At 39.2% G+C, this 288,358-nt stretch overlaps 1 annotated feature.

Moving 5' to 3' along the window:
* Positions 1-288,358: part of a centromere (Linear centromere model derived predominantly from reads generated in PMID: 17803354. This region does not represent an actual centromere sequence, as long-range ordering of repeats and unmapped WGS contigs is not provided by the model. For details of model production, see http://arxiv.org/abs/1307.0035.) that runs on past both edges of the window.

The raw sequence follows: 288,358 nt of genomic DNA, 5'->3' as shown, positions 1-288,358 counted from the left end.
CTGCCATTGACCTTAAAGCGCTTGAAATCTCCACTTGCCAATTGCACAAAAAGAGTGTTTCAAATCTGCTCTGTCTAAGGGAACTTTCAACTCTGTGAGTTGAATGTACACAACACAAGGAAGTTACTGGGAATTCTTCTGTCTAGCCTTACATGAAAAAATCCCGTTTCCAACGAAGGCCTCTAAGTGGTCAAAATATCCACGTGCAGACTTTACAAACAGAGTGTTTCCAAACCGCTGAATGTAAAGAAAAGTTAAACTCTGAGAGTTGAACGCACACATCACGCAGCAGTTTCTGAGAATGATTCTGTCTAGTTTTTCTGTAAAGATATTTCCTTTTCTACTATTGACCTCAAAGCGGCTGAAATCTCCACTTGCAAATTCCACAAAAAGAGTGTTTCAAGTCTGCTCTGTGGAAAGGATCGTTCAACTCTGTGAGTTGAATACACACAACACAAGGAAGTTACTGAGAATTCTTCTGTCTACCTGAACATGAAGAAATCCCGCTTCCAACGAAGGCCTCAAAGAGGTCTGAATATCCACTTGCAGACTTTACAAACAGAGTGTTTCCTAACTGCTCTATGAAAAGAAAGGTTAAACTCTGTGAGTTGAACGCACACATCACAAAGGAGTTTCTGAGAATCATTCTGTCTAGTTTTTATACGAAGATATTTCCTTTTCTACCATTGACCTCAAAGCGGCTGAAATCTCCACTTGCAAATTACACAAAAAGAGTGTTTCAAGTCTACTCTGTGTAAATCATCGTTCAACTCTGTGAGTTGAAAACACACAACACAAGGAAGTTTCTGAGAATTCTTCTGTCTAGCAGAACATGAAGAAATCCCGTTTCCAACTATAGCCTCAAAGATGTCTGAATATCCACTTGCAGACTTTACAAACAGAGTGTTTCCTAACTGCTCTATGAAAAGAAAGGTTAAACTCTGTGAGTTGAACGCACACATCACAAAGGAGTTTCTGAGAATCATTCTGTCTAGTTTTGAAACGAAGATATTTCCTTTTCTGCCATTGACCTTAAACGCTTGAAATCTACAGTTGCCAATTGCACAAATAGAGTGTTTCAAATCTGCTCTGTCTAAGGGAACGTTCAACTCTGTGAGTTGAATGCACACAACACAAGGAAGTTACTGGGAATTCTTCTGTCTAGCCTTAGATGAAAAAATCCCGTTTCCAACGAAGGCCTCTAAGTGGTCAAAATATCCACGTGCAGACTTTACAAACATAGTGTTTCCAAACCGCTGAATGAAAAGAAAAGGTAAACTCTGAGAGTTGAACGCACACATCACGCAGCAGTTGCTGAGAATGATTCTGTCTAGTTTTTATACGAAGATATTTCCTTTTCTGCCTTTGGCCTCAAAGCGCTTGAAATCTCCACTTGCAAATTCCACAAAAAGAGTGTTTCAAATCTGCTCTGTGTAAATGAAAGTTCAACTCTGTGAGTTGAACACACACAACACAAGGAAGTTACTGGGAATTTTCCTGTCTAGCATAATATGAAGAAATCCCGTTTCCAACGAAGGCCTCAAAGAGGTCTGAATATCCACTTGCAGACTTTACAAACAGAGTGTTTCCTAACTGCTCTATGAAAAGAAAAGTTAAACTCTGTGATTTGAACGCACACATCACAAAGGAGTTTCTGAGAATCATTCTGTCTAGTTTTTCTACGAAGATATTTCCTTTTCTACCATTGACCTCAAATCGGCTGAAATCTCCACTTGCAAATTCCACAAAAAGAGTGTTTCAAGTCTGCTCTGTGTAAAGGATCGTTCAACTCTGTGAGTTGAATACACACAACACAAGGAAGTTACTGAGAATTCTTCTGTCTAGCAGAATATGAAGAAATCCCGTTTCCAACGATGGCCACAAGATGTCAGAATATCCACTTACAGACTTTACAAACAGAGTGTTTCCTAACTGCTCTATGAACGGAAAGGTTAAACTCTGTGAGTTGAACGAACACATCACAACGCAGTTTGTGGGAATGATTCTGTCTAGTTTTGAAACGAAGATATTTCCTTTTCTGCCGTTGACCTTAAAGAGCTTGAAAACTACACTTGCAAATTGCACAAATAGAGTGTTTCAAATCTGCTCTGTCTAAGGGAACGTTCAACTCTGTGAGTTGAATGCACACAACACAAGGAAGTTACTGGGAATTCTTCTGTCTAGCCTTACATGACAAAAACCCGTTTCCAACGAAGGCCTCTAAGTGGTCAAAATATCCACGTGCAGACTTTACAAACAGAGTGTTTCCAAACTGCTGAATGAAAAGAAAAGTTAAACTCTGAGCGCTGAAGGCACACATCGCAGAGCAGTTTCGGAGAATGATTCTGTCTAGTTTTTATACGAAGGTATTTCCTTTTCTGCCTTTGGCCCCAAAGCACTTGAAGTCTCCACTTGCAAATTCCACAAAAACAGTGCTTCAAATCTGCTCTCTCTAAATGAAAGTTCAACTCTGTCAGTTGAATACACACAACACAAGGAAGTTACTGAGAATTCTTCTGTCTAGCATAATATGAAGAAATCCCGTTTCCAACGAAGGCCTCAAAGAGGTCTGAATATCCACTTGCAGACTTTACAAACAGAGTGTTTCCTAACTGCTCTATGAAAAGAAAAGTTAAACTCTGTGAGTTGAACGCACACATCACAAAGGATTTTCTGAGAATCATTCTGTCTACTCTTTATACGAACATAGTTTCCTTTTCTACCTTTGACCTCAAAGCGGCTGAAATCTCCACTTGCAAATTCCATAAAAAGTGTGTTTCAAGTCTGCTCTGTGTAAAGGATCGTTCAACTCTGTGAGTTGAATACACACAACACAAGGAAGTTACTGAGAATTCTTCTGTCTATCAGAATATGAAGAAATCCCGTTTCCAAAGAAGGCCTCAAGGAGGTCTGAATATCCACTTGCAGACTTTACAAACAGAGTGTTTCCTAACTGCTCTATGAAAAGAAAGGTTAAACTCTGTGAGTTGAACGCACACATCACAAAGGAGTTGATGAGAATCACTCTGTCTAGTTTTGAAACGAAGTACATTTCCTTTTCTGCCTTTGGCCTCAAAGCGCTTGAAATCTCCATTTGCAAATTCCACAAAAAGAGTGTTTCAAATCTGCTCTGTGTAAATGAAAGTTCAACTCTGTGAGTTGAACGCACACAACACAAGGAAAGTTACTGGGAATTCTTCTGTCTAGCCTTATATGAAAAAAACCCGTTTCCAACGAAGGCCTCAAAGAGGTCTGAATATCCACTTGCAGACTTTACAAACAGAGTGTTTCCTAACTGCTCTATGAAAAGAAAGGTTAAACTCTGTGAGTTGATCGCACACATCACAAAGGAGTTTCTGAGAATCATTCTGTCTAGTTTTTATACGAAGATATTTCCTTTTCTGCCTTTGGCCTCAAAGCGCTTGAAATCTCCACTTGCAAATTCCACAAAAAGAGTGTTTCAAATCTGCTCTGTGTAAATCAAAGTTCAACTCTGTGAGTTGAACACACACAACAAAAGGAAGTTACTGGGAATTCTTCTGTCTAGCATAATATGAAGAAATCCCGTTTCCAACGAAGGCCTCAAAGAGGTCTGAATATCCACTTGCAGACATTACAAACAGAGTGTTTCCTAACTGCTCTATGAAAAGAAAGGTTAAACTCTGTGAGTTGAACGCACACATCACAAAGGAGTTTCTGAGAGTCATTCTGTCTAGTTTCTATAGGAAGATATTACCTATTCTACCGTTGACCTCAAAGCGGCTGAAATCTCCACTTTAAAATTCCACAACAAGAGTGTTTCAAGTCTGTTCTGTGTAAAGCATCATTCAACTCTGTGAGTTGAATACACACAACACAAGGAAGTTACTGAGAATTCTTCTCTCTAGCAGAATATGAAGAAATCCCGTTTCCAACGAACGCCACAAGATGTCAGAATATCCACTTACAGACTTTACAAACAGAGTGTTTCCTAACTGCTCTATGAACAGAAAGGTTAAACTCTGTGAGTTGAACGAACACATCACAACGCAGTTTGTGGGAATGATTCTGTCTAGTTTTGAAACGAAGATATTTCCTTTTCTGCCATTGACCTTAAAGCGCTTGAAATCTACACTTGCAAATTGCACAAGTAGAGTGTTTCCAATCTGCTCTGTCTAAGGGAACGTTCAACTCTGTGAGTTGAATGCACACAACACAAGGAAGTTACTGGGAATTCTTCTGTCTAGCCTTACAGGAAAAAAACCCGTTTCCAACGAAGGCCTCTAAGTGGTCAAAATATCCACGTGCAGGCTTTACAAACAGAGTGTTTCCAAACTGCTGAATGAAAAGAAAAGTTAAACTCTGAGAGTTGAACGCACACATCGCAGAGCAGTTTCTGAGAATGATTCTGTCAAATTTTTATATGAAGATATTTCCTTTTCAACCATTGACCTCAAAGCGGCTGAAATCTCCATTTGCAAATTCCACAAAAAGAGTGTTTCAAGTCTGCTCTGTGTAAAGCGTCGCTCAACTCTGTGAGTTGAATACACACAACACGAGGAAGTTACTGAGAATTCTTCTGTCTAGCAAAATATGAAGAAATCCCGTTTCCAACGAAGGCCTCAAAGAGGTCTGATTATCCAGTTGCAGACTTTACAAACAGAGTGTTTCCTAACTGCTCTATGAAAAGAAAGGTTAAACTCTGTGAGTTGAACGCACACATCACAAAGGAGTTTCTGAGAATCATTCTGTCTAGTTTTTATAGGAAGATATTTCCTTTTCCACCTTTGACTTCAAAGCGGCTGAAATCTCCACTTGCAAATTCCACAAAAAGAGTGTTACAAGTCTGCTCTGTGTAAAGAATCGTTCAACTGTGTGAGTTGAATACACACAACACAAGGAAGTTACTGAGAATTCTTCTGTCTAGGAGAATATGAAGAAATCCCGTTTCCAACGAAGGCCACAAGATGTCAGAATATCCACTTACAGAATTGACAAACAGACTGTTTCCTAACTGCTCTATGAAAAGAAAGGTTAAACTCTGTGAGTTGAACGAACCATCACAACGCAGTTTGTGGGAATGATTCTGTCTAGTTTTGAAACGAAGATATTTCCTTTTCTGCCACTGACCTTAAAGCGCTTGAAATCTCCACTTGCCAATTTCACAAAAAGAGTGTTTCAAATCTGCTCTGTCTAAGGGAACGTTCAACTCTGTGAGTTGAATGTACACAACACAAAGAAGTTACTGGGAATTATTCTGTCTAGCCTTACATGAAAAAAACCCGTTTCCAACGAAGGCCTCTAAGTGGTCAAAATATCCACGTGCAGACTTTACAAACAGAGTGTTTCCAAACCGCTGAATGAAAAGAAAAGTTAAACTCTGTGAGGTGAACACACACATCACAAAGGAGTTTCTGAGAATCATTCTGTCTAGTTTTTATACGAAGATATTCCCTTTTCTGCCTTTTTCCTCAAAGCGCTTGAAATCTCCATTTGCAAATTCCACAAAAAGAGTGTTTCAAATCTGCTCTGTGTAAATGAAAGTTCAACTCTGTGAGTTCAACACACACAACACAAGGAAGTTACTGGGAATTCTTCTGTCTAGCAGAACATGAAGAAATCCCGTTTCCAACGAAAGCCTCAAGGATGTCTGAATATCCACTTGCAGACTTTACAAACAGAGTGTTTCCTAACTGCTCTATGAAAAGAAAGGTTAAACTCTGTGAGTTGAACGCACACATCACAAAGGAGTTTCTGAGAATCATTCTGTCTATGTCGTTTTATAGGAAGATATTTCCTTTTCTACCTTTGACTTCAAAGCGGCTGAAATCTCCACTTGCAAATTCCACAAAAAGAGTGTTACAAGTCTGCTCTGTGTAAAGGATCGTTCAACTCTGTGAGTTGAATACACACAACACAAGGAAAGTTACTGAGAATTCTTCTGTCTAGCATAGTATGAAGAAATCCCGTTTCCAACGAAGGCCTCAAAGAGGTCTGAATATCCACTTGCAGAGTTTACAGAGTGTTTCCTAACTGCTGTATGAAAAGAAAGGTTAAACTCTGTGAGTTGAACGCACACATCGCAAAGAACTTTCTGAGAATCATTCTGTCTAGTTTTGAAACGAAGATATTTCCTTTTCTGCCATTGACCTTAAAGCGCTTGAAATCTCCATTTCCCAATTGCACAAAAAGAGTATTTCAAATCTGCTCTGTCTAAGGGAACGTTCAACTCTGTGAGTTGAATGTACACAACACAAGGAAGTTACTGGGAATTCTTCTGTCTAGCCTTACAGGAATAAAACCCGTTTCCAACGAAGGCCTCTAAGTGGTCAAAATATCCACGTGCAGACTTTACAAAGAGAGTGTTTCCAAACTGCTGAATGAAAAGAAAAATTAAACTCTGAGAGTTGAATGCACACATCGCAGAGCAGTTTCTGAGAATGATTCTGTCTAGTTTTGAAACGAAGATATTTCCTTTTCTGCCTTTGGCCTCAAAGCGCTTGAAATCTCCACTTGCAAATTCCACAAAAAGAGTGTTTCAAATCTGCTCTGTGTAAATGAAAGTTCAACTCTTGTGAGTTGAACACACACAACACAAGGAAGTTAGTGGGAATTCTTCTGTCTAGCATAATATGAAGAAATCCCGTTTCCAACGAAGGCCTCAAAGGGGTCTGAGTATCCACTTGCAGACTTTATAAACAGAGTGTTTACTAACTGCTCTATGAAAAGAAAGGTTAAACTCTGTGAGTTGAACACACACATCACAAAGGAGTTTCTGAGAATCATTCTGTCTAGTTTCTATAGGAAGATATTTCCTATTCTACCATTGACCTCAAAGCGGCTGAAATCTCCACTTGCAAATTCCACAAAAAGAGTGTTTCAAGTCTGCTCTGTGTAAAGGATCATTCAACTCTGTGAGTTGAATACACACAACACAAGGAAGTTACTGAGAATTTTTCTGTGTAGCATAATAAGAAGATATCCCGTTTCCAAAGAAGGCCTCAAGGAGGTCCGAATATCCACTTGTAGACTTTACAAACAGAGTGTTTCCTAACTGCTCTATGAAAAGAAAGGTTAAACTCTGTGAGTTGAACGCACACATCACAAAGGAGTTTCTGAGAATCATTCTGTCTAGTTTTGAAACGAAGATATTTCCTTTTCTGCCATTGACCTTAAAGCGCTTGAAATCTCCACTTGCCAATTGCACAAAAAGACTGTTTCAAATCTGCTCTGTCTAAGGGAACGTTCAACTCTGTGAGTTGAATGTACACAACACAAGGAAGTTACTGCGAATTCTTCTGTCTAGCCTTACATGAAAAAATCCCGTTTCCAACGAAGGCCTCTAAGTGGTCAAAATTTCCACGTGCAGACTTTACAAACAGAGTGTTTCCAAACAGCTGAATGAAAAGAAAAGTTAAACTCTGAGAGTTGAACGCACACATCACGCAGCAGTTTCTGAGAATGATTCTGTCTAGTTTTTATACGAAGATATTTCCTTTTCTGCCTTTGGCCCCAAAGCGCTTGAAATCTCCACTTGCAAATTCCACAAAAACAGTGTTTCAAATCTGCTCTCTCTAAATGAAAGTTCAACTCTGTCAGTTGAATACACACAACACAAGGAAGTTACTGAGAATTCTTCTGTCTAGCAGAATATGAAGAAATCCCGTTTCCAACGAAGGCCTCAAAGAGGTCTGAATATCCACTTGAAGACTTTACAATCAGAGTGTTTCCTAATTGCTCTATGAAAAGAAAAGTTAAACTCTGTGAGTTGAACGCACACATCACAAAGGAGTTTCTGAGAATCATTCTGTCTAGTTTTAATAGGAAGATATTTCCTTTTCTACCTTTGACTTCAAAGCGGCTGAAATCTCCACTTGCAAATTCCACAAAAAGAGTGTTACAAGTCTGCTCTGTGTAAAGGATCGTTCAACTCTGTGAGTTGAATACACACAACACAAGGAAGTTACTGAGAATTCTTCTGTCTAGCATAGTATGAAGAAATCCCGTTTCCAACGAAGGCCTCAAGGAGGTCTGAATATCCACTTGCAGACTTTACAAACAGAGTGTTTCCTAACTGCTCTATGAAAAGAAAGGTTAAACTCTGTGAGTTGAACGCACACATCACAAAGGAGTTTCTGAGAATCATTCTGTCTAGTTTTGAAACGAAGATATTTCCTTTTCTGCCATTGACCTTAAAGCGCTTGAAATCTCCACTTGCCAATTGCACAAAAAGAGTGTTTCAAATCTGCTCTGTCTAAGGGAACGTTCAACTCTGTGAGTTGAATGTACACAACGCAAGGAAGTTACTGGGAATTCTTCTGTCTAGCCTTACAGGAAAAAAACCCGTTTCCAACGAAGGCCTCTAAGTGGTCAAAATATCCACGTGCAGACTTTACAAACAGAGTGTTTCCAAACTGCTGAATGAAAAGAAAAGTTAAACTCCTGAGAGTTGAACGCACACATCGCAGAGCAGTTTCTGAGAATGATTTCTGTCTAGTTTTGAAACGAAGATATTTCCTTTTCTGCCTTTGGCCTCAAAGCGATTGAAATCTCCACTTGCAAATTCCACAAAAAGAGTGTTTCAAATCTGCTCTGTGTAAATGAAAGTTCAACTCTGTGAGTTGAACACACACAACACAAGGAAGTTACTGGGAATTCTTCTGTCTAGCAGAATATGAAGAAATCCCGTTTTCCCCGAAGGCCTCAAGGAGGTCTGAATATCCACTTGCAGACTTTACAAACAGAGTGTTTCCTAACTGCTCTATGAGAAGAAAAGTTAAACTCTGTGAGTTCAACGCACACATCACAAAGGAGTTTCTGAGAATCATTCTGTCTAGTTTTTATCCGAAGATATTTCCTTTTCTACCATGGACCTCAAAGCGGCTGAAATCTCCACTTGCAAATTCCACAAAAAGAGTGTTTCAAGTCTGCTCTGTGTAAAGGATCGTTCAACTCTGTGAGTTGAATACACACAACACAAGGAAGATTCTGAGAATTCTTCTGTCTAGCATAATATGAAGAAATCCCATTTCCAACGAAGGCCTCAAAGAGGTCTGAATATCCACTTTCAGACTTTACAAACAGAGTGTTTCCTAACTGCTATATGAAAAGAAAAGTTAAACTCTGTGAGTTGAACGCACACATCACAAAGGAGTTTATGAGAATCATTCTGTCTAGCTTTGAAACGAAGATATTTCCTTTTCTGCCGTTGACCTTAAAGAGCTTGAAAACTACACTTGCAAATTGCACAAATAGAGTGTTTCAAATCTGCTCTGTCTAAGGGAACGTTCAACTCTGTGAGTTGAATGCACACAACACAAGGAAGTTACTGGGAATTCTTCTGTCTAGCCTTACATGAAAAAAACCCGTTTCCAACGAAGGCCTCTAAGTGGTCAAGTTATCCACGTGCAGACTTTACAAACAGAGTGTTTCCAAACTTCTGAATGAAAAGAAAAGTTAAACTCTGAGAGTTGAACGCACACATCGCAGAGCAGTTTCTGAGAATGATTCTGTGTAGTTTTTACACGAAGATATTTCCTTTTCTGCCTTTGGCCCCAAAGCGCTTGAAATCTCCACTTGCAAATTCCACAAAAACAGTGTTTCAAATCTGCTCTCTCTAAATGAAAGTTCAACTCTGTCAGTTGAATACACACAACACAAGGAAGTTACTGAGAATTCTTCTGTCTAGCATAATATGAAGAAATCCCGTTTCCAACGAAGACCTCAAGGAGGTCTGAATATCCACTTGCAGACTTTAGAGAGTGTTTCCTAACTGCTCTATAAAAAGAAAGGTTAAACTCTGTGAGTTGAACGCACACATCACAAAGGAGTTTCTGAGAATCATTCTGTCTAGTTTTTCTATGAAGATATTTCCTTTTCTACTATTGACCTCAAAGCGGCTGAAATCTCCACTTGCAAATTACACAAAAAGAGTGTTTCAAGTCTGCTCTGTGTAAAGGATCGTTCAACTCTGTGAGTTGAATACACACAACACAAGGAAGTTACTGAGAATTCTTCTGTCTAGCATAATATGAAGAAATCCCGTTTCCAACGAAGGCCACAAGATGTCAGAATATCCACTTACAGACTTTACAAACAGAGTGTTTCCTAACTGCTCTATGAACAGAAAGGTTAAACTCTGTGAGTTGAATGAACACATCACAACGCAGTTTGTGGGAATGATTCTGTCTAGTTTTGAAACCAAGATATTTCCTTTTCTGCCGTTGACCTTAAAGAGCTTGAAAACTACACTTGCAAATTGCACAAATAGAGTGTTTCAAATCTGCTCTGTCTAAGGGAACGTTCAACTCTGTGAGTTGAATGCACACAACACAAGGAAGTTACTGGGAATTCTTCTGTCTAGCCTTACAGGAAAGAAACCCGTTTCCAACGAAGGCCTCTAAGTGGTCAAAATATCCACGTGCAGACTTTACAAACAGAGTGTTTCCAAACTGCTGAATGAAAAGAAAAGTTAAACTCTGAGAGTTGAACGCACACATCGCAGAGCAGTTTCTGAGAATGATTCTGTCGAGTTTTTATACGAAGATATTTCCTTTTCTGCCTTTGGCCTCAAAGCGCTTGAAATCTCCACTTGCAAATTCCACAAAAAGAGTGTTTCAAATCTGCTCTGTGTAAATGAAAGTTCAACTCTGTGAGTTGAACACACACAACACAAGGAAGTTACTGGGAATTCTTCTGTCTAGCAGAATATGAAGAAATCCCGTTTCCAATGAATGCCTCAAAGAGGTCTGAATATCCACTTGCAGACTTTACAAACAGAGTGTTTCCTAACTGCTCTATGAAAAGAAAGGTTAAACTCGGTGAGTTGAACGCACACATCACAAAGGAGTTTATGAGAATCATTCTGTCTAGTTTTTATACGAAGATATTTCCTTTTCTATCATTCACATCAAAGCGACTGAAATCTCCACTTGCAAATACCACAAAAAGAGTGTTTCAAATCTGCTCTGTGTAAATGAAAGTTCAACTCTGTGAGTTGAATACACACAACACAAGGATGTTACTGGGAATTCTTCTGTCTAGCCTTATATGAAAAAAACCCGTTTCCAACGAAGGCCTCAAAGAGGTCTGAATATCTACTTGCAGACTTTACAAACAGAGTGTTTCCTAACTGCTCTATGAAAAGAAAGGTTAAACTCTGTGAGTTGAACGCACACATCACAAAGGAGTTTCTGAGAATCATTCTGTCTAGTTTTTATACGACGATATTTCCCTTTCTACCTTTGACTTCAAAGCGGCTGAAATCTCCATTTGCAAATTCCACAAAAAGAGTGTTTCAAGTCTGCTCTGTGTAAAAGATTGTTCAACTCTGTGAGTTGAATACACACAACACAAGGAAGTTACTGAGAATTCTTCTGTCTAGCCTTACAGGAAAAAAACCCGTTTCCAACGAAGGCCTCTAAGTGGTCAAAATATCCACGTGCAGACTTTACAAACAGAGTGTTTCCGAACTGCTGAATGAAAAGAAAAGTTAAACTCTGAGAGTTGAACGCACACATCGCAGAGCAGTTTCTGAGAATGATTCTGTCTAGTTTTGAAACGGAGATATTTCCTTTTCTGCCTTTGGCCTCAAAGCGCTTGAAATCTCCACTTGCAAATTCCACAAAAAGAGTGTTTCAAATCTGCTCTGTGTAAATGAAAGTTCAACTCTGTGAGTTGAACACACACAACACAAGGAAGTTACTGGGAATTCTTCTGTCTAGCATAATATGAAGAAATACCGTTTCCAACGAAGGCCTCAAAGGGGTCTGAATATCCACTTGCAGACTTTATAAACAGAGTGTTTACTAACTGCTCTATGAAAAGAAAGGTTAAACTCTGTGAGTTGAACACACACATCACAAAGGAGTTTCTGAGAATCATTCTGTCTAATTTCTATAGGAAGATATTTCCTATTCTACCATTGACCTCAAAGCGGCTGAAATCTCCACTTGCAAATTCCACAAAAAGAGTGTTTCAGGTCTGCTCTGTGTAAAGGATCGTTCAACTCTGTGAGTTGAATACACACAACACAAGGCAGTTACTGAGAATTCTTCTGTCTAGCTGAATATGAAGAAATCCCGCTTCCAACGAAGGCCTCAAAGAAGCCTGAATATCCACTTGCAGACTTTACAAACAGAGTGTTTCCCAACTGCTCTATGAAAAGAAAGGTTGAACTCTGTGAGTTGAACGCACACATCACAAAGGAGTTTCTGAGAATCATTCTGTCTAGTTTTGAAACGAAGATATTTCCTTTTCTGCCTGTTGACCTTAAAGCGCTTGAAATCTACACTTGCAAATTGCACAAATAGAGTTTTTCAAATCTGCTCTGTCTAAGGGAACGTTCAACTCTGTGAGTTGAATGCACACAACACAAGGAAGTTACTGGGAATTCTTCTGTCTAGCCTTACATGAAAAAAACCCGTTTCCAACGAAGGCCTCTAAGTGGTCAAGTTATCCACGTGCAGACTTTACAAACAGAGTGTTTCCAAACTACTGAATGAAAAGAAAAGTTAAACTCTGAGAGTTGAACGCACACATCGCAGAGCAGTTTCTGAGAATGATTCTGTCTAGTTTTTATACGAACATATTTCCTTTTCTGCCTTTGGCCTCAAAGCGCTTGAAATCTCCATTTGCAAATTCCACAAAAAGAGTGTTTCAAATCTGCTCTGTGTAAATGAAAGTTCAACTCTGTGAGTTGAACACACACAACACAAGGAAGTTACTGGGAATTCTTCTGTCTAGCAGAACATGAAGAAATCCCGTTTCAAACGAAGGCCTCAAAGATGTCTGAATATCCACTTGCAGACTTTACAAACAGAGTGTTTCCTAACTGCTCTATGAAAAGTAAGGTTAAACTCTGTGAGTTGAACGCACACATCACAAAGGAGTTTCTGAGAATCATTCTGTCTAGTCTTTATATGAAGATAGTTTCCTTTTCTACCATTGACCTCAAAGCGGCTGAAATCTCCACTTGCAAATTCCACAAAAAGAGTGTTTCAAGTCTGCTCTGTGTAAAGGATCGTTCAACTCTGTGAGTTAAATACACACAACACAAGGAAGTTACTGAGAATTCTTCTGTCTAGCAGAAGAGGAAGAAATACCGTTTCCAACGAAGGCCACAAGATGTCAGAATATCCACTTACAGACTTTACAAACAGAGTGTTTCCTAACTGCTCTATGAACAGAAAGGTTAAACTCTGTGAGTTGAACGAACACATCACAACGCAGTTTGTGGGAATGATTCTGTCTAGTTTTGAAACGAAGATATTTCCTTTTCTGCCATTGACCTTAAAGCCCTTGAAATCTCCATTTGCCAATTGCACAAAAAGAGTGTTTCAAATCTGCTCTGTCTAAGGGAACGTTCAACTCTGTGAGTTGAATGTACACAACACAAGGAAGTTACTGGGAATTCTTCTGTCTAGCCTTACAGGAAAAAAACCCGTTTCCAACGAAGGACTCTAAGAGGTCAAAATATCCACGTGCAGACTTTAAAAAAAGAGTGTTTCCAAACTGCTGAATGAAAAGAAAAGTTAAACTCTGAGAGTGGAAAGCACACATCGCCGAGCAGTTTCTGGGAATGATTCTGTCTAGTTTTGAAACGAAGATATTTCCTTTTCTGCCTTTGGCCTCAAAGCGCTTGAAATCTCCAATTGCAAATTCCACAAAAAGAGTGTTTCAAATCTGCTCTGTGTAAATGAAAGTTCAACTCTGTGAGTTGAACACACACAACACAAGGAAGTTACTGGGAATTCTTCTGTATAGCAGAATATGAAGAAATCCCGTTTCCAACGAAAGCCTCAAGGATGTCTGAATATCCACTTGCAGACTTTACAAACAGAGTGTTTCCCAACTGCTCTAGGAAAAGAAAGGTTGAACTCTGTGAGTTGAACGCACACATCACAAAGGAGTTTTTGAGAATCATTCTGTCTAGTTTTTATACGAAGATATTTCCTTTTCTAACGTTGACCTCAAAATGGCTGAAATCTCCACTTGCAAATTCCACAAAAAGAGTGTTTCAAGTCTGCTCTGTGTAAAGGATCGTTGAACTCTGTGAGTTGAAAACACACAACACAACGAAGTTTCTGAGAATTCTTCTGTCTAGCAGAATGTGAAGAAATCCCGTTTCCAACGAAAGCCTCAAAGATGTCTGAATATCCACTTGCAGACTTTACAAACAGAGTGTTTCCTAACTGCTCTATGAAAAGAAAGGTTAAACTCTGTGAGTTGAACGCACACATCACAAAGGAGTTTCTGAGAATCATTCTGTCTAGTTTTGAAACGAAGATATTTCCTTTTCTGCCATTGACCTTAAAGCGCTTGAAATCTACACTTGCAAATTGCACAAATAGAGTGTTTCAAATCTGCTCTGTCTAAGGGAACGTTCATCTCTGTGAGTTGAATGCACACAACACAAGGAAGTTACTGGGAATTCTTCTGTCTAGCCTTACATGAAAAAAACCCGTTTCCAACGAAGACCTCTAAGTGGTCAAAATATCCACTTGCAGACTTTACAACCAGAGTGTTTCCTAACTGCTCTATGAAAAGAAAGGTTAAACTCTGTGATTTGAAAGCAAACATCACAAAGGAGTTTCTGAGAATCATTCTGTCTAGTTTTTATACGAAGATATTTCCTTTTCAGCCTTTGGCCCCAAAGCGCTTGAAATCTCCACTTGCAAATTCCACAAAAACAGTGTTTCAAATCTGCTCTCTCTAAATGAAAGTTCAACGCTGTCAGTTGAATACACACAACACAAGGAAGTTACTGAGAATTCTTCTCTCTAGCCTTATATGAAAAAAACCCGTTTCCAACGAAGGCCTCAAAGAGGTCTGAATATCCACTTGCAGACTTTACAAACAGAGTGTTTCCTAACTGCTCTATGAAAAGAAAGGTTAAACTCTGTGAGTTGAACGCACACATCACAAAGGAGTTTCTGAGAATCTTTCTGTCTAGTTTTTATAGGAAGATATTTCCTATTCTAACATTGACCTCAAAGCGGCTGAAATCTCCACTTGCAAATTCCACAAAAAGAGTGTTTCAAGTCTGCTCTGTGTAAAGGATCGTTCAACTCTGTGAGTTGAATACACACAACACAAGGAAGTTACTGAGAATTCTTCTGTCTAGCAGAATATCAAGAAATCCCGTTTCCAACGAAGGCCACAAGATGTCAGAATATCCACTTACAGAATTTACAAACAGACTGTTTCTTAACTGCTCTATGAAAAGAAAGGTTAAACTCTGTGAGTTGAACGAACACCTCACAACGCAGTTTGTGGGAATGATTCTGTCTAGTTTTGAAACGAAGATATTTCCTTTTCTGCCATTGACCTTAAAGCGCTTGAAATCTCCACTTGCCAATTGCACAAAAAGAGTGTTTCAAATCTGCTCTATCTAAGGGAACGTTCAACTCTGTGAGTTGAATGTACACAACACAAGGAAGTTACTGGGAATTCTTCTGTCTAGCCTTACATGAAAAAAACCCGTTTCCAACGAAGGCCTCTAAGTGGTCAAATTATCCACGTGCAGACTTTACAAACAGAGTGTTTCCAAACTGCTGAATGAAAAGAAAAGTTGAACTCTGAGAGTTGAACGCACACATCGCAGAGCAGTTTCTGAGAATGATTCTGTCTAGTTTTTATACGAAGATATTTCCTTTTCTACCATTGACCTCAATGCGGCTGAAATCTCCACTTGCAAATTCCACAAAAAGAGTGTTTCAACTCCGCTCTGTGTAAAGGATCGTTCAACTCTGTGAGTTGAATACACACAACACAAGGAAGTTACTGAGAATTCTTCTGTCTAGCACAGTATGAAGAAATCCCGTTTCCAACGAAGGCCTCAAAGAGGTGTGAATATCCACTTGCAGAGTTTACAAACAGAGTGTTTCCTAACTGCTCTATGAAAAGAAAGGTTAAACTCTGTGAGTTGAACGCACACATCACAAAGGAGTTTCTGAGAATCATTCTTTCTAGTCTTTATACGAAGATAGTTTCCTTTTCTACCATTGACCTCAAAGCGGCTGAAATCTCCACTTGCAAATTCCACAAAAAGAGTGTTTCAAGTCTGCTCTGTGTAAAGGATCGTTGAACTCTGTGAGTTGAATACACACAACACAAGGAAGTTACTGAGAATTATTCTGTGTAGCAGAATATGAAGAAATCCCGTTTCCAACGAAGGCCACAAGATGTCAGAAAATCCACTTACAGACTTTACAAACAGAGTGTTTCCTAACTGCTCTATGAACAGAAAGGTTAAACTCTGTGAGTTGAACGAACACATCACAACGCAGTTTGTGGGAATGATTCTGTCTAGTTTTGAAACGAAGATATTTCCTTTTCTGCCATTGACCTTAAAGCGCTTGAAATCTACACTTGCAAATTGCACAAATAGAGTGTTTCAAATCTGCTCTGTCTAAGGGAAAGTTCAACTCTGTGAGTTGAATGCACACAACACAAGGAAGTTACTGGGAATTCTTCTGTCTAGCCTTACAGGAAAAAAACCCGTTTCCAACGAAGGCCTCTAAGTGGTCAAAATATCCACGTGCAGACTTTACAAACAGAGTGTTTCCAAACTGCTGAATGAAAAGAAAAGTTAAACTCCTGAGAGTTGAACGCACACATCGCAGAGCAGTTTCTGAGAATGATTTCTGTCTAGTTTTTATACGAAGATATTTACTTTTCTGCCTTTGGCCTCAAAGCGCTTGAAATCTCCACTTGCAAATTCCACAAAAAGAGTGTTTCAAATCTGCTCTGTGTAAATGAAAGTTCAACTCTGTGAGTTGAACACACACAACACAAGGAAGTTACTGGGAATTCTTCTGTCTAGCAGAATATGAAGAAATCCCGTTTCCAACGAAGGCCTCAAGGAGGTCTGAATATCCACTTGCAGACTTTACAAACAGAGTGTTTCCTAACTGCTCTATGAAAAGAAAGGTTAAACTCTGTTAGTTGAACGCACACATCACAAAGGAGTTCATGAAAATCATTCTGTCTAGTTTTTATACGAAGATATTTCCTTTTCTACCATTGACCTCAAAGCGGCTGAAATCTCCACTTCCAAATTCCACAAAAAGAGTGTTTCAAATCTGCTCTGTGTAAACCATCGTTCAACTGTGTGAGTTGAATACACACAACACAAGGAAGATTCTGAGAATTCTTCTGTCTAGCAGAAGATGAAGAAATCCCTTTTCCAACGAAGGCCACAAGATGTCAGAATATCCACTTACAGAATTTACAAACAGAGTGTTTCCTAACTGCTCTATGAAAAGAAAGGTTAAACTCTGTGAGATGAACGAACACATCACAACGCAGTTTGTGGGAATGATTCTGTCTAGTTTTGAAACGAAGATATTTCCTTTTCTGCCATTGACCTTAAAGCGCTTGAAATCTCCACTTGCCAATGGCACAAAAAGAGTGTTTCAAATCTGCTCTGTCTAAGGGAACTTTCAACTCTGTGAGTTGAATGTACACAACACAAGGAAGTTACTGGGAATTCTTCTGTCTAGCCTTACATGAAAAAAACCCGTTTCCAACGAAGGCCTCTTAGTGGTCAAAATATCCACGTGCAGACTTTACAAACAGAGTGTTTCCAAACCGCTGAATGAAAAGAAAAGTTAAACTCTTAGAGTTGAACGCACACATCACGCAGCAGTTTCTGAGAATGATTCTGTCTAGTTTTTATACGAAGATATTTCGTTTTCTGCCTTTGGCCCCAAAGCGCTTGAAATCTCCACTTGCAAATTCCACAAAAACAGTGTTTCAAATCTGCTGTCTCTAAATGAAAGTTCAACTCTGTCAGTTGAATAAACACAACACAAGGAAGTTACTGAGAATTCTTCTGTCTGGCATAATATGAAGAAATCCCGTTTCCAACGAAGGCCTCAAGGAGGTCTGAATATCCACTTGCAGACTTTACAAACAGAGTGTTTCCTAACTGCTCTATGAAAAGAAAGGTTAAACTCTGTGAGTTGAACACACACATCACAAAGGAGTTTCTGAGAATCATTCTGTCTAGTTTTTATACGAAGATATTTCCTTTTCTGCCTTTGGCCCCAAAGCGGCAGAAATCTCCACTTGCAAATTCCACAAAAAGAGTGTTTCAAGACTGCTCTGTGTAAAGGATCGTTCAACTCTGTGAGTTGAATACACACAACACAAGGAAGTTACTGAGAATTCTTCTGTCTAGCAGAATATGAAGAAATCCCGTTTCCAACGAAGGCCACAAGTACGTCAGAATATCCACTTACAGACTTTACAAACAGAGTGTTTCCTAACTGCTCTATGAACAGAAAGGTTAAACTCTGTGAGTTGAACGAACACATCACAACGCAGTTTCTGGGAATGATTCTGTCTAGTTTTGAAACCAAGATATTTCCTTTTCTGCCGTTGACCTTAAAGAGCTTGAAAACTACACTTGCAAATTGCACAAATAGAGTATTTCAAATCTGCTCTGTCTAAGGGAACGTTCAACTCTGTGAGTTGAATGCACACAACACAAGGAAGTTACTGGGAATTCTTCTGTCTAGCCTTACATGAAAAAAACCCGTTTCCAACGAAGGCCTCTAAGTGGTCAAATTATGCACGTGCAGACTTTACAAACAGAGTGTTTCCAAACTGCTGAATGAAAAGAAAAGTTAAAGTCTGAGAGTTGAACGCACACATCGCAGAGCAGTTTCTGAGAATGATTCTGTCTAGTTTCTATAGGAAGATATTTCCTATTCTACCATGGACCTCAAAGCGGCTGAAATCTCCACTTGCAAATTCCACAAAAAGAGTGTTTCAAGTCTGCTCTGTGTAAAGGATCGTTCAACTCTGTGAGTTGAATACACACAACACAAGGAAGTTTCTGAGAATTCTTCTGTCTAGCAGAATATGAAGAAATCCCGTTTCCAAAGAAGGCCTCAAGGAGGTCTGAATATCCACTTGCAGACTTTACAAACAGAGTGTTTCCTAACTGCTCTATTAACAGAAAGGTTAAACTCTTGTGAGTTGAACGCACACATCACAAAGGAGTTTCTGAGAATCATTCTGTCTAGTTTCCATAGGAAGATATTTCCTATTCTACCATTGAACTCAAAGCGGCTGAAATCTCCACTTGCAAATTCCACAAAAAGAGTGTTTCAAGTCTGCTCTGTGTAAAGGATCGTTCAACTCTGTGAGTTGAATACACACAACACAAGGAAGTTACTGAGAATTCTTCTGTCTAGGAGAATATGAAGAAATCCCGTTTCCAACGAAGGCCACAAGATGTCAGAATATCCACTTACAGAATTGACAAACAGACTGTTTCCTAACTGCTCTATGAAAAGAAAGGTTAAACTCTGTGAGTTGAACGAACACATCACAACCCAGTTTGTGGGAATGATTCTGTCTAGTTTTGAAACGAAGATATTTCCTTTTCTGCCATTGACCTTAAAGCGCTTGAAATCTACACTTGCAAATTGAACAAATAGAGTGTTTGAAATCTGCTCTGTCTAAGGGAACGTTCAACTCTGTGAGTTGAATGCACACAACACAAGGAAGTTACTGGGAATTCTTCTGTCTAGCCTTACATGCAAAAACCCGTTTCCAACGAAGGCCTCTAAGTGGTCAATATATCCACGTGCAGACTTTACAAACAGAGTGTTTCCAAACCGCTGAATGAAAAGAAAAGTTAAACTCTGAGAGTTGAACGCACACATCACGCAGCAGTTTCTGAGAATTATTCTGTCTAGTTTTTATACGAAGATATTTCCTTTTCTGCCTTTAGCCCCAAAGCGCTTGAAATCTCCACTTGCAAATTCCACAAAAACAGTGTTTCAAATCTGCTCTCTCGAAATGAAAGTTCAACTCTGTCAGTTGAATACACACAACACAAGGAAGTTACTGAGAATTCTTCTGTCTAGCAGAATATGAAGAAATCCCGCTTCCAACGAAGGCCTCAAGGAGGTCTGAATATCCACTTGCAGACTTTACAAACAGAGTGTTTCCTAACTGCTCTATGAAAAGAAAGGTTAAACTCTGTGAGTTGAACGCACACATCACAAAGGAGTTTCTGAGAATCATTCTGTCTAGTCTTTATACGAAGATATTTACTTTTCTGCCGTTGACCATAAAGCGCTTGAAATCTACACTTGCAAATTGCACAAATAGAGTGTTTCAAATCTGCTCTGTCTAAGGGAACGTTCAACTCTGTGAGTTGAATGCACACAACACAAGGAAGTTACTGGGAATTCTTCTGTCTAGCATAATATGAAGAAATCCCGTTTCCAACGAAGGCCACAAGATATCAGAATATCCACTTACAGACTTTACAAACAGAGTGTTTCCTAACTGCTCTATGAACAGAAAGCTTAAACTCTGTGAGTTGAACGAACACATCACAACGCATTTTGTGGGAATGATTCTGTCTAGTTTTGAAACGAAGATATTTCCTTTTCTGCCATTGACCTTAAAGCGCTTGAAATCTACACTTGCCAATTGCACAAATAGAGTGTTTCAAATCTGCTCTGTCTAAGGGAACGTTCAAATCTGTGAGTTGAATGCACACAACACAAGGAAGTTACTGGGAATTCTTCTGTCTACCCTTACAGGATAAAAACCCTTTTCCAACGAAGGCCTCTAAGTGGTCAAGTTATCCACGTGCAGACTTTACAAACAGAGTGTTTCCAAACTGCTGAATGAAAAGAAAAGTTAAACTCTGAGAGTTGAACGCACACATCGCAGAGCAGTTTCTGAGAATGATTCTGTCTAGTTTTTATACGAAGATATTTCCTTTTCTGCCTTTGGCCCCAAAGCGCTTGAAATCTCCACATGCAAATTCCACAAAAACAGTGTTTCAAATCTGCTCTCTCTAAATGAAAGTTCAACTCTGTCAGTTGAATACACACAACACAAGGAAGTTACTGAGAATTCTTCTGTCTAGCCTTATATGAAAAAAACCCGTTTCCAACGAAGGCCTCAAAGTAGGTCTGAATATCCACTTGCAGACTTTACAAACAGAGTGTTTCCTAACTGCTCTATGAAAAGAAAGGTTAAACTCTGTGAGTTGAACGCACACATCACAAAGGAGTTTCTGAGAATCATTCTGTCTAGTTTTTATACGAAGATATTTCCTTTTCTACCATTGACCTCAACGCGGCTGAAATCTCCACTTGCAAATTCCACAAAAAGAGTGATTCAAGTCTGCTCTGTGTAAAGGATCGTTCAACTCTGTGAGTTGAATACACACAAAACAAGGAAGTTACTGAGAATTCTTCTGTCTAGCATAGTATGAAGAAATCCAGTTTCCAACGAAGGCCACAAGATGTCAGAATATCCATTTACAGAATTTACAAACAGACTGTTTCCTAACTGCTCTATGAAAAGAAAGGTTAAACTCTGTGAGTTGAACGAACACATCACAACGCAGTTTGTGGGAATGATTCTGTCTAGTTTTTATACGAAGATATTCCCTTTTCTACCATTGACCTCAAAGCAGCTGAAATCACCACTTGCCAATTGCACAAAAAGAGTGTTTCAAATCTGCTCTGTCTAAGGGAACGTTCAACTCTGTGAGTTGAATGTACACAACACAAGTAAGTTACTGGGAATTCTTCTGTCTAGCCTTACAGGAAAAAAACCCGTTTCCAACGAAGGCCTCTAAGTGGTCAAGTTATCCACGTGCAGACTTTACAAACAGAGTGTTTCCAAACTGCTGAATGAAAAGAAAAGTTAAACTCTGAGAGTTGAACGCACACATCGCAGAGCAGTTTCTGAGAATGATTCTGTCTAGTCTTTATAGGAAGATATTTACTTTTCTACCATTGACCTCAAAGCGGCTGAAATCTCCACTTGCAAATTCCACAAAAAGAGTGTTTCAAGTCTGCTCTGTGTAAAGGATCATTCAACTCTGTGAGTTGAATACACACAACACAAGGAAGTTACTGAGAATTCTTCTGTCTAGCCTTATATGAAAAAAACCCGTTTCCAACGAAGGCCTCAAAGAGGTCTGAATATCCACTTGCAGACTTTACAAACAGAGTGTTTCCTAACTGCTCTATGAAAAGAAAGGTTAAACTCTGTGAGTTGAACGCACACATCTCAAAGGAGTTTCTGAGAATCATTCTGTCTAGTCTTTATACGAAGATATTTCCTTTTCTACCATTGACCTCAAAGCGGCTGAAATCTCCACTTGCAAATTCCACAAAAAGAGTGTTTAAAGTCTGCTCTCTGTAAAGGATCGTTCAACTCTGTGAGTTGAATACACAGAACACAAGGAAGTTACTGAGAATTATTCTGTCTAGCAGAATATGAAGAAATCCCGTTTCCAACGAATGCCTCAAGGAGGTCTGAATATCCAATTGCAGACTTTACAAACAGAGTGTTTCCTAACTGCTCTATGAACAGAAAAGTTAAACTCTGTGAGTTGAACGAACACATCACAACGCAGTTTGTGGGAATGTTTCTGTCTAGTTTTGAAACGAAGATATTTCCTTTTCTGCCATTGACCTTAAAGCGCTTGAAATCTACACTTGCAAATTGCACAAATAGAGTGTTTCAAATCTGCTCTGTCTAAGGGAACGTTCAACTCTGTGAGTGGAATGCACACAACACAAGGAAGTTACTGGGAATTCTTCTGTCTAGCCTTACATGAAAAAAACCCGTTTCCAACGAAGGCCTCTAAGTGGTCAAAATATCCACGTGCAGACTTTACAAACAGAGTGTTTCCAAACCGCTGAATGAAAAGAAAAGTTAAACTCTGAGAGTTGAACGCACACATCACGCATCAGTTTCTGAGAATGATTCTGTCTAGTTTTTATACGAAGATATTTCCTTTTCTGCCTTTGGCCCCAAAGCGCTTGAAATCTCCACTTGCAAATTCCACAAAAACAGTGTTATAAATCTGCTCTCTCTAAATGAAAGTTCAACTCTGTCAGTTGAATACACACAACACAAGGAAGTTACTGAGAATTCTTCTGTCTAGCAGAATATGAAGAAATCCCGTTTCCAACGAAGGCCTCAAGGAGGTCTGAATATCCTCTTGCAGACTTTACAAACAGAGTGTTTCCTAACTGCTCTATGAACAGAAAGGTTAAACTCTGTGAGTTGAACGCACACATCACAAAGGAGTTTCTGAGAATCATTCTGTCTAGTTTTTCTACGAAGATATTTCCTTTTCTACTGTTGACCTCAAAGCGGCTGAAATCTCCACTTGCAAATTCCACAAAAAGAGTGTTTCAAGTCTGCTCTGTGTAAAGGATCGTTCAACACTGTGAGTTCAATACACACAACACAAGGAAGTTACTGAGAATTCTTCAGTCTAGCAGAATATGAAGAAATCCCGTTTCCAACGAAGGCCACAAGATGTCAGAATATCCACTTACAGACTTCACAAACAGAGTGTTTCCTAACTGCTCTATGAAGAGAAAGGTTAAACTCTGTGAGTTGAACGAACACATCACAACGCAGTTTGTGGGAATGATTCTGTCTAGTTTTGAAACGAAGATATCTCCTTTTCTGCCATTGACCTTAAAGCGCTTGAAATCTACACTTGCAAATTGCACAAATAGAGTGTTTCAAATCTGCTCTGTCTAAGGGAACGTTCAACTCTGTGAGTTGAATGCACACAACACAAGGAAGTTACTGGGAATTCTTCTGTCTAGCCTTACATGAAAAAAACCCGTTTCCATCGAAGACCTCTAAGTGGTCAAATTATGCACGTGCAGACTTTACAAACAGAGTGTTTCCAAACTGCTGAATGAAAAGAAAAGTTAAACTCTGAGAGTTGAACGCACACATCACAGAGCAGTTTCTGAGAATGATTCTGTCTAGTTTTTATACGAAGATATTTCCTTTTCTGTCTTTGGCCTCAAAGCGCTTGAAATCTCCATTTGCAAATTCCACAAAAAGAGTGTTTCAAATCTGCTCTGTGTAAATGAAAGTTCAACTCTGTGAGTTGAACACACACAACACAAGGCAAGTTACTGGGAATTCTTCTGTCTAGCACAGTATGAAGAAATCCCGTTTCCAACGAAGGCCTCAAAGAGGTCTGAATATCCACTTGCAGACTTTACAAACAGAGTGTTTCCTAACTGCTCTATGAAAAGAAAGGTTAAACTCTGTGAGTTGAACGCACACATCAGAAAGAAGTTTCTGAGAATCATTCTGTCTAGTTTTTATGACGAAGATATTTCCTTTTCTACCATGGACCTCAAAGCGGCTGAAATCTCCACTTGCAAATTCCACAAAAAGAGTGTTTCAAGTCTGCTCTGTGTAAAGGATCGTTCAACTCTGTGAGTTGAATACACACAACACAAGCAAGATTCTGAGAATTCTTCTGTCTAGCAGAATATGAAGAAATGCCGTTTCCAACGAAGGCCACAAGATGTCAGAATATCCACTTACAGAATTTGCAAACAGACTGTTTCCTAACTGCTCTATGAAAAGAAAGGTTAAACTCTGTGAGTTGAACGAACACATGACAACGCAGTTTGTGGGAATGATTCTGTCTAGTTTTGAAACCAAGATATTTCCTTTTCTGCCGTTGACCTTAAAGAGCTTGAAAACTACACTTGCAAATTGCACAAATAGAGTGTTTCAAATCTGCTCTGTCTAAAGGAACGTTCAACTCTGTGAGTTGAATGCACACAACACAAGGAAGTTACTGGGAATTCTTCTGTCTAGCCTTACATGAAAAAAACCCGTTTCCATGAAGGCCTCTAAGTGGTCAAAATTTCCACGTGCAGACTTTACAAACAGAGTGTTTCCAAACCGCTGAATGAAAAGAAAAGTTAAACTCTGAGAGTTGAACGCACACATCACGCAGCAGTTTCTGAGAATGATTCTGTCTAGTTTTTATACGAAGATATTTCCTTTTCTGCCTTTGGCCCCAAAGCGCTTGAAATCTCCACTTGCAAATTCCACAAAAACAGTGTTTCAAATCTGCTCTCTCTAAATGAAAGTTCAACTCTGTCAGTTGAATACACACAACACAAGGGAAGTTACTGAGAATTCTTCTGTCTAGCATAATATGAAGAAATCCCGTTTCCAACGAAGGCCTCAAGGAGGTCTGAATATCCACTTGCAGACTTTACAAACAGAGTGTTTCCTAACTGCTCTATGAAAAGAAAGGTTAAACTCTGTGAGTTGAACGCACACATCACAAAGGAGTTTCAGAGAATCATTCTGTCTTGTTTCTATAGGAAGATATTTCCTATTCTACCATTGACCTCAAAGCGGCTGAAATCTCCACTTGCAAATTCCACAAAAAGAGTGTTTCAAGTATGCTCTCTGTAAAGGATCGTTCAACTCTGTGAGTTGAATACACACAACACAAGGAAGTTACTGAGAATTCTTCTGTGTAGCAGAATATGAAGAAATCCCGTTTCCAACGAAGGCCACAAGATGTCAGAATATCCACTTACAGACTTTAGAAACAGAGTGTTTCCTAACTGCTCTATGAACAGAAAGGTTAAACTCTATGAGTTGAAAGAGCACATCACAACGCAGTTTGTTGGAATGATTCTGTCTAGTTTTGAAGCGAAGATATTTCCTTTTCTGCCATTGACATTAAAGCGCTTGAAATCTACACTTGCAAATTGCACAGAGTGTTTCAAATCTGCTCTGTCTAAGGGAACGTTCATCTCTGTGAGTTGAATGCACACAACACTAGGAATTTACTGGGAATTCTTCTGTCTAGGCTTACAGGAAAAAAACACGTTTCCAACGAAGGCCTCTAAGTGGTCAAAATATCCACGTGCAGACTTTACAAACAGAGTGTTTCCAAACTGCTGAATGAAAAGAAAAGTTAAACTCTGAGAGTTGAACGCACACATCGCAGAGCAGTTTCTGAGAATGATTCTGTCTAGTTTTGAAACGAAGATATTTCCTTTTCTGCCTTTGGCCTCAAAGCGCTTGACATCTCCACTTGCAAATTCCACAAAAAGAGTGTTTCAAATCTGCTCTGTGTAAATGAAAGTTTAACTCTGTGAGTTGAACACACACAACACAAGGAAGTTACTGGGAATTCTTCTGTCTAGCAGAATATGAAGAAATCCCGTTTCCAACGAAGGCCTCAAAGAGGGCTGAATCTCCAGTTGCAGACTTTACAAACAGAGTGTTTCCTAACTGCTCTATGAAAAGAAAGGTTAAACTCTGTGACTTGAACGCACACATCACAAAGGAGTTTCTGAGAATCATTCTGTCTAGTTTTTATATGAAGATATTCCCTTTTCTACCTTTGACTTCAAAGCGGCTGAAATCTCCACTTGCAAATTCCACAAAAAGAGTGTTACAAGTCTGCTCTGTGTAAAGGATCGGTCAACTCTGTGAGTTGAATACACACAACACAAGGAAGTTACTGAGAATTCTTCTGTCTAGCATAATATGAAGAAATCCCGTTTCCAACGAAGGCCACAAGATGTCAGAATATCCACTTACAGACTTTACAAACAGAGTGTTTCCTAACTGCTCTATGAACAGAAAGGTTAAACTCTGTGAGTTGAACGAACACATCACAGCGCAGTTTGTGGGAATGATTCTGTCTAGTTTTTATAGGAAGTTATTTCCTTTTCTACCTTTGACTTCAAAGTGGCTGAAATCTCCACTTGAAAATTCCACAAAAAGAGTGTTACAAGTCTGCTCTGTCTAAGGGAACGTTCAACTCTGTGATTTGAATGTACACAACACAAGGAAGTTACTGGGAATTCTTCTGTCTAGCCTTACAGGAAAAAAACCCGTTTCCAACGAAGGCCTCTAAGTGGTCAAAATATCCACGTGCAGACTTTACAAACAGAGTGTTTCCAAACTTCTGAATGAAAAGAAAAGTTAAACTCTGAGAGTTGAACGCACACATCGCAGAGCAGTTTCTGAGAATGATTCTGTCTAGTTTTGAAACGAAGATATTTCCTTTTCTGCCTTTGGCCTCAAAGCGCTTGAAATCTCCACTTGCAAATTCCACAAAAAGAGTGTTTCAAATCTGCTCTGTGAAAATGAAAGTTCAACTCTGTGAGTTGAACACACACAACACAAGGAAGTTACTGGGAATTCTTCTGTCTAGCAGAATATGAAGAAATCCCGTTTCCAACGAAGGCCTCAAAGAGGTCTGAATATCCACGTGCAGACTTTACAAACAGAGTGTTTCCTAACTGCTCCAAGAAAAGAAAGGTTAAACTCTGCGACTTGAACGCACACATCACAAAGGAGTTTCTGAGAATCATTCTGTCTAGTTTCTATAGGAAGATATTTCCTATTCTACCATTGACCTCAAAGCGGCTGAAATCTGCACTTGCAAATTCCACAAAAAGAGTGTTTCAAGTCTGTTCTGTGTAAAGGATCGTTCAACTCTGTGAGTTGAATACACACAACACAAGGAAGTTACTGAGAATTCTTCTGTCTAGCAGAATATGAAGAAATCCCGTTTCCAACGAAGGCCTCAAAGAGGTCTGAATATCCACTTGCAGACTTTACAAACAGAGTGTTTCCTAACTGCTCTATGAAAAGAAAGGTTAAACTCTGTGAGTTGAACGCACACATTACAACGCAGTTTGTGGGAATGATTCTGTCTAGTTTTGAAACGAAGATATTTCCTTTTCTGCCATTGACCTCAAAGCGCTTGAAATCTCCACTTGCCAATTGCACAAAAAGAGTGTTTCAAATCTGCTCTGTCTAAGGGAACGTTCAACTCTGTGAGTTGAATGTACACAACACAAGGAAGTTACTGGGAATTCTTCTGTCTAGCCTTACATGAAAAAAACCCGTTTCCAACGAAGGCCTCTAAGTGGTCAAATTATCCACGTGCAGACTTTACAAACAGAGGGTTTCCAAACTGCTGAATGAAAAGAAAAGTTAAACTCTGAGAGTTGAACGCACACATCGCAGAGCAGTTTCTGAGAATGATTCTGTCTAGTTTTTATACGAAGATATTTCCTTTTCTGCCTTTGGCCTCAAAGCGCTTGAAATCTCCATTTGCAAATTCCACAAAAAGAGTGTTTCAAATCTGCTCTGTGTAAATGAAAGTTCAAACTCTGTGAGTTGAACACACACAACACAAGGAAGTTACTGGGAATTCTTCTGTATAGCAGAATATGAAGAAATCCCGTTTCCAACGAAGGCCTCAAGGAGGTCTGAATATCCTCTTGCAGACTTTACAAACAGAGTGTTTCCTAAATGCTCTATGAAAAGAAAGGTTAAACTCTGTGAGTTGAACGCAGACATCACAAAGGAGTTTCTGAGAATCACTCTGTCTAGTTTCTATAAGAAGATATTTCCTATTCTACCATTGACCTCAAAGCGGCTGAAATCTCCACTTGCAAATTCGACAAATAGAGTGTTTCAAGCCTGCTCTCTGTAAAGGATCGTTCAACTCTGTGAGTTGAATACACACAACACAAGGAAGTTACTGAGAATTATTCTGTCTAGCATAATATGAAGAAATCCCGTTTCTAACGAAGGCCTCAAAGAGGTCTGAATATCCACTTGCAGACTTTACAAACAGAGTCTTTCCTAACTGCTCTATGAGAAGAAAAGTTAAACTCTGTGAGTTGAACGCACACATCACAAAAGATTTTCTGAGAATCATTCTGTCTAGTTTTGAAACGAAGATATTTCCTTTTCTGCCATTGACCTTAAAGCGCTTGAAATCTACACTTGCAAATTGCACAACTAGAGTGTTTCAAATCTGCTCTGTCTAAGGGAACGTTCAACTCTGTGAGTTGAATGCACACAACACAAGGAAGTTACTGGAAATTCTTCTGTCTAGCCTTACATGAAAAAAACCCGTTTCCAACGAAGGCCTCTAAGTGTTCAAAATATCCACGTGCAGACTTTACAAACAGAGTGTTTCCAAACCGCTGAATGAAAGGAAAAGTTAAACTCTGAGAGTTGAACGCACACATCACGCAGCAGTTTCTGAGAATGATTCTGTCTAGTTTTTATACGAAGATATTTCCTTTTCTGCCTTTGGCTCCAAAACGCTTGAAATCTCCACTTGCAAATTCCACAAAAACAGTGTTTCAAATCTGCTCTCTCTAAATGAAAGTTCAACTCTGTCAGTTGAAAACACACAACACAGGGAAGTTACTGAGAATTCTTCTGTCTAGCCTTACATGAAAAAAAACCCGTTTCCAACGAAGGCCTCAAAGAGGTGAAAATATCCACTTGCAGACTTTACAAACAGAGTGTTTCCTAACTGCTCTATGAAAAGAAAGGTTAAACTCTGTGAGTTGAACGCACACATCATAAAGGAGTTTCTGAGAATCATTCTGTCTAGTTTTTATACGAAGATATTTCCCTTTTCTACCATTGACCTCAACGCGGCTGAAATCTCCACTTGCAAATTCCAGAAAAAGAGTGTTTCAAGTCCGCTCTGTGTAAAGGATCATTGAACTCTGTGAGTTTAATACACTCAACACAAGGAAGTTACTGAGAATTCTTCTGTCTAGCCTTATATGAAAAAAACCCGTTTCCAACGAAGGCCTCAAAGAGGTCTGAATATACACTTGTAGACTTTACAAACAGAGTGTTTCCTAACTGCTCTATGAAAAGAAAGGTTAAACTCTGTGAGTTAAACGCACACATCACAAAGCAGTTTCTGAGAATCATTCTGTCTAGTTTTTATACGAAGATATTTCCTTTTCTACCATTGACCTCAAAGCGGCTGAAATCTCGACTTGCAAATTCCACAAAAAGAGTGTTTCAAGTCTGCTCTGTGTAAAGGATCGTTCAACTCTGTGAGTTGAATACACACAACACAAGGAAGTTACTGAGAATTCTTCTGTCTAGCATAGTATGAAGAAATCCCGTTTCCAAAGAAGGCCTCAATGAGGTCTGAATATCCACTTGCAGAGTTTACAAACAGAGTGTTTCCTAACTGCTCTATGAAAAGAAAGGTTAAACTCTGTGAGTTGAACGCACACATCACAAGGAAGATTCTGAGAATCGTTCTGTCTAGTTTTTATACGAAGATATTCCCTTTTCTGCCATTGACCTCAAAGCAGCTGAAATCACCACTTGCCAATTGCACAAAAAGAGTGTTTCAAATCTGCTCTGTCTAAGGGAACGTTCAACTCTGTGAGTTGAATGTACACAACACAAGGAAGTTACTGGGAATTCTTCTGTCTAGCCTTACAAGAAAAAAACCCGTTTCCAACGAAGGCCTCTAAATGGTCAAAATATCCACGTGCAGACTTTACAAACAGAGTGTTTCCAAACTGCTGAATGAAAAGAAAAGTTAAACTCTGAGAGTTGAACGCACACATCGCAGAGCAGTTTCTGAGAATCATTCTGTCTAGTTTTGAAACGAAGATATTTCCTTTTCTGCCTTTGGCCTCAAAGCGCTTGAAATCTCCACTTGCAAATTCCACAAAAAGAGTGTTTCAAATCTGCTTTGTGTAAATGAAAGTTCAACTCTGTGAGTTGAACACACACAACACAAGGAAGTTACTGGGAATTCTTCTGTCTAGCATAATATTAAGAAATCCCGTTTCCAACGAAGGCCTCAAAGAGGTCTGAGTATCCACTTGCAGACTTTACAAACAGAGTGTTTCCTAACTGCTCTATGAAAAGAAAGGTTAAACTCTGTAAGTTGAATGCACACATCACAAAGGAGTTTCTGAGAATCATTCTGTCTAGTTTTTATACGAAGATATTTCCTTTTCTACCATGGACCTCAAAGCGGCTGAAATCTCCACTTGCAAATTCCACAAAAATAGTGTTTCAAGTCTGCTCTGTGTAAAGGATCGTTCAACTCTGTGAGTTGAATACACACAACACAAGGAAGATTCTGAGAATTCTTCTGTCTAGCAGAATATGAAGAAATCCCGTTTCCAACGAAGGCCACAAGATGTCAGAATATCCACTTACAGAATTGACAAACAGACTGTTTCCTAACTGCTCTATGAAAAGAAACGTTAAACTCTGTGAGTTGAACGAACACATCACAACGCAGTTTGTGGGAATGATTCTGTCTAGTTTTGAAACGAAGACATTTCCTTTTCTGCCATTGACCTTAAAGCGCTTGAAATCTCCATTTGCCAATTGCACAAAAAGAGTGTTTCAAATCTGCTCTGTCTAAGGGAACGTTCAACTCTGTGAGTTGAATGTACACAACACAAGGAAGTTACTGGGAATTCTACTGTCTAGCCTTACAGGAAAAAAACCCGTTTCCAACGAAGGCCTCTAAGTGGTCAAAATATCCACGTGCAGACTTTACAAACAGAGTGTTTCCAAACTGCTGAATGAAAAGAAAAGTTAAACTCTGAGAGTTGAACGCACACATCGCAGAGCAGTTTACTGAGAATGATTCTCTGTCTAGTTTTGAAACGGAGATATTTCCTTTTCTGCCTTTGGCCTCAAAGCGCTTGAAATCTCCACTTGCAAATTCCACAAAAAGAGTGTTTCAAATCTGCTCTGTGTAAATGAAAGTTCAACTCTGTGAGTTGAACACACACAACACAAGGAAGTTACTCGGAATTCTTCTGTCTAGCCTTATAGGAAAAAAAGCCCGTTTCCAATGAAGGCCTCAAAGAGGTCTGAATATCCACTTGCAGACTTTACAAACAGAGTGTTTCCTAACTGCTCTATGAAAAGAAAGGTTAAACTCTGTGAGTTGAACACACACATCACAAAGGAGTTTCTGAGAATCATTCTGTCTAATTTTTATAGGAAGATATTTCCTTTTCTACCTTTGACTTCAAAGCGGCTGAAATCTCCACTTGCAAATTCCACAAAAAGAGTGTTACAAGTCTGCTCTGTGTAAAGGATCGTTCAACTCTGTGAGTTGAATACACACAACACAAGGAAGTTAATGAGAATTCTTCTGTCTAGCATAATATGAAGAAATCCCGTTTCCAACGAAGGCCTCAAGGAGGTCTGAATATCCACTTGCAGACTTTACAAACAGAGTGTTTCCTAACTGCTCTCTGAAAAGAAAGGTTAAACTGTGTGAGTTGAACGCACACATCACAAAGGAGTTTCTGAGAATCATTCTGTCTAGTTTTTATACGAAGATATTTCCTTTTCTACCATTGACCTCAAAGCGGCTGAAATCACCACTTGCCAATTGCACAAAAAGAGTGTTTCAAATCTGCTCTGTCTAAGGGAACGTTCAACTCTGTGAGTTGAATGTACACAACACAAGGAAGTTACTGGGAATTCTTCTGTCTAGCCTTACATGAAAAAAACCCGTTTCCAACGAAGGCCTCTAAGTGGTCAAATTATCCACGTGCAGACTTTACAAACAGAGTGTTTCCAAACTGCTGAATGAAAAGCAAAGTTAAACTCTGAGAGTTGAACGCACACATCGCAGAGCACTTTCTGAGAATGATTCTGTCTAGTTTTCATACGAAGATGTTTCCTTTTCTGCCTTTGGCCCCAAAGCGCTTGAAATCTCCACTTGCAAATTCCACAAAAACAGTGTTTCAAAACTGCTCTCTCTAAATGAAAGTTCAACTCTGTCAGTTGAATACACACAACACAAGGAAGTTACTGAGAATTCTTCTGTCTAGCATAATATGAATAAATCCCGTTTCCAACGAAGGCCTCAAAGGGGTCTGAATATCCACTTGCAGACTTTATAAACAGAGTGTTTACTAACTGCTCTATGAAAAGAAAGGTTAAACTCTGTGAGTTGAACACACACATCACAAAGGAGTTTCTGAGAATCATTCTGTCTAGTTTTTCTACGAAGATATTTCCTTTTCTACTATTGACCCCAAAGCGGCTGAAATCTCCACTTGCAAATTCCACAAAAAGAGTGTTTCAAGTCTGCTCTGTGTAAAGGATCGTTCAACTCTGTGAGTTGAATACACAGAACACAAGGAAGTTACTGAGAATTCTTCTGTCTAGCAGAATATGAAGAAATCCCGTTTCCAACGAAGGCCACAAGATGTCAGAATATCCACTTACAGACTTTACAAACAGAGTGTTTCCTAACTGCTCTGTGAACAGAAAGGTTAAACTCTGTGAGTTGAACGAGCACATCACAACGCAGTTTGTGGGAATGATTCTGTCTAGTTTTGAAACGAAGATATTTCCTTTTCTGCCATTGACCTTAAAGCGCTTGAAATCTCCATTTGCCAATTGCACAAAAAGAGTGTTTCAAATCTGCTCTGTCTAAGGGAACGTTCAACTCTGTGAGTTTAATGTACACAACACAAGGAAGTTACTGGGAAATCTTCTGTCTAGCCTTACATGAAAAAAACCCGTTTCCAACGAAGGCCTCTAAGTGGTCAAAATATCCACGTGCAGACTTTACAAACAGAGTGTTTCCAAACCGCTGAATGAAAAGAAAAGTTAAATTCTGAGAGTTGAACGCACACATCACGCAGCAGTTTCTGATAATGATTCTGTCTAGTTTTTATACGAAGATATTTCCTTTTCTGCCTTTGGCCCCAAAGCGCTTGAAATCTCCACTTGCAAATTGCACAAAAATAGTGTTTCAAATCTGCTCTGTCTAAATGAAACTTCAACTCTGTCAGTTGAATACACACAACACAAGGAAGTTACTGAGATTTCTTCTGTCTAGCATAATATGAAGAAATCCCGTTTCCAACGAAGGCCTCAAAGGGGTCTGAATATCCACTTGCAGACTTTATAAACAGAGTGTTTACTAACTGCTCTATGAAAAGAAAGATTAAACTCTGTGAGTTGAACACACACATCACAAAGGAGTTTCTGAGAATCATTCTGTCTAGTTTCTATAAGAAGATATTTCCTATTCTACCATTGACCTCAAAGCGGCTGAAATCTCCACTTGCAAATTCGACAAAAAGAGTTTTTCTAGCCTGCTCTCTGTAAAGGATCCTTCAACTCTGTGAGTTGAATACACACAACACAAGGAAGTTACTGAGAATTCTTCTGTCTAGCAGAATATGAAGAAATCCCGTTTCCAACGAAGGGCCACAAGATGTCAGAATATCCACTTACAGACTTTACAAACAGAGTGTTTCCTAACTGCTCTATGAACAGAAAGGTTAAACTCTGTGAGTTGAACGAATACATCACAACGCAGTTTGTGGGAATGATTCTGTCTAATTTTGAAACGAAGATATTTCCTTTTCTGCCATTGACCTTAATGCGCTTGAAATCTACACTTGCAAATTGCACAAATAGAGTGTTTCAAATCTGCTCTGTCTAAGGGAACGTTCAACTCTGTGAGTTGAATGCACACAACACAAGGAAGTTACTGGGAATTCTTCTGTCTAGCCTTACATGCAAAAAACCCGTTTCCAACGAAGGCCTCTAAGTGGTCAAAATATCCACGTGCAGACGTTACAAACAGAGTGTTTCCAAACCGCTGAATGAAAAGAAAAGCTAAACTCTGAGAGTTGAACGCACACATCACGCAGCAGTTTCTGAGAATGATTCTGTCTAGTTTTTATACGAAGATATTTCCTTTTCTGCCTTTGGCCCCAAAGCGCTTGAAATCTCCACTTGCAAATTCCACAAAAACAGTGTTTCAAATCTTCTCTCTCTAAATGAAAGTTCAACTCTGTCAGTTGAATACACACAACACAAGGAAGTTACTGAGAATTCTTCTGTCTAGCATAATATGAAGAAATCCCGTTTCCAACGAAGGCCTCAAGGAGGTCTGAATATCCACTTGCAGACTTTACAAACAGAGTGTTTCCTATCTGCTCTATGAAAAGAAAGGTTAAACTCTGTGAGTTGAACGCACACATCACAAAGGAGTTTCTGAGAATCATTCTGTCTAGTTTTTATAGGAAGATATTTCCTTTTCTACCTTTGACTTCAAAGCGGCTGAAATCTCCACTTGCAAATTCCACAAAAAGAGTTTTACAAGTCTGCTCTGTGTAAAGGATCGTTCAACTCTGTGAGTTGAATACACACAACACAAGGAAGTTACTGAGAATTCTTCTGTCTAGCAGAATATGAAGAAATCCCGTTTCCAACGAAGGCCACAAGATGTCAGAATATCCACTTACAGAATTGACAAACAGACTGTTTCCTAACTGCTCTATGAAAAGAAAGGTTAAACTCTGTGAGTTGACCGAACACATCACAACGCAGTTTGTGGGAATGATTCTGTCTAGTTTTGAAACGAAGATATTTCCTTTTCTGCCATTGACCTTAATGCGCTTGAAATCTACACTTGCAAATTGCACAAATAGAGTGTTTCAAACCTGCTCTGTCCTAGGGAACGTTCAACTCTGTGAGTTGAATGCACACAACACAAGGAAGTTACTGGGAATACTTCTGTCTAGCCTTACATGCAAAAAACCATTTCCAACGAAGGCCTCTAAGTGGTCAAAATATCCACTTACAGACTTTACAAACAGAGTGTTTCCAAACCGCTGAATGAAAAGAAAAGTTAAACTCTGAGAGTTGAACGCACACATAACGCAGCAGTTTCTGAGAATGATTCTGTCTACTTTTGAAACGAAGATATTTCCTTTTCTGCCTTTGGCCTCAAAGCGCTTGAAATCTCCATTTGCAAATTCCACAAAAAGAGTGTTTCAAATCTGCTCTGTGTAAATGAAAGTTCAACTCTGTGAGTTGAATACACACAACACAAGGAAGTTACTGAGAATTCTTCTGTATAGCAGAATATGAAGAAATCCCGTTTCCAACTAAGGCCTCAAGGAGGTCTGAATATGCACCTGCAGACTTTACAAACAGAGTGTTTCCTAACTGCTCTATGAAAAGAAAGGTTAAACTCTGTGAGTTGAACGCAGACATCACAAAGGAGTTTCTGAGAATCACTCTGTCTAGTCTTTATACGAAGATATTTCCTTTTCTACCATTGACCTCAAAGCGGCTGAAATCTCCACTTGCAAATTCCACAAAAAGAGTGTTTCAAGTCTGCTCTGTGTAAAGGATCGTACAACTCTGTGAGTTGAATACACACAACACAAGGAAGTTACTGAGAATTCTTCTGTCTAGCAGAATATGAAGAAATCCCGTTTCCAACGAAGGCCACAAGATGTCAGAATATCCACTTACAGAATTGACAAACAGACTGTTTCCTAACTGCTCTATGAAAAGAAAGTTTAAACTCTGTGAGTTGAACGAACACATCACAACGCAGTTTGTGGGAATGATTCTGTCTAGTTTTGAAACGAAGATATTTCCTTTTCTGCCATTGACCTTAAAGCGCTTGAAATCTACACTTGCAAATTGCACAAATAGCGTGTTTCAATTCAGCTCTGTCTAAGGAAACGTTCAACTATGTGAGTTTAATGCACACAACACAAGGAAGTTACTGGGAATTCTTCTGTCTAGCCTTACAAGAAAAAAACCCGTTTCCAACGAAAGCCTCTAAATGGTCAAAATATCCACGTGCAGACTTTACAAACAGAGTGTTTCCAAACTGCTGAATGAAAAGAAAAGTTAAACTCTGGAGAGTTGAACGCACACATCGCAGAGCAGTTTCTGAGAATGATTCTGTCTACTTTTTATACGAAGATATTTCGTTTTCTGCCTTTGGCCCCAAAGCGCTTGAAATCTCCACTTGCAAATTCCACAAAAACAGTGTTTCAAATCTGCTCTCTCTAAATGAAAGTTCAACTCTGTCAGTTGAATACACACAACACAAGGAAGTTACTGAGAATTCTTCTGTCTAGCATAATATGAAGAAATCCCGTTTCCAACGAAGGCCTCAAAGAAGTCTGAATATCCACTTGCAGACTTTACAAACAGAGTGTTTCCTAACTGCTCTATGAGAAGAAATGTTAAACTCTGTGAGTTGAACGCACACATCACAAAAGATTTTCTGAGAATCATTCTGTCTAGTCTTTATACGAAGATATTTCCTTTTCTAACATTGACCTCAAAGCGGCTGAAATCTCCACTTGCAAATTCCACAAAAAGAGTGTTTCAAGTCTGCTCTGTGTAAAGGATCGTTCAACTCTGTGACTTGAATACACACAACACAAGGAAGTTTCTGAGAATTCTTCTGTCTAGCAGAATATGAAGAAATCCCGTTTCCAACGAAGGCCACAAGATGTCAAAATATCCACTTACAGACTTTACAAACAGAGTGTTTCCTAACTGCTCTATGAACAGAAAGGTTAAACTCTGTGAGTTGAACGAACACATCACAACGCAGTTTGTGGGAATGATTCTGTCTAGTTTTGAAAGGAAGATATTTCCTTTTCAGCCGTTGACCTTAAAGCGCTTGAAATCTACACTTGCAAATTGCACAAATAGGCTGTTTCAAATCTGCTCTGTCTAAGGGAACGTTCAACTCTGTGAGTTGAATGCACACAACACAAGGAAGTTACTGGGAATTCTTCTGTCTAGCCTTACATGAAAAAAACCCGTTTCCAACGAAGGACTCTAAGTGGTCAAAATATCCACGTGCAGACTTTACAAACAGAGTGTTTCCAAACCGCTGAATGAAAAGAAAAGTTAAACTCTGAGAGTTGAACGCACATATCGCGCAGCAGGTTCTGAGAATGATTCTGTCTAGTTTTTATACGAAGATATTTCCTTTTCTGCCTTTGGCCTCAAAGCGCTTGAAATCTCCACTTGCAAATTCCACAAAAGGAGTGTTTCAAATCTGCTCTGTGTAAATCAAAGTTCAACTCTGTGAGTTGAACACACACAACACAAGGAAGTTACTGGGAATTCTTCTGTCTAGCAGAACATGAAGAAATCCCGCTTCCAACGAAGGCCTCAAAGAAGTCTGAATATCCACTTGCAGACTTTACAAACAGAGTGTTTCCCAACTGCTCTATGAAAAGAAAGGTTAAACTCTGTGAGTTGAACGCACACATCACAAAGGAGTTTCTGAGAATCATTCTGTCTAGTTTCTATAGGAAGATATTTCCTATTCTACCATTGACCTCAAAGCGGCTGAAATCTCCAATTGCAAATTCCACAAAAAGAGTGTGTCAAGTCTGCTCTCTGTAAAGTATCGTTCAACTCTGTGAGTTGAATACACACAACACAAGGAAGTTACTGAGAATTCTTCTGTCTAGCAGAATATAAAGAAATCCCGTTTCCAACGAAGGCCACAAGATGTCAGAATATCCACTTACAGACTTTACAAACAGAGTGTTTCCTAACTGCTCTATGAACAGAAAGGTTAAACTCTGTGAGTTGAACGAACACATCACAACGCAGTTTGTGGGAATGATTCTGTCTAGTTTTGAAACGAAGATATTTCCTTTTCTGCCATTGACCTTAAAGCGCTTGAAATCTACACTTGCAAATTGCACAAATAGAGTGTTTCAAATCTGCTCTGTCTAAGGGAACGTTCAACTCTGTGAGTTGAATGCACACAACACAAGGAAGTTACTGGGAAATTCTTCCGTCTAGCCTTACATGAAAAAAACCCGTTTCCAACGAAGGCCTCTAAGTGGTCAAAATATCCACGTGCAGACTTTACAAACAGAGTGTTTCCAAACCGCTGAATGAAAAGAAAAGTTAAATTCTGAGAGTTGAGCGCACACATCACGCAGCAGTTTCTGAGAATGATTCTGTCTAGTTTTTATACGAAGATATTTCGTTTTCTGCCTTTGGCCGCAAAGCGCTTGAAATCTCCACTTGCAAATTCCACAAAAACAGTGTTTCAAATCTGCTCTCTCTAAATGAAAGTTCAACTCTGTGAGTTGAATACACACAACACAAGGAAGTTACTGAGAATTCTTCTGTCTAGCATAATATGAAGAAATCCCATTTCCAACGAAGGCCTCAAGGAGGTCTGAATATCCACTTGCAGACTTTACAAACAGAGTGTTTCCTAACTGCTCTATGAAAAGAAAGGTTAAACTCTGTGAGTTGAACGCAGACATCACAAAGGAGTTTCTGAGAATCACTCTGTCTAGTTTCTATAGGAAGATATTTCCTATTCTACCATTGACCTCAAAGCGGCTGAAATCTCCACTTGCAAATTCCACAAAAAGAGTGTTTCAAGTCTGCTCTGTGTAAAGCATCGTTCAACTCTGTGAGTTGAATACACACCACACAAGGAAGTTACTGGGAATTCTTCTGTCTAGCAGAATATGAAGAAATCCCGTTTCCAACGAAGGCCACAAGATGTCAGAATATCCACTTACAGAATTGACAAACAGACTGTTTCCTAACTGCTCTATGAAAAGAAAGGTTAAACTCTGTGAGTTGAACGCACACGTCACAATGAAGTTTCTGAGAATCATTCTCTCTAGTTTTGAAACGAAGATATTTCCTTTTCTGCCATTGACCTTAAAGCGCTTGAAATCTCCACTTGCCAATTGCACAAAAAGAGTGTTTCAAATCTGCTCTGTCTAAGGGAACGTTCAACTCTGTGAGTTGAATGTACACAACACAAGGAAGTTACTGGGAATTCTTCGGTCTAGCCTTACATGAAAAAATCCCGTTTCCAACGAAGGCCTCTAAGTGGTCAAAATATCCACGTGCAGACTTTATAAACAGAGTGTTTCCAAACTGCTGAATGAAAAGAAAAGTTACACTCTGAGAGTTGAACGCACACATCGCAGAGCAGTTTCTGAGAATCATTCTGTCTAGTTTTTATACGAAGATATTTCCTTTTCTGCCTTTGGCCTCAAAGCGCTTGAAATCTCCATTTGCAAATTCCACAAAAAGAGTGTTTCAAATCTGCTCTGTCTAAATGAAAGTTCAACTCTGTCAGTTGAATACACACAACACAAGGAAGTTACTGAGAATTCTTCTGTCTAGCAGAATATGAAGAAATCCCGTTTCCAACGAAGGCCTCAAGGAGGTCTGAATATCCACTTGCAGACTTTATAAACAGAGTGTTTCCTAACTGCTCTATGAAAAGAAAGGTTAAACTCTGTGAGTTGAACGCACACATCACAAAGGGAGTTTATGAGAATCATTCTGTCTAGTTTTCATACGAAGATATTTCCTTTTCTACCATTGACCTCAAAGCGGCTGAAATCTCCACTTGCAAATTCCACAAAAAGAGTGTTTCAAATCTGCTCTGTGTAAAGGATCGTTCAACTCTGTGAGTTGAATACACACAACACAAGGAAGTTATTGAGAATTCTTCTGTCTAGCAGAATATGAAGTAATCCCGTTTCCAGCGAGGCCACAAGATGTCAGAATATCCACTTACAGAATTTACAAACAGACTGTTTCCTAACTGCTCTATGAAAAGAAAGGTTAAATTCTGTGAGTTGAACAAACGCATCACAACGCAGTTTGTGGGAATGATTCTGTCTAGTTTTGAAACGAAGATATTTCCTTTTCTGCCATTGACCTTAAAGCGCTTGAAATCTCCACTTGCCAATTGCACAAAAAGAGTGTTTCAAATCTGCTCTGTCTAAGGGAACCTTCAACTCTGTGAGTTGAATGTACACAACACAAGGAAGTTACTGGGAATTCTTCTGTCTAGCCTTACAGGAAAAAAACCCGATTCCAAAGAAGGCCTCTAAGTGGTCAAAATATCCACGTGCAGACTTTACAAACAGAGTGTTTCCAAACTGCTGAATGAAAAGAAAAGTTAAACTCTGAGAGTTGAAGGCACACATCGCAGAGCAGTTTCTGAGAATGATTATGTCTAGTTTTTATACGAAGATATTTCCTTTTCTGCCTTTGGCCCCAAAGCGCTTGAAATCTCCACTTGCAAATTCCACAAAAACAGTGTTTCAAATCTGCTCTCTCTAAATGATAGTTCAACTCTGTCAGTTGAATACACACAACACAAGGAAGTTACTGAGAATTCTTCTGTCTAGCAGAATATGAAGAAATCCCGTTTCCAACGAAGGCCTCAAAGAGGTCTGAATATCCACTTGCAGACTTTAACAAACAGAGTGTTTCCTAACTGCTCTATGAAAAGAAAGGTTAAATTCTGTGAGTTAAACGCACACATCACAAAGGAGTTTCTGAGAATCATTCTGTCTAGTTTTTCTACGAAGATATTTCCTTTTCGACTATTGACCTCAAAGCGGCTGAAATCTCCACTTGCAAATTCCACAAAAAGAGTGTTTCAAGTCTGCTCTGTGTAAAGGATCGTTCAACTGCTGTGAGTTGAATACACACAACACAAGGAAGTTACTGAGAATTCTTTCTATCTAGCATAGTATGAAGAAATCCCGTTTCCAACGAAGGCCACAAGTTGTCAGAATATCCACTTACAGAATTTACAAACAGAGTGTTTCCTAACTGCTCTATGAAAAGAAAGGTTAAACTCTGTGAGTTGAACGAACACATAACAACGCAGTTTGTGGGAATGATTCTGTCTAGTTTTGAAACGAAGATATTTCCTTTTCTGCCATTGACCTTAAAGCGCTTGAAATCTACACTTGCAAATTGCACAAATAGAGTGTTTCAAATCTGCTCTGTCTAAGGGAACGTTCAACTCTGTGAGTTTAATGCACCCAACACAAGGAAGTTACTGGGAATTATTCTGTCTAGCCTTACATGAAAAAAACCCGTTTCCAACGAAGGCCTCAAAGAAGTCCAAATATCCACGTGCAGACTTTACAAACAGAGTGTTTCCTAACTGCTCTATGAAAAGAAAGGTGAGTTGAACGCACACATCACAAAGGAGTTTCTGAGAATCATTCTGTCTAGTTTTTATACGAAGATATTTCCTTTTCTGCCTTTGGCCTCAAAGCGCTTGAAATCTCCACTTGCAAATTCCACAAAAAGAGTGTTTCAAATCTGCTATTTGTAAAAGAAAGTTCAACTCTGTGAGTTGAACACACACAACACAAGGAAGTTACTGGGAATCCTTCTGTCTAGCATAATATGGAGAAATCCCGTTTCCAACGAAGGCCTCAAAGGGGTCTGAATATCCACTTGCAGACTTTATAAACAGAGTGTTTACTAACTGCTCTATGAAAAGAAAGGTTAAACTCTGTGAGTTGAACACACACATCACAAAGGAGTTTCTGAGAATCATTCTGTCTAGTTTTTATAGGAAGATATTTCCTTTTCTACCTTTGACTTCAAAGCGGCTGAAATCTCCACTTGCAAATTCCACAAAAAGAGTGATACAAGTCTGCTCTGTGTAAAGGATCGTTCAACTCTGTGAGTTGAATACACACAACACAAGGAAGTTACTGAGAATTCTTCTGTCTAGCAGAATATGAAGAAATCCCGTTTCCAACGAAGGCCACAAGATGTCAGAATATCCACTTACAGACTTTACAAACAGAGTGTTTCCTAACTTCTCTATGAACAGAAAGGTTAAACTCTGTGAGTTGAACGAACACATCACAACGCAGTTTGTGGGAATGATTCTGTCTAGTTTTGAAACGAAGATATTTCCTTTTCTGCCGTTGACCTTAAAGCGCTTGAAATCTACACTTGCAAATTGGACAAATAGAGTGTTTCAAATCTGCTCTGTCTAAGGGAACGTTCAACTCTGTGAGTTGAATGCACACAACACAAGGAAGTTACTGGGAATTCTTCTGTCTAGCCTTACATGAAAAAAACCCGTTTCCAACGAAAGCCTCTAAGTCGTCAAAATATCCACGTGCAGATTTACAAACAGAGTGTTTCCAAACTACTGAATGAAAAGAAAAGTTAAACTCTGAGAGTTGAACGCACACATCACAGAGTAGTTTCTGAGAATGATTCTGTCTAGTTTTTATACGAAGATATTTCCTTTTCTGCCTTTGGCCTCAAAGCGCTTGAAATCGCCACTTGCAAATTGCACAAAAAGAGTGTTTCAAATCTGCTCTGTGTAAATGAAAGTTCAACTCTGTGAGTTGAACACACACAACACAAGGAAGTTACTGGGAATTCTTCTGTCTAGCATAATATGAAGAAATCCCGTTTCCAACGAAGGCCACAAAGAGGTCTGAATATCCACTTGCAGACTTTACAAACAGAGTGTTTCCTCACTGCTCTATGAAAAGAAAGGTTAAACTCTGTGAGTTGAACGCACACATCACAAAGGAGTTTCTGAGAATCATTCTGTCTAGTTTTTATACGAAGATATTTCCTTTTCTACCACTGACCTCAAAGCGGCTGAAATCTCCACTTGCAAATTCCACAAAAAGTGTGTTTCAAGTCTGCTCTGTGTAAAGGATCGTTGAACTCTGTGAGTTGAATACACGCAACACAAGGAAGTTACTGAGAATCTCTCTGTCTAGCAGAATATGAAGAAATCCCGTTTCCAACGAAGGCCACAAGTATGTCAGCAATATCCACTTACAGACTTTACAAACAGAGTGTTTCCTAACTGCTCTATGAACAGAAAGGTTAAACTCTGTGAGTTGAACGAACACATCACAACGCAGTTTGTGGGAATGATTCTGTCTAGTTTTGAAACGAAGATATTTCCTTTTCTGCCATTGACCTTAAAGCGCTTGAATTCTACACTTGCAAATTGCACAAATAGAGTGTTTCAAATCTGCTCTGTCTAAGGGAACGTTCAACTCTGTGAGTTGAATGCACACAACACAAGGAAGTTACTGGGAATTCTTCTGTCTACCCTTACATGAAAAAAACCCGTTTCCAAAGAAGGCCTCTAAGTGGTCAAAATATCCACGTGCAGACTTTACAAACAGAGTATTTCCAAACTGCTGAATGAAAACAAAAGTTAAACTCTGAGAGTTCAACGCACACATCACAGAGCATTTTCTGAGAATGATTCTGTCTAGTTTTTATACGAAGATATTTCCTTTTCTGCCTTTGGCCTCAAAGCGCTTGAAATCTCCACCTGCAAATTCCACAAAAAGAGTGTTTCAAATCTGCTCTGTGTAAATGAAAGTTCAACTCTGTGAGTTGAACACACACAACACAAGGAAGTTACTGGGAATTCCTCTGTCTAGCATAATATGAAGAAATACCGTTTCCAACGAAGGCCTCAAAGGGGTCTGAATATCCACTTGCAGACTTTATAAACAGAGTGTTTACTAACTGCTCTATGAAAAGAAAGGTTAAACTCTGTGAGGTGAACACACACATCACAAAGGAGTTTCTGAGAATCATTCTGTCTAGTCTTTATATGAAGATAGTTTCCTTTTCTACCATTGACCTCAAAGCGGCTGAAATCTCCACTTGCAAATTCCACAAAAAGAGTGTTTCAAGTTTGCTCTGTGTAAAGGATCGTTCAACTCTGTGAGTTGAATACACACAACACAAGGAAGTTACTGAGAATTCTTCTGTCTAGCAGAATATGAAGAAATCCCGTTTCCAACGAAGGCCACAAGATGTCAGAATATCCACTTACAGACTTTACAAACAGAGTGTTTCCTAACTGCTCTATGAACAGAAAGGTTAAACTCTGTGAGTTGAACGAACACATCACAACGCAGTTTCTGGGAATGATTCTGTCTAGTTTTTATAGGAAGATATTTCCTTTTCTACCTTTGACTTCAAAGCGGCTGAAATCTCCACTTGCAAATTCCACAAAAAGAGTGTTACAAGTCTGCTCTGTGTAAAGGATCGTTCAACTCTGTGAGTTGAATACACACAACACAAGGAAGTTACTGAGAATTCCTCTGTCTAGCCTTACATGAAAAAAACCCGTTTCCAACGAAGGCCTCTAAGTGGTCAAATTATCCACGTGCAGACTTTACAAACAGAGTGTTTCCAAACTGCTGAAAGAAAAGAAAAGTTAAACTCTGAGAGTTGAACGCACACATCGCAGAGCAGTTTCTGAGAATGATTCTGTCTAGTTTTGAAACGAAGATATTTCCTTTTCTGCCTTTGGCCTCAAAGCGCTTGAAATCTCCACTTGCAAATTCCACAAAAAGAGTGTTTCAAATCTGCTCTGTGTAAATGAAAGTTCAATTCTGTGAGTTGAACACACACAACACAAGGAAGTTACTGGGAATTCTTCTGTCTAGCATAGTATGAAGAAATCCCGTTTCCAACGAAGGCCTCAAAGAGGTCTGTATATCCACTTGCAGAGTTTACAAACAGAGTGTTTCCTAACTGCTCTACGAAAAGAAAGGTTAAACTCTGTGAGTTGAACGCACACATCACAAAGGAGTTTCTGAGAATCATTCTGTCTAGTTTTTATACGAAGATATTTCCTTTTCTACCATTGACCTCAAAGCGGCTGAAATCTCCACTTGCAAATTCCACAAAAAGAGTGTTTCAAATCTGCTCTGTGTAAACCAGAGTTCAACTCTGTGAGTTGAATACACACAACACAAGGAAGTTACTGAGAATTCTTCTGTCTAGCAGAATATGAAGAAATCCCGTTTCCAACGAAGGCCACAAGATGTCAGAATATCCACTTACAGAATTTACAAACAGACTGTTTCGTAACTGCTCTATGAAAAGAAAGGTTAAACTCTGTGAGTTGAACGAACACATCACAACGCAGTTTGTGGGAATGATTCTGTCTAGTTTTAATACGAAGATATTTCCTTTTATACCATTGACCGCAAAGCGGCTGAAATCACCACTTGCCAATTGCACAAAAAGAGTGTTTCAAATCTGCTCTGTCTAAGGGAACGTTCAACTCTGTGAGTTGAATGTACACAACCCAAGGGAAGTTACTAGGAATTCTTCTGTCTAGCCTTACATGAAAAAATCCCGTTTCCAACGAAGACCTCTAAGTGGTGAAATTATCCACGTGCAGACTTTACAAACAGAGTGTTTCCAAACTGCTGAATGAAAAGAAAAGTTAAACTCTGAGAGTTGAACGCACACATCGCAGAGCTGTTTCTGAGAATGATTCTGTCTAGTTTTTATACGAAGATATTTCCTTTTCTGCCTTTGGCCTCAAAGCGCTTGAAATCTCCACTTGCAAATTCCACAAAAAGAGTGTTTCAAATCTGCTCAGTGTAAATCAAAGTTCAACTCTGTGAGTTGAACACACACAACACAAGGAAGTTACTGGGAATTCTTCTGTCTAGCAGAATATGAAGAAATCCCGTTTCCAACGAAGGCCTCAAAGAGGTCTGAATATCCACGTGCAGACTTTACAAACAGAGTGTTTCCTAACTGCTCTATGAAAAGAAAGGTTAAACTCTGTGAGTTGAACGCACACATCACAAAGGAGTTTCTGAGAATCATTCTGTCTAGCAGAATATGAAGAAATCCCGTTTCCAACGAAGGCCTCAAGGAGGTCTGAATATCCACTTGCAGACTTTACAAACAGAGTGTTTCCTAACTGCTCTATGAAAAGAAAGGTTAAACTCTTTGACTTGAACGCACACATCACAACGCAGTTTGTGGGAGTGATTCTGTCTAGTTTTGAAACGAAGATATTTCCTTTTCTGCCATTGACCTTAAAGCGCTTGAAATCTACACTTGCAAATTGCACAAATAGAGTGTTTCAAATCTGCTCTGTCTAAGGGAACGTTCAACTCTGTGAGTTGAATGCACAAAACACAAGGAAGTTACTGGGAATTCTTCTGTCTAGCCTTACATGAAAAAAACCCGTTTCCAACGAAGGCCTCTAAGTGGTCAAATTATCCACGTGCAGACTTTACAAACAGAGTGTTTCCAAACTGCTGAATGAAAAGAAAAGTTAAACTCTGAGAGTTGAATGCACACATCGCAGAGCAGTTTCTGAGAATGATTCTGTCTAGTTTTGAAACGAAGATATTTCCTTTTCTGCCTTTGGCTTCAAAGCGCTTGAAATCTCCACTTGCAAATTCCACAAAAAGAGTGTTTCAAATCTGCTCTGTGTAAATGAAAGTTCAACTCTGTGGGTTGAACACACACAACACAAGGAAGTTACTGGGAATTCTTCTGTCTAGCATAATATGAAGAAATCCCGTTTCCAACGAAGCCCTCAAGGAGGTCGGAATATCCACTTGCAGACTTTACAAACAGAGTGTTTCCTAACTGCTCTATGAAAAGAAAGGTTAAACTCTGTGAGTTGAACGCAGACATCACAAAGGAGTTTCTGAGAATCACTCTGTCTAGTTTTTATACGAAGATATTTCCTTTTCTACCATTGACCTCAAAGCGGCTGAAATCTCCACCCTGCCAATTCCACAAAAAGAGTGTTTCAAGTCTACTCTGTGTAAATGATCCTTTAACTCTGTGAGTTGAAAACACACAACACAACGAAGTTACTGAGAATTCTTCTGTCTAGCAGAATATGAAGCAAATCCCGTTTCCAACGAAGGCCACAAGCATGTCAGAATATCCACTTACAGAATTTACAAACAGACTGTTTCCTAACTGCTCTACGAAAAGAAAGGTTAAACTCTGTGAGATGAACGAACACATCACAACGCAGTTTGTGGGAATGATTCTGTCTAGTTTTGAAACGAAGATATTTCCTTTTCTGCCATTGACCTCAAAGCGCTTGAAATCTCCACTTGCCAATTGCACAAAAAGAGTGTTTCAAATCTGCTCTGTCTAAGGGAACGTTCAACTCTGTGAGTTGAATGTACACAACACAAGGAAGTTACTGGGAATTCTTCTGTCTAGCCTTACAGGAAAAAAACCCGTTTCCAACGAAGGCCTCTAAGTGGTCAAAATATCCACGTGCAGACTTTACAAACAGAGTGTTTCCAAACTGCTGAATGAAAAGAAAAGTTAAATTCTGAGAGTTGAACGCACACATCGCAGAGCAGTTTCTGAGAATGATCCTGTCTAGTTTTTATACGAAGATATTTCCTTTTCTGCCTTTGGCCGCAAATCGCTTGAAATCTACACTTGCAAATTCCACAAATACAGTGTTACAAATCTGCTCTCTCTAAATGAAAGTTCAACTCTGTCAGTTGAATACACACAACACAAGGAAGTTACTGAGAATTCTTCTGTCTAGCCTTATATGAAAAAAACCCGTTTCCAACGAAGGCCTCAAAGAGGTCTGAATATCCACTTGCAGACTTTACAAACAGAGTGTTTCCTAACTGCTCTATGAAAAGAAAGGTTAAACTTTGTGAGTTGAACGCACACATCACAAAGCAGTTTCTGAGAATCATTCTGTCTAGTTTTTCTACGAAGATATTTCCTTTTCTACTATTGACCTCAAAGCGGCTGAAATCTCCACTTGCAAATTCCACAAAAAGAGTGTTTCAAGTCTGCTCTGTGTAAAGGATCGTTCAACTCTGTGAGTTGAATATACACTACACAAGGAAGTTACTGAGAATTCTTCTGTCTAGCAGAATATGAAGAAATCCCGTTTCCAACGAAGGCCTCAAAGAGGTCTGAATATCCACTTGCAGACTTTACAAACAGAGTGTTTCCTAACTGCTCTATGAAAAGAAAGGTTAAACTCTGTGAGTTGAACGCACACATCACAAAGGATTTTCTGAGAATCATTCTGTCTAGTTTTAAAACGAAGATATTTCCTTTTCTGCCATTGACCTTAAAGCGCTTGAAATCTACACTTGCAAATTGCACAAATAGAGTGTTTCAAATCTGCTCTGTCTAAGGGAACGTTCAACTCTGTGAGTTGAATGCACACAACACAAGGAAGTTACTGGGAATTCTTCTGTCTAGCCTTACATGAAAAAAACCCGTTTCTAACGAAGGCCTCTAAGTGGTCAAAATTTCCACGTGCAGACTTTACAAACAGAGTGTTTCCAAACCGCTGAATGAAAAGAAAAGTTAAACTCTGAGAGTTGAACGCACACATCACGCAGCAGTTTCTGACAATTATTCTGTCTAGTTTTTATACGAAGATATTTCCTTTTCTGCCTTTGGCCCCAAAGCGCTTGAAATCTCCACTTGCAAATTCCACAAAAACAGTGTTTCAAATCTGCTCTCTCTAAATGATAGTTCAACTCTGTCAGTTGAATACACACAACACAAGGAAAGTTACTGAGAATTCTTCTGTCTAGCATAATATGAAGAAATCCCGTTTCCAACGAAGGCCTCAAGGAGGTCTGAATATCCACTTGCAGACTTTACCAACAGAGTGTTTCCTAACTGCTCTATGAAAAGAAAGGTTAAACTCTGTGCGTTGAAAGCACACATCACAAAGGAGTTTCTGAGAATCATTCTGTCTAGTTTTTATACGAAGATATTTCCTTTTCTACCATGGTCCTCAAAGCGGCTGAAATCTCCACTTGCAAATTCCACAAAAAGAGTGTTTCAAGTCTGCTCTGTGTAAAGGATCGTTCAACTCTGTGAGTTGAATACACACAACACAAGGAAGATTCTGAGAATTCTTCTGTCTAGCAGAATATGAAGAAATCCCGTTTCCAACGAATGCCACAAGATGTCAGAATATCCACTTACAGAATTGACAAACAGACTGTTTCCTAACTGCTCTATGAAAAGAAAGGTTAAACTCTGTGAGTTGAGCGAACACATCACAACGCTGTTTGTGGGAATGATTCTGTCTAGTTTTGAAACGAAGATATTTCCTTTTCTGCCATTGACCTTAAAGCGCTTGAAATCTACACTTGCAAATTGCACAAATAGAGTGTTTCAAATCTGCTCTGTCTAAGGGAACGTTCAAGTCTGTGAGTTGAATGCACACAACACAAGGAAGTTACTGGGAATTCTTCTGTCTAGCCTTACAAGAAAAAAACCCGTTTCCAAAGAAGGCATCTAAGTGGTCAAAATATCCACGTGCAGACTTTACAAACAGAGTGTTTCCGAACTGCTGAATGAAAAGAAAAGTTAAACTCTGAGAGTTGAACGCACACATCGCAGAGCAGTTTCTGAGAATGATTCTGTCTAGTTTTTATACGAAGATATTTCCTTTTCTACCATTGACCTCAACGCACCTGAAATCTCCGCTTGCAAATTCCACAAAAAGAGTGTTTCCAGTCCGCTCTGTGTAAAGGATCGTTCAACTCTGTGAGTTGAATACACACAACACAAGGAAGTTACTGAGAATTCTTCTGTCTAGCACAGTATGAAGAAATCCCGTTTCCAACGAAGGCCTCAAAGAGGTCTGAATATCCACTTGCAGACTTTACAAACAGAGTGTTTCCTAACTGCTCTATGAAAAGAAAGGTTAAACTCTGTGAGTTGAACGCACACATCACAAAGAAGTTTCTGAGAAACATTCTGTCTAGTTTTTATAGGAAGATATTTCCTTTTCTACCTTTGACTTCAAAGCGGCTGAAATCTCCACTTGCGAATTCCACAAAAAGAGTGTTACAAGTCTGCTCTGTGTAAAGGATCGTTCAACTCTGTGAGTTGAATACACACAACACAAGGAAGTTACTGAGAATTCTTCTGTCTAGCAGAATATGAAGAAATCCCGTTTCCAACGAAGGCCACAAGATGTCAGAATATCCACTTACAGACTTTACAAACAGTGTGTTTCCTAACTGCTCTATGAACGGAAAGGTTAAACTCTGTGAGTTGAACGAACACATCACAACGCAGTTTGTGGGAATGATTCTGTCTAGTTTTGAAACGAAGATATTTCCTTTTCTGCCATTGACCTTAAAGCGCTTGAAATCTACACTTGCAAATTGCACAAATAGAGTGTTTCAAATCTGCTCTGTCTAAGGGAACGTTCAACACTGTGAGTTGAATGCACACAACACAAGGAAGTTACTGGGAATTCTTCTGTCTAGCCTTACAGGAAAAAAACCCGTTTCCAACGAAGGCCTCTAAGTGGTCAAAATATCCACGTGCAGACTTTACAACCAGAGTGTTTCCAAACTGCTGAATGAAAAGAAAAGTTAAACTCTGAGAGTTGAACGCACACATCGCAGAGCAGTTTCTGAGAATGATTCTGTCTAGTTTTGAAATGAAGATATTTCCTTTTCTGCCTTTGGCCTCAAAGCGCTTGAAATCTCCACTTGCAAGTTCCACAAAAAGAGTGTTTCAAATCTGCTCTGTGTAAATGAAAGTTCAACTCTGTGAGTTGGACACACACAACACAAGGAAGTTACTGGGAATTCTTCTGTCTAGCAGAATATGAAGAAATCCCGTTTCCAACGAAAGCCTCAAAGATGTCTGAATATCCACTTGCAGACTTTACAAACAGAGTGTTTCCTAACTGCTCTATGAAAAGAAAGGTTGAACTCTGTGAGTTGAACGCACACATCACAAAGGAGTTTCTGAGAATCATTCTGTCTAGTTTCTATAGGAAGATATTTCCTATTCTACCATTGACCTCAAAGCGGCTGAAATCTCCACTTGCAAATTCCACAAAAAGAGTGTTTCAAGACTGTTCTGTGTAAAGGATCATTCAATTCTGTGAGTTGAATACACACAACACAAGGAAGTTACTGAGAATTCTTCTGTCTAGCAGAATGTGAAGAAATCCCGTTTCCAACGAAGGCCACAAGATGTCAGAATATCCACTTACAGAATTTACAAACAGACTGTTTCCTAACTGCTCTATGAAAAGAAAGGTTAAACTCTGTGAGTTGAACGAATACATCACAACGCAGTTTGTGGGAATGATTCTGTCTAGTTTTGAAACGAAGATATTTCCTTTTCTGCCATTGACCTTAAAGCGCTTGAAATCTCCACTTGCCAATTGCACAAAAAGAGTGTTTCAAATCTGCTCTGTCTAAGGGAACGTTCAACTCTGTGAGTTGAATGTACACAACACAAGGAATTTACTGGGAAATCTTCTGTCTAGCCTTACAGGAAAAAAACCCGTTTCCAACGAAGGCCTCTAAGTGGTCAAAATATCCACGTGCAGACTTTACAAACAGAGTGTTTCCAAACTGCTGAATGAAAAGAAAAGTTAAACTCTAAGAGTTGAACGCACACATCGCAGAGCAGTTTCTGAGAATGATTCTGTCTAGTTTTTATACGAAGATATTTCCTTTTCTGCCTTTGGCCTCAAAGCGCTTGAAATCTCCACTTGCAAATTCCACAAAAAGAGTGTTTCAAATCTGCTCTGTGTAAATCAAAGTTCAACTGTGTGAGTTGAACACACACAACACAAGGAAGTTACTGGGAATACTTGTGTCTAGCATAATATGAAGAAATCCCGTTTCCAAAGAAGGCCTCAAGGAGGTCTGAATATCCACTTGCAGACTTTACAAACAGAGTGTTTCCTAACTGCTCTATGAAAAGAAAGGTTAAACTCTGTGAGATGAACGCACACATCACAAAGGAGTTTCTCAGAATCATTCTGTCTAGTTTGTATAAGAAGATATTTCCTATTCTACCATTGACCTCAAAGCGGCTGAAATCTCCACTTGCAAATTCGACAAAAAGAGTCTTTCAAGCCTGCTCTCTGTAAAGGATCCTTCAACTCTGTGAGTTGAATACACACAACACAAGGAAGTTACTGAGAATTATTCTGTCTAGCATAATATGAAGAAATCCCGTTTCCAACGAAGGCCTCAAAGAGGTCTGAATATCCACTTGCAGACTTTACAAACAGAGTGTTTCCTAACTGCTCTATGAGAAGAAAAGTTAAACTCTGTGAGTTGAACGCACACATCACAAAAGATTTTCTTAGAATCATTCTGTCTAGTTTTGAAACGAAGATATTTCCTTTTCTGCCATTGACCTTAAAGCGCTTGAAATCTACACTTGCCAATTGCACAAATAGAGTGTTTCAAATCTGCTCTGTCTAAGGGAACGTTCAACTCTGTGAGTTGAATGCACACAACACAAGGAAGTTACTGGGAATTCTTCTGTCTAGACCTTACATGAAAAAAACCCGTTTCCAACGAAGGCCTCTAAGTGGTCAAATTATCCACGTGCAGACTTTACAAACAGAGTGTTTCCAAACTGCTGAAGGAAAAGAAAAGTTAAACTCTGAGAGTTGAACGCACACATCGCAGAGCAGTTTCTGAGAATGATTCTGTCTAGTTTTTATACGAAGATATTTCCTTTTCTGCCTTTGGCCTCAAAGCGCTTGAAATCTCCATTTGCAAATTCCACAAAAAGAGTGTTTCAAATCTGCTCTGTGTAAATGAAAGTTCAACTCTGTCAGTTGAATACACACAACACAAGGTAAGTTACTGAGAATTCTTCTGTCTAGCATAGTATGAAGAAATCCCGTTTCCAACGAAGGCCTCAAAGAGGTCTGAATATCCACTTGCAGAGTTTACAAACAGAGTGTTTCCTAACTGCTCTATGAAAAGAAAGGTTAAACTCTGTGAGTTGAACGCACACATCACAAGGAAGTTTCTGAGAATCATTCTGTCTAGTTTTTATACGAAGATATTTCCTTTTCTACCTTTGACTTCAAAGCGGCTGAAATCTCCACTTGCAAATTCCACAAAAAGAGTGTTACAAGTCTGCTCTGTGTAAAGGATCGTTCAACTCTGTGAGTTGAATACACACAACACAAGGAAGTTACTGAGAATTCTTCTGTCTAGCATAGTATGAAGAAATCCCGTTTCCAACGAAGGCCACAAAGAGGTCTGAATATCCACTTGCAGAGTTTACAAACAGAGTGTTTCCTAACTGCTCTATGAAAAGAAAGGTTAAACTCTGTGAGTTGAACGCACACATCACAAAGAAGTTTCTGAGAATCATTCTGTCTAGTTTTGAAACGAAGATATTTCCTTTTCTGCCATTGAACTTAAAGCGCTTGAAATCTCCATTTGCCAATTGCACAAAAAGAGTGTTTCAAATCTGCTCTGTCTAAGGGAACGTTCAACTCTGTGAGTTGAATGTACACAACACAAGGAAGTTACTGGGAATTCTTCTGTCTAGCATAATATGAAGAAATCCCGTTTCCAACGAAGACCTCAAAGAGGTCTGAATATCCACTGGCAGACTTTACAAACAGAGTGTTTCCTAACTGCTCTATGAGAAGAAAAGTTAAACTCCTGTGAGTTGAACGCACACATCACAAAAGATTTTCTGAGAATCATTCTGTCTAGTTTCTATAGGAAGATATTTCCTATTCTAACATTGACCTCAAAGCGGCTGAAATCTCCACTTGCAAATTCCACAAAAAGAGTGTTTCAAGTCTGCTCTGTGTAAAGGATCGTTCAACTCTGTGATTTGAATACACACAACACAAGGAAGTTACTGAGAATTCTTCTGTCTAGCATAATATGAAGAAATCCCGTTTCCAACGAATGCCTCAAGGAGGTCTGAATATCCACTTGCAGACTTTACAAACAGAGTGTTTCCTAACTGCTCTATGAAAAGAAAGGTTAAACTGTGTGAGTTGAACGCACACATCACAAAGGAGTTTCTGAGAATCATTCTGTCTAGTTTCTATAGGAAGATATTTCCTATTCTACCATTGATCTCAAAGAGGCTGAAATCTCCACTTGCAAATTCCACAAAAAGAGTGTTTCAAGTCTGCTCTGTGTAAAGGATCGTTGAACTCTGTGAGTTGAAAACACACAACACAAGGAAGTTTCTGAGAATTCTTCTGTCTAGCAGAATATGAAGAAATCCCGTTTCCAACGATGGCCTCAAAGAGGTCTGAATATCCACTTGCAGACTTTACAAACACAGTGTTTCCTAACTGCTCTATGAACAGAAAGTTTAAACTCTGTGAGTTGAACGAACACATCACAACGCAGTTTGTGGGAATGATTCTGTCTAGTTTTGAAACGATGATATTTCCTTTTCTGCCATTGACCTTAAAGCGCTTGAAATCTACACTTGCAAATTCCACAAAAAGAGTGTTTCAAGTCTGCTCTGTGTAAAGGATCGTTCAACTCTGTGAGTTGAATACACACAACACAAGGAAGTTACTGAGAATTCTTCTGTCTAGCAGAATATGAAGAAATCCCGTTTCCAACGAAGGCCTCAAACAGGTCTGAATATCCACTTGCAGACTTTACAAACAGAGTGTTTCCTAACTGCTCTATGAAAAGAAAGGTTAAACTCTGTGAGTTGAACGCACACATCACAAAGGAGTTTATGAGAATCATTCTGTCTAGTTTTCAAACGAAGATATTTCCTTTTCTGCCTTTGGCCTCAAACCGCTTGAAATCTCCACTTGCAAATTCCACAAAAAGAGTGTTTCAAATCTGCTCTGTGTAAATGAAAGTTCAACTCTGTGAGTTGAACACACACAACACAAGGAAGTTACTGGGAATTCTTCTGTCTAGCCTTATATGAAAAAAAACCCGTTTCCAACGAAGGCCTCAAAGAGGTCTGAATATCCACTTGCAGACTTTACAAACAGAGTGTTTCCTAACTGCTCTATGAAAAGAAAGGTTAAACTCTGTGAGTTGAACGCACACATCACAAAGGAGTTTCTGAGAATCATTCTGTCTAGTCTTTATACGAAGATATTTCCTTTTCTACCATTGACCTCAAAGCGGCTGAAATCTCCACTTGCAAATTCCACAAAAAGAGTGTTTCAAGTTTGCTCTGTGTAAAGGATCGTTCAACTCTGTGAGTTGAATACACACAACACAAGGAAGTTACTGAGAATTCTTCTGTCTAGCAGAATATGAAGAAATCCCGTTTCCAACGAAGGCCCCAAGATGTCAGAATATCCACTTACAGAATTTACAACAGAGTGTTTCCTAACTGCTCTATGAAAAGAAAGGTTAAACTCTGTGAGTTGAACGAACACATCACAACGCAGTTTGTGGGAATGATTCTGTCTAGTTCTGAAACGAAGATATTTCCTTTTCTGCCGTTGACCTTAAAGAGCTTGAAAACTACACTTGCAAATTGCACAAATAGAGTGTTTCAAATCTGCTCTGTCTAAGGGAACGTTCAACTTTGTGAGTTGAATGCACACAACACAAGGAAGTTCCTGGGAATTCTTCTGTCTAGCCTTACAGGAAAAAAACCCGTTTCCAACGAAGGCCTCTAAGGGGTCAAAATATCCACGTGCAGACTTTACAAACAGAGTGTTTCCAAACTGCTGAATGAAAAGAAAAGTTAAACTCTGAGAGTTGAACGCACACATCGCAGAGCAGTTTCTGAGAATGATTCTGTCTAGTCTTTTATACGAAGATATTTCCTTTTCTACCATTGACCTCAAAGCGGCTGAAATCTCCACTTGCAAATTCCACAAAAAGAGTGTTTCAAGTCTGCTCTGTGTAAAGGATCGTTCAACTCTGTGAGTTGAATACACACAACACAAGGAAGTTACTGAGAATTCTTCTGTCTAGCAGAATAGGAAGAAATCCCGTTTCCAACGAAGGCCTCAAAGAGGTCTGAATATCCACTTGCAGACTTTACAAACAGAGTGTTTCCTAACGGCTCTATGAAAAGAAAAGTTAAACTCTGTGAGTTGAACGCACACATCACAAAGGAGTTTCTGAGAATCGTTCTGTCTACTCTTTATACGAAGATATTTCCTTTTCTACCATTGACCTCAAAGCAGCTGAAATCTCCACAAGCAAATTCCACATAAAGAGTGTTTCAAGTCTGCTCTGTGTAAAGGATCGTTCAACTCTGTGAGTTGAATACACACAACACAAGGAAGTTACTGAGAATTCTTCTTTCTAGCAGAATATGAAGAAATCCCGTTTCCAACGAAGGCCTCAAGGAGGTCTGAATATCCACTTGCAGACTTTACAAACAGAGTGTTTCCTAACTGCTCTATGAAAAGAAAGGTTAAACTCTGTGAGTTGAACGCATACATCACAAAGGAGTTTATGAGAATCATTCTGTCTAGTTTTTATACGAAGATATTTCCTTTTCTACCATTGACCTCAAAGCGGCTGAAATCACCACTTGCCAATTGCACAAAAAGACTGTTTCAAATCTGCTCTGTCTAAGGGAACGTTCAACTCTGTGAGTTGAATGTACACAACACAAGGAAGTTCCTGGGAATTCTTCTGTCTAGCCTTACATGAAAAAAACCCGTTTCCAACGAAGGCCTCTAAGTGGTCAAATTATCCACGTGCAGACGTTACAAACAGAGTGTTTCCAAACTGCTGAATGAAAAGAAAAGTTAAACTCTGAGAGTTGAACGCACACATCGCAGAGCAGTTTCTGAGAATGATTCTGTCTAGTTTTTATACGAAGATATTTCCTTTTCTGCCTTTGGCCTCAAAGCGCTTGAAATCTCCACCTGTAAATTCCACAAAAAGAGTGTTTCAAATCTGCTCTGTGTAAATGAAAGTTCAACTCTGTGAGTTGAACACACACAACACAAGGAAGTTACTGGGAATTCTTCTGTCTAGCATAATATGAAGAAATCCCGTTTCCAATGAACGCCTGAAAGATGTCTGAATATCCACTTGCAGACTTTACAAACAGAGTGTTTCCTAACTGCTCTATGAAAAGAAAGGTTAAACTCTGTGAGTTGAACGCACACATCACAAAGGAGTTTCTGAGAATCATTCTGTCTAGTTTTTATACGAAGATATTTCCTTTTCTACCATTGACCTCAAAGCGGCTGAAATCTCCACTTGCCAATTCCACAAAAAGAGTGCTTTACGTCTGCTCTGTGTAAAGGATCGTTCAACTCTGTGAGTTGAATACACACAACACAAGGAAGTTACTGACAATTCTTCTGTCTAGGAGAATATGAAGAAATCCCGTTTCCAACGAAGGCCACAAGATGTCAGAATATCCACTTACAGAATTGACAAACAGACTGTTTCCTAACTGCTCTATGAAAAGAAAGGTTAAACTCTGTGAGTTGAACGAACACATCACAACGCAGTTTGTGGGAATGATTCTGTCTAGTTTTGAAACGAAGATATTTCCTTTTCTGCCGTTGACCTTAAAGCGCTTGAAATCTACACTTGCAAATTGGACAAATAGAGTGTTTCAAATCTGCTCTGTCTAAGGGAACGTTCAACTCTGTGAGTTGAATGCACACAACACAAGGAAGTTACTGGGAATTCTTCTGTCTAGCCTTACATGAAAAAAACTCGTTTCCAACGAAGGCCTCTAAGTGGTCAAATTATCCACGTGCAGACTTTACAAACAGAGTGTTTCCAAACTGCTGAATGAAAAGAAAAGTTAAACTCTGAGAGTTGAACGCACACATCGCAGAGCAGTTTCTGAGAATGATTCTGTCTAGTTTTGAAACGAAGATATTTCCTTTTCTGCCTTTGGCCTCAAAGCGCTTGAAATCTCCACTTTCAAATTCCACAAAAAGAGTGTTTCAAATCTGCTCTGTGTAAATGAAAGTTCAACTCTGTGAGTTGAACACACACAACACAAGGAAGTTAGTGGGAATTCTTCTGTCTAGCAGAATATGAAGAAATCCCGTTTCCAACGAAGGCCTCAAAGAGGTCTGAATATCCACTTGCAGACTTTACAAACAGAGTGTTTCCTAACTGCTCTATGAAAAGAAATGTTAAACTCTGTGAGTTGAACGCACACATCAGAAAGGAGTTTCTGAGAATCATTCTGTCTAGTTTGTATAGGAAGATATTTCCTATTCTACCATTGACCTCAAAGCGGCTGAAATCTCCACTTGCAAATTCCATAAAAAGAATGTTTCAAGTCTGCTCTGTGTAAAGGATCGTTCAACTCTGTGAGTTGAATACACACAACACAAGGAAGTTACTGAGAATTCTTCTGTCTAGCAGAATATGAAGAAATCCCGTTTCCAACGAAGGCCACAAGATGTCAGAATATCCACTTTCATACTTTACAAACAGAGTGTTTCCTAACTGCTCTATGAAAAGAAAGGTTAAACTCTGTGGGTTGAACGAACACATCACAACGCAGTTTGTGGGAATGATTCTGTCTAGTTTTGAAACGAAGATATTTCCTTTTCTGCCATTGAACTTAAAGCGCTTGAAATCTCCATTTGCCAATTGCACAAAAAGAGTGTTTCAAATCTGCTCTGTCTAACGGAACGTTCAACTCTGTGAGTTGAATGTACACAACACAAGGAAGTTACTGGGAATTCTTCTGTCTAGCCTTACAGAAAAAAAACCCGTTTCCAACGAAGGCCTCTAAGTGGTCAAAATATCCACGTGCAGACTTTACAAACAGAGTGTTTCCAAACTGCTGAATGAAAAGAAAAGTTAAACTCTGAGAGTTGAACGCACACATCGCAGAGCAGTTTCTGAGAATGATTCTGTCTAGTTTTTATACGAAGATATTTCCTTTTCTGCCTTTGGCCCCAAAGCGCTTGAAATCTCCACTTGCAAATTCCACAAAAACAGTGTTTCAAATCTGCTCTCTCTAAATGAAAGTTCAACTCTGTCATTTGAATACACACAACACCAAGGAAGTTACTGAGAATTCTTCTGTCTAGCATAATATGAAGAAATCCCGTTTCCAACGAAGACCTCAAGGAGGTCTGAATATCCACTTGCAGACTTTACAAACAGAGTGTTTCCTAACTGCTCTATGAAAAGAAAGGTTAAACTCTGTGAGTTGAACGCACACATCACAAAGGAGTTTCTGAGAATCACTCTGTCTAGTCTTTATACGAAGATATTTCCTTTTCTACCATTGACCTCAAAGCGGCTGAAATCTCCACTTGCAAATTCCACAAAAAGAGTGTTTCAAGTCTGCTCTGTGTAAAGGATCGTTCAACTTCTGTGAGTTGAATACACACAACACAAGGAAGTTACTGAGAATTCTTCTGTCTAGCAGAATATGAAGAAATCCCGTTTCCAACGAAGGCCACAAGATGTCAGAATATTCACTTACAGACTTTACAAACAGAGTGTTTCCTAACTGCTCTATGAACAGAAAGGTTAAACTCTGTGAGTTGAACGAACACATCACAACGCAGTTTGTGGGAATGATTCTGTCTAGTTTTGAAACGAAGAAATTTCCTTTTCTGCCATTGACCTTAAAGCGCTTGAAATCTACACTTGCAAATTGCACAAATAGAGTGTTTCAAATCTGCTCTGTCTAAGTGAACGTTCAACTCTGTGAGTTGAATGCACACAACACAAGGGAAGTTACTGGGAATTCTTCTGTCTAGCCTTACATGAAAAAAACCCGTTTCCAACGAAGGCCTCTAAGTGGTCAAAATATCCACGTGCAGACTTTACAAACAGAGTGTTTCCAAACCGCTGAATGAAAAAAAAAGTTAAACTCTGAGAGTTGAACGCACACATCACGCAGCAGTTTCTGAGAATGATTCTGTCTAGTTTTGAAATGAAGATATTTCCTTTTCTGCCTTTGGCCTCAAAGCGCTTGAAATCTCCACTTGCAAATTCCACAAAAAGAGTGTTTCAAATCTGCTCTGTGTAAATGGAAGTTCAACTCTGTGAGTTGAACACACACAACACAAGGAAGTTACTGGGAATTCTTCTGTCTAGCACAGTATGAAGAAATCCCGTTTCCAACGAAGGCCTCACAGAGGTCTGAATATCCACTTGCAGAGTTTACAAACAGAGTGTTTCCTAACTGCTCTATGAAAAGAAAGGTTAAACTCTGTGAGTTGAACGCACACATCACAAAGAAGTTTCTGAGAATCATTCTGTCTAGTTTTTATACGAATATATTTCCTTTTCTACCATTGACCTCAAAGCGGCTGAAATCTCCACTTGCAAATTCCACAAAAAGAGTGTTTCATATCTGCTCTGTGTAAACCATCGTTCAACTGTGTGAGTTGAATACACACAACACAAGGAAGATTCTGAGAATTCTTCTGTCTAGCAGAATATGAAGAAATCCCGTTTCCAACGAAGGCCACAAGATGTCAGAATATCCACTTACAGACGTTACAGAGTGTTTCCTAACTGCTCTATGAACAGAAAGGTTAAACTCTGTGAGTTGAACGAACACATCACAAGGCAGTTTGTGGGAATGATTCTGTCTAGTTTTGAAACGAAGATATTTCCTTTTCTGCCATTGAACTTAAAGCGCTTGAAATCTCCATTTGCCAATTGCACAAAAAGAGTGTTTCAAATCTGCTCTGTCTAAGGGAACGTTCAACTCTGTGAGTTGAATGTACACAACACAAGGAAGTTACTGGGAATTCTTCTGTCTAACCTTAGATGAAAAAAACCCGTTTCCAACGAAGGCCTCTAAGTGGTCAAAATATCCACGTGCAGACTTTACAAACAGAGTGTTTCCAAACCGCTGAATGAAAAGAAAAGTTAAACTCTGAGAGTTAAACGTACACATCACGCAGCAGTTTCTGAGAATGATTCTGTCTAGTTTTTATACGAAGATATTTCCTTTTCTGCCTTTGGCCCCAAAGCGCTTGAAATCTCCACTTGGAAATTCCACAGAAACAGTGTTTCAAATCTGCTCTCTCTAAATGAAAGTTCAACTCTGTGAGTTGAATACACACAACACAAGGAAGTTACTGAGAATTCTTCTGTCTAGCATAATATGAAGAAATCCCGTTTCCAACGAAGGCCTCAAAGGGGACTGAATATCCACTTGCAGACTTTATAAACAGAGTGTTTACTAACTGCTCTATGAAAAGAAAGGTTAAACTCTGTGAGTTGAACACAAACATCACAAAGGAGTTTCTGAGAATCATTCTGCCTAGTTTTTCTACGAAGATATTTCCTTTTCTACTATTGACCTCAAAGCGGCTGAAATCTCCACTTGCAAATTCCACAAAAAGAGTGTTTCAAGTCTGCTCTGTGTAAAGGATCGTTCAACTCTGTGAGTTGAATACACACAACACAAGGAAGTTACTGAGAATTCTCTGTCTAGCACAATGTGAAGAAATCCCGTTTCCAACGAAGGCCTCAAGGGGTCTGAATATCCACTTGCAGACTTTATAAACAGAGTGTTTACTAACTGCTCTATGAAAAGAAAGGTTAAACTCTGTGAGTTGAACACACACATCACAAAGGAGTTTCTGAGAATCATTCTGTCTAGTTTTTATAGGAAGATATTTCCTTTTCTACCTTTGACTTCAAAGCGGCTGAAATCTCCACTTGCACATTCCACAAAAAGAGTGTTACAAGTCTGCTCTGTGTAAAGGATCGTTCAACTCTGTGAGTTGAATACACACAACACAAGGAAGTTACTGAGAATTCTTCTGTCTAGCCTTACATGAAAAAAACCCGTTTCCAACGAAGGCCTCTCAGAGGTCAAAATATCCACGTGCAGACTTTACAAACATAGTGTTTCCAAACTGCTGAATGAAAAGAAAAGTTAAACTCTGAGAGTTGAACGCACACATCACCGAGCAGTTTCTGAGAATGATTTTGTCTAGTTTCTATAAGAAGATATTTCCTATTCTACCATTGACCTCAAAGCGGCTGAAATCTCCACTTGCAAATTCGACAAAAAGAGTGTTTCAAGCCTGCTCGCTGTAAAGGATCCTTCAACTCTGTGAGTTGAATACACACAACACAAGGAAGTTACTGAGAATTATTCTGTCTGGCAGAATATGAAGAAATCCCGTTTCCAACGAAGGCCTCAAAGACGTCTGAATATCCACTTGCAGACTTTACAAACAGAGTGTTTCCTAACTGCTCTATGAAAAGAAAAGTTAAACTCTGTGAGTTGAACGCACACATCACACAGGATTTTCTGAGAATCATTCTGTGTAGTTTCTATAGGAAGATATTTCCTATTCTACCATTGAACTCAAAGCGGCTGAAATCTCCACTTGCAAATTCCACAAAAAGAGTGTTTCAAGTCTGCTCTGTTTAAAGGATCGTTCAACTCTGTGAGTTGAATACACACAACACAAGGAAGTTACTGAGAATTCCTCTGTCTAGCAGAATATGAAGAAATCCCGTTTCCAACGAAGGCCACAAGATGTCAGAATATCCACTTACAGAATTTACAAACAGAGTGTTTCCTAACTGCTCTATGAAAAGATAGGTTAAACTCTGTGAGATGAACGAACACATCACAACGCAGTTTGTGGGAATGATTCTGTCTAGTTTTGAAACGAAGATATTTCCTTTTCTGCCATTGACCTTAAAGCGGTTGAAATCTCCACTTGCCAATTGCACAAAAAGAGTGTTTCAAATCTGCTCGGTCTAAGGGAACGTTCAACTCTGTGAGTTGAATGTACACAACACAAGGAAGTTACTGGGAATTCTTCTGTCTAGCCTTACATGAAAAAAACCCGTTTCCAACGAAGGCCTCTAAGTGGTCAAAATTTCCACGTGCAGACTTTACAAAGAGAGTGTTTCCAAACCGCTGAATGAAAAGAAAAGTTAAACTCTGAGAGTTGAACGCACACATCACGCAGCAGTTTCTGAGAATGATTCTGTCTAGTTTTTATACGAAGATATTTCCTTTTCTGCCTTTGGCCCCAAAGCGCTTGAAATCTCCACTTGCAAATTCCACAAAAACAGTGTTTCAAATCTGCTCTCTCTAAATGAAAGTTCAACTCTGTGAGTTGAATACACACAACACAAGGAAGTTACTGAGAATTCTTCTGTCTAGCATAATATGAAGAAATCCCGTTTCCAACGAAGGCCTCAAGGAGGTCTGAATATCCACTTCCAGACTTTACAAACAGAGTGTTTCCTAACTGCTCTATGAAAAGAAAGGTTAAACTCTGTGAGTTGAACGCACACATCACAAAGGAGTTTCTGAGAATCATTCTGCCTAGTTTTTCTACGAAGATATTTCCTTTTCTACTATTGACCTCAAAGCGGCTGAAATCTCCACTTGCAAATTCCACAAAAAGAATGTTTCAAGTCTGCTCTGTGTAAAGGATCGTTCAACTCTGTGAGTTGAATACACACAACACAAGGAAGTTACTGAGAATTCTTCTGTCTAGCAGAATATGAAGAAATCCCGTTTCCAACGAAGGCCACAAGATGTCCGAATATCCACTTACAGACTTTACAAACAGAGTGTTTCCTAACTGCTCTATGAACAGAAAGGTTAAACTCTGTGAGTTGAACGAACACATCACAACGCAGTTTGTGGGAATGATTCTGTCTAGTTTTGAAACGAAGATATTTCCTTTTCTGCCGTTGACCTTAAAGCGCTTGAAATCTACACTTGCAAATTGCACAAATAGAGTGTTTCAAATCTGCTCTGTCTAAGGGAACGTTCATCTCTGTGAGTTGAATGCACACAACACAAGGAAGTTACTGGGAATGCTTCTGTCTAGCCTTACATGAAAAAAACCCGTTTCCAACGAAGGCCTCTAAGTGGTCAAAATATCCACGTGCAGACTTTACAAACAGAGTGTTTCCAATCCGCTGAATGAAAAGAAAAGTTAAACTCTGAGAGTTGAACGCACACATCACGCAGCAGTTTCTGAGAATGATTCTGTCTAGTTTCTGTAGGAAGATATTTCCTATTCTACCATTGACCTCAAAGCGGCTGAAATCTCCAGTTGCAAATTCCACAAAAAGAATGTTTCAAGTCTGCTCTGTGTAAAGGATCGTTCAACTCTGTGAGTTGAATACACACAACACAAGGAAGTTACTGAGAATTATTCTGTCTAGCATAATATGAAGAAATCCCGTTTCCAACGAAGGCCTCAAAGAGGTCTGAATATCCACTTGCAGACTTTACAAACAGAGTGTTTCCTAACTGCTCTATGAAAAGAAAAGTTAAACTTTGTGAGTTGAACGCACCCATCACAAATGAGTTTATGAGAATCATTCTGTCTAGTTTTTATACGAAGATATTTCCTTTTCTACCATTGATCTCAAAGCGGCTGAAATCTCCACTTGCAAATTCCACGAAAAGAGTGTTTCAAGTCTGCTCTGTGTAAAGGATCGTTCAACTCTGTGAGTTGAATACACACAACACAAGGAGGTTACTGAGAATTCTTCTGTCTAGCAGAATATGAAGAAATCCCGTTTCCAACGAAGGCCACAAGATGTCAGAATATCCACTTACAGAATTTACAAACAGACTGTTTCCCAACTGCTCTATGAAAAGAAAGGTTAAACTCTGTGAGTTGCACACACACATCACAATGAAGTTTCTGAGAATCATTCTGTCTAGTTTTGAAACGAAGATATTTCCTTTTCTGCCGTTGACCTTAAAGCGCTTGAAATCTACACTTGCAAATTGGACAAATAGAGTGTTTCAAATCTGCTCTGTCTAAGGGAACGTTCAACTCTGTGAGTTGAATGCACACAACACAAGGAAGTTACTGGGAATTCTTCTGTCTAGCGTTACAGGAAAAAAACCCGTTTCCAACGAAGGCCTCTAAGTGGTCAAAATATCCACGTGCAGACTTCACAAACAGAGTGTTTCCAAACTGCTGAATGAAAAGAAAAGTTAAACTCTGAGAGTTGAACGCACACATCGCAGAGCAGTTTCTGAGAATGATTCTGTCTAGTTTTTATACGAAGATATTTCCTTTTCTGCCTTTGGCCTCAAAGCGCTTGAAATCTCCACTTGCAAATTCCACAAAATGAGTGTTTCAAATCTGCTCTGTGTAAATGAAAGTTCAACTCTGTGAGTTGAACACACACAACACAAGGAAGTTAGTGGGAATTCTTCTGTCTAGCAGAATATGAAGAAATCCCGTTTCCAACGAAGGCCTCAAGGAGGTCTGAATATCCACTTGCAGACTTTACAAACAGAGTGTTTCCTAACTGCTCTATGAACAGAAAGGTTAAACTCTGTGAGTTGAACGCACACATCACAAAGGAGTTTCTGAGAATCGTTCTGTCTAGTTTTTATATGAAGATATTTCCTTTTCTACCATTGACCTCAAAGCGGCTGAAATCTCCACTTACAAATTCCACAAAAAGAGTGTCTCAAGTCTGCTCTGTGTAAACGATCGTTCACATCTGTGAGTTGAATACACACAACACAAGGAAGTTTCTGAGAATTCTTCTGTCTAGCAGAATATGAAGAAATCCCGTTTCCAACGAAGGCCTCAAGGAGGTCTGAATATCCACTTGCAGACTTTACAAACAGAGTGTTTCCTAACTGCTCTATGAACAGAAAGGTTAAACTCTGTGAGTTGAACGAACACATCACAACGAGTTTGTGGGAATGATTCTGTCTAGTTTTGAAACGAAGATATATCCTTTTCTGCCGTTGACCTTAAAGCGCTTGAAATCTACACTTGCAAATTACACAAATAGAGTGTTTCAAATCTGCTCTGTCTAAGGGAACGTTCAACTCTGTGAGTTGAATGCACACAACACAAGGAAGTTACTGGGAATTCTTCTGTCTAGCCTTACAGGAAAAAAACCCGTTTCCAACGAAGGCCTCTAAGTGGTCAAAATATCCACGTGCAGACTTTACAAACAGAGTGTTTCCCAAACTGGTGAATGAAAAGAAAGGTTAAACTCTGTGAGTTGAACGCACACATCACAAAGGAGTTTCTGAGAATCATTCTGTCTAGTTTCTATAGGAAGATATTTCCTATTCTACCATTGACCTCAAAGCGGCAGAAATCTCCACTTGCAAATTCCACAAAAAGAATGTTTCAAGTCTGCTCTGTGTAAAGGATCGTTCAACTCTGTGAGTTGAATACACACAACACAAGGAAGTTACTGAGAATTATTCTGTCTAGCAGAATATGAAGAAATCCCGTTTCCAACGAAGGCCTCAAAGAGGTCTGAATATCCACTTGCAGACTTTACAAACAGAGTGTTTCCTAACTGCTCTATGAAAAGAAAAGTTAAACTCTGTGAGTTGAACGCACACATCACAAAGGAGTTTCTGAGAATCATTCTGTCTAGTTTCTATAGGAAGATATTACCTATTCTACCATTGACCTCAAAGCGGCTGAAGTCTCCACTTGCAAATTCCACAAAAAGACTGTTTCAAGTCTGCTCTGTGTAAAGGATCGTTCAACTCTGTGAGTTGAATACACAGAACACAAGGAAGTTACTGAGAATTCTTCTGTCTAGCAGAATATGAAGAAATCCCGTTTCCAACGAAGGCCTCAAGGAGGTCTGAATATCCACTTGCAGACTTTACAAACAGTGTTTCCTAACTGCTCTATGAAAAGAAAGGTTAAACTGTGTGAGTTGAACGCACACATCACAAAGGAGTTTCTGAGAATCATTCTGTCTAGTTTTGAAACGAAGATATTTCCTTTTCTGCCTTTGACCTTAAAGCGCTTGAAATCTCCACTTGCCAATTGCACAAAAAGAGTGTTTCAAATCTGCTCTGTCTAAGGGAACGTTCAACTCTGTGAGTTGAATGTACACAACACAAGGAAGTTACTGGGAATTCTTCTGTCTAGCCTTACAGGAAAAAAACACGTTTGCAACGAAGGCCTCTAAGTGGTCAAAATATCCACGTGCAGACTTTACAAACAGAGTGTTTCCAAACTGCTGAATGAAAAGAAAAGTTAAACTCTGAGAGTTGAACGCACACATCGCAGAGCAGTTTCTGAGAATGATTCTGTCTAGTTTCTATAAGAAGATATTTCCTATTCTACCATTGACCTCAAAGCGGCAGAAATCTCCACTTGCAAATTCGACAAAAAGAGTGTTTCAAGCCTGCTCTCTGTAAAGGATCCTTCAACTCTGTGAGTTGAATACACACAACACAAGGAAGTTACTGAGAATTATTCTGTCTAGCATAATATGAAGAAATCCCGTTTCCAACGAAGGCCTCAAAGAGGTCTGAATATCCACTTGCAGACTTTACAAACAGAGTGTTTCCTAACTGCTCTATAAGAAGAAAAGTTAAACTCTGTGAGTTGAACGCACACATCACAAAAGATTTTCTGAGAATCATTCTGTCTAGTTTTTATACGAAGATATTTCCTTTTCTACCATTGACCTCAAAGCGGCTGAAATCTCCCCTTGCAAATTCCACAAAAAGAGTGTTTCAAGTCTGCTCTGTGTAAATGATCATTGAACTCTGTGAGTTGAATACACACAACACAAGGAAGTTACTGAGAATTCTTCTGTCTAGCAGAATATGAAGAAATCCCGTTTCCAACGAAGGCCACAAGATGTCAGAATATCCACTTACAGACTTTACAAACAGAGTGTTTCCTAACTGCTCTATGAACAGAAAGGTTAAACCCTGTGAGTTGAACGAACACATCACAACGCAGTTTGTGGGAATGATTCTGTCTAGTTTTGAAACGAAGATATTTCCTTTTCTGCCATTGACCTTAAAGCGCTTGAAATCTACACTTGCAAATTGCACAAATAGAGTGTTTCAAATCTGCTCTGTCTAAGCGAACGTTCATCTCTGTGAGTTGAATGCACACAACAAAAGGAAGTTACTGGGAATTCTTCTGTCTACCCTTACATGAAAAAAACCCGTTTCCAACGAAGGCCTCTAAGTGGTCAAAATATCCACGTGCAGACTTTACAAACAGAGTGTTTCCAAACCGCTGAATGAAAAGAAAAGTTAAACTCTGAGAGTTGAACGCACACATCACGCAGCAGTTTCTGAGAATGATTCTGTCTAGTTTTTATACGAAGATATTTCCTTTTCTGCCATTGGCCCCAAAGCGCATGAAATCTCCAAGTGCAAATTCCACAAAAACAGTGTTTCAAATCTGCTCTCTCTAAATGAAAGTTCAACTCTGTCAGTTGAATACACACAACACAAGGAAGTTACTGAGAATTCTTCTGTCTAGCCTTACAGGAAAAAAACCCGTTTCCAACGAAGGCCTCAAAGAGGTCTGAATATCCACGTGCAGTCTTTACAAACAGAGTGTTTCCTAACTGCTCTATGAAAAGAAAGTTTTAACTCTGTGAGTTGAACGCACACATCACAAAGAAGTTTCTGAGAATCATTCTGTCTAGTTTCTATAGGAAGATATTTCCTATTCTACCATTGAACTCAAAGCGGCTGAAATCTCCACTTGCAAATTCCACAAAAAGAGTGTTTCAAGTCTGCTCTGTGTAAAGGATCGTTCAACTCTGTGAGTTGAATACACACAACACAAGGAAGTTATTGAGAATTCTTCTGTCTAGCAGAATATGAAGAAATCCCGTTTCCAACGAAGGCCTCAAGGAGGTCTGAATGTCCACTTGCAGACTTTACAAACAGAGTGTTTCCTAACTGCTCTATGAAAAGAAAGGTGAAACTCTGTGAGTTGAACACACACATCACAAAGGAGTTTCTGAGAATCATTCTGTCTAATTTTTATATGAAGATATTTCCTTTTCAACCATTGATCTTAAAGCGGCTGAAATCTCCATTTGCAAATTCCACAAAAAGAGTGTTTCAAGTCTGCTCTGTGTAAAGGATCGTTCAAGTCTGTGAGTTGAATACACACAACACGAGGAAGTTACTGAGAATTCTTCTGTCTAGCAGAATACGAAGAAATCCCGTTTCCAACGAAGGCCTCAAAGAGGTCTGATTATCCCCTTGCAGACTTTACAAACAGAGTGTTTCCTAACTGCTCTATGAAAAGAAAGGTTAAACTCTGTGAGTTGAACGCACACATCACAAAGGAGTTTCTGAGAATCATTCTGTCTAGTTTTTATAGGAAGATATTTCCTTTTCTACCTTTGACTTCAAAGCGGCTGAAATCTCCACTTGCAAATTCCACAAAAAGAGTGTTACAAGTCTGCTCTGTCTAAGGGAAAGTTCAACTCTGTGAGTTGAATGTACACAACACAAGGAAGTTACTGGGAATTCTTCTGTCTAGCCTTACATGAAAAAAACCCGTTTCCAACGAAGGCCTCTAAGTGGTCAAAATATCCACGTGCAGACTTTACAGACAGAGTGTTTCCAAACCGCTGAATGAAAAGAAAAGTTAAACTCTGAGAGTTGAACGCACACATCACGCATCAGTTTCTGAGAATGATTCTGTCTAGTTTTTATACGAAGATATTTCCTTTTCTGCCCTTGGCCCCAAAGCCCTTGAAATCTCCACTTGCAAATTCCACAAAAACAGTGTTTCAAATCTGCTCTCTCTAAATGAAAGTTCAACTCTGTCAGTTGAATACACACAACACAAGGAAGTTACTGAGAATTCTTCTGTCTAGCATAATATGAAGAAATCCCGTTTCCAAAGAAGGCCTCAAAGAGGTCTGAATATCCACTTGCAGACTTTACAAACAGAATGTTTCCTAACTGCTCTATGAAAAGAAAAGTTAAACTCTGTGAGTTGAACGCACACATCACAAAGGAGTTTCTGAGAATCATTCTGTCTAGTTTTTATACGAAGATATTTCCTCTTCTACCATTGACCTCAACGCGGCTGAAATCTCCACTTGCAAATTCCACAAAAAGAGTGTTTCAAGTCTGCTCTGTGTAAAGGATCATTCAACTCTGTGAGTTGAATACACACAACACAAGGAAGTTACTGAGAATTCTTCTGTCTAGCACAGTATGAAGAAATCCCGTTTCCAACGAAGGCCTCAAGGAGGTCTGAATATCCACTTGCAGAGTTTACAAACAGAGTGTTTCCTAACTGCTCTATGAAAAGAAAGGTTAAACTCTGTGAGTTGAACGCACACATCACCAAGAAGTTTCTGAGAATCATTCTGTCTAGTTTTTATAGGGAGATATTTCCTTTTCTACCTTTGACTTCAAAGCGGCTGAAATCTCCACTTGCAAATTCCACAAAAAGAGTGTTACAAGTCTGCTCTGTGTAAAGGATCGTTCAACTCTGTGAGTTGAATACACACAACACAAGGAAAGTTACTGAGAATTCTTCTGTCTAGCCTTACATGAAAAAAACCCGTTTCCAACGAAGGCCTCTAAGTGGTCAAAATATCCACGTGCAGACTTTACAAACAGAGTGTTTCCAAACCGCTGAATGAAAAGAAAAGTTAAACTCTGAGAGTTGAACGCACACATCACAAAGGAGTTTCTGAGAATGATTCTGTCTAGTTTTTATACGAAGATATTTCCTTTTCTGCCTTTGGCCTCAAAGCGCTTGAAATCTCCACTTGCAAATTCCACAAAAAGAGTGTTTCAAATCTGCTCTGTGTAAATGAAAGTTCAACTCTGTGAGTTGAACACACACAACACAAGGGAAGTTACTGGGAATTCTTCTGTCTAGCCTTACATGAAAAAAACCCGTTTCCAACGAAGACCTCAAAGAAGTCCAAATATCCACCTGCAGACGTTACAAACAGAGTGTTTCCTAACTGCTCTATGAAAAGAAAGGTTAAACTCTGTGAGTTCAACGCCCACATCACAAAGGAGTTTCTGAGAAACATTCTGTCTAGTTTTTATACGAAGATATTTCCTTTTCTACCATTGACCTCAAAGCGGCTGAAATCTCCACTTGCAAATTCCAGAAAAAGAGTGTTTCAAGTCTACTCTGTGTAAAGCATCGTTCAACTCTGTGAGTTGAAGACACACAACACAAGGAAGTTTCTGACAATTCTTCTGTATAGCAGAATATGAAGAAATCCCGTTTCCAACGAAAGCCTCAAAGATGTCTGAATATCCACTTCCAGACTTTACAAACAGAGTGTTTCCTAACTGCTCTATGAAAAGAAAGGTTAAACTCCGTGAGTTGAACGCACACATCACAAAGGAGTTTCTGAGAATCATTCTGTCTAGTTTTGAAACGAAGATATTTCCTTTTCTGCCATTGACCTTAAAGCGCTTGAAATCTCCACTTGCCAATTGCACAAAAAGAGTGTTTCAAATCTGCTCTGTCTAAGGGAACGTTCAACTCTGTGAGTTGAATGTACACAACGCAAGGAAGTTACTGGGAATTCTTCTGTCTAGCCTTACAGGAAAGAAACCCGTTTCCAACGAAGGCCTCTAAGTGGTCAAAATATCCACGTGCAGACTTTACAAACAGAGTGTTTCCAAATTGCTGAATGAAAAGAAAAGTTAAACTCTGAGAGTTGAACGCACACATCGCAGAGCAGTTTCTGAGAATGATTCTGCCTAGTTTTTATACGAAGATATTTCCTTTTCTGCCTTTAGCCTCAAAGCGCTTGAAATCTCCACTTGCAAATTCCACAAAAAGAGTGTTTCAAATCTGCTCTGTGTAAATGAAAGTTCAACTCTGTGAGTTGAACACACACAACACAAGGAAGTTACTGGGAATTCTTCTGTCTAGCATAATATGAAGAAATCCCGTTTCCAACGAAGGCCTCAAGGAGGTCTGAATATCCACTTGAAGACTTTAAAAACAGAGTGTTTCCTAACTGCTCTATGAAAAGAAAGGTTAAACTCTGTGAGTTGAACGCACACATCACAAAGGATTTCTCAGAATCATTCTGTCTAGTTTTTCTACGAAGATGTTTCCTTTTCTACTATTGACCTCAAAGCGGCTGAAATCTCCACTTGCAAATTCCACAAAAAGAGTGTTTCAAGTCTGCTCTGTGTAAAGGATCGTTCAACTCTGTGAGTTGAATACACACAACACAAGGAAGTTACTGAGAATTCTTCTGTCTAGCAGAATATGAAGAAATCCCGTTTCCAACGAAGGCCTCAAGGAGGTCTGAATATCCACTTGCAGACTTTACAAACAGAGTGTTTTCTAACTGCTCTATGAACAGAAAAGTTAAACTCTGTGAGTTGAACGAACACATCACAACGCAGTTTGTGGGAATGATTCTGTCTAGTTTTTATAGGAAGATATTTCCTTTTCTACTTTTGACTTCAAAGCGGCTGAAATCTCCACTTGCAAATTCCACAAAAAGAGTGTTACAAGTCTGCTCTGTGTAAAGGATCGTTCAACTCTGTGAGTTGAATACACACAACACAAAGAAGTTACTGAGAATTCTTCTGTCTAGCCTTACATGAAAAAAACCCGTTTCCAACGAAGGCCTCTAAGTGGTCAAATTATCCACGTGCAGACTTTACAAACAGAGTGTTTCCAAACTGCTGAATGAAAAGGAAAGTTAAACTCTGAGAGTTGAACGCACAAATCGCAGAGCAGTTTCTGAGAATGATTCTGTCTAGTTTTTATACGAAGATATTTCCTTTTCTGCCCTTGGCCCCAAAGCGCTTGAAATCTCCACTTGCAAATTCCACAAAAACAGTGTTTCAAATCTGCTCTCTCTAAATGAAAGTTCAACTCTGTCAGTTGAATACACACAACACAAGGAAAGTTACTGAGAATTCTTCTGTCTAGCATAATATGAAGAAATCCCGTTTCCAACGAAGGCCTCAAAGGGGTCTGAATATCCACTTGCAGACTTTATAAACAGAGTGTTTACGAACTGTTCTATGAAAAGAAAGGTTAAACTCTGTGAGTTGAACACACACATCACAAAGGAGTTTCTGAGAATCATTCTGTCTAGTTTCTATAGGAAGATATTTCCTATTCTACCATTGACCTCAAAGCGGCTGAAATCTCCACTTGCAAATTTCACAAAAAGAGTGTTTCAAGTCTGCTCTCTGTAAAGGATCGTTCAACTCTGTGAGTTGAATACACACCACACAAGGAAGTTACTGAGAATTCTTCTGTCTAGCAGAATATGAAGAAATCCCGTTTCCAACGAAGGCCTCAAGGAGGTCTGAATATCCACTTGCAGACTTTACAAACAGAGTGTTTTCTAACTGCTCTATGAACAGAAAAGTTAAACTCTGTGAGTTGAACGAACACATCACAACGCAGTTTGTGGGAATGATTCTGTCTAGTTTTGAAACGAAGATATTTCCTTTTCTGCCATTGACCTCAAAGCGCTTGAAATCTCCACTTGCCAATTGCACAAAAAGAGTGTTTCAAATCTGCTCTGTCTAAGGGAACGTTCAACTCTGTGAGTTGAATGTACACAACACAAGGGAAGTTACTGGGAATTCTTCTGTCTAGCCTTACATGAAAAAAACCCGTTTCCAACGAAGGCCTCTAAGTGGTCAAAATTTCCACGTGCACACTTTACAAACAGAGTGTTTCCAAACCGCTGAATGAAAAGAAAAGTTAAACTCTGAGAGTTGAACGCACACATCACGCAGCAGTTTCTGAGAATGATTCTGTCTAGTTTTTATACGAAGATATTTCCTTTTCTGCCTTTGGCCTCAAAGCGCTTGAAATCTCCACCTGCAAATTCCACAAAAAGAGTGTTTCAAATCTGCTCTGTGTAAATGAAAGTTCAACTCTGTGAGTTGAACACACACAACACAAGGAAGTTACTGGGGAATTCTTCTGTCTAGCAGAATAAGAAGAAATCCCGTTTCCAACGAAGGCCTCAAGGAGGTCTGAATATCCACTTGCAGACTTTACAAACAGAGTGTTTCCTAACTGCTCTATGAAAAGAAAGGTGAAACTCTGTGAGTTGAATGCACACATCACAAAGGAGTTTATGAGAATCATTCTGTCTAGGTTTTATAGGAAGATATTTCCTTTTCTACCTTTGACTTCAAAGCGGCTGAAATCTCCACTTGCAAATTCCACAAAAAGAGTGTTACAAGTCTGCTCTGTGTAAAGGATCGTTCAACTCTGTGAGTTGAATACACACAACACAAGGAAGTTACTGAGAATTCTTCTGTCTAGCACAGTATGGAGAAATCCCGTTTCCAACGAAGGCCTCAAAGAGGTCTGAATATCCACTTGCAGAGTTTACAAACAGAGTGTTTCCTAACTGCTCTATGAAAAGAAAGGTTAAACTCTGTGAGTTGAACGAACACATCACAACGCAGTTTGTGGGAATGATTCTGTCTAGTTTTTATAGGAAGATATTTCCTTTTCTACCTTTGACCTCAAAGCGGCTGAAATCACCACTTGCCAATTGCACAAAAAGTGTTTCAAATCTGCTCTGTCTAAGGAAACGTTCAACTCTGTGGGTTGAATGTACAAAACACAAGGAAGTTACTGGGAATTCTTCTGTCTAGCCTTACAGGAAAAAAACCCGTTTCCAACGAAGGCCTCTAAGTGGTCAAAATATCCACGTGCAGACTTTACAAACAGAGTGTTTCCAAACTGCTGAATGAAAAGAAAATTTAAACTCTGAGAGTTGAACGCACACATCGCAGAGCAGTTTCTGAGAATGATTCTGTCTAGTTTTTATACGAAGACATTTCCTTTTCTGCCTTTGGCCCCAAAGCTCTTGAAATCTCCACTTGCAAATTCCACAAAAACAGTGTTTCAAATCTGCTCTCTCTAAATGAAAGTTCAACTCTGTCAGTTGAATACACACAACACAAGGAAGTTACTGAGAATTCTTCTGTCTAGCATAATATGAAGAAATCCCATTTCCAACGAAGGCCTCAAGGAGGTCTGAATATCCACTTGCAGACTTTACAAACAGAGTGTTTCCCAACTGCTCTATGAAAAGAAAGGTTAAACTCTGTGAGTTGAACGCACACATCACAAAGGAGTTTCTGAGAATCATTCTGTCTAGTCTTTATACGAAGATATTTCCTTTTCTACCATTGACCTCAAAGCGGCTGAAATCTCCACTTGCAAATTCCACAAAAAGAGTGTTTCAAGTCTGCTCTGTGTAAAGAATCGTTCAACTCTGTAAGTTGAATACACACAACACAAGGAAGTTACTGAGAATTGTTCTGTCTAGCAGAATATGAAGAAATCCCGTTTCCAACGAAGGCCACAAGATGTCAGAATATCCACTTACAGACTTTACAAACAGAGTGTTTCCTAACTGCTCTATGAACAGAAAGGTTAAACTGTGTGAGTTGAACGAACACATCACAACGCAGTTTGTGGGAATGATTCTGTCTAGTTTTGAAACGAAGATATTTCCTTTTCTGCCATTGACCTTAAAGCGCTTGAAATCTACACTTGCAAATTGCACAAATAGAGTGTTTCAAATCTGCTCTGTCTAAGGGAACGTTCAACTCTGTGAGTTTAATGCACCCAACACAAGGGAAGTTACTGGGAATTCTTCTGTCTAGCCTTACATGAAAAAAACCCGTTTCCAACGAAGGCCTCTAAGTGGTCAAAATATCCACGTGCAGACTTTACAAACAGAGTGTTTCCAAACCGCTGAATGAAAAGAAAAGTTAAACTCTGAGAGTTGGACGCACACATCACGCAGGAGTTTCTGAGAATGATTCTGTCTAGTTTTTATACGAAGATATTTCCTTTTCTGCCTTTGGCCCCAAAGCGCTTGAAATCTCCACTTGCAAATTCCACAAAAACAGTGTTTCAAATCTGCTCTCTCTAAATGAAAGTTCAACTCTGTCATTTGAATACACACAACACAAGGAAGTTACTGAGAATTCTTCTGTCTAGCCTTATATGAAAAAAACCCGTTTCCAACGAAGGCCTCAAAGAGGTCTGAATATCCACTTTCAGACTTTACAAACAGAGTGTTTCCTAACTGCTCTATGAAAAGAAAGGTTAAACACTGTGAGTTGAACGCACACATCACAAAGGAGTTTCTGAGAATCATTCTGTCTAGTTTCTATACGAAGATATTTCCTATTCTACCATTGACATCAAAGCGGCAGAAATCTCCACGTGTAAATTCCACAAAAAGAGTATTTCAAGACTGCTCTGTGTAAAGGATCCTTCAACTCTGTGAGTTGAATACACACAACACAAGGAAGTTACTGAGAATTCTTCTGTGTAGCATAATATGAAGAAATCCCGTTTCCAAAGAAGGCCTCAAATATGTCTGAATATCCACTTGCAGACGTTACAAACAGAGTGTTTCCTAACTGCTCTATGAAAAGAACGGTTAAACTCTGTGAGTTAAATGCCCACATAACAAAGGAGTTTCTGACAATCATTCTGTCTAGTTTTCATACGAAGATATTTCTTTTTCTACCATTGACCTCAAAGCGGCTGAAACCTCCACTTGCAAATTCCGCAAAAAGAGTGTTTCAAGTCTGCTCTGTGTAAAGGGTCGTTCAACTCTGAGAGTTGAATACACACAACACAAGGAAGTTTCTGAGAATTCTTCTGTCTAGCATAATATGAAGAAATCCCCTTTCCAAAGAAGGCCTCAAGGAGGTCTGAATATCCACTTGCAGACTTTACAAACAGAGTGTTTCCTAACTGCTCTATGAAAAGAAAGGTTTAACTCTGTGAGTTGAACGCACACATCACAAAGGAGTTTGTGAGAATCATTCTGTCTAGTTTCTATGGGAAGATATTTCCTATTCTACCATTGACCTCAAAGCGGCTGAAATCTCCACTTGCAAATTCCACAAAAAGAGTGTTTCAAGTCTGCTCTGTGTAAAGGATCGTTGAACTCTGTGAGTTGAATACACACAACACAAGGAAGTTACTGAGAATTCTTCTGTCTAGCATAATATGAAGAAATCCCGTTTCCAACGAAGGCCTTAAGGAGGTCTGAATATCCACTTGCAGACTTTACAAACAGAGTGTTTCCTAACTGCTCTATGAAAAGAAAGGTTAAACTCTGTGAGTTGAACGCACACATCACAAAGGAGTTTCTGAGAATCATTCTGTCTAGTCTTTATACGAAGATATTTCCTTTTCTACCATTGACCTCAAATCGGCTGAAATCTCCACTTGCAAATTCCACAAAAAGAGTGTTTCAAGTCTGCTCTGTGTAAAGGATCGTTCAACTCTGTGAGTTGAATACACACAACACAAGGAAGTTACTGAGAATTCTTCTTTCTAGCAGAATACGAAGAAATCCCGTTTCCAACGAAAGCCTCAAGGATGTCTGAATATCCACTTGCAGACTTTACAAACAGAGTGTTTCCTAACTGCTCTATGAAAAGAAAGGTTAAACTCTGTGAGTTGAACGCACGCATCACAAAGGAGTTTCTGAGAATCATTCTGTCTAGTTTCTATAGGAAGATATTTCCTATTCTACCATTGACCTCAAAGCGGCTGAAATCTCCACTTGCAAATTCCACAAAAAGAGTATTTCAAGTCTGCTCTGTGTAAAGGATCGTTTAACTCTGTGAGTTGAATAAACACAACACAAGGCAGTTACTGAGAATTCTTCTGACTAGCCTTACATGAAAAAAACCCGTTTCCAACGAAGGCCTCTAAGTGGTCAAAATATCCACGTGCAGACTTTACAAACAGAGTGTTTCCAAACCGCTGAATGAAAAGAAAAGTTAAACTCTGAGAGTTGAACGCACACATCACGCAGCAGTTTCTGAGAATGATTCTGTCTAGTTTTTATACGAAGATATTTCCTTTTCTGCCTTTGGCCTCAAAGCGCTTGAAATCTCCATTAGCAAATTCCACAAAAAGTGTGTCTCAAACCTGCTCTCTGTAAATGAAAGTTCAACTCTGTGAGTTGAACACACACAACACAAGGAAGTTACTGGGAATTCTTCTGTCTAGCCTTATATGAAAAAAACCCGTTTCCAACGAAGGCCTCAAAGAGGTCTGAATATCCACCTGCAGACTTTACAAACAGAGTGTTTCCTAACTGCTCTATGAAAAGAAAGGTTAAACTCTGTGAGTTGAACACACACATCTCAAAGGAGTTTCTGAGAATCATTCTGTCTAGTTTCTATAGGAAGATATTTCCTATTCTGCCATTGACCTCAAAGCGGCTGAAATCTCCACTTGCAAATTCCACAAAAGGAGTGTTTCAAGTCTGCTCTGTGTAAAGGATCGTTCAACTCTGTGAGTTGAAAACACACAACACAAGGAAGTTTCTGAGAATTCTTCTGTCTAGCAGAATATGAAGAAATCCCGTTTCCAACGAAGGCCACCAGGATGTCAGAATATCCACTTACAGAATTTACAAACAGAGTGTTTCCTAACTGCTCTATGAAAAGAAAGGTTAAACTCTGTGAGATGAACGAACACATCACAACGCAGTTTGTGGGAATGATTCTGTCTAGTTTTGAAACGAAGATATTTCCTTTTCTGCCATTGACCTTAAAGCGCTTGAAATCTCCACTTGCCAATTGCACAAAAAGAGTGTTTCAAATCTGCTCTGTCTAAGGGAACGTTCAACTCTGTGAGTTGAATGTACACAACGCAAGGAAGTTACTGGGAATTCTTCTGTCTAGCCTTACAGGAAAAAAACCCGTTTCCAACGAAGGCCTCTAAGTGGTCAAAATATCCACGTGCAGACTTTACAAACAGAGTGATTCCAAACTGCTGAATGAAAAGAAAAGTTAAAATCTGAGAGTTGAACGCACACATCGCAGAGCAGTTTCTGAGAATGATTCTGTCTAGTTTTGAAACGAAGATATTTCCTTTTCTGCCTTTGGCCTCAAAGCGCTTGAAATCTCCACTTGCAAATTCCACAAAAAGAGTGTTTCGAATCTGCTCTGGGTAAATGAAAGTTCAACTCTGTGAGTTGAACACACACAACACAAGGAAGTTACTGGGAATTCTTCTGTCTAGCATAGTATGAAGAAATCCCGTTTCCAACGAAGGCCTCAAAGAGGTCTGAACATCCACTTGCAGAGTTTACAAACAGAGTGTTTCCTAACTGCTCTATGAAAAGAAAGGTTAAACTCTGTGAGTTGAACGCACACATCACAAAGAAGTTTCTGAGAATCATTCTGTCTAGTTTTTCTACGAAGATATTTCCTTTTCTACTATTGACCTCAAAGCGGCTGAAATCTCCACTTGCAAATTCCACAAAAAGAGTTGTGTTCAAGTCTGCTCTGTGTAAAGGATCGTTCAACTCTGTGAGTTGAATACACACAACAGAAGGAAGTTACTGAGAATTCTTCTGTCTAGCAGAATATGAAGAAATCCTGTTTCCAACGAAGGCCACAAGATGTCAGAATATCCACTTACAGAATTGACAAACAGACTGTTTCCTAACTGCTCTATGAAAAGAAAGGTTAAACTCTGTGAGTTGAACGAACACATCACAACGCAGTTTGTGGGAATGATTCTGTCTAGTTTTGAAACGAAGATATTTCCTTTTCTGCCGTTGACCTTAAAGAGCTTGAAAACTACACTTGCAAATTGCACAAATAGAGTGTTTCAAATCTGCTCTGTCTAAGGGAACGTTCAACTCTGTGAGTTGAATGCACACAACACAAGGAAGTTACTGGGAATTCTTCTGTCTAGCCTTACATTAAAAAAAACCCGTTTCCAACGAAGACCTCTAAGTGGTCAAAATATCCACGTGCAGACTTTACAAACAGAGTGTTTCCAAACCGCTGAATGAAAAGAAAAGTTAAACTCTGAGAGTTGAACGCACACATCACGCAGCAGTTTCTGAGAATGATTCTGTCTTGTTTTTATACGAGGATATTTCCTTTTCTGCCTTTGGCCCCAAAGCGCTTGAAATCTCCACTTGCAAATTCCACAAAAACAGTGTTTCAAATCTGCTCTCTCCAAATGAAAGTTCAACTCTGTCAGTTGAATACACACAACACAAGGAAGTTACTGAGAATTCTTCTGTCTAGCATAATATGAAGAAATCCCGTTTCCAAAGAAGGCCACAAGGAGGTCTGAATATCCAGTTGCTGACTTTACAAACAGAGTGTTTCCTAACTGCTCTATGAAAAGAAAGGTTAAACTCTGTGAGTTGAACGCACACATCACAAAGGAGTTTCTGAGAATCATTCTGTCTAGTTTCTATAGGAAGATATTTCCTATTCTACCATTGAACTCAAAGCGGCTGAAATCTCCACTTGCAAATTCCACAAAAAGAGTGTTTCAAGTCTGCTCTGTGTAAAGGATCATTCAAATCTGTGAGTTGAATACACACAACACAAGGAAGTTACTGAGAATTCTTCTGTCTAGCAGAATATGAAGAAATCCCGTTTCCAACGAAGGCCTCAAGGAAGTCTGAATATCCACTTGCAGACTTTACAAACAGAGTGTTTCCTAACTTCTCTATGAAAAGAAAGGTTAAACTCTGTGAGTTGAACGAACACATCACAACGCAGTTTGTGGGAATGATCCTGTCTAATTTTGAAACGAAGATATTTCCTTTTCTGCCGTTGACCTTAAAGCGCTTGAAATCTACACTTGCAAATTACACAAATAGAGTGTTTCAAATCTGCTCTGTCTAAGGGAACGTTCAACTCTGTGAGTTGAATGCACACAACACAAGGAAGTTACTGGGAATTCTTCTGTCTAGCCTTACATGAAGAAAAACCGTTTCCAAAGAAGGCTTCTAAGTGGTCAAAATATCCACGTGCAGACTTTACAAACAGAGTGTTTCCAAACCGCTGAATGAAAAGAAAAGTTAAACTCTGAGAGTTGAACGCACACATCACGCAGCAGATTCTGAGAATGATTCTGTCTAGTTTTTATACGAAGATATTTCCTTTCCTGCCTTTGGCCCCAAAGCGCTTGAAATCTCCACTTGCAAATTCCACAAAAACAGTGTTTCAAATCTGCTCTCTCTAAATGAAAGTTCAACTCTGTCAGTTGAATACACACAACACAAGGAAGTTACTGAGAATTCTTCCGTCTAGCCTTACATGAAAAAAACCCGTTTCCAACGAAGGCCTCAAAGAAGTCCAAATATCCACGTGCAGACTTTACAAACAGAGTGTTTCCTAACGGCTCTATGAAAAGAAAGGTTAAACTCTGTGAGTTGAACGCCCACATCACCAAGGAGTTTCTGAGAATCATTCTGTCTAGTTTTTATACGAAGATATTTCCTTTTCTACCATGGACCTCAAAGCGGCTGAAATCTCCACTTGCAAATTCCACAAAAAGAGTGTTTCAAGTCTGCTCTGTGTAAAGGATCGTTCAACTCTGTGCGTTGAATACACACAACACAAGGAAGATTCTGAGAATTCTTCTGTCTAGCATAATATGGAGAAATCCCGTTTCCAACGAAGGCCTCAAAGAGGTCTGAATATCCACTTGCAGACTTTACACACAGAGTGTTTCCTAACTGCTCTATGAAAAGAAAAGTTAAACTCTGTGAGTTGAACGCACACATCACAAAGGAGTTTCTGAGAATCATTCTGTCTAGTTTTTATACGAAGATATTTCCTTTTCTACCATTGACCTCAAAGCGGCTGAAATCTCCACTTGCAAATTCCACAAAAAGAGTGTTTCAAATCTGCTCTGAGTAAACCATCGTTCAACTCTGTGAGTTGAATACACACAACACAAGGAAGATTCTGAGAATTCTTCTGTCTAGCAGAATATGAAGAAATCCCGTTTCCAACGAAGGCCACAAGATGTCAGAATATCCACTTACAGAATTTACAAACAGACTGTTTCCTAACTGCTCTCTGAAAAGAAAGGTTAAACTCTCTGAGATGAAGGAACACATCACAACGCAGTTTTTGGGAATGATTCTGTCTAGTTTTGAAACGAAGATATTTCCTTTTCTGCCACTGACCTTAAAGCGCTTGAAATCTCCACTTGCCAATTCCACAAAAAGAGTGTTTCAAATCTGCTCTGTCTAAGGGAACGTTCAACTCTGTGAGTTGAATGTACACAACACAAAGAAGTTACTGGGAATTATTCTGTCTAGCCTTACATGAAAAAAACCCGTTTCCAACGAAAGCCTCTAAGTGGTCAAAATATCCACGTGCAGACTTTACAAACAGAGTGTTTCCAAACCACTGAATGAAAAGAAAAGTTAAACTCTGAGAGTTGAACGCACACATCACGCAGCAGTTTCTGAGAATGATTCTGTCTAGTTTTTAAACGAAGATATTTCCTTTTCTGCCCTTGGCCCCAAAGCGCTTGAAATCTCCACTTGCATATTCCGCAAAAACAGTGTTTCAAATCTGCTCTCTCTAAATGAAAGTTCAACTCTGTCAGTTGAATACACACAACACAAGGAAGTTACCGAGAATTCTTCTTTCTAGCAGAATATGAAGAAATCCCGTTTCCAACGAAAGCCTCAAGGATGTCTGAATATCCACTTGCAGACTTTACAAACAGAGTGTTTCCTAACTGCTCTATGAAAAGAAAGGTTAAACTCTGTGAGTTGAACGCACACATCACAAAGGAGTTTATGAGAATCATTCTGTCTAGTTTCTATAGGAAGATATTTCCTATTCTACCATTGACCTCAAAGCAGCTGAAATCTCCACTTGCAAATTCCACAAAAAGAGTGTTTCAAGTCTGCTCTGTGTAAAGGATCGTTCAACTCTGTGAGTTGAATACACACAACACAAGGAAGTTACTGAGAATTCTTCTGTCTAGCATAATATGAAGAAATCCCGTTTCCAACGAAGGCCACAAGATGTCAGAATTTCCACTTACAGACTTTACAAACAGAGTGTTTCCTAACTGCTCTATGAACAGAAAGGTTAAACTCTGTGAGTTTAACGAACACATCACAACGCAGTTTTTGGGAATGAGTCTGTCTAGTTTTGAAACGAAGATATTTCCTTTTCTGCCGTTGACCTTAAAGAGCTTGAAAACTACACTTGCAAATTGCACAAATAGAGTGTTTCAAATCTGCTCTGTCTAAGGGAACGTTCAACTCTGTGAGTTGAATGCACACAACACAAGGAAGTTACTGGGAATTCTTCTGTCTAGCCTTACATGAAAAAAACACGTTTCCAACGAAGGCCTCTAAGTGGTCAAAATTTCCACGTGCAGACTTTACAAACAGAGTGTTTCCAAACCGCTGAATGAAAAGAAAAGTTAAACTCTGAGAGTTGAACGCACACATCACGCAGCAGTTTCTGAGAATGATTCTGTCTAGTTTTTATACGAAGATATTTCCTTTTCTGCCTTTGGTCCCAAAGCGCTTGAAATCTCCATTTGCAAATTCCACAAAAACAGTGTTTCAAATCTGCTCTCTCTAAATGAAAGTTCAACTCTGTCAGCTTGAATACACACAACACAAGGAAGTTACTGAGAATTCTTCTGTCTAGCAGAATATGAAGAAATCCCGTTTCCAACGAAAGCCTCAAAGATGTCTGAATATCCACTTGCAGACTTTACAAACAGAGTGTTTCCTAACTGCTCTATGAAAAGAAAGGTTAAACTCTGTGAGTTGAACGCACACATCGCAAAGGAGTTTCTGAGAATCATTCTGTCTAGTTTCTGTAGGAAGATATTTCCTATTCTACCATTGACCTCAAAGCGGCTGAAATCTCCACTTGCAAATTCCACAAAAAGAGTGTTTCAAGTCTGCTCTGTGTAAAGGATCGTTCAACTCTGTGAGTTGAATACACACAACACAAGGAAGTTACTGAGAATTCCTCTGTCTAGCATAATATGAAGAAATCCCGTTTCCAACGAAGGCCTCAAGGAGGTCTGAGTATCCACTTGCAGACTTTTCAAACAGAGTGTTTCCTAACTGCTCTATGAAAAGAAAGGTTAAACTCTGTCAGTTGAACGCAGACATCACAAAGAAGTTTCTGAGAATCACTCTGTCTAGTGTTTATAGGAAGATATTTCCCTTTCTACCTGTGACTTCAAAGCGGCTGAAATCTCCACTTGCAAATTCCACAAAAAGAGTGTTACAAGTCTGCTCTGTGTAAAGGATCGTTCAACTCTGTGAGTTGAATACACACAACACAAGGAAGTTACTGAGAATTCTTCTGTCTATCCTTACATGAAAAAAACCCGTTTCCAACGAAGACCTCTAAGTGGTGAAATTATCCACGTGCAGACTTTACAAACAGAGTGTTTCCAAACTGCTGAATGAAAAGAAAAGTTAAACTCTGAGAGTTGAACGCACACATCGCAGAGCAGTTTCTGAGAATGATTCTGTCTAGTTTTTATACGAAGATATTTTCTTTTCTGCCTTTGGCCCCAAAGCGCTTGAAATCTCCACTTGCAAATTCCACAAAAACAGTGTTTCAAATCTGCTCTCTCTAAATGAAAGTTCAACTCTGTCAGTTGAATACACACAACACAAGGAAGTTACTGAGAATTCTTCTGTCTAGCATAATATGAAGAAATCCCGTTTCCAACGAAGGCCTCAAGGAGGTCTGAATATCCACTTGCAGACTTTACAAACAGTGTTTCCTAACTGCTCTATGAAAAGAAAGGTTAAACTCTGTGAGTTGAATGCACACATCACAAAGGAGTTTCTGAGAATCATTCTGTGTACTTTCTATAGGAAGATATTTCCTATTCTACCATTGAACTCAAAGCGGCTGAAATCTCCACTTGCAAATTCCACAAAAAGAGTGTTTCAAGTCTGCTCTGTGTAAAGGATCGTTCAACTCTGTGAGTTGAATACACACAACACAAGGAAGTTACTGAGAATTCTTCTGTCCAGCAGAATATGAAGAAATCCCGTTTCCAACGAAGGCCACAAGATGTCAGAATATCCACTTACAGACTTTACAAACAGAGTGTTTCCTAACTGCTCTATGAACAGAAAGTTTAAACTCTGTGAGTTGAACGAACACATCACAACGCAGTTTGTGGGAATGATTCTGTCTAGTTTTGAAACGAAGATATTTCCTTTTCTCCCATTGACCTTAAAGCGCTTGAGATCTACACTTGCAAATTGCACAAATAGAGTGTTTCAAATCTGCTCTGTCTAAGGGAACGTTCAACTCTGTGAGTTGAATGCACACAACACAAGGAAGTTACTGGGAATTCTTCTGTCTAGCCTTACATGAAAAAATCCCGTTTCCAACGAAGGCCTCTAAGTGGTCAAAATATCCACGTGCAGACTTTACAAACAGACTGTTTCCAAACCGCTGAATGAAAAGAAAAGTTAAACTCTGAGAGTTGAACTCACACATCACGCAGCAGTTTCTGAGAATGATTCTGTCTAGTTTTTATACGAAGATATTTCCTTTTCTGCCTTTGGCCTCAAAGCGCTTGAAATCTCCACTTGCAAATTCCACAAAAAGAGTGTTTCAAATCTGCTCTGTGTAAATGAAAGTTCAACTCTGTGAGTTGAACACACACAACACAAGGAAGTTACTGAGAATTCTTCTGTCTAGCCTTATATGAAAAAAACCCGTTTCCAACGAAGGCCTCAAAGAGGTCTGAATATCCACTTGCAGACTTTACAAACAGAGTGATTCCTAACGGCTCTATGAAAAGAAAGGTTAAACTCTGTGAGTTGAACACACACATCACAAAGGAGTTTCTGAGAATCATTTCCGTCTAGTTTCTATAGGAAGATATTTCCTATTCTACCATTGACCTCAAAGCGGCTGAAATCTCCACTTGCAAATTCCACAAAAAGAGTGTTTCAAGTCTGCTCTGTGTAAAGGATCGTTCAACTCTGTGAGTTGAATACACACAACACAAGGAAGTTACTGAGAATTCCTCTGTCTAGCAGAATACGAAGAAATCCCGTTTCCAACGAAGGCCTCAAAGAGGTCTGAATATCCACTTGCAGACTTTACAAACAGAGTGTTTCCTAACTGCTCTATGAAAAGAAAGGTTAAACTCTGTGAGTTGAACGCACACATTACAACGCAGTTTGTGGGAATGATTCTGTCTAGTTTTGAAACGAAGATATTTCCTTTTCTGCCATTGACCTTAAAGCGCTTGAAATCTCCACTTGCCAATTGCACAAAAAGAGTGTTTCAAATCTGCTCTGTCTAAGGGAACGTTCAACTCTGTGAGTTGAATGTACACAACGCAAGGAAGTTACTGGGAATTCTTCTGTCTAGCCTTATATGAAAAAAAACCCGTTTCCAAAGAAGGCCTCTAAGTGGTCAAATTATCCACGTGCAGACTTTACAAACAGAGTGTTTCCAAACTGCTGAATGAAAAGAAAAGTTAAACTCTGAGAGTTGAACGCACACATCGCAGAGCAGTTTCTGAGAATGATTCTGTCTAGTTTTTATACGAAGATATTTCGTTTTCTGCCTTTGGCCCCAAAGCGCTTGAAATCTCCACTTGCAAATTCCACAAAAAGAGTGTTTCAAATCTGCTCTCTCTAAATGAAAGTTCAACTCTGTCAGTTGAATACACACAACACAAGGAAGTTACTGAGAATTCTTCTGTCTAGCCTTATATGAAAAAAACCCGTTTCCAACGAAGGCCTCAAAGAGGTCTGAATATCCACTTGCAGACTTTACAAACAGAGTGTTTCCTAACTGCTCTATGAAAAGAAAGGTTAAACTCTGTGAGTTGAACGCACACATCACAAAGGAGTTTCCGAGAATCATTCTGTCTAGTTTCTATAGGAAGATATTTCCTATTCTACCATTGACCTCAAAGCGGCTGAAATCTCCACCTGCAAATTCCACAAAAAGAGTGTTTCATGTCTGCTCTGTGTAAAGGATCGTTCAACTCTGTGAGTTGAATACACACAACACAAGGAAGTTACTGAGAATTCTTCTGTCTAGCAGAATATGAAGAAATCCCGTTTCCAACGAAGGCCTCAAAGAGGTCTGAATATCCACTTGCAGACTTCACAAACAGAGTGTTTCCTAACTGCTCTATGAAAAGAAAGGTTAAACTCTGTGAGTTGAACGCACACATTACAACGCAGTTTGTGGGAATGATTCTGTCTAGTTTTGAAACGAAGATATTTCCTTTTCTGCCATTGACCTCAAAGCGCTTGAAATCTCCACTTGCCAATTGCACAAAAAGAGTGTTTCAAATCTGCTCTGTCTAAGGGAACGTTCAACTCTGTGAGTTGAATGTACACAACGCAAGGAAGTTACTGGGAAGTCTTCTGTCTAGCCTTACAGGAAAAAAACCCGTTTCCAACGAAGGCCTCTAAGTGGTCAAAATATCCACGTGCAGACTTTACAAACAGAGTGTTTCCAAACTGCTGAATGAAAAGAAAAGTTAAACTCTGAGAGTTGAACGCACACATCGCAGAGCACTTTCTGAGAATGATTCTGTCTAGTTTCTATAGGAAGATATTTCTATTCTACCATTGACCTCAAAGCGGCTGAAATCTCCACTTGCAAATTCCACAAAAAGAGTGTTTCAAGTCTGATCTCTGTAAAGGATCATTCAACTCTGTGAGTTGAATACACACAACACAAGGAAGTTACTGAGAATTCTTCTGTCTAGCAGAATATGAAGAAATCCCTTTTCCAATGAAGGCCAGAAAATGTCAGAATATCCACTTACAGACTTTACAAACAGAGTGTTTCCTAACTGCTCTATGAAAAGAAAGGTTAAACTCTGTGAGTTGAACGCACACATCACAAAGGAGTTTCTGAGAATCGTTCTGTCTAGTCTTTATACGAAGATATTTACTTTTCTACCATTGACCTCAAAGCGGCTGAAATCTCCACTTGCAAATTCCACAAAAAGAGTGTTTCAAGTCTGCTCTGTGTAAAGGATCGTTCAACTCTGTGAGTTGAATAAACACAACACAAGGAAGTTACTGAGAATTCTTCTGTCTAGCAGAATATGAAGAAATCCCTTTTCCAACGAAGGCCACAAGATGTCAGAATATCCACTTACAGACTTTACAAACAGAGTGTTTCCTAACTGCTCTATGAACAGAAAGGTTAAACTCTGTGAGTTGAACGAACACATCACAACGCAGTTTGTGGGAATGATTCTGTCTTGTGTTGAAACGAAGATATTTCCTTTTCTGCCATTGACCTTAAAGCGCTTGAAATCTACACTTGCAAATTGCACAAATAGAGTGTTTCAAATCTGCTCTGTCTAAGGGAACGTTCAACTCTTTGAGTTGAATGCACACAACACAAGGAAGTTACTGGGAATTCTTCTGTCTAGCCTTACTTGAAAAAAACCAGTTTCCAACGAAGGCCTCTAAGTGGTCAAAATATCCACGTGCAGACTTTACAAACAGAGTGTTTCCAAACTGCTGAATGAAAACAAAAGTTAAACTCTGAGAGTTGAACGCACACATCACAGAGCAGTTTCTGAGAATGATTCTGTCTAGTTTTTATACGAAGATATTTCCTTTACTGCCTTTGGCCCCAAAGCGCTTGAAATCTCCACTTGCAAATTCCACGAAAACAGTGTTTCAAATCTGCTCTCTCTAAATGAAAGTTAAACTCTGTCAGTTGAATACACACAACACAAGGAAGTTACTTAGAAATCTTCTGTCTAGCATAGTATGAAGAAATCCCGTTTCCAACCAAGGCCTCAAAGAGGTCTGAATATCCACTTGCAGAGTTTACAAACAGAGTGTTTCCTAACTGCTCTATGAAAAGAAAGGTTAAACTCTGTGAGTTGAACGCACACATCACAAAGAAGTTTCTGAGAATCATTCTGTCTAGTTTTTATACGAAGATATTTCCTTTTCTACCATTGACCTCAACGCGGCTGAAATCTCCACTTGCAAATTCCACAAAAAGAGTGTTTCAACTCCGCTCTGTGTAAAGGATCGTTCAAATCTGTGAGTTGAATACACACAACACAAGGAAGTTACTGAGAATTCTTCTGTCTAGCAGAATATGAAGAAATCCCGTTTCCAACGAAGGCCACAAGATGTCAGAATATCCACTTACAGAATTGACAGACTGTTTCCTAACTGCTCTATGAAAAGAAAGGTTAAACTCTGTGAGTTGAACGAACACATCACAACGCAGTTTGTGGGAATGATTCTGTCTAGTTTTGAAACGAAGATATTTCCTTTTCTGCCATTGACCTTAAAGCGCTTGAAATCTACACTTGCAAATTGCACAAATAGAGTGTTTCAAATCTGCACTGTCTAAGGGAACGTTCAACTCTGTGAGTTGAATGCACACAACACAAGGAAGTTACTGGGAATTCTTCTGTCTAGGCTTACATGCATAAAACCCGTTTCCAACGAAGGCCTCTAAGTGGTCAAAATATCCACGTGCAGACTTTACAAACAGAGTGTTTCCAAACCGCTGAATGAAAAGAAAAGTTAAACTCTGAGAGTTGAACGCACACATCACGCAGCAGTTTCTGAGAATGATTCTGTCTAGTTTTTATACGAAGATATTTCCTTTTCTGCCTTTGGCCCCAAAGCGCTTGAAATCTCCACTTGCAAATACCACAAAAACAGTGTTTCAAATCTGCTCTCTCTAAATGAAAGTTCAACTCTGTCAGTTGAATACACACAACACAAGGAAGTTACTGAGAATTCTTCTGTCTAGCATAATATGAAGAAAACCCGTTTCCAACGAAGGCCTCAAAGAGGTCTGGATATCCACTTGCAGACTTTACAAACAGAGTGTTCCCTAACTGCTCTATGAAAAGAAAGGTTGAACTCTGTGAGTTGAACGCACACATCACAAAGCAGTTTCTGAGAATCATTCTGTCTAGTTTTTATACGAAGATATTTCCTTTTCTACCATTGACCTCAAAGCGGCTGAAATCTCCACCCTGCCAATTCCACAAAAAGAGTTTCAAGTCTACTCTGTGTAAAGGATCGTTGAACTCTGTGAGTTGAATACACACAACACAAGGAAGTTACTGAGAATTCTTCTTTCTAGCAGAATATGAAGAAATCCCGTTTCCAAAGAAAGCCTCAAGGATGTCTGAATATCCACTTGCAGACTTTACAAACAGAGTGTTTCCTAACTGCTCTATGAAAAGAAAGGTTAAACTCTGTGAGTTGAACGCACACATCACAAAGGAGTTTCTGAGAATCATTCTGTCTAGTTTTGAAACGAAGATATTTCCTTTTCTGCCATTGACCTTAAAGCGCTTGAAATCTACACTTGCAAACTGCACAAATAGAGTGTTTCAAATCTGCTCTGTCTAAGGGAACGTTCAACTCTGTGAGTTGAATGCACACAACACAAGGAAGTTACTGGGAATTCTTCTGTCTAGCCTTACATGCAAAAAACCCGTTTCCAACGAAGGACTCTAAGTGGTCAAAATATCCACGTGCAGACTTTACAACCAGAGTGTTTCGAAACCGCTGAATGAAAAGAAAAGTTAAACTCTGAGAGTTGAACGCACACATCACGCAGCAGTTTCTGAGAATGATTCTGTCTAGTTTTTATACGAAGATATTTCCTTTTCTGCCTTTGGCCCCAAAGCGCTTGAAATCTCCAATTGCAAATTCCACAAAAACAGTGTTTCAAATCTGCTCTCTCTAAATGAAAGTTCAACTCTGTAAGTTGAATACACACAACACAAGGAAGTTACTGAGAATTCTTCTGTCTAGCATAGTATGAACAAATCCCGTTTCCAACGAAGGCCTCAAAGAGGTCTGAATATCCACTTGCAGACTTTACAAACAGAGTGTTTCCTAACTGCTCTATGAAAAGAAAGGTTAAACTTTGTGAGTTGAACGCACACATCACAAAGGAGTTTCTGAGAATCATTCTGTCTAGTTTCTATAGGAAGATATTTCCTATTCTACCATTGACCTCAAAGCGGCTGAAATCTCCAGTTGCAAATTCCACAAAAAGAATGTTTCAAGTCTGCTCTGTGTAAAGGATCGTTCAACTCTGTGAGTTGAATACACACAACACAAGGAAGTTACTGAGAATTATTCTGTCTAGCAGAATAGGAAGAAATCCCGTTTCCAAGGAAAGCCTCAAAGAGGTCTGAATATCCACTTGCAGACTTTACAAACAGAGTGTTTCCTAACTGCTCTATGAAAAGAAAGGTTAAACTGTGAGTTGAACGCACACATCACAAAGGAGTTTCTGAGAATCATTCTGTCTAGTTTTTATAGGAAGATATTTCCTTTTCTACCTTTGACATCAAAGCGGCTGAAATCTCCACTTGCAAATTCCACAAAAAGAGTGTTACAAGTCTGCTCTGTGTAAAGGATCGTTCAACTCTGTGAGTTGAATACACACAACACAAGGGAAGTTACTGAGAATTCTTCTGTCTAGCCTTACATGAAAAAAACCCGTTTCCAACGAAGGCTTCTAAGTGGTCAAATTATCCACGTGCAGACTTTACAAACAGAGTGTTTCCAAACTGCTGAATGAAAAGAAAAGTTAAACTCTGAGAGTTGAACGCACACATCGCAGAGCAGTTTCTGAGAATGATTCTGTCTAGTTTTTATACGAAGATATTTCCTTTTCTGCCTTTGGCCTCAAAGCGCTTGAAATCTCCATTTGCAAATTCCACAAAAAGAGTGTTTCAAATCTGCTCTGTGTAAATGAAAGTTCAACTCTGTGAGTAGAACACACACAACACAAGGAAGTTACTGGGAATTCTTCTGTCTAGCATAATATGAAGAAATCCCGTTTCCAACGAAGGCCTCAAAGGGGTCTCAATATCCACTTGCAGACTTTATAAACAGAGTGTTTACTAACTGCTCTAGGAAAAGAAAGGTTAAACTCTGTGAGTTGAACACACACATCACAAAGGAGTTTCTGAGAATCATTCTGTCTAGTTTCTATAGGAACATATTTCCTATTCTACCATTGACCTCAAAGCGGCTGAAATCTCCACTTGCAAATTCCACAAAAAGAATGTTTCAATTCTGCTCTGTGTAAAGGATCGTTCAACTCTGTGAGTTGAATACACACAACACAAGGAAGTTACTGAGAATTCTTCTGTCTAGCAGAATATGAAGAAATCCCGTTTCCAACGAAGGCCACAAGATGTCAGAATATCCACTTAGAGACTTTACAAACAGAGTGTTTCCTCACTGCTCTATGAACAGAAAGGTTAAACTCTGTGAGTTGAACGAACACATCACAACGCAGTTTGTGGGAATGATTCTGTCTAGTTTTGAAACGAAGATATTTCCTTTTCTGCCATTGACCTTAAAGCGCTTGAAATCTACACTTGCAAATTGCACAAATAGAGTGTTTCAAATCTGCTCTGTCTAAGGGAACGTTCAACTATGTGAGTTGAATGCACACAACACAAGGAAGTTACTGGGAATTCTTCTGTCTAGCCTTACATGAAAAAAAACCCGTTTCCAACGAAGGCCTCTAAGTGGTCAAAATATCCACGTGCAGACTTTACAAACAGAGTGTTTCCAAACTGCTGAATGAAAAGAAAAGTTAAACTCTGCGAGTTGAACGCACACATCACAGAGCGGTTTCTGAGAATGATTCTGTCTAGTTTTTATAAGAAGATATTTCCTTTTCTGCCTTTGGCCCCAAAGCGCTTGAAATCTCCACTTGCAAATTCCACAAAAACAGTGTTTCAAATCTGCTCTCTCTAAATGAAAGTTCAACTCTGTCAGTTGAATACACACAACACAAAGAAGTTACTGAGAATTCTTCTGTCTAGCAGAATATGAAGAAATCCCGTTTCCAACGAAGGCGTCAAAGAGGTCTGAATATCCACTTGCAGACTTTGCAAACAGAGTGTTTCCTAACTGCTCTATGAAAAGAAAGGTTAAACTCTGTGAGTTGAACGCCCACATCACAAAGGAGTTTCTGAGAATCATTCTGTCTTGTTTTTCTACGAAGATATTTCCTTTTCTACTATTGACCTCAAAGCGGCTGAAATCTCCACTTGCAAATTCCACAAAAAGAGTGTTTCAAGTCTGCTCTGTGTAAAGGATCGTTCAACTCTGTGAGCTGAATACACACAACACAAGGAAGTTACTGAGAATTATTCTGTCTAGCAGAATATGAAGAAATCCCGTTTCCAACGAAGGCCACAAGATGTCAGAATATCCACTTACAGAATTGACAAACAGACTGTTTCCTAACTGCTCTATGAAAAGAAAGGTTAAACTCTGTGAGTTGAACGAACACATCACAACCCAAGTTTGTGGGAATGATTCTGTCTGGTTTTTATACGAAGATATTTCCTTTTCTACCATGGACCTCAAAGCGGCTGAAATCTCCACTTGCAAATTCCACAAAAAGAGTGTTCCAAGTCTGCTCTGTGTAAAGGATCGTTCAACTCTGTGAGTTGAATACACACAACACAAGGAAGTTACTGAGAATTCTTCTGTCTAGCCTTACATGGAAAAAACCCGTTTCCAACGAAGGCATCTAAGTGGTCAAATTATGCACGTGCAGACTTTACAAACAGAGTGTTTCCAAACTGCTGAATGAAAGGAAAAGTTAAACTCTGAGAGTTGAACGCACACATCGCAGAGCAGTTTCTGAGAATGATTCTGTCTAGTTTTTATACGAAGATATTTCCTTTTCTGCCTTTGGCCTCAAAGCGCTTGAAATCTCCACTTGCAAATTCCACAAAAGAGTGTTTCCAATCTGCTCTGTGTAAATGAAAGTTCAACTCTGTGAGTTGAATACACACAACACAAGGAAGTTACTGAGAATTCTTCTGTGTAGCATAACATAAAGAAATCCCGTTTGCAACGAAGGCCTCAAAGAGGTCTGAATATCCAATTGCAGATTTTACAAACAGAGTGTTTCCTAACTGCTCTATGAAAAGGAAGGTTAAACTCTGTGAGTTGAACGCACACATCACAAAGCAGTTTCTGAGAATCATTCTGTCTAGTTTCTATAGGAAGATATTTCCTATTCTACCGTTGACCTCAAAGCGGCTGAAATCTCCACTTGCAAATTCCACAAAAAGAGTGTTTCAAGTCTGTTCTGTGTAAAGGATCATTCAACTCTGTGAGTTGAATACACACAACACAAGGAAGTTACTGAGAATTCTTCTGTCTAGCAGAATATGAAGAAATCCCGTTTCCAACGAAGGCCACAAGACGTCAGAATATCCACTTACAGACTTTACAAACAGAGTGTTTCCTAACTGCTCTATGAAAAGAAAGGTTAAACTCTGTGAGTTGAACGAACACATCACAACGCAGTTTCTGGGAATGATTCTGTCTAGTTTTGAAACGAAGATATTTCCTTTTCTGCCATTGACCTTAAAGCGCTTGAAATCTCCACTTGCCAATTGCACAAAAAGAGTGTTTCAAATCTGCTCTGTCTAAGGGAACGTTCAACTCTGTGAGTTGAATGTACACAACACAAGGAAGTTACTGGGAATTCTTCTGTCTAGCCTTACATGAAAAAAACCCGTTTCCAACGAAGGACTCTAAGTGGTCAAAATATCCACGTGCAGACTTTACAAACAGAGTGTTTCCAAACCGCTGAATGAAAAGAAAAGTTAAACTCTGAGAGTTGAACGCACACATCGCGCAGCAGGTTCTGAGAATGATTCTGTCTAGTTCTTCTACGAAGATATTTCCTATTCTACCATTGACCCCAAAGCGGCTGAAATCTCCACTTGCAAATTCCACAAAAAGAATGTTTCAAGTCTGCTCAGTGTAAAGGATCGTTCAACTCTGTGAGTTGAATACACACAACACAAGGAAGTTACTGAGAATTCTTCTGTCTAGCATAATATGAAGAAATCCCGTTTCCAATGAAGGACTCAAAGAGGTCTGAATATCCACTTGCAGACTTTACAAACAGAGTGTTTCCTAACTGCTCTATGAAAAGAAAAGTTAAACTCTGTGAGTTGAACGCACACATCACAAAGGAGTTTCTGAGAATCATTCTGTCTAGTCTTTATACGAAGATATTTCCTTTTCTAACATTGACCTCAAAGCGGCTGAAATCTCCACTTGCAAATTCCACAAAAAGAGTGTTTCAAGTCTGCTCTGTGTAAAGGATCATTCAACTCTGTGAGTTGAATAAACACAACACAAGGAAGTTACTGAGAATTCTTCTGTCTAGCAGAATATGAAGAAATCCCGTTTCCAACGAAGGCCACAAGATGTCAGAATATCCACTTACAGAATTGACAAACAGACTGTTTCCTAACTGCTCTATGAAAAGAAAGTTTAAACTCTGTGAGTTGAACGAACACATCACAAAGCAGTTTGTGGGAATGATTCTGTCTAGTTTTGAAACGAAGATATTTCCTTTTCTGCCATTGACCTTAAAGCGCTTGAAATCTACACTTGCAAATTGCACAAATAGAGTGTTTCAAATCTGCTCTGTCTAAGGGAACGTTCAGCTCTGTGAGTTGAATGCACACAACACAAGGAAGTTACTGGGAATTCTTCTGTCTAGCCTTACAAGAATAAAACCCGTTTCCAACGAAGGCCTCTAAGTTGTCAAAATATCCACGTGCAGACTTTACAAAGAGAATGTTTCCAAACTGCTGAATGAAAAGAAAAATTAAACTCTGAGAGTTGAATGCACACATCGCAGAGCAGTTTCTGAGAATGATTCTGTCTAGTTTTTATACGAAGATATTTCCTTTTCTGCCTTTGGCCTCAAAGCGCTTGAAATCTCCATTTGCAAATTCCACAAAAAGAGGGTTTCAAATCTGCTCTGTGTAAATGAAAGTTCAACTCTGTGAGTTGAACACACACAACACAAGGAAGTTACTGGGAATTCTTCTGTCTAGCATAATATGAAGAAATCCCGTTTCCAACGAAGGCCTCAAAGACGTCTGAATATCCACTTGCAGACTTTACAAACAGAGTGTTTCCTAACTGCTCGATGAAAAGAAAAGTTAAACTCTGTGAGTTGAAGGCACACATCACAAAGGATTTTCTGAGAATCATTCTGTGTACTTTCTATAGGAAGATATTTCCTATTCTACATTTGAACTCAAAGCGGCTGAAATCTCCACTTGCAAATTCCACAAAAAGAGTGTTTCAAGTCTGCTCTGTGTAAAGGGTCGTTCAACTCTGTGAGTTGAATACACACAACACAAGGAAGTTCCTGAGAATTCCTCTGTCTAGCAGAATATGAAGAAATCCCGTTTCCAACGAAGGCCACAAGATGTCAGAATATCCACTTACAGAATTTTCAAATAGACTGTTTCCTAACTGCTCTATGAAAAGAATGGTTAAACTCTGTGAGTTGAACGAACACATCACAACGCAGTTTGTGGGAATGATTCTGTCTAGTTTTGAAACGAAGATATTTCCTTTTCTGCCATTGACCTTAAAGCGCTTGAAATCTCCACTTGCCAATTGCACAAAAAGAGTGTTTCAAATCTGCTCTGTCTAAGGGAACGTTCAACTCTGTGAGTTGAATGTACACAACGCAAGGAAGTTACTGGGAATTCTTCTGTGTAGCCTTACATGAAAAAAACCCGTTTCCAACGAAGGCCTCTAAGTGGTCAAATTATCCACGTGCAGACTTTACAAACAGAGTGTTTCCAAACTGCTGAATGAAAAGAAAAGTTAAACTGTGAGAGTTGAACGCACACATCGCAGAGCAGTTTCTGAGAATGATTCTGTCTAGTTTCTATAGGAAGAAATTTCCTATTCTACCATTGACCTCAAAGCGGCTGAAATCTCCACTTGCAAATTCCACAAAAAGAGTGTTTCAAGTCTGCTCTCTGTAAAGGATCGTTCAACTCTGTGAGTTGAATACACACAACACAAGGAAGTTACTGAGAATTATTCTGTCTAGCATAATATGAAGAAATCCCGTTTCCAACGAAGGCCTCAAAGAGGTCTGAATATTCACTTGCAGACTTTACAAACAGAGTGTTTCCTAACTGCTCCATGAAAAGAAAAGTTAAACTCTGTGAGTTGAACGCACACATCACAAAGGATTTTCTGAGAATCATTCTGTCTAGTTTTTATACGAAGATATTTCCTTTTCTACCATTGACCTCAACGCGGCTGAAATCTCCACTTGCAAATTCCACAAAACGAGTGTTTCAAGTCTGCTCTGTGTAAAGGATCGTTCAACTCTGTGAGTTGAATACACACAACACAAGGGAAGTTACTGAGGAATTCTTCTGTCTAGCAGAATATGAAGAAATCCCGTTTCCAACGAAGGCCACAAGATGTCAGAATATCCACTTACAGAATTTACAAACAGAGTGTTTCCTAACTGCTCTATGAAAAGAAAGGTTAAACTCTGTGAGTTGAACGAACACATCACAACGCAGTTTGTGGGAATGATTCTGTCTAGTTTTGAAAGTAAGATATTTCCTTTTCTGCCATTGACCTTAAAGCGCTTGAAATCTCCACTTGCTAATTGCACAAAAAGAGTGTTTCAAATCTGCTCTGTCTAAGGGAACGTTCAACTCTGTGAGTTGAATGTACACAACACAAGGAAGTTACTGGGAATTCTTCTGTCTAGCCTTACAGGAAAAAAACCCGTTTCCAACGAAGGCCTCTAAGTGGTCAAAATATCCACGTGCAGACATTACAAACAGAGTGTTTCCAAACTGCTGAATGAAAAGAAAAGTTAAACTCTGAGAGTTGAACGCACACATCGCAGAGCAGTTTCTGAGAATGATTCTGTCTAGTTTTTATACGAAGATATTTCCTTTTCTGCCTTTGGCCTCAAAGCGCTTGAAATCTCCATTTGCAAATTCCACAAAAAGAGTGTTTCAAATCTGCTCTGTGTAAATGAAAGTTCAACTCTGTGAGTTGAACACACACAACACAAGGAAGTTACTGGGAAATCTTCTGTCTAGCATAATATGAAGAAATCCCGTTTCCAACGAAGGCTTCAAAGAGGTCTGAATATCCACTTGCAGACTTTACAAACAGAGTGTTTCCTAACTGCTCTATGAGAAGAAAGGTTAAACTCTGTGAGTTGAACGCACACATCACAAAGGAGTTTCTGAGAATCATTCTGTCTAGTCTTCATACGAAGATATTTACTTTTCTACCATTGACCTCAAAGCGGCTGAAATCTCCACTTGCAAATTCCACAAAAAGAGTGTTTCAAGTCTGCTCTGTGTAAAGGATCATTCAACTCTGTGAGTTGAATACACACAACACAAGGAAGTTACTGAGAATTATTCTGTCTAGCATAATATGAAGAAATCCCGTTTCCAACGAAGGCCTCAAGGAGGTCTGAATATCCACTTGCAGACTTTACAAACAGAGTGTTTCCTAACTGCTCTATGAAAAGAAAGGTTAAACTCTGTGAGTTGAACGCATACATCACAAAGGAGTTTATGAGAATCATTCTGTCTAGTTTTGAAACGAAGATATTTCCTTTTCTGCCATTGACCTTAAAGCGCTTGAAATCTCCATTTGCCAATTGCACAAAAAGAGTGTTTCAAATCTGCTCTGTCTAAGGGAACGTTCAACTCTGTGAGTTGAATGTACACAACACAAGGAAGTTACTGCGAATTCTTCTGTCTAGCCTTACATGAAAAAAACCCGTTTCCAACGAAGGCCTCTAAGTGGTCAAAATATCCACGTGCAGACTTTACAAACAGAGTGTTTCCAAACCGCTGAATGAAAAGAAAAGTTAAACTCTGAGAGTTGAACGCAAACATCACGCAGCAGTTTTTGAGAATGATTCTGTCTAGTTTTTATACGAAGATATTTCCTTTTCTGCCTTTGGCCCCAAATCGCTTGAAATCTCCACTTGCAAATTCCACCAAAACAGTGTTTCAAATCTGCTCTCTCTAAATGAAAGTTCAACTCTGTCAGTTGAATACACACAACACAAGGAAGTTACTTAGAATTCTTCTGTCTAGCCTTATATGAAAAAAACCCGTTTCCAACGAAGGCCTCAAAGAGGTCTCAATATCCACTTGCAGACTTTACAAACAGAGTGTTTCCTAACTGCTCTATGAAAAGAAAGGTTAAACTCTGTGAGTTGAACGTACACATCACAAAGGAGTTTCTGAGAATCATTCTGTCTAGTCTTTATACGAAGATATTTCCTTTTCTACCATTGACCTCAAAGCGGCTGAAATCTCCACTTGCAAATTCCACAAAAAGAGTGTTTCAAGTCTCCTCTGTGTAAAGGATCGTTCAACTCTGTGAGTTGAATACACACAACACAAGGAAGTTAGTGAGAATTCTTCTGTCTAGCAGAATATCAAGAAATCCCGTTTCCAACGAAGGCCACAAGATGTCAGAATATCCACGTACAGAATTTACAAACAGACTGTTTCCTAACTACTCTATGAAAAGAAAGGTTAAACTCTGTGAGTTGAACGAACACATCACAACGCAGTTTGTGGGAATGATTCTGTCTAGTTTTGAAACGAAGATATTTCCTTTTCTGCCATTGACATTAAAGCGCTTGAAATCTACACTTGCAAATTGCACAAATAGAGTGTTTCAAATCTGCTCTGTCTAAGGGAACGTTGAACTCTGTGAGTTGAATGCACACAACACAAGGAAGTTACTGGGAATTCTTCTGTCTAGCCTTACATGAAAAAAACCCGTTTCCAACGAAGGCCTCTAAGTGGTCAAAATATCCACGTGCAGACTTTACAAACAGAGTGTTTCCAAACCGCTGAATGAAAAGAAAAGTTAAACTCTGAGAGTTGAACGCACACATCACGCAGCAGTTTCTGAGAATGATTATCTGTCTAGTTTCTATAGGAAGATATTTCCTATTCTACCATTGAACTCAAAGCGGCTGAAATCTCCACTTGCAAATTCCACAAAAAGAGTGTTTCAAGTCTGCTCTGTGTAAAGGATAGTTCAACTCTGTGAGTTGAATACACACAACACAAGGAAGTTACTGAGAATTCTTCTGTCTAGCATAATAGGAAGAAACTCCCGTTTCCAACGAAGGCCTCAAGGAGGTCTGAATATCCACTTGCAGACTTTACAAACAGAGTGTTTCCTAACTGCTCTATGAAAAGAAAGGTTAAACTCTGTGCGTTGAAAGCACACATCACAAAGGAGTTTCTGAGAATCATTCTGTCTAATTTCTATAGGAAGATATTTCCTATTCTACCATTGACCTCAAAGCGGCTGAAATCTCCACTTACAAATTCCACAAAAAGAATGTTTCAAGTCTGCTCTGTGTAAAGGATCGTTCAACTCTGTGAGTTGAATACACACAACACAAGGAAGTTACTGAGAATTCTTCTGTCTAGCATAATATGAAGAAATCCCGTTTCCAACAAAGGCCTCAAAGAGGTCTGAATATCCACTTGCAGACTTTACAAACAGAGTGTTTCCTAACTGCTCTATGAAAAGAAAAGTTAAACTCTGTGAGTTGAACGCACACATGACAAAGGAGTTTATGAGAATCATTCTGTCTAGTTTTGAAACGAAGATATTTCCTTTTCTGCCGTTGACCTTAAAGCGCTTGAAATCTACACTTGCAAATTGGACAAATAGAGTGTTTCAAATCTGCTCTGTCTAAGGGAACGTTCAACTCTGTGAGTTGAATGCACACAACACAAGGAAGTTACTGGGAATTCTTCTGTCTAGCCTTACATGAAGAAAACCCGTTTCCAACGAAGGCCTCTAAGTGGTCAAAATATCCACGTGCAGACTTTACAAACAGAGTGTTTCCAAACCGCTGAATGAAAAGAAAAGTTAAACTCTGAGAGTTGAACGCACACATCACGCAGCAGTTTCTGAGAATGATTCTGTCTAGTTTTTATACGAAGATATTTCCTTTTCTGCCTTTGGCCCCAAAGCGCTTGAAATCTCCACTTGCAAATTCCACAAAAACAGTGTTTCAAATCTGCTCTCTCTAAATGAATGTTCAACTCTGTCAGTTGAATACACACAACACAAGGAAGTTAGTGAGAATTCTTCTGTATAGCAGAATATGAAGAAATCCCGTTTCCAACGAAGGCCTCAAGGAGGTCTGAATATCCACTTGCAGACTTTACAAACAGAGTGTTTCCAAACTGCTCTATGAAAAGAAAGGTTAAACTCTGTGAGTTGAACGCAGACATCACAAAGGAGTTTCTGAGAATCACTCTGTCTAGTTTTTATACGAAGATATTTCCTTTTCTACCATTGACCTCAAAGCGGCTGAAATCTCCACCCTGCCAATTCCACAAAAAGAGTGTTTCAAGTCTACTCTGTGTAAAGGATCGTTGAACTCTGTGAGTTGAAAACACACAACACAACAAAGTTTCTGAGAATTCTTCTGTCTAGCAAAATATGAAGAAATCCCGTTTCCAACGAAGGCCACAAATGTCAGAATATCCACTTACAGAATTTACAAACAGACTGTTTCCTAACTGCTCTATGAAAAGAAAGGTTAAACTCTGTGAGTTGAACGAACACATCACAACGCAGTTTGTGGGAATGATTCTGTCTAGTTTTGAAACGAAGATATTTCCTTTTCTGCCATTGACCTTAAAGCACTTGAAATCTCCACTTGCCAATTGCACAAAAAGAGTGTTTCAAATATGCTCTGTCTAAGGGAACGTTCAACTCTGTGAGTTGAATGTACACAACACAAGGAAGTTACTGGGAATTCTTCTGTCTAGCCTTACATGAAAAAAACCCGTTTCCAACGAAGGCCTCTAAGTGGTCAAATTATCCACGTGCAGACTTTACAAACAGAGTGTTTCCAAACTGCTGAATGAAAAGAAAAGTTAAACTCTGAGAGTTGTACGCAGACATCGCAGAGCAGTTTCTGAGAATGATTCTGTCTAGTTTTTATACGAAGATATTTCCTTTTCTGCCTTTGGCCTCAAAGCGCTTGAAATCTCCATTAGCAAATTCCACAAAAAGAGTGTCTCAAATCTGCTCCTGTGTAAAGGACCGTTCACCTACTGTGAGTTGAACACACACAACACAAGGAAGTTACTGGGAATTCTTCTTTCTAGCAGAATATGAAGAAATCCCGTTTCCAACGAAAGCCTCAATGATGTCTGAATATCCACTTGCAGACTTTACAAACAGAGTGTTTCCTAACTGCTCTATGAAAAGAAAGGTTAAACTCTGTGAGTTGAACGCACACATCACAAAGGAGTTTCTGAGAATCATTCTGTCTAGTTTTTCTACGAAGATATTTCCTTTTCCACTATTGACCTCAAAGCGGCTGAAATCTCCACTTGCAAATTCTACAAAAAGAGTGTTTCAAGTCTGCTCTGTGTAAAGGATCGTTCAACTCTGTGAGTTGAATACACACAACACAAGGAAGTTACTGAGAATTCTTCTGTGTAACAGAATATGAAGAAATCCCGTTTCCAACGAAGGCCTCAAAGAGGTCTGAATATCCACTTGCAGACTTTACAAACAGAGTGTTTCCTAACTGCTCTATGAAAAGAAAGGTTAAACTCTGTGAGTTGAACGCACACATCACAAAGGAGTTTCTGAGAATCATTCTGTCTAGTTTCTATAGAAAGATATTTCCTATTCTACCATTGACCTCAAAGCGGCTGAAATCTCCACTTGCAAATTCCACAAAAAGAGTGTTTCAAGTCTGCTCTCTGTAAAGGATCGTTCAACTCTGTGAGTTGAATACACACAACACAAGGAAGTTACTGAGAATTCTACTGTCTAGCCTTACAGGAAAAAAACCCGTTTCCAACGAAGGCCTCTAAGTGGTCAAAATATCCACGTGCAGACTTTACAAACAGAGTGTTTCCAAACTGCTGAATGAAAAGAAAAGTTAAACTCTGAGAGTTGAACGCACACATCGCAGAGCAGTTTCTGAGAATGATTCTGTCTAGTTTTGAAACGAAGATATTTCCTTTTCTGCCTTTGGCCTCAAAGCGCTTGAAATCTCCACTTGCAAATTCCACAAAAAGAGTGTTACAAGTCTGCTCTGTGTAAAGGATCGTTCAACTCTGTGAGTTGAATACACACAACACAAGGAAGTTACTGAGAATTACTTCTGTCTAGCAGAACATGAAGAAATCCCGCTTCCAAAGAAGGCCTCAAAGAAGTCTGAATATCCACTTGCAGACTTTACAAACAGAGTGTTTCCCAACTGCTCTATGAAAAGAAAGGTTGAACTCTGTGAGTTGAACACACACATCACAAAGGAGTTTCTGAGAATCATTCTGTCTAGTCTTTATACGAAGATATTACCTTTTCTACCATTGACATCAAAGCGGCTGAAATCTCCATTTGCAAATTCCACAAAAAGAGTGTTTCAAGTCTGCTCTGTGTAAAGGATCGTTCAACTCTGTGAGTTGAATACACACAACACAAGGAAGTTACTGAGAATTCTTCTGTCTAGCAGGAATATGAAGAAATCCCGTTTCCAACGAAGGCCACAAGATGTCAGAATATCCACTTACAGAATTGACAAACAGACTGTTTCCTAACTGCTCTATGAAAAGAAAGGTTAAACTCTGTGAGTTGAACGAACACATCACAACGCAGTTTGTGGGAATGATTCTGTCTAGTTTTTATACGAAGATATTTCCTTTTCTACCATTGACCTCAAAGCGGCTGAAATCACCACTTGCCAAATGCACAAAAAGAGTGTTTCAAATCTGCTCTGTCTAAGGGAACGTTCAACTCTGTGAGTTGAATGTACACAACACAAGGAAGTTACTGGGAATTCTTCTGTCTAGCCTTACATGAAAAAAACCCGTTTCCAACGAAGGCCTCTAAGTGTTCAAAATATCCACGTGCAGACTTTACAAACAGAGTGTTTCCAAACCGCTGAATGAAAGGAAAAGTTAAACTCTGAGAGTTGAACGCACACATCACGCAGCAGTTTTCTGAGAATGATTTCTGTCTAGTTTTTATACGAAGATATTTCCTTTTCTGCCTTTGGCCCCAAAGCTCTTGAAATCTCCACTTGCAAATTCCACAAAAACAGTGTTTCAAATGTGCTCTCTCTAAATGAAAGTTCAACTCTGTCAGTTGAATACACACAACACAAGGAAGTTACTGAGAATTCTTCTCTCCAGCACAGTATGAAGAAATCCCGTTTCCAACGAAGGCCTCAAAGAGGTCTGAATATCCACTTGCACAGTTTAAAAACACAGTGTTTCCTAACTGCTCTATGAAAAGAAAGGTTAAACTCTGTGAGTTGAACGCACACATCACAAAGAAGTTTCTGAGAATCATTCTGTCTAATTTCTATAGGTAGATATTTCCTATTCTACCATTGACCTCAAAGCGGCTGAAATCTCCACTTGCAAATTCCACAAAAAGAGTGTTTCAAGACTGTTCTGTGTAAAGGATCATTCAACTCTGTGAGTTGAATACACACAACACAAGGAAGTTACTGAGAATTCTTCTGTCTAGCAGAATATGAAGAAATCCCGTTTCCAACGAAGGCCACAAGATGTCAGAATATCCACTTACAGAATTAACAAACAGAGTGTTTCCTAACTGCTCTATGAAAAGAAAGGTTAAACTCTGTGAGATGAACGAACACATCACAACGCAGTTTGTGGGAATGATTCTGTCTAGTTTTGAAACGAAGATATTTCCTTTTCTGCCATTGACCTCAAAGCGCTTGAAATCTCCACTTGCCAATTGCACAAAAAGAGTGTTCCAAATCTGCTCTGTCTAAGGGAACGTTCAACTCTGTGAGTTGAATGTACACAACACAAGGAAGTTACTGGGAATTCTTCTGTCTAGCCCTACATGACAAAAACCCGTTTCCAACGAAGGCCTCTATGTGGTCAAATTATCCACGTGCAGACTTTTCAAACAGAGTGTTTCCAAACTGCTGAATGAAAAGGAAAGTTAAACTCTGAGAGTTGAACGCACACATCACAGAGCAGTTTCTGAGAATCATTCTGTCCAGTTTTTATACGAAGATATTTCCTTTTCTTCCTTTGGCCTCAAAGCGCTTGAAATCTCCATTTGCAAATTCCACAAAAAGAGTGTTTCAAATCTGCTCTGTGTAAATCAAAGTTCAACTCTGTGAGTTGAACACACACAACACAAGGAAGTTACTGGGAATTCTTCTGTCTAGCCTTATATGAAAAAAACCCGTTTCCAACGAAGGCCTCAAAGAGGTCTGAATATCCACTTGCAGACTTTACAAAAAGAGTGTTTCCTAACTGCTCTATGAAAAGAAAAGTTAAACTCTGTGAGTTGAACGCACACATCACAAAGGAGTTTCTGAGAATCATTCTGTCTAATTTTTATAGGAAGATATTTCCTTTTCTACCTTTGACTTCAAAGCGGCTGAAATCTCCACTTGCAAATTCCACAAAAAGAGTGTTACAAGTCTGCTCTGTGTAAAGGATCGTTCAACTCTGTGAGTTGAATACACACAACACAAGGAAGTTACTGAGAATTCTTCTGTCTAGCACAGTATGAAGAAATCCCGTTTCCAACGAAGGCCTCAAAGAGGTCTGAATATCCACTTGCAGAGTTTACAAACAGAGTGTTTCCTAACTGCTCTATGAAAAGAAAGGTTAAACTCTGTGAGTTGAACGCACACTTCACAAATGAAGTTTCTGAGAATCATTCTGTCTAGTTTTGAAACGAAAATATTTCCTTTTCTGCCATTGACCTTAAAGCGCTTGAAATCTCCACTTGCCAATTGCACAAAAAGAGTGTTTCAAATCTGCTCTGTCTAAAGGAACGTTCAACTCTGTGAGTTGAATGTACACAACACAAGGAAGTTACTGGGAATTCTTCTGTCTAGCCTTACATGCAAAAAACCGTTTCAAAAGAAGGCCTCTAAGTGGTGAAAATATCCACGTGCGGACTTTACAAACAGAGTGTTTCCAAACCGCTGAATGAAAAGAAAAGTTAAACTCTGAGAGTTGAATGCACACATCACGCAGCAGTTTCTGAGAATGATTCTGTCTAGTTTTTATACGAAGATATTTCCTTTTCTGCCTTTGGCCCCAAAGCGCTTGAAATCTCCACTTGCAAATTCCACAAAAACAGTGTTTCAAATGTGATCTCTCTAAATGAAAGTTCAACTCTGTCAGTTGAATACACACAACACAAGGAAGTTACTGAGAATTCTTCTGTCTAGCATAATATGAAGAAATCCAGTTTCCAACGAAGGCCTCAAGGATGTCTGAATTATCCACTTGCAGACTTTACACACAGAGTGTTTCCTAACTGCTCTATGAAAAGAAAGGTTAAACTCTGTGAGTTGAACGCACACATCACAAAGGAGTTTCTGAGAATCATTCTGTCTAGTTTCTATAGGAAGATATTTCCTATTCTACCGTTGACCTCAAAGCGGCTGAAATCTCCACTTGCAAATTCCACAAAAAGAGTGTTTCAAGTCTGCTCTATGTAAAGGATCGTTCAACTCTGTGAGTTGAATACACACAACACAAGGAAGTTTCTGAGAATTCTTCTGTCTAGCAGAATATGAAGAAATCCCGTTTCCAACGAAGGCCACAAGATGTCAGAATATCCACTTACAGACTTTACAAACAGAGTGTTTCCTAACTGCTCTATGAAAAGAAAAGTTAAACTCTGTGAGTTGAACGCACACATCACAAAGGAGTTTATGAGAATCATTCTGTCTAGTCTTTATACGAAGATATTTCCTTTTCTACCATTGACCTCAAAGCGGCTGTAATCTCCACTTGCAAATTCCACAAAAAGAGTGTTTCAAGTCTGCTCTGTGTAAAGGATTGTTCAACTCTGTGAGCCGAATACACACAACACAAGGAAGTTACTGAGAATTCTTCTGTCTAGCCTTACATGAAAAAAACCCGTTTCCAACGAAGGCCTCAAAGAGGTCAAAATATCCACGTGCAGACTTTCCAAACAGAGTGTTTCCAAACTGCTGAATGGAAAGAAAAGTTAAACTCTGTGAGTTGAACGCACACATCCCAGAGCAGTTTCTGAGAAAGATTCTGTCTAGTTTTGAAACGAAGATATTTCTTTTTCTGCCTTTGGCCTCAAAGCGCTTGAAATCTCCACTTGCAAATTCCACAAAAAGAGTGTTTCAAATCTGCTCTGTGTAAATGAAAGTTCAACTCTGTGAGTCGAACACACACAATACAAGGAAGTTACTGGGAATTCTTCTGTCTAGCATAATATGAAGAAATCCCGTTTCCTACGAAGGCCTCAAAGAGGTCTGAATATCCACTTGCAGACTTTACAAACAGAGTGTTTCCTAACTGCTCTATGAAAAGAAAGGTTGAACTCTGTGAGTTGAGCGCACACATCACAAAGGAGTTTCTGAGAATCATTCTGTCTAGTTTTTATACGAAGATATTTCCTTTTCTACCATTGACCTCAACGCGGCTGAAATCTCCAATTGCAAATTCCACAAAAAGAGTGTTACAAGTCTGCTCTGTGTAAAGGATCGTTCAACTCTGTGAGTTGAATACACACAACACAAGGAAAGTTACTGAGAATTCTTCTGTCTAGCAGAATATGAAGAAATCCCGTTTCCAACGAAGGCCACAAGATGTCAGAATATCCACTTACAGACTTTACAAACAGAGTGTTTCCTAACTGCTCTATGAACAGAAAGGTTAAACTCTGTGAGTTGAACGAACACATCAGAACGCAGTTTGTGGGAATGATTCTGTCTAGTTTTGAAACGAAGATATTTCCTTTTCTGCCGTTGACCTTAAAGCGCTTGAAATCTACACTTGCAAATTGCACAAATAGAGTGTTTCAAATCTGCTCTGTCTAAGGGAACGTTCAACTCTGTGAGTTGAATGCACACAAAACAAGGAAGTTACTGGGAATTCTTCTGTCTAGCCTTACATGAAAAAAACCCGTTTCCAACGAAGGCCTCTAAGGGGTCAAAATATCCTCGTGCAGACTTTACAAACAGAGTGTTTCCAAACCGCTGAATGAAAAGAAAAGTTAAACTCTGAGAGTTCAACGCACACATCACGCAGCAGTTTCTGAGAATGATTCTGTCTAGTTTTTATACGAAGATATTTCCTTTTCCGCCTTTGGCCCCAAAGCGCTTGAAATCTCCACTTGCAAATTCCACAAAAACAGTGTTTCAAATCTGCTCTCTATAAATGAAAGTTCAACTCTGTCAGTTGAATACACACAACACAAAGAAGTTACTGAGAATTCTTCTGTCTAGCCTTATATGAAAAAAACCCGTTTCCAACGAAGGCCTCAAACAGGTCTGAATATCCACTTGCAGACTTTAGAAACAGAGTGTTTCCTAACTGCTCTATGAAAAGAAAGGTTAAACTCTGTGAGTTGAACGCACACATCACAAAGGAGTTTCTGAGAATCATTCTGTCTAGTTTCTATAGGAAGATATTTCCTATTCTACCACTGACCTCAAAGCGGCTGAAATCTCCACTTGCAAATTCCACAAAAAGAGTGTTTCAAGTCTGCTCTCTGTAAAGGATCGTTCAACTCTGTGAGTTGAATACACACAACACAAGGAAGTTTCTGAGAATTATTCTGTCTAGCAGAATATGAAGAAATCCCGTTTCCAACGAAGGCCACAAGATGTCAGAATATCCACTTACAGAATTGACAAACAGACTGTTTCCTAACTGCTCTATGAAAAGAAAGGTTAAACTCTGTGAGTTGAACGAACACATCACAACGCAGGTTGTGGGAATTATTCTGTCTAGTTTTGAAACGAAGATATTTCCTTTTCTGCCATTGACCTTAAAGCGCTTGAAATCTACACTTGCAAATTGCACAAATAGAGTGTTTCAAATCTGCTCTGTCTAAGGGAACGTTCAACTCTGTGAGTGGAATGCACACAACAGAAGGAAGTTACTGGGAATTCTTCTGTCTAGCCTTACATGAAAAAAACCCGTTTCCAACGAAGGCCTCTAAGTGGTCAAATTATCCACGTGCAGACTTTACAAACAGAGTGTTTCCAAACTGCTGAATGAAAAGCAAAGTTAAACTCTGAGAGTTGAACGGCACACATCGCAGAGCAGTTTCTGAGAATGATTCTGTCTAGTTTTGAAACGAAGATATTTCCTTCTCTGCCTTTGGCCTCAAAGCGCTTGAAATCTCCACTTGCAAATTCCACAAAAAGAGTGTTTCAAATCTGCTCTGTGTAAATGAAAGTTCAACTCTGTGAGTTGAACACACACAACACAAGGAAGGTACTGGGAATTCTTCTGTCTAGCATAATATGAAGAAATCCCCTTTCCAACGAAGGCCTCAAGGAGGTCTGAATATCCACTTGCACACTTTACAAACAGAGTGTTTCCTAACTGCTCTATGAAAAGAAAGGTTAAACTCTGTGAGTTGAACGCACACATCACAAAGGAGTTTCTCAGAATCATTCTGTCTAGTTTTTATACGAAGATATTTCCTATTCTACCATTGACCTCAAATCGGCTGAAATCTCCACTTGCAAATTCAACAAAAAGTGTGTTTCAAGTCTCCTCTGTGTAAAGCATCGTTGAACTCTGTGAGTTGAATACACACAACACAAGGAAGTTACTGAGAATTCTTCTCTCTAGCAGAATATGAAGAAATCCCGTTTCCAACGATGGCCTCAAAGAGGTCTGAATATCCACATGCAGACTTTACAAACAGAGTGTTTCCTAACTGCTCTATGAAAAGAAAGGTTAAACTCTGTGAGTTGAACGCACACATCACAAAGGAGTTTCTGAGAATCATTCTGTCTAGTTTTGAAACGAAGATATTTCCTTTTCTGCCATTGACCTTAAAGCTCTTGAAATCTCCACTTGCAAATTGCACAAAAAGAGTGTTTCAAATCTGCTCTGTCTAAAGGAACGTTCAACTCTGTGAGTTGAATGCACCCAACACAAAGAAGTTACTGGGAATTCTTCTGTCTAGCCTTACATGGAAAAAGCCCGTATCCAATGAAGGACTCAAAGAGGTCAATATATCCACTTGCAGACTTTACAAGCAGAGTGTTTCCAAACTGCTGAATGAAAAGAAAAGTTAAACTCTGTGAGTTGAACGCACACATCACAGAGCAGTTTCTGAGAATGATTCTGTCTAGTTTTGAAACGAAGATATTTCCTTTTCTGCCTTTGGCCTCAAAGCGCTTGAAATCTCCACTTGCAAATTCCACAAAAAGAGTGTTTCAAATCTGCTCTGTGTAAATGAAAGTTCAACTCTGTGACTTGAACACACACAACACAAGGAAGTTACTGGGAATTCTTCTTTCTAGCAGAATATGAAGAAATCCCGTTTCCAACGAAAGCCTCAAAGATGTCTGAATATCCACTTGCAGACTTTACAAACAGAGTGTTTCCCAACTGCTCTATGAAAAGAAAGGTTAAACTCTGTGAGTTGAACGCACACATCACAAAGGAGTTTCTGAGAATCATTCTGTCTAGTTTTTATAGGAAGATATTTCCTTTTCTACCTTTGACTTGAAAGCGGCTGAAATCTCCACTTGCAAATTCCACAAAAAGAGTGTTACAAGTCTGCTCTGTCTAAGGGAACGTTCAACTCTGTGAGTGGAATGTACACAACACAAGGAAGTTACTGGGAATTCTTCTGTCTAGCAAAATATGAAGAAATCCCTTTTCCAACGAAGGCCACAAGATGTCAGAATATCCACTTACAGACTTTACAAACAGAGTGTTTCCTAACTGCTCTATGAACAGAAAGGTTAAACTCTGTGAGTTGAACGAACACATCACAACGCAGTTTGTGGGAATGATTCTGTCTAGTTTTGAAACGAAGATATTTCCTTTTTCTGCCGTTGACCTTAAAGCGCTTGAAATCTACACTTGCAAATTGCACAAATAGAGTGTTTCAAATCTGCTCTGTCTAAGGGAACGTTCAACTCTGTGAGTTGAATGCACACAACACAAGGAAGTTACTGGGAATTCTTCTGTCTAGCCTTACATGAAAAAAACCCGTTTCCAACGAAGGCCTCTAAGTGGTCAAAATATCCACGTGCAGACTTTACAAACAGAGTGTTTCCAAACCGCTGAATGAAAAGAAAAGTTAAACTCTGAGAGTTGAACGCACAGATCACGCAGCAGTTTCTGAGAATGATTCTGTCAAGTTTTTATACGAAGATATTTCCTTTTCTGCCTTTGGCCCCAAAGCGCTTGAAATCTCCACTTGCAAATTCCACAAAAACAGTGTTTCAAATCTGATCTCTCTAAATGAAAGATCAACTCTCTCAGTTGAATACACACAACACAAGGAAGTTACTGAGAATTCTTCTCTCTAGCAGAATATGAAGAAATCCCGTTTCCAACGATGGCCTCAAAGAGGTCTGAATATCCACTTGCAGACTTTACAAACAGAGTGTTTCCTAACTGCTCTATGAAAAGAAAGGTTAAACTCTGTGAGTTGAACGCACACATCACAAAGGAGTTTCTGAGAATCATTCTGTCTAGTCTTTATACGAAGATATTTACTTTTCTACCATTGACCTCAAAGCGGCTGAAATCTCCACTTGCAAATTCCACAAAAAGAGTGTTTCAAGTCTGCTCTGTGTAAAGGATCATTCAACCCTGTGAGTTGAATAAACACAACACAAGGAAGTTACTGAGAATTCTTCTGTCTAGCAGAATATGAAGAAATCCCGTTTCCAACGAAGGCCTCAAGGAGGTCTGAATATCCACTTGCACACTTTACAAACAGAGTGTTTCCTAACTGCTCTATGAGAAGAAAAGTTAAACTCTGTGAGTTGAACGCACACATCACAAAAGATTTTCTGAGAATCATTCTGTCTAGTTTTGAAACGAAGATATTTCCTTTTCTGCCATTGACCTTAAAGCGCTTCAAATCTCCACTTGCCAATTGCACAAAAAGAGTGTTTCAAATCTGCTCTGTCTAAGGGAACGTTCAACTCTGTGAGTTGAATGTACACAACACAAGGAAGTTACTGGGAATTATTCTGTCTAGCCTTACATGAAAAAAACCCGTTTCCAACGAAGGCCTCTAAGTGGTCAAAATATCTACGTGCAGACTTTACAGAGTGTTTCCAAACTGCTGAATGAAAAGAAAAGTTAAACTCTGAGAGTTGAACGCACACATCACAGAGCAGTTTCTGAGAATGATTCTGTCTAGTTTTTATACGAAGATATTTCCTTTTCTGCCTTTGGCCTCAAAGCGCTTGAAATCTCCACCTGCAAATTCCACAAAAAGAGTATTTCAAATCTGCTCTGTGTAAATGAAAGTTCAACTCTGTGAGTTGAACACACACAACACAAGGAAGTTACTGGGAATTCTTCTGTCTAGCCTTACATGAAAAAAACCCGTTTCCAACGAAGGCCTCAAAGAAGTCCAAATATCCACGTGCAGACTTTACAAACAGAGTGTTTCCTAATTGCTCTATGAAAAGAAAGGTTAAACTCTGTGGGTTGAACGCACACATCACAAAGGAGTTTCTGAGAATCATTCTGTCTAGTTTTTATACGAAGATATTTCCTTTTCTGCCTTTGACTTCAAAGCGGCTGAAATCTCCACTTGCAAATTCCACAAAAAGAGTGTTACAAGTCTGCTCTGTGTAAAGGATCGTTCAACTCTGTGAGTTGAATACACACAACACAAGGAAGTTACTGAGAATTCTTCTGTCTAGCAGAATATGAAGAAATCCCGTTTCCAACGAAGGCCACAAGATGTCAGAATATCCACTTACAGAATTGACAAACAGACTGTTTCCTAACTGCTCTATGAAAAGAAAGGTTAAACCCTGTGAGTTGAACGAACACATCACAACGCAGTTTGTGGGAATGATTCTGTCTAGTTTTGAAACGAAGATATTTCCTTTTCTGCCATTGACCTTAAAGCCCTTGAAATCTCCATTTGCCAATTGCACAAAAAGAGTGTTTCAAATCTGCTCTGTCTAAGGGAACGTTCAACTCTGTGAGTTGAATGTACACAACACAAGGAAGTTACTGGGAATTCTACTGTCTAGCCTTACAGGAAAAAAACCCGTTTCCAACGAAGGCCTCTAAGTGGTCAAAATATCCACGTGCAGACTTTACAAACAGAGTGTTTCCAAACTGCTGAATGAAAAGAAAAGTTAAACTCTGAGAGTTGAACGCACACATCGCAGAGCAGTTTCTGAGAATGATTCTGTCTAGTTTCTATAGGAAGATATTTCCTATTCTACCATTGACCTCAAAGCGGCTGAAATCTCCACTTGCAAATTCCACAAAAAGAGTGTTTCAAGTCTGCTCTGTGTAAAGGATCGTTGAAATCTGTGAGTTGAATACACACAACACAAGGAAGTTACTGAGAATTCTTCTGTCTAGCATAATATGAAGAAATCCCGTTTCCAACGAAGGCCTCAAGGAGGTGTGAATATCCACTTGCAGACTTTACAAACAGAGTGTTTCCTAACTGCTCTATGAAAAGAAAGGTTAAACTCTGTGAGTTGAACGCACACATCACAAAGGAGTTTCTGAGAATCATTCTGTCTAGTTTTTATACGAAGAGATTTCCTTTTCTACCATTGACCTCAACGCGGCTGAAATCTCCACTTGCAAATTTCACAAAAAGAGTGTTTCAATTCCGCTCTGTGTAAAGGATCGTTCAACTCTGTGAGTTGAATACACACAACACAAGGAAGATTCTGAGAATTCTTCTGTCTAGCACAGTATGAAGAAATCCCGTTTCCAACGAAGGCCTCAAAGAGGTCTGAATATCCACTTGCAGACATTACCAACAGAGTGTTTCCTAACTGCTCTATGAAAAGAAAGGTTAAACTCTGTGAGTTGAACACACACATCACAAAGGCGTTTCTGAGAATCATTCTGTCTAGTTTTGAAACCAAGATATTTCCTTTTCTGCCGTTGACCTTAAAGAGCTTGAAAACTACACTTGCAAATTGCACAAATAGAGTGTTTCAAATCTGCTCTGTCTAAGGGAACGTTCAACTCTGTGAGTTGAATGCACACAACACAAGGAAGTTACTGGGAATTCTTCTGTCTAGCCTTACAGGTAAAAAAACCCGTTTCCAACGAAGGCCTCTAAGTGGTCAAAATATCCACGTGCAGACTTTACAAACAGAGTGTTTCCAAACAGCTGAATGAAAAGAAAAGTTAAACTCTGAGAGTTGAACGCACACATCGCAGAGCAGTTTCTGAGAATGATTCTGTCTAGTTTTTATACGAAGATATATCCTTTTCTGCCTTGGCCTCAAAGCGCTTGAAATCTCCACTTGCAAATTCCACAAAAAGAGTGTTTCAAATCTGCTCTGTGTAAATGAAAGTTCAACTCTGTGAGTTGAACACACACAACACAAGGAAGTTACTGGGAATTCTTCTGTCTAGCAGAATATGAAGAAATCCCGTTTCCATCGAAGACCTCAAGGAGGTCTGAATATCCACTTGCAGACTTTAGAGAGTGTTTCCTAACTGCTCTATGAAAAGAAAGATTAAACTCTGTGAGTTGAACGCACACATCACAAAGGAGTTTCTGAGAATCATTCTGTCTAGTTTCTATAGGAAGATATTTCCTATTCTAACATTGAACTCAAAGCGGCTGAAATCTCCACTTGCAAATTCCACAAAAAGAGTGTTTCAAGTCTGCTCTGTGTAAAGGATCGTTCAACTCTGTGAGTTGAATACACACAACACAAGGAAGTTACTGAGAATTCTTCTGTCTAGCAGAATATGAAGAAATCCCGTTTCCAACGAAGGCCACAAGATGTCAGAATATCCACTTACAGAATTTACAAACAGAGTGTTTCCTAACTGCTCTATGAAAAGAAAGGTTAAACTCTGTGAGTTGAACTAACACATCACAACGCAGTTTGTGGGAATGATTCTGTCTAGTTTTGAAACGAAGATATTTCCTTTTCTGCCATTGACCTTAAGCGCTTGAAATCTCCACTTTCCAATTGCACAAAAAGAGTGTTTCAAATCTGCTCTGTCTAAGGGAACGTTCAACTCTGTGAGTTGAATGTACACAACACAAGGAAGTTACTGGGAATTATTCTGTCTAGCCTTACATGAAAAAAACCCGTTTCCAACGAAGGCCACTAAGTGGTCAAAATTTCCACGTGCAGACTTTACAAACAGAGTGTTTCCAAACCGCTGAATGAAAGGAAAAGTTAAACTCTGAGAGTTGAACGCACACATCACGCAGCAGTTTCTGAGAATGATTCTGTCTAGTTTTTATACGAAGATATTTCCTTTTCTGCCTTTGGCCCCAAAGCGCTTGAAATCTCCACTTACAAATTCCACAAAAACAGTGTTTCAAATCTGCACTCTCTAAATGATAGTTCAACTCTGTCAGTTGAATACACACAACACAAGAAAGTTACTGAGAATTCTTCTGTCTAGAATTACATGAAAAAAAACCCGTTTCCAACGAAGGCCTCAAAGAGGTGAAAATATCCACTTGCAGACTTTACAAACAGAGTGTTTCCTAACTGCTCTATGAAAGGAAAGGTTAAACTCTGTGAGTTGAACACCCATATCACAAAGGAGTTTCTGAGAATCATTCTGTCTAATTTTTATATGAAGATATTTCCTTTTCTATCATTGACATCAAAGCGGCTGAAATCTCCACTTGCAAATACCACAAAAAGAGTGTTTCAAATCTGCTCTGTGTAAATGAAAGTTCAACTCTGTCAGTTTAATACACACAACAAAAGGAAGTTACTGAGAATTCTTCTCTCTAGCCTTACATGAAAAAAACCCGTTTCCAACGAAGGCCTCAAAGAGGTTAAAATACCCACTTGCAGACTTTACAGAGTGTTTCCTAACAGCTCTATGAAAAGAAAGTTAAACTCTGTGAGTTGAACACCCACATCACAAAGGAGTTTCTGAGAATCATTCTGTCTAGTTTTTATACGAAGATATTTCCTTTTCTACCATTGACCTCAAAGCTGCTGAAATCACCACTTGCCAATTGCACAAAAAGAGTGTTTCAAATCTGCTCTGTCTAAGGGAACGTTCAACTCTGTGAGTTGAATGTACACAACACAAGGAAGTTCCTGGGAATTCTTCTGTCTAGCCTTACAGGAAAAAAGCCCGTTTCCAACGAAGGCCTCTAAGTGGTCAAAATATCCACGTGCAGACTTTACAAACAGAGTGTTTCCAAACTGCTGAATGAAAAGAAAAGTTAAACTCTGAGAGTTGAACGCACACATCGCAGAGCAGTTTCTGAGAATGATTCTGTCTAGTTTTTATACGAAGATATTTCCTTTTCTGCCTTTGGCCTCAAAGCGCTTGAAATCTCCATTTGCAAATTCCACAAAAAGAGTGTGTCAAATCTGCTCTGTGTAAATGAAAGTTCAACTCTGTGAGTTGAACACACACAACACATGGAAGTTACTGGGAAATCTTCTGTCTAGCATAATATGAAGAAATCCCGTTTCCAACGAAGGCCTCAAGGAGGTCTGAATATCCACTTGCAGACTTTACAAACAGAGTGTTTCCTAACTGCTCTATGAAAAGAAAGGTTAAACTCTGTGAGTTGAACGCACACATCGCAAAGTAGTTTCTGAGAATCATTCTGTCTAGTTTCTATATTAAGATATTTCCTATTCTACCATTGACCTCAAAGCGGCTGAAATCTCCACTTACAAATTCCACAAAAAGAGTGTTTCAAGTCTGCTCTCTGTAAAGGATCTTTCAACTCTGTGAGTTGAATACACACAACACAAGGAAGTTACTGAGAATTCTTCTGTCTAGCAGAATATGAAGAAATCCCGTTTCCAACGAAGGCCACAAGATGTAAGAATATCCACTTACAGACTTAACAAACAGAGTGTTTCCTAACTGCTCTATGAACAGAAAGGTTAAACTCTGTGAGTTGAACGAACACATCACAACGCAGTTTGTGGGAATGATTCTGTCTAGTTTTGAAACGAAGATATTTCCTTTTCTGCCATTGACCTTAAAGCGCTTGAAATCTACACTTGCAAATTGCACAAATAGAGTGTTTCAAATCTGCTCTGTCTAAGGGAACGTTCAATTCTGTGAATTGAATGCACACAACACAAGGAAGTTACTGGGAATTCTTCTGTCTAGCCTTACATGAAAAAAACCCGTTTCCAACGAAGGCCTCTACGTGGTCAAGTTATCCACGTGCAGACTTTACAAACAGAGTGTTTTCAAACTGCTGAATGAAAAGAAAAGTTAAACTCTGAGAGTTCAACGCACACATCGCAGAGCAGTTTCTGAGAATGATTCTGTCTAGTTTTTATACGAAGATATTTCCTTTTCTGCCTTTGGCCTCAAAGCGCTTGAAATCTCCACTTGCAAATTCCACAAAAAGAGTGTTTCAAATCTGCTCTGTGTAAATGAAAGTTCAACTCTGTGAGTTGAACACACACAACACAAGGAAGTTACTGGGAATTCCTCTGTCTAGCCTTATATGAAAAAAACCCGTTTCCAACGAAGACCTCAAAGAGGTCTGAATATCCACTTGCAGACTTTACAAACAGAGTGTTTCCTAACTGCTCTATGAAAAGAAAGGTTAAACTCTGTGAGTTGAACGCACACATCACAAAGGAGATTCTGAGAATCATTCTGTCTAGTTTTTATAGGAAGATATTTCCTTTTCTACCTTTGACTTCAAAGCGGCTGAAATCTCCACTTGCAAATTCCACAAAAAGAGTGTTACAAGTCTGCTCTGTGTAAAGGATCGTTCAACTCTATGAGTTGAATACACACAACACAAGGAAGTTACTGAGAATTCTTCTGTCTAGCAGAATATGAAGAAATCCCGTTTCCAACGAAGGCCTCAAGGAGGTCTGAATATCTACTTGCAGACTTTACAAACAGAGTGTTTCCTAACTGCTCTATGAAAAGAAAGGTGAAACTCTGTGAGTTGAATGCACACATCATAAAGGAGTTTATGAGAATCATTCTGCCTAGTTTTGAAACGAAGATATTTCCTTTTCTGCCGTTGACCTTAAAGCGCTTGAAATCTACACTTGCAAATTGCACAAATAGAGTGTTTCAAATCTGCTCTGTCTAAGGGAACGTTCAACTCTGTGAGTTGAATGCACACAACACAAGGAAGTTACTGGGAATTCTTCTGTCTAGCCTTACAGGAAAAAAACCCGTTTCCAACGTAGGCCTCTAAGTGGTCAAAATATCCACGTGCAGACTTTACAAACAGAGTGTTTCCAAACTGCTAAATGAAAAGAAAAGTTAAACTCTGAGAGTTGAACGCACACATCGCAGAGCAGTTTCTGAGAATGATTCTGTCTAGTTTCTATAAGAAGATATTTCCTATTCTACCATTGACCTCAAAGCGGCTGAAATCTCCACTTGCAAATTCCACAAAAAGAATGTTTCAAGTCTGCTCTGTGTAAACGATCGTTCAACTCTGTGAGTTGAATACACACAACACAAGGAAGTTACTGAGAATTCTTCTGTCTAGCATAATATGAAGAAATCCCGTTTCCAACGAAGGCCTCAAAGAGGTCTGATTATCCACTTGCAGACTTTAAAAACAGAGTGTTTCCTAACTGCTCTATGAAAAGAAAAGTTAAACTTTGTGACTTGAACGCACACATCACAAAGGAGTTTATGAGAATCATTCTGTCTAGTTTTTATAGGAAGATATTTCCTTTTCTACCTTTGACTTCAAAGCGGCTGAAATCTCCACTTGCAAATTCCACAAAAAGAGTGTTTCAAATCTGCTCTGTGTAAATGAAAGTTCAACTCTGTGAGTCGAACACACACAACACAAGGAAGTTACTGGGAATTCTTCTGTCTAGCCTTATATGAAAAAAACCCGTTTCCAACGAAGGCCTCAAAGAGGTCTGAATATCCACTTGCAGACTTTACAAACAGATTGTTTCCTAACTGCTCTATGAAAAGAAAGGTTAAACTCTGTGAGTTGAACACACACATCACAAAGGAGTTTCTGAGAATCATTCTGTCTAGTTTTGAAACGAAGATATTTCCTTTTCTGCCATTGACCTTAAAGCGCTTGAAATCTCCACTTGCCAAGTGCACAAAAAGAGTGTTTCAAATCTGCTCTGTCTAAGGGAACGTTCAACTCTGTGAGTTGAATGTACACAACACAAGGAAGTTACTGGGAATTCTTCTGTCTAGCCTTACAGGAAAAAAACCCGTTTCCAACGAAGGCCTCTAAGTGGTCAAAATATCCACGTGCAGACTTTACAAACAGAGTGTTTCCAAACTGCTGAATGAAAAGAAAAGTTAAACTCTGAGAGTTGAACGCACACATCGCAGAGCAGTTTCTTAGAATGATTCTGTCTAGTTTTTATACGAAGATATTTCGTTTTCTGCCTTTGGCCCCAAAGCGCTTGAAATCTCCACTTGCAAATTCCACAAAAACAGTGTTTCAAATCTGCTCTCTCTAAATGAAAGTTCAACTATGTCAGTTGAATACACACAACACAAGGAAGTTACTGAGAATTCTTCTCTCTAGCCTTATATGAAAAAAACCCGTTTCCAACGAAGGCCTCAAAGAGGTCTGAATATCCACTTGCAGACTTTACAAACAGAGTGATTCCTAATTGCTCTATGAAAAGAAAGGTTAAACTCTGTGAGTTGAACACACACATCTCAAAGGAGTTTCTGAGAATCATTCTGTCTAGTTTCTATAGGAAGATATTTCCTATTCTACCATTGACCTCAAAGCGGCTGAAATCTCCACTTGCAAATTCCAGAAAAAGAGTGTTTCAAGTCTGCTCTGTGTAAAGGATCGTTCAACTCTGTGAGTTGAATACACACAACACAAGGAAGTTACTGAGAATTCTTCAGTCTAGCAGAATATGAAGAAATCCCGTTTCCAACGAAGGCCTCAAAGAGGTCTGAATATCCACTTGCAGACTTAACAAACAGAGTGTTTCCTAACTGCTCTATGAAAAGAAAGGTTAAACTCTGTGAGTTGAACGCACACATCACAAAGGAGTTTCTCAGAATCATTCTGTCTAGTTTTTATACGAAGATATTTCCTATTCTACCATTGACCTCAAAGCGGCTGAAATCTCCAATTGCAAATTCCACAAAAAGAGTGTTTCAAGTCTGCTCTGTGTAAAGGATCGTTCAACTCTGTGAGTTGAATACACACAACACAAGGAAGCTACTGAGAATTCTTCTGTCTAGCATAATATGAAGAAAACCCGTTTCCAACGAAGGCCTCAAAGAGGTCTGAATATCCACTTGCAGACTTTACAAACAGAGTGTTTCCTAACTGCTCTATGAAAAGAAAGGTTGAACTCTGTGAGTTGAACGCACACATCACAAAGGAGTTTCTGAGAATCATTCTGTCTAGTTTTTATACGAAGATATTCCCTTTTCTACTATTGACCGCAAAGCGGCTGAAATCTCTACCTGCAAATTCGAGAAAAAGAGTGTTTCTAATCTGCTCTGTGTAAAGGATCGTTCAACTCTGTGAGTTGAATACACACAACACAAGGAAGTTACTGAGAATTCTTCTGTCTAGCATAATTTGAATAAATCCCGTTTCCAACGAGGGCCTCAAGGAGGTCTGAATATCCACTTGCAGACTTTACAAACAGAGTGTTTCCTAACTGCTCTATGAAAAGAAAGGTTAATCCCTGTGAGTTTAACGCACACATCACAAAGAACTTACTGAGAATCATTCTGTCTAGTTTTTATACGAAGATATTTCCTTTTCTACCTTTGACTTCAAAGCGGCTGAAATCTCCACTTGCAAATTCCACAAAAAGAGTGTTTCAAGTCTGCTCTGTGTAAAGGATCGTTCAACTCTGTGAGTTGAATACACACAACACAAGGAAGTTACTGAGAATTCTTCTGTCTAGCAGAATATGAAGAAATCCCGTTTCCAACGAAGGCCACAAGATGTCAGAATATCCACTTACAGAATTTACAAACAGACTGTTTCCTAACTGCTCAATGAAAAGAAAGGTTAAACTCTGTGAGTTGAACGAACACATCACAACGCAGTTTGTGGGAATGATTCTGTCTAGTTTTGAAACCAAGATATTTCCTTTTCTGCCGTTGACCTTAAAGAGCTTGAAAACTACACTTGCAAATTGCACAAATAGAGTGTTTCAAATCTGCTCTGTCTAAGGGAACGTTCAACTCTGTGAGTTGAATGCACACAACACAAGGTAGTTACTGGGAATTCTTCTGTCTAGCCTTACATGATAAAAACCCGTTTCCAACGAAGACCTCTAAGTGGTCAAATTATCCACGTGCAGACTTTACAAACAGAGTGTTTCCAAACTGCTGAATGAAAAGATAAGTTAAACTCTGAGAGTTGAATGCACACATCGCAGAGCAGTTTCTGAGAATGATTCTGTCTAGTTTTTATACGAAGATATTTCCTTTTCTGCCTTTGGCTTCAAAGCGCTTGAAATCTCCACTTGCAAATTCCACAAAAAGAGTGTTTCAAATCTGCTCTGTGTAAATGAGAGTTCAACTCTGTGAGTTGAACACACACAACACAAGGAAGTTACTGGGAATTCTTCTGTCTAGCAGAATATGAAGAAATCCCGTTTCCAACGAAGGCCTCAAAGAGGTCTGAATATCCACTTGCAGACTTTACAAACAGAGTGTTTCCTAACTGCTCTATGAAAAGAATGGTTAAACTCTGTGAGTTGAACGCACACATCACAAAGGAGTTTCTGTGAATCATTCTGTCTAGTTTTTATACGAAGATATTTCCTTTTATACCATTGACCTCAAAGCGGCTGAAATCTCCACTTGCAAATTCCACAAAAAGAGTGTTTCAAGTCTGCTCTGCGTAAAGGATCGTTCAACTCTGTGAGTTGAAAACACACAACACAAGGAAGTTTCTGAGAATTCTTCTGTCTAGCAGAATATGCAGAAATCCCGTTTCCAACGAAGGCCACAAGATGTCAGAATATCCACTTACAGACTTTACAAACAGAGTGTTTCCTAACTGCTCTATGAACAGAAAGGTTAAACTCTGTGAGTTGAACGAACACTTCACAACGCAGTTTGTGGGAATGATTCTGTCTAGTTTTGAAACGAAGATATTTCCTTTTCTGCCATTGACCTTAAAGCGCTTGAAATCTACACTTGCAAATTGCACAAATAGAGTGTTTCAAATCTGCTCTGTCTAAGGGAACGTTCAACTCTGTGAGTTGAATGCACACAACACAAGGAAGTTTCTGGGAATTCTTCTGTCTAGCCTTACAGGAAAAAAACCCGTTTCCAACGAAGGCCTCTAAGTGGTCAAAATATCCACGTGCAGACTATACAAACAGAGTGTTTCCAAACTGCTGAATGAAAAGAAAAGTTAAACTCTGAGAGTTGAACGCACACATCGCAGAGCAGTTTCTGAGAATGATTCTGTCTAGTTTTTATACGAAGATATTTCCTTTTCTGCCTTTGGCCTCAAAGCGCTTGAAATCTCCACTTGCAAATTCCACAAAAAGAGTGTTTCAAATCTGCTCTGTGTACATCAAAGTTCAACTCTGTGAGTTGAACACACACAACACAAGGAAGTTACTGGGAATTCTTCTGTCTAGCAGAATATGAAGAAATCCCGTTTCCAACGAAGGCCTCAAAGAGGTCTGAATATCCACTTGCAGACTTTACAAACAGAGTGTTTCCTAACTGCTCTATGAAAAGAAATGTTAAATTCTGTGAGTTGAACGCACACATCACAAAGGAGTTTCTGAGAATCATTCTGTCTAGTTTCTATAGGAAGATATTTCCTATTCTACCATTGACCTCAAATCGGCTGAAATCTCCACTTGCAAATTGCACAAAAAGAGTGTTTCAAGTCTGCTCTGTGTAAAGGATCGTTCAACTCTGTGAGTTGAATACACACAACACAAGGAAGTTACTGAGAATTATTCTGTCTAGCATAATATGAAGAAATCCCGTTTCCAAAGAAGGCCTCAAAGAGGTCTGAATATCCACTTGCAGACTTTACAAACAGAGTGTTTCCTAACTGCTCTATGAAAAGAAAAGTTAAACTCTGTGATTTGAACGCACACATCACAAAGGAGTTTATGAGAATCATTCTGTCTAGTTTTGAAACGAAGATATTTCCTTTTCTGCCATTGACTTTAAAGCGCTTGAAATCTACACTTGCAAATTGCACAAATAGAGTGTTTCAAATCTGCTCTGTCTAAGGGAACGTTCAACTCTGTGAGTTGAATGCACACAACACAAGGAAGTTACTGGGAATTCTTCTGTCTAGCCTTACATGAAAAAAACCCGTTTCCAACGAAGGCCTCTAAGTGGTCAAATTATCCACGTGCAGACTTTACAAACAGAGTGTTTCCAAACTGCTGAATGAACAGAAAAGTTAAGCTCTGAGAGTTGAACGCACACATCACAGAGCAGTTTCTGAGAATGATTCTGTCTAGTTTTGAAACGAAGATATTTCCTTTTCTGCCTTTGGCCTCAAAGCCCTTGAAATCTCCATTTGCAAATTCCACAAAAAGAGTGTTTCAAATCTGCTCTGTGTAAATGAAAGTTCAACTCTGTGAGTTGAATACACACAACACAAGGAAGTTACTGAGAATTCTTCTTTCTAGCAGAATATGAAGAAAACCCGTTCCCAACGAAAGCCTCAAGGATGTCTGAATATCCACTTGCAGACTTTACAAACAGAGTGTTTCCTAACTGCTCTATGAAAAGAAAGGTTAAACTCTGTGAGTTGAACGCACACATCACAAAGGAGTTTCTGAGAATCATTCTGTCTAGTTTTTATACGAAGATATTTCCTTTTCTACCATGGACCTCAAAGCGGCTGAAATCTCCACTTGCAAATTCCACAAAAAGACTGTATCAAGTCTGCTCTGTGTAAAGGATCGTTCAACTCTGTGAGTTGAATACACACAACACAAGGAAGATTCTGAGAATTCTTCTGTCTAGCAGAATATGAAGAAATCCCGTTCCCAACGAAGGCCACAAGATGTCAGAATATCCACTTACAGACTTTACAAACAGAGTGTTTCCTAACTGCTCTATGAACAGAAAGGTTAAACTCTGTGAGTTGAACGAACACATCACAACGCAGTTTGTGGGAATGATTCTGTCTAGTTTTGAAACCAAGATATTTCCTTTTCTGCCGTTGACCTAAAAGAGCTTGAAAACTACACTTGCAAATTGCACAAATAGAGTGTTTCAAATCTGCTCTGTCTAAGGGTACGTTCAACTCTGTGAGTTGAATGCACACAACACAAGGAAGTTACTGGGAATTCTTCTGTCTAGCCTTACATGAAAAAAACCCGTTTCCAACGAAGGCCTCTAAGTGGTCAAATTATCCACGTGCAGACTTTACAAACAGAGTGTTTCCAAACTGCTAAATGAAAAGAAAAGTTAAACTCTGAGAGTTGAACGCACACATCGCAGAGCAGTTTCTGAGAATGATTCTGTCTAGTTTTGAAACGAAGATATTTCCTTTTCTGCCTTTGGCCTCAAAGCGCTTGAAATCTCCACTTGCAAATTCCACAAAAGAGTGTTGCAAATCTGCTCTGTGTAAATGAAAGTTCAACTCTGTGAGTTGAACACACACAACACAAGGAAGTTACCGGGAATTCTTCTGTCTAGCAGAATATGAAGAAATCCCGTTTCCAACGAAGGCCTCAAGGAGGTCTGAATATCCACTTGCAGACTTTACAAACACAGTGTTTCCTAACTGCTCTATGAACAGAAAGGTTAAACTCTGTGAGTTGAACGCACACATCACAAAGGAGTTTCTGAGAATCATTCTGTCTAGTTTCTATAGGAAGATATTTCCTATTCTACCATTGACCTCAAAGCGGCTGAAATCTCCACTTGCAAATTCCACAAGAAGAGTGTTTCAAGTATGCTCTGTGTAAAGGATCGTTCAACCCTGTGAGTTGAATACACACAACACAAGGAAGTTACTGAGAGTTCTTCTGTCTAGCAGAATATGAAGAAATCCCGTTTCCAACGAAGGCCTCAAAGAGGTCTGAATATCCACTTGCAGACTTTACAAACAGAGTGTTTCCTAACTACTCTATGAAAAGAACGGTTAAACTCTGTGAGTTGAACGCACACATCACAAAGGAGTTTCTGAGAATCATTTTCTGTCTAGTTTTGAAACGAAGATATTTCCTTTTCGGCCATTGACCTCAACGCGCTTGAAATCCCCACTTGCCAATTGCACAAAAAGAGTGTTTCAAATCTGCTCTGTCTAAGGGAACGTTCAACTCTGTGAGTTGAATGTACACAACACAAGGAAGTTACTGGGAATTCTTCTGTCTAGCCTTACAGGAAAAAAACCCGTTTCCAAAGAAGGCCTCTAAGTGGTCAAAATATCCACGTGCAGACTTTACAAACAGAGTGTTTCCAAACTGCTGAATGAAAAGAAAAGTTAAACTCTGAGAGTTGAACGCACACATTGCAAAGCAGTTTCTGAGAATGATTCTGTCTAGTTTTTATACGAAGATATTTCCTTTTCTAACTTTGGCCTCAAAGCGCTTGAAATCTCCACTTGCAAATTCCACAAAAAGAGTGTTTCAAATCTGCTCTGTGTAAATGAAAGTTCAACTCTGTGAGTTGAACACACACAACACAAGGAAGTTACTGGGAATTCTTCTCTCTAGCAGAATATGAAGAAATCCCGTTTCCAACGAAGGCCTCAAAGAGGTCTGAATATCCACTTGCAGACTTTACAAACAGAGTGTTTCCTAACTGCTCTATGAAAAGAAAGGTTAAACTCTGTGAGTTGAACGCACACATCACAAAAGAGTTTCTGAGAATCATTCTGTCTAGTTTTTCCACGAAGATATTTCCTTTTCTACTACTGACCTCAAAGCGGCTGAAATCTCCACTTGCAAATTCTACAAATAGAGTGTTTCAAGTCTGCTCTGTGTAAAGGATCGTTCAACTCTGTGAGTTGAATACACACAACACAAGAAAGTTACTGAGAATTCTTCTGTCTAGCAGAATATGAAGAAATCCCGTTTCCAACGAAGGCCACAAGATGTCAGAATATCCACTTACAGAATTGACAAACAGACTGTTTCCTAACTGCTCTATGAAAAGAAAGGTTAAACTCTGTGAGTTGAACGCACACATCACAAAGAAGTGTCTGAGAATCATTCTGTCTAGTTTTGAAACCAAGATATTTCCTTTTCTGCCGTTGACCTTAAAGAGCTTGAAAACTACACTTGCAAATTGCACAAATAGAGTGTTTCAAATCTGCTCTGTCTAAGGGAACGTTCAACTCTGTGAGTTGAATGCACACAACACAAGGAAGTTACTGGGAATTCTTCTGTCTAGCCTTACAGGAAAAAAACCCGTTTCCAACGAAGTCCTCTAAGTGGTCAAGTTATCCACGTGCAGACTTTACAACCAGAGTGTTTCCAAACTGCTGAATGAAAAGAAAAGTTAAACTCTGAGAGTTGAACGCACACATCGCAGAGCAGTTTCTGAGAATGATTCTGTCTAGTTTTGAAACGAAGATATTTCCTTTTCTGCCTTTGGCCTCAAAGCGCTTGAAATCTTCATTTGCAAATTCCACAAAAAGAGTGTTTCAAATCTGCTCTGTGTAAATGAAAGTTCAACTCTGTGAGTTGAACACACACAACACAAGGAAGTTACTGGGAATTCCTCTGTGTAGCATAATATGAAGAAGTCCCGTTTCCAACGAAGGCCTCAAGGAGGTCTGAATATCCACTTGCAGACTTTACAAACAGAGTGTTTCCTAACTGCTCTATGAAAAGAAAGGTTAAACTCTGTGAGTTGAATGCACACATCACTAAAGGAGTTTCTGAGAATCATTCTGTCTACTTTCTATAGGAAGATATTTCCTATTCTACCATTGACCTCAAAGCGGCTAAAATCTCCACTTGCAAATTCCACAAAAGGAGTGTTTCAAGTCTGCTCTGTGTAAAGGATCGTTCAACTCTGTGAGTTGAAAACACACAACACAAGGAAGTTTCTGAGAATTCTTCTGTCTGGCAGAATATGTAGAAATCCCGTTTACAACGAAGGCCACAAGATGTCAGAATATCCACTTACAGAATTTACCAACAGAGTGTTTCCTAACTGCTCTATGAAAAGAAAGGTTAAACTCTGTGAGTTGAACGAACACATCACAACGCAGTTTGTGGGAATGATTCTGTCTAGTTTTGAAAGTAAGATATTTCCTTTTCTGCCATTGACCTTAAAGCGCTTGAAATCTCCACTTGCTAATTGCACAAAAAGAGTGTTTCAAATCTGCTCTGTCTAAGGGAACGTTCAACTCTGTGAGTTGAATGTACACAACACAAGGAAGTTACTGGGAATTCTTCTGTCTAGCCTTACAGGAAAGAAACCCGTTTCCAACGAAGGCCTCTAAGCGGTCAAAATATCCACGTGCAGACTTTACAAACAGAGTGTTTCCAAACTGCTGAATGAAAAGCAAAGTTAAACTCTGAGAGTTGAACGCACACATCGCAGAGCAGTTTCTGAGAATGATTCTGTCTAGTTTTTATACGAAGATATTTCCTTTTCTGCCTTTGGCCTCAAAGCGCTTGAAATCTCCATTTGCAAATTCCACAAAAAGAGTGTTTCAAATCTGCTCTGACTAAATGAAAGTTCAACTCTGTGAGTTGAACACACACAACACAAGGGAAGTTACTGGGAATTCTTCTTTCTAGCAGAATATGAAGAAATCCCGTTTCCAACGAAAGCCTCAAGGAGGTCTGAATATCCACTTGCAGACTTTACAAACAGAGTGTTTCCCAACTGCTCTATGAAAAGAAAGGTTAAACTCTGTGAGTTGAACGCACACATCACAAAGGAGTTTCTGAGAATCATTCTGTCTAGTTTCTATAGGAAGATATTTCCTATTCTACCATTGACCTCAAAGCGGCTGAAATCTCCACTTGCAAATTCCACAAAAAGAGTGTTTCAAGTCTGCTCTGTGTAAAGGATCGTTCAACTCTGTGAGTTGAATACACACAACACAAGGAAGTTACTGGGAATTCTTCTGTGTAGCAGAATATGAAGAAATCCCGTTTCCAACGAAGGCCACAAGATGTCAGAATATCCACTTACAGACTTCACAAACAGAGTGTTTCCTAACTGCTCTATGAAGAGAAAGGTTAAACTCTGTGAGTTGAACGAACACATCACAACGCAGTTTGTGGTAATGATTCTGTCTAGTTTTTATACGAAGATATTTCCTTTTCTACCATTGACCCCAAAGCGGCTGAAATAACCACTTGCCAATTGCACAAAAAGAGTGTTTCAAATCTGTTCTGTCTAAGGGAACGTTCAACTCTGTGAGTTGAATGTCCACAACACAAGGAAGTTACTGGGAATTCTTCTGTCTAGCCTTACATGAAAAAAACCCGTTTCCAACGAAGGCCTCTAAGTGGTCAAGTTATCCACGTGCAGACTTTACAAAGAGAGAGTTTCCAAACTGCTGAATGAAAAGAAAAGTTAAACTCTGAGAGTTAAACGCACACATCGCACAGCAGTTTCTGAGAATGATTCTGTCTAGTTTTTATACGAAGATATTTCCTTTTCTGCCTTTGGCCTCAAAGCGCTTGAAATCTCCACTTGCAAATTCCACAAAAAGAGTGTTTCCAATCTGCTCTGTGTAAATGAAAGTTCAACTCTGTGAGTTGAACACACACAACACAAGGAAGTTACTGGGAATTCTTCTGTCTAGCAGAATATGAAGAAATCCCGTTTCCAACGAAGGCCTCAAAGAGGTCTGAATATCCACTTGCTGACTTTACAAACAGAGTGTTTCCTAACTGCTCTATGAAAAGAAAGGTTAAACTCTGTGAGTTGAACGCACACATCACAAAGGAGTTTCTGAGAATCATTCTGTCTAGTTTCTATAGGAAGATATTTCCTATTCTACCATTGAACCCAATGCGGCTGAAATCTCCACTTGCAAATTCCACAAAAAGAGTGTTTCAAGTCTGCTCTGTGTAAAGGATCGTTCAACTCTGTGAGTTGAATACACACAACACAAGGAAATTACTGAGAATTCTTCTGTCTAGCATAATATGAAGAAATCCCGTTTCCAATGAAGGCCTCAAAGGGGTCTGAATATCCAGTTGCAGACTTTATAAACAGAGTGTTTACTAACTGCTCTATGAAAAGAAAGGTTAAACTCTGTGAGGTGAACACACACATCACAAAGGAGTTTCTGAGAATCATTCTGTCTAGTTTTTCTACGAAGATATTTCCTTTTCTACTATTGACCTCAAAGCGGCTGAAATCTCCAATTGCAAATTCCACAAAAAGAGTGTTTCAAGTCTGCTCTGTGTAAAGGATCGTTCAACTCTGTGAGTTGAATACACACAACACAAGGAAGTTACTGAGAATTCTTCTGTCTTGCAGAATATGAAGAAATCCCGTTTCCAACGAAGGCCACAAGATGTCAGAATATCCACTTACAGACTTTACAAACAGAGTGTTTCCTAACTGCTCTATGAACTGAAAGGTTAAACTCTGTGAGTTGAACGAACACATCACAACGCAGTTTGTGGGAATGATTCTGTATAGTTTTGAAACGAAGATATTTCCTTTTCTGCCGTTGACCTTAAAGCGCTTGAAATCTACACTTGCAAATTGCACAAATAGAGTGTTTCAAATCTGCTCTGTCTAAGGGAACGTTCAACTCTGTGAGTTGAATGCACACAACACAAGGAAGTTACTGGGAATTCTTCTGTCTAGCCTTACATGAAAAAATCCCGTTTCCAACGAAGGCCTCTAAGTGGTCAAAATATCCACGTGCAGACTTTACAAACAGAGTGTTTCCAAACCGCTGAATGAAAAGAAAAGTTAAACTCTGAGAGTTGAACGCACACATCACGCAGCAGTTTCTGAGAATGATTCTGTCTAGTTTCTATAGGAAGATATTTCCTATTCTACCATTGACCTCAAAGCGGCTGAAATCTCCACTTGCAAATTCCACAAAAAGAGTGTTTCAAGTCTGCTCTGTGTAAAGGATCGTTCAACTCTGTGAGTTGAATACACACAACACAAGGAAGTTATTGAGAATTCTTCTGTCTACAATAATATGAAGAAATCCCGTTTCCAACGAAGGCATCAAGGAGGTCTGAATATCCACTTGCAGACTTTACAAACAGAGTGTTTCCTAACTGCTCTATGAAAAGAAAGGGTAAACTCTGTGAGTTGAACGCACACATCACAAAGGAGTTTCTGAGAATCATTCTGTCTAGTTTTTATACGAAGATATTTCCTTTTCTACAATTGACCTCAAAGCGGCTGAAATCTCCACTTGCAAATTCCACAAAAAGAGTGTTTCAAGTCTGCTCTGTGTAAAGGATCGTTGAACTCTCTGAGTTGAATACACACAACACAAGGAAGTTCCTGAGAATTCTTCTTTCTAGCAGAATATGAAGAAATCCCGTTTCCAACGAAAGCCTCAAGGATGTCTGAATATCCACTTGCAGACATTACAAACAGAGTGTTTCCTAACAGCTCTATGAAAAGAAAGGTTAAACTCTGTGAGTTGAACGCACACATCACAAAGGAGTTTCTGAGAATCATTCTGTCTAGTTTCTATAGGAAGATATTTCCTATTCTACCATTGACCTCAAAGCGGCTGAAATCTCCACTTGCAAATTCCACAAAAAGAGTGTTTCAAGTCTGCTCTGTGTAAAGCGTCATTGAACTCTGTGAGTTGAATACACACAACACAAGGAGGTTTCTGAGAATTCTTCTGTCTAGCATAGTATGAAGAAATCCCGTTTCCAACAAAGGCCTCAAAGAGGTCTGAATATCCACTTGCAGAGTTTATAAACAGAGTGTTTCCTAACTGCTCTATGAAAAGAAAGGTTAAACTCTGTGAGTTGAACGAACACATCACAACGCAGTTTGTGGGAATGATTCTGTCTAGTTTTGAAACGAAGATATTTCCTTTTCTGCCATTGACCTTAAAGCGCTTGAAATCTACACTTGCAAATTGCGCAAATAGAGTGTTTCAAATCTGCTCTGTCTAAGGGAACGTTCAACTCTGTGAGTTGAATGCACACAACACAAGGAAGTTACTGGGAATTCTTCTGTCTAGCCTTATATGAAAAAAACCCGTTTCCAAAGAAGGCCACAAAGAGGTCTGAATATCCACTTGCAGACCTTACAAACAGAGTGTTTCCAAACTGCTGAATGAAAAGAAAAGTTAAACTCTGAGAGTTGAACGCACACATCGCAGAGCAGTTTCTGAGAATGATTCTGTCTAGTTTTTATACGAAGATATTTCCTTTTCTGCCTTTGGCCCCAAAGCGCTTGAAATCTCCAGTTGCAAATTCCACAAAAACAGTGTTTCAAATCTGCTCTCTCTAAAAGAAAGTTCAACTCTGTCAGTTGAATACACACAACACAAGGAAGTTACTGAGAATTCCTCTCTCTAGCAGAATATGAAGAAATCCCGTTTCCAACGATGGCCTCAAAGAGGTCTGAATATCCACTTGCAGACTTTACAAACAGAGTGTTTCCTAACTGCTCGATGAAAAGAAAGGTTAAACTCTGTGAGTTGAACGCACACATCACAAAGGAGTTTCTGAGAATCATTCTGTCTAGTCTTTATACGAAGATATTTACTTTTATACCATTGACCTCAAATCGGCTGAAATCTCCACTTGCAAATTCCACAAAAAGAGTGTTTCAAGTCTGCTCTGTGTAAAGGATCATTCAACTCTGTGAGTTGAATAAACACAACACAAGGAAGTTACTGAGAATTCTTCTGTCTAGCAGAATATGAAGAAATCCCGTTTCCAACGAAGACCTCAAGGAGGTCTGAATATCCACTTGCAGACTTTAGAGAGTGTTTCCTAACTGCTCTATGAAAAGAAAGGTTAAACTCTGTGAGTTGAACGCACACATCACAAACGAGTTTCTGAGAATCATTCTGTCTAGTTTTGAAACGAAGGTATTTCCTTTTCTGCCATTGACCTTAAAGCGCTTGAAATCTCCACTTGCCAATTTCACAAAAAGAGTGTTTCAAATCTGCTCTGTCTAAGGGAACGTTCAACTCTGTGAGTTGAATGTACACAACACAAGGAAGTTACTGGGAATTCTTCTGTCTAGCCTTACATGAAAAAAACCCGTTTCCAACGAAGGCCTCTAAGTGGTCAAAATATCCACGTGCAGACTTTACAAACAGAGTGTTTCCAAACTGCTGAATGAAAAGAAAAGTTAAACTCTGAGAGTTGAACGCATACATCGCACAGCAGTTTCTGAGAATGATTCTGTCTAGTTTTTATACGAAGATATTTCCTTTTCTGCGTTTGGCCCCAAAGCGCTTGAAATCTCCAATTGCAAATTACACAAAAACAGTGTTTCAAATCTGCTCTCTCTAAATGAAAGTTCAACTCTGTCAGCTGAATACACACAACACAAGGAAGTTACTGAGAATTCTTCTGTCTACGCATAATATGAAGAAATCCCGTTTCCAACGAAGGCCTCAAAGAGGTCTGAATATCCACTTGCAGACTTTACAAACAGAGTGTTTCCTAACGGCTCTATGAAAAGAAAAGTTAAACTCTGTGAGTTGAACGCACACATCACAAAGGAGTTTCTGAGAATCATTCTGTCTAGTTTCTATAGGAAGATATTTCCTATTCTACCATTGACCTCAAAGCGGCTGAAATCTCCACTTGCAAATTCCACAAAAAGAGTGTTTCAAGTCTACTCTGTGTAAAGGATCGTTCAACTCTGTGAGTTGAATACACACAACACAAGGAAGTTACTGAGAATTCTTCTGTCTAGCACAATATGAAGAAATCCCGTTTCCAACGAAGGCCACAAGATGTCAGAATATCCACTTACAGACTTTACAAACAGAGTGTTTCCTAACTGCTCTATGAACAGAAAGGTTAAACTCTGTGAGTTGAACGAACACATCACAACGCAGTTTGTGGGAATGATTCTGTCTAGTTTTGAAACGAAGATATTTCCTTTTCTGCCATTGACCTTAAAGCGCTTGAAATCTACACTTGCAAATGGCACAAATAGAGTGTTTCAAATCTGCTCTGTCTAAGGGATCTTTCATCTCTGTGAGTTGAATGCACACAACACAAGGAAGTTACTGGGAATTCTTCTGTCTAGCCTTACATGAAAAAAACCCGTTTCCAACGAAGGCCTCTAAGGGGTCAAAATATCCACGGGCAGACTTCACAAACAGAGTGTTTCCAAACCGCTGAATGAAAAGAAAAGTTAAACTCTGAGAGTTGAACGCACACATCACGCAGCAGTTTCTGAGAATGATTCTGTCTAGTTTTGAAACGAAGATATTTCCTTTTCTGCCTTTGGCCTCAAAGCGCTTGAAATCTCCATTTGCAAATTCCACAAAAAGAGTGTTTCAAATCTGCTCTGTGTAAATGAAAGTTCAATTCTGTGAGTTGAACACACACAACACAAGGAAGTTACTGGGAATTCTTCTGTCTAGCAGAATATGAAGAAATCCCGTTTCCAACGAAGGCCTCAAGGAGGTCTGAATATCCACTTGCAGACTTTACAAACAGAGTGTTTCCTAACTGCTCTATGAACAGAAAGGTTAGACTCTGTGAGTTGAACGCACACATCACAAAGGAGTTTATGGGAATCATTCTGTCTAGTCTTTATACGAAGACATTTCCTTTTCTACCATTGACCTCAAAGCGGCTGAAATCTCCACTTGCGAATTCCACAAAAAGAGTGTTTCAAGTCTGCTCTCTGTAAAGGATCGTTCAACTCTGTGAGTTGAATACACACAACACAAGGAAAGTTACTGAGAATTATTCTGTCTAGCATAATATGAAGAAATCCCGTTTCCAACGAAGGCCTCAAAGAGGTCTCAATATCCACTTGCAGACTTTACAAACAGAGTGTTTCCTAACTGCTCTATGAAAAGAAAAGTTAAACTCTGTGAGTTGAACGCACACATCACAAAGGAGTTTCTGAGAATCATTCTGTCTAGTTTTGAAAGGAAGATATTTCCTTTTCTGCCGTTGACCTTAAAGCGCTTGAAATCTACACTTGCAAATTGCACAAATAGGCTGTTTCAAATCTGCTCTGTCTAAGGGAACGTTCAACTCTGTGAGTTGAATGCACACAACACAAGGAAGTTACTGGGAATTCTTCTGTCTAGCCTTACATGAAAAAAACCCGTTTCCAACGAAGGCCTCTAAGCGGTCAAATTATGCACGTGCAGACTTGACAAACAGAGTGTTTCCAAACTGCTGAATGAAAAGAAAAGTTAAACTCTGAGAGTTGAACGCACACATCGCAGAGCAGTTTCTGAGCATGATTCTGTCTAGTTTTTATACGAAGATATTTCCTTTTCTGCCTTTGGCCTCAAAGCGCATGAAATCTACCTTTGCAAATTCCACAAAAAGAGTGTTTCAAATCTGCTCTGTCTAAATGAAAGTTCAACTCTGTCAGTTGAATACACACAACACAAGGAAGTTACTGAGAATTCTTCTGTCTAGCAGAATATGAAGAAATCCCGTTTCCAACGAAGGCCTCAAAGGGGTCTGAATATCCACTTGCAGACTTTACAAACAGAGTGTTTCCTAACTGCTCCATGAGAAGAAAAGTTAAACTCTGTGAGTTGAACGCACACATCACAAAAGATTTTCTGTGAATCATTCTGTCTAGTTTTTATACGAAGAGATTTCCTTTTCTACCATTGACCTCAACGCGGCTGAAATCTCCAATTGCAAATTCCACAAAAAGAGTGTTTCAAGTCCGCTCTGTGTAAATGAAAGTTCAACTCTGTCAGTTGAATACACACAACACAAGGAAGTTACTGAGAATTCTTCTGTCTAGCAGAATATGAAGAAATCCCGTTTCCAACGAAGGCCACAAGGATGTCAGAATATCCACTTTCATACTTTACAAACAGAGTGTTTCCTAACTGCTCTATGAACAGAAAGGTTAAACTCTGTGGGTTGAACGAACACATCACAACGCAGTTTGTGGGAATGATTCTGTCTAGTTTTGAAACGAAGATATTTCCTTTTCTGCCATTGACCTTAAAGCGCTTGAAATCTACACTTCCAAATTGCACAAATAGAGTGTTTCAAATCTGCTCTGTCTAAGGGAACGTTCAACTCTGTGAGTTGAATGCACACAACACAAGGAAATTACTGGGAATTCTTCTGTCTAGCCTTACATGCAAAAAACCCGTTTCCAACGAAGGCCTCTAAGTGGTCAATATATCCACGTGCAGACTTTACAAACAGAGTGTTTCCAAACCGCTGAATGAAAAGAAAAGTTAAACTCTGAGAGTTGAACGCACACATCACGCAGCAGTTTCTGAGAATGATTCTGTCTAGTTTTTATACGAAGATATTTCCTTTTCTGCCTTTGGCCCCAAAGCGCTTGAAATCTCCACTTACAAATTCCACAAAAACAGTGTTTCAAATCTGCACTCTCTAAATGATAGTTCAACTCTGTCAGTTGAATACACACAACACAAGGAAGTTACTGAGAATTATTCTGTCTAGCATAATATGAAGAAATCCCCTTTCCAACGAAGGCCTCAAGGAGGTCTGAATATCCACTTGCAGACTTTACAAACAGAGTGTTTCCTAACTGCTCTATGAAAAGAAAGGTTTAACTCTGTGAGTTGAACGCACACATCACAAAGGAGTTTGTGAGAATCATTCTGTCTAGTTTCTATAGGAAGATATTTCCTATTCTACCATTGACCTCAAAGCGGCTGAAATCTCCACTTGCAAATTCCACAAAAAGAGTGTTTCAAGTCTGCTCTGTGTAAAGGATCGTTCAACTCTGTGAGTTGAATACACACAACATAAGGAAGTTACTGAGAATTATTCTGTCTAGCAGAATATGAAGAAATCCCGTTTCCAACGAAGGCCACAAGATGTCAGAATATCCACTTACAGAATTTACAAACAGACTGTTTCCTAACAGCTCTATGAAAAGAAAAGTTAAACTCTGTGATTTGAACGAACACATCACAACGCAGTTTGTGGGAATGATTCTGTCTAGTTTTGAAACCAAGATATTTCCTTTTCTGCCGTTGACCTTAAAGAGCTTGAAAACTACACTTGCAAATTGCACAAATAGAGTGTTTCAAATCTGCTCTGTGTAAAGTATCGTTCAACTCTGTGAGTTGAATACACACAACACAAGGAAGTTACTGAGAATTCTTCTGTCTAACCTTTCATGCAAAAAACCCGTTTCCAACGAAGGCCTCTAAGTGGTCAAAATATCCACGTGCAGACTTTACAAACAGACTGTTTCCAAACCGCTGAATGAAAAGAAAAGTTAAACTCTGAGAGTTGAACGCACACATCACGCAGCAGTTTCTGAAAATGATTCTGTCTAGTTTTTATACGAAGATATTTCCTTTTCTGCCCTTGGCCCCAAAGCGCGTGAAATGTCCTCTTGCAAATTCCACAAAAACAGTGTTTCAAATCTGCTCTCTCTAAATGAAAGTTCAACTCTGTGAGTTGAATACACACAACACAAGGAAGTTACTGAGAATTCTTCTGTCTAGCAGAATATGAAGAAATCCCATTTCCAACGAAGGCCTCAAGGAGGTCTGAATATCCACTTGCAGACTTTAACAACACAGTGTTTCCTAACTGCTCTATGAAAAGAAAGGTTAAACTCTGTGAGTTGAACGCACACATCACAAAGGAGTTTCTGACAATCATTCTGTCTAGTCTTTATACGAAGATATTTCCTTTTCTACCATTGACCTCAAAGCGGCTGAAATCTCCACTTGCAAATTCCACAAAAAGAGTGTTTAAAGTCTGCTCTGTGTAAAGGATCATTCAACTCTGTGAGTTGAATAAACACAACACAAGGAAGTTACTGAGAATTCTTCTGTCTAGCAGAATATGATGAAATCCCATTTCCAACGAAGGCCACAAGATGTCAGAATATCCACTTACAGACTTTACAAACAGAGTGTTTCCTAACTGCTCTATGAACAGAAAGGTTAAACTCTGTGAGTTGAACGAACACATCACAACGCAGTTTGTGGGAATGATTCTGTCTAGTTTTGAAACGAAGATATTTCCTTTTCTGCCATTGACCTTAAAGCGCTTGAAATCTACACTTGCAAATTGCACAAATAGAGTGTTTCAAATCTGCTCTGTCTAAGGGAACGTTCAACTCTTTGAGTTGAATGCACACAACACAAGGAAGTTACTGGGAATTCTTCTGTCTAGCCTTACATGAAAAAATCCCGTTTCCAACGAAGGCCTCTAAGTGGTCAAATTATCCACGTGCAGACTTTACAAACAGAGTGTTTCCAAACCGCTGAATGAAAAGAAAAGTTAAACTCTGAGTGTTGAACGCACACATCACGCAGCAGTTTCTGAGAATGATTTCTGTGTAGTTTTCAAACGAAGATATTTCCTTTTCTGCCTTTGGCCTCAAAGCGCTTGAAATCTCCACTTGCAAATTCCACAAAAAGAGTGTTTCAAATCTGCTCTGTGTAAATGAAAGTTCAACTCCGTGAGTTGAACACACACAACACAAGGAAGTTACTGGGAATTCTTCTGTCTAGCATAATATGAAGAAATCCCGTTTCCAACGAAGGCCTCAAGGAGGTCTGAATATCCACTTGCAGATTTTACAAACAGAGTGTTTCCTAACTGCTCTGTGAAAAGAAAGGTTAAACTCTGTGAGTTGAATTCACACATCACAAAGGAGTTTCTGAGAATCATTCTGTCTAGTCTTTATACGAAGATATTTCCTTTTCTACCATTGACCTCAAAGCGGCTGAAATCTCCACTTGCAAATTCCACAAAAAGAGTGTTTCAAGTCTGCTCTGTGTAAACGATCGTTCAACTCTGTGAGTTGAATACACACAACACAAGGAAGTTACTGAGAATTCTTCTGTCTAGCAGAATATGAAGAAATCCCGTTTCCAACGAAGGCCACAAGATGTCAGAATATCCACTTACAGAATTTACAAACAGACTGTTTCCTAACTGCTCTATGAAAAGAAAGGTTAAACATCTGTGAGTTGAACGAACACATCACAACGCAGTTTGTGGGAATGATTCTGTCTAGTTTTGAAACGAAGATATTTCCTTTACTGCCATTGACCTTAAAGCGCTTGAAATCTCCACTTCCCAATTGCACAAAAAGAGTGTTTCAAATCTGCTCTGTCTAAGGGAACGTTCAACTCTGTGAGTTGAATGTACACAACACAAGGAAGTTACTGGGAATTCTTCTGTCTAGCCTTACATGAAAAAAACCCGTTTCCAACGAAGGCCTCTAAGTGGTCAAGTTATCCACGTGCAGACTTTACAAACAGAGTGTTTCCAAACTGCTGAATGAAAAGAAAAGTTAAACTCTGAGAGTTGAACGCACACATCGCAGAGCAGTTTCTGAGAATGATTCTGTCTAGTTTTTATACGAAGATATTTCCTTTTCTGCCTTTGGCCTCAAAGCGCTTGAAATCTCCATTTGCAAATCCCACAAAAAGAGTGTTTCAAATCTGCTCTGTGTAAATGAAAGTTCAAATCTGTGAGTCGAACACACACAACACAAGGAAGTTACTGGGAATTCTTCTGTCTAGCAGAATATGAAGAAATCCCGTTTCCAACAAAAGCCTCAAAGATGTCTGAATATCCACTTGCAGACTTTACAAACAGAGTGTTTCCTAACTGCTCTATGAAAAGAAAGGTTAAACTCTGTGAGCTGAACGCACACAGCAAAAAGGAGTTTCTGAGAATCATTCTGTCTTGTCTTTATATGAAGATAGTTTCCTTTTCTACCATTGACCTCAAAGCGGCTGAAATCTCCACTTGCAAATTCCACAAAAAGAGTGTTTCAAGTCTGCTCTGTGTAAAGGATCGTTCAACTCTGTGAGTTGAATACACACAACACAAGGAAGTTACTGAGAATTCTTCTGTCTAGCAGAATATGAAGAAATCCCGTTTCCAAAGAAGGCCACAAGATGTCAGAATATCCACTTACAGAATTTACAAACAGAGTGTTTCCTAACTGCTCTATGAAAAGAAAGGTTAAACTCTGTGATTTGAACGAACACATCACAACGCAGTTTGTGGGAATGATTCTGTCTAGTTTTGAAACGAAGATATTTCCTTTTCGGCCATTGACCTTAAAACTCTTGAAATCTCCACTTGCCAATTGCACAAAAAGAGTGTTTCAAATCTGCTCTGTCTAAGGGAACGTTCAAATCTGTGAGTTGAATGTACACAACACAAGGAAGTTACTGGGAATTCTTCTGTCTAGCCTTACAGGAAAAAAACCCGTTTCCAACGAAGGCCTCTAAGTGGTCAAAATATCTACGTGCAGACTTTACAAACAGAGTGTTTCCAAACTGCTGAATGAAAAGAAAAGTTAAACTCTGAGAGTTGAACGCACACATCGCAGAGCAGTTTCTGAGAATGATTCTGTCTAGTTTTTATACGAAGATATTTCCTTTTCTACCATTGACCTCAAAGCGGCTGAAATCTCCACTTGCCAATTCCACAAAAAGAGTGTTTCAAGTCTTCTCTGTGTAATGGATCGTTGAACTCTGTGAGTTGAAAACACACAACACAAGGAAGTTTCTGAGAATTCTTCTGTCTAGCAGAATATGAAGAAATCCCGTTTCCAACGAAAGCCTCAAAGATGTCTGAATATCCACTTGCAGACTTTACAAACAGAGTGTTTCCTAACTGCTCTATGAAAAGAAAGGTTAAACTCTGTGAGCTGAACGCACACAGCACAAAGGAGTTTCTGAGAATCATTCTGTCTAGTTTCCATAGGAAGATATTTCCTATTCTACCATTGACCTCAAAGCGGCTGAAATCTCCACTTGCAAATTCCACAAATGGAGTGTTTCAAGTCTGCTCTGAGTAAAGGATCGTTCGACTCTGTGAGTTAAATAAACAGAACACAAGGAAGTTTCTGAGAATTCTTCTGTCTAGCAGAATATGAAGAAATCCCGTTTCCAACGGAGGCCACAAGATGTCAGAATATCCACTTACAGAATTTACCAACAGAGTGTTTCCTAACTGCTCTATGAAAAGAAAGGTTAAACTCTGTGAGTTGAACGAACACATCACAACGCAGTTTGTGGGAATGATTCTGTCTAGTTTTGAAACGAAGATATTTCCTTTTCTGCCGTTGACCTTAAAGAGCTTGAAAACTACACTTGCAAATTGCACAAATAGAGTGTTTCAAATCTGCTCTGTCTAAGGGAACGGTTCAACTCTGTGAGTTGAATGCACACAACACAAGGAAGTTACTGGGAATTCTTCTGTCTAGCCTTACATGAAAAAAACCCGTTTCTAACGAAGGCCTCTAAGTGGTCAAAATATCCACGTGCAGACTTTACAAACAGAGTGTTTCCAAACTGCTGAATGAAAAGAAAAGTTAAACTCTGAGAGTTGAACGCACACATCACAGAGCAGTTTCTGAGAATGATTCTGTCTAGTTTTTATACGAAGATATTTCCTTTTCTGCCTTTGGCCCCAAAGCGCTTGAAATCTCCACTTGCAAATTCCACAAAAACAGTGTTTCAAATCTGCTCTCTCTAAATGAAAGTTCACCTCTGTCACTTGAATACACACAACACAAGGAAGTTACTGAGAATTCTTCTGTCTAGCCTTATATGAAAAAAACCCGTTTCCAACGAAGGCCTCAAAGAGGTCTGAATATCCACTTGCAGACTTTACAAACAGAGTGATTCCTAACTGCTCTATGAAAAGAAAGGTTAAACTCTGTGAGTAGAACACACACATCTCAAAGGAGTTTCTGAGAATCATTCTGTCTAGTTTTTCTACGAAGATATTTCCTTTTCTATTATTGACCTCAAAGCGGCTGAAATCTCCACTTGCAAGTCCCACAAAAAGAGTGTTTCAAGTCTGCTCTGTATAAAGGATCGTTCAACCCTGTGAGCTGAATACACACAACACAAGGAAGTTACTGAGAATTCTTCTGTCTAGCATAGTATGAAGAAATCCCGTTTCCAACGAAGGCCTCAAACAGGTCTGAATATCCACTTGCAGACTTTACAAACAAAGTGTTTCCTAACTGCTCTATGAAAAGAAAGGTTAAACTCTGTGAGGTGAACGCACACATCACAAAGAAGTTTCTGAGAATCATTCTCTCTAGTTTTGAAACGAAGATATTTCCTTTTCTGCCATTGACCATAAAGCGCTTGAAATCTCCACTTGCCAATTGCACAAAAAGAGTGTTTCAAATCTGCTCTGTCTAAGGGAACGTTCAACTCTGTGAGTTGAATGTACACAACACAAGGAAGTTACTGGGAATTCTTCTGTCTAGCCTTACAGGAAAAAAACCCGTTTCCAACAAAGGCCTCTAAGTGGTCAAATTATCCACGTGCAGACTTTACAAACAGAGTGTTTCCAAACTGCTGAATGAAAAGAAAAGTTAAACTCTGAGAGTTGAACGCACGCATCGCAGAGCAGTTTCTGAGAATGATTCTGTCTAGTTTTTTTACGAAGATATTTCCTTTTCTGCCTTTGGCCTCAAAGCGCTTGAAATCTCCATTTGCAAATTCCACAAAAAGAGTGTTTCAAATCTGCTCTGTGTAAATGAAAGTTCAACTCTGTGAGTTGAACACACACAACACAAGGATGTTACTGGGAATTCTTCTGTCTAGCATAATATGAAGAAATCCCGTTTCCAACGAAGGCCTCAAAGAGGTCTGAATATCCACTTGCAGACTTTACAAACAGAGTGTTTCCTAACTGCTCTATGAAAAGAAAAGTTAAACTATGTGAGTTGAACGCACACATCACAAAGGAGTTTCTGAGAATCATTCTGTCTAGTTTCTATAGGAAGATATTTCCTATTCTACCATTGACCTCAAAGCGGCTGATATCTCCACTTGCAAATTCCACAAAAAGAGTGTTTCAAGTCTGCTCTGTGTAAAGGATCGTTCAACTCTGTGAGTTGAATACACACAACACAAGGAAGTTACTGAGAATTCTTCTGTCTAGCAGAATATGAAGAAATCCCGTTTCCAACGAAGGCCACAAGATGTCAGAATATCCACTTACAGACTTTACAAACAGAGTGTTTCCTAACTGCTCTATGAACAGAAAGGTTAAACTCTGTGAGTTGAGCGAACACATCACAACGCAGTTTGTGGGAATGATTCTGTCTAGTTTTGAAACGAAGATATTTCCTTTTCTGCCGTTGACCTTAAAGCGCTTGAAATCTACACTTGGAAATTGCACAGAGTGTTTCAAATCTGCTCTGTGTAAGGGAACGTTCAACTCTGTGAGTTGAATGCACACAACACAAGGAAGTTACTGGGAATTCTTCTGTCTAGCCTTACAGGAAAAAAACCCGTTTCCAACGAAGGCCTCCAAGCGGTCAAATTATCCACGTGCAGACTTTACAAACAGAGTGTTTCCAAACTGCTGAATGAAAAGAAAAGTTAAAGTCTGAGAGTTGAACGCACACATCGCAGAGCAGTTTCTGAGAATGATTCTGTCTAGTTTTTATACGAAGATATTTCCTTTTCTGCCTTTGGCCTCAAAGCGCTTGAAATCTCCAATTGCAAATTCCACTAAAAGAGTGTTTCAAATCTGCTCTTTGTAAATGAAAGTTCAACTCTGTGAGTTGAACACACACAACACAAGGAAGTTACTGGGAATCCTTCTGTCTAGCCTTATATGAAAGAAACCCGTTTCCAACGAAGGCCTCAAAGAGGTCTGAATATACACTTGCAGACTTTACAAACAGAGTGTTTCCTAACTGCTCTATGAAAAGAAAGGTTAAACTCTGTGAGTTGAACGCACACATCACAAAGGAGTTTCTGAGAATCTATCTGTCTAGTCTTTATACGAAGATATTTCCTTTTCTACCATGGACCTCAAAGCGGCTGAAATCTCCACTTGCAAATTCCACAAAAAGAGTGTTTCAAGTCTGCTCTGTGTAAAGGATCGTTCAACTCTGTGAGTTGAATACACACAACACAAGGAAGTTACTGAGAATTCTTCTGTCTAGCAGAATATGAAGAAATCCCGTTTCCAACGAAGGCCACAAGATGTCAGAATATCCCCTTACAGAATTTTCAAACAGACTGTTTCCTAACTGCTCTATGAAAAGAAAGGTTAAACTCTGTGAGTTGAACGAACACATCACAACGCAGTTTGTGGGAATGATTCTGTCTAGTTTTGAAACAAAGATATTTCCTTTTCTGCCATTGACTTTAAAGCGCTTGAAATCTACACTTGCAAATTGCACAAATAGAGTGTTTCAAATCTGCTCTGTCTAAGGGAACGTTCAACTCTGTGAGTTGAATGCACACAACACAAGGAAGTTACTGGGAATTCTTCTGTCTAGCCTTACAGGAAAAAAACCCGTTTCCAACGAAGGCCACTAAGTGGTCAAAATATCCACGTGCAGACTTTACAAACAGAGTGTTTCCAAACTGCTGAATGAAAAGAAAAGTTAAACTCTGAGAGTTGAACGCACACATCGCAGAGCAGTTTCTGAGAATGATTCTGTCTAGTTTCTATAGGAAGATATTTCCTATTCTACCATTGACTTCAAAGCGGCTGAAATATCCACTTGCAAATTCCACAAAAAGAGTGTTTCAAGTCTGCTCTGTGTAAAGGATCGTTCAACTCTGTGAGTTGAATACACACAACACAAGGAAGTTACTGAGAATTCTTCTGTCTAGCATAATATGAAGAAATCCCGTTTCCAAAGAAGGCCTCAAGGAGGTCTGAATATCCACTTGCAGACTTTACAAACAGAGTGTTTCCCAACTGCTCTATGAAAAGAAAGGTTAAACTGTGTGAGTTGAACGCACACATCACAAAGGAGTTTCTGAGAATCATTCTGTCTAGTTTTTATACGAAGATATTTCCTTTTCTACCATGGACCTCAAAGCGGCTGAAATCTCCACTTGCAAATTCCACAAAAAGAGTGTTACAAGTCTGCTCTGTGTAAAGGATCGTTCAACTCTGTGAGTTGAATACACACAACACAAGGAAGTTACTGAGAATTCTTCTGTCTAGCAGAATATGAAGAAATCCCGTTGCCAACGAAGGCCACAAGATGTCAGAATATCCACTTACAGACTTTACAAACAGAGTGTTTCCTAACTGCTCTATGAACAGAAAGGTTAAACTCTGTGAGTTGAACGAACACATCACAACGCAGTTTGTGGGAATGATTCTGTCTAGTTTTTATAGGAAGATATTTCCTTTTCTACCTTTCACTTCAAAGCGGCTGAAATCTCCACTTGCAAATTCCACAAAAAGAGTGTTACAAGTCTGCTCTGTCTAAGGGAACGTTCAACTCTGTGAGTTGAATGTACACAACACAAGGAAGTTACTGGGAATTCTTCTGTCTAGCCTTACAAAAAAAATTCCGTTTCCAACGAAGGCCTCTAAGTGGTCAAAATATCCACGTGCAGACTTTACAAACACAGTGTTTCCAAACCGCTCAATGAAAAGAAAAGTTAAACTCTGAGAGTTGAACGCATACATCACGCAGCAGTTTCTGAGAATGATTCTGTCTAGTTTTTATACGAAGATATTCCCTTTTCTGCCTTTGGCCCCAAAGCGCTTGAAATCTCCACTTGCAAATTCCACAAAAACAGTGTTTCAAATCTGCTCTCTCTAAATGAAAGTTCAACTCTGTCAGTTGAATACACACAACACAAGGAAGTTACTGAGAATTCTTCTGTCTAGCAGAATATGAAGAAATCCCGTTTCCAACGAAGGCCTCAAGGAGGTGTGAATATCCACTTGCAGACTTTACAAACAGAGTGTTTCCTAACTGCTCTATGAAAAGAAAGGTTAAACTCTGTGAGTTGAACGCACACATCACAAAGGAGTTTCTGAGAATCATTCTGTCTAGTCTTTATACGAAGATATTTACTTTTCTACCATTGACCTCAAAGCGGCTGAAATCTCCACTTGCAAATTCCACAAAAAGAGTGTTTCAAGTCTGCTCTGTGTAAAGGATCCTTCAACTCTGTGAGTTGAATAAACACAACACAAGGAAGTTACTGAGAATTCTTCTGTCTAGCAGAATATGAAGAAATCCCGTTTCCAACGAAGGCCTCAAGGAGGTCTGAATATCCACTTGCAGACTTTACAAACAGAGTGTTTCCTAACTGCTCTATGAATAGAAAGGTAAAACTCTGTGAGTTGAACGCACACATCACAAAGGAGTTTCTGAGAATCATTCTGTCTAGTTTTGAAACGAAGATATTTCCTTTTCTGCCGTTGACCTTAAAGAGCTTGAAAACTACACTTGCAAATTGCACAAATAGAGTGTTTCAAATCTGCTCTGTCTAAGGGAACGTTCAACTCTGTGAGTTGAACGCACACAACACAAGGAAGTTACTGGGAATTCTTCTGTCTAGCCTTACATGAAAAAAACCCGTTTCCAACGAAGGCCTCTAAGTGGTCAAGTTATCCACGTGCAGACTTTACAAACAGAGTGTTTCCAAACTGCTGAATGAAAAGAAAAGTTAAACTCTGAGAGTTGAACGCACACATCGCAGAGCAGTTTCTGAGAATGATTCTGTCTAGTTTTGAAACGAAGATATTTCCTTTTCTACCATTGACCTCAACGCGGCTGAAATCTCCATTTGCAAATTCCACAAAAAGAGTGTTTCAAATCTGCTCTGTGTAAATGAAAGTTCAACTCTATGAGTTGAACACACACAACACAAGGAAGTTACTGGGAATTCTTCTGTCTAGCATAATATGAAGAAATCCCGTTTCCAACGAAGGCCTCAAAGATGTCTGAATATCCACTTGCAGACTTTACAAACAGAGTGTTTCCTAACTGCTCTATGAAAAGAAAGGTTAAACTCTGTGAGTTGAACGCACACATCACAAAGGAGTTTCTGAGAATCATTCTGTCTTGTTTCTATACGAAGATATTTCCTTTTCTACCATTGACCTCAAAGCGGCTGAAATCTCCACTTGCAAATTCCACAAAAAGAGTGTTTCAAGTCTGCTCTGTGTAAAGGATCGTTCAACTCTGTGAGTTGAATACACACAACACAAGGACGTTTCTGAGAATTCTTCTATCTAGCAGAATATGAAGAAATCCCGTTTCCAACGAAGGCCACAAGATGTCAGAATATCCACTTACAGAATTTACCAACAGAGTGTTTCCTAACTGCTCTATGAAAAGAAAGGTTAAACTCTGTGAGTTAAACGAACACATCACAACGCAGTTTGTGGGAATGATTCTGTCTAGTTTTGAAACGAAGATATTTCCTTTTCTGCCATTGACCTTAAAGCGCTTGAAATCTCCATTTGCCAATTGCACAAAAAGAGTGTTTCAAATCTGCTCTGTCTAAGGGAACGTTCAACTCTGTGAGTTGAATGTACAGAACACAAGGAAGTTACTGGGAATTCTTCTGTCTAGCCTTACATGAAAAAAACCCGTTTCCAACGAAGGCCTCTAAATGGTCAAATTATCCACGAGCAGACTTTACAAACAGAGTGTTTCCAAACTGCTGAATGAAAAGCAAAGTTAAACTCTGAGAGTTGAACGCACACATCGCAGAGCAGTTTCTGAGAATGATTCTGTCTAGTTTTTATACGAAGATATTTCCTTTTCTGCCTTTGGCCTCAAAGCGCTTGAAATCTCCACTTGCAAATTCCACAAAAAGAGTGTTTCAAATCTGCTCTGTGTAAATCAAAGTTCAACTCTGGGGGTAGAACACACACAACACAAGGAAGTTACTGGGAATTCTTCTGTCTAGCAGAATATGAAGAAATCCCGTTTCCAACGAAGGCCTCAAAGAGGTCTGAATATCCACTTGCAGACTTTACAAACAGAGTGTTTCCTAACTGCTCTATGAAAAGAAAGGTTAAACTCTGTGAGTTGAACGCACACATTACAAAGGAGATTCTGAGAATCATTCTGTCTAGTCTTTATACGAAGATATTTCCTTTTCTACCATTGACCTCAAAGCGGCTGAAATCTCCACTTGCAAATTCCACAAAAAGAGTGTTTCAAGTCTGCTCTCTGTAAAGGATCGTTCAACTCTGTGAGTTGAATACACAGAACACAAGGAAGTTACTGAGAATTATTCTGTGTAGCATAATATGAAGAAATCCCGTTTCCAACGAAGGCCACAAGATGTCAGAATATCCACTTACAGACTTTACAAACAGAGTGTTTCCTAACTGCTCTATGAACAGAAAGGTTAAACTCTGTGAGTTGAACGAACACATCACAACGCAGTTTGTGGGAATGATTCTGTCTAGTTTTGAAACGAAGATATTTCCTTTTCTGCCATTGACCTTAAAGCGCTTGAAATCTACACTTGCAAATTGCACAAATAGAGTGTTTCAAATCTGCTCTGTCTAAGGGAACGTTCAACTCTGTGAGTTGAATGCACACAACACAATGAAGTTACTGGGAATTCTTCTGTCTAGCCTTACATGCAAAAAACACGTTTCCAACGAAGGCCTCTAAGTGGTCAAAATATCCACGTGCAGACTTTACAGACAGAGTGTTTCCAAACCGCTGAATGAAAAGAAAAGTTAAACTCTGAGAGTTGAACGCACACATCACGCAGCAGTTTCTGAGAATGATTCTGTCTAGTTTTTATACGAAGATATTTCGTTTTCTGCCTTTGGACACAAAGCGCTTGAAATCTCCACTTGCAAATTCCACAAAAACAGTGTTTCAAATCTGCTCTCTCTAAATGAAAGTTCAACTCTGTCAGTTGAATACACACAACACAAGGAAGTTACTGAGAATTCTTCTCTCTAGCAGAATATGAAGAAATCCCGTTTCCAACGAAGGCCTCAAAGAGGTCTGAATATCCACTTGCAGACTTTACAAACAGAGTGTTTCCTAACCGCTCTATGAAAAGAAAGGTTAAACTCTGTGAGTTGAACGCACACATCACAAAGGAGTTTCTGAGAATCATTCTGTCTAGTTTCTATAGGAAGATATTTCCTATTCTACCATTGACCTCAAAGCGGCTGAAATCTCCACTTGCAAATTGCACAAAAAGTGTGTTTCAAGTCTGCTCTCAGTAAAGGATCGTTCAACTCTGAGAGTTGAATACACACAACACAAGGAAGTTACTGAGAATTCTTCTGTCTAGCAGAATATGAAGAAATCCCGTTTCCAACGAAGGCCACAAGATGTCAGAATCTCCACTTACAGACTTTACAAACAGAGTGTTTCCTAACTGCTCTATGAACAGAAAGGTTAAACTCTGTGAGTTGAACGAACACATCACAACGCAGTTTGTGGGAATGATTCTGTCTAGTTTTGAAACGAAGATATTTCCTTTTCTGCCATTGACCTCAAAGCGCTTGAAATGTCCACTTGCCAATTGCACAAAAAGAGTGTTTCAAATCTGCTCTGTCTAAGGGAACGTTCAACTCTGTGAGTTGAATGTACACAACACAAGGAAGTTACTGGGAATTCTTCTGTCTAGCCTTACATGAAAAAAACCCGTTTCCAACGAAGGCCTCTAAGTGGTCAAATTATCCACGTGCAGACTTTACAAACAGAGTGTTTCCAAACTGCTGAATGAAAAGAAAAGTTAAACTCTGAGAGTTGAACGCACACATCGCAGAGTAGTTTCTGAGAATGATTCTGTCTAGTTTTTATACGAAGATATTTCCTTTTCTGCCTTTGGCCCCAAAGCTCTTGAAATCTCCACTTGCAAATTCCACAAAAACAGTGTTTCAAATCTGCTCTCTCTAAATGAAAGTTCAACTCTGTCAGTTGAATACACACAACACAAGGAAGTTACTGAGAATTCTTCTGTCTAGCAGAATATGAAGAAATCCCGTTTCTAACGAAAGCCTCAAAGATGTCTGAATATCCACTTGCAGACTTTACAAACAGAGCGTTTCCTAACTGCTCTATGAAAAGAAAGGTTAAACTCTGTGAGTTGAACGCACACATCACAAAGGAGTTTCTGAGAATCATTCTGTCTAGTTTTTATAGGAAGATATTTCCTTTTCTACCTTTGACTTCAAAGCGGCTGAAATCTCCACTTGCAAATTCCACAAAAAGAGTGTTACAAGTCTGCTCTGTGTAAAGGATCGTTCAACTCTGTGAGTTGAATACACACAACCCAAGGAAGTTACTGAGAATTCTTCTGTCTAGCAGAATATGAAGAAATCCCGTTTCCAACGAAGGCCTCAAGGAGGTCTGAATATCCACTTGCAGACTTTAGAAACAGAGTGTTTCCTAACTGCTCTATGAAAAGAAAGGTTAAACTCTGTGAGTTGAACGCACACATCACAAAGGAGTTTATGAGAATCATTCTGTCTATTTTCTATAAGAAGATATTTCCTATTCTACCATTGACCTCAAAGCGGCTGAAATCTCCACTTGCAAATTCGACAAAAAGAGTGTTTCAAGCCTGCTCTCTGTAAAGGATCCTTCAACTCTGTGAGTTGAATACACACAACACAAGGAAGTTACTGAGAATTCTTCTGTCTAGCAGAATATGAAGAAATCCCGTTTCCAAGGAAGGCCACAAGATGTCAGAATATCCACTTACAGAATTGACAAACAGACTGTTTCCTAACTGCTCTATGAAAAGAAAGGTTAAACTCTGTGAGTTGAACGAACACATCACAACGCAGTTTCTGGGAATGATTCTGTCTAGTTTTGAAACGAAGATATTTCCTTTTCTGCCATTGACCTTAAAGCGCTTGAAATCTCCATTTGCCAATTGCACAAAAAGAGTGTTTCCAATCTGCTCTGTCTAAGGGAACGTTCAACTCTGTGAGTTGAATGTACACAACACAAGGAAGTTAGTGGGAATTCTTCTGTCTAGCCTTACAGGAAAAAAACCCGTTTCCAACGAAGGCCTCTAAGTGGTCAAAATATCCACGTGCAGACTTTACAAACAGAGTGTTTCCAAACTGCTGAATGAAAAGAAAAGTTAAACTCTGAGAGTTGAACGTACACATCGCAGAGCAGTTTCTGAGAATGATTCTGTCTAGTGTTTATACGAAGATATTTCCTTTTCTGCATTTGGCCCCAAAGCTCTTGAAATCTCCAATTGCAAATTCCACAAAAACAGTGTTTCAAATCTGCTCTCTCTAAATGAAAGTTCAACTCTGTCAGTTGAATACACACAACACAAGGAAGTTACTGAGAATTCTTCTGTCTAGCAGAATATGAAGAAATCCCGTTTCCAAAGAAAGCCTCAAAGAGGTCTGAATATCCTCTTGCAGACTTTACAAACAGAGTGTTTCCTAACTGCTCTATGAAAAGAAAGGTTAAACTCTGTGAGTTGACCGCACACATCACAAAGGAGTTTATGAGAATCATCCTGTCTAGTTTTTATACGAAGATATTTCCTTTTCTGCCATTGACCTTAAAGCGCTTGAAATCTACACTTGCAAATTGCACAAATAGAGTGTTTCAAATCTGCTCTGTCTAAGGGAACGTTCAACTCTGTGAGTTGAATGCACACAACACAAGGAAGTTACTGGGAATTCTTCTGTCTAGCCTTACAGGAAAGAAACCCGTTTCCAACGAAGGCCTCTAAGTGGTCAAAATATCCACGTGCAGACATTACAAACAGAGTGTTTCCAAACTGCTGAATGAAAAGAAAAGTTAAACTCTGAGAGTTGAACGCACACATCGCAGAGCAGTTTCTGAGAATGATTCTGTCTAGTTTTGAAACGAAGATATTTCCTTTTCTGCCATTGACCTTAAAGCGCTTGAAATCTCCAGTTGCCAATTGCACAAAAAGAGTGTTTCAAATCTGCTCTGTCTAAGGGAACGTTCAACTCTGTGAGTTGAATGTACACAACACAAGGAAGTTACTGGGAATTCTTCTGTCTATCCTTACATGAAAAAAACCCGTTTCCAACGAAGGCCTCTAAGTGGTCAAAATATCCACGTGCAGACTTTACAAACAGAGTGTTTCCAAACTGCTGAATGAAAAGAAAAGTTAAACTCTGAGAGTTGAACGCACACATCACAGAGCAGTTTCTGAGAATGATTCTGTCTAGTTTTTCTACGAAGATATTTCCTTTTCTGCCTTTGGCCCCAAAGCGCTTGAAATCTCCACTTGCAAATTCCACAAAAACAGTGTTTCAAATCTGCTCTCCCTAAATGAAAGTTCAACTCTGTCAGTTGAATACACACAACACAAGGAAGTTACTGAGAATTCTTCTGTCTAGCATAATATGAAGAAATCCCGTTTCCAACGAAGGCCTCAAAGGGGTCTGAATATCCACTTGCAGACTTTATAAACAGAGTGTTTACTAACTGCTCTATGAAAAGAAAGGTTAAACTCTGTGAGTTGAAAACACACATCACAAAGGACTTTCTGAGAATCATTCTGTCTAGTTTTTATACGAAGATATTTCCTTTTCTACCATGGACCTCAAAGCGGCTGAAATCTCCACTTGCAAATTCCACAAAAAGAGTGTTTCAAGTCTGCTGTGTGTAAAGGATCGTTCAACTCTGTGAGTTGAATACACACAACACAAGGAAGATTCTGAGAATTCTTCTGTCTAGCAGAATATGAAGAAATCCCGTTTCCAACGAAGGCCAAAAGATGACAGAATATCCACTTACAGACTTTACAAACAGAGTGTTTCCTAACTGCTCTATGAAGAAAAAGGTTAAACTCTGTGAGTTGAGCGAACACATCACAACGCAGTTTGTGGGAATGATTCTGTCTAGTTTTGAAACGAAGATATTTCCTTTTCTGCCATTGACCTTAAAGCGCTTGAAATCTGCACTTGCCAATTGCACAAATAGAGTGTTTCAAATCTGCTCTGTCTAAGGGAACGTTCAAATCTGTGAGTTGAATGCACACAACACAAGGAAGTTACTGGGAATTCTTCTGTCTAGCCTTACATGAAAAAATCCCGTTTCCAACGAAGGCCTCTAAGTGGTCAAATTATCCACGTGCAGACTTTACAAACAGAGTGTTTCCAAACCGCTGAATGAAAAGAAAAGTTAAACTCTGAGAGTTGAACGCACTCATCACGCAGCAGTTTCTGAGAATGATTCTGTCTAGTTTTTATACGAAGATATTTCCTTTTCAGCCTTTGGCCTCAAAGCGCTTGAAATCTCCATTAGCAAATTCCACAAAAAGAGTGTCTCAAATCTGCTCTGTGTAAATGAAAGTTCAACTCTGTGAGTTGAACACACACAACACAAGGAAGTTACTGGGAATTCTTCTGTCTAGCCTTATATGAAAAAAAACCGTTTCCAACGAAGGCCTCAAGGAGGTCTGAATATCCACTTGCAGACTTTACAAACAGAGTGTTTCCTAACTGCTCTATGAAAAGAAAGGTTAAACTCTGTGAGTTGAACGCACACATCACAAAGGAGTTTCTGAGAATCATTCTGTCTAGTTCTTATACGAAGATATTTCCTTTTCTACCATTGACCTCAACGCGGCTGAAATCTCCACTTGCAAATTCCACAAAAAGTGTGTTTCAAGTCCGCTCTGTGTAAAGGATCGTTCAACTCTGTGAGTTGAATACACACAACACAAGGAAGTTACTGAGAATTCTTCTTTCTAGCAGAATATGAAGAAATCCCTTTTCCAAAGAAAGCCTCAAGGATGTCTGAATATCCACTTGCAGACTTTACAAACAGAGTGTTTCCCAACTGCTCTATGAAAAGAAAGGTTAAACTCTGTGAGTTGAACGCACACATCACAAAGGAGTTTCTGAGAATCATTCTGTCTAGTTTTGAAACGAAGATATTTCCTTTTCTGCCATTGACCTTAAAGCGCTTGAAATCTACACTTGCAAATTGCGCAAATAGAGCGTTTCAAATCTGCTCTGTCTAAGGGAACGTTCATCTCTGTGAGTTGAATGCACACAACACAAGGAAGTTACTGGGAATGCTTCTGTCTAGCCTTACAGGAAAAAAACCCGTTTCCAACGAAGGCCTCTAAGTGGTCAAAATATCCACGTGCAGACTTTACAAACAGAGTGTTTCCAAACTGCTGAATGAAAAGAAATGTTAAACTCTGAGAGTTGAACGCACACATCGCAGAGCAGTTTCTGAGAATGATTCTGTCTAGTTTCTATAGGAAGATATTTCCTATTCTACCATTGACCTCAAAGCGGCTGAAATCTCCACTTGCAAATTCCACAAAAAGAATGTTTCAAGTCCGCTCTGTGTAAAGGATCGTTCAACTCTGTGAGTTGAATACACACAACACAAGGAAGTTACTGAGAATTATTCTGTCTAGCAGAATATGAAGAAATCCCGTTTCCAACGAAGGCCCCAAAGAGGTCTGAATATCCACTTGCAGACTTTACAAACAGAGTGTTTCCTAACTGCTCTGTGAAAAGAAAAGTTAAACTCTGTGAGTTGAACGCACACATCACAAAGGAGTTTATGAGAATCATTCTGTCTAGTTTCTATAAGAAGATATTTCCTATTCTACCATTGACCACAAAGCGGCTGAAATCTCCACTTGCAAATTCGACAAAAAGAGTGTTTCAAGCCTGCTCTCTGTAAAGGATCCTTCAACTCTGTGAGTTGAATACACACAACACAAGGAAGTTACTGAGAATTATTCTGTCTAGCAGAATATAAAGAAATCCCGTTTCCAACGAAGGCCACAAGCTGTCAGAATATCTACTTACAGAATTTTCAAACAGACTGTTTCCTAACTACTCTATGAAAAGAAAGGTTAAACTCTGTGAGTTGAACGAACACATCACAACGCAGTTTGTGGGAATGATTCTGTCTAGTTTTTATACGAAGATATTTCCTTTTCTACCATTGACCTCAAAGCGGCTGAAATCACCACTTGCCAATTGCTCAAAAAGAGTGTTTCAAATCTGTTCTGTCTAAGGGAACGTTCAACTCTGTGAGTTGAATGTCCACAACACAAGGAAGTTACTGGGAATTCTTCTGTCTAGCCTTATATGAAAAAAACCCTTTTCCAAAGAAGGCCTCTAAGTGGTCAAATTATCCACGTGCAGACTTTACAAACAGAGTGTTTCCAAACTGCTGAATGAAAAGAAAAGTTAAACTCTGAGAGTTGAACGCACACATCGCAGAGCAGTTTCTGAGAATGATTCTGTCTAGTTTTTAGACGAAGATATTTCCTTTTCTGCCTTTGGCCTCAAAGCGCTTGAAATCTCCACTTGCAAATTCCACAAAAAGAGTGTTTCAAATCTGCTCTGTGTAAATCAAAGTTCAACTCTGTGAGTTGAACACACACAACACAAGGAAGATACTGAGAATTCTTGTGTCTAGCAGAACATGAAGAAATCCCGTTTCCAACGAAGGCCTCAAAGATGTCTGAATATCCACTTGCAGACTTTACAAACAGAGTGTTTCCTAACTGCTCTATGAAAAGAAAGGTTAAACTCTGTGAGTTGAACGCACACATCACAAAGGAGTTTCTGAGAATCATTCTGTCTAGTTTTTATACGAAGATATTTCCTTTTCTACCATGGACCTCAAAGCGGCTGAAATCTCCACTTGCAAATTCCACAAAAAGAGTGTTTCAAGTCTGCTCTGTGTAAAGGGATCGTTCAACTCTGTGAGTTGAATACACACAACACAAGGAAGATTCTGAGAATTCTTCTGTCTAGCAGAATATGAAGACATCTCGTTTCCAACGAAGGCCACAAGATGTCAGCATATCCACTTACAGACTTTACAAACAGAGTGTTTCCTAACTGCTGTATGAAAAGAAAGGTTAAACTCCGTGAGTTGATCGAACACATCACAACGCAGTTTGAGGGAATGATTCTGTCTAGTTTTTATACGAAGATATTTCCTTTTCTGCCTTTGGCCTCAACGCGCTTGAAATCTCCACTTGAAAATTCCACATAAAGAGTTTTTCTAATCTGCTCTGTCTAAATGTAAGTTCAACTCTGTCAGTTGAATACACACAACACAAGGAAGTTACTGCGAATTCTTCTGTCTAGCACAGTATGAAGAAATCCCGTTTCCAACGAAGGCCTCAAAGGAGGTCTGAATATCCACTTGCAGAGTTTACAAACAGAGTGTTTCCTAACTGCTCTATGAAAAGAAAGGTTAAACTCTGTGAGTTGAACGCACACATCACAATGAAGTTTCTGAGAATCATTCTGTCTAGTTTTTATACGAAGATATTTCCTTTTCTGCCTTTGGCCTCAAAGCGCTTGAAATCTCCACTTGCAAATTCCACAAAGAGTGTTTCAAATCTGCTCTGTGTAAATGAAAGTTCAACTCTGTGAGTTGAACACACACAACACAAGGAAGTTACTGGGAATTCTTCTTTCTAGCATAATATGAAGAAATCCCGTTTCCAACGAAGGCCTCAAAGGGGTCTGAATATCCATTTGCAGACTTTATAAACTGAGTGTTTACTAACTGCTCTATGAAAAGAATGGTTAAACTCTGTGAGTTGAACACACACATCACAAAGGAGTTTCTGAGAATCATTCTGTCTAGTTTTTATAGGAAGATATTTCCTTTTCTACCTTTGACTTCAAAGCGGCTGAAATCTCCACTTGCAAATTCCACAAAAAGAGTGTTACAAGTCTGCTCTGTGTAAAGGATCGTTCAACTCTCTGAGTTGAATACACACAACACAAGGAAGTTACTGAGAATTCTTCTGTCTAGCAGAATGTGAAGATATCCCGTTTCCAACGAAGGCCACAAGATGTCAGAATATCCACTTACAGAATTTACAAACAGACTGTTTCCTAACTGCTCTATGAAAAGAAATGTTAAACTCTGTGAGTTGAACGAACACATCACAACGCAGTTTGTGGGAATGATTCTGTCTAGTTTTGAAACGAAGATATTTCCTTTTCTGCCATTGACCTTAAAGCGCTTGAAATCTCCACTTGCCAATTGCACAAAAAGAGTGTTTCAAATCTGCTCTGTTTAAGGGAACGTTCAACTCTGTGAGTTGAATGCACACAACACAAGGAAGTTACTGGGAATTCTTCTGTATAGCCTTACAGGAAAGAAAACCGTTTCCAACGAAGGCCTCTAAGTGGTCAAAATATCCACGTGCAGACTTTACAAACAGACTGTTTCCAAACTGCTGAATGAAAAGAAAAGTTAAACTCTGAGAGTTGAACGCACACATCGCAGAGCAGTTTCTGAGAATGATTCTGTCTACTTTTTATACGAAGATATTTCCTTTTCTGCCTTTGGCCTCAAAGCGCTTGAAATCTCCACTTGCAAATTCCACAAAAAGAGTGTTTCAAATCTGCTCTGTGTAAATGAAAGTTCAACTCTGTGAGTTGAACACACACAACACAAGGAAGTTACTGGGAATTCTTCTGTCTAGCATAATATAAAGAAATCCCGTTTCCAACGAAGGCCTCAAAGAGGTCTGAATATCCACTTGTAGACTTTACAAACAGAGTGTTTCCTAACTGCTCTATGAAAAGAAAGTTGAAACTCTGTGAGTTGAACGCACACATCACAAAGCAGTTTCTGAAAATCATTCTGTCTTGTCTTTATACGAAGATATTTACTTTTCTACCATTGACTTCAAAGCGGCTGAAATCTCCACTTGCAAATTCCACAAAAAGAGTGTTTCAAGTCTGCTCTGTGTAAAGGATCATTCAACTCTGTGAGTTGAATAAACACAACACAAGGTAAGTTACTGAGAATTCTTCTGTCTAGCAGAATATGAAGAAATCCCGTTTCCAACGAAGGCCACAAGATGTCAGAATATCCACTTACAGACTTTACAAACAGAGTGTTTCCTAACTGCTCTATGAACAGAAAGGTTAAACTCTGTGAGTTGAACGAACACATCACAACGCAGTTTGTGGGAATCATTCTGTCTAGTTTTGAAACGAAGATATTTCCTTTTCTGCCATTGACCTGAAAGCGCTTCAAATCTACACTTGCAAATTGCACAAATAGAGTGTTTCAAATCTGCTCTGTCTAAGGGAACGTTCAACTCTGTGAGTTGAATGCACACAACACAAGGAAGTTACTGGGAATTCTTCTGTCTAGCCTGACAGGAAAAAAACCCGTTTCCAACGAAGGCCTCTAAGTGGTCAAAATATCCACGTGCAGACTTTACAAACAGAGTGTTTCCACACTGCTGAATGAAAAGAAAAGTTAAACTCTGAGAGTTGAACGCACACATCGCAGAGCAGTTTCTGAGAATGATTGTGTCTAGTTTTCATACGAAGATATTTCCTTTTCTGCCTTTGGCCCCAAAGCGCTTGAAATCTCCACTTGCAAATTCCACAAAAACAGTGTTTCAAATCTGCTCTCTCTAAATGAAAGTTCAACTCTGTCAGTTGAATACACATAACACAAGGAAGTTACTGAGAATTCTTCTGTCTAGCCTTATATGAAAAAAACCCGTTTCCAACGAAGGCCTCAAAGAGGTCTGAATATCCACTTGCAGACTTTACAAACAGAGTGTTTCCTAACTGCTCTAAGAAAAGAAAGGTTAAACTCTGTGAGTTGAACGCACACATCACAAAGGAGTTTCTGAGAATCATTCTGTCTAGTTTTTATACGAAGATATTTCCTTTTCTACCATTGACTTCAAAGCGGCTGAAATCTCCACTTGCAAATTCCACAAAAAGAGTGTTTCAAGTCTACTCTGTGTAAAGGATCATTCAACTCTGTGAGTTGAAAACACACAACACAAGGAAGTTTCTGAGAATTCTTCTGTCTAGCAGAATATGAAGAAATCCCGTTTCCAACGAAGGCCACAAGATGTCAGAGTATCCACTTAGAGACTTTACAAACAGAGTGTTTCCTAACTGCTCTATGAACAGAAAGGTTAAACTGTGTGAGTTGAACGAACACATCACAACGCAGTTTGTGGGAATGATTCTGTCTAGTTTTGAAACGAAGATATTTCCTTTTCTGCCGTTGACCTTAAAGCGCTTGAAATCTACACTTGCAAATTGCACAAATAGAGTGTTTCCAATCTGCTCTGTCTAAGGGAACGTTCAACTCTGTGAGTTGAATGCACACAACACAAAGAAGTTACTGGGAATTCTTCTGTCTAGCATAATATGAAGAAATCCCGTTTCCAACGAAGGCCTCAAGGAGGTCTGAATATCCACTTGCAGACTTTACAAACAGAGTGTTTCCTAACTGCTCTGTGAAAAGAAAGGTTAAACTCTGTGAGTTGAACGCACACATCACAAAGGAGTTTCTCAGAATCATTCTGTCTAGTTTCTATAGGAAGATATTTCCTTTTCTACCATTGACCTCAAAGCGGCTGAAATCTCCACATGCAAATTCCACAAAAAGAGTGTTTCAAGTCTGCTCTGTGTAAAGGATCGTTCAATTCTGTGAGTTGAATACACACAACACAAGGAAGTTACTGAGAATTCTTCTGTCTAGCCTTATATGAAAAAAACCCGTTTCCAACGAAGGCCTCAAAGAGGTCTGAATATCCACTTGCAGACTTTACAAACAGAGTGTTTCCTAACTGCTCTATGAAAAGAAAGGTTAAAATCTGTGAGTTGAACACACACATCACAAAGGAGTTTCTGAGAATCATTCTGTCTAGTTTTGAAACGAAGATATTTCCTTTTCTACCATTGGCCTCAACGCGGCTGAAATCTCCATTTGCAAATTCCACAAAAAGAGTGTTTCAAATCTGCTCTGTGTAAATGAAAGTTCAACTCTGTGAGTTGAACACACACAACACAAGGGAAGTTACTGGGAATTCTTCTGTCTAGCAGAATATGAAGAAATCCCGTTTCCAACGAAGGCCACAAGATGTCAGAATATCCACTTACAGACTTTACAAACAGAGTGTTTCCTAACTGCTCTATGAACAGAAAGGTTAAACTCTGTGAGTTGAACGAACACATCACAACGCAGTTTGTGGGAATGATTTTCTGTCTAGTTTTGAAACGAAGATATTTCCTTTTCTGCCATTGACCTTAAAGCGCTGGAAATCTCCATTTGCCAATTGCACAAAAAGAGTGTTTCAAATCTGCTCTGTCTAAGGGAACGTTCAACTCTGTGAGTTGAATGTACACAACACAAGGAAGTTACTGGGAATTCTTCTGTCTAGCCTTACAAGAAAAAAACCCGTTTCCAACGAAGGTCTCTAAATGGTCAAAATATCCACGTGCAGACTTTACAAACAGAGTGTTTCCAAACTGCTGAATGAAAAGAAAAGTTAAACTCTGAGAGTTGAACGCACACATCGCAGAGCAGTTTCTGAGAATGATTCTGTCTAGTTTTGAAACGAAGATATTTCCTTTTCTGCCTTTGGCCTCAAAGCGCTTGAAATCTCCACTTGCAAATTCCACAGAAAGAGTGTTTCAAATCTGCTCTGTGTAAATGAAAGTTCAACTCTGTGAGTTGAACACACACAACACAAGGAAGTTACTGGGAATTCTTCTGTCTAGCAGAATATGAAGAAATCCCGTTTCCAACGAAGGCCTCAAGGAGGTCTGAATATCCACTTGCAGACTTTACAAACAGAGTGTTTCCTAACTGCTCTATGAACAGAAAGGTTAAACTCTGTGAGTTGAACGCACACATCACAAAGGACTTTCTGAGAATCATTCTGTCTAGTTTCTATAGGAAGATATTTCCTATTCTACTATTGACCACAAAGCGGCTGAAATCTCCACTTGCAAATTCCACAAAAAGAGTGTTTCAAGTCTGCTCTGTGTAAACGATCGTTCAACTCTGTGAGGTGAATTCACACAACACAAGGAAGTTACTGAGAATTCTTCTGTCTAGCATAATATGATGAAATCCCGTTTCCAACGAAGGCCTCAAGGAGGTCTGAATATCCACTTGCAGACTTTACAAACAGATTGTTTCCTAACTGCTCTATGAACAGAAAGGTTAAACTCTGTGAGTTGAACGAACACATCACAACGCAGTTTGTGGGAATGATTCTGTCTAGTTTTGAAACCAAGATATTTCCTTTTCTGCCGTTGACCTTAAAGAGCTTGAAAACTACACTTGCAAATTGCACAAATAGAGTGTTTCAAATCTGCTCTGTCTAAGGGAACGTTCAACTCTGTGAGTTGAATGCACACAACACAAGGAAGTTACTGGGAATTCTTCTGTCTACCCTTACAGGAAAGAAACCCGTTTCCAACGAAGGCCTCTAAGTGGTCAAAATATCCACGTGCAGACTTTACAAACAGATTGTTTCCAAACTGCTGAATGAAAAGAAAAGTTAAACTCTGAGAGTTGAACGCACACATCACAGAGCAGTTTCTGAGAATGATTCTGTCTAGTTTTTATACGAAGATATTTCCTTTTCTGCCTTTGGCCCCAAAGCGCTTGAAATCTCCACTTGCAAATTCCACAAAAAGAGTGTTTCAAATCTGCTCTCTCTAAATGAAAGTTCAACTCTGTCAGTTGAATACACACAACACAAGGAAAGTTACTGAGAATTCTTCTGTCTAGCATAATATGAAGAAATCCCATTTCCAACGAAGGCCTCAAAGGGGTCTGAATATCCACTTGCAGACTTTATAAACAGAGTGTTTACTAACTGCTCTATGAAAAGAAAGGTTAAACTCTGTGAGTTGAACACACACATCACAAAGGAGTTTCTGAGAATCATTCTGTCTAGTTTCTATAAGAAGATATTCCCTATTCTACCATTGACCTCAAAGCGGCTGAAATCTCCACTTGCAAATTCGACAAAAAGAGTGTTTCAAGCCTGCTCTCTGTAAAGGATCCTTCAACTCTGTGAGTTGAATACACACAACACAAGGAAGTTACTGAGAATTCTTCTGTCTAGCAGAATATGAAGAAATCCCGTTTCCAACGAAGGCCTCAAAGAGGTCTGAATATCCACTTGCAGACTTTACAAACAGAGTGTTTCCTAACTGCTCTATGAACAGAAAGGTTAAACTCTGTGAGTTGAACGAACACATCACAATGCAGTTTGTGGGAATGATTCTGTCTAGTTTTAAAACGAAGATATTTCCTTTTCTGCCATTGACGTTAAAGCGCTTGAAATCTACACTTGCAAATTGCACAAATAGAGTGTTTCAAATCTGCTCTGTCTAAGGGAACGTTCAACTCTGTGAGTTGAATGCACACAACACAAGGATGTCACTGGGAATTCTTCTGTCTAGCCTTACATGAAAAAAACCCGTTTCCAACGAAGGCCTCTAAGTGGTCAAGTTATCCACGTGCAGACTTTACAAACAGAGTGTTTCCAAACTGCTGAATGAAAAGAAAAGTTAAACTCTGAGAGTTGAACGCACACATCGCAGAGCAGTTTCTGAGAATGATTCTGTCTAGTTTTCAAACGAAGATATTTCCTTTTCTGCTTTGGCCTCAAAGCGCTTGAAATCTCCACTTGCAAATTCCACAAAAAGAGTGTTTCAAATCTGCTCTGTGTAAATGAAAGTTCAACTCTGTGAGTTGAACACACACAACACAAGGAAGTTACTGGGAATTCTTCTTTCTGGCAGAATATGAAGAAATCCCGTTTCCAACGAAAGCCTCAAGGATGTCTGAATATCCACTTGCAGACTTTACAAACAGAGTGTTTCCTAACTGCTCTATGAAAAGAAAGGTTAAACTCTGTGAGTTAAACGCACACATCACAAAGGAGTTTCTGAGAATCATTCTGTCTAGTCTTTATACGAAGATATTTCCTTTTCTACCATTGACCTCAAAGCGGCTGAAATCTCCACTTGCAAATTCCACAAAAAGAGTGTTTCAAGTCTGCTCTGCGTAAAGGATCGTTCAACTCTGTGAGTTGAATACACACAAAACAAGGAAGGTACTGAGAATTCTTCTGTCTAGCAGAATATGAAGAAATCCCGTTTCCAACGAAGGCCACAAGATGTCAGAATATCCACTTACAGACTTTACAAACAGAGTGTTTCCAAACCGCTGAATGAAAAGAAAAGTTAAACTCTGAGAGTTGAACGCACACATCACGCAGCAGTTTCTGAGAATGATTCTGTCTAGTTTTGAAACGAAGATATTTCCTTTTCTGCCATTGACCTTAAAGCGCTTGAAATCTCCACTTGCCAATTGCACAAAAAGAGTGTTTCAAATCTGCTCTGTCTAAGGGAACGTTCAACTCTGTGAGTTGAATGTACACAACGCAAGGAAGTTCCTGGGAATTCTTCTGTCTAGCCTTACAGGAAAAAAACCCGTTTCCAACAAAGGCCTCTAAGTGGTCAAAATATCCACGTGCAGACTTTACAAACAGAGTGTTTACAAACTGCTGAATGAAAAGAAAAGTTAAACTCTGAGAGTTGAACGCACACATCGCAGAGCAGTTTCTGAGAATGATTCTGTCTAGTTTTTATACGAAGATATTTCCTTTTCTGCCTTTGGCCTCAAAGCGCTTGAAATCTCCACTTGCAAATTCCACAAAAAGAGTATTTCAAATCTGCTCTGTGTAAATGAAAGTTCAACTCTGTGAGTTGAACACACACAACACAAGGAAGTTACTGGGAATTCTTCTGTCTAGCAGAATATGAAGAAATCCCGTTTCCAACGAAGGCCTCAAAGAGGTCTGAATATCCACTTGCAGACTTTACAAACAGAGTGTTTCCTAACTGCTCTATGAAAAGAAAGGTTAAACTCTGTGAGTTGAACACACACATCACAAAGGAGTTTCTGAGAATCATTCTGTCTAGTTTCTATAGGAAGATATTTCCTATTCTACCATTGAACTCACAGCGGCTGAAATCTCCACTTGCAAATTCCACAAAAAGAGTGTTTCAAGTCTGCTCTGTGTAAAGGATCGTTCAACTCTGTGAGTTGAATACACACAACACAAGGAAGTTACTGAGAATTCTTCTGTCTAGCAGAATATGAAGAAATCCCGTTTCCAACGAAGGCCACAAGATGTCAGAATATCCACTTATAGACTTTACAAACAGAGTGTTTCCTAACTGCTCTATGAACGGAAAGGTTAAACACTGTGAGTTGAACGAACACATCACAACGCAGTTTGTGGGAATGATTCTGTCTAGTTTTGAAACGAAGATATTTCCTTTTCTGCCATTGACCTTAAAGCGCTTGAAATCTACACTTGCAAATTGCACAAATAGAGTGTTTCAAATCTGCTCTGTCTAAGGAACGTTCAACTCTGTGAGTTGAATGCACACAACACAAGGAAGTTACTGGGAATTCTTCTGCCTAGCCTTACATGAAAAAAACCCGTTTCCAACGAAGGCCTCTAAGTGGTCAAAATATCCACGTGCAGACTTTACAAACAGAGTGTTTCAGAACCGCTGAATGAAAAGAAAAGTTAAACTCTGAGAGTTGAACGCACACATCACGCAGCAGTTTCTGAGAATGATTCTGTCTAGTTTTTATACGAAGATATTTCGTTTTCTGCCTTTGGCCAAAAAGCGCTTGAAATCTCCACTTGCAAATTCCACAAAAACAGTGTTTCAAATCTGCTCTCTGTAAATGAAAGTTCAACTCTGTCAGTTGAATACAAACAACACAAGGAAGTTACTGAGAATTCTTCTGTATAGCAGAATATGAAGAAATCCCGTTTCCAACGAAGGCCTCAAGGAGGTCTGACTATCCACTTGCAGACTTTACAAACAGAGTGTTTCCTAACTGCTCTATGAAAAGAAAGGTTAAACTCTGTGAGTTGAACGCAGACATCACAAAGAAGTTTCTGAGAATCACTCTGTCTAGTTTCTATAGGAAGATATTTCCTATTCTACCATTGAACTCAAAGCGGCTGAAATCTCCCCTTGCAAATTCCACAAAAAGAGTGTTTCAAGTCTGCTCTGTGTAAAGGATCGTTCAACTACTGTGAGTTGAATACACACAACACAAGGAAGTTACTGAGAATTCTTCTGTCTAGCAGAATATGAAGAAATCCCGTTTCCAACGAAGGCCACAAGATGTCAGAATATCCACTTACAGAATTTACAAACAGACTGTTTCCTAACTGCTCTATGAAAAGAAAGGTTAAACTCTGTGAGTTGAACGAACACATCACAACGCAGTTTGTGGGAGTGATTCTGTCTAGTTTTGAAACGAAGATATTTCCTTTTCTGCCATTGACCTTAAAGCGCTTGAAATCTCCACTTGCCAATTGCACAAAAAGAGTGTTTCAAATCTGCTCTGTCTAAGGGAACGTTCAACTCTGTGAGTTGAATGTACACAACGCAAGGAAGTTACTGGGAATTCTTCCGTCTAGCCTTACATGAAAAAAACCCGTTTCCAACGAAGGCCTCTAAGAAGTCCAAATATCCACGTGCAGAATTTACAAACAGAGTGTTTCCTAACGGCTCTATGAAAAGAAAGGTTAAACTCTGTGAGTTGAACGCCCACATCACAAAGGAGTTTCTGAGAATCATTCTGTCTAGTTTTTATACGAAGATATTTCCTTTTCTGCCTTTGGCCCCAAAGCGCTTGAAATCTCCACTTGCAAATTCCACAAAAACAGTGTTTCAAATCTGCTCTCTCTAAATGAAAGTTCAACTGTGTCAGTTGAATACACACAACACAAGGAAGTTACTGAGAATTCTTCTGTCTAGCAGAATATGAAGAAATCCCGTTTCCAACGAAAGCCTCAATGATGTCTGAATATCCACCTGCAGACTTTACAAACAGAGTGTTTCCTAACTGCTCTATGAAAAGAAAGTTTAAACTCTGTGAGTTGAACGCACACAGCACAAAGGAGTTTCTGACAATCATTCTGTCTAGTTTTTATACGAAGATATTTCCTTTTCTACAATTGACCTCAAAGCGGCTGAAATCTCCACTTGCAAATTCCACAAAAGGGTGTTTCTAGTCTGCTCTGTGTAAAGGATCGTTGAACTCTGTGAGTTGAATACACACAACACAAGGAAGTTACTCAGAATTCTTCTGTCTAGCAGAATATGAAGAAATCCCGTTTCCAACGAAGGCCACAAGATGTCAGAATACCCACTTACAGACTTTACAAACAGAGTGTTTCCTCACTGCTCTATGAACAGAAAGGTTAAACTCTGTGAGTTGAACGAACACATCACAACGCAGTTTGTGGGAATGATTCTGTCTAGTTTTGAAACGAAGATATTCCCTTTTCTGCCATTGACCTTAAAGCGCTTGAAATCTACACTTGCAAATTGCACAAATAGAGTGTTTCAAATCTGCTCCGTCTAGGGAACGTTCAAATCTGTGAGTTGAATGCACACAACACAAGGAAGTTACTGGGAATTCTTCTGTCTAGCCTTACTTGAAAAAAACCCGTTTCCAAAGAAGGCCTCTAAGTGGTCAAAATATCCACGTGCAGACTTTACAAACAGAGTGTTTCCAAACCGCTGAATGAAAAGAAAAGTTAAACTCTGAGAGTTGAACGCACACATCACGCAGCAGTTTCTGAGAATGATTCTGTCTAGTTTTTATACGAAGATATTTCCTTTTCTGCCTTTGGCCCCAAAGCGCTTGAAATCTCCACTTGCAAATTCCACAAAAACAGTGTTTCAAATCTGCTCTCTCTAAATGAAAGTTCAACTCTGTCAGTTGAATACACACAACACAAAGAAGTTACTGAGAATTCTTCTGTCTAGCACAGTATGAAGAAATCCCGTTTCCAACGAAGGCCTCAAAGAGGTCTGAATATCCACTTGCAGAGTTTACAAACGGTGTTTCCTAACTGCTCTATGAAAAGAAAGGTTAAACTCTGTGAGTTGAACGCACACATCACAATGAAGTTTCTGAGAATCATTCTGTCTAGTTTTTATAGGAAGATATTTCCTTTTCTACCTTTGACTTCAAAGCGGCTGAAATCTCCACTTGCAAATTCCACAAAAAGAGTGTTACAAGTCTGCTCTGTGTAAAGGATCGTTCAACTCTGTGAGTTGAATACACACAACACAAGGAAGTTACTGAGAATTCTTCTGTCTAGCATAGTATGAAGAAATCCCGTTACCAACGAAGGCCTCAAAGAGGTCTGAATATCCACTTGCAGAGTTTACAAACAGAGTGTTTCCTAACTGCTCTGTGAAAAGAAAGGTTAAACTCTGTGAGTTGAACGCACACATCACAAAGAAGTTTCTGAGAATCATTCTGTCTAGTTTTTATACGAAGATATTTCCTTTTCTACCATTGACCTCAAAGCGGCTGAAATCACCACTTGCCAATTGCACAAAAAGAGTGTTTCAAATCTGCTCTGTCTAAGGGAACGTTCAACTCTGTGAGTTGAATGTACACAACACAAGGAAGTTACTGGGAATTCTTCTGTCTAGCCTTACATGAAAAAAACCCGTTTCCAAAGAAGGCCTCTAAGTTGTCAAATTATCCACGTGCAGACTTTACAAACAGAGTGTTTCCAAACTGCTGAATGAAAAGAAAAGTTAAACTCTGAGAGTTGAACGCACACATCGCAGAGCAGTTTCTGAGAATGATTCTGTCTAGTTTTTATACGAAGATATTTCCTTTTCTGCCTTTGGCCTCAAAGCGCTTGAAATCTCCACTTGCAAATTCCACAAAAAGAGTGTTTCAAATCTGCTCTGTGTAAATGAAAGTTCAACTCTGTGAGTTGAACACACACAACCCAAGGAAGTTACTGGGAATTGTTCTGTCTAGCATAATATGAAGAAATCCCGTTTCCAACGAAGGCCTCAAAGGGGTCTGAATATCCACTTGCAGACTTTATAAACAGAGTGTTTACTAACTGCTCTATGAAAAGAAAGGTTAAACTCTGTGAGTTGAACACACACATCACAAAGAAGTTTCTGAGAATCATTCTGTCTAGTTTTTCTACGAAGATATTTCCTTTTCTACTATTGACCTCAAAGCGGCTGAAATCTCCACTTGCAAATTCCACAAAAAGAGTGTTTCAAGTCTGCTCTGTGTAAAGGATCGTCCAACTCTGTGAGTTGAATACACACAACACAAGGAAGTTACTGAGAATTCTTCTGTCTAGCAGAATATGAAGAAATCCCGTTTCCAACGAACGCCACAAGATGTCAGAATATCCACTTACAGAATTTACAAACAGACTGTTTCCTAACTGCTCTATGAAAAGAAAGGTTAAACTCTGTGAGTTGAACGAACACATCACAACGCAGTTTGTGGGAATGATTCTGTCTAGTTTTTATACGAAGATATTTCCTTTTCTACCATTGACCTCAAAGCGGCTGAAATCACCACTTGCAAATTGCACAAAAAGAGTGTTTCAAATCTGCTCTGTCTAAGGGAACGTTCAACTCTGTGAGTTGAATGTACACAACACAAGGAAGTTACTGGGAATTCTTCTGTCTAGCCTTACATGAAAAAAACCCGTTTCCAACGAAGGCCTCTAAGTGGTCAAAATATCCACGTGCAGACTTTACAAACAGAGTGTTTCCAAACCGCTGAATGAAAAGAAAAGTTAAACTCTGAGAGTTGAACGCACACATCACGCCGCAGTTTCTGAGAATGATTCTGTCTAGTTTTTATACGAAGATATTTCCTTTTCTGCCTTTGGCCTCAAAGTGCATGAATTCTCCATTTGCAAATTCCACAAAAAGAGTGTTTCAAATCTGCTCTGTCTAAATGAAAGTTCAACTCTGTGAGTTCTACACACACAACACAAGGAAGTTACTGGGAATTCTTCTGTCTAGCATAATATGAAGAAATCCCGTTTCCAAAGAAGGCCTCAAGGAGATCTGAATATCCACTTGCAGACTTTACAAACAGAGTGTTTCCTAACTGCTCTATGAAAAGAAAGGTTAAACTCTGTGAGTTGAACGCACACATCACAAAGGAGTTTCTCAGAATCATTCTGTCTAGTTTTTATACGAAGATATTTCCTTTTCTACCATTGACCTCAACGCGGCTGAAATCTCCACTTGCAAATTCCACAAAAGAAGTGTTTCTAATCTGCTCTGTGTAAAGGATCGTTCAACTCTGTGAGTTGAATACACACAACACAAGGAAGTTACTGAGAATTCTTCTGTCTAGGAGAATATGAAGAAACCCCGTTTCCAACGAAGGCCACAAGATGTCAGAATATCCACTTACAGAATTGACAAACAGACTGTTTCCTAACTGCTCTATGAAAAGAAAGGTTAAACTCTGTGAGTTGAACGAACACATCACAACGCAGTTTGTGGGAATGATTCTGTCTAGTTTTGAAACGAAGATATTTCCTTTTCTGCCATTGACCTTAAAGCGCTTGAAATCTACACTTGCAAATTGCACAAATAGAGTGTTTCAATTCTGCTCTGTCTAAGGAAACGTTCAACTCTGTGAGTTGAATGCACACAACACAAGGAAGTTACTGGGAATTCTTCTGTCTAGCCTTACATGAAAAAAACCCGTTTCCAACGAAGGCCTCTAAGTGGTCAAATTATCCACGTGCAGACTTTACAAACAGAGTGTTTCCAAACTGCTGAATGAAAAGAAAAGTTAAAGTCTGAGAGTTGTACGCACACATCGCAGAGCAGTTTCTGAGAATGATTCTGTCTAGTTTCTATAGGAAGATATTTCCTATTCTACCATTGACCTCAAAGCGGCTGAAATCTCCACTTGCAAATTCCACAAAAAGAGTGTTTCAAGTCTGCTCTGTGTAAAGGATTGTTCAACTCTGTGAGTTGAATACACACAACACAAGGAAGTTACTGAGAATTCTTCTGTCTAGCATAATATGAAGAAATCCTGTTTCCAACGAAGGCCTCAAGGAGGTCTGAATATCCACTTGCAGTCTTTACAAACAGAGTGTTTCCTAACTGCTCTATGAAAAGAAAGGTTAAACTCTGTGAGTTGAACGCACACATCACAAAGGAGTTTCTGAGAATCATTCTGTCTAGTTTCTATAGGAAAATATTTCCTATTCTACCATTGACCTCAAAGCGGCTGAAATCTCCACTTGCAAATTCCACAAAAAGAGTGTTTCAAGTCTGCTCTGTGTAAAGGATCGTTCAACTCTGTGAGTTGAAAACACACAACACAAGGAAGTTTCTGAGAATTCTTGTGTCTAGCAGAATATGAAGAAATCCCGTTTCCAACGAAGGCCTCAAAGAGGTCTGAATATCCACTTGCAGACTTTACAAACAGAGTGTTTCCTAACTGCTCTATGAAAAGAAAGGTTAAACTCTGTGAGTTGAACGCACACATCACAAAGGAGTTTCTGAGAATCATTCTGTCTAGTTTCTATAGGAAGATATTTCCTATTCTACCATTGAACTCAAAGCGGCTGAAATCTCCACTTGCAAATTCCACAAAAAGAGTGTTTCAAATCTGCTCTCTCTAAAGCAAGGTTCAACTCTGTGAGTTGAATACACACAACACAAAAAAGTTACTGAGAACTCTTCTGTCTAGCAGAATATGAAGAAATCCCGTTTCCAACGAAGGCCTCAAGGAGGTCCGAATATCCACTGGCAGACTTTACAAACAGAGTGTTACCTAACTGCTCTATGAACAGAAAGGTTAAACTCTGTGAGTTGAACGAACACATCACAACGCAGTTTGTGGGAATGATACTGTCTAGTTTTGAAACGAAGATATTTCCTTTTCTGCCATTGACCTTAAAGCGCTTGAAATCTCCACTTGCCAATTGCACAAAAAGAGTGTTTCAAATCTGCTCTGTCTAAGGGAACGTTCAACTCTGTGAGTTGAATGTACACAACACAAGGAAGTTACTGGGAATTCTTCTGTCTAGCCTTACAGGAAAAAAACCCGTTTCCAACGAAGGCCTCTAAGTGGTCAAAATATCCACGTGCAGACTTTACAAACAGAGTGTTTCCAAACTGCTGAATGAAAAGAAAAGTTAAACTCCTGAGAGTTGAACGCACACATCGCAGAGCAGTTTCTGAGAATGATTTCTGCCTAGTTTTTCTACGAAGATATTTCCTTTTCTGCCTTTGGCCTCAAAGCGCTTGAAATCTCCACTTGCAAATTCCACAAAAAGAGTGTTTCAAATCTGCTCTGTGTAAATGAAAGTTCAACTCTGTGAGTTGAACACACACAACACAAGGAAGTTACTGGGAATTCTTCTCTCTAGCCTTATATGAAAAAAACCCGTTTCCAACGAAGGCCTCAAAGAGGGCTGAATATCCACTTGCAGACTTTAGAAACAGAGTGTTTCCTAACTGCTCTATGAAAAGAAAGGTTAAACTCTGTGAGTTGAACGCACACATCACAAAGGAGTTTCTGAGAATCATTCTGTCTAGTTTCTATAGGAAGATATTTCCTATTCTACCATTGACCTCAAAGCGGCTGAAATCTCCACTTGCAAATTCCACAAAAAGAGTGTTTCAAGTCTGCTCTGTGTAAAGGATCGTTCAACTCTGTGAGTTGAATACACACAACACAAAGATGTTACTGAGAATTCTTCTGTCTAGCAGAATATGAAGAAATCCCGTTTCCAACGAAGGCCACAAGATGTCAGAATATCCACATACAGACTTTACAAACAGAGTGTTTCCTAACTGCTCTATGAACAGAAATGTTAAACTCTGTGAGTTGAACGAACACATCACAACGCAGTTTGTGGGAATGATTCTGTCTAGTTTTGAAACGAACAATTTCCTTTTCTGCCATTGACCTTAAAGCGCTTGAAATCTCCATTTGCCAATTGCACAAAAAGAGTGTTTCAAATCTGCTCTGTCTAAGGGAACGTTCAACTCTGTGAGTTGAATGTACACAACACAAGGCAAGTTACTGGGAATTCTTCTGTCTAGCAGAATATGAAGAAATCCCGTTTCCAACGAAGGCCTCAAAGAGGTCTGAATATCCACTTGCAGACTTTACAAACAGAGTGTTTCCTAACTGCTCTATGAAAAGAAAGGTTAAACTCTGTGAGTTGTACGCACACATCACAAAGGAGTTTCGGAGAATCATTCTGTCTAGTTTTTATACGAAGATATTTCCTTTTCAACCATTGACCACAAAGCGGCTGAAATCTCCACTTGCAAATTCCACAAAAAGAGTGTTTCAAGTCTACTCTGTGTAAAGCATCGTTCAACTCTGTGAGTTGAAATCACACAACACAAGGAAGTTTCTGAGAATTCTTCTGTGTAGCAGAATATGAAGAAAACCCGTTTGCAACGAAAGCCTCAAAGATGTCTGAATATCCACTTGCAGACCTTACAAACAGAGTGTTTCCTAACTGCTCTATGAAAAGAAAGGTTAAACTCTGTGAGTTGAACGCACACATCACAAAGGAGTTTCTGAGAATCATTCTGTGTAGTTTTTCTACGAAGATATTTCCTTTTCTACTATTGACCTCAAAGCGGCTGAAATCTCCACTTGCAAATTCCACAAAAAGAGTGTTTCAAGACTGCTCTGTGTACAGGATCCTTCAACTCTGTGAGTTGAATACACACAACACAAGGAAGTTACTGAGAATTCTTCTGTCTAGCAGAATATGAAGAAATCCCGTTTCCAACGAAGGCCACAAGATGTCAGAATATCCACTTACAAAATTTACAAACAGACTGTTTCCTAACTGCTCTATGAAAAGAAAGGTTAAACTCTGTGAGTTGAACGAACACATCACAACGCAGTTTGTGGGAATGATTCTGTCTTGTTTTGAAACGAAGATATTTCCTTTTCTGCCATTGACCTTAAAGCGCTTGAAATCTCCACTTGCCAATTGCACAAAAAGAGTGTTTCAAATCTGCTCTGTCTAAGGGAACGTTCAACTCTGTGAGTTGAATGTACACAACACAAGGAAGTTACTGGGAATTCTTCTGTCTAGCCTTACAGGAAAAAAACCCGTTTCCAACGAAGGCCTCAAAGAGGTCTGAATATCCACTTGCAGTCTTTACAAACAGAGTGTTTCCTAACTGCTCTATGAAAAGAAAGGTTAAATTCTGTGAGTTGAACGCACACATCACAAAGGAGTTTCTGAGAATAATTCCGTTTAGTTTTTATACGAAGATATTTCCTTTTCTGCCTTTGGCCCCAAAGCGCTTGAAATCTCCACTTGCAAATTCCACAAAAACAGGTTTTCAAATCTGCTCTCTCTAAATGAAAGTTAAACTCTGTCAGTTGAATACACACAACACAAGGAAGTTACTGAGAATTCTTCTGTCTAGCCTTATATGAAAAAAACCCTTTTCCAACGAAGGCCTCAAAGAGGTCTGAATATCCACTTGCAGACTTTACAAACAGAGTGTTTCCTAACTGCTCTATGAAAAGAAAGGTTAAACTCTGTGAGTTGAACGCACACATCACAAAGGAGTTTCTGAGAATCATTCTGTCTAGTTTCTATAGGAAGATATTTCCTATTCTACCATTGACCTCAAAGCGGCTGAAATCTCCACTTGCAAATTCCACAAAAAGAGTGTTTCAAGTCTGCTCTCTGTAAAGGATCGTTCAACTCTGTCAGCTGAATAAACACAACACAAAGAAGTTACTGAGAATTATTCTGTCTAGCAGAATATGAAGAAATCCCGTTTCCAACGAAGGCCACAAGATGTCAGAATATCCACTTTCAGACTTTACAAACAGAGTGTTTCCTAACTGCTCTATGAACGGAAAGGTTAAACTCTGTGAGTTGAACGAACACATCACAACGCAGTTTGTGGGAATGATTCTGTCTAGTTTTGAAACGAAGATATTTCCTTTTCTGCCATTGACCTTAAAGCGCTTGAAATCTACACTTGCCAATTGCACAAATAGAGTGTTTCAAATCTGCTCTGTCTAAGGGAACGTTCAACTCTGTGAGTTGAATGCACACAACACGAGGAAGTTACTGGGAATTCTTTTGTCTAGCCTTACAGGAAAAAAACCCGTTTCCAACGAAGGCCTCTAAGTGGTCAAAATATCCACGTGCAGACTTTACAACCAGAGTGTTTCCAAACTGCTGAATGAAAAGAAAAGTTAAACTCTGAGAGTTGAACGCACACATCGCAGAGCAGTTTCTGAGAATGATTCTGTCTAGTTTTGAAACGAAGACATTTCCTTTTCTGCCTTTGGCCTCAAAGCCCTTGAAATCTCCACTTGCAAATTCCACAAAAAGAGTGTTTCAAATCTGCTCTGTGTAAATGAAAGTTCAACTCTGTGAGTTGAACACACACAACACAAGGGAAGTTACTGGGAATTCTTCTGTATAGCAGAATATGAAGAAATCCCGTTTACAACGAAAGCCTCAAAGATGTCTGAATATCCACTTGCAGACATTACAAACAGAGTGTTTCCTAACTGCTCTATGAAAACAAAGGTTAAACTCTGTGAGTTGAACGCACACATCACAAAGGAGTTTCTGAGAATCATTCTGTCTAGTTTCTATAGGAAGATATTTCCTATTCTACCATTGACCTCAAAGCGGCTGAAATCTCCACTTGCAAATTCCACAAAAAGAGTGTTTCAAGTCTGTTCTGTGTAAAGGATCATTCAACTCTGTGAGTTGAATACACACAACACAAGGGAAGTTACTGAGAATTCTTCTGTCTAGCAGAATATGAAGAAATCCCGTTTCCAACGAAGGCCTCAAAGAGGTCTGAATATCCACTTGCAGACTTTACAAACAGAGTGTTTCCCAACTGCTCTATGAACAGAAAGGTTAAACTCTGTGAGTTGAACGCACACATCACAAAGGAGTTTCTGAGAATCATTCTGTCTAGTTTTGAAACGAAGATATTTCCTTTTCTGCCATTGACCTTAAAGCGCTTGAAATCTCCACTTGCCAATTTCACAAAAAGAGTGTTTCAAATCTGCTCTGTCTAAGGGAACGTTCAACTCTGTGAGTTGAATGTACACAACACAAGGAAGTTACTGGGAATTATTCTGTCTAGCCTTACAGGAAAAAAACCCGTTTCCAACGAAGGCCTCTAAGTGGTCAAAATATCCACGTGCAGACTTTACAAACAGAGTGTTTCCAAACTGCTGAATGAAAAGAAAAGTTAAACTCCTGAGAGTTGAACGCACACATCGCAGAGCAGTTTCTGAGAATGATTTCTGTCTAGTTTTTATACGAAGATATTTCCTTTTCTGCCTTTGGCCTCAAAGCGCTTGAAATCTCCATTTGCAAATTCCACAAAAAGAGTGTTTCAAATCTGCTCTGTGTAAATGAAAGTTCAACTTTGTGAGTTGAACACACACAACACAAGGATGTTACTGGGAATTCTTCTTTCTAGCAGAATATGAAGAAATCCCGTTTCCAACGAAAGCCTCAAGGATGTCTGAATATCCACTTGCAGACGTTACAAACAGAGTGTTTCCCAACTGCTCTATGAAAAGAAAGGTTAAACTCTGTGAGTTGAACGCACACATCACAAAGGAGTTTCTGAGAATCATTCTGTCTAGTTTTTATACGAAGATATTTCCTTTTCTACCATTGACCTCAAAGCGGCTGAAATCTCCACTTGCAAATTCCACAAAAAGAGTGTTTCAAGTCTGCTCTGTGTAAAGGATCGTTGAACTCTGTGAGTTGAACACACACAACACAAGTAAGTTACTGAGAATTCTTCTGTCTAGCAGAATATGAAGAAATCCCGTTTCCAACAAAGGCCACAAGATGTCAGAATATCCACTTACAGACTTTACAAACAGAGTGTTTCCTAACTGCTCTATGAACAGAAAGGTTAAACTCTGTGAGTTGAACGAACACATCACAACGCAGTTTGTGGGAATGATTTCTGTCTAGTTTTGAAATGAAGGTATATCGTTTTCTGCCATTGACCTTAAATCGCTTGAAATCTCCACTTGCCAATTGCACAAAAAGAGTGTTTCAAATCTGCTCTGTCTAAGGGAACGTTCAACTCTGTGAGTTGAATGCACGCAACACAAGGAACTTACAGGAAATTCTTCTGTCTAGCCTTACATGAAAAAAACCCGTTTCCAACGAAGGCCTCTAAGTGGTCAAAATATCCACGTGCAGACTTTACAAACAGAGTGTTTCGAAACTGCTGAATGAAAAGAAAAGTTAAACTCTCAGAGTTGAATGCACACATCGCCGAGCAGTTTCTGAGAATGATTCTGTCTAGTTTTGAAACGAAGATATTTCCTTTTCTGCCTTTGGCCTCAAAGCGCTTGAAATCTCCACTTGCAAATTCCACAAAAAGAGTGTTTCAAATCTGCTCTGGGTAAATGAAAGTTCAACTCTGTGAGTTGAACACACACAACACAAGGAAGTTACTGAGAATTCTTCTGTCTAGCATAATATGAAGAAATCCCGTTTCCAACGAAGGCCTCAAAGGGGTCTGAATATCCACTTGCAGACTTTATAAACAGAGTGTTTACTAACTGCTCTATGAAAAGAAAGGTTAAACTCTGTGAGTTGGACACACACATCACAAAGGAGTTTCTGAGAATCATTCTGTCTAGTTTCTATAGGAAGATATTTCCTATTCTACCATTGACCTCAAAGCGGCTGAAATCTCCACTTGCAAATTCCACAAAAAGAGTGTTTCAAGGCTGCTCTGTGTAAAGGATCGTTCAACTCTGTGAGTTGAATACACACAACACAAGGAAGTTACTGAGAATTCTTCCGTCTAGCAGAATATGAAGAAATCCCGTTTCCAACGAAGGCCACAAGATGTCAGAATATCCACTTACAGAATTTACAAACAGACTGTTTCCTAACTGCTCTATGAAAAGAAAGGTTAAACTCTGTGAGATGAACGAACACATCACAACGCAGTTTGTGGGAATGATTCTGTCTAGTTTTGAAACGAAGATATTTCCTTTTCTCCCATTGACCTTAAAGCGCTTGAAATCTCCACTTGCCAATTGCACAAAAAGAGTGTTTCAAATATGCTCTGTCTAAGGGAACGTTCAACTCTGTGAGTTGAATGTACACAACACAAGGAAGTTACTGGGAATTCTTCTGTCTAGCCTTACATGAAAAAAACCCGTTTCCAACGAAGGCCTCTAAATGGTCAAAATTTCCACATGCAGACTTTACAAACAGAGTGTTTCCAAACCGCTGAATGAAAAGAAAAGTTAAACTCTGAGAGTTGAACGCACACATCACGCAGCAGTTTCTGAGAATGACTCTGTCTAGTTTTTATACGAAGATATTTCCTTTTCTGCCTTTGGCCTCAAAGGGCTTGAAATCTCCACCTGCAAATTCCACAAAAAGAGTGTTTCAAATCTGCTCTGTGTAAATGAAAGTTCAACTCTGTGAGTTGAACACACACAACACAAGGAAGTTACTGGGAATTCTTCTGTCTAGCATAATATGAAGAAATCCCGTTTCCAACGAAGGCCTCAAGGAGGTCTCAATATCCACTTGCAGACTTTACAAACAGAGTGTTTCCTAACTGCTCTATGAAAAGAAAGGTTAAACTCTGTGAGTTGAACGCACACATCACAAAGGAGTTTCTGAGAATCATTCTGTCTAGTTTTTATACGAAGATATTTCCTTTTCTACCATTGACCACAAAGCGGCTGAAATCTCCACTTGCAAATTCCACAAAAAGAGTGTTTCAAGTCTGCTCTGTGTAAAGGATCGTTCAACTCTGTGAGTTGAATACACACAACACAAGGAAGTTACTGAGAATTCTTCTGTCTAGCAGAATATGAAGAAATCCCGTTTCCAACGAAGGCCACAAGATGTCAGAATATCCACTTACAGACTTTACAAACAGAGTGTTTCCTAACTGCACTATGAACAGAAAGGTTAAACTCTGTGAGTTGAACGAACACATCACAACGCAGTTTGTGGGAATGATTCTGTCTAGTTTTGAAACGAAGATATTATCTTTTCTGCCGTTGACCTTAAAGCGCTTGAAATCTACACTTGGAGATTGCACAAATAGAGTGTTTCAAATCTGCTCTGTCTAAGGGAACGTTCAACTCTGTGACTTGAATGCACACAACACAAGGAAGTTACTGGGAATTCTTCTGTCTAGCCTTACAGGAAAAAAACCCGTTTCCAACGAAGGCCTCTGAGTGGTCAAAATATCCACCTGCAGACTTTACAAACAGAGTGTTTCCAAACTGCTGAATGAAAAGAAAAGTTAAACTCTGAGAGTTGAACGCACACATCGCAGAGCAGTTTCTGAGAATGATTATCTGTCTAGTTTTGAAACGAAGATATTTCCTTTTCTGCCTTTGGCCTCAAAGCGCTTGAAATCTCCACTTGCAAATTCCACAAAAAGAGTGTTTCAAATCTGCTCTGTGTAAATGGAAGTTCAACTCTGTGAGTTTAACACACACAACACAAGGAAGTTACTGGGAATTCTTCTGTCTAGCCTTATATGAAAAAAACCCGTTTCCAACGAAGGCCTCAAAGAGGTCTGAATATCCACTTGCAGACTTTACAAACAGAGTGTTTCCTAACTGCTCTATGAAAAGAAAGGTTAAACTCTGTGAGTTGAACACACACATCACAAAGGAGTTTCCTGAGAATCATTCTGTCTAGTTTTTATACGAAGATATTTCCTTTTCTACCATTGACCTCAAAGCGGCTGAAATCTCCACTTGCAAATTCCACAAAAAGAGTGTTTCAAATCTGCTCTGTGTAAACCATCGTTCAACTCTGTGAGTTGAATACACACCACACAAGGAAGATTCTGAGAATTCTTCTGTCTAGCATCATATGAAGAAATCCCGTTTCCAACGAAGGCCACAAAGAGGTCTGAATATCCACTTGCAGACTTTACAAACAGAGTGTTTCCTAACTGCTCTATGAAAAGAAAGGTTAAACTCTGTGAGTTGAACGCACACATCACAAATGAGTTTCTGAGAATCATTCTGTCTAGTTTCTATAGGAAGATATTTCCTATTCTACAATTGACCTCAAAGCGGCAGAAATCTCCACTTGCAAATTCCACAAAAAGAGTGTTTCAAGTCTGCTCTGTGTAAAGGATCGTTCCACTCTGTGAGTTGAATACACACAACACAAGGAAGTTACTGAGAATTCTTCTGTCTAGCCTTACAAGAATAAAACCCGTTTCCAACGAAGGCCTCTAAGTGGTCAAAATATCCACGTGCAGACTTCACAAAGAGAATGTTTCCAAACTGCTGAATGAAAAGAAAAATTAAACTCTGAGAGTTGAATGCACACATCGCAGAGCAGTTTCTGAGAATGATTCTGTCTAGTTTTTATACGAAGATATTTCCTTTTCTGCCTTTGGCCTCAAAGCGCTTGAAATCTCCATTTGCAAATTCCACAAAAAGAGTGTTTCAAATCTGCTCTGTGTAAATGAAAGTTCAACTCTGTGAGTTGAATACAAACAACACAAGGAAGTTACTGAGAATTCTTCTGTCTAGCCTTATATGAAAAAAACCCGTTTCCAACGAAGGCCTCAAAGAGGTCTGAATATCCACTTGCAGACTTTACAAACAGAGTGTTTCCTAACTGCTCTATGAAAAGAAAGGTTAAACTCTGTGAGTTGAACGTACACATCACAAAGGAGTTTTTGAGAATCATTCTGTCTAGTTTCTATAGGAAGATATTTCCTATTCTACCATTGAACTCAAAGCGGCTGAAATCTCCACTTGCAAATTCCACAAAAAGAGTTTTTCAAGTCTGCTCTGTGTAAAGGATCGTTCAACTCTGTGAGTTGAATACACACAACACAAGGAAGTTACTGAGAATTCTTCTGTCTAGCAGAATATGAAGAAATCCCGTTTCCAACTAAGGCCACAAGATGTCAGAATATCCACTTACAGAATTGACAAACAGACTGTTTCCTAACTGCTCTATGAAAAGAAAGGTTAAACTCTGTGAGTTGAACGAACACATCACAACGCAGTTTATGGGGATGATTCTGTCTAGTTTTTATACGAAGATATTTCCTTTTCTACCATTGACCTCAAAGCGGCTGAAATCACCACTTGCCAATTGCACAAAAAGAGTGTTTCAAATCTGCTCTGTCTAAGGGAACGTTCAACTCTTGTGAGTTGAATGTACACAACACAAGGAAGTTACTGAGAATTCTTCTGTCTAGCCTTATATGAAAAAAACCCGTTTCCAACGAAGGCCTCAAAGAGGTCTGAATATCCACTTGCAGACTTTACAAACAGAGTGTTTCCTAACTACTCTATGAAAAGAAAGGTTAAACTCTGTGAGTTGAAGGCACACATCACAAAGGAGTTTCTGAGAATCATTCTGTCTAGTTTTTATACGAAGATATTTCCTTTTCTGCCTTTGGCCCCAAAGCGCTTGAAATCTCCACTTGCAAATTCCACAAAAACAGTGTTTCAAATCTGCTCTCTCTAAATGAAAGTTCAACTCTGTCAGTTGAATACACACAACACAAGGAAGTTACTGAGAATTATTCTGTCTAGCAGAATATGAAGAAATCCCGTTTCCAAAGAAGGCCTCAAGGAGGTCTGAATATCCACTTGCAGACATTACAAACAGAGTGTTTCTTAACTGCTCTATGAAAAGAAAAGTTAAACTCTGTGAGTTGAACGCACACATCACAAAGGAGTTTCTGAGAATCATTCTGTCTAGTTTTTATAGAGAAGATATTTCCTTTTCTACCTTTGACTTCAAAGCGGCTGAAATCTCCACTTGCAAATTCCACAAAAAGAGTGTTACAAGTCTGCTCTGTGTAAAGGATCGTTCAACTCTGTGAGTTGAATACACACAACACAAGGAAGTTACTGAGAATTCTTCTGTCTAGCAGAATATGAAGAAATCCCGTTTCCAACGAAGGCCACAAGATGACAGAATATCCACTTACAGAATTGACAAACAGACTGTTTCCTAACTGCTCTATGAAAAGAAAGGTTAAAGTCTGTGAGTTGAACGAACACATCACAACGCAGTTTGTGGGAATGATTCTGTCTAGTTTTGAAACGAAGATATTTCCTTTTTCTGCCGTTGACCTTAAAGCGCTTGAAATCTACACTTGCAAATTGCACAAATAGAGTGTTTCAAATCTGCTCTGTCTAAGGGAACGTTCAACTCTGTGAGTTGAATGCACACAACACAAGGAAGTTACTGGGAATTCTTCTGTCTAGCCTTATATGAAAAAAACCCGTTTCCAACGAAGGCTTCTAAGTGGTCAAAATATCCAAGTGCAGACTTTACAAACAGAGTGTTTCCAAACCGCTGAATGAAAAGAAAAGTTAAACTCTGAGAGTTGAACGCACACATCATGCAGCAGTTTCTGAGAATGATTCTGTCTAGTTTTTATACGAAGATATTTAGTTTTCTGCCTTTGGCCCCAAAGTGCTTGAAATCTCCACTTGCAAATTCCACAAAAACAGTGTTTCAAATCTGCTCTCTCTAAATGAAAGTTTAACTCTGTCAGTTGAATACACACAACACAAGGAAGTTACTGAGAATTCTTCTGTCTAGCAGAATATGAAGAAATCCCGCTTCCAACGAAGGCCTCAAAGAAGTCTGAATATCCACTTGCAGACTTTACAAACAGAGTGTTTTCCAACTACTCTATGAAAAGAAAGGTTGAACTCTGTGAGTTGAACGCACACATCACAAAGGAGTTTCTGAGAATCATTCTGTCTAGTTTTTATAGGAAGATATTACCTTTTCTACCATTGACTTAAAAGCGGCTGAAAACTCCACTTGCAAATTCCACAAAAAGAGTGTTACAAGTCTGCTCTGTCTAAGGGAACGTTCAACTCTGTGAGTTGAATGTACACAACACAAGGAAGTTACTGGGAATTCTTCTGTCTAGCAGAATATGAAGAAATCCCGTTTCCAACGAAGAGCCACAAGATGTCAGAATATCCACTTACAGAATTGACAAACAGACTGTTTCCTAACTGCTCTATGAAAAGAAAGGTTAAACTCTGTGAGTTGAACGAACACATCACAACGCAGTTTGTGGGAATGATTCTGTCTAGTTTTGAAACGAAGATATTTCCTTTTCTGCCATTGACCTTAAAGCGCTTGAAATCTACACTTGCAAATGGCACAAATAGAGTGTTTCAAATCTGCTCTGTCGAAGGGAACTTTCATCTCTGTGAGTTGAATGCACACAACACAAGGAAGTTACTGGGAATTCTTCTGTCTAGCCTTACATGAAAAAAACCCGTTTCCAACGAAGGCCTCTAAGTGGTCAAAATTTCCACGTGCAGACTTTACAAACAGAGTGTTTCCAAACCGCTGAATGAAAAGAAAAGTTAAACTCTGTGAGTTGAACGCACACATCACGCAGCAGTTTCTGAGAATGATTCTGTCTAGTTTTTATACGAAGATATTTCCTTTTCTGCCTTTGGCCCCAAAGCGCTTGAAATCTCCACTTGCAAATTCCACAAAAAAAAGTGTTTCAAAACTACTCTCTCTAAATGAAAGTTCAACTCTGTCAGTTGAATACACACAACACAAGGAAGTTACTGAGAATTCTTCTGTCTAGCAGAATATGAAGAAATCCCGTTTCCAACGAAGGCCTCAAGGAGGTCTGAATATCCACTTGCAGACGTTACAAACAGAGTGTTTCCTAACTGCTCTATGAAAAGAAAAGTTAAACTCTGTGAGTTGAACGCACACATCACAAAGGATTTTCTGAGAATCATTCTGTCTAGTTTTTCTACGAAGATATTTCCTTTCTACTATTGACCTCAAAGCGGCTGAAATCTCCACTTGCAAATTCCACAAAAAGAGTGCTTCAAGTCTGCTCTGTGTAAAGGATCGTTCAACTCTGTGAGTTGAATACACACAACACAAGGAAGTTACTGAGAATTCTTCTGTCTAGCAGAATATGAAGAAATCCCGTTTCCAACGAAGGCCTCAAGGAGGTCTGAATATCCACTTGCAGACTTTACAAACAGAGTGTTTCCTAACTGCTCTATGAACAGAAAGGTTAAACTTTGTGAGTTGAACGCACACATCACTAAGGAGTTTCTGAGAATCATTCTGTCTAGTTTTGAAACGAAGATATTTCCTTTTCTGCCATTGACCTTAAAGCGCTTGAAATCTCCATTTGCCAATTGCACAAAAAGAGTGTTTCAAATCTGCTCTGTCTAAGGGAACGTTCAACTCTGTGAGTTGAATGTACACAACACAAGGAAATTACTGGGAATTCTTCTGTCTAGCCTGACAGGAAAAAAACCCTTTTCCAACGAAGGCCTCTAAGTGGTCCAATTATCCACGTGCAGAGTTTACAAACAGAGTGTTTCAAACTGCTGAATGAAAAGAAAAGTTAAACTCTGAGAGTTGAACGCACACATCACAGAGCAGTTTCTGAGAATGATTCTGTCTAGTTTTTATACGAAGATATTTCCTTTTCTGCCTTTGGCCCCAAAGCGCTTGAAATCTCCATTGGAAATTCGACAAAAACAGTGTTTCAAATCTGCTCTCTCTAAATGAAAGTTCAACTCTGTCAGTTGAATACACACAACACAAGGAAGTTACTGAGAATTCTTCTGTCTAGCCTTATATGAAAAAAACCCGTTTCCAACGAAGGCCTCAAAGAGGGCTGAATATCCACTTGCAGACTTTACAAGCAGAGTGTTTCCTAACTGCTCTATGAAAAGAAAGGTTAAACTCTGTGAGTTGAACGGCACACATCACAAAGGAGTTTCTGAGAATCATTCTGTCTAGTTTTTATAGGAAGATATTTTTTTTCTACCTTTGACTTCAAAGCGGCTGAAATCTCCACTTGCAAATTCCACAAAAAGAGTGTTACAAGTCTGCTCTGTGTAAAGGATCGTTCAACTCTGTGAGTTGAATACACACAACACAAGGAAGTTACTGAGAATTCTTCTGTCTAGCAGAATATGAAGAAATCCCGTTTCCAACGAAGGCCACAAGATGTCAGAATATCCACTTACAGACTTTACAAACAGAGTGTTTCCTAACTGCTCTATGAACAGAAAGGTTAAACTCTGTGAGTTGAACGTACACATCACAACGCAGTTTGTGGGAATGATTCTGTCTAGTTTTTATAGGAAGATATTTCCTTTTCTACATTTGACTTCAAAGCGGCTGAAATCTCCACTTGCCAATTGCACAAAAAGAGTGTTTCAAATCTGCTCTGTCTAAGGGAACGTTCAACTCTGTGAGTTGAATGTACACAACACAAGGAAGTTACTGGGAATTCTTCTGTCTAGCCTTACATGAAAAAATCCCGTTTCCAACGAAGGCCTCTAAGTGGTCAAAATATCCACGTGCAGACTTTACAAACAGAGTGTTTCCAAACCGCTGAATGAAAAGAAAAGTTAAACTCTGAGAGTTGAACGCACACATCACACAGCAGTTTCTGAGAATGATTCTGTCTAGTTTTTATACGAAGATATTTCCTTTTCTGCCTTTGGCCTCAAAGCGCTTGAAATCTCCATTTGCAAATTCCACAAAAAGAGTGTTTCAAATCTGCTCTGTGTAAATGAAAGTTCAAATCTGTGAGTTGAACACACACAACACAAGGAAGGTACTGGGAATTCTTCTCTCTAGCCTTATATGAAAAAAACCCTTTTCCAACGAAGGCCTCAAAGAGGTCTGAATATCCACTTGCAGACTTTAAAAACAGAGTGATTCCTAACTGCTCTATGAAAAGAAAGGTTAAACTCTGTGAGTTGAACACACACATCTCAAAGGAGTTTCTGAGAATCATTCTGTCTAGTTTTTCTACGAAGATATTTCCTTTTCTACTATTGACCTCAAAGCGGCTGAAATCTCCACTTGCAAATTCCACACAAAGAGTGTTTCAAGTCTGCTCTGTGTAAAGGATCGTTCAACTCTGTGAGTTGAATACACACAACACAAGGAAGTTACTGAGAATTCTTCTGTCTAGCAGAATATGAAGAAATCCCGTTTCCAACGAAGGCCACAAGATGTCGGAATATCCACTTACAGAATTTACAAACAGACTGTTTCCTAACTGCTCTATGAAAAGAAAGGTTAAACTCTGTGAGATGAACGAACACATCACAACGCAGTTTGTGGGAATGATTCTGTCTAGTTTTGAAACGAAGATATTTCCTTTTCTGCCATTGACCTTAAAGCGCTTGAAATCTCCACTTGCCAATTGAACAAAAAGAGTGTTTCAAATCTGCTCTGTCTAAGGGAACGTTCAACTCTGTGAGTTGAATGTACACAACGCAAGGAAGTTACTGGGAATTCTTCTGTCTAGCCTTACATGAAAAAAACCCGTTTCCAACGAAGGCCTCTAAGTGGTCAAAATTTCCACGTGCAGACTTTACAAACAGAGTGTTTCCAAACCGCTGAATGAAAAGAAAAGTTAAACTCTGAGAGTTGAACGCACACATCACGCAGCAGTTTCTGATAATGATTCTGTCTAGTTTTTGTACGAAGATATTTCCTTTTCTGCCTTTGGCCCCAAAGCGCTTGAAATCTCCACTTGCAAATTCCACAAAAACAGAGTTTCAAATCTGCTCTCTCTAAATGAAAGTTCAACTCTGTCAGTTGAATACACACAACACAAGGAAGTTACTGAGAATTCTTCTGTCTAGCAGAACATGAAGAAATCCCGTTTCCAACGAAGGCCTCAAAGATGTCTGAATATCCACTTGCAGACTTTACAAACAGAGTGTTTCCTAACTGCTCTATGAGAAGAAAGGTTAAACTCTGTGAGTTGAACGCACACATCACAAAGGAGTTTCTGAGAATCATTCTGTCTAGTTTTTCTACGAAGATATTTCCTTTTCTACTATTGACCTGAAAGCGGCTGAAATCTCCACTTGCAAATTCCACAAAAAGAGTGTTTCAAGTCTGCTCTGTGTAAAGGATCGTTCAACTCTGTGAGTTGAATACACAAAACACAAGGGAAGTTACTGAGAATTCTTCTGTCTAACAGAATATGAAGAAATCCCGTTTCCAACGAAGGCCTCAAAGAGGTCTGAATATCCACTTGCAGACTTTACAAACAGAGTGTTTCCTAACTGCTATATTAAAAGAAAAGTTAAACTCTGTGAGTTGAACGCACACATCACAAAGGAGTTTCTGAGAATCGTTCTGTCTAGTTTTTCTACGAAGATATTTCCTTTTCTACCATTGACCTCAAAGCGGCTGAAATCTCCACTTGCAAATTCCACAAAAAGAGTGTTTCAAGTCTGCTCTGTGTAAAGGATCGTTCAACTCTGTGAGTTGAATACACACAACACAAGGAAGTTACTGAGAATTCTTCTGTCTAGCAGTATATGAAGAAGTCCGGTTTCCAAACAAGGCCACAAGATGTCAGAATATCCACTTACGGACTTTACAAACAGAGTGTTTCCTAACTGCTCTATGAACAGAAAGGTTAAACTCTGTAAGTTGAACGAACACATCACTACGCAGTTTGTGGGAATGATTCTGTCTAGTTTTGAAACGAAGATATTTCCTTTTCTGCCATTGACCTTAAAGCGCTTGAAATCTACACTTGCAAATTGCACAAATAGAGTGTCTCAAATCTGCTCTGTCTAAGGGAACGTTCATCTCTGTGAGTTGAATGCACACAACACAAGGAAGTTACTGGGAATGCTTCTGTCTAGCCTTACAGGAAAAAAACCCGTTTCCAACGAAGGCCTCTAAGTGGTCAAAATATCCACGTGCAGACTTTACAAACAGAGTGTTTCCAAATTGCTGAATGAAAAGAAAAGTTAAAGTCTGAGAGTTGAACGCACACATCGCAGAGCAGTTTCTGAGAATGATTCTGTCTAGTTTTGAAACGAAGATATTTCCTTTTCTGCCTTTGGCCTCAAAGCGCTTGAAATCTCCACTTGCAAATTCCACAGAAAGAGTGTTTCAAATCTGCTCTGTGTAAATGAAAGTTCAACTCTGTGAGTCGAACACCCACAACACAAGGAAGTTACTGGGAATTCTTCTGTCTAGCATAATATGAAGAAATCCCGTTTCCAACGAAGACCTCAAAGAGGTCTGAATATCCACTATCCACTTGCAGACTTTACAAACAGAGTGTTTCCTAACTGCTCTATGAGAAGAAAAGTTAAACTCTGTGAGTTGAACGCACACATCACAAAAGATTTTCTGAGAATCATTCTGTCTAGTTTTTCTACGAAGATATTTCCTTTTCTACTATTGACCTCAAAGTGGCTGAAATCTCCACTTGCAAATTCCACAAAAAGAGTGTTTCAAGTCTGCTCTGTGTAAAGGATCGTTCAACTCTGCGAGTTCAATACACACAACACAAGGAAGTTACTGAGAATTCTTCTGTCTAGCAGAATATGAAGAAATCCCGTTTCCAACGAAGGCCACAAGATGTCAGAATATCCACTTACAGACTTTACAAACAGAGTGTTTCCTAACTGCTCTATGAACAGAAAGGTTAAACTCTGTGAGTTGAACTGAACACATCACAACGCAGTTTGTGGGAATGATTCTGTCTAGTTTTTATACGAAGATATTTCCTTTTCTACCATTGACCTCAAAGCGGCTGAAATCACCACTTGCCAATTGCACAAAAAGAGTGTTTCAAATCTGCTCTGTCTAAGGGAACGTTCAACTCTGTGAGTTGAATGTACACAACACAAGGAAGTTCCTGGGAATTCTTCTGTCTAGCCTTACAAGAAAAAAACCCGTTTCCAACGAAGGCCTCTAAGTGGTCAAGTTATCCACGTGCAGACTTTACAAACAGAGTGTTTCCAAACTGCTGAATGAAAAGAAAAGTTAAACTCTGAGAGTTGAACGCACACATCGCAGAGCAGTTTCTGAGAATGATTCTGTCTAGTTTTTATACGAAGATATTTCCTTTTCTGCCTTTGGCCCAAAAGCGCTTGAAATCTCCACTTGCAAATTCCACAAAAACAGTGTTTCAAATCTGCTCTCTCTAAATGAAAGTTCAACTCTGTCAGTTGAATACACACAACACAAGGAAGTTACTGAGAATTCTTCTGTCTAGCCTTATATGAAAAAAACCCGTTTCCAACGAAGGCCTCAAAGAGGTCTGAATATCCACTTGCAGACTTTACAAACAGAGTGTTTCCTAACTGCTCTATGAAAAGAAAGGTTAAACTCTGTGAGTTGAACGCACACATCACAAAGGAGTTTCTGAGAATCATTTCTGTCTAGTTTTTATAGGAAGATATTTCCTTTTCTACCTTTGACTTCAAAGCGGCTGAAAATTCCAATTGCAAATTCCACAAAAAGAGTGTTACAAGTCTGCTCTGTGTAAAGGTTCGTTCAACTCTGTGAGTTGAATACACACAACACAAGGAAGTTACTGAGAATTCTTCTGTCTAGCAGAATATGAAGAAATCCCGTTTCCAACGAAGGCCACAAGATGTCAGAATATCCACTTACAGAATTTACAAACAGACTGTTTCCTAACTGCTCTACGAAAAGAAAGGTTAAACTCTGTGAGATGAACGCACACATCACAAAGGAGTTTCTGAGAATCATTCTGTCTAGTTTTGAAACGAAGATATTTCCTTTTCTGCCATTGAACTTAAAGCGCTTGAAATCTCCATTTGCCAATTGCACAAAAAGAGTGTTTCAAATCTGCTCTGTCTAAGGGAACGTTCAACTCTGTGAGTTGAATGTACACAACACAAGGAAGTTACTGGGAATTCTTCTGTCTAGCCTTACATGAAAAAAACCCGTTTCCAACGAAGGCCTCTAAGTGGTCAAATTATCCACGTGCAGACTTTACAAACAGAGTGTTTCCAAACTGCTGAATGAAAAGAAAAGTTAAACTCTGAGAGTTGAACGCACACATCACAGAGCAGTCTCTGAGAATGATTCTGTCTAGTTTTTATACGAAGATATTTCCTTTTCTGCCTTTGGCCTCAAAGCGCTTGAAATCTCCACTTGCATATTCCACAAAAAGAGTGTTTCAAATCTGCTCTGTGTAAATGAAAGTTCAACTCTGTGAGTTGAACACACACAACACAAGGAAGTTACTGGGAATTCTTCTGTCTAGCAGAATATGAAGAAATCCCGTTTCCAACGAAGGCCTCAAAGAGGTCTGAATATCCACTTGCAGACTTTACAAACAGAGTGTTTCCTAACCGCTCTATGAAAAGAAAAGTTAAACTCTGTGTGTTGAACGCACACATCACAAAGGAGTTTCTGAGAATCATTCTGTCTAGTTTTTATAGGAAGATATTCCCTTTTCTACCTTTGACTTCAAAGCGGCTGAAATCTCCACTTGCAAATTCCACAAAAAGAGTGTTACAAGTCTGCTCTGTGTAAAGGATCGGTGAACTCTGTGAGTTGAATACACACAACACAAGGAAGTTACTGAGAATTCTTCTGTCTAGCAGAATATGAAGAAATCCCGTTTCCAACGAAGGCCACAAGATGTCAGAATAACCACTTACAGAATTTACAAACAGACTGTTTCCTAACTGCTCTAAGAAAAGAAAGGGTAAACTCTGTGAGTTGAACGAACACATCACAACGCAGTTTGTGGGAATGATTCTGTCTAGTTTTGAAACGAAGATATTTCCTTTTCTGCCATTGACCTTAAAGCGCTTGAAATCTACACTTGCAAATTGCACAAATAGAGTGTTTCAAATCTGCTCTGTCTAAGGAACGTTCAACTCTGTGAGTTGAATGCACACAACACAAGGAAGTTACTGGGAATTCTTCTGTCTAGCCTTACAGGAAAAAAACCCGTTTCCAACGAAGGCCTCTAAGTGGTCAAAATATCCACGTGCAGAGTTTACAAACAGAGTGTTTCCACACTGCTGAATGAAAAGAAAAGTTAAACTCTGAGAGTTGAACGCACACATCGCAGAGCAGTTTCTGAGAATGATTCTGTCTAGTTTTTATACGAAGATATTTCCTTTTCTGTCTTTGGCCTCAAAGCGCTTGAAATCTCCATTTGCAAATTCCACAAAAAGAGTGTTTCAAATCTGCTCTGTGTAAATGAAAGTTCAACTCTGTGAGTTGAACACACACAACACAAGGAAGTTACTGGGAATTCTTCTGTCTAGCATAGTATGAAGAAATCCCGTTTCCAACGAAGGCCTCAAAGAGGTCTGAATATCCACTTGCAGAGTTTACAAACAGAGTGTTTCCTAACTGCTCTATGAAAAGAAAGGTTAAACTCCGTGAGTTGAACGCACACATCACAAAGAAGTTTCTGAGAATCATTCTGTCTAGTTTCTATAGGAAGATATTTCCTATTCTACCATTGACCTCAAAGCGGCTGAAATCTCCACTTTCAAATTCCACAAAAAGAGTGTTTCAAGTCTGCTCTGTGTAAAGGATCGTTCAACTCTGTGAGTTGAATACACACAACACAAGGAAGTTACTGAGAATTCTTCTGTCAAGCAGAATATGAAGAAAACCCGCTTCCAACGAAGGCCTCAAAGAAGTCTGAATATCCACTTGCAGACTTTACAAACAGAGTGTTTCCCAACTGCTCTATGAAAAGAAAGGTTGAACTCTGTGAGTTGAACGCACACATCACAAAGGAGTTTCTGAGAATCATTCTGTCTAGTTTCTATAGGAAGATATTTCCTATTCTACCATTGACCTCAAAGCGGCTGAAATCTCCACTTGCAAATACCAGAAAAAGAGTGTTTCAAGTCTGCTCTGTGTAAAGGATCGTTGAAATCTGTGAGTTGAATACACACAACACAATGAAGTTACTGAGAATTCTTCTGTCTAGCCTTACATGAAAAAAAACCCGTTTCCAAGGAAGGCCTCTAAGTGGTCAAAATATCCACGTGCAGACTTTACAAACAGAGTGTTTCCAAACCGCTGAATGAAAAGAAAAGTTAAACTCTGAGAGTTGAACGCACACATCATGCAGCAGTTTCTGAGAATGATTCTGTCTAGTTTTTATACGAAGATATTTCCTTTTCTGCCTTTGGCCCCAAAGCACTTGAAATCTCCACTTGCAAATTCCACAAAAACAGTGTTACAAATCTGCTCTCTCTAAATGAATGTTCAACTCTGTCAGTTGAAAACACACAACACAAGGAAGTTACTGAGAATTCTTCTGTCTAGCATAATATGAAGAAATCCCGTTTCCAACGAAGGTCTCAAAGGGGTCTGAATATCCACTTGCAGACTTTATAAACAGAGTGTTTACTAACTGCTCTATGAAAAGAAAGGTTAAACTTTGTGAGTTGAACACACACATCACAAAGGAGTTTCTGAGAATCATTCTGTCTAGTTTTATACGAAGATATTTCCTTTTCTACCATGGACCTCAAAGCGGCTGAAATCTCAACTTGCAAATTCCACAAAAAGAGTGTTTCAAGTCTGCTCTGTGTAAAGGATCGTTCAACTCTGTGAGTTGAATACACACAACACAAGGAAGATTCTGAGAATTCTTCTGTCTAGCAGAATATGAAGAAATCCCGTTTCCAACGAAGGCCACAAGATGTCAGAATATCCACTTACAGAATTTACCAACAGAGTGTTTCCTAACTGCTCTATGAAAAGAAAGGTTAAACTCTGTGAGTTGAACGAACACATCACAACGCAGTTTGTGGGAATGATTCTGTCTAGTTTTGAAACGAAGATATTTCCTTTTCTGCCATTGACCTTAAAGCGCTTGAAATCTACACTTGCAAATTGCACAAATAGAGTGTTTCAAATCTGCTCTGTCTAAGGGAACGTTCATCTCTGTGAGTTGAATGCACACAACACAAGGAAGTTACTGGGAATTCTTCTGTCTAGCCTTACATGAAAAAAACCCGTTTCCAACGAAGGCCTCTAAGTAGTCAAAATATCCACGTGCAGACTTTACAAACAGAGTGTTTCCAAACTGCTGAATGAAAAGAAAAGTTAAACTCTGAGAGTTGAACGCACACATCACAGAGCAGTTTCAGAGAATGATTCTGTCTAGTTTTTATACGAAGCATATTTCCTTTTCTGCCTTTGGCCCCAAAGCGCTTGAAATCTCCACTTGCAAATTCCACAAAAACAGTGTTTCAAATCTGCTCTCTCTAAATGAAAGTTCAACTCTGTCAGTTGAATACACACAACACAAGGAAGTTACTGAGAATTCTTCTTTCTAGCAGAATATGAAGAAATCCCGTTTCCAACGAAAGCCTCAAGGATGTCTGAATATCCACTTGCAGACTTTACAAACAGAGTGTTTCCTAACTGCTCTATGAAAAGAAAGGTTGAACTCTGTGAGTTGAACGCACACATCACAAAGGAGTTTCTGAGAATCATTCTGTCTAGTCTTTATACGAAGATATTTCCTTTTCTACCATTGACCCCAAAGCGGCTGAAATCTCCACTTGCAAATTCCACAAAAAGAGTGTTTCAAGTCTGCTCTGTGTAAAGGATCGTTCAACTCCGTGAGTTGAATACACACAACACAAGGAAGTTACTGAGAATTCTTCTGTCTAGTATTATAGGAAGAAATCCCGTTTCCAACGAAGTCCACAAAAAGGTCAGAATATCCACTTGCAGACTTGACAAACAGAGCGCTTACAGACGGCTCTATGAAAAGAAAGGTTAAACTCTGTGAGTTTAACGCACACATCACAACGCAGTTTGTGTGAATGATTCTGTCTAGTTTTGAAACGAAGATATTTCCTTTTCTGCCATTGACCCTAAAGCGCTTGAAATCTCCACTTGCAAATTGCACAAAAAGAGTGTTTCAAATCTGCTCTTTCTAAAGGAACGTTCAACTCTGTGAGTTGAATGCACACAACACAAAGAAGTTACTGGGAATTCTTCTGTCGAGCCTTACATGAAAAAAACCCGTTTCCAACGAAGGCCTCTAAGTGGTCAAAATATCCACGTGCAGACTTTACAAACAGAGTGTTTCCAAACCGCTGAATGAAAAGAAAAGTTAAACTCTGAGAGTTGAACGCACACATCACGCAGCAGTTTCTGAGAATGATTTCTGTCTAGTTTTTATACGAAGATATTTCCTTTTCTGCCTCTGGCCTCAAAGCGCTTGAAATCTCCATTTGCAAATTCCACAAAAAGAGTGTTTCAAATCTGCTCTGTGTAAATGAAAGTTCAACTCTGTGAGTTGAACACAAACAACACATGGAAGTTACTGGGAATTCTTCTGTCTAGCATAGTATGAAGAAATCCCAGTTTCCAACGAAGGCCTCAAAGAGGTCTGAATATCCACTTGCAGAGTTTACAAACAGAGTGTTTCCTAACTGCTCTATGAAAAGAAAGGCTAAACTCTGTGAGTTGAACGCACACATCACAAAGAAGTTTCTGAGAATCATTCTGTCTAGTCTTTATACGAAGATATTTCCTTTTCTACCATTGACCTCAAAGCGGCTGAAATCTCCACTTGCAAATTCCACAGAAAGAGTGTTTCAAGTCTGCTCTGTGTAAAGGATCGTTCAACTCTGTGAGTTGAATACACACAACACAAGGAAGTTACTGAGAATTCTTCTGTCTAGCAGAATATGAAGAAATCCCGTTTCCAACGAAGGCCACAAGCATGTCAGAATATCCACTTACAGAATTGACAAACAGACTGTTTCCTAACTGCTCTATGAAAAGAAAGGTTAAACTCTGTGAGTTGAACGAACACATCACAACGCAGTTTGTGGGAATGATTCTGTCTAGTTTTGAAACGAAGATATTTTCTTTTCTGCCGTTGACCTTAAAGCGCTTGAAATCTACACTTGCAAATTGCACAAATAGAGTGTTTCAAATCTGCTCTGTCTAAGGGAACGTTCAACTCTGTGAGTTGAATGCACACAACACAAGGAAGTTACTGGGAATTCTTCTGTCTAGCCTTACATGAAAGAAACCCGTTTCCAACGAAGGCCTCTAAGTGGTCAAAATATCCACGTGCAGACTTTACAAACAGAGTGTTTCCAAACCGCTGAATGAAAAGAAAAGTTAAACTCTGAGAGTTGAACGCACACATCACGCAGCAGTTTCTGAGAATGATTCTGTCTAGTTTTTATACGAAGATATTTCCTTTTCTGCCTTTGGCCCCATAGCGCTTGAAATCTCCACTTGCAAATTCCACAAAAACTGTGTTTCAAATCTGCTCTCTCTAAATGAAAGTTCAACTCTGTCAGTTGAATACACACAACACAAGGAAGTTACTGAGAATTCTTCTGTCTAGCAGAACATGAAGAAATCCCGCTTCCAACGAAGGCCTCAAAGAAGTCTGAATATCCACTTGCAGACTTTACAAACAGAGTGTTTCCCAACTGCTCTGTGAAAAGAAAGGTTGAACTCTGTGAGTTGAACGCACACATCACAAAGGAGTTTCTGAGAATCATTCTGTCTAGTTTTTATACGAAGATATTTCCTTTTCTACCATTGACCTCAAAGCGGCTGAAATCTCCACTTGCAAATTCCACAAAAAGAGTGTTTCAAGTCTGCTCTGTGTAAACGATCGTTCAACTCTGTGAGTTGAATACACACAACACAAGGAAGTTTCTGAGAATTCTTCTGTCTAGCATAATATGAAGAAATCCCGTTTCCAACGAAGGCCCCAAAGGGGTCTGAATACCCACTTACAGACTTTATAAACAGAGTGTTTACTAACTGCTCTATGAAAAGAAAGGTTAAACTCTGTGAGTTGAACACACACATCACAAAGGAGTTCCTGAGAATCATTCTGTCTAGTTTTTATACAAAGATATTTCCTTTTCTACCATGGACCTCAAAGCGGCTGAAATCTCCACTTGCAAATTCCACAAAAAGAGTGTTTCAAGTCTGCTCTGTGTAAAGGATCGTTCAACTCTGTGAGTTGAATACACACAACACAAGGAAGATTCTGAGAATTCTTCTGTCTAGGAGAATATGAAGAAATCCCGTTTCCAACGAAGGCCACAAGATGTCAGAATATCCACTTACAGAATTGACAAACAGACTGTTTCCTAACTGCTCTATGAAAAGAAAGTTTAAACTCTGTGAGTTGAACGAACCATCACAACGCAGTTTGTGGGAATGATTCTGTCTAGTTTTGAAACGAAGATATTTCCTTTTCTGCCATTGACCTTAAAGCCCTTGAAATCTCCATTTGCCAATTGCACAAAAAGAGTGTTTCAAATCTGCTCTGTCTAAGGGAACGTTCAACTCTGTGAGTGGAATGTACACAACACAAGGAAGTTACTGGGAATTCTTCTGTCTAGCCTTACATGAAAAAACCCGTTTCCAACGAAGGCCTCTAAGTGGTCAAAATATCCACGTGCAGACTTTACAAACAGAGTGTTTCCAAACCGCTGAATGAAAAGAAAAGTTAAACTCTGAGAGTTGAACGCACACATCACGCAGCAGTTTCTGAGAATGATTCTGTCTAGTTTTTATACGAAGATATTTCCTTTTCTGCCTTTGGCTCCAAAACGCTTGAAATCTCCACTTGCAAATTCCACAAAAACAGTTTTTCAAATCTGCTCTCTCTAAATGAAAGTTCAACTCTGTCAGTTGAAAACACACAACACAGGGAAGTTACTGAGAATTCTTCTGTCCAGCCTTATATGAAAAAAACCCGTTTCCAACGAAGGCCTCAAAGAGGTCTGAATATCCACTTGCAGACTTTACAAACAGAGTGTTTCCTAACTGCTCTATGAAAAGAAAGGTTAAACTCTGTGAGTTGAACGCACACATCACAAAGGAGTTTCTGAGAATTATTCTGTCTAGTTTCTATAGGAAGATATTTTCTATTCTACCATTGACCTCAAATCGGCTGAAATCTCCACTTGCAAATTCCACAAAAAGAGTGTTTCAAGACTGTTCTGTGTAAAGGATCATTCAAGTCTGTGAGTTGAATACACACAACACAAGGAAGTTACTGAGAATTCTTCTGTCTAGCAGAATATGAAGAAATCCCGTTTCCAACGAAGGCCTCAAGGAGGTCTGAATATCCATTTGCAGACTTTACAAACAGAGTGTTTCCTAACTGCTCTATGAAAAGAATGGTTAAACTCTGTGAGTTGAACGCACACATCACAAAGGAGTTTCTGAGAATCATTCTGTCTAGTTTCTATAGGAAGATATTTCCTATTCTACCATTGACCTCAAAGCGGCTGAAATCTCCACTTGCAAATTCCACAAAAAGAGTGTTTCAAGTCTGCTCTCTGTAAAGGATCGTTGAACTCTGTGAGTTGAATACACACAACACAAGGAAGTTACTGAGAATTATTCTGTCTAGCATAATATGAAGAAATCCCGTTTCCAACGAAGGCCTCAAAGAGGTCTGAATATCCACTTGCACACTTTACAAACAGAGTGTTTCCTAACTGCTCTATGAAAAGAAAAGTTAAACTCTGTGAGTTGAACGCACAAATCACAAAGGAGTTTCTGAGAATCATTCTGTCTAGTTTTGAAACGAAGATATTTCCTTTTCTGCCGTTGACCTTAAAGCGCTTGAAATCTACACTTGCCAATTGCACAAATAGAGTGTTTCAAATCGGCTCTGTCTAAGGGAACGTTCAACTCTGTGAGTTGAATGCACACAACACAAGGAAGTTACTGGGAATTCTTCTGTCTAGCCTTACAGGAAAGAAACCCGTTTCCAACGGAGGCCTCTAAGTGGTCAAAATATCCACGTGCAGACTTTACAAACAGAGTGTTTCCAAACTGCTGAATGAAAAGAAAAGTTAAACTCTGAGAGTTGAACGCACACATCGCAGAGCAGTTTCTGAGAATGATTCTGTCTAATTTTTATACGAAGATATTTCCTTTTCTGCCTTTGTCCTCAAAGCGCTTGAAATCTCCACTTGCAAATTCCACAAAAAGAGTGTTTCCAATCTGCTCTGTGTAAATGAAAGTTCAACTCTGTGAGTTGAACACACACAACACAAGGAAGTTACTGGGAATTCTTCTGTCTAGCCTTATATGAAAAAAACCCGTTTCCAACGAAGGCCTCAAAGAGGTCTGAATATCCACTTGCAGACTTTACAAACAGAGTGTTTCCTAACTGCTCTATGAAAAGAAAGGTTAAACTCTGTGAGTTGAAGGCACACATCACAAAGAAGTTTCTGAGAATCATTCTGTCAATTTTTGTACGAAGATATTTCCTTTTCTAACATGGACCTCAAAGCGGCTGAAATCTCCACTTGCAAATTCCACAAAAAGAGTGTTTCAAGTCTGCTCTGTGTAAAGGATCGTTCAACTCGGTGAGTTGAATACACACAACACAAGGAAGATTCTGAGAATTCTTCTGTCTAGCAGAATATGAAGAAATCCCGTTTCCAACGAAGGCCTCAAGGAGGTCTGAATATCCACTTGCAGACTTTACAAATAGAGTGTTTCCTAACTGCTCTATGAACAGAAAGGTTAAACTCTGTGAGTTGAACGAACACATCACAACGCAGTTTGTGGGAATGATTCTGTCTAGTTTTGAAACCAAGATATTTCCTTTTCTGCCGTTGACCTAAAAGAGCTTGAAAACTACACTTGCAAATTGCACAAATAGAGTGTTTCAAATCTGCTCTGTCTAAGGGAACGTTCAACTCTGTGAGTTGAATGCACACAACACAAGGGAAGTTACTGGGAATTCTTCTGTCTAGCCTTACATGAAAAAAACCCGTTTCCAACGAAGGCCTCTAAGTGGTCAAAATTTCCACGTGCAGACTTTACAAACAGAGTGTTTCCAAACTGCTGAATGAAAAGAAAAGTTAAACTCTGAGAGTTGAACGCACACATCACGCAGCAGTTTCTGAGAATGATTCTGTCTAGTTTTTATACGAAGATATTTCCTTTTCTGCCTTTGGCCCCAAACCGCTTGAAATCTCCACTTGCAAATTCCACAAAAACAGTGTTTCAAATCTGCTCTCTCTAAATGAAAGTTCAACTCTGTCAGTTGAATACACACAACACTAGGAAGTTACTGAGAATTCTTCTGTCTAGCATAATATGAAGAAATCCCGTTTCCAAGGAAGGTCTCAAGGAGGTCTGAATATCCACTTGCAGAGTTTACAAACGGAGTGTTTCCAAACTGCTCTATGAAAAGAAAGGTTAAACTCTGTGAGTTGAACGCACACATCACAAAGGAGTTTCTCAGAATCATTCTGTCTAGTTTCTATAGGAAGATATTTCCTATTCTACCATTGACCTCAAAGAGGCTGAAATCTCCACTTGCAAATTCCACAAAAAGAGTGTTTCAAGTCTGCTCTGTGTAAAGGATCGTTCAACTCTGTGTGTTGAATACACACAACACAAGGAAGTTACTGAGAATTCTTCTGTCTAGCAGAATATAAAGAAATCCCGTTTCCAACGAAGGCCTCAAGGAGGTCTGAATATCCACTTGCAGACTTTACAAACAGAGTGTTTCCTAACTGCTCTATGAACAGAAAGGTTAAACTCTGTGAGTTGAACGCACACATCACAAAGGAGTTTCTGAGAATCATTCTGTCTAGTTTTGAAACGAAGATATTTCCTTTTCTGCCATTGACCTTAAAGCGCTTGAAATCTCCACTTGCCAATTGCACAAAAAGAGTGTTTCAAATCTGCTCTGTCTAAGGGAACGTTCAACTCTGTGAGTTGAATGTACAGAACACAAGGAAGTTACTGGGAATTCTTCTGTCTAGCCTTACATGAAAAAAACCCGTTTCCAACGAAGGCCTCTAAGTGGTCAAATTATCCACGTGCAGACTTTACAAACAGAGTGTTTCCAAACTGCTGAATGAAAAGCAAAGTTAAACTCTGAGAGTTGAACGCACCCATCGCAGAGCAGTTTCTGAGAATGATTCTGTCTAGTTTTTATACGAAGATATTTCCTTTTCTGCCTTCGGCCCCAAAGCGCTTGAAATCTCCAATTGCAAATTCCACAAAAACAGTGTTTCAAATCTGCTCTCTCTAAATGAAAGTTCAACTCTGTCACTTGAATACACACAACACAAGGAAGTTACTGAGAATTCTTCTGTCTAGCCTTATATGAAAAAAACCCGTTTCCAACGAAGGCCTCAAAGAGGGCTGAATATCCACTTGCAGACTTTACAAGCAGAGTGTTTCCTAACTGCTCTATGAAAACAAAGGTTAAACTCTGTGAGTTGAACGCACACATCACAAAGGAGTTTCTGAGAATCATTCTGTCTAGTTTTTATAGGAAGTTATTTCCTTTTCTACCTTTGACTTCAAAATGGCTGAAATCTCCACTTGCAAATTCCACAAAAAGAGTGTTACAAGTCTGTTCTGTGTAAAGGATCGTTCAACTCTGTGAGTTGAATACACACAACACAAGGAAGTTACTGAGAATTCTTCTGTCTAGTTTTGAAACGAAGATATTTCCTTTTCTTCCATTGACCTTAAAGCGCTTGAAATCTCCACTTGCCAATTGCACAAAAAGAGTGTTTCAAATCTGCTCTGTCTAAGGGAACGTTCAACTCTGTGAGTTGAATGCACACAACACAAGGAAGTTACTGGGAATTCTTCTGTCTAGCCTTACATGAAGAAAACCCGTTTCCAACGAAGGCCTCTAAGTGGTCAAAATATCCACGTGCAGACTTTACAAACAGAGTGTTTCCAAACCGCTGAATGAAAAGAAAAGTTAAACTCTGAGAGTTGAACGCACACACCACGCAGCAGTTTCTGAGAATGATTCTGTCTAGTTTTTATACGAAGATATTTCCTTTTCTGCCTTTGGCCCCAAAGCGCTTGAAATCTCCACTTGCAAATTCCGCAAAAACCGTGTTTCAAATCTGCTCTCTCTAAATGAAAGTTCAACTCTGTCAGTTGAATACACACAAAACAAGGAAGTTACTGAGAATTCTTCTGTCTAGCAGAATATGAAGAAATCCCGTTTCCAACGAAAGCCTCAAAGATGTCTGAATATCCACTTGCAGACTTTACAAACAGAGTGTTTCCTAACTGCTCTATGACAAGAAAGGTTAAACTCTGTGAGTTGAACGCACACATCACAAAGGAGTTTCTGAGAATCATTCTGTCTAGTTTTTATAGGAAGATATTTCCTTTTCTACTTTGACTTCAAAGCGGCTGAAATCTCCACTTGCAAATTCCACAAAAAGAGTGTTACAAGTCTGCTCTGTGTAAAGGATCGTTCAACCGTGTGAGTTGAATACACACAACACAAGGAAGTTACTGAGAACTCTTCTGTCTAGCAGAATATGAAGAAATCCCGTTTCCAACGAAGGCCACAAGATGTCAGAATATCCACTTACAGACTTTACAAACAGAGTGTTTCCTAACTGCTCTATGAACAGAAAGGTTAAACTGTGTGAGTTGAACGCACACATCACAAAGGAGTTTCTGAGAATCATTCTGTCTAGTTTTGAAACGAAGATATTTCCTTTTCTGCCATTGACATTAAAGCGCTTGAAATCTCCATTTGCCAATTGCACAAAAAGAGTGTTTCAAATCTGCTCTGTCTAAGGGAACGTTCAACTCTGTGAGTTGAATGTACACAACACAAGGAAGTTACTGGGAAATCTTCTGTCTAGCCTTACATGAAAAAACCCGTTTCCAACGAAGGCCTCTAAGTGGTCAAATTATCCACGTGAAGACTTTACAAACAGAGTGTTTCCAAACTGCTGAATGAAAAGAAAAGTTAAACTCTGAGAGTTGAACGCACACATCGCAGAGCAGTTTCTGAGAATGATTCTGTCTAGTTTTGAAACGAAGTATATTTCCTTTTCTGCCTTTGGCCTCAAAGTGCTTGAAATCTCCACTTGCAAATTCCACAAAAAGAGTGTTTCAAATCTGCTCTGTGTAAATGAAAGTTCAACTCTGTGAGTCGAACACACACAACACAAGGAAGTTACTGGGAATTCTTCTGTCTAGCAGAATATGAAGAAATCCCGTTTCCAACGAAGGCCTCAAAGGGGTCTGAATATCCACTTGCAGACTTTATAAACAGAGTGTTTACTAACTGCTCTATGAAAAGAAAGGTTAAACTCTGTGAGTTGAACGCACACATCACAAAGGAGTTTCTGAGAATCATTCTGTCTCGGCTTTATACGAAGATATTTCCTTTTCTACCATTGACATCAAAGCGGCTGAAATCTCCACTTGCAAATTCCACAAAAAGAGTGTTTCAAGTCTGCTCTGTGTAAAGGATCGTTCAACTCTGTGAGTTGAATACACACAACACAAGGAAGTTACTGAGAATTCCTCTGTCCAGCAGTATATGAAGAAATCCCGTTTCCAACGAAGGCCTCAAAGAGGTCTGAATATCCACTTGCAGACTTTACAAACAGAGTGTTTCCTAACTGCTCTATGAAAAGAAAGGTTAAACTCTGTGAGTTGAACGAACACATCACAACGCAGTTTGTGGGAATGATTCTGTCTAGTTTTGAAACGAAGATATTTCCTTTTCTGCCGTTGACTTTAAGCGCTTGAAATCTACACTTGCAAATTGCACAAATAGAGTGTTTCAAATCTGCTCTGTCTAAGGGAACGTTCAACTCTGTGAGTTGAATGCACACAACACAAGGAAGTTACTGGGAATTCTTCTGTCTAGCCTTACATGAAAAAAAACCGTTTCCAACGAAGGCCTCTAAGTGGTCAAATTATGCACGTGCAGACTTTACAAACAGAGTGTTTCCAAACTGCTGAATGAAAAGAAAAGTTAAACTCTGAGAGTTGAACGCACACATCGCAGAGCAGTTTCTGAGAATGATTCTGTCTAGTTTTTATACGAAGATATTTCCTTTTCTGCCTTTGGCCCCAAAGCGTTTGAAATCTCCACTTGCAAATTCCACAAAAACAGTGTTTCAAATCTGCTCCCTCTAAATGAAAGTTCAACTCTGTCAGTTGAATACACACAACACAAGGGAGTTACTGAGAATTCTTCTGTCTAGCATAATAGGAAGAAATCCCGTTTCCAACGAAGGCCTCAAGGAGGTCTGAGTATCCACTTGCAGACTATACAAGCACAGTGTTTCCTAACTGCTCTATGAAAAGAAAGGTTAAACTCTGTGAGTTGAATGCACACATCACAAAGGAGTTTCTCAGAATCATTCTGTCTAGTTTCTATAGGAAGATATTTCCTATTCTACCATTGACCTCAAAGCGGCTGAAATCTCCACTTGCAAATTCCACAAAAAGTGTGTTTCAAGTCTGCTCTGTGTAAAGGATCGTTCAACTCTGTGAGTTGAATACACAAAACACAAGGAAGTTACTGAGAATTCTTCTGTCTAGCAGAATATGAAGAAATCCCGTTTCCAACGAAGGCCTCAAAGACGTCTGAATATCCACTTGCAGACTTTACAAACAGAGTGTTTCCTAACTGCTCTATGAAAAGAAAAGTTAAACTCTGTGAGTTGAACGCACACATCACAAAGGAGTTTCTGAGAATCATTCTGTCTAGTTTTGAAACGAAGATATTTCCTTTTCTGCGATTGACCTTAAAGTGCTTGAAATCTCCATTTGCCAATTGCACAAAAAGAGTGTTTCAAATCTGCTCTGTCTAAGGGATCGTTCAACTCTGTGAGTTGAATGTACACAACACAAGGAAGTTACTGGGAATTCTTCTGTCTAGCCTTACAGGAAAAAAACCCGTTTCCAACGAAGGCCTCTAAGTGGTCAAAATATCCACGTGCAGACTTTACAAACAGAGTGTTTCCAAACTGCTGAATGAAAAGCAAAGTTAAACTCTGAGAGTTGAACGCACACATCGCAGAGCAGTTTCTGAGAATGATTCGGTCTAGTTTTTATACGAAGATATTTCCTTTTCTGCCTTTGGCCTCAAAGCGCTTGAAATCTCGACTTGCAAATTCCACAAAAAGCGTGTTTCAAATCTGCTCTGTCTAAATGAAAGTTCAACTCTATCAGTTGAATACACACAACGCAAGGAAGTTACTGAGAATTCTTCTGTCTAGCATAATATGAAGAAATCCCGTTTCCAACGAAGGCCTCAAAGAGGTCTGAATATCCACTTGAAGACTTTACAAACAGAGTGTTTCCTAACTGCTCTATGAAAAGAAAAGTTAAACTCTGTGAGTTGAACGCACACATCACAAAGGATTTTCTGAGAATCATTCTGTCTAGTTTTTCTACGAAGATATTTCCTTTTCTACTATTGACCCCAAAGCGGCTGAAATCTCCACTTGCAAATTCCACAAAAAGAGTGTTTAAAGTCTGCTCTGTGTAAAGGATCGTTCAACTCTGTGAGTTGAATACACACAACACAAGGAAGTTACTGAGAATTCTTCTGTCTAGCATAATATGAAGAAATCCCGTTTCCAACGAAGGCCTCAAAGAGGTCTGAATATCCACTTGCAGACTTTACAAACAGAGTGTTTCCTAACTGCTCTATGAAAAGAAAGGTTAAACTCTTTGAGTTGAACGCACACATCACAAAGGAGTTTCTGAGAATCATTCTGTCTAGTTTTGAAACGAAGATATTTCCTTTTCTGCCTTTGAACTTAAAGCGCTTGAAATCTCCATTTGCCAATTGCACAAAAAGAGTGTTTCAAATCTGCTCTGTCTAAGGGAACGTTCAACTCTGTGAGTTGAATGTACACAACACAAGGAAGTTACTGGGAATTCTTCTGTCTAGCCTTACAGGAAAAAAACCCGTTTCCAACGAAGGCCTCTAAGTGGTCAAAATATCCACGTGCAGACTTTACATACAGAGTGTTTCCAAACTGCTGAATGAAAAGAAAAGTTAAACTCTGAGAGTTGAACGCACACATCGCAGAGCAGTTTCTGAGAATGATTCTGTCTAGTTTTTATACGAAGATATTTCCTTTTCTGCCTTTGGCCCCAAAGCGCTTAAAATCTCCACTTGCAAATTCCACAAAAACAGTGTTTCAAATCTGCTCTCTCTAAATGAAAGTTCAACTCTGTCAGTTGAATACACACAACACAAGGAAGTTACTGAGAATTCTTCTTTCTAGCAGAATATGAAGAAATCCCGTTTCCAACGAAAGCCTCAAGGATGTCTGAATATCCACATGCAGACTTTACAAACAGAGTGTTTCCCAACTGCTCTATGAAAAGAAAGGTTGAACTCTGTGAGTTGAACGCACACATCACAAAGGAGTTTCTGAGAATCATTCTGTCAATTTTCTATAGGAAGATATTTCCTATTCTACCATTGACCTGAAAGCGGCTGAATTCTCCACTTCCAAATTCCACAAAAAGACTGTTTCATGTCTGCTCTGTGTAAAGGATCGTTCACCTCTGTGAGTTGAAAACACACAACACAAGGAAGTTTCTGAGAATTCTTCTGTCTAGCAGAATATGAAGAAATCTCGTTTCCAACGAAGGCCACAAGATGTCAGAATATCCACTTACAGAATTTACAAACAGACTGTTTCCTAACTGCTCTATGAAAAGAAAGGTTAAACTCTGTGAGTTGAACGAACACATCACAACGCAGTTTGTGGGAATGATTCTGTCTAGTTTTGAAACGAAGATATTTCCTTTTCTGCCATTGACCTTAAAGCGCTTGAAATCTCCACTTGCCAATTGCACAAAAAGAGTGTTTCAAATCTGCTCTGTCTAAGGGAACGTTCAACTCTGTGAGTGGAATGTACACAACACAAGGAAGTTACTGGGAATTCTTCTGTCTAGCCTTACATGAAAAAAACCCGTTTCCAATGAAGGCCTCCAAGTGGTCAAAATATCCACGTGCAGACTTTACAAACAGAGTGTTTCCAAACTGCTGAATGAAAAGAAAAGTTAAACTCTGAGAGCTGAACGCACACATCGCAGAGCAGTTTCTGAGAATGATTCTGTCTAGTTTTTATACGAAGATATTTCCTTTTCTGCCTTTGGCCTCAAAGCGCTTGAAATCTCCACTTTCAAATTCCACAAAAAGAGTGTTTCAAATCTGCTCTGTGTAAATGAAAGTTCAACTCTGTGAGTTGAACACACACAACACAAGGGAAGTTACTGGGAATTCTTCTGTCTAGCAGAATATGAAGAAATCCCGTTTCCAACGAAGGCCTCAAGTAGGTCTGAATATCCACTTGCAGACTTTACAAACAGAGTGTTTCCTAACTGCTCTATGAAAAGAAAGGTTAAACTCTGTGAGTTGAACGCACACATCACAAAGGAGTTTATGAGAATCATTTTGTCTAGTTTCTATAAGAAGATATTTCCTATTCTACCATTGACCTCAAAGCGGCTGAAATCTCCACTTGCAAATTCGACAAAAAGAGTGTTTCAAGCCTGCTCTCTGTAAAGGATCCTTCAACTCTGTGAGTTGAATACACACAACACAAGGAAATTACTGAGAATTATTCTGTCTAGCAGTAATATGAAGAAATCCCGTTTCCAACGAAGGCCACAAGATGTCAGAATATCCACTTACAGACTTTACAAACAGAGTGTTTCCTAACTGCTCTATGAACAGAAAGGTTAAACTCTGTGAGTTGAAAGAACACATCACAACGCAGTTTGTGGGAATGATTCTGTCTAGTTTTGAAACGAAGATATTTCCTTTTCTGCCGTTGACCTTAAAGCGCTTGAAATCTACACTTGCAAATTGCACAAATAGAGTGTTTCAAATCTGCTCTGTCTAAGGGAACGTTCAGCTCTGTGAGTTGAATGCACACAACACAAGGAAGTTACTGGGAATTCTTCCGTCTAGCCTTACATGAAAAAAACCCGTTTCCAACGAAGGCCTCAAAGAAGTCCAAATATCCACGTGCAGACTTTACAAACAGAGTGTTTCCTAACGGCTCTATGAAAAGAAACGTTAAACTCTGTGAGTTGAACGCCCACATCACAAAGGAGTTTCTGAGAATCATTCTGTCTAGTTTTTATACGAAGATATTTCCTTTTCTGCCTTTGGCCTCAAAGCGCTTGAAATCTCCACCTGCAAATTCCACAAAAAGAGTGTTTCAAATCTCCTCTGTGTAAATGAAAGTTCAACTCTGTGAGTTGAACACACACAACACAAGGAAGTTACTGGGAATCCTTCTGTCTAGCATAATATGCAGAAATCCCGTTTCCAACGAAGGCCTCAAAGAGGTCTGAATATCCACTTGCTGACTTTACAAACAGAGTGTTTCCTAACTGCTCAATGAAAAGAAAAGTTAAACTCTGCGAGTTGAACGCACACATCAGAAAGGAGTTTCTGAGAATCATTCTGTCTAGTTTTTATACGAAGATATTTCCTTTTCTACCATTGACCTCAACGCGGCTGAAATCTCCACTTGCAAATTCCACAAAACGAGTGTTTCAAGTCTGCTCTGTGTAAAGGATCGTTCAACTCTGTGAGTTGAATACACACAACACAAGGAAGTTACTGAGAATTCTTCTGTCTAGCAGAATATGAAGAAATCCCGTTTCCAACGAAGGCCACAAGATGTCAGAATATCCACTTACAGAATTTACAAACAGACTGTTTCCTAACTGCTGTATGAAAAGAAAGGTTAAACTCTGTGAGTTGAACGAACACATCACAACGCAGTTTGTGGGAATGATTCTGTGTAGTTTTGAAACGAAGATATTTCCTTTTCTGCCATTGACCTTAAAGCGCTTGAAATCTACACTTGCAAATTGCACAAATACAGTGTTTCAAATCTGCTCTGTCTAAGGGAACGTTCAACTCTGTGAGTTGAATGCACACAACACAAGGAAGTTACTGGGAATTCTTCTGTCTAGCCTTACATGAAAAAAACCCGTTTCCAAGGAAGGCCTCTAAGTGGTCAAATTATCCACGTGCAGACTTTACAAACAGAGTGTTTCCAAACTGCTGAATGATAAGAAAAGTTAAACTCTGAGAGTTGAACGCACACATCGCAGAGCAGTTTCTGAGAATGATTCTGTCTAGTTTTTATACGAAGATATTTCCTTTTCTGCCTTTGGCCCCAAAGCGCTTGAAATCTCCACTGGCAAATTCCACAAAACCAGTGTTTCAAATCTGCTCTCCATAAATGAAAGTTCAACTCTGTCAGTTGAATACACACAACACAAGGAAGTTACTGAGAATTCTTCTGTCTAGCAGAATATGAAGAAATCCCGTTTCCAACGAAGGCCTCAAAGAGGTCTGAATATCCACTTGCAGACTTTACAAACAGAGTGTTTCCTAACTGCTCTATGAAAAGAAAGGTTAAACTCTGTTAGTTGAACGCACACATCACAAAGGAGTTTCTGAGAATCATTCTGTCTAGTCTTTATAAGAAGATAGTTTCCTTTTCTACCATTGACCTCAAAGCGGCTGAAATCTCCACTTGCAAATTCCAGAAAAAGAGTGTTTCAAGTCTGCTCTGTGTAAAGGATCGTTCAACTCTGTGAGTTGAATACACACAACACAAGGAAGTTACTGAGAATTCTTCTGTCTAGCAGAATATGAAGAAATCCCGTTTCCAACGAAGGCCACAAGATGTCAGAATATCCACTTACAGAATTTACAAACAGACTGTTTCCTAACTGCTCTATGAAAAGAAAGGTTAAACTCTGTGAGTTGAACGAACACATCACAACGCAGTTTGTGGGAATAATTCTGTCTAGTTTTGAAACGAAGATATTTCCTTTTCTGCCATTGACCTTAAAGCGCTTGAAATCTACACTTGCAAATTGCACAAATAGAGTGTTTCAAATCTGCTCTGTCTAAGGGAACGTTCAACTCTGTGAGTGGAATGCACACAACACAAGGAAGTTACTGGGAATTCTTCTGTCTAGCCTTACAGGAAAAAAACCCGTTTCCAACGAAGGCCTCTAAGTGGTCAAAATATCCACGTGCAGACTTTACAAACAGAGTGTTTCCAAACTGCTGAAGGAAAAGAAAAGTTAAACTCTGAGAGTTGAACGCACACATCGCAGAGCAGTTTCTGAGAATGATTCTGTCTAGTTTTTATACGAAGATATTTCCTTTTCTGCCTTTGGCCTCAAAGCGCTTGAAATCTCCATTAGCAAATTCCACAAAAAGAGTGTCTCAAATCTGCTCTGTGTAAATGAAAGTTCAACTCTGTGAGTTGAACACACACAACACAAGGAAGTTACTGGGAATTCTTCTGTCTAGCCTTATATGAAAAATCCCGTTTCCAACGAAGGCCTCAAAGAGGTCTGAATATCCACTTGCATACTTTACAAACAGAGTGTTTCCTAACTGCTCTATGAAAAGAAAGGTTAAACTCTGTGAGTTGAACACACACATCACAAAGGAGTTTCTGAGAATCATTCTGTCTACTTTCTATAGGAAGATATTTCCTATTCTACCATTGACCTCAAAGCGGCTGAAATCTCCACTTGCAAATTCCAAAAAAAGAGTGTTTCAAGTCTGCTCTGTGTAAAGGATCGTTCAACTCTGTGAGTTGAATACACACAACACAAGGCAGTTACAGAGAATTCTTCTGTCTAGCAGAATATGAAGAAATCCCGTTTCCAACGAAGGCCACAAGATGTCAGAATATCCACTTACAGAATTTTCAAACAGACTGTTTCCTAACTGCTCTATGAAAAGAAAGGTTAAACTACTGTGAGTTGAACGAACACATCACAACGCAGTTTGTGGGAATGATTATCTGTCTAGTTTTGAAACGAAGATATTTCCTTTTCTTCCATTGACCATAAAGCGCTTGAAATCTCCACTTGCAAATTGCACAAATAGAGTGTTTCAAATCTGCTCTGTCTAAGGGAACGTTCAACTCTGTGAGTTGAGTGCACACAACACAAGGAAGTTACTGGGAATTCTTCTGTCTAGCCTTACATGAAAAAAACCCGTTTCCAACGAAGGCCTCTAAGTGGTCAAGTTATCCACGTGCAGACTTTACAAACAGAGTGTTTCCAAACTTCTGAATGAAAAGAAAAGTTAAACTCTGAGAGTTGAACGCACACATCGCAGAGCAGTTTCTGAGAATGATTCTGTCTAGTTTTTATACGAAGATATTTCCTTTTCTGCCTTTGGCCCCAAAGCGCTTGAAATCTCCACTTGCAAATTCCACAAAAACAGTGTTTCAAATCTGCTCTCTCTAAATGAAAGTTCAACTCTGTCAGTTGAATACACACAACACAGGGAAGTTACTGAGAATTCTTCTGTCTAGCATAATATGTAGAAATCCCGTTTCCAACGAAGGCCTCAATGAGGTCTGAATATCCACTTGCAGACTTTACAAACAGAGTGTTTCCTAACTGCTCTATGAAAAGAAAGGTTAAACTCTGTGAGTTGAACGCACACATCACAAAGGAGTTTCTGAGAATCATTCTGTCTAGTTTCTATAGGAAGATATTTCCTATTCTACCTTTGACTTCAAAGCGGCTGAAATCTCCACTTGCAAATTCCACAAAAAGAGTGTTTCAAGTCTGCTCTCTGTAAAAGATCGTTCAACTCTGTGAGTTGAATACACACAACACAAGGAAGTTACTGAGAATTCTTCTGTCTAGCAGAATATGAAGAAATCCCGTTTCCAACGAAGGCCACTAGATGTCAGAATATCCACTTACAGAATTGACAAACAGACTCTTTCCTAACTGCTCTATGAAAAGAAAGGTTAAACTCTGTGAGTTGAACGAACACATCACAACGCAGTTTGTGGGAATGATTCTGTCTAGTTTTGAAACGAAGATATTTCCTTTTCTGCCATTGACCATAAAGCGCTTGAAATCTCCACTTGCCAATTGCACAAAAAGAGTGTTTCAAATCTGCTCTGTCTAAGGGAACGTTCAACTCCTGTGAGTTGAATGTACACAACACAAGGAAGTTACTGGGAATTCTTCTGTCTAGCCTTACAAGAAAGAAACCCGTTTCCAACGAAGGCCTCTAAGTGATCAAAATATCCACGTGCAGACTTTACAAACAGAGTGTTTCCAAACTGCTGAATGAAAAGAAAAGTTAAACTCTGAGAGTTGAACGCACACATCGCAGAGCAGTTTCTGAGAATGATTCTGTCTAGTTTTTATACGAAGATATTTCCTTTTCTGCCTTTGGCCTCAAAGCGCTTGAAATCTCCACTTGCAAATTCCACAAAAAGAGTGTTTCAAATTTGCTCTGTGTAAATGAAAGTTCAACTCTGTGAGTTGAATACACACAACACAAGGAAGTTACTGGGAATTCTTCTGTCTAGCAGAATATGAAGAAATCCCATTTCCGACGAAGGCCTCAGGGAGGTCTGAATATCCACTTGCAGAGTTTACAAACAGAGTGTTTCCTAACTGCTCTATGAAAAGAAAGGTTAAACTCTGTGAGTTGAACGCACACATCACAAAGGAGTTTCTGAGAATCATTCTGTCTAGTTTCTATAGGAAGATATCTCCTATTCTACCATTGACCTCAAAGCGGCTGAAATCTCCAGTTGCAAATTCCACAAAAAGAATGTTTCAAGTCTGCTCTGTGTAAAGGATCGTTCAACTCTGTGAGTTGAATACACACAACACAAGGAAGTTACTGAGAATTATTCTGTCTAGCAGAATATGAAGAAATCCCGTTTCCAACGAATGCCTCAAGGAGGTCTGAATATCCAATTGCAGACTTTACAAACAGAGTGTTTCCTAACTGCTCTATGAACAGAAAAGTTAAACTCTGTGAGTTGAACGAACACATCACAACGCAGTTTGTGGGAATGATTCTGTCTAGTTTTAAAACGAAGATATTTCCTTTTCTGCCATTGACCTTAAAGCGCTTGAAATCTACACTTGCAAATTGCACAAATAGAGTGTTTCAAGTCTGCTCTGTTTAAAGGATCGTTCAACTCTGTGAGTTGAATACACACAACACAAGGAAGTTACTGAGAATTCTTCTGTCTACCCTTACATGAAAAAAACCCGTTTCCAACGAAGGCCTCTAAGTGGTCAAAATATCCACGTGCAGACTTTACAAACAGAGTGTTTCCAAACTGCTGAATGAAAAGAAAAGTTAAACTCTGAGAGTTGAACGCACACATCACAGAGCATTTTCTGAGAATGATTCTGTCTAGTTTCTATAGGAAGATATTTCCTATTCTACCATTGACCTCAAAGCGGCTGAAATCTCCACTTGCAAATTCCACAAAAAGAGTGTTTCACGTCTGCTCTGTGTAAAGGATCGTTCAACTCTGTGAGTTGAATACGCACAACACAAGGAAGTTACTGAGAATTCTTCTGCCTAGCATAATATGAAGAAATCCCGTTTCCAACGAAGGCCTCAAGGAGGTCTGAATATCCACTTGCAGACTTTACAAAGAGAGTGTTTCCTAACTGCTCTATGAAAAGAAAGGTTAAACTCTGTGAGTTGAACGCACACATCACAAAGGAGTTTCTGAGAATCAATCTGTCTAGTTTCTATAAGAAGATATTTCCTATTCTACCATTGACCTCAAAGCGGCTGAAATCTCCACTTGCAAATTCGACAAAAAGTGTGTTTCAAGCCTGCTCTCTGTAAAGGATCCTTCAACTCTGTGAGTTGAATACACACAACACAAGGAAGTTACTGAGAATTATTCTGTCTAGCAGAATAGGAAGAAATCCCGTTTCCAACGAAGGCCACAAGATGTCAGAATATCCACTTACAGACTTTACAAACAGAGTGTTTCCTAACTGCTCTATGAACAGAAAGGTTAAACTCTGTGAGTTGAACGAACACATCACAACGCAGTTTGTGGGAATGATTCTGTCTAGTTTTGAAACGAAGATATTTCCTTTTCTGCCGTTGACCTTAAAGCGCTTGAAATCTACACTTGCAAATTGCACAAATAGAGTGTTTCAAATCTGCTCTGTCTAAGGGAACGTTCAACTCTGTGAGTTGAATGCACACAACAGAAGGAAGTTACTGGGAATTCTTCTGTCTAGCCTTACATGAAAAAAAACCCGTTTCCAACGAAGGCCTCTAAGTGGTCAAAATATCCACGTGCAGACTTTACAAACAGAGTGTTTCCAAACCGCTGAATGAAAAGAAAAGTTAAACTCTGAGAGTTGAACGCACACATCACGCAGCAGTTTCTGAGAATGATTCAGTCTAGTTTTTATACGAAGATATTTCCTTTTCTGCCTTTGGCACCAAAGCGCTTGAAATCTCCATTTGCAAATTCCACAAAAACAGTGTTTCAAATCTGCTCTCTCTAAATGAAAGTTCAACTCTGTCAGTTGAATACACACAACACAAGGAAGTTACTGAGAATTCTTCTGTCTAGCATAATATGAAGAAATCCCTTTTCGAACGAAGGCCTCAAAGAGGTCTGAATATCCACATGCAGACTTTACAAACAGAGTGTTTCCTAACTGCTCTATGAAAAGAAAAGTTAAACTCTGTGAGATGAACGCACACATCACAAAGGAGTTTCTGAGAATCATTCTGTCTAGTTTCTATAGGAAGATATTTCCTATTCTGCCATTGACCTCAAAGCGGCTGAAATCTCCACTTGCAAATTCCACAAAAAGAGTGTTTCAAGTCTGCTCTGTGTAAAGGATCGTTCAACTCTGTGAGTTGAATACACACAACACAAGGAACTTACTGAGAATTCTTCTGTCTAGCAGAATATGAAGAAATCCCATTTCCAACGAAGGCCACAAAATGTCAGAATATCCACTTACAGACTTTACAAACAGAGTGTTTCCTAACTGCTGTATGAACAGAAAGGTTAAACTCTGTGAGTTGAACGAACACATCACAACGCAGTTTGTGGGAATGATTCTGTCTAGTTTTTATAGGAAGATATTTCCTTTTCTACCTTTGACCTGAAAGCGGCTGAAATCACCACTTGCCAATTGCACAAAAAGAGTGTTTCAAATCTGCTCTGTCTAAGGAAACGTTCAACTCTGTGGGTTGAATGTACAAAACACAAGGAAGTTACTGGGAATTCTTCTGTCTAGCCTTACATGCAAAAAACCCGTTTCCAACGAAGGCCTCTAAGTGGTCAAAATATCCACGTGCAGACTTTACAAACAGAGTGTTTCCAAACCGCTGAATGAAAAGAAAAGTTAAACTCTGAGAGTTGAACGCACACATCACGCAGCAGTTTCTGAGAATGATTCTGTCTAGTTTTTCTACGAAGATATTTCCTTTTCTACTATTGACCTCAAAGCGGCTGAAATCTCCACTTGCAAATTCCACAAAAAGAGTGTTTCAAGTCTGCTCTGTGTAAAGGATCGTTCAACTCTGTGAGTTGAATAAACACAACACAAGGAAGTTACTGAGAATTCTTCTGTCTAGCAGAATATGAAGAAATCCCGTTTCCAACGAAGGCCTCAAGGAGGTCTGAATATCCACTTGCAGACTTTACAAACAGAGTGTTTCCTAACTGCTCTATGAAAAGAAAGGTTAAACTCTGTGAGTTGAACACACACATCACAAAGGAGTTTCTGAGAATCATTCTGTCTAGTTTCTATACGAAGATATTTCGTTTTCTACCATTGACCTCAAAGCGGCTGAAATCTCCACTTGCAAATTCCACAAAAAGAGTGTTTCAAGTCTGCTCTGTGTAAAGGATCGTTCAACTCTGTGAGTTGAATGCACACAACACAAGGAAGTTACTGAGAATTCTTCTGTCTAGCAGAATAGGAAGAAATCCCGTTTCCAACGAAGGCCACAAGATGTCAGAATATCCACTTACAGACTTTACAAACAGAGTGTTTCCTAACTGCTCTATGAATAGAAAGGTTAAACTGCTGTGAGTTGAACGAACACATCACAACGCAGTTTGTGGGAATGATTCTGTCTAGTTTTGAAACGAAGATATTTCCTTTTCTGCCATTGACCTTAAAGCGCTTGAAATCTCCATTTGCCAATTGCACAAAAAGAGTGTTTCAAATCTGCTCTGTCTAAGGGAACGTTCAACTCTGTGAGTTGAATGTACACAACACAAGGGAAGTTACTGGGAATTCTTGTGTCTAGCCTTACATGGAAAAAACCCGTTTCCAACGAAGGCCTCTAAGTGGTCAAATTATCCACGTGCAGACTTTACAAACAGAGTGTTTCCAAACTGCTGAATGAAAACAAAAGTTAAACTCTGAGAGTTGAACGCACACATCGCAGAGCAGTTTCTGAGAATGATTCTGTCTAGTTTTGAAACGAAGATATTTCCTTTTCTGCCTTTGGCCTCAAAGCGCTTGAAATCTCCACTTGCAAATTCCACAAAAAGAGTGTTTCAAATGTGCTCTGTGTAAATGAAAGTTCAACTCTGTGAGTTGAACACACACAACACAAGGAAGTTACTGGGAATTCTTCTGTCTAGCATAATATGAAGAAATCCCGTTTCCAACGAAGGCCTCAAGGAGGTCTGTATATCCACTTGCAGACTTTACAAACAGAGTGTTTCCTAACTGCTCTATGAAAAGAAAGGTTAAACTCTGTGAGTAGAACGCACACATCACAAAGGAGTTTCTGAGAATCATTCTGTCTAGTTTCTATAGGAAGATATTTCCTATTCTACCATTGACCTCAAAGCGGCTGAAATCTCCACTTGCAAATTCCACAAAAAGAATGTTTCAAGGCTGCTCTGTGTAAAGGATCGTTCAACTCTGTGAGTTGAATACACACAACACAAGGAAGTTACTGAGAATTCTTCTGTCTAGCATAATATGAAGAAATCCCGTTTCCAACGAAGGCTTCAAAGAGGTCTGAATATCCACTTGCAGACTTTACAAACAGAGTGTTTCCTAACTGCTCTATGAAAAGAAAAGTTAAACTCTGTGATTTGAACGCACACTTCACAAAGGAGTTTATGAGAATCATTCTGTCTAGTTTTTATACGAACATATTTCCTTTTCTACCATTGACCTCAACGCGGCTGAAATCTCCACTTGCAAATTCCACAAAAAGAGTGTTTCAAGTCTGCTCTGTGAAAAGGATCGTTCAACTCTGTGAGTTGAATACACACAACACAAGGAAGATTCTGAGAATTCTTCTGTCTAGCCTTATATGAAAAAAACCCGTTTCCAACGAAGGCCTCAAAGAGGGCTGAATATCCACTTGCAGACTTTACAAGCAGAGTGTTTCCTAACTGCTCTGTGAAAAGAAAGGTTAAACTCTGTGAGTTGAACGCACACATCACAAAGGAGTTTCTGAGAATCATTCTGTCTACTTTCTATAGGAAGATATTTCCTATTCTACCTTTGACCTCAAAGCGGCTGAAATCTCCACTTGCAAATTCCACAAAAGGAGTGTTTCAAGTCTGCTCTGTGTAAAGGATCGTTCAACTCTGAGAGTTGAAAACACACAACACAAGTAAGTTTCTGAGAATTCTTCTGTCTGGCAGAATATGTAGAAATCCCGTTTCCAACGAAGGCCACAAGATGTCAGAATATCCACTTACAGAATTTACCAACAGAGTGTTTCCTACCTGCTCTATGAAAAGAAAGGTTAAACTCTGTGAGTTGAACGAACACATCACAACGCAGTTTGTGGGAATGATTCTGTCTAGTTTTGAAACGAAGATATTTCCTTTTCTGCCATTGACCTCAAAGCGCTTGAAATCTCCACTTGCCAATTGCACAAAAAGAGTGTTTCAAATCTGCTCTGTCTAAGGGAACGTTCAACTCTGTGAGTTGAATGTACACAACACAAGGAAGTTACTGGGAATTCTTCTGTCTAGCCTTACAGGAAAAAAACACGTTTCCAACGAAGGCCTTTAAGTGGTCAAAATATCCACGTGCAGACTTTACAAACAGAGTGTTTCCAAACTGCTGAATGAAAAGAAAAGTTAAACTCTGAGAGTTGAACGCACACATCACAGAGCAGTTTCCGAGAATGATTCTGTCTAGTTTTGAAACGAAGATATTTCCTTTTCTGCCTTTGGCCTTAAAGCGCTTGAAATCTCCACTTGCAAATTCCACAAAAAGAGTGTTTCAAATCTGCTCTGTGTAAATGAAAGTTCAGCTCTGTGAGTTGAACACACACAACACAAGGAAGTTACTGGGAATTCTTCTGTCTAGCCTTATATGAAAAAAACCCGTTTCCAAGGAAGGTCTCAAAGAGGTCTGAATATCCACTTGCAGAATTTACAAACAGAGTGTTTCCTAACTGCTCTATGAAAAGAAAGGTTAAACTCTGTGAGTTGAACGCACACATCACAAAGGAGTTTCTGAGAATCATTCTGTCTACTTTCTATAGGAAGATATTTCCTATTCTACCATTGACCTCAAAGCGGCTGAAATCTCCACTTGCAAATTCCACAAAAGGAGTGTTTCAAGTCTGCTCTGTGTAAAGGATCGTTCAACTCTGTGAGTTGAAAACCCACAGCACAAGGAAGTTTCTGAGAATTCTTCTGTCTAGCAGAATATGAAGAAATCCCGTTTACAACGAAGGCCACAAGATGTCAGAATATCCACTTACAGAATTTACAAACAGACTGTTTCCTAACTGCTCTATGAAAAGAAAGGTTAAACTCTGTGAGTTGAACGAACACATCACAACGCAGTTTGTGGGAATGATTCTGTCTAGTTTTGAAACGAAGATATTTCCTTTTCTGCCATTGACCTTAAAGCGCTTGAAATCTCCACTTGCCAATTGCACAAAAAGAGTGTTTCAAATCTGCTCTGTCTAAGGGAACGTTCAACTCTGTGAGTTGAATGTACACAACACAAGGAAGTTACTGGGAATACTTCTGTCTAGCCTTACAGGAAAGAAACCCGTTTCCAACGAAGGCCTCTATGTGGTCAAAATATCCACGTGCAGAGTTTACAAACAGAGTGTTTCCAAACTGCTGAATGAAAAGAAAAGTTAAACTCTGAGAGTTGAACGCACACATCGCAGAGCAGTTTCTGAGAATGATTCTGTCTAGTTTTTATACGAAGATATTTCCTTTTCTGCCTTTGGCCTCAAAGCGCTTGAAATCTCCACTTGCAAATTCCACAAAAACAGAGTTTCAAATCTGCTCTCTCTAAATGAAAGTTCAACTCTGTCAGTTGAATACACACAACACAAGGAAGTTACTGAGAATTCTTCTATCTAGCAGAATACGAAGAAATCCCGTTTCCAACGAAGGCCTCAAAGAGGTCTGAATATCCCCTTGCAGACTTTACAAACAGAGTGTTTCCTAACTGCTCTATGAAAAGAAAGGTTAAACTCTGTGAGTTGAACGCACACATCACAAAGGAGTTTCTGGGAATCATTCTGTCTAGTCTTTATACGAAGATATTTCCTTTTCTACCATTGACCACAAAGAGGCTGAAATCTCCACTTGCAAATTCCACAAAAAGAGTGTTTCAAGTCTGCTCTGTGTAAAGGATCGTTCAACTCTGTGAGTTGAATACACACAACACAAGGAAGTTACTGAGAATTCTTCTGTCTAGCAGAATATGAAGAAATCCCGTTTCCAACGAAGGCCACAAGATGTCAGAATATCCACTTACAGACTTTACAAACAGAGTGTTTCCTAACTGCTCTATGAACAGAAAGGTTAAACTCTCTGAGTTGAACGAACACATCACAACGCAGTTTGTGGGAATGATTCTGTCTAGTTTTGAAACCAAGATATTTCCTTTTCTGCCGTTGACCTTAAAGAGCTTGAAAACTACACTTGCAAATTGCACAAATAGAGTGTTTCAAATCTGCTCTGTCTAAGGGAACGTTCAACTCTGTGAGTTGAATGCACACAACACAAGGAAGTTACTGGGAATTCTTCTGTCTAGCCTTACATGAAAAAATCCCGTTTCCAACGAAGGCCTCTAAGTGGTCAAAATTTCCACGTGCAGACTTTACAAACAGAGTGTTTCCAAACCGCTGAATGAAAAGAAAAGTTAAACTCTGAGAGTTGAACGCACACATCACGCAGCAGTTTCTGAGAATGATTCTGTCTAGTTTTTATACGAAGATATTTCCTTTTCTGCCTTTGGCCTCAAAGCGCTTGAAATCTCCACTTGCAAATTCCACAAAAAGAGTGTTTCAAATCTGCTCTCTCTAAATGAAAGTTCAACTCTGTCAGTTGAATACACACAACACAAGGAAGTTACTGAGAATTCTTCTGTCTAGCATAATATGAAGAAATCCCGTTTCCAACGAAGGCTTCAAAGAGGTCTGAATATCCACTTGCAGACTTTACAAACAGAGTGTTTCCTAACTGCTCTATGAGAAGAAAAGTTAAACTCTGTGAGTTGAACGCACACATCACAAAAGATTTTCTGAGAATCATTCTGTCGAATTTCCATAGGAAGATATTTCCTATTCTACCATTGACCTCAAAGCGGCTGAAATCTCCACTTGCAAATTCGACAAAAAGAGTGTTTCAGGTCAGCTCTGTGTAAAGGATCGGTAAACTCTGTGAGTTGAATACACACAACACAAAGAAGTTACTGAGAATTCTTCTGTCTAGCATAATATGAAGAAATCCCGTTTCCAACGAAGTCCTCAAAGAGGTCTGAATATCCACTTGCAGAGTTTACAAACAGAGTGTTTCCTAACTGCTCTATGAAAAGAAAGGTTAAACTCCGTGAGTTGATCGAACACATCACAACGCAGTTTGAGGGAATGATTCTGTCTAGTTTTTATACGAAGATATTTCCTTTTCTGTCTTTGGCCTCAAAGCGCTTGAAATCTCCACTTGCAAATTCCACATAAAGAGTTTTTCAAATCTGCTCTGTCTAAATGAAAGTTCAACTCTGTCAGTTGAATACACACAACACAAGGAAGTTACTGAGAATTCTTCTGTCTAGCCTTACATGATAAAAACCCGTTTCCAACGAAGACCTCTAAGTGGTCAAATTATCCACGTGCAGACTTTACAAACAGAGTGTTTCCAAACTGCTGAATGAAAAGATAAGTTAAACTCTGAGAGTTGAACGCACACATCGCAGAGCAGTTTCTGAGAATGATTCTGTCTAGTTTTTAGACGAAGATATTTCCCTTTCTGCCTTTGGCCTCAAAGCGCTTGAAATCTCCATTTGCAAATTCCACAAAAAGAGTGTTTCAAATCTGCTCTGTGTAAATGAAAGTTCAACTCTGTGAGTTGAACACACACAACACATGGAAGTTACTGGGAATTCTTCTGTCTAGCACAGTATGAAGAAATCCCGTTTCCAAAGAAGGCCTCAAAGAGGTCTCAATATCCACTTGCACAGTTTAAAAACACAGTGTTTCCTAACTGCTCTATGAAAAGAAAGGTTAAACTCTGTGAGTTGAACGCACACATCACAAAGAAGTTTCTGAGAATCATTCTGTCTAGTTTCTATAAGAAGATATTTCCTCTTCTACCATTGACCTCAAAGCGGCTGAAATCTCCATTTGCAAATTCGACAAAAAGAGTGTTTCAAGCCTGCTCTCTGTAAAGGATCCTTCAACTCTGTGAGTTGAATACACACAACACAAGGAAGTTACTGAGAATTCTTCTGTCTAGCAGAATATGAAGAAATCCCGTTTCCAACGAAGGCCTCAAAGAGGTATGCATATCCACTTGCAGACTTTACAAACAGAGTGTTTCCTAACTGCTCTATGAGAAGAAAAGTTAAACTCTGTGAGTTGAACGCACACATCACAAAAGATTTTCTGAGAATCATTCTGTCTAGTTTTGAAACGAAGATATTTCCTTTTCTGCCGTTGACCTTAAAGCGCTTGAAATCTACACTTGCAAATTGGACAAATAGAGTGTTTCAAATCTGCTCTGTCTAAGGGAACGTTCAACTCTGTGAGTTGAATGCACACAACACAAGGAAGTTACTGGGAATTCTTCTGTCTAGCCTTATATGAAAAAAACCCGTTTCCAACGAAGGCCTCTAAGTGGTCAAAATTTCCACGTGCAGACTTTACAAACAGAGTGTTTCCAAACCGCTGAATGAAAAGAAAAGTTAAACTCTGAGAGTTGAACGCACACATCACGCAGCAGTTTCTGAGAATGATTCTGTCCAGTTTTTATACGAAGATATTTCCTTTTCTGCCTTTGGCCTCAAAGCGCTTGAAATCTCCACTTGCAAATTCCACAAAAAGAGTGTTTCAAATCTGCTCTGTGTAAATGAAAGTTCAACTCTGTGAGTTGAACACACACAACACAAGGAAGTTACTGGGAATTCTTCTGTCTAGCATAATATGAAGAAATCCCGTTTCCAACGAAGGCCTCAAAGAGGTCTGAATATCCACTTGCAGACTTTACAAACAGAGTGTTTCCTAACTGCTCTATGAAAAGAAAGGTTAAACTCTGTGAGTTGAACACACACATCACAAAGGAGTTTCTGAGAATCATTCTGTCTAATTTCTATAGGAAGATATTTCCTATTCCACCATTGACCTCAAAGCGGCTGAAATCTCCACTTGCAAATTCCACAAAAAGAGTGTTTCAAGACTGTTCTGTGTAAAGGATCATTCAACTCTGTGAGTTGAATACACACAACACAAGGAAGTTACTGAGAATTCTTCTGTCTAGCCTTACATGAAAAAACCCGTTTCCAACGAAGGCCTCAAAGAGGTCTGAATATCCACTTGCAGAGTTTACAAACAGAGTGTTTCCTAACTGTTCTATGAAAAGAAAGGTTAAACTCTGTGAGTTGAACGCACACATCACAATGAAGTTTCTGAGAATCATTCTGTCTAGTTTTTATAGGAAGATATTTCCTTTTCTACCATTGACTTCAAAGCGGCTGAAATCTCCACTTGCAAATTCCACAAAAAGAGTGTTTCAAGTCTGCTCTGTGTAAAGGATCGTTCAACTCTCTGAGTTGAATACACACAACACGCGGATGTTACTGAGTATTCTTCTCTCTAGCAGAATATGAAGAAATCCCGTTTCCAACGAAGGCCACAAGATGTCAGAATATCCACTTACAGACTTTACAAACAGAGTGTTTCCTAACTGCTCTATGAACAGAAAGGTTAAACTCTGTGAGTTGAACGAACACATCACAACGCAGTTTGTGGGAATGATTCTGTCTAGTTTTGAAACGAAGATATTTCCTTTTCTGCCATTGACCTCAAAGCGCTTGAAATCTCCACTTGCCAATTGCACAAAAAGAGTGTTTCAAATCTGCTCTGTCTAAGGGAACGTTCAACTCTGTGAGTTGAATGTACACAACACAAGGAAGTTACTGGGAATTCTTCTGTCTAGCCTTACAAGAAAAAAACCCGTTTCCAACGAAGGCCTCTAAATGGTCAAAATATCCACGTGCAGACTTTACAAACAGAGTGTTTCCAAACTGCTGAATGAAAAGAAAAGTTAAACTCTGAGAGTTGAACGCACACATCGCAGAGCAGTTTCTGGGAATGATTCTGTCTAGTTTTTATACGAAGATATTTCCTTTTCTGCCTTTGGCCTCAAAGCGCTTGAAATCTCCATTTGCAAATTCCACAAAAAGAGTGTTTCAAATCTGCTCTGTGTAAATGAAAGTTCAACTCTGTGAGTTGAACACACAAAACACAAGGAAGTTACTGGGAATTCTTCTGTCTAGCCTTACATGAAAATACCCCGTTTCCAACGAAGGCCTCAAAGAAGTCCAAATATCCACGTGCAGACTTTACAAACAGAGTGTTTCCTAACTGCTCTATGAAAAGAAAGGTTAAACTCTGTGAGTTGAACGCACACATCACAAAGGAGTTTCTGAGAATCATTCTGTCTAGTCTTTATACGAAAATAGTTTCCTTTTCTACCATTGACCTCAAAGCGGCTGAAATCTCCACTTGCAAATTCCACAAAAAGAGTGTTTCAAGTCTGCTCTGTGTAAAGGATCGTTCAACTCAGTGAGTTGAATACACACAACACAAGGAAGTTACTGAGAATTCTTCTGTCTAGCAGAATGTGAAGAAATCCCGTTTCCAACGAAGGCCTCAAGGAGGTGTGAATATCCACTTGCAGACTTTACAAACAGAGTGTTTCCTAACTGCTCTATGAAAAGAAAGGTTAAACTCTGTGAGTTGAACGCACACATCACAAAGGAGTTTCTGAGAATCATTCTGTCTAGTTTTGAAACGAAGATATTTCCTTTTCTGCCGTTGACCTTAAAGCGCTTGAAATCTACACTTGCAAATTGGACAAATAGAGTGTTTCAAATCTGCTCTGTCTAAGGGAACGTTCAACTCTGTGAGTTGAATGCACACAACACAAGGAAGTTACTGGGAATTCTTCTTTCTAGCCTTACAAGAAAAAAACCCGTTTCCAACGAAAGCCTCTATCAAAATATCCACGTGCAGACTTTACAAACAGAGTGTTTCCAAACTGCTGAATGAAAAGAAAAGTTAAACTCTGAGAGTTGAACGCACACATCGCAGAGCAGTTTCTGAGAATGATTCTGTCTAGTTTTGAAACGAAGATATTTCCTTTTCTGCCTTTAGCCTCAAAGCGCTTGAAATCTCCACTTGCAAATTCCACAAAAAGAGTGTTTCAAATCTGCTCTGGGTAAATGAAAGTTCAACTCTGTGAGTTGAACACACACAACACAAGGAAGTTACTGGGAATTCTTCTGTTTAGCCTTATATGTAAAAAACCCGTTTCCAACGAAGGCCTCAAAGAGGTCTGAATATCCACTTGCAGACTTTACAAACAGAGTGTTTCCTAACTGCTCTATGAAAAAAAAGGTTAAACTCTGTGAGTTGAACGCACACATCACAAAGGAGTTTCTGAGAATCATTCTGTCTAGTTTCTATAGGAAGATATTTCCTATTCTACCATTGACCTCAAAGCGGCTGAAATCTCCACTGGCAAATTCCACAAAAACAGTGTTTCAAGTCTGCTCTGTGTAAAGGATCGTTCAACTCTGTGAGTTGAATTCACACAACACAAGGAAGTTACTGAGAATTCTTCTGTCTAGCAGAATATGAAGAAATCCCGTTTCCAACGAAGGCCACAAGATGTCAGAATATCCACTTACAGAATTGACAAACAGACTGTTTCCTAACTGCTCTATGAAAAGAAAGGTTAAACTCTGTGACTTGAACGAACACATCACAACGCAGTTTGTGGGAATGATTCTGTCTAGTTTTGAAACGAAGATATTTCCTTTTCTGCCATTGACCTTAAAGCGCTTGAAATCTACACTTGCAAATTGCACAAATAGAGTGTTTCAAATCTGCTCTGTCTAAGGGAACGTTCAACTCTGTGAGTGGAATGCACACAACACAAGGAAGTTACTGGGAATTCTTCTGTCTAGCCTTACATGAAAAAAACCCGTTTCCAACGAAGGCCTCTAAGTGGTCAAAATATCCACGTGCAGACTTTACAAACACAGTGTTTCCAAACCGCTGAATGAAAAGAAAAGTTAAACTCTGAGAGTTGAACGCACACATCACGCAGCAGTTTCTGAGAATGATTCTGTCTAGTTTTTATACGAAGATATTTCCTTTTCTGCCTTTGGCCCCAAAGCGCTTGAAATCTCCACTTGCAAATTCCACAAAAACAGTGTTTCAAATGTGCTCTCTCTAAATGAAAGTTCAACTCTGTCAGTTGAATACACACAACACAAGGAAGTTACTGAGAATTCTTCTGTCCAGCATAATATGAAGAAATCCCGTTTCCAACGAAGGCCTCAAAGAGGTCGGAATATCCACTTGCAGACTTTACAAACAGAGTGTTTCCTAACTGCTCTATGAAAAGAAAAGTTAAACTCTGTGAGTTGAACGCACACATCACAAAGGAGTTTCTGAGAATCATTCTGTCTAGTCTTTATATGAAGATATTTCCTATTCTACCATTGACCTCAAAGCGGCTGAAATCTCCACTTGCAAATTCGACAAAAAGAGTGTTTCAAGCCTGCTCTCTGTAAAGGATCCTTCAACTCGGTGAGTTGAATACACACAACCCAAGGAAGTTACTGAGAATTCTTCTGTCTAGCAGAATATGAAGAAATCCCGTTTCCAACGAAGGCCACAAGATGTCAGAATATCCACTTACAGACTTTACAGAGTGTTTCCTAACTGTTCTATGAACAGAAAGGTTAAACTCTGTGAGTTGAACGAACACATCACAACGCAGTTTGTGGGAATGATTCTGTCTAGTTTTGAAACGAAGATATTTCCTTTTCTGCCGTTGACCATAAAGCGCTTGAAATCTACACTTGCAAATTGCACAAATAGAGTGTTTCAAATCTGCTCTGTCTAAGGGAACGTTCAACTCTGTGAGTTGAATGCACACAACACAAGGAAGTTACTGGGAATTCTTCTGTCTAGCCTTACAGGAAAAAAACCCGTTTCCAACGAAGGCCTCTAAGTGGTCAAAATATCCACGTGCAGACTTTACAAACAGAGTGTTTCCAAACTGCTGAATGAAAAGAAAAGTTAAACTCTGAGAGTTCAACGCACACATCGCAGAGCAGTTTCTGAGAATGATTCTGTCTAGTTTTGAAACGAAGATATTTCCTTTTCTGCCTTTGGCCTCAAAGAGCTTGAAATCTCCAATTGCCAATTCCACATAAATAGTGTTTCAAATCTGCTCGGTCTAAATGAAAGTTCAACTCTGTCAGTTGAATACACACAACACAAGGAAGTTACTGAGAATTCTTCTGTCTAGCCTTATATGAAAAAATCCCGTTTCCAAGGAAGGCCTCAAAGAGGTCAAAATATCCACGTGCAGACTTTAAAAACAGAGTGTTTCCTAACTGCTCTATGAAAAGAAAGGTTAAACTCTGTGAGTTGAACGCACTCATCACAAAGGAGTTTCTGAGAATCATTCTGTCTACTTTCTATAGGAAGATATTTCCTATTCTACCATTGACCTCAAAGCGGCTGAAATCTCCACTTGCAAATTCCACAAAAGGAGTGTTTCAAGTCTGCTCTGTGTAAAGGATCGGTTCAACTCTGTGAGTTGAAAACACACAACACAAGGAAGTTTCTGAGAATTCTTCTGTCTAGCAGAATATGAAGAAATCCCGTTTCCAACGAAGGCCACAAGATGTCAGAATATCCACTTACAGAATTTACAAACAGAGTGTTTCCTAACTGCTCTATGAAAAGAAAGGTTAAACTCTGTGAGATGAACGAACACATCACAGCGCAGTTTGTGGGAATGATTCTGTCTAGTTTTTATACGAAGATATTTCCTTTTCTACCATTGACCTCAAAGCGGCTGAAATCACCACTTGCCAATTGCACAAAAAGAGTGTTTCAAATCTACTCTGTCTAAGGGAACGTTCAACTCTGTGAGTTGAATGTACACAACACAAGGAAGTTCCTGGGAATTCTTCTGTCTAGCCTTACATGCAAAAAACCCGGTTCCAACGAAGGCCTCTAAGTGGTCAAAATATCCACGTGCAGACTTTACAAACAGAGTGTTTCCAAACCGCTGAATGAAAAGAAAAGTTAAACTCTGAGAGTTGAACGCACACATCACGCAGCAGTTTCTGAGAATGATTCCGTCTAGTTTTTATACGAATATATTTTCTTTTCTGCCTTTGGCCCCAAAGCGTTTGAAATCTCCACTTCCAAATTCCACAAAAACAGTGTTTCAAATCTGCTCTCTCTAAATGAAAGTTCAACTCTGTCAGTTGAATACACACAACACAAGGAAGTTACTGAGAATTCTTCTGTCTAGCAGAATATGAAGAAATTCCGTTTCCAACGAAAGCCTCAAAGATGTCTGAATATCCACTTGCAGACTTTACAAACAGAGTGTTTCCTAACTGCTCTATGAAAAGAAAGGTTAAACTGTGAGTTGAACGCACACATCACAAAGGAGTTTCTGAGAATCATTCTGTCTAGTTTTTATACGAAGATATTTCCTTTTCTACCATGGACCTCAAAGCGGCTGAAATCTCCACTTGCAAATTCCACAAAAAGAGTGTTTCAAGTCTGCTCTGTGTAAAGGATCGTTCAATTCTGTGAGTTGAATACACACAACACAAGGAAAGATTCTGAGAATTCTTCCGTCTAGCAGAATATGAAGAAATCCCGTTTCCAACGAAGGCCACAAGATGTCAGAATATCCACTTACAGAATTGACAAACAGACTGTTTCCTAACTGCTCTATGAAAAGAAAGGTTAAACTCTGTGAGTTGAACGAACACATCACAACGCAGTTTGTGGGAATGATTCTGTCTAGTTTTTATAGGAAGTTATTTCCTTTTCTAACTTTGACTTCAAAGCGGCTGAAATCTCCACTTGCAAATTCCACAAAAAGAGTGTTACAAGTCTGCTCTGTGTAAAGGATCGTTCAACTCTGTGAGTTGAATACACACAACACAAGGAAGTTACTGAGAATTCTTCTGTCTAGCCTTACATGAAAAAAACCCGTTTCCAACGAAGGCCTCTAAGTGGTCAAGTTATCCACGTGCAGACTTTACAAACAGAGTGTTTCCCAACTGCTGAATGAAAAGAAAGGTTAAACTCTGAGAGTTGAACGCACACATCGCAGAGCAGTTTCTGAGAATGATTCTGTCTAGTCTTTATACGAAGATAGTTTCCTTTTCTTCCATTGACCTCAAAGCGGCTGAAATCTCCACTTGCAAATTCCACAAAAAGAGTGTTTCAAGTCTGCTCTCTGTAAAGGATCGTTCAACTCTGTGAGTTGACTACACACAACACAAGGAAGTTACTGAGAATTCTTCTGTCTAGCAGAATATGAAGAAATCCCGTTTCCAACGAAGGCCTCAAAGGGGTCTGAATATCCACTTGCAGACTTTATAAACAGAGTGTTTACTAACTGCTCTATGAAAAGAAAGGTTAAAATCTGTGAGTTGAACACACACATCACAAAGGAGTTTCTGAGAATCATTCTGTCTAGTTTCTATAGGAAGATATTTCCTATTCTACCATTGACCTCAAAGCGGCTGAAATCTCCAATTGCAAATTCCAGAAAAAGAGTGTTTCAAGTCTGCTCTGTGTAAAGGATCGTTGAAATCTGTGAGTTGAATACACACAACACAATGAAGTTACTGAGAATTCTTCTGTCTAGCACAGTATGAAGAAATCCCGTTTCCAACGAAGGCCTCAAAGACGTCTGAATATCCACTTGCAGAGTTTACAAACAGAGTGTTTCCTAACTGCTCTATGAAAAGAAAGGTTAAACTCTGTGAGTTGAACGCACACATCACAAAGAAGTTTCTGAGAATCATTCTGTCTAGTTTTGAAACGAAGATATTTCCTTTTCTGCAATTGACCTTAAAGCGCTTGAAATCTCCACTTGCCAATTGCACAAAAAGAGTGTTTCAAATCTGCTCTGTCTAAGGGAACGTTCAACTCTGTGAGTTGAATGTACACAACGCAAGGAAGTTCCTGGGAATTCTTCTGTCTAGCCTTACATGAAAAAAAAACACGTTTCCAACGAAGGCTTCTAAGTGGTCAAAATATCCACGTGGAGACTTTACAAACAGAGTGTTTCCAAACTGCTGAATGAAAAGAAAAGTTAAACTCTGAGAGTTGAACGCACACATCACAGAGCGGTTTCTGAGAATGATTCTGTCTAGTTTTTATACGAAGATATTTCCTTTTCTGCCTTTGGCCTCAAAGCGCTTGAAATCTCCACTTGCAAATTCCACAAAAAGAGTGTTTCAAATCTGCTCTGTGTAAATGAGAGTTCAACTCTGTGAGTTGAACACACACAACACAAGGAAGTTACTGGGAATTCTTCTGTCTAGCAGAATATGAAGAAATCCCGTTTCCAACGAAGGCCTCAAAGAGGTCTGAATATCCACTTGCAGACTTTACAAACAGAGTGTTTCCTAACTGCTCTATGAAAAGAAAAGATAAACTCTGTGAGTTGAACGCACACATCACAAAGGAGTTTCTGAGAATCATTCTGTCTAGTTTTTATAGGAAGATATTTCCTTTTCTACCTTTGACTTCAAAGCGGCTGAAATCTCCACTTGCAAATTCCACAAAAAGAGTGTTACAAGTCTGCTCTGTGTAAAGGATCGTTCAAGTCTGTGAGTTGAATACACACAACACAAGGAAGTTACTGAGAATTCTTCTGTCTAGCAGAATATGAAGAAATCCCGTTTCCAACGAAGGCCACAAGATGTCAGAATATCCACTTACAGAATTTACAAACAGACTGTTTCCTAACTGCTCTATGAAAAGAAAGGTTAAACTCTGTGAGTTGAACGAACACATCACAACGCAGTTTGAGGGAATGATTCTGTCTAGTTTTGAATCGAAGATATTTCCTTTTCTGCCATTGACCTTAAAGCGCTTGAAATCTACACTTGCAAATTGCACAAATAGAGTGTTTCAAATCTGCTCTGTCTAAGGGAACGTTCAACTCTGTGAGTTGAATGCACACAACACAAGGAATTTACTGGGAATTCTTCTGTCTAGCCTTACAGGAAAAAAACCCGTTTCCAACGAAGGCCTCTAAGTTGTCAAAATATCCACGTGCAGACTTTACAAACAGAGTGTTTCCAAACTGCTGAATGAAAAGAAAAGTTAAACTCTGAGAGTTGAACGCACACATCGCAGAGCAGTTTCTGAGAATGATTCTGTCTAGTTTTTATACGAAGATATTTCCTTTTCTGCTTTTGGCCCCAAAGCGCTTGAAATCTCCACTTGCAAATTCCACAAAAACAGTGTTTCAAATCTGCTCTCTCTAAATGAAAGTTCAACTCTGTCAGTTGAATACACACAACACAAGGAAGTTACTGAGAATTCTTCTGTCTAGCATAATATGAAGAAATCCCGTTTCCAACGAAGGCCTCAAAGAAGTCTGAATATCCACTTGCAGACTTTACAAACAGAGTGTTTCCCAACTGCTCTATTAAAAGAAAGGTTGAACTCTGTGAGTTGAACACACACATCACAAAGGAGTTTCTGAGAATCATTCTGTCTAGTTTCTATAGGAAGATATTTCCTATTCTACCATTGACCTCAAAGCGGCTGAAATCTCCACTTGCAAATACCACAAAAAGAGTGTTTCAAGTCTGCTCTGTGTAAAGGATCGTTCAACTCTGTGAGTTGAATACACACAACACAAGGAAGTTACTGAGAATTCTTCTGTCTAGCAGTAATATGAAGAAATCCCGTTTCCAACGAATGCCACAAGATGTCAGAATATCCACTTACAGAATTGACAAACAGACTGTTTCCTAACTGCTCTATGAAAAGAAAGGTTAAACTCTGTGAGTTGAACGAACACATCACAACGCAGTTTGTGGGAATGATTCTGTCTAGTTTTCAAACGAAGATATTTCCTTTTCTGCCATTGACCTTAAAGCGCTTGAAATCTCCACTTGCCAATTGCACAAAAAGAGTGTTTCAAATCTGCTCTGTCTAAGGGAACGTTCAACTCTGTGAGTTGAATGTACACAACACAAGGAAGTTACTGGGAATTCTTCTGTCTAGCCTTACAGGAAAAAAACCCGTTTCCAACGAAGGCCTCTAAGTGGTCAAAATATCCACGTGCAGACTTTACAAACAGAATGTTTCCAAACTGCTGAATGAAAAGAAAAGTTAAACTCTGAGAGTTGAACGCACACATCGCAGAGCAGTTTCTGAGAATGATTCTGTCTAGTTTTGAAACGAAGATATTTCCTTTTCTGCCTTTGGCCTCAAAGCGCTTGACATCTCCACTTGCAAATTCCACAAAAAGAGTGTTTCAAATCTGCTCTGTGTAAATGAAAGTTCAACTCTGTGGGTTGAACACACACAACACAAGGAAGTTACTGGGAATTCTTCTGTCTAGCATAATATGAAGAAATCCCGTTTCCAACGAAGGCCTCAAAGGGGTCTGAATATCCACTTGCAGACTTTATAAACAGAGTGTTTACTAACTGCTCTATGAAAAGGAAGGTTAAACTCTGTGAGTTGAACACACACATCACAAAGCCGTTTCTGAGAATCATTCTGTCTAGTTTTTATACGAAGATATTTCCTTTTCTACTATTGACCTCAAAGCGGCTGAAATCTCCACTTGCAAATTCCACAAAAAGAGTGTTTGTAATCTGCTCTGTGTAAAGGATCGTTCAACTCTGTGAGTTGAATACACACAACACAAGGAAGTTACTGAGAATTCTTCTGTCTAGCACAGTATGAAGAAATCCCGTTTCCAACGAAGGCCTCAAAGAGGTCTGAATATCCACTTGCAGACTTTACAAACAGGGTGTTTCCTAACTGCTCTATGAAAAGAAAGGTTAAACTCTGTGAGTTGAACGCACACGTCACAATGAAGTTTCTGAGAATCATTCTGTCTAGTTTTTATACGAAGATATTTCCTTTTCTACCATTGACCTCAAAGCGGCTGAAATCACCACTTGCCAATTGTACAAAAAGAGTGTTTCAAATCTGCTCTGTCTAAGGGAACGTTCAACTCTGTGAGTTGAATGTACACAACACAAGGAAGTTCCTGGGAATTCTTCTGTCTAGCCTTACAGGAAAAAAACCCGTTTCCAACGAAGGCCTCTAAGTGGTCAAGTTATCCACGTGCAGACTTTACAACCAGAGTGTTTCCAAACTGCTGAATGAAAAGAAAAGTTAAACTCTGAGAGTTGAACGCACACATCGCAGAGCAGTTTCTGAGAATGATTCTGTCTAATTTTTATACGAAGATATTTCCTTTTCTGCCTTTGGCCTCAAAGCGCTTGAAATCTCCACTTGCAAATTCCACAAAAAGAGTGTTTCAAATCTGCTCTGTGTAAATGAAAGTTCAACTCTGTGAGTTGAACACACACAACACAAGGAAGTTACTGGGAATTCTTCTGTGTAGCCTTATATGAAAAAAACCCGTTTCCAACGAAGGCCTCAAAGAGGTCTGAATATCCACTTGCAGACTTTACAAACAGAGTGTTTCCTAACTGCTCTATGAAAAGAAAGGTTAAACTCTGTGAGTTGAACACACACATCACAAAGGAGTTTCTGAGAATCATTCTGTCTAGTTTCTATAGGAAGATATTTCCTATTCTACCATTGACCTCAAAGCGGATGAAATCTCCACTTGCAAATTCCACAAAAAGAGTGTTTCAAGTCTGCTCTCTGTAAGGATCGTTCAACTCTGTGAGTTGAATACACACAACACAAGGAAGTTACTGAGAATTCTTCTGTCTAGCATAATATGAGGAAATCCCTTTTCCAACGAAGGCCTCAAGGAGGTCTGAATATCCACTTGCAGACTTTACAAACTGAGTGTTTCCTAACTGCTCTATGAAAAGAAAAGTTAAACTCTGTGAGTTGAACGCACACATCACAAAGGAGTTTCTGAGAATCATTCTGTCTAGTTTTTATAGGAAGATATTTCCTTTTCTACCTTTGACTTCAAAGCGGCTGAAATCTCCACTTTCAAATTCCACAAAAAGAGTGTTACAAGTCTGCTCTGTGTAAAGGATCGTTCAACTCTGTGAGTTGAATACACACAACACAAGGAAGTTACTGAGAATTCTTCTGTCTAGCCTTACAGGAAAAAAACCCGTTTCCAACGAAGGCCTCTAAGTGGTCAAAATATCCACGTGCAGACTTTACAAACCGAGTGTTTCCAAACTGCTGAATGAAAAGAAAAGTTAAACTCTGAGAGTTGAACGCACACATCGCAGAGCAGTTTCTGAGAATGATTCTGTCTAGTTTTTATACGAAGATATTTCCTTTTCTGCCTTTGGCCGCAAAGCGCTTGAAATCTCCATTTGCAAATTCCACAAAAAGAGTGTTTCAAATCTGCTCTGTGTAAATGAAAGTTCAACTCTGTGAGTTGAACACACACAACACAAGGAAGTTACTGGGAATTCTTCTGTCTAGCAGAATAGGAAGAAATCCCGTTTCCAACGAAGGCCTCAAAGGGGTCTGAATATCCACTTGCAGACTTTACAAACAGACTGTTTCCTAACTGCTCTATGAAAAGAAAGGTTAAACTCTGTGAGTTGAACGCACACATCACAAAGGAGTTTCTGAGAATCGTTCTGTCTAGTTTTTATAGGAAGATATTTCCTTTTCTACCTTTGACTTCAAAGCGGCTGAAATCTCCACTTGCAAATTCCACAAAAAGAGTTTTACAAGTCTGCTCTGTGTAAAGGATCGTTCAACTCTGTAAGATGAATACACACAACACAAGGAAGTTACTGAGAATTCTTCTGTCTAGCAGAATATGAAGAAATCCCGTTTCCAACGAAGGCCACAAGATGTCTGAATATCCACTTACAGACTTTACAAACAGAGTGTTTCCTAACTGCTCTATGAACAGAAAGGTTAAACTCTGTGAGTTGAACGAACACATCACAACGCAGTTTGTGGGAATGATTCTGTCTAGTTTTGAAACGAAGATATTTCCTTTTCTGCCTTTGAACTTAAAGCGCTTGAAATCTCCATTTGCCAATTGCACAAAAAGAGTGTTTCAAATCTGCTCTGTCTAAGGGAACGTTCAACTCTGTGAGTTGAATGTACACAACACAAGGAAGTTACTGGGAATTCTTCTGTATAGCCTTACATGAAAAAAACCCGTTTCCAACGAAGGCCTCTAAGTGGTCAAGTTATCCACGTGCAGACTTTACAAACAGAGTGTTTCCAAACTGCTGAATGAAAAGAAAAGTTAAACTCTGAGAGTTGAACGCACACATCGCAGAGCAGTTTCTGAGAATGATTCTGTCCAGTTTTTATACGAAGATATATCCTTTTCTGCCTTTGGCCCCAAAGCGCTTGAAATCTCCACTTGCAAATTCCACAAAAACAGTGATTCAAATCTGCTCTCTCTAAATGAAAGTTCAACTCTGTCAGTTGAATACACACAACACAAGGAAGTGACTGAGAATTCTTCTGTCTAGCAGAATATGAAGAAATACCGTTTCCAACGAAGGCCTCAAGGAGGTCTGAATATCCACTTGCAGACTTTACAAACAGAGTGTTTCCTAACTGCTCTATGAACAGAAAGGTTAAACTCTGTGAGTTGAACGCACACATCACAAAGGAGTTTCTGAGAATCATTCTGTCTAGTTTTTCTACGAAGATATTTCTTTTTCTACTATTGACCTCAAAGCGGCTGAAATCTCCACTTGCAAATTCCACAAAAAGAGTGTTTCAAGTCTGCTCTGTGTAAAGGATCGTTCAACTCTGTGAGTTGAATACACACAACACAAGGAAGTTACTGAGAATTCTTCAGTCTAGCAGAATATGAAGAAATCCCGTTTCCAATGAAGGCCTCAAGGAGGTCTGAATATCCACTTGCATACTTTACAAACAGAGTGTTTCCTAACTGCTCTATGAACAGAAAGGTTAAACTCTGTGAGTTGAACGAACACATCACAACGCAGTTTGTGGGAATGATTCTGTCTAGTTTTGAAACGAAGATATTTCCTTTTCTGCCTTTGACCTTAAAGCGCTTGAAATATACACTTGCAAATTGCACAAATAGAGTGTTTCAAATCTGCTCTGTCTAAGGGAACGTTCAACTCTGTGAGTTGAATGCACACAACACAAGGAAGTTACTGGGAATTCTTCTGTCTAGCCTTACAGGAAAAAAACCCGTTTCCAACGAAGGCCTCTAAGTGGTCAAATTATCCACGTGCAGACTTTAGAAACAGAGTGTTTCCAAACTGCTGAATGAAAAGCAAAGTTAAACTCTGAGAGTTGAACGCACACATCGCAGAGCAGTTTCTGAGAATGATTCTGTCTAGTTTTTATACGAAGATATTTCCTTTTCTGCCTTTGGCCTCACAGCGCTTGAAATCTCCACTTGCAAATTCCACAAAAAGAGTGTTTCAAATCTGCTCTGTGTAAATGAAAGTTCAACACTGTGAGTTGAACACACACAACACAAGGAAGTTACTGGGAATTCTTCTGTCTAGCCTTATATGAAAAAAACCCGTTTCCAACGAAGACCTCAAAGAGGTCTGAATATCCACTTGCAGACTTTAGAAACAGAGTGTTTCCTAACTGCTCTATGAAAAGAAAGGTTAAACTCTGTGAGTTGAACACACACATCACAAAGGAGTTTCTGAGAATCATTCTGTCTAGTTTTTATAGGAAGATATTTCCTTTTCTACCTTTGACTTCAAAGCGGCTGAAATCTCCACTTGCAAATTCCACAAAAAGAGTGTTACAAGTCTGCTCTGTGTAAAGGATCGGTCAACTCTGTAAGTTGAATACACACAACACAAGGAAGTTACTGAGAATTCTTCTGTCTAGCATCATATGAAGAAATCCCGTTTCCAACGAAGGCCTCAAAGAGGTCTGAATATCCACTTGCAGACTTTACAAACAGAGTGTTTCCTAACTGCTCTATGAACAGAAAGGTTAAACTCTGTGAGTTGAACGAACACATCACAACGCAGTTTGTGGGAATGATTCTGTCTAGTTTTGAAACGAAGATATTTCCTTTTCTGCCATTGACCTTAAAGCGCTTGAAATCTACACTTGCAAATTGCACAAATAGAGTGTTTCAAATCTGCTCTGTCTAAGGGAACGTTCAACTCTGTGAGCTGAATGCACACAACACAAGGAAATTACTGGGAATTCTTCTGTCTAGCCTTACATGAAAAAATCCCGTTTCCAACGAAGGCCTCTAAGTGGTCAAAATATCCACGTGCAGACTTTACAAACAGTGTGTTTCCAAACCGCTGAATGAAAAGAAAAGTTAAACTCTGAGAGTTGAACGCACACATCACGCAGCAGTTTCTGAGAATGATTCTGTCTAGTTTTTATACGAAGATATTTCCTTTTCTGCCTTTGGCCTCAAAGCGCTTGAAATCTCCATTTGCAAATTCCACAAAAAGAGTGTTTCAAATCTGCTCTCTGTAAATGAAAGTTCAACTGTGTGAGTTGAACACACACAACACAAGGAAGTTACTGGGAATTCTTCTGTCTAGCCTTATATGAAAAAAACCCGTTTCCAACGAAGGCCTCAAAGAGGTCTGAATATCCTCTTGCAGACTTTACAAACAGAGTGTTTGCTAACTGCTCTATGAAAAGAAAGGTTAAACCCTGTGAGTTGGACACACACATCACTAAGGAGTTTCTGAGAATCATTCTGTCTAGTTTTTCTACGAAGATATTTCCTTTTCTACTATTGACCTCAAAGCGGCTGAAATCTCCACTTGCAAACTCCACAAAAAGAGTGTTTCAAGTCTGCTCTGTGTAAAGGATCGTTCAACTCTGTGAGTTGAATACACACAACACAAGGAAGTTACTGAGAATTCTTCTGTCTAGCAGAATATGAAGAAATCCCGTTTCCAACGAAGGCCTCAAGGAGGTCTGAATATCCACTTGCAGACTTTACAAACAGAGTGTTTCCTAACTGCTCTATGAAAAGAAAGGTTAAACTCTTTGACTTGAACTCACACATCACAACGCAGTTTGTGGGAATGATTCTGTCTAGTTTTGAAACGAAGATATTTCCTTTTCTGCCATTGACCTTAAAGCGCTTGAAATCTCCACTTGCAAATTGCACAAAAAGAGTGTTTCCAATCTGCTCTGTCTAAAGGAACCTTCAACCCTGTGAGGTGAATGCACACAACACAAGGAACTTACTGTGAATTCTTCTGTCTAGCCTTACAGGAAAGAAACCCGTTTCCAACGAAGGCCTCTAAGTGGTCAAAATATCCACGTGCAGACTTTACAAACAGAGTGTTTCCAAACTGCTGAATGAAAAGAAAAGTTAAACTCTGAGAGTTGATCGCACACATCGCAGAGCAGTTTCTGAGAATGATTCTGTCTAGTTTTTATATGAAGATATTTCCTTTTCTGCCTTTGGCCTCAAAGCGCTTGAAATCTCCACTTGCAAATTCCACAAAAAGAGTGTTTCCAATCTGCTCTGTGTAAATGAAAGTTCAACTCTGTGAGTTGAACACACACAACACAAGGAAGTTACTGGGAATTCTTCTGTCTAGCATAATATGAGGAAATCCCGTTTCCAACGAAGGCCTCAAAGGGGTCTGATTATCCACTTGCAGACTTTATAAACAGAGTGTTTACTAACTGCTCTATGAAAAGAAAGGTTAAACTCTGTGATTTGAACACACACATCACAAAGGACTTTCTGAGAATCATTATCTGTCTAGTTTTTATACGAAGATATTTCCTTTTCTACCATTGACCTCAAAGCGGCTGAAATCTCCACTTGCAAATTCCACAAAAAGAGTGTTTCAAGTCTGCTCTGTGTAAAGGATCGTTCCACTCTGTGAGTTGAATACACACAACCCAAGGAAGTTACTAAGAATTCTTCTGTCTAGCAGAATATGAAGAAATCCCGTTTCCAACGAAGGCCTCAAAGAGGTCTGAATATCCACTTGCAGACTTTACAAACAGAGTGTTTCCTAACTGCTCTATGAAAAGAAAGGTTAAACTCTGTGAGTTAAACGCACACATCACAAAGGAGTTTCTGAGAATGATTCTGTCTAGTTTTGAAACGAAAATATTTCCTTTTCTGCCATTGACCTTAAAGCGCTTGAAATCTACACTTGCAAATTGCACAAATAGAGTGTTTCAAATCTGCTCTGTCTAAGGGAACGTTCAACTCTGTGAGTTGAATGCACACAACACAAGGAAGTTACTGGGAATTCTTCTGTCTAGCCTTAAATAAAAAAAACCCGTTTCCAAAGAAGGCCTCTAAGTGGTCAAAGTGTCCACGTGCAGACTTTACAAACAGAGTGTTTCCAAACCGCTGAATGAAAAGAAAAGTTAAACTCTGAGAGTTGAACGCACACATCACGCAGCAGTTTCTGAGAATGATTCTGTCTAGTTTTGAAACGAAGATATTTCCTTTTCTGCCTTTGGCCTCAAAGCGCTTGAAATCTCCACTTGCAAATTCCACAAAAAGAGTGTTTCAAATCTTCTCTGTGTAAAGGAAAGTTCAACTCTGTGACTTGAACACACACAACACAAGGAAGTTACTGGGAATTCTTCTGTCTAGCCTTATATGAAAAAAACGCGTTTCCAACGAAGGCCTCAAAGAGGTCTGAATATCCACTTGCAGACTTTACAAACAGAGTGTTTCCTAACTGCTCTATGAAAAGAAAGGTTAAACTCTGTGAGTTGAACACACACATCACAAAGGAGTTTCTGAGAATCATTCTGTCTAGTTTCTATAGGAAGATATTTCCTATTCTACCATTGACCTCAAAGCGGCTGAAATCTCCACTTGCAAATTCCACAAAAAGAGTGTTTCAAGTCTGCTGAGTGTAAAGGATCGTTCAACTCTGTGAGTTGAATACACACAACACAAGGAAGTTACTGAGAATTCTTCTTTCTAGCAGAATATGAAGAAATCCCGTTTCCAACGAAAGCCTCAAGGATGTCTGAATATCCACTTGCAGACTTTACAAACAGAGTGTTTCCTATCTGCTCTATGAAAAGAAAGGTGAAACTCTGTGAGTTGAACGCACACATCACAAAGGAGTTTCTGAGAATCATTCTGTCTAGTTTTTATAGGAAGTTATTTCCTTTTCTACCTTTGACTTCAAAGTGGCTGAAATCTCCACTTGCAAATTCCACAAAAAGAGTGTTAAAAGTCTGCTCTGTGTAAAGGATCGTTCAACTCTGTGAGTTGAATACACACAACACAAGGAAGTTACTGAGAATTCTTCTGTCTAGCCTTACATGAAAAAAACCCGTTTCCAACAAAGGCCTCTAAGTGGTCAAGTTATCCACGTGCAGACTTTACAAACAGAGTGTTTCCAAACTGCTGAATGAAAAGAAAAGTTAAACACTGAGAGTTGAACGCACACATCGCAGAGCAGTTTCTGAGAATGATTCTGTCTAGTTTCTATAGGAAGATATTTCCTATTCTACCATTGACCTCAAAGCGGCTGAAATCTCCACTTGCAAATTCCACAAAAGGAGTGTTTCAAGTCTGCTCTGTGTAAAGGATCGTTCAACTCTGTGAGTTGAATACACACAACACAAGGAAGTTTCTGAGAATTCTTCTGTCTAGCTGAACATGAAGAAATCCCGCTTCCAACGAAGGCCTCAAAGAAGTCTGAATATCCACTTGCAGACTTTACAAACAGAGTGTTTCCCAACTGCTCTATGAAAAGAAAGGTTGAACTCTGTGAGTTGAACGCACACATCACAAAGGAGTTTCTGAGAATCATTCTGTCTAGTTTTTATATGAAGATATTTCCTTTTCTACCATTGACCTCAAAGCGGCTGAAATCTCCACTTACAAATTCCACAAAAAGAGTGTCTCAAGTCTGCTCTGTGTAAACGATCGTTCAACTCTGTGAGTTGAATACACACAACAGAAGGAAGTTTCTGAGAATTCTTCTGTCTAGCAGAATATGAAGAAATCCCGTTTCCAACGAAGGCTTCAAGGAGGTCTGAATATCCACTTGCAGACTTTACAAACAGAGTGTTTCCTAACTGCTCTATGAAAAGAAAGGTTAAACTCTTTGAGTTGAACGCACACATCACAACGCAGTTTGTGGGAATGATTCTGTATAGTTTTGAAACGAAGATATTTCCTTTTCTGCCATTGACCTTAAAGCGCTTGAAATCTCCATTTGCCAATTGCACAAAAAGAGTGTTTCAAATCTGCTCTGTCTAAGGGAACGTTCAACTCTGTGAGTTGAATGTACACAACACAAGGAAGTTCCTGGGAATTCTTCTGTCTAGCCTTACATGAAAAAAACCCGTTTCCAACGAAGGCCTCTAAGTGGTCAAAATATCCACGTGCAAACTTTACAAACAGAGTGTTTCCAAACCGCTGAATGAAAAGAAAAGTTAAACTCTGAGAGTTGAACGCACACATCACGCAGCAGTTTATGAGAATGATTTCTGTCTAGTTTTTATACGAAGATATTTCCTTTTCTGCGTTTGGCCCCAAAGCGCTTGAAGTCACCACTTGCAAATTCCACAAAAACAGTGTTTCAAATCTGCTCTCTCTAAATGAAAGTTCAACTCTGTGAGTTGAATACACACAACACAAGGAAGTTACTGAGAATTCTTCTGTCTAGAATAATATGAAGAAATCCCGTTTCCAACGAAGGCCTCAAAGGGGTCTGAATATCCACTTGCAGACTTTATAAACAGAGTGTTTACTAACTGCTCTAGGAAAAGAAAGGTTAAACTCTGTGAGTTGAACACACACATCACAAAGGAGTTTCTGAGAATCATTCTGTCTAGTTTCTATAAGAAGATATTTCCTATTCTACCATTGACCTCAAAGCGGCTGAAATCTCCACTTGCAAATTCGACAAAAAGAGTGTTGCAAGCCAGCTCTCTGTAAAGGATCCTTCAACTCTGTGAGTTGAATACACACAACACAAGGAAGTTACTGAGAATTATTCTGTCTAGCAGAATATGAAGAAATCCCGTTTCCAACGAAGGCCTCAAGGAGGTCTGAATATCCACTTGCAGACTTTACAAACAGAGTGTTTCCTAACTGCTCTATGAACAGAAAGGTTAAACTCTGTGAGTTGAACGAACACATCACAACGCAGTTTGTGGGAATGATTTCTGTCTAGTTTTGAAACGAAGATATTTCCTTTTCAGCCGTTGACCTTAAAGCGCTTGAAATCTACACTTGCAAATTGCACAAATAGGCTGTTTCAAATCTGCTCTGTCTAAGGGAACGTTCAACTCTGTGAGTTGAATGCACACAACACAAGGAAGTTACTGGGAATTCTTCTGTCTAGCCTTACAGGAAAGAAACCCGTTTCCAACGAAGGCCTCTAAGTGGTCAAAATATCCACGTGCAGACTTTACAAACAGAGTGTTTCCAAACTGCTGAATGAAAAGAAAACTTAAACTCTGAGAGTTGAACGCACACATCGCAGAGCAGTTTCTGAGAATGATTCTGTCTAGTTTTTATACGAAGATATTTCCTTTTCTGCCTTTGGCCTCAAAGCGCTTGAAATCTCCACTTGCAAATTCCACAAAAAGAGTGTTTCAAATCTGCTCTGTGTAAATGAAAGTTCAACTGCTGTGAGTTGAACACACACAACACAAGGAAGTTACTGGGAATTCTTCTGTCTAGCCTTATATGAAAAAAACCCGTTTCCAACGAAGGCCTCAAAGAGGTCTGAATATCCACTTGCAGACTTTACAAACAGAGTGTTTCCTAACTGCTCTATGAAAAGAAAGGTTAAACTCTGTGAGTTGAACGCACACATCACAAAGAAGTTTCTGAGAATCATTCTGTCTAGTTTTTATACGAAGATATTTCCTTTTCTACCATTGACCTCAAAGCGGCTGAAATCTCCACCCTGCCAATTCCACAAAAAGAGTGTTTCAAGTCTACTCTGTGTAAAGGATCGTTGAACTCTGTGATTTGAAAACACACAACACATCGAAGTTTCTGAGAATTCTTCTGTCTAGCAGAATATGAAGAAATCCCGCTTCCAACGAAGGCCTCAAAGAAGTCTGAATATGCATTTGCAGAATTTACAAACAGAGTGTTTCCCAACTGCTCTATGAAAAGAAAGGTTGAACTCTGTGAGTTGAACGCACACATCACAAAGGAGTTTCTCAGAATCATTCTGTCTAGTTTTTATACGAAGATATTTCCTTTTCTACCATTGACCTCAAAGCGGCTGAAATCACCACTTGCCAATTGCACAAAAAGAGTGTTTCAAATCTGCTCCTGTCTAAGGGAACGTTCAACTCTGTGAGTTGAATGTACACAACACAAGGAAGTTACTGGGAATTCTTCTGTCTAGCCTTACATGAAAAAAACCCGTTTCCAACGAAGGCCTCTAAGTGGTCAAAATATCCACGTGCAGACTTTGCAAACAGAGTGTTTCCAAACTGCTGAATGAAAAGAAAAGTTAAACTCTGAGAGTTGAACGCACACATCGCAGAGCAGTTTCTGAGAATGATTCTGTCTAGTTTTTATACGAAGATATTTCCTTTTCTGCCTTTGGCCCCAAAGCGCTTGAAATCTCCACTTGCAAATTCCACAAAAACAGTGTTTCAAATCTGCTCTCTCTAAATGAAAGTTCAAATCTGTCAGTTGAATACACACAACACAAGGAAGTTACTGAGAATTCTTCTGTCTAGCCTTATATGAAAAAAAACCGTTTCCAACGAAGGCCTCAAAGAGGTCTGAATATCCACTTGCAGACTTTGCAAACAGAGTGTTTCCTAACTGCTCTATGAAAAGAAAGGTTAAACTCTGTGAGTTGAACGCACACATCACAAAGGAGTTTCTGAGAATCATTCTGTCTAGTTTTTATACGAAGATATTTCCTTTTCTACCATTGACCTCAAAGCGGCTGAAATCTCCACTTACAAATTCCACAAAAAGAGTGTCTCAAGTCTGCTCTGTGTAAATGATCGTTCAACTCTGTGAGTTGAATACACACAACACAAGGAAGTTTCTGAAAATTCTTCTTTCTAGCAGAATATGAAGAAATCCCGTTTCCAACGAAAGCCTCAAGGATGTCTGAATATCCACTTGCAGACTTTACAAACAGAGTGTTTCCCAACTGCTCTATGAAAAGAAAGGTTAAACTCTGTGAGTTGAACGCACACATCACAAAGGAGATTCTGAGAATCATTCTGTCTAGTTTCTATAGGAAGATATTCCCTATTCTACCATTGACCTCAAAGCGGCTGAAATCTCTACTTGCAAATTCCACAAAAAGAGTGTTTCAAGTCTGCTCTGTGTAAAGGATCGTTCAACTCTGTGAGTTGAATTCACACAACACAGGGAAGTTTCTGAGAATTCTTCTTTCTAGCAGAATATGAAGAAATCCCGTTTGCAACGAAAGCCTCAAGGATGTCTGAATATACACTTGCAGACTTTAAAAACAGAGTGTTTCCTAACTGCTCTATGAAAAGAAAGGTTAAACTCTGTGAGTTGAACGCACACATCACAAAGGAGTTTCTGAGAATCATTCTGTCTAGTTTCTATAGGAAGATATTTCCTATTCTACTATTGACCACAAAGCGGCTGAAATCTCCACTTCCAAATTCCACAAAAAGAGTGTTTCAAGTCTGCTCTGTGTAAAGGATCGTTCAAATCTGTGAGGTGAATTCACACAAAACAAGGAAGTTACTGAGAATTCTTCTGTCTAGCCTTATATGAAAAAAACCCGTTTCCAACGAAGGCCTCAAAGAGGTCTGAATATCCACTTGCAGACTTTACAGACAGAGTGTTTCCTAACTGCTCTATGAAAAGAAAGGTTAAACTCTGTGAGTTGAACGCACACATCACAATGAAGTTTCTGAGAATCATTCTGTCTAGTTATTATACGAAGATATTTCCTTTTCTATCATTGACCTCAAAGCGGCTGAAATCACCACTTGCCAATTGCACAAAAAGAGTGTTTCAAATCTGCTCTGTCTAAGGGAACGTTCAACTCTGTGAGTTGAATGTACACAACACAAGGAAGTTACTGGGAATTCTTCTGTCTAGCCTTACAGGAAAAAAAACCGTTTCCAACGAAGGCCACTAAGTGGTCAAAATATCCACGTGCAGACTTCACAAACAGAGTGTTTCCAAACTGCTGAATGAAAAGAAAAGTTAAACTCTGAGAGTTGAACGCACACATCGCAGAGCAGTTTCTGAGTATGATTCTGTCTAGCAGAATATGAAGAAATCCCTTTTCCAACGAACGCCTCAAGGAGGTCAGAATATCCACTTGCAGACTTTACAAACAGAGTGTTTCCTAACTGCTCTATGAAAAGAAAGGTTAAACTCTGTGAGTTGAACGCACACATCACAAAGGAGTTTCTGAGAATCATTCTGTCTACTTTCTATAGGAAGATATTTCCTATTCTACCATTGAACTCACAGCGGCTGAAATCTCCACTTGCAAATTCCACAAAAAGAGTGTTTCAAGTCTGCTCTGTGTAAAGGATCGTTCAACTCTGTGAGTTGAATACACACAACACAAGGAAGTTACTGAGAATTCTTCTGTCTAGCAGAATATGAAGAAATCCCGTTTCCAACGAAGGCCTCAAGGAGGTCTGAATATCCACTTGCAGACTTCACAAACAGAGTGTTTCCTAACTGCTCTATGAAAAGAAAGGTTAAACTCTGTGAGTTGAACGCACACATCACAAAGGAGTTTCTGAGAATCATTCTGTCTAGTTTTGAAACGAAGATATTTCCTTTTCTGCCATTGAACTTAAAGCGCTTGAAATCTCCATTTGCCAATTGCACAAAAAGAGTGTTTCAAATCTGCTCTGTCTAAGGGAACGTTCAACTCTGTGAGTTGAATGTACACAACACAAGGAAGTTACTGGGAATTCTTCTGTCTAGCCTTACATGAAAAAAACCCGTTTCCAACGAAGGCCTGTAAGTGGTCAAAATATCCACGTGCAGACTTTACAAACACAGTGTTTCCAAACCGCTGAATGAAAAGAAAAGTTAAACTCTGAGAGTTGAACGCACACATCACGCAGCAGTTTCTGAGAATGATTCTGTCTAGTTTTGAAACGAAGATATTTCCTTTTCTGCCTTTGGCCTCAAAGCGCTTGAAATCTCCACTTGCAAATTCCACAAAAAGAGTGTTTCAAATCTGCTCTGTGTAAATGAAAGTTCAACTCTGTGAAGTTGAACACACACAACACAAGGAAGTTACTGGGAATTCTTCTGTCTAGCAGAATATGAAGAAATCCCGTTTCCAACGAAAGCCTCAAAGATGTCTGAATATCTACTTGCAGACTTTACAAACAGAGTGTTTCCTAACTGCTCTATGAAAAGAAAGGTTAAACTCTGTGAGTTGAACGCACACATCACAAAGGAGTTTCTGAGAATCATTCTGTCTAGTTTTTATACGAAGATATTTCCTTTTCTATCATTGACCACAAAGCGGCTGAAATCTCCACTTGCAAATTCCACAAAAAGAGTGTTTCAAGTCTGCTCTGTGTAAAGGATCGTTAAATTGCTGTGAGTTGAATACACACAACACAAGGAAGTTACTGAGAATTCTTCTGTCTAGCAGAATATGAAGAAATCCCGTTTCCAAAGAAGGCCACAAGATGTCAGAATATCCACTTACAGAATTGACAAACAGACTGTTTCCTAACTGCTCTATGAAAAGAAAGGTTAAACTCTGTGAGTTGAACGAACACATCACAACGCAGTTTGTGGGAATGATTCTGTCTAGTTTTGAAACGAAGATATTTCCTTTTCTGCCATTGACCTTAAAGCGCTTGAAATCTCCATTTGCCAATTGCACAAAAAGAGTGTTTCAAATCTGCTCTGTCTAAGGTAACGTTCAACTCTGTGAGTTGAATGTACACAACACAAGGAAGTTACTGGGAATTGCTTCTGTCTAGCCTTACATGAAAAAAAACCCGTTTCAAAAGAAGGCGTCTAAGTGGTCAAAATATCCACGTGCAGACTTTACAAACAGAGTGTTTCCAAACTGCTGAATGAAAAGAAAAGTTAAACTCTGAGAGTTGAATGCACACATCACAGAGCGGTTTCTGAGAATGATTCTGTCTAGTTTTGAAACGGAGTATATTTCCTTTTCTGCCTTTGGCCTCAAAGCGCTTGAAATCTCCACTTGCAAATTCCACAAAAAGAGTGTTTCAAATCTGCTCTGTGTAAATGAAAGTTCAACTCTGTGAGTTGAACACACACAACACAAGGAAGTTACTCGGAATTCTTCTGTCTAGCATAATATGAAAAAATCCCGTTTCCAACGAAGGCCTCAAAGAGGTCTGAATATCCACTTGCAGACTTTACAAACAGAGTGTTTCCCAACTGCTCTATGAAAAGAAAAGTTAAACTCTGTGAGTTGAACGCACACATCACAAAGGAGTTTCTGAGAATCATTCTGTCTAGTTTTTATAGGAAGATATTTCCTTTTCTACCTTTGACTTCAAAGCGGCTGAAATCTCCACTTGCAAATTCCACAAAAAGAGTGTTACAAGTCTGCTCTGTGTAAAGGATAGTTCAACTCTGTGAGTTGAATACACACAACACAAGGAAGTTACTGAGAATTCTTCTGTCTAGCAGAATATGAAGAAATCCCGTTTCCAACGAAGGCCACAAGATGTCAGAATATCCACTTACAGACTTTACAGAGTGTTTCCTAACTGCTCTATGAACAGAAAGGTTAAACTCTGTGAGTTGAACGAACACATCACAACGCAGTTTGTGGGAATGATTCTGCCTAGTTTTGAAACGAAGATATTTCCTTTTCTGCCATTGACCTTAAAGCGCTTGAAATCTCCACTTGCCAATTGCACAAAAAGAGTGTTTCAAATCTGCTCTGTCTAAGGGAACGTTCAACTCTGTGAGTTGAATGTACACAACACAAGGAAGTTACTGGGAATTCTTCTGTCTAGCCTTACAGGAAAAAAACCCGTTTCCAACGAAGGCCTCTAAGTGGTCAAAATATCCACGTGCACACTTTACAAACAGAGTGTTTCCAAACTGCTGAATGAAAAGAAAAGTTAAACTCTGAGAGTTGAACGCACACATCGCAGAGCAGTTTCTGAGAATGATTCTGTCTAGTTTTTATACGACGATATTTCATTTTCTGCCTTTGGCCTCAAAGCGCTTGAAATCTCCATTTGCAAATTCCTCAAAAAGAGTGTTTCAAATCTGCTCTGTGTAAATGAAAGTTCAACTCTGTGAGTTGAACACACACAACACAAGGAAGTTACTGGGAATTCTTCTGTCTAGCATAATATGAAGAAATCCCGCTTCCAACGAAGGCCTCAAAGAAGTCTGAATATCCACTTGCAGACTTTACAAACAGAGTGTTTCCCAACTGCTCTATGAAAAGAAAGTTTGAACTCTGTGAGTTGAACGCACACATCACAAAGGAGTTTCTGAGAATCATTCTGTCTAGTTTTTATACGTAGATATTTCCTTTTCTACCATTGACCTCAAAGCGGCTGAAATCTCCACTTGCAAATTCCAGAAAAACAGTGTTTCAAATCTGCTCTGTGTAAAGGATCGTTCAACTCTGTGAGTTGAATACACACAACACAAGGAAGTTACTGAGAATTCATCTTTCTAGCAGAATATGAAGAAATCCCGTTTCCAACGAAAGCCTCAAGGATGTCTGAATATCCACTTGCAGACTTTACAAACAGAGTGTTTCCTAACTGCTCTATGAAAAGAAAGGTTAAAGTCTGTGAGTTGAACGCACACATCACAAAGGAGTTTCTGAGAATCATTCTGTCTAGTTTTGAAACGAAGATATTTCCTTTTCTGCCGTTGACCTTAAAGCGCTTGAAATCTACACTTGCAAATTGCACAAATAGAGTGTTTCAAATCTGCTCTGTCTAAGGGAACGTTCATCTCTGTGAGTTGAATGCACACAACACAAGGAAGTTACTGGGAATTCTTCTGTCTAGCCTTACAGGAAAAAAACCCGTTTCCAACGAAGGCCTCTAAGTGGTCAAAATATCCACGTGCAGACTTTACAAACAGAGTGTTTCCAAAGTGCTGAATGAAAAGAAAAGTTAAACTCTGAGAGTTGAACGCACACATCACAGAGCAGTTTCTGAGAATGATTCTGTCTAGTTTTTATACGAAGATATTTCCTTTTCTGCCTTTGGCCCCAAAGCGCTTGAAATCTCCAATTGCAAATTCCACAAAAACAGTGTTTCAAATCTGCTCTCTCTAAATGAACGTTCAACTCTGTCAGTTGAATACACACAACACAAGGAAGTTACTGAGAATTCTTCTGTCTAGCCTTATATGGAAAAAACCCGTTTCCAACGAAGGCCTCAAAGAGGTCTGAATATCCACTTGCAGACTTTACAAACGGAGTGTTTCCTAACTGCTCTATGAAAAGAAAGGTTAAACTCTGTGAGTTGAACGCACACATCACAAAGGAGTTTCTGAGAATCATTCTGTCTAGTTTTTCTACGAAGATATTTCCTTTTCTACTATTGACCTCAAAGCGGCTGAAATCTCCACTTGCAAATTCCACAAAAAGAGTGTTTCAAGTCTGCTCTCTGTAAAGGATCGTTCAACTCTGTGAGTTGAATACACACAACACAAGGAAGTTACTGACAATTCTTCTGTCTAGCAGAATATGAAGAAATCCCGTTTCCAAGGAAGGCCACAAGATGTCAGAATATCCACTTACAGAATTTACAAACAGACTGTTTCCTAACTGCTCTATGAAAAGCAAGGTTAAACTCTGTGAGTTGAACGAACACATCACAACGCAGTTTGTGGGAATGATTCTGTCTAGTTTTGAAACGAAGATATTTCCTTTTCTGCCATTGACCTCAAAGCGCTTGAAATCTCCACTTGCCAATTGCACAAAAAGAGTGTTTCAAATCTGCTCTGTCTAAGGGAACGTTCAACTCTGTGAGTTGAATGTACACAACACAAGGAAGTTACTGGGAATTCTTCTGTCTAGCCTTACAGGAAAAAAACCCGTTTCCAACGAAGGCCTCTAAGTGGTCAAAATATCCACGTGCAGACTTTACAAACAGAGTGTTTCCAAACTGCTGAATGAAAAGAAAAGTTAAACTCTGAGAGTTGAACGCACACATCGCAGAGCAGCTTCTGAGAATGATTCTGTCTAGTTTTTATACGAAGATATTTCCTTTTCTGCCTTTGGCCTCAAAGCGCTTGAAATCTCCACTTGCAAATTCCACAAAAAGAGTGTTTCAAATCTGCTCTGTGTAAATGAAAGTTCAACTCTGTGAGTTGAACACACACAACACAAGGAAGTTACTGGGAATTCTCTGTCTAGCACAGTATGAAGAAATCCCGTTTCCAACGAAGGCCTCAAAGAGGACTGAATATCCACTTGCAGAGTTTACAAACAGAGTGTTTCCTAACTGCTCTATGAAAAGAAAGGTTAAACTCTGTGAGTTGATCGCACACATCACAATGAAGTTTCTGAGAATCATTCTGTCTAGTTTTTCTACGAAGATATTTCCTTTTCTACTATTGACCTCAAAGCGGCTGAAATCTCCACTAGCAAATTCCACAAAAAGAGTGTTTCAAGTCTGCTCTGTGTAAAGGATCGTTCAACTCTGTGAGTTGAATACACACAACACAAGGAAGTTACTGAGAATTCTTCTGTCTAGCAGAATATGAAGAAATCCCGTTTCCAACGAAGGCCACAAGATGTCAGAATATCCACTTACAGAATTTACAAACAGAGCTGTTTCCTAACTGCTCTATGAAAAGAAAGGTTAAACTCTGTGAGTTGAACGAACACATCACAAAGCAGTTTGTGGGAATGATTCTGTCTAGTTTTTATAGGAAGATATTTCCTTTTCTACCTTTGACTTCAAAGCGGCTGAAATCTCCACTTGCAAATTCCACAAAAAGAGTGTTACAAGTCTGCTCTGTGTAAAGGATCGTTCAACTCTGTGAGTTGAATACACACAACACAAGGTAGTTACTGAGAATTCTTCTGTCTAGCCTTACATGAAAAAAACCCGTTTCCAACGAAGGCCTCTAAGTGGTCAAATTATGCACGTGCAGACTTTACAAACAGAGTGTTTCCAAACTGCTGAATGAAAAGAAAAGTTAAACTCTGAGAGTTGAACGCACACATCGCAGAGCAGTTTCTGAGAATGATTCTGTCTAGTTTTTATACGAAGATATTTCCTTTTCTGCCTTTGGCCCCAAAGCGCTTGAAGTCTCCACTTGCAAATTCCACAAAAACAGTGTTTCAAATCTGCTCTCTCTAAATGAAAGTTCAACTCTGTCAGTTGAATACACACAACACAAGGAAGTTAGTGAGAATTCTTCTGTCTAGCATAATATGAAGAAATCCCGTTTCCAACGAAGGCCTCAAAGGGGTCTGAATATCCACTTGCAGACTTTATAGACAGAGTGTTTCCTAACTGCTGTATGAAAAGAAAGGTTAAACTCTGTGAGTTCAACGCACACATCACAAAGGAGTTTATGAGAATCATTCTGTCTAGTTTCTATAGGAAGATATTTCCTATTCTACCATTGACCTCAAAGCGGCTGAAATCTCCAATTGCAAATTCCACAAAAAGAGTGTTTCAAGTCTGCTCTGTGTAAAGGATCGTTGAAATCTGTGAGTTGAATACACACAACACAATGAAGTTACTGAGAATTCTTCTGTCTAGCAGAATATGAAGAAATCCCGTTTCCAACGAAGGCCTCTAGGAGGTCTGAATATCCACTTGCAGACTTTACAAACAGAGTGTTTCCTAACTGCTCTATGAACAGAAAGGTTAAACTCTGTGAGTTGAACGAACACATCACAACGCAGTTTGTGGGAATGATTCTGTCTAGTTTTGAAACGAAGATATTTCCTTTTCTGCCGTTGACCTTAAAGCGCTTGAAATCTACACTTGTAAATTGCACAAATAGAGTGTTTCAAATCTGCTCTGTCTAAGGGAACGTTCAACTCTGTGAGTTGAATGCACACAACACAAGGAAGTTACTGGGAATTCTTCTGTCTACCCTTACATGAAAAAAACCCGTTTCCAACGAAGGCCTCTAAGTGGTCAAAATATCCACGTGCAGACTTTACAAACAGAGTGTTTCCAAACTGCTGAATGAAAAGAAAAGTTAAACTCTGAGAGTTGAACGCACACATCACAGAGCAGTTTCTGAGAATGATTCTGTCTAGTTTTTATACGAAGATATTTCCTTTTCTGCCTTTGGCCTCAAAGCGCTTGAAATCTCCACTTGCAAATTCCACAAAAAGAGTGTTTCAACTCTGCTCTGTGTAAATGAGAGTTCATCTCTGTGAGTTGAACACACACAACACAAGGAAGTTACTGGGAATTCTTCTGTCTAGCAGAATATGAAGAAATCCCGTTTCCAACGAAGGCCTCAAAGAGATCTGAATATCCACTTGCAGACTTTACAAACAGAGTGTTTCCTAACTGCTCTATGAAAAGAAAAGTTAAACTCTGTGAGTTGAACGCACACATCACAAAGGATTTTCTGAGAATCATTCTGTCTAGTCTTTATACGGAGATGTTTCCTTTTCTACCATTGACCTCAAAGCGGCTGAAATCTCCACTTGCAAATTCCACAAAAAGAGTGTTTCAAGTCGGCTCTGTGTAAAGGATTGTTCAAGTCTGTGAGTTGAATACACACAACACAAGGAAGTTACTGAGAATTATTCTGTCTAGCAGAATATGAAGAAATCCCGTTTCCAACGAAGGCCTCAAGGAGGTCTGAATATCCACTTGCAGACTTTACAAACAGAGTGTTTCCTAACTGCTCTATGAACAGAAAGGTTAAACTCCGTGAGTTGAACGAACACATCACAACGCAGTTTGTGGGAATGATTCTGTCTAGTTTTGAAACGAAGATATTTCCTTTTCTGCCATTGACCTTAAAGCGCTCGAAATCTACACTTGCAAATTGCACAAATAGAGTGTTTCAAATCTGCTCTAAGGGAACGTTCAACTCTGTGAGTTGAATGCACACAACACAAGGAAGTTACTGGGAATTCTTCTGTCTAGCCTTACATGAAAAAAACCCGTTTCCAACGAAGGCCTCTAAGTGGTCAAATTATCCACGTGCAGACTTTACAAACAGAGTGTTTCCGAACTGCTGAATGAAAAGCAAATTTAAACTCTGAGAGTTGAACGCACACATCGCAGAGCAGTTTCTGAGAATGATTCTGTCTAGTTTTTATACGAAGATATTTCCTTTTCTGCCTTTGGCCCCAAAGCGCTTGAAATCTCCACTTGCAAATTCCACAAAAACAGTGTTTCAAATCTGGTCTCTCTAAATGAAAGTTCAACTCTCACAGTTGAATACACACAACACAAGAAAGTTACTGAGAATTCTTCTGTCTAGCATAATATGAAGAAATCTCGTTTCCAACGAAGGCCTCAAAGAGGTCTGAATATCCACTTGCAGACTTTACAAACAGAGTGTTTCCTAACTGCTCTATGAAAAGAAAAGTTTAACTCTGTGTGTTGAACGCACACATCACAAAGGAGTTTCTGAGAATCATTCTGTCTAGTTTTTATAGGAAGATATTTCCTTTTCTACCATTGACCTCAAAGCGGCTGAAATCTCCACTTGCAAATTCCACAAAAAGAGTGTTTCAAGTCCGCTCTGTGTAAAGGAACGTTCAACTCTGTGAGTTGAATACACACAACACAAGGAAGTTACTGAGAATTCTTCTGTCTAGCAGAATATGAAGAAATCCCGTTTCCAACGAAGGCCACAAGATGTCAGAATATCCACTTACAGACTTTACAAACAGAGTGTTTCCTAACTGCTCTATGAACAGAAAGGTTAAACTCTGTGAGTTGAACGAACACATCACAACGCAGTTTGTGGGAATGATTCTGTCTAGTTTTGAAACGAAGATATTTCCTTTTCTGCCGTTGACCTCAAAGAGCTTGAAAACTACACTTGCAAATTGCACAAATAGAGTGTTTCAAATCTGCTCTGTCTAAGGGAACGTTCAACTCTGTGAGTTGAATGCACACAACACAAGGAAGTTACTGGGAATTCTTCTGTCTAGCCTTACATGAAAAAAACCCGTTTCCAACGAAGGTCTCTAAGTGGTCAAAATATCCACGTGCAGACTTTACAAACAGAGTGTTTCCAAACCGCTGAATGAAAAGAAAAGTTAAACTGCTGAGAGTTGAACGCACACATCACGCAGCAGTTTCTGAGAATGATTCTGTCTAGTTGTTATACGAAGATATTTCCTTTTCTGCCTTTGGCCCCAAAGCGCTTGAAATCTCCACTTGCAAATTCCACAAAAACAGTGTTTCAAATCTGCTCTCTCTAAATGAAAGTTCAACTCTGTCAGTTGAATACACACAACACAAGGAAGTTACTGAGAATTCTTCTGTCTAGCAGAATATGAAGAAATCCCGTTTCCAACGAAGGCCTCAACGAGGTCTGAATATCCACTTGCAGACTTTACAAGCAGAGTGTTTCCTAACTGCTCTATGAAAAGAAAGGTTAAACTCTGTGAGTTGAACACACACATCACAAAGAAGTTTCTGAGAATCATTCTGTCTAGTTTCTATAAGAAGATATTTCCTATTCTACCATTGACCTCAAAGCGGCTGAAATCTCCACTTGCAAATTCGACAAAAAGAGTGTTTCAAGCCTGCTCTCTGTAAAGGATCCTTCAACTCTGTGAGTTGAATACACACAACACAAAGAAGTTACTGAGAATTATTCTGTCTAGCAGAATATGAAGAAATCCCGTTTCCAACGAAGGCCTCAAAAGAGGTCTGAATATCCACTTGCAGACTTTACATACAGAGTGTTTCCTAACTGCTCTATGAAAAGAAAAGTTAAATTCTGTGAGTTGAACGCACACATCACAAAGGAGTTTTCTGAGAATCATTCTGTCTAGTTTTGAAACGAAGATATTTCCTTTTCTGCCATTGACCTCAAAGCGCTTGAAATCTCCACTTGCCAATTGCACAAAAAGAGTGTTTCAAATCTGCTCTGTTTAAGGGAACGTTCAACTCTGTGAGTTGAATGTACACAACACAAGGAAGTTACTGGGAATTCTTCTGTCTAGCCTTACATGAAAAAATCCCGTTTCCAACGAAGGTCTCTAAGTGGTCAAAATTTCCACGTGCAGACTTTACAAACAGAGTGTTTCCAAACCGCTGAATGAAAAGAAAAGTTAAACTCTGAGAGTTGATCGCACACATCACGCAGCAGTTTCTGAGAATGATTCTGTCTAGTCTTTATACGAAGATATTTACTTTTCTACCATTGACTTCAAATCGGCTGAAATCTCCACTTGCAAATTCCACAAAAAGGGTGTTTCAAGTCTGCTCTGTGTAAAGGATCATTCAAATCTGTGAGTTGAATAAACACAACACAAGGAAGTTACTGAGAATTCTTCTGTCTAGCATAATATGAAGAAATCCCGTTTCCAACGAAGGCCTAAAAGATGTCTGAATATCCACTTGCAGACTTTACAAACAGAGTGTTTCCTAACTGCGCTATGAAAAGAAAGGTTAAATTCTGTGAGTTGAACGCACACATCACAAAGGAGTTTATGAGAATCATTCTGTCTAGTTTCTATAGGAACATATTTCCTATTCTACCATTGACCTCAAAGCGGCTAAAATCTCCACTTGCAAATTCCACAAAAAGAATGTTTCAAGTCTGCTCTGTGTAAAGGATCGTTCAACTCTGTGAGTTGAATACACACAACACAAGGAAAGTTACTGAGAATTCTTCTGTCTAGCAGAATATGAAGAAATCCCGTTTCCAACGAAGGCCACAAGATGTCAGAATATCCACTTACAGACTTTACAAACAGAGTGTTTCCTAACTGCTCTATGAACAGAAAGGTTAAACTACTGTGAGTTGAACGAACACATCACAACGCAGTTTGTGGGAATGATTTCTGTCTAGTTTTTATAGGAAGATATTTCCTTTTCTACCTTTGACTTCAAAGCGGCTGAAATCTCCACTTGCAAATTCCAGAAAAAGAGTGTTACAAGTCTGCTTTGTGTAAAGGATCGTTCAACTCTGTGAGTTGAATACACACAACACAAGGAAGTTACTGAGAATTCTTCTGTCTAGCCTTACATGAAAAAAACCCGTTTCCAACGAAGGCCTCTAAGTGGTCAAATTATCCACGTGCAGACTTTACAAACAGAGTGTTTCCAAACTGCTGAATGAAAAGAAAAGTTAAACTCTGAGAGTTGAACGCACACATCGCAGAGCAGTTTCTGAGAATCATTCTGTCTAGTTTTTATACGAAGATATTTCCTTTTCTGCCTTTGGCCCCAAAGCGCTTGAAATCTCCACTTGCCAATTCCACAAAAACAGTGTTTCAAATCTGCTCTCTCTAAATGATAGTTCAACTCTGTCAGCTGAATACACACAACACAAGGAAGTTACTGAGAATTCTTCTGTCTAGCACAGTATGAAGAAATCCCGTTTCCAACGAAGGCCTCAAAGAGGTCTCAATATCCACTTGCAGAGTTTACAAACAGAGTGTTTCCTAACTGCTCTATGAAAAGAAAGGTTAAACTCTGTGAGTTGAACGCACACATCACAAAGAAGTTTCTGAGAATCATTCTGTCTAGTTTTTATAGGAAGATATTTCCTTTTCTACCTTTGACTTCAAAGCGGCTGAAATCTCCACTTGCAAATTCCACAAAAAGAGTGTTACAAGTCTGCTCTGTGTAAAGGATCGTTCAACCCTGTGAGTTGAATACACACAACACAAGGAAGTTACTGAGAATTCTTCTGTCTAGCAGAATATGAAGAAATCCCGTTTCCAACGAAGGCCACAAGATGTCAGAATATCCACTTACAGAATTGACAAACAGACTGTTTCCTAACTGCTCTATGAAAAGAAAGGTTAAACTCTGTGAGTTGAACGAACACATCACAACGCAGTTTGGGGGAATGATTCTCTGTAGTTTTGAAACGAAGATATTTCCTTTTCTGCCATTGACCTTAAAGCGCTTGAAATCTACACTTGCAAATTGCACAAATAGAGTGTTTCAAATCTGCTCTGTCTAAGGGAACGTTCAACTCTGTGAGTTGAATGCACACAACACAAGGAAGTTACTGGGAATTCTTCTGTCTAGCCTTACATGAAAAAAACCCGTTTCCAACGAAGGCATCTAAGTGGTCAAAATATCCACGTGCAGACTTTACAGAGTGTTTCCAAACCGCTGAATGAAAAGAAAAGTTAAACTCTGAGAGTTGAACGCACACATCACGCAGCAGTTTCTGAGAATGATTCTGTCTAGTTTTTATACGAAGATATTTCCTTTTCTGCCTTTGGCCCCAAAGCGCTTGAAATCTCCACTTGCAAATTCCACAAAAACAGTGTTTCAAATCTGCTCTCTCTAAATGAAAGTTCAACTCTGTCAGTTGAATACAAACAACACAAGGAAGTTACTGAGAATTCTTCTGTCTAGCATAGTATGAAGAAATCCCGTTTCCAACCAAGGCCTCAAAGAGGTCTGAACATCCACTTGCAGAGTTTACAAACAGAGTGTTTCCTAACTGCTCTATGAAAAGAAAGGTTAAACTCTGTGAGTTGAACGCACACATCACAAAGAAGTTTCTGAGAATCATTCTGTCTAGTTTCTATAGGAAGATATTTCCTATTCTACCATTGACCTCAAAGCGGCTGAAGTCTCCATATGCAAATTCCACAAAAAGAGTGTTTCAAGTCTGCTCTGTGTAAAGGATCGTTCAACTCTGTGAGTTGAATACACACAACACAAGGAAGTTACTGAGAATTCTTCTGTCTAGCATAATATGAAGAAATCCCGTTTCCAACGAAGGCCTCAAGGAGGTCTGAATATCCACTTGCAGACTTTACAAACAGTGTTTCCTAACTGCTCTATGAAAAGAAAGGTTAAACTGTGTGAGTTGAACGCACACATCACAAAAGAGTTTCTGAGAATCATTCTGTCTAGTTTTGAAACGAAGATATTTCCTTTTCTGCCATTGACCTTAAAGCGCTTGAAATCTCCATTTGCCAATTGCAAAAAAAGAGTGTTTCAAATCTGCTCTGTCTAAGGGAACGTTCAACTCTGTGAGTTGAATGTACACAACACAAGGAAGTTACTGGGAATTCTTCTGTCTAGCCTTACAGGTAAAAAAACCCGTTTCCAACGAAGGCCTCTAAGTGGTCAAGTTATCCACGTGCAGACTTTACAACCAGAGTGTTTCCAAACTGCTGAATGAAAAGAAAAGTTAAACTCTGAGAGTTGAACGCACACATCGCAGAGCAGTTTCTGAGAATGATTCTGTCTAGTTTTTATACGAAGATATTTCCTTTTCTGCCTTTGGCCCCAAAGCGCTTGAAATCTCCACTTGCCAATTCCACAAAAACAGTGTTTCAAATCTGCTCTCTCTAAATGATAGTTCAACTCTGTCAGTTGAATACACACAACACAAGGAAGTTACTGAGAATTCTTCTGTCTAGCAGAATATGAAGAAATCCCGTTTCCAAAGAAGGCCTCAAAGGGGTCTGAATATCCACTTGCAGACTTTATAAACAGAGTGTTTACTAGCTGCTCTATGAAAAGAAAGGTTAAACTCTGTGAGTTGAACACACACATCACAAAGGAGTTTCTGAGAATCATTCTGTCTAGTTTTTATAGGAAGATATTCCCTTTTCTACCTTTGACTTCAAAGCGGCTGAAATCTCCACTTGCAAATTCCACAAAAAGAGTGTTACAAGTCTGCTCTGTGTAAAGGATCGGTCAACTCTGTGAGTTGAATACACACAACACAAGGAAGTTACTGGGAATTCTTCTGTCTAGCAGAATATGAAGAAATCCCGTTTCCAATGAAGGCCACATGATGTCAGAATATCCACTTACAGAATTTACAAACAGACTGTTTCCTAACTGCTCTATGAAAAGAAAGGTTAAACTCTGTGAGTTGAACGAACACATCACAACGCAGTTTGTGGGAATGATTCTGTCTAGTTTTGAAACGAAGATATTTCCTTTTCTGCCATTGACCTTAAAGCGCTTGAAATCTCCACTTGCCAATTGCACAAAAAGTGTGTTTCAAATCTGCTCTGTCTAAGGGAACGTTCAACTCTGTGAGTTGAATGTACACAACACAAGGAAGTTACTGGGAATACTTCTGTCTAGCCTTACATGAAAAAAACCCGTTTCCAACGAAGGCCTCTAAGTGGTCAAGTTATCCACGTGCAGACTTTACAAACAGAGTGTTTCCAAACTTCTGAATGAAAAGAAAAGTTAAACTCTGAGAGTTGAACGCACACATCGCAGAGCAGTTTCTGAGAATGATTCTGTCTAGTTTTTCTACGAAGATATTTCCTTTTCTGCCTTTGGCCCCAAAGCGCTTGAAATCTCCACTTGCAAATTCCACAAAAACAGTGTTTCAAATCTGCTCTCTCTAAATGAAAGTTCAACTCTGTCAGTTGAATACACACAACACAAGGAAGTTACTGAGAATTCTTCTGTCTAGCATAATATGAAGAAATCCCGTTTCCAAAGAAGGCCTCAAAGAGGTCTGAATATCCACTTGCAGTCTTTACAAACGGAGTGTTTCCTAACTGCTCTATGAAAAGAAAGGTTAAACTCTCTGAGTTGAACGCACACATCACAAAGGAGTTTCTGAGAATCATTCTGTCTAGTTTCTATAGGAAGATATTTCCTATTCTACCATTGACCTCAAAGAGGCTGAAATCTCCACTTGCAAATTCCACAAAAAGAGTGTTTCAAGTCTGCTCTGTGTAAAGGATCGTTCAAATCTGTGAGTTGAATACTCACAACACAAGGAAGTTACTGAGAATTCTTCTGTCTAGCAGAATAGGAAGAAATCCCGTTTCCAACGAAGGCCACAAGATGTCAGAATATCCACTTGCAGACTTTACAAACAGAGTGTTTCCTAACTGCTCTATGAACAGAAAGGTTAAACTCTGTGAGTTGAACGAACACATCACAACGCAGTTTGTGGGAATGATTCTGTCTAGTTTTGAAACGAAGATATTTCCTTTTCTGCCGTTGACCTTAAAGCGCTTGAAATCTACACTTGCAAATTGCACAAATAGAGTGTTTCAAATCTGTTCTGTCTAAGGGAACGTTCAGCTCTGTGAGTTGAATGCACACAACACAAGGAAGTTACTGGGAATTCTTCTGTCTAGACTTACATGAAAATAACCCGTTTCCAACGAAGGCCTCTAAGTGGTCAAATTATCCACGTGCAGACTTTACAAACAGAGTGTTTCCAAACTGCTGAATGAAAAGAAAAGTTAAACTGTGAGAGTTGAACGCACACATCGCAGAGCAGTTTCTGAGAATGATTCTGTCTAGTTTTTATACGAAGATATTCCCTTTTCTACCATTGACCTCAAAGCGGCTGAAATCACCACTTGCCAATTGCACAAAAAGAGTGTTTCAAATCTGCTCTGTCTAAGGGAACGTTCAACTCTGTGAGTTGAATGTATACAACACAAGGAAGTTACTGGGAATTCTTCTGTCTAGCCTTACAAGAAAAAAACCCGTTTCCAACGAAGGCCTCAAAGAGGTCTGAATATCCACTTGCAGACTTTACAAACAGAGTGTTTCCTAACTGCTCTATGAAAAGAAAGGTTAAACTCTGTGAGTTGAACGCACACATCACAAAGGAGTTTCTGAGAATCATTCTGTCTAGTTTTTCTACGAAGATATTTCCTTTTCTACTATTGACCTCAAAGCGGCTGAAATCTACACTTGCAAATTCCACAAAAAGAGTGTTTCAAGTCTGCTCTGTGTAAAGGATCGTTCAACTCTGTGAGTTGAATACACACAACACAAGGAAGTTACTGAGAATTCTTCTGTCTAGCAGAATATGAAGAAATCCCATTTCCAACGAAGGCCACAAGATGTCAGAATATCCACTTACAGACTTTACAAACAGAGTGTTTCCTAACTGCTCTATGAACAGAAAGGTAAAACTCTGTGAGTTGAACGAACACATCACAACGCAGTTTGTGGGAATGATTCTGTCTAGTTTTAAAACGAAGATATTTCCTTTTCTGCCATTGACCTTAAAGCGCTTGAAATCTACAATTGCAAATTGCACAAATAGAGTGTTTCAAATGTGCTCTGTCTAAGGGAACGTTCAACTCTGTGAGTTGAATGCACACAACACAAGGAAGTTACTGGGAATTCTTCTGTCTAGCCTTACATGAAAAAAACCCTTTTCCAACGAAGGCCTCTAAGTGGTCAAAATATCCACGTGCAGACTTTACAGACAGAGTGTTTCCAAACCCCTGAATGAAAAGAAAAGTTAAACTCTGAGAGTTGAACGCACACATCACGCATCAGTTTCTGAGAATGATTCTGTCTAGTTTTGAAACGAAGATATTTCCTTTTCTGCCTTTGGCCTCAAATCGCTTGAAATCTCCACTTGCAAATTCCACAAAAAGAGTGTTTCAAATCTGCTCTGTGTAAATGGAAGTTCAACTCTGTGAGTTGAACACACACAACACAAGGAAGTTACTGGGAATTCTTCTGTCTAGCATAATATGAAGAAATCCCGTTTCCAACGAAGGCCTCAAAGGGGTCTGAATATCCACTTGCAGACTTTATAAACAGAGTGTTTACTAACTGCTCTATGAAAAGAAAGGTTAAACTCTGTGAGTTGAACACACACATCACAAAGGACTTTCTGAGAATGATTCTGTCTAGTCTTTATACGAAGATATTTCCTTTTCTACCATTGACCTCAAAGCGGCTGAAATCTCCACTTGCAAATTCCACAAAAAGAGTGTTTCAAGTCTGCTCTGTGTAAAGGATCGTTCAACTCTGTGAGTTAAATGCACACAACACAAGGAAGTTACTGAGAATTCTTCTGTCTAGCAGAATATGAAGAAATCCCGTTTCCAACGATGGCCACAAGATGTCAGAATATCCACTTACAGACTTTACAAACAGAGTGTTTCCTAACTGCTCTATGAACGGAAAGGTTAAACTCTGTGAGTTGAACGAACACATCACAACGCAGTTTGTGGGAATGATTCTGTCTAGTTTTGAAACGAAGATATTTCCTTTTCTGCCATTGACCTTAAAGCGCTTGAAATCTACACTTGCAAATTGCACAAATAGAGTGTTTCAAATCTGCTCTGTCTAAGGGAACGTTCAACTCTGTGAGTTGAATGCACACAACACAAGGAAGTTACGGGGAATTCTTCTGTCTAGCCTTACAGGAAAAAAACTCGTTTCCAACGAAGGCCTCTAAGTGGTCAAAATATCCACGTGCAGACTTTACAAACAGAGTGTTTCCAAACTGCTGAATGAAAAGAAAAGTTAAACTCTGAGAGTTGAACGCACACATCGCAGAGCAGTTTCTGAGAATGATTCTGTCTTGTTTTTCTACGAAGATATTCCCTTTTCTGCCTTTGGCCCCAAAGCGCTTGAAATCTCCACTTGCAAATTCCACAAAAACAGTGTTTCAAATCTGTTCTCTCTAAATGAAAGTTCAACTCTGTCAGTTGAATACACACAACACAAGGAAGTTACTGAGAATTCTTCTGTCTAGTCTTATATGAAAAAAACCCGTTTCCAACGAAGGCCTCAAAGAGGTCGGAATATCCACTTGCAGACTTTACAATCACAGTGTTTCCTAACTGCTCTACGAAAAGAAAGGTTAAACTCTGTGAGTTGAACACCCACATCACAAAGGAGTTTCTGAGAATCATTCTGTCTAGTTTTTATAGGAAGTTATTTCCTTTTCTACCTTTGACTTCAAAGCGGCTGAAATCTCCACTTGCAAATTCCACAAAAAGAGTGTTACAAGTCTGCTCTGTGTAAAGGATCGTTCAACTGTGTGAGTTGAATACACACAACACAAGGAAGTTACTGAGAATTCTTCTGTCTAGCAGAACATGAAGAAATCCCGCTTCCAACGAAGGCCTCAAAGAAGTCTGAATATCCACTTGCAGACATTACAAACAGAGTGTTTCCCAACTGCTCTATGAAAAGAAAGGTTGAACTCTGTGAGTTGAACGCACACATCACAAAGGAGTTTCTGAGAATCATTCTGTCTAGTTTTTATACGAAGATATTTCCTTTTCTACCATTGACCCCAAAGCGGCTGAAATCTCCACTTGCAAATTCCACAAAAAGAGTGTTTCAAGTCTGCTCTGTGTAAAGGATCGTTCAACTCTGTGAGTTGAATACACACAACACAAGGAAGTTACTGAGAATTCTTCTGTCTAGCAGAATATGAAGAAATCCCTTTTCCAACGAAGGCCACAAGATGTCAGAATATCCACTTACAGACTTTACAAACAGAGTGTTTCCTAACTGCTCTATGAACAGAAAGGTTAAACTCTGTGAGTTGAACGAACACTTCACAACGCAGTTTGTGGGAATGATTCTGTCTAGTTTTGAAACGAAGATATTTCCTTTTCTGCCGTTGACCTTAAAGCGCTTGAAATCTACACTTGCAAATTGCACAAATAGAGTTTTTCAAATCTGCTCTGTCTAAGGGAACGTTCAACTCTGTGAGTTGAATGCACACAACACAAGGAAGTTACTGGGAATTCTTCTGTCTAGCCTTACATGAAAAAAACCCGTTTCCAACGAAGGCATCTAAGTGGTCAAAATTTCCACGTGCAGACTTTACAAACAGAGTGTTTCCAAACCGCTGAATGAAAAGAAAAGTTAAACTCTGAGAGTTGAACGCACACATCACGCAGCAGTTTCTGAGAATGATTCTGTCTAGTTTTGAAACGAAGATATTTCCTTTTCTGCCTTTGGCCTCAAATCGCTTGAAATCTCCACTTGCAAATTCCACAAAAAGAGTGTTTCAAATCTGCTCTGTGTAAATGGAAGTTCAACTCTGTGAGTTGAACACACACAACACAATGAAGTTACTGGGAATTCTTCTGTCTAGCATAATATGAAGAAATGCCGTTTCCAAAGAAAGCCTCAAAGAGGACTGAGAATCCACTTGCAGACTTTACAAACAGAGTGTTTCCTAACTGCTCTATGAAAAGAAAGGTTAAACTCTGTGAGTTGAACGCACACATCACAAAGGAGTTTCTGAGAATCATTCTGTCTAGTTTTTATACGAAGATATTTCCTTTTCTACCATTGACCTCAACGCGGCTGAAATCTCCACTTGCAAATTCCACAAAAAGTGTGTTTCAAGTCCGCTCTGTGTAAAGGATCGTTCAACTCTGTGAGTTGAATACACACAACACAAGGAAGTTACTGAGAATTCTTCTGTCTAGCACAGTATGAAGAAATCCCGTTTCCAACGAAGGCCTCAAAGAGGTCTGAATATCCACATGCAGACTTTACAAACAGAGTGTTTCCTAACTGCTCTATGAAAAGAAAGGTTAAACTCTGTGAGTTGAACGCACACGTCACAATGAAGTTTCTGAGAATCATTCTGTCTAGTTTTGAAACGAAGATATTTCCTTTTCTGCCGTTGACCTTAAAGCGCTTGAAATCTACACTTGCAAATTGCACAAATAGAGTATTTCAAATCTGCTCTGTCTAAGGGAACGTTCAACTCTGTGAGTTGAATGCACACAACACAAGGAAGTTACTGGGAATTCTTCTGTCTAGCCTTACGTGAAAAAAACCCGTTTCCCACGAAGGCCTCTAAGTGGTCAAAATATCCACGGGCAGACTTTACAAACAGAGTGTTTCCAAACCGCTGAATGAAAAGAAAAGTTAAACTCTGAGAGTTGAACGCACACATCACGCAGCAGTTTCTGAGAATGATTCTGTCTAGTTTTTATAGGAATATATTTCCTTTTCTGCCTTTGGCCCCAAAGCGTTTGAAATCTCCACTTGCAAATTCCACAAAAACAGTGTTTCAAATCTGCTCTCTCTAAATGAAAGTTCAACTCTGTCAGTTGAATACACACAACACAAGGAAGTTCCCGAGAATTCTTCTGTCTAGCATAATAGGAAGAAATCCCGTTTCCAACGAAGGCCTCAAGGAGGTCTGAATATCCACTTGCAGACTCTACAAACAGAGTGTTTCCTAACTGCTCTATGAAAAGAAAGGTTAAACTCTGTGAGTTGAACGCACACATCACAAAGGAGTTACTGAGAATCATTCTGTCTAGTTTTTCTACGAAGATATTTCCTATTCTACTATTGACCTCAAAGCGGCTGAAATCTCCACTTGCAAATTCCACAAAAAGAGTGTTTCAAGTCTGCTCTCTGTAAAGGATCGTTCAACTCTGTGAGTTGAATACACACAACACAAGGAAGTTACTGAGAATTCTTCTGTCTAGCAGAATATGAAGAAATCCCGTTTCCAACGAAGGCCACAAGATGTCAGAATATCCACTTTCAGACTTTACAAACAGAGTGTTTCCTAACTGCTCTATGAACAGAAAGGTTAAACTCTGTGGGTTGAACGAACACATCACAACGCAGTTTGTGGGAATGATTCTGTCTAGTTTTGAAACGAAGATATTTCCTTTTCTGCCATTGACCTTAAAGCGCTTGAAATCTCCACTTGCCAATTGCACAAAAAGAGTGTTTCAAATCTGCTCTGTCTAAGGGAACGTTCAACTCTGTGAATTGAATGTACACAACACAAGGAAGTTACTGGGAATTCTTCTGTCTAGCCTTACATGAAAAAAAACCCGTTTCCAACGAAGGCCTCTAAGTGGTCAAAATATCCACGTGCAGACTTTACAAACAGAGTGTTTCCAAACCGCTGAATGAAAAGAAAAGTTAAACTCTGAGAGTTGAACGCACACATCACGCAGCAGTTTTCTGAGAATGATTCTGTCTAGTTTTTATACGAAGATATTTCCTTTTCTGCCTTTGGCCCCAAAGCGCTTGAAATCTCCACTTGCAAATTCCACAAAAACAGTGTTTCAAATCTGCTCTCTCTAAATGAAAGTTCAACTCTGTCAGTTGAATACACACAACACAAGGAAGTTAATGAGAATTCTTCTGTATAGCAGAATATGAAGAAATCCCGTTTCCAACGAAAGCCTCAAAGATGTCTGAATATCCACCTGCAGACATTACAAACAGAGTGTTTCCTAACTGCTCTATGAAAAGAAAGGTTAAACTCTGTGAGTTGAACGCACACATCACAAAGGAGTTTCTGAGAATCATTCTGTCTTGTTTCTATAGGAAGATATTTCCTATTCTACCATTGACCTCAAAGCGGCTGAAATCTCCACTTGCAAATTCCACAAAGAGAGTGTTTCAAGTCTGCTCTGTGTAAAGGATCGTTCAACTCTGTGAGTTGAATACACACAATACAAGGAAGTTACTGAGAATTCTTCTGTCTAGCAGAATATGAAGAAATCCCGTTTCCAACGAAGACGTCAAGGAGGTCTGAATATCCACTTGCAGACTTTAGAGAGTGTTTCCTAACTGCTCTATAAAAAGAAAGGTTAAACTCTGTGAGTTGAACGCACACATCACAAAGGAGTTTCTGAGAATCATTCTGTCTAGTTTTGAAACGAAGCATATTTCCTTTTCTGCCATTGACCTTAAAGCGCTTGAAATCTACACTTGCAAATTGCACAAATAGAGTGTTTCAAATCTGCTCTGTCTAAGGGAACGTTCAGCTCTGTGAGTTGAATGCACACAACACAAGGCAAGTTACTGGGAATTCTTCTGTCTACCCTTACATGAAAAAAACCCGTTTCCAACGAAGGCCTCTAAGTGGTCAAAATATCCACGTGCAGACTTTACAAACAGAGTGTTTCCAAACTGCTGAATGAAAAGAAACGTTAAACTCTGAGAGTTGAATGCACACATCACAGAGCATTTTCTGAGAATGATTCTGTCTAGTTTTTATACGAAGATATTTCCTGTTCTGCCTTTGGCCCCAAAGCGCTTGAAATCTCCACTTGCAAATTCCACAAAAACAGTGTTATAAATCTGCTCTCTCTAAATGAAAGTTCAACTCTGTCAGTTGAATACACACAACACAAGGAAGTTACTGAGAATTCTTCTGTCTAGCAGAATATGAAGAAATCCCGTTTCCCACGAAGGCCTCAAGGAGGTCAGAATATCCACTTGCAGACTTTACAAACAGAGTGTTTCCTAACTGCTCTATGAAAAGAAAGGTTAAACTCTGTGAGTTGAACGCACACATCACAAAGGAGTTTCTGAGAATCATTCTGTCTAATTTTTATATGAAGATATTTCCTTTTCTACCACTGACCTCAAAGCGGCTGAAATCTCCACTTGCAAATTCCACAAAAAGAGTGTTTCAAATCTGCTCTGTGTAAATCATCGTTCAACTCTGTGAGTTGAATACACACAACACAAGGAAGATTCTGAGAATTCTTCTTTCCAGCAGAATATGAAGAAATCCCGTTTCCAACGAAAGCCTCAAGGATGTCTGAATATCCACTTGCAGACTTTACAAACAGAGTGTTTCCTAACTGCTCTATGAAAAGAAAGGTTAAACTCTGTGAGTTGAACGCACACATCACAAAGGAGTTTCTGAGAATCATTCTGTCTAGTTTTGAAACGAAGATATTTCCTTTTCTGCCGTTGACCATAAAGAGCTGGAAATCTACACTTGCAAATTGCACAAATAGAGTGTTTCAAATCTGCTCTGTCTAAGGGAACGTTCAACTCTGTGAGTTGAATGCACACAACACAAGGAAGTTACTGGGAATTCTTCTGTCTAGCCTTACAGGAAAAAAACCCGTTTCCAACGAAGGCCTCTAAGTGGTCAGAATATCCACGTGCAGACTTTAGAAACAGAGTTTTTCCACACTGCTGAATGAAAAGAAAAGTTAAACTCTGAGAGTTGAACGCACACATCACAGAGCAGTTTCTGAGAATGATTCTGTCTAGTTTCTATAGGAAGATATTTCCTATTCTACCATTGACCTCAAAGCGGCTGAAATCTCCACTTGCAAATTCCACAAAAAGAGTGTTTCAAGTCTGCTCTCTGTAAAGGATCGTTCAACACTGTGAGTTGAATACACACAACACAAGGAAGTTACTGAGAATTATTCTTTCTAGCAGAATATGAAGAAATCCCGTTTCCAACGAAAGCCTCAAGGATGTCTGAATATCCACTTGCAGACTTTACAAACAGAGTATTTCCTAACTGCTCTATGAAAAGAAAGGTTAAACTCTGTGAGTTGAACGCACACATCACAAAGGAGTTTCTGAGAATCATTCAGTCTAGTTTCTAAACGAAGATATTCCCTTTTCTACCATTGACCTCAAAGCGGCTGAAATCTCCACTTGCAAATTCCACAAAAAGAGTGTTTCAAGTCTGCCCTGTGTAAAGGATCGTTCAACTCTGTGAGTTGAATACACACAACACAAGGAAGTTACTGAGAATTCTTCTGTCTAGCAGAATATGAAGAAATCCCGTTTCCAACGAAGGCCACAAGATGTCAGAATATCCACTTACAGACTTTACAAACAGAGTGTTTCCTAACTGCTCTATGAACAGAAAGGTTAATCTCTGTGAGTTGAACGAACACATCACAACGCAGTTTGTGAGAATGATTCTGTCTTGTGTTGAAACGAAGATATTTCCTTTTCTGCCATTGACCTTAAAGCGCTTGAAATCTACACTTGCAAATTGCACAAATAGAGTGTTTCAAATCTGCTCTGTCTAATGGAACGTTCAACTCTTTGAGTTGAATGCACACAACACAAGGAAGTTACTGGGAATTCTTCTGTCTAGCCTTACATGAAAAAAACCCGTTTCCAACGAAGGCGTCTAAGTCGTCAAAATATCCAGGTGCAGACTTTACAAACAGAGTGTTTCCAAACCGCTGAATGAAAAGAAAAGTTAAACTCTGAGAGTTGAACGCACACATCATGCAGCAGTTTCTGAGAATGATTCTGTCTAGTTTTTATACGAAGACATTTCCTTTTCTGCCTTTGGCCGCAAATCGCTTGAAATCTCCACTTGCAAATTCCTCAAAAACAGTGTTACAAATCTGCTCTCTTTAAATGAAAGTTCAACTCTGTCAGTTGAATACACACAACACAAGGAAGTTACTGAAAATTCTTCTGTCTAGCCTTACATGAAAAAAACCCGTTTCCAACGAAGGCCTCAAAGAAGTCCAAATATCCACGTGCAGACTTTACAAACAGAGTGTTTCCTAACTGCTCTATGAAAAGAAAGGTTAAACTCTGTGAGTTGAACGCACACATCACAAAGGAGTTTCTGAGAATCATTCTGTCTAGTTTCTATACGAAGATATTCCCTTTTCTACCATTGACCTCAAAGCGGCTGAAATCTCCACTTGCAAATTCCACAAAAAGAGTATTTCAAGTCTGCTCTGTGTAAAGGATCGTTCAACTCTGTGAGTTGAATACACACAACACAAGGAAGTTACTGAGAATTCTTCTGTCTAGCAGAATATGAAGAAATTCCGTTTCCAACGAAGGCCACAAGATGTCAGAATATCCACTTACAGAATTGACAAACAGACTGTTTCCTAACTGCTCTATGAAAAGAAAGGTTAAACTCTGTGAGTTGAACGAACACATCACAACGCAGTTTGTGGGAATGATTCTGTCTAGTTTTGAAACGAAGATATTTCCTTTTCTGCCGTTGACCTTAAAGCGCTTGAAATCTACACTTGCAAATTGAACAAATAGAGTGTTTCAAATCTGCTCTGTCTAAGGGAACGTTCAACTCTGTGAGTTGAATGCACACAACACAAGGAAGTTACTGGGAATTCTTCTGTCTAGCCTTACATGAAAAAAACCCGTTTCCAACGAAGGCCTCTAAGTGGTCAAAATATCCACGTGCAGACTTTACAAACAGAGTGTTTCCAAACCGCTGAATGAAAAGAAAAGTTAAACTCTGAGAGTTGAACGCACAAATCACGCAGCAGTTTCTGAGAATGATTCTGTCTAGTTTTGAAACGAAGATATTTCCTTTTCTGCCTTTGGCCTCAAAGCGCTTGAAATCTCCACTTGCAAATTCCACAAAAAGAGAGTTTCAAATCTGCTCTGGGTAAATGAAAGTTCAACTCTGTGAGTTGAACACACACAACACAAGGAAGTTACTGGGAATTCTTCTTTCTAGCAGAACATGAAGAAATCCCGCTTCCAACGAAGGCCTCAAAGAAGTCTGAATATCCACTTGCAGACTTTACAAACAGAGTGTTTCCCAACTGCTCTATGAAAAGAAAGGTTGAACTCTGTGAGTTGAACGCACACATCACAAAGGAGTTTCTGAGAATCATTCTGTCTAGTTTTTCTACGAAGATATTTCCTTTTCTACTATTGACCTCAAAGCGGCTGAAATCTCCACTTGCAAATTCCACAAAAAGAGTGTTTCAAGTCTGCTCTGTGTAAAGGATCGTTCAACTCTGTGAGTTGAATACACACAACACAAAGAAGTTACTGAGAATTCTTCTGTCTAGCAGAATATGAAGAAATCCCGTTTCCAACGAAGGCCTCAAAGAGGTCTGAATATCCACTTGCAGACTTTACAAACAGAGTGTTTCCTAACTGCTCTATGAAAAGAAAGGTTAAACTCTGTGAGTTGAACGCACACATCACAAAGGAGTTTACTGAGAATCGTTCTGTCTAGTTTTTATAGGAAGATATTTCCTTTTCTACATTTGACTTCAAAGCGGCTGAAATCTCCACTTGCAAATTCCACAAAAAGAGTGTTACAAGTCTACTCTGTGTAAAGGATCGTTCAACTGTGTGAGTTGAATACACACAACACAAGGAAGTTACTGAGAATTCTTCTGTCTAGCCTTATATGAAAAAAACCCGTTTCCAACGAAGGCCTCTAAGTGGTCAAAATATCCACGTGCAGACTTTACAAACAGAGTGTTTCCAAACCGCTGAATGAAAAGAAAAGTTAAACTCTGAGAGTTGAACGCACACATCACGCAGCAGTTTCTGAGAATGATTCTGTCTAGTTTTTATACGAAGATATTTCCTTTTCTGCCTTTGGCCTCAAAGCGCTTGAAATCTCCACTTGCAAATTCCACAAAAAGAGTGTTTCAAATCTGCTCTGTGTAAATGAAAGTTCAACTCTGTGAGTTGAACACACACAACACAAGGAAGTTACTGAGAATTGTTCTGTCTAGCAGAATATGAAGAAATCCCGTTTCCAACGAAGGCCTCAAAGAGGTCTGAATATCCACTTGCAGACTTTACAAACAGAGTGTTTCCTAACTGCTCTATGAAAAGAAAGGTTAAACTCTGTGAGCTGAACGCACACATCACAAAGGAGTTTCTGAGAATCATTCTGTCTAGTTTCTATACGAAGATATTCCCTTTTCTACCATTGACCTCAAAGCGGCTGAAATCTCCACTTGCAAATTCCACAAAAAGAGTGTTTCATGTCTGCTCTGTGTAAAGGATCATTCAACTCTGTGAGTTGAATACACACAACACAAGGAAGTTACTGAGAATTCTTCTGTCTAGCATAGTATGAAGAAATCCCGTTTCCAACGAAGGCCTCAAAGAGGTCTGAATATCCACTTGCAGACTTTACAAACAGAGTGTTTCCAAACTGCTGAATGAAAAGAAAAGTTAAACTCTGAGAGTTGAACGCACACATCGCAGAGCAGTTTCTGAGAATGATTCTGTCTAGTTTTGAAACGAAGATATTTCCTTTTCTGCCGTTGACCTTAAAGCGCTTGAAATCTACACTTGCAAATTACACAAATAGAGTGTTTCAAATGTGCTCTGTCTAAGGGAACGTTCAACTCTGTGAGTTGAATGCACACAACACAAGGAAGTTACTGGGAATTCTTCTGTCTACACTTACATGAAAAAAACCCGTTTCCAAAGAAGGCCTCTAAGTGGTCAAAATATCCACGTGCAGACTTTACAAACAGAGTGTTTCCAAACTGCTGAATGAAAAGAAAAGTTAAACTCTGAGAGTTGAACGCACACATCACAGAGGATTTTCTGAGAATGATTCTGTCTAGTTTTTATACGAAGATATTTCCTTTTCTGCCTTTGGCCGCAAAGCGCTTGAAATCTCCACTTGCAAATTCCACAAAAACAGTGTTACAAATCTGCTCTCTCTAAATGAAAGTTCAACTCTGTCAGTTGAATACACACAACACAAGGAAGTTACTGAGAATTCTTCTGTCTAGCATAATATGAAGAAATCCCGTTTCCTACGAAGGCCTCAAAGAGGTCTGAATATCCACTTGCAGACTTTACAAACAGAGTGTTTCCTAACTGCTCTATGAAAAGAAAGGTTAAACTCTGTGAGTTGAGCGCACACATCACAAAGGAGTTTCTGAGAATCATTCTGTCTAGTCTTTATACGAAGTTATTTACTTTTCTACCATTGACCTCAAAGCGGCTGAAATCTCCACTTGCAAATTCCACAAAAAGAGTGTTTCAAGTCTGCTCTGTGTAAAGGATCGTTCAACTCTGTGAGTTGAATACACACAACACAAGGAAGTTACTGAGAATTCTTCTGTCTAGCAGAATATGAAGAAATCCCGTTTCCAACGAAGGCCACAAGATGTCAGAATATCCACTTACAGAATTTACAAACAGACTGTTTCCTAACTGCTCTATGAAAAGAAAGGTTAAACTCTGTGAGCTGAACGAACACATCACAACGCAGTTTTTGGGAATGATTCTGTCTAGTTTTGAAACGAAGATATTTCCTTTTCTGCCATTGACCTTAAAGCGCTTGAAATCTACACTTGCAAATTGCACAAATAGAGTGTTTCAAATCTGCTCTGTCTAAAGGAACGTTCAACTCTGTGAGTGGAATGCACACAACACAAGGAAGTTACTGGGAATTCTTCTGTCTAGCCTTACAGGAAAAAACCCGTTTCCAACGAAGGCCTCTAAGTGGTCAAATTATCCACGTGCAGACTTTACAAACAGAGTGTTTCCAAACTGCTGAATGAAAAGAAAAGTTAAACTCTGAGAGTTGAACGCACACATCGCAGAGCAGTTTCTGAGAATGATTCTGTCTAGTTTTTATACGAAGATATTTCCTTTTCTGCCTTTGGCCTCAAAGCGCATGAAATCTACCTTTGCAAATTCCACAAAAAGAGTGTCTCAAATCTGCTCTGTCTAAATGAAAGTTCAACTCTGTCAGTTGAATACACACAACACAAGGAAGTTACTGAGAATTCTTCTGTCTAGCCTTATATGAAAAAAACCCATTTCCAACGAAGGCCTCAAAGAGGGCTGAATATCCACTTGCAGACTTTACAAGCAGAGTGTTTCCTAACTGCTCTATGAAAAGAAAGGTTAAACTCTGTGAGTTGAACGCACACATCACAAAGGAGTTTCTGAGAATCATTTCTGTCTAGTCTTTATACGAAGATATTTCCTTTTCTACCATTGACCTCAAAACGGCTGAAATCTCCACTTGCAAATTCCACAAAAAGTGTGTTTCAAGTCTGCTCTGTGTAAAGGATCGTTCAACTCTGTGAGTTGAATACACACAACACAAGGGAAGTTACTGAGAATTCTTCTGTCTAGCAGAATATGAAGAAATCCCGTTTCCAACGAAGGCCACAAGATGTCAGAATATCCACTTACAGAGTTTTCAAACAGACTGTTTCCTAACTGCTCTATGAAAAGAAAGGTTAAACTCTGTGAGTTGAACGAACACATCACAACGCAGTTTGTGGGAATGATTCTGTCTAGTTTTGAAACGAAGATATTTCCTTTTCTGCCGTTGACCTTAAAGCGCTTGAAATCTACACTTGCAAATTGCACAAATAGAGTGTTTCAAATCTGCTCTGTCTAAGGGAACGTTCAACTCTGTGAGTTGAATGCACACAACAGAAGGAAGTTACTGGGAATACTTCTGTCTAGCCTTACATGAAAAAAACCCGTTTCCAACGAAGGCCTCTAAGTGGTCAAAATTTCCACATGCAGACTTTACAAACAGAGTGTTTCCAAACCGCTGAATGAAAAGAAAAGTTAAACTCTGAGAGTTGAACGCACACATCACGCAGCAGTTTCTGAGAATGACTCTGTCTAGTTTTGAAACGAAGATATTTCCTTTTCTGCCTTTGGCCTCAAAGCGCTTGAAATCTCCACTTGCAAATTCCACAAAAAGAGTGTTTCAAATCTGCTCTGTGTAAGTGAAAGTTCAACTCTGTGAGTTGAACACACACAACACAAGGAAGTTACTGGGAATTCTTCTTTCTAGCAGAATATGAAGAAATCCCGTTTCCAACGAAAGCCTCAAAGATGTCTGAATATCCACTTGCAGACTTTACAAACAGAGTGTTTCCTAACTGCTCTATGAAAAGAAAGGTTAAACTCTGTGAGTTGAACGCACACATCACAAAGGAGTTTCTGAGAATCATTCTGTCTAGTTTTTATACGAAGATATTTCCTTTTCTACCATTGACCTCAAAGCGGCTGAAATCTCCACTTGCAAATTCCACAAAAAGAGTGTTTCAAGTCTGCTCTGTGTAAAGGATCGTTCAACTCTGTGAGTTGAATACACACAACACGCGGAAGTTACTGAGAATTCTTCTGTCTAGCAGAATATGAAGAAATCCCGTTTCCAACGAAGGCCACAAGATGTCAGAATATCCACTTACAGAATTTTCAAACAGACTGTTTCCTAACTGCTCTATGAAAAGAAAGGTTAAACTCTGTGAGTTGAACGAACACATCACAACGCTGTTTGTGGGAATGATTCTGTCTAGTTTTGAAACGAAGATATTTCCTTTTCTGCCATTGACCTTAAAGCGCTTGAAATCTCCATTTGCCAATTGCACAAAAAGAGTGTTTCAAATCTGCTCTAAGGGAACGTTCAACTCTGTGAGTTGAATGTACACAACACAAGGAAGTTACTGGGAATTCTTCTGTCTAGCCTTACATGAAAAAAACCCGTTTCCAACGAAGGCCTCTAAGTGGTCAAGTTATCCACGTGCAGACTTTACAAACAGAGTGTTTCCAAACTTCTGAATGAAAAGAAAAGTTAAACTCTGAGAGTTGAACGCACACATCGCAGAGCAGTTTCTGAGAATGATTCTGTCTAGTTTTTATACGAAGATATTTCCTTTTCTGCCTTTGGCCCCAAAGCGTTTGAAATCTCCACTTGCAAATTCCACAAAAACAGTATTTCAAATCTGCTCTCTCTAAATGAAAGTTCAACTCTGTCAGTTGAATACACACAACACAAGGAAGTTACTGAGTATTCTTCTCTCTAGCATAATATGAAGAAATCCCGTTTCCTACGAAGGCCTCAAAGAGGTCTGAATATCCACTTGCAGACTTTACAAACAGAGTGTTTCCTAACTGCTCTATGAAAAGAAAGGTTAAACTCTGTGAGTTGAGCGCACACATCACAAAGGAGTTTCTGAGAATCATTCTGTCTAGTTTCTATAGGAAGATATTTCCTATTCTACCATTGACCTCAAAGCGGCTGAAATCTCCACTTGCAAATTCCACAAAAAGAGTGTTTCAAGTCTGCTGTGTGTAAAGGATCGTTCAACTCTGTGAGTTGAATACACACAACACAAGGAAGTTACTGAGAATTCTTCTGTCTAGCAGAATATGAAGAAATCCCGTTTCCAACGAGGGCCACAAGGATGTCAGAATATCCACTTACAGACTTTACAAACAGTGTGTTTCCTAACTGCTCTATGAACGGAAAGGTTAAACTCTGTGAGTTGAACGAACCCATCACAACGCAGTTTGTGGGAATGATTCTGTCTAGTTTTGAAACGAAGATATTTCCTTTTCTGCCATTGACCTTAAAGCGCTTGAAATCTCCATTTGCCAATTGCACAAAAAGAGTGTTTCAAATCTGCTCTGTCTAAGGGAACGTTCAACTCTGTGAGTTGAATGTACACAACACAAGGAAGTTACGGGGAATTCTTCTGTCTAGGCTTACATGAAAAAAACCCGTTTCCAACGAAGGCCTCTAAGTGGTCAAATTATCCACGTGCAGACTTTACAAACAGAGTGTTTCCAAACTGCTGAATGAAAAGCAAAGTTAAACTCTGAGAGTTGAACGCACACATCGCAGAGCAGTTTCTGAGAATGATTCTGTCTAGTTTTGAAACGAAGATATTTCCTTTTCTGCCTTTGGCCTCAAAGCGCTTGAAATCTCCACTTGCAAATTCCACAAAAAGAGTGTTTCAAATCTGCTCTGGGTAAATGAAAGTTGAACTCTGTGAGTTGAACACACACAACACAAGGAAGTTACTGGGAATTCTTCTTTCTAGCAGAATATGAAGAAATCCCGTTTCCAACGAAAACCTCAAGGATATCTGAATATCCACTTGCAGACTTTACAAACAGAGTGTTTCCTAACTGCTCTATGAAAAGAAAGGTTAAACTCTGTGAGTTGAACGCACACATCACAAAGGAGTTTCTGAAAATCATTCTGTCTAGTTTTTCTACGAAGATATTTCCTTTTCTACTATTGACCTCAAAGCGGCTGAAATCTCCACTTGCAAATTCCACAAAAAGAGTGTTTCAACTCTGCTCTGTGTAAAGGATCGTTCAACTCCGTGAGTTGAATACACACAACAAAAGGAAGTTACTGAGAATTCTTCTGTCTAGCAGAATATGAAGAAATCCCGTTTCCAACGAAGGCCACAAGCTGTCAGAATATCCACTTACAGAATTTTCAAACAGACTGTTTCCTAACTGCTCTATGAAAAGAAAGGTTAAACTCCGTGAGTTGAACGAACACATCACAACGCAGTTTGTGGGAATGATTCTGTCTAGTTTTTATAGGAAGATATTTCCTTTTCTACCTTTGACTTCAAAGCGGCTGAAATCTCCACTGGCAAATTCCACAAAAAGGGTGTTACAAGTCTGCTCTGTGTAAAGGATCGTTCAACTCTGTGAGTTGAATACACACAACACAAGGAAGTTACTGAGAATTCTTCTGTCTAGCCTTACATGAAAAAAACCCGTTTCCAACGAAGGCCTCTAAGTGGTCAAGTTATCCACGTGCAGACTTTACAAACAGAGTGTTTCCAAATTGCTGAATGAAAAGAAAAGTTAAGCTCTGAGAGTTGAACGCACACATCGCAGAGCAGTTTCTGAGAATGATTCTGTCTAGTTTTTATACGAAGATATTTCCTTTTCTGCCTTTGGCCCCAAAGCGCTTGAAATCTCCACTTGCAAATTCCACAAAAACAGTGTTTAAAATCTGCTCTCTCTAAATGAAAGTTCAACTCTGTCAGTTGAATACACACAACACAAGGAAGTTACTGAGAATTCTTCTGTCTAGCCTTATATGAAAAAAACCCGTTTCCAACGAAGGCCTCAAAGAGGTCTGAATATCCACTTGCAGACTTTACAAACAGAGTGTTTCCTAACTCCTCTATGAAAAGAAAGGTTAAACTCTGTGAGTTGAACGCACACATCACAAAGGAGTTTCTGAGAATCATTCTGTCTAGTTTTTATACGAAGATATTTCCTTTTCAACAATTGACCTCAAAGCGGCTGAAATCTCCACTTGCAAATTCCACAAAAAGAGTGTTTCAAGTCTACTCTGTGTAAAGCATCGTTCAACTCTGTGAGTTGAAATTACACAACACAAGGAAGTTTCTGAGAATTCTTCTGTCTAGCCTTATATGAAAAAACCCCGTTTCCAACGAAGGCCTCAAAGAGGTCTGAATATCCACTTGCAGACTTTACAAACAGAGTGTTTCCTAACTGCTCTATGAAAAGAAAGGTTAAACTCTGTGAGTTGAACACACACATCACAAACGAGTTTCTGAGAATCATTCTGTCTAGTTTTTATAGGAAGATATTTCCTTTTCTACCTTTGACTTCAAAGCGGCTGAAATCTCCACTTGCAAATTCCACAAAAAGAGTGTGACAAGTCTGCTCTGTCTAAGGGAACGTTCAACTCTGTGAGTTGAATGTACACAACACACGGAAGTTACTGGGAATTCTTCTGTCTAGCCTGACAGGAAAAAAACCCGTTTCCAACGAAGGCCTCTAAGTGGTCAAAATATCCACGTGCAGACTTTACAAACAGAGTGTTTCCAAACTGCTGAATGAAAAGAAAAGTTAAACTCTGAGAGTTCGAACGCACACATCGCAGAGCAGTTTCTGAGAATGATTCTGTCTAGTTTTCATACGAAGATATTTCCTTTTCTGCCTTTGGCCCCAAAGCGTTTGAAATCTCCACTTGCAAATTCCACAAAAACAGTATTTCAAATCTGCTCTCTCTAAATGAAAGTTCAACTCTGTCAGTTGAATACACACAATACAAGGAAGTTACTGAGAATTCTTCTGTCTAGCAGAATATGAAGAAATCCCGTTTCCAACGAAGGCCTCAAAGAGGTCTGAATATCCACTTGCAGACTTTACAAACAGAGTGTTTCCTAACTGCTCTATGAAAAGAAAGGTTAAACTCTGTGAGTTGAACTCACACATCACAAAGGAGTTTCTGAGAATCATTCTGTCTAGTCTTTATACGAAGATATTTCCTTTTCTACCATTGACCTCAAAGCGGCTGAAATCTCCACTTGCAAATTCCACAAAAAGAGTGTTTCAACTCTGCTCTCTGTAAAGGATCGTTCAACTCTGTGAGTTGAATACACAAAACACAAGGAAGTTACTGAGAATTATTCTGTCTAGCATAATATGAAGAAATCCCGTTTCCAACGAAGGCCGCAAGATGTCAGAATATCCACTTACAGACTTTACAAACAGAGTGTTTCCTAACTGCTCTATGAACAGAAAGGTTAAACTCTGTGAGTTGAACGAACACATCACAACGCAGTTTGTGGGAATGATTCTGTCTAGTTTAGAAACGAAGATATTTCCTTTTCTGCCTTTGACCTTAAAGCGCTTGAAATCTACACTTGCAAATTGCACAAATAGAGTGTTTCAAATCTGCTCTGTCTAAGGGAACGTTCAACTCTGTGAGTTGAATGCACACAACACAAGGAAGTTACTGGAAATTCTTCTGTGTAGCCTTACATGAAAAAAAACCCGTTTCCAACGAAGGCCTCTAAGTGGTCAAAATATCCACGTGCAGACTTTATAAACAGAGTGTTTCCAAACCGCTGAATGAAAAGAAAAGTTAAACTCTGAGAGTTGAACGCACACATCACGCAGCAGTTTCTGAGAATGATTCTGTCTAGTTTCTATAGGAAGATATTTCCTATTCTACCATTGACCTCAAAGCGGCTGAAATCTCCACTTGCAAATTCCACAAAAAGAGTGTTTCAAGTCTGCTACTGTGTAAAGGATCGTTCAACTCTGTGAGTTGAATACACACAACACAAGGAAGTTACTGAGAATTCTTCTTTCTGGCAGAATATGAAGAAATCCCGTTTCCAACGAAAGCCTCAAGGATGTCTGAATATCCACTTGCAGACTTTACAAACAGAGTGTTTCCTAACTGCTCTATGAAAAGAAAGGGTAAACTCTGTGAGTTGAACGCACACATCACAAAGGAGTTTCTGAGAATCATTCTGTCTAGTTTCTATAGGAAGATATTTCCTATTCTACTATTGACCACAAAGCGGCTGAAATCTCCACTTGCAAATTCCACAAAAAGAGTGTTTCAAGTCTGCTCTGTGTAAAGCATCGTTCAACTCTGTGAGTTGAATACACACAACACAAGGAAGTTACTGAGAATTCTTCTGTCTAGCAGAACATGAAGAAATCCCACTTCCAACGAAGGCCTCAAAGAAGTCTGAATATCCACTTGCAGACTTTACAAACAGAGTGTTTCCCAACTGCTCTATGAAAAGAAAGGTTGAACTCTGTGAGTTGAACGCACACATCACAAAGGAGTTTCTGAGAATCATTCTGTCTAGTTTTTATACGAAGATATTTCCTTTTCTACCATTGACCTCAAAGCGGCTGAAATCTCCACTTGCAAATTCCAATAAAAAGAGTGTTTCTAATCTGCTCTGTGTGAAGGATCGTTCAACTCTGTGAGTTGAATGCACACAACACAAGGAAGTTACTGGGAATTCTTCTGTCTAGCAGAATATGAAGAAATCCCGTTTCCAACGAAGGCCTCAAGATGTCAGAATATCCACTTACAGACTTTACAAACAGAGTGTTTCCTAACTGCTCTATGAACAGAAAGGTTAAACTCTGTGAGTTGAACGAACACATCACAACGCAGTTTGTGGGAATGATTCTGTCTAGTTTTTATAGGAAGATATTTCCTTTTCTACCTTTGACATCAAAGCGGCTGAAATCTCCACTTGCAAATTCCACAAAAAGAGTGTTACAAGTCTGCTCTGTGTAAAGGATCGTTCAACTCTGTGAGTTGAATACACACGACACAAGGAAGTTACTGAGAATTCTTCTGTCTAGCCTTACATGAAAAAAACCCGTTTCCAACGAAGGCCTCTAAGTGGTCAAATTGTCCACGTGCAGATTTTACAAACAGAGTGTTTCCAAACAGCTGAATGAAAAGAAAAGTTAAACTCTGAGAGTTGAACGCACACATCGCAGAGCAGTTTCTGAGAATGATTCTGTCTAGTTTTTATACGAAGATATTTCCTTTTCTGCCTTTGGCCCCACAGCGCTTGAAATCTCCACTTGCAAATTCCACAAAAACAGTGTTTCAAATCTGCTCTCTCTAAATGAAAGTTCAACTCTGTCAGTTAAAAACACACAACACAAGGAAGTTACTGAGAATTCTTCTGTCTAGCACAGTATGAAGAAATCCCGTTTCCAACGAAGGCCTCAAATAGGTCTGAATATCCACTTGCAGAGTTTACAAACAGAGTGTTTCCTAACTGCTCCATGAAAAGAAAGGTTAAACTCTGTGAGTTGAACGCACACATCACAAAGAAGTTTCTGAGAATCATTCTGTCTTGTTTCTATACGAAGATATTTCCTTTTCTACCATTGACCTCAAAGCGGCTGAAATCTCCACTTGCAAATTCCACAAAAAGAGAGTTTCAAGTCTGCTCTGTGTAAAGGATCGTTCAACTCTGTGAGTTGAATACACACAACACAAGGAATTTACTGAGAATTCTTCTGTCTAGCAGAATATGAAGAAATCCCGTTTCCAACGAAGGCCTCAAGGACGTCTGAATATCCACTTGCAGACTTTACAAACAGAGTGTTTCCTAACTGCTCTATGAAAAGAAAGGTTAAACTGTGTGAGTTGAACGCACACATCACAAAGGAGTTTCTCAGAATCATTCTGTCTAGTTTTTATACGAAGATATTTCCTTTTCTACCATTGACCTCAAAGCGGCTGAAATCACCACTTGCCAATTGCACAAAAAGAGTGTTTCAAATCTACTCTGTCTAAGGGAACGTTCAAATGTGTGAGTTGAATGTACGCAAAACAAGGAAGTTCCTGGGAATTCTTCTGTCTAGCCTTACAGGAAAAAAACCCGTTTCCAACGAAGGCCTCTAAGTGGTCAAAATATCCACGTGCAGACTTTACAAACAGAGTGTTTCCAAACTGGTGAATGAAAAGAAAAGTTAAACTCTGAGAGTTGAACGCACACATCGCAGAGCAGTTTCTGAGAATGATTCTGTCTAGTTTTTATACGAAGATATTTCCTTTTCTGCCTTTGGCCACAAAGCGCTTGAAATCTCCACTTGCAAATTCCACAAAAACAGTGTTTCAAATCTGCTCTCTCTAAATGAAAGTTCAACTCTGTGAGTTGAATACACACAACACAAGGAAGTTACTGAGAATTCTTCTGTCTAGCAGAATATGAAGAAATCCCGTTTCCAACGAAGGCCTCAAAGAGGTCTAAATATCCCCTTGCAGACTTTACAAACAGAGTGTTTCCTAACTGCTCTATGAAAAGAAAGGTTAAACTCTGTGAGTGGAACGCACACATCACAAATGGGTTTCTGAGAATCATTATGTCTAGTTTTTCTACGAAGATATTTCCTTTTCTACTATTGACCTCAAAGTGGCTGAAATCTCCACTTGCAAATTCCACAAAAAGAGTGTTTCAAGTCTGCTCTGTGTAAAGGATCGTTCAACTCTGTGAGTTGAATACACACAACACAAGGAAGTTACTGAGAATTCTTCTGTCTAGCATAATATGAAGAAATCCCGTTTCCAACGAGGGCCTCACAGAGGTCTGAATATCCACTTGTAGACTTTACAAACAGAGTGTTTCCTAACTGCTCTATGAAAAGAAAAGTTAAACTCTGTGAGTTGAACGCACACATCACAGAGGAGTTTCTGAGAATCATTCTGTCTAGTTTTGAAACGAAGATATTTCCTTTTCTGCCATTGACCTTAAAGAGCTTGAAAACTACACTTGCAAATTGCACAAATAGAGTGTTTCAAATCTGCTCTGTCTAAGGGAACGTTCAACTCTGTGAGTTGAATGCACACAACACAAGGAAGTTACTGGGAATTCTTCTGTCTAGCCTTACATGAAAAAAACCCGTTTCCAACGAAGGCCTCTAAGTGGTCAAAATTTCCACGTGCAGACTTTACAAACAGAGTGTTTCCAAACCGCTGAATGAAAAGAAAACTTAAACTCTGAGAGTTGAACGCACACATCACGCAGCAGTTTCTGAGAATGATTCTGTCTAGTTTTGAAACGAAGATATTTCCTTTTCTGCCTTTGGCCTCAAAGCCCTTGAAATCTCCACTTGCAAATTCCACAAAAAGAGTGTTTCAAATCTGCTCTGTGTAAATGAAAGTTCAACTCTGTGAGTTCAACACACAAAACACAAGGAAGTTACTGGAATTCTTCTGTCTAGCATAATATGAAGAAATCCCGTTTCCAACGAAGGCCTCAAGGAGGTCTGAATATCCACTTGCAGACTTTAAAAACAGAGTGTTTCCTAACTGCTCTATGAAAAGAAAGGTTAAACTCTGTGAGTTGAACGCACACATCACAAAGGAGTTTCTCAGAATCATTCTGTCTAGTTTTTATACGAAGATATTTCCTTTTCTACCATGGACCTCAAAGCGGCTGAAATCTCCACTTGCAAATTCCACAAAAAGAGAGTTTCAAGTCTGCTCTGTGTAAAGGATCGTTCAACTCTTTGAGTTGAATACACACAACACAAGGAAGATTCTGAGAATTCTTCTGTCTAGCAGAATATGAAGAAATCGCGTTTCCAACGAAGGCCACAAGATGTCAGAATATCCACTTACAGAATTTACAAACAGACTGTTTCCTAACTGCTCTATGAAAAGAAAGGTTAAACTCTGTGAGTTGAACGAACACATCACAACGCAGTTTGTGGGAATGATACTGTCTAGTTTTGAAACGAAGATATTTCCTTTTCTGCCATTGACCTTAAAGCGCTTGAAATCTACACTTGCAAATTGCACAAATAGAGTGTTTCAAATCTGCTCTGTCTAAGGGAACGTTCATCTCTGTGAGTTGAATGCACACAACACAAGGAAGTTACTGGGAATTCTTCTGTCTAGCCTTACAGGAAAAAAACCCGTTTCCAACGAAGGTCTCTAAGTGGTCAAAGTATCCACCTGCAGACTTTACAAACAGAGTGTTTCCAAACTGCTGAATGAAAAGAAAAGTTAAACTCTGAGAGTTGAACGCACACATCGCAGAGCAGTTTCTGAGAATGATTCTGTCTAGTTTTTATACGAAGATATTTCCTTTTCTGCCTTTGGCCTCAAAGCGCTTGAAATCTCCACTTGCAAATTCCACAAAAAGAGTGTTTCAAATCTGCTCTGTGTAAATCAAAGTTCAACTCTGTGAGTTGAACACACACAACACAAGGAAGTTACTGGGAATCTTCTGTCTAGCAGAATATGAAGAAATCCCGTTTCCAACGAAGGCCTCAAAGAGGTCTGAATATCCACTTGCAGACTTTACAAACAGAGTGTTTCCGAACTGCTCTATGAAAAGAAAGGTTAAACTCTGTGAGCTGAACGCACACATCACAAAGGAGTTTCTGAGAATCATTCTGTCTAGTTTTTATAGGAAGATATTTCCTTTTCTACCTGTGACTTCAAAGCGGCTGAAATCTCCACTTGCAAATTACACAAAAAGAGTGTTACAAGTCTGCTCTGTGTAAAGGATCGTTCAACTCTGTGAGTTGAATACACACAACACAAGGAAGTTACTGAGAATTCTTCTGTCTAGCAGAATATGAAAAAATCCCGTTTCTAACGAAGGCCACAAGATGTCAGAATATCCACTTACAGACTTTACAAAAAGAGTGTTTCCTAACTGCTCTATGAACAGAAAGGTTAAACTCTGTGAGTTGAACGAACACATCACAACGCAGTTTGTGGGAATGATTCTGTCTAGTTTTGAAACGAAGATATTTCCTTTTCTGCCGTTGACCTTAAAGAGCTTGAAAACTACAATTGCAAATTGCACAAATAGAGTGTTTCAAATCTGCTCTGTCTAAGGGAACGTTCAACTCTGTGAGTTGAATGCACACAACACAAGGAAGTTACTGGGAATTCTTCTGTCTAGCCTTACATGAAAAAAACCCGTTTCCAACGAAGGCCTCTAAGCGGTCAAATTATGCAAGTGCAGACTTTACAAACAGAGTGTTTCCAAACTGCTGAATGAAAAGAAAAGTTAAACTCTGAGAGTTGAACGCACACATCGCAGAGCAGTTTCTGAGCATGATTCTGTCTAGTTTTGGCCCCAAAGCGCTTGATATCTCCACTTGCAAATTCCACAAAAAGAGTGTTTCAAGTCTGCTCTGTGTAAAGGATCGTTCAACTCTGTGAGTTGAATACACACAACACAAGGAAGTTACTGAGAATTCTTCTGTCTAGCATAATATGAAGAAATCCCGTTTCCAACGAAGGCCTCAAAGGGGTCTGAATATCCACTTGCAGACTTTATAAACAGAGTGTTTACTAACTGCTCTATGAAAAGAAAGGTTAAACTCTGTGAGTTGAACACACACATCACAAAGGAGTTTCTAAGAATCATTCTGTCTAGTTTCTATAGGAAGATATTTGCTATTCTACCATTGACCTCAAAGCGGCTGAAATCTCCACTTGCAAATTCCACAAAAAGAATGTTTCAACTCTGCTCTGTGTAAAGGATCGTTCAACTCTGTGAGTTGAATACACACAACACAAGGAAGTTACTGAGAATTCTTCTGTCTAGCAGAATATGAAGAAATCCCGTTTCCAACGAAGGCCACAAGATGTCAGAATATCCACTTACAGACTTCACAAACAGAGTGTTTCCTAACTGCTCTATGAAGAGAAAGCTTAAACTCTGTGGGTTGAACGAACACATCACAACGCAGTTTGTGGTAATGATTCTGTCTAGTTTTGAAACGAAGATATTTCCTTTTCTGCCGTTGACCTTAAAGAGCTTGAAAACTACACTTGTAAGTTGCACAAATAGAGTGTTTCAAATCTGCTCTGTCTAAGGGAACGTTCAACTCTGTGAGTTGAATGCACACAACACAAGGAAGTTACTGGGAATTCTTCTGTCTAGCCTTACAGGAAAAAAACCCGTTTCCAACGAAGGCCTCAAAGAGGTCTGAATATCCACGTGCAGTCTTTACAAACAGAGTGTTTCCTAACTGCTCTATGAAAAGAAAGTTTTAACTCTGTGAGTTGAACGCATAAATCACAAAGAAGTTTCTGAGAATCATTCTGTCTAGTTTTTATACGAAGATATTTCCTTTTCTGCCTTTGGCCCCAAAGCGCTTGAAATCTCCACTTGCAAATTCCACAAAAACAGTGTTTCAAATCTGCTCTCTCTAAATGAAAGTTCAACTCTGTCAGTTGAATACACAAAACACAAGGAAGTTACTGAGAATTCTTCTGTCTAGCAGAAGATGAAGAAATCCCGCTTCCAACGAAGGCCTCAAGGAGGTCTGAATATCCACTTGCAGACTTTACAAACAGAGTGTTTCCCAACTGCTCTATGAAAAGAAAGGTTGAACTCTGTGAGTTGAACGCACACATCACAAAGGAGTTTCTGAGAATCATTCTGTCTAGTTTTTCTACGAAGATATTTCCTTTTGTACTATTGACCTCAAAGCGGTTGAAATCTCCACTTGCAAATTCCACAAAAAGAGTGTTTCAAGTCTGCTCTGTGTAAAGGATCTTTCAACTCTGTGAGTTGAATACACACAACACAAGGAAGTTACTGAGAATTCTTCTGTCTAGTACAGTATGAAAAAATCCCGTTTCCAACGAAGGCCTCAAAGAGGTCTAAATATCCACTTGCAGAGTTTACAAACAGAGTGTTTCCTAACTGCTCTATGAAAAGAAAGGTTAAACTCTGTGAGTTGAACGCACACATCACAAAGAAGTTTCTGAGAATCATTCTGTCTAGTTTTGAAACGAAGATATTTCCTTTTCTGCCATTGACCTTAAAGCGCTTGAAATCTCCAATTGCCAATTGCACAAAAAGAGTGTTTCAAATCTGCTCTGTCTAAGGGAGCGTTCAAATCTGTGAGTTGAATGTACACAACACAAGGAAGTTACTGGGAATTCTTCTGTCTAGCCTTATATGAAAAAAACCCGTTTCCAAAGAAGGCCTCTAAGTGGTCAAATTATCCACGTGCAGACTTTACAAACAGAGTGTTTCCAAACTGCTGAATGAAAAGAAAAGTTAAACTCTGAGAGTTGAACGCACACATCGCAGAGCAGTTTCTGAGAATGATTCTGTCTAGTTTTTATACGAAGATATTTCCTTTTCTGCCTTTGGCCTCAAAGCGCTTGAAATCTCCACTTGCAAATTCCATAAAAAGAGTGTTTCAAATCTGCTCTATGTAAATGAAAGTTCAACTCTGTGAGTTGAACACACACAACACAAGGAAGTTACGGGGAATTCTTCCGTCTAGCATAATATGAAGAAATCCCGTTTCCAAAGAAGGCCTCAAAGGGGTCTGAATATCCACTTGCAGACTTTATAAACAGAGTGTTTACGAACTGCTCTATGAAAAGAAAGGTTAAACTCTGTGAGTTGAACACACACATCACAAAGGAGTTTCTGAGAATCATTCTGTCTAGTCTTTATACGAAGATATTTCCTTTTCTACCATTGACCTCAAAGCGGCTGAAATCTCCACTTGCAAATTCCACAAAAAGGGTGTTTCAAGTCTGCTCTGGGTAAAGGATCGTTCAACTCTGTGAGTTGAATACACACAACACAAGGAAGTTACTGAGAATTCTTCTGTCTATCAGAATATGAAGAAATCCCGTTTCCAAAGAAGGCCTCAAGGAGGTCTGAATATCCACTTGCAGGCTTTACAAACAGAGTGTTTCCTAACTGCTCTATGAAAAGAAAGGTTAAACTCTGTGAGTTGAACGCACACATCACAAAGGAGTTTATGAGAATCATTCTGTCTAGTTTTGAAACGAAGATATTTCCTTTTCTGCCGTTGACCTTAAAGAGCTTGAAAACTACACTTGCAAATTGCACAAATAGAGTGTTTCAAATCTGCTCTGTCTAAGGGAACGTTCAACTCTGTGAGTTGAATGCACACAACACAAGGAAGTTACTGGGAATTCTTCTGTCTAGCCTTACATGAAAAAAACCCGTTTCCAACGAAGGCCTCTAAGTGGTCAAAATATCCACGTGCAGTTTTTACAAACAGAGTGTTTCCAAACCGCTGAATGAAAAGAAAAGTTAAACTCTGAGAGTTGAACGCACACATCACGCAGCAGTTTCTGAGAATGATTCTGTCTAGTTTTTATACGAAGATATTTCCTTTTCTGCCTTTGGCCTCAAATCGCTTGAAATCTCCATTTGCAAATTCCACAAAAAGAGTGTTTCAAATCTGCTCTGTGTAAATGAAAGTTCAACTCTGTCAGTTGAATACACACAACACAAGGAAGTTACTGAGAATTCTTCTGTCTAGCAGAATATGAAGAAATCCCGTTTCCAACGAAGGCCTCAAGGAGGTCTGAATATCCACTTGCAGACTTTACAAACAGAGTGTTTCCTAACTGCTCTATGAACAGAAAGTTTAAACTCTGTGAGTTGAACACACACATCACAAAGGAGTTTCTGAGAATCATTCTGTCTAGTTTTTATACGAAGATATTTCCTTTTCTACCATGGACCTCAAAGCAGCTGAAATCTCCACTTGCAAATTCCACAAAAAGAGTGTTTCAAGTCTGCTCTGTGTAAAGGATCGTTCAACTCTGTGAGTTGAATACACACAACACAAGGAAGATTCTGAGAATTCTTCTGTCTAGCAGAATATGAAGAAATCCCGTTTCCAACGAATGCCACAAGATGTCAGAATATCCACTTACAGAATTGACAGACTGTTTCCTAACTGCTCTATGAAAAGAAAGGTTAAACTCTGTGAGTTGAACGAACACATCACAACGCAGTTTGTGGGAATGATTCTGTCTAGTTTTGAAACGAAGATATTTCCTTTTCTGCCATTGAACTTAAAGCGCTTGAAATCTCCATTTGCCAATTGCACAAAAAGAGTGTTTCAAATCTGCTCTGTCTAAGGGAACGTTCAACTCTGTGAGTTGAATGTACACAACACAAGGAAGTTACTGGGAATTCTTCTGTCTAGCCTTACAGGAAAAAAACCCGTTTCCAACGAAGGCCTCTAAGTGGTCAAAATATCCACGTGCAGACTTTACAAACAGAGTGTTTCCAAACTGCTGAATGAAAAGAAAAGTTAAACTCTGAGAGTTGAACGCACACATTGCAGAGCAGTTTCTGAGAATGATTCTGTCTAGTTTTTATACGAAGATATTTCCTTTTCTGCCTTTGGCCTCAAAGCGCTTGAAATCTCCACTTGCAAATTCCACAAAAAGAGTGTTTCAAATCTGCTCTGTGTAAATCAAAGTTCAACTCTATGAGTTGAACACACACAACACAAGGAAGTTACTGGGAATTCTTCTGTCTAGCATAATATGAAGAAATCCCGTTTCCAACGAAGGCCTCAAAGTGGTCTGAATATCCACTTGCAGACTTTACAAACAGAGTGTTTCCTAACTGCTCTATGAGAAGAAAAGTTAAACTCTGTGAGTTGAACGCACACATCACAAAAGATTTTCTGAGAATCATTCTGTGTAGTTTTTATAGGAAGATATTTCCTTTTCTACCTTTGACTTCAAAGCGGCTGAAATCTCCACTTGCAAATTCCACAAAAAGAGTGTTACAAGTCTGCTCTGTGTAAAGGATCGTTCAACTCTGTGAGTTGAATACACACCACACAAGGAAGTTACTGAGAATTCTTCTGTCCAGCCTTACATGAAAAAAACCCGTTTCCAACGAAGGCCTCTAAGTGGTCAAATTATCCACGTGCAGACTTTACAAACAGAGTGTTTCCAAACTGCTGAATGAAAAGCAAAGTTAAACTCTGAGAGTTGAACACACACATCGCACAGCAGTTTCTGAGAATGATTCTGTCTAGTTTTGAAACGAAGATATTTCCTTTTCTGCCATTGAACTTAAAGCGCTTGAAATCTACACTTGCAAATTGCACAAATAGAGTGTTTCAAATCTGCTCTGTCTAAGGGAACGTTCAACTCTGTGAGTTGAATACACACAACACAAGGAAGTTACTGGGAATTCTTCTGTCTAGCCTTACATGAAAAAAACTCGTTTCCAACGAAGGCCTCTAAGTGGTCAAAATATCCACGTGCAGACTTTACAAACAGAGTGTTTACAAACTGCTGAATGAAAAGAAAATTAAACTCTGAGAGTTGAACGCACACATCACAGAGCAGTTTTTGAGAATGCTTCTGTCTAGTTTTTATACGAAGATATTTCCTTTTCTACCATTGACCTCAAAGCGGCTGAAATCTCCACTTGCAAATTCCACAAAAAGAGTGTTTCAAGTCTGCTCTGTGTAAAGGATCGTTCAGCTCTGTGAGTTGAATACACACAACACTCGGAAGTTACTGAGAATTCTTCTGTCTAGCACAGTATGAAGAAATCCCGTTTCCAACTAAGGCCTCAAAGAGGTCTGAATATCCACTTGCAGAGTTTACAAACAGAGTGTTTCCTAACTGCTCTATGAAAAGAAAGGTTAAACTCTGTGAGTTGAACGCACACATCACAAAGAAGTTTCTGAGAATCATTCTGTCTAGTTTTTATAGGAAGATATTTCCTTTTCTACCTTTGACGTCAAAGCGGGTGAAATCTCCACTTGCAAATTCCACAAAAAGAGTGTCACAAGTCTGCTCTGTGTAAAGGATCGTTCAACTCTATGAGTTGAATACACACAACACAAGGAAGTTACTGAGAATTCTTCTGTCTAGAATAGTATGAAGAAATCCCGTTTCCAACGAAGGCCTCAAACAGGTCTGAACATCCACTTGCAGAGTTTACAAACAGAGTGTTTCCTAACTGCTCTATGAAAAGAAAGGTTAAACTCTGTGAGTTGAACGCACACATCACAAAGAAGTTTCTGAGAATCATTCTGTCTAGTTTTGAAACGAAGATATTTCCTTTTCTGCCATTGACCTTAAAGCGCTTGAAATCTACACTTGCAAATTGCACAAATAGAGTGTTTCAAATCTGCTCTGTCTAAGGGAACGTTCAAGTCTGTGAGTTGAATGCACACAACACAAGGAAGTTAGTGGGAATTCTTCTGTCTAGCCTTACATGAAAAAAACCCGTTTCCAACGAAGGCCTCTAAGTGGTCAAAATATCCACGCACAGACTTTACAAACAGAGTGTTTCCAAACCGCTGAATGAAAAGAAAAGTTAAACTCTGAGAGTTGAACGCACACATCACGCAGCAGTTTCTGAGAATGATTCTGTCTAGTTTTGAAACGAAGATATTTCCTTTTCTGCCTTTGGCCTCAAAGCGCTTGAAATCTCCACTTGCAAATTCCACAAAAAGAGTGTTTCAAATCTGCTCTGTGTAAATGAAAGTTCAACTGTGTGAGTTGAACACACACAACACAAAGAAGTTACCGGGAATTCTTCTGTGTAGCATAATATGAAGAAATCCCGTTTCCAACGAAGGCCTCCAAGGGGTCTGAATATCCACTTGCAGACTTTATAAACAGAGTGTTTACTAACTGCTCTATGAAAAGAAAGGTTAAACTCTGTGAGTTGAACACACACATCACAAAGGAGTTTCTGAGAATCATTCTGTCTAGTTTTTATATGAAGATATTTCCTTTTCTACCATTGACCTCAAAGCGGCTGAAATCTCCACTTACAAATTCTACAAAAAGAGTGTCTCAAGTCTGCTCTGTGTAAACGATCGTTCAACTCTGTGAGTTGAATACACACAACACAAGGAAGTTTCTGAGAATTCTTCTGTCTAGCAGAATATGAAGAAATCCCGTTTCCAACGAAGGCCACAAGATGTCAGAATATCCACTTACAGACTTTACAAACAGAGTGTTTCCTAACTGCTCTATGAACAGAAAGGTTAAACTCTGTTAGTTGAACGAACACATCACAACGCAGTTTGTGGGAATGATTCTGTCTAGTTTTGAAACGAAGATATTTCCTTTTCTGCCATTGACCTTAAAGCGCTTGAAATCTCCACTTGCAAATTCCACAAAAAGAGTGTTTCAAATCTGCTCTGTGTAAATGAAAGTTCAACTCTGTGAGTTGAACACACACAACACAAGGAAGTTACTGGGAATTCTTCTGTCTAGCCTTACATGAAAAAAATCCGTTTCCAACGAAGGCCTCCAAGTGGTCAAATTATCCACGTGCAGACTTTACAAACAGAGTGTTTCCAAACTGCTGAATGAAAAGAAAAGTTAAACTCTGAGAGTTGAACGCACACATCGCAGAGCAGTTTCTGAGAATGATTCTGTCTAGTTTTTATACGAAGATATTTCCTTTTCTGCCTTTGGCCTCAAAGCGCTTGAAATCTCCATTTGCAAATTCCACAAAAAGAGTGTTTCAAATCTGCTCTGTGTAAATGAAAGTTCAACTTTGTGAGTTGAACACACACAACACAAGGAAGTTACTGGGAATTCTTCTGTCTAGCCTTATATGAAAAAAACCCGTTTCCAACGAAGGCCTCAAAGAGGTCTGAATATCCACTTGCAGACTTTACAAACAGAGTGTTTCCTAACTGCTCTATGAAAAGAAAGGTTAAACTCTGTGAGTTGAACTCACACATCACAAAGGAGTTTCTGAGAATCATTCTGTCTTGTTTTTATAGGAAGATATTTCCTTTTCTACTTTGACTTCAAAGCGGCTGAAATCTCCACTTGCAAATTCCACAAAAAGAGTGTTACAAGTCTGCTCTCTGTAAAGGATCGTTCAACTGTGTGAGTTGAATACACACAACACAAGGAAGTTACTGAGAACTCTTCTGTCTAGCAGACTATGAAGAAATCCCGTTTCCAAAGATGGCCACAAGATGTCAGAATATCCACTTACGGACTTTACAAACAGAGTGTTTCCTAACTGCTCTATGAACAGAAAGGTTAAACTCTGTGAGTTGAACGAACACATCACAACGCAGTTTGTGGGAATGATTCTGTCTAGTTTTGAAACGAAGATATTTCCTTTTCTGCCATTGACCTTAAAGCGCTTGAAATCACCATTTGCCAATTGCACAAAAAGAGTGTTTCAAATCTGCTCTGTCTAAGGGAACGTTCAACTCTGTGAGTTGAATGTACACAACACAAGGAAGTTACTGGGAATTCTTCTGTCTAGCCTAACATGAAAAAAACCCGTTTCCAACGAAGGCCCCTAAGTGGTCAAAATATCCACGTGCAGACTTTACGAACAGAGTGTTTCCAAACCGCTGAATGAAAAGAAAAGTTAAACTCTGAGAGTTGAACGCACACATCACGCAGCAGTTTCTGAGAATGATTCTGTCTAGTTTTTATACGAAGATATTTCCTTTTCTGCCTTTGGCCCCAAAGCGCTTGAAATCTCCACTTGCAAATTCCACAAAAACAGTGTTTCAAATCTGCTCTCTCTAAATGAAAGTTCAAATCTGTCAGTTGAATACACACAACACAAGGGAAGTTACTGAGAATTCTTCTGTCTAGCATAATATGAAGAAATCTCGTTTCCAACGAAGGCCTCAAGGAGGTCTGAATATCCACTTGCAGACTTTACAAACAGAGTGTTTCCTAACTGCTCTATGACAAGAAATGTTAAACTCTGTGAGTTGAACGCACACATCACAAAGGAGTTTCTGAGAATCATTCTGTCTAGTCTTTATACGAAGATATTTACTTTTCTACCATTGACCTCAAAGCGGCTGAAATCTCCACTTGCAAATTCCACAAAAAGAGTGTTTCAAGTCTGCTCTGTGTAAAGGATCATTCAACTCTGTGAGTTGAATACACACAACACAAGGAAGTTACTGGGAATTATTCTGTCTAGCAGAATATGAAGAAATCCCGTTTCCAACGAAGGCCTCAAAGAGGTCTGAATATCCACTTGCAGACTTTACAAACAGAGTGTTTCCTAACTGCTCTATGAGAAGAAAAGTTAAACTCTGTGAGTTGAACGCACACATCACAAATGATTTTCTGAGAATCATTCTGTCTAGTTTTAATAGGAAGATATTTCCTTTTCTACCTTTGACTTCAAAGCGGCTGAAATCTCCACTTGCAAATTCCACAAAAAGAGTGTTACAAGTCTGCTCTGTGTAAAGGATCGTTCAACTCTGTGAGTTGAATACACACAACACAAGGGAAGTTACTGAGAATTCTTCTGTCTAGCCTTACATGAAAAAAACCCGTTTCCAACGAAGGCCTCTAAGTGGTCAAATTATCCACGTGCAGACTTTACAAACAGAGTGTTTCCAAACTGCTGAATGAAAAGAAAAGTTAAACTCTGAGAGTTGAACGCACACATCACAGAGCAGTTTCTGAGAATGATTCTGTCTAGTTTTTATACAAAGATATTTCCTTTTCTGCCTTTGGCCTCAAAGCGCTTGAAATCTCCATTTGCAAATTCCACAAAAAGAGTGTTTCAAATCTGCTCTGTGTAAATGAAAGTTCAACTCTGTGAGTTGAACACAGACAACACAAGGAAGTTACTGGGAATTCTTCTTTCTAGCAGAATATGAAGAAATCCCGTTTCCAACGAAAGCCTCAAGGATGTCTGAATATCCACTTGCAGACTTTACAAACAGAGTGTTTCCTAACTGCCCTATGAAAAGAAAGGTTAAACTCTGTGAGTTGAACGCACACATCACAAAGGAGTTTCTGAGAATCATTCTGTCTGGTTTCTATAGGAAGATATTTCCTATTCTACCATTGACCTCAAAGAGGCTG

This window comes from Homo sapiens, chromosome 5, assembly GCF_000001405.40.
Source record: "Homo sapiens chromosome 5, GRCh38.p14 Primary Assembly".
NCBI lineage: Eukaryota > Metazoa > Chordata > Mammalia > Primates > Hominidae > Homo > Homo sapiens.
The sequence above is the reverse complement of the archived record's forward strand: the minus strand, read 5'-3'. Positions and strand labels throughout refer to the sequence as shown.